The sequence below is a fragment of the Leptonotus elevatus genome, chromosome 1, assembly GCF_054856555.1.
Source record: "Leptonotus elevatus isolate MCC_2025b chromosome 1, RoL_Lele_1.0, whole genome shotgun sequence".
Classification (NCBI taxonomy): domain Eukaryota; kingdom Metazoa; phylum Chordata; class Actinopteri; order Syngnathiformes; family Syngnathidae; genus Leptonotus; species Leptonotus elevatus.
Genome location: NC_141239.1, coordinates 1071475 through 1315267, shown reverse-complemented (window position 1 = coordinate 1315267; position 243793 = coordinate 1071475). Strand labels below are relative to the sequence as shown.

Sequence of the window (243793 nt, the reverse complement as noted above, 5' to 3'; positions counted from 1 at the left end):
TTGTAATTCAAACCAACTATTGAATGACCATTTTAGACTAATTATGATTAACTGGGTAAGAATTTGCTGAGGAAAAACAAACGTATATTTTCAAGTTTAACTAAATGTCAACTAATTTAAGGAATTCAATATTTTACATTAGATTACCAAGATAAAAAATGTTTTTTTTAAATGATAGAAATACAAATAATTGAATACGGTGTCTGTAACGCATGTTTTTATTTTCCAAAAACACAATGCATGCCCGACAAGAAAATATCCCAGAAAGACCTGAGTTAATAAAAGTTCATCTTATTTCCTTTTTTTTCCCAACAAGTACAACTTTGTGCAAACAACTTGAACCGCAAAGCATTTCAAGACATCCGTAAAATGACTGTAAAATTCAAGTTTTGCCATCTGGTTCGTTGTCAACGCACACTTGGCAGCCATCTTGTTGAATAAATACAATAAACACACACCGACTGCATAGATAAAAGATTCTGATTCAGTTTCGTCAATGGACAAAAAACATTCCACATTTGGTCAATCTGAACGAGAAATGCTGAATTGGCGTCACTGCGCGAAACAACAAGACTTCTTATTGCACTTGACGTTCGAGTTCAATTCTTTATCCACTGAATGCACGTTTGAGCATCGGCCAATAGGGGGCCTTTTCAAAATAATATCATTTGACATTTCTTATGAAACAGTCAAACCTCTCATATGACCATTACAGTCCATCAAAGTGCAACTCTGTCAAATATGACGTCTGTTCTTTTATTTTGAAGGCATCATTTCACGCAAAACTAAATAATGGGAGTAGAAGAAATGTGATTGAACTTTTAAGGGCATCGTGAATAAATAACTTGCGTTGCTTATGTACTGCATACATTCATGGCCTAAATCTACAGCTAAATTCATCACTTCAAGCTTCTTTTTTTTTCTTCTTTTTTTTGCCTGTTTTTGCACTTGTTAAACGATAAACAAAGGATTTTTTTTATTTTGCCCACAACACAGAAAAAAAATCCCTATCGGGCGAGCCCTAACTTATTCAACATCTTTGAAAAACAACTTGGATCACACTGACATGCATATGATCACAACGTGCAGCAAAACATTCAACACGCACACACAGTGATTCAGTCAAAGTGCCGCCGTCGCCGCCGCCGTCGTCGTCACACTGCGGCTGCGCTTTGCTACATTCTGTGTTCGATAGCCCAAAATGCAGACGCGAGGCCGCGCCCGCTGCCTTTAAGCCGCGAACGTGTTTCAAGTGCAAGATGTTGCCGCTAAACGTCAGGAAAAGCTCTCGCGCCGGCAGCGGACGTGAAGGTTAGATGATGGGCTTGTAGAGCAGCGAGGTCACGTATTTCTTCTTGTACCGGTGGGTGGCACTCAGCACCATCACGCCGTCCTGAAAATAGAACAGCGAGAGCTCAGCAAGACATGCACGCACACGCACGCACACAAAAAGGACAAAACAGACTGCTAAAAAAATCTTTTTGAGGCAAATTGACCTCTTCGGGTTTGCGTTATTTATGGCTGTCACTATCGAATATTTTTTAAATCGATTATTCCATCAAATAATCGAGTAATCGCGTCCGCCCTCCTGCCCCCAATATTTATTTATTTATTGTAATCCACTAAGGTTAAACCGAATGCGACTACTCATTATTGATTATCTTCTGTGCACGAGCATTATTAATCGCCATCAAAATTAGCCTATGATAAACAGTTAGCAATTGCGACTAGCATTAGCGCGCTAGGGACGACCATTTAAAGGTCTCCTATTCAACTTTTCAACATACTAAAATAGCTCTCAAGTGTGTTAAAAGACATGTCTGTGACATGCATTCGTCAAAATTGACTTTGGATTGAATATTTTTTGCTCTCCTTTAATCAGCCAAAAAACGCTCTGTTCAAAACAGTCGGTTTTAGGGGCGTGTCACTTTTATGTAAATAGCTGCACCAGGCCACGCCTAGGCCACACCCTTCTTTCTCGAAGGGGCAGTGATTTGGGTCATGGTAGCCATGTGCTAATGTTATGAATGGAAACGGCTGGCCATGGCAGCCGAAGAAAATAAAAATACTAATAAATGTCTTTTACACATTTGAGAACTATTTGAATATGTGGAAAAGTGGCAAAACGTTTTACCGTAAGAAAAAATGTCATAACGTTACTACAGAGACGATGTTGTAGCGTTAGCTTGTGATTGTTGAGGCAATGGTCAGTTTGCCGTAAGCGGCAAACCTCCGGCGAACGTTATTTTGCCGTGAATGTTATTTTGCCGTGAATGTCTCCGATTCGCCGTGAATGCTTGTAGACATTTACAAGCAATTATGAATAACACAAATGTGCACTTTTAGGCCACTGCGCGCTCGCAACGTGCAAGACCACTTAGCGGCCGGTTAGCATCATAAAGTCCCGTCAACTAGGTGGCGAGTTGCCAGTCACGACAAATGAACCACCGCGGATTGTATCTTGACAAAATACGCAACCGCTTCATATTATCCAACCGCCGTCTGCTTTATCATATCTGACCTCTTGGAACCAAACAACCTCCACACGACAAATGTCGCTCCCACTTAAGGCACTGAAAATACACCACTAATATGATAGAAGGTGCACATCTCGTATTAAAAAAAATTTAACTTAATGTTTTACTGGTTCTGTCATTTTTTTCCAAAGTAAAAACAGATGTTTGCAAATTTTTCTTCTTTCATGAAGGACTATAAAAAAATCCGTGAACAATTACTGTTGATGTGCTAAAATCAGATTTGGACCATTTCAAATTAAAAAAATGTCTCCAAACGATGACTCGATTATTGAAATAGTCGGCGATTAATTTGATAAATCGATTACTTGACAATCGATTCATTTTGACAGCGCTAAAAACCAACATCAATTAGACTACGCTTAAACGGGCGAGCGATCGTGATTAGCATTAGCATGCTAGCGATGACCATTTAAGGTAAACAAACGCTAACTGCCATTTAGTTCACATATACTGCACGCCCGTTAGCTACAACGAGCGCAATAACTTCAAGTCCACTGCGTGCGTGCGTGTCGGACGGCGGCTTCCAGGCAGACTTTTTTTTATTATTTATTTATTTTTTTATTATTTTTTTTTTTATTATTTTTATTATTATTATTTTTTTTTTATTATTATTATTATTTTTTTAAGTCAACTTGTTGGACTTTCCTTCCCCAGCCGCAGCGCTACTGAAACTTTCCTCGTTTATTACGACCAACACTGGCTGTGCAAGTGCAGACTCACCTTTATAGAGAGCGCGTAGAGATGGTTGAGCATAACGTGGTTGGGTTCGGGCAGCAGGGCCGGGTCACACTGACAAGAACGGGGGGGGGGGGGGGGGGGGGGCACGCGTCATCACACAGCCGACACAAAAAGCCGCCCCGAAAGATAAGCAAGTCGACACTTACTGAAATGTTGGTGTCCTTGTTGAGGATGACCTGGAGGAGATGAGGGGGGAGGATGGGCGGAGCTTTGAAATGCCCCTCGGGTCTGAACACGTATCGACTCTGCCCGTACGGACCCGGAGGGGAGCTGGACAGATCTGCAATATTGTGTATGATTTGAAAAGAAAACGTTTGACTTCAGCTCCTCTTGAAGCGAGACAAAGTGCAATTTCTGCAGAAATTGCGTGGGAATGCTAAGATTTGCATGAAGTCAATTACTGGACGGCAATTCTAGCCATTGAGCTAACTCGACTTGTTTGAAATCATGGCAAATAGCGTTTTTTTTTTTGTTTTTGTTTTTTATTATAAGTGTCATCAGATTCTGAAAGCATGCATTTAATCATTTCAGTGAAATTATCATGCATTTCTTGATATGGTAGTCGGTTGGTATTCACGTCTATCGCTTGGCATAGTGGCCATGGATATATTTGCAATGTACAGTCGAAGGTGGGATTCGAACCCGCGACCTTTCGGGTTACTGGACAATGCACTTTAACAACTGCGCCACTGAACGGTATCAAGACAGCTCGTAATGATGATTGATAAAGTTGTATATATGGAAGTGGGCGTGGAAAAAGTTATTAATATAAGTTAAGATATTTAACGTTAAATTGTGCAACTTGTAAGCAATGTGGAATCAGACGATATATTCTCAGGATGGCGTGAATGTTTGAAGCAAATTTGAGCGCTGTCTATTGGAAGTTATTATGCGGGCGTTGTTACACTGCAAAAAAAATGGCGGAGAATACAAATCACAAAAACATATCAATGCATTCAGCATTCGCACAATAAGTGAAAGGAGAAAGAAAACAAAACAAACAAACCCGATGAGTCGGAGCACTCCAGCGAGTCCACCTGCAGGGCGTCGAACACCTCAAAGTCGGACTTCTTCACCTGAATCAAGTTGTTGATGGTGCCAAGCTGACTCGTCACCACCGGCTGCAAAAAAAGACAAACGTGGGCGTGGCCTTTTAAAACCCGTTGCAAATAATGAAGCACCTCTCATCAAAATGAGTCGTTTCGGGGCCGCGAGGCGCAAGAAATCAAACGTACCTCCGAGGGATCGTGCACCCACTGCCCGTCCACGAAAAACTTGTACTGGTGCTCGCCTTCAGGCAAGTCCAGGATTGCCACAAAATCGTTGTGGCTTTGTAAACAAAACAAGACGTCGGCGTTACGATAACGAATCAGCAGTTACAATGATGGAGAGTGAAGCCCCATTTGGCAATAGAGGAAAATATAGCAAACTTTTTTTTTTTTTTTAACCCTTCCAACATACTTGAAACTCATGTAAACAAACTCAAACACACTTTTGAAATGCATTGTAAAAAGAAAGCTAATTAAAAAGCTAACTAGAAGCATAAAATGTATATAGAAAATACTTTACAAATTGTCGTGTGTGTGTGCCTTTAACTCGGGAGTGTTATTTATTTATTTATTTTTAAGTAGACTTGCAGAAATTAAACCCAATAATGGCTCTAATTTTGAGGTCAGTTATTTATTTATTTATTTACATCCAACCACTCAAAAATGTTCAGTGGCATCAGTTCTATCCATACAAGTTTTGTTTTTGTTTTTTATGCCCCCTATGGACAATAATCACTGCATTATGCTACTGTATTAGCAAAACGAACAATGATGTACACAGTATGTCTATTTAAAAAAAAATATATATATATATACAATTACAATAACAGTTTTCACGGTTTTTCGGAAAAACACGACACTTGTGGGATTTGAGCCCAAAAGTGTCTCTGCTTTTGAGGCGTGGTAACGAAGTCGTTTATGAATTGAATGATTTTTAACTCCAATAAAATGCTTCACAATACATGTGAGGGCACTACAGTAATTTAGTATACTGTAAAAACGGAGAAAAATCAACCACCCCCTCCCCCCAAAAAACATCAAAAAGTCATCACGTGAAAGAAAAGATAAAACAATATAGTGGTGGCGTGAACAATGAACTGTAAATATAGTAACGGAATGCTGTATCATATTTTCGCTTTTGGGCGGGAACCCCATGCATAAAAATATGGGCAATTTCATTATTTATTTATTTTTATCCATGAAATTGGTCTATCCCCTCACATTATTAATCTAAAAAAAGGATTGGAAAGCTTGAAAACAAATAACGGTGTTGGACGGTTTCTTTTAGACAATAAAAAAATGAATATAGTTACGTTAGAACTCATCTTTTAACTGTCTTGGATACTTTTGATTGTCTGGAAAATGTTGTAAAACTCCGCGGGAGCCGCGCATCATTAAGTTGCCTCAAGATTTAAAAGTCTGGATGGTTTTTCTTCGACAATGATGAGTGAAACGAGGTACTTTAGATACATTTATGTAAGCCTGTTTTGGAAAAATGGATCGCTGTAATGCTTCGGCGCAGAAGAATTGCGTCGGCCATGACGGTCAAGTCGTACGGATTCATTCATCAGTTGATCGTTTCGTTTATTGCATCACTCATGGCTCCATTTGAAAAAACATTTCCTGTTGCTATGTAAGAAAAAAAAAATATTTTTTTTTTTACCTTTTATTGAGCGGTATCTTGTTGCTCCAGTTATTAAAGGAGCCAGCAATGTAGACCTCCTTCCCTCCTCCAGTCCATCGGATAACCGTGGGACGAGCCTGAGGGCCCGTTTTCACCAGGTCGTCCAGATCCGGGATGAATTCTTTCTCTCCCAACACCTGCAATTGTAAATAAAAAAATAACCGCAATGAAAAAGGAACGTTCATGTCCGTCATGCAGGACTTGCGCGACCCGGCAGTACTTTGGACTCCAGCCCGTGCGTGTTGAAGATGTTGGGGTCGTCCGTGCTGTCCACCATCTTGCCGCTGGGTTCGAGGTCCTTGTGGCCCCCGCCGCTGTCGGAACGCTGAGCTTTGGCACCGTGGCGGTCGGCGGACACCCTGTCGCTTGTGTTGCCCATCGCGCCACACTATTTACACCACTGAAAGGAAACGGCGAATGAACGAATGAACCACGATACCAAAATACTTTAATATCAAATAAATGGCTAACTGATTATGAGATCATTAAAAAAAAAAAGTGATTTTCAAGCAAAGATTTTGTAACTTGAGCTAGCAAACCAGGCTAAACTAAGAACTTCAATATACTTCCTTGACACCAATTACCACTACCCCCCCCCCCACCACCCCAAGATTTTGTTGGATTATTAACATTGTTTTTCTGTTTCAATTTATATTTTTCAAAGTGTTTTTGATTTTAGTTAGATATGTTACAACTGTTCCCCACATATGTTAGTTTATCTATAGTCTTTGTCCTCTTCCCTGTCATAGTAAGGTGTCTGATTTAATCTAAATAAGAGGTGTCTGAACAAAAGGGCCGTCTGCGTGAGTCCCTGGTGTCGGGAGGCTCCGGGGGCCAATTGTTTACCCACATCCTCTGAGTTGATCAACACAGGGACTGAGGAAAGATAAGACTGGGGGATGTGTAGACTTTTAAGACTCTTGTCTTGACAGGAAATGCCTGGAGGCAAAAGGTACCTCTTTGTCAATAAAGGGGGTGGGAACTGTTAGGTATAAATGTGTGAGTGGATTTTGAAAATGTTACACTTCTTGGATCAGGGCTATTTGAGCCGGGTTCTAGAGATGTCTTTCAGATTCTGAAATAAAGCTAGCAAAACTTCTCCACGAGACTTCAACTTTGAATTTTATTTGAACACGCAGAAATCAAAGAAATGATTTCTCAACAATTTTTATTTATTTTTTATATATATATATAATTTGGGAATATACATGAGTGGAAATGCTTACTGAAGGCTTATTTCAGTTTTCTTTTTTTAAGAATGTATAATAATTGTTGGGAAATATTGTCCAAGTCCTTTTGATCCATAAATGGACCGAAACCTTTCTTAAACAGTCCTCTTCATCACGCTGTTCTCATTTTGACCTCGTGAGACCAAGTTGTCACCTAAAAATTGCTCAACCTCTTGAAAGCGGTCATTAACTCATTCACTGCCATCGACGGCTGTAGACGTCAAAAATTCATTTGAACTATTTCTGTTAGTTTAACATTTTTTCCCCACTTTTTGTTTGTTTGTATGAAAACCTAGAAAAAAATAGTGTACATTTAGAACAGATGTACAATTTTTGATTAATCGTGAGTTAACTAGTGAAGTTATGCGATTAATTACGATTAAAAATTGTAATCACCTGACACCCCTCATTTTTAATAATCTTTTCTTTAAAACATTTTTTATAATAATTGTAATTATTTTTTGCCAATTTTTAATAATCTTTTCTTTAAAAAAAAAAAGAAGAAAAAGATTAGAAGATAGTTGCATGACTTCACTAGTTAACTCACGATTAATCACACATTTTATATCTGTTCTAAATGTGCAATAACAAAAATTCTAGGTTTTCATACCAAATGTTAAGCTAATAAAAATAGTTAAAATTGATTGACAACCGATATAAACGACAGTCGATTGTTGCGTTGTAACCTCCACACATCACGCAGACCACATGAGTATTTTTAGCTGCTCCTTGTGGCGCGGCTAGCCGAAACCACAGAATGTGTCACCCGCTACCTTTTGTGCTTTTGTGGTGGTCATCGGTCGCAGTGTCACATTTAGTGCGTGACAACGCGGGGGAAAGTTAGTTACTAAACATTTGTTGCAAAAGAGGTCGCAAACTCACCTCAACCAGCTGGTGTTTTTATCACCGTCCTGTCTTTAACTGACTAGCGGAGAACCCTCGCGCTCTCCGCCATAGAGATGTATAAATAGATACCACTTTGAGCGGGTTCGCACGGTGCTTTGATACGTGCTCGCGTCCGCCATATTGTATGTGGCAGGGTAAGCGTAGAGGTGTAATGGGGGTGGCTACGTATTAGCCACAACGTGAGAAAACTTCCATTGGCAAAATTATGTAAGGGGCAAATTACACGTTAGGTCTTCCTATGAGCGCAACATCCAATATGGCGGCAATGCTAACGTACAATCAGTGATAAAGACGCAGTTGGTGCATGTCGGTGCTCTCTTGAGAGGCTCCACATTTTAAAATTAAAATGGCTTAATTCATTTGTTATGCACAAATACTCTTTTTGGTTTACCATTCCTAATGCGATTTTTCTCAAATAATAGTGAAAATTGTAATTATTTTATACTGTCTTGTCTTTGTCTGTGTGTGCCTTTATTTGGAGCGCTGTTCATGTTGTACCTGGTTTGGCCACTGAGGGGCAGTGTGGTTCCACGCTGCTGTTAAGTTGGAGCCACATTAGAGAGTAGAAGGAAAAAGTCACGATCAAGCCATTCCGATAAAAGGTTTTGTTTTTTTGCAGCGTGCAGCCGTTCTTTTGAGTGATAAACTCACTTTTTTTCCTCTCTCTCTCTCTCTTAATTTTCTTTTTGTTTCTTGATGCTGTTCAACTGCGTTTGTATTTTTAATTGTTTGACACCCGTGTTCTAGGACCTCAAACACATTGCAAAGAAGAAAAAAAAATCAACACCAATAAGATATGCGGAGAATGTGCATTAACATGTCATAAATATCTAATTTATTACAATAACTAAATGAGATTATATTCTGTTTATGAAAGAAAAAAACTAGCGCTACTAAATGTTCTGTTGTGTAACCTGTGTTCTTTGTTTAAGAAGTTAAAACGGTTGCCAATAAATCAAATTGTTATTCGAGATGGCCATTTGGTTGAGTGTGTCGACTCCTCTGTACTGAAAACAAAAACACGCAAAAACAAAAAAGTGAACACGACTGCAAACCAAAAAACACAAACCCAAAAAAAAAACACAAAAACGAAACACGACAGCAATTTTTTTTTTTAATCCAACAACAAAAAACAAAACAACAAAACGTAATCACACTTTTTTGTTTTTGCATTTTGCACTTCAGGGCCACCGTACCTCTGCAACATCTTGCGGTTTTCAAACATGCTAAACAAACAACTTAAAACCCCTAAGCGGTATTGTGACCCATTTTGGGCTTTTTGAGGGTTCTGACCAAGCCGTTTCAAAATAAAATACTACCCGCGGGGAAAAAAATAAAAAAAGTGATCCTAGTGAGGCAAAGCGGTTCAGAAGATGGATGGAAAAACGAAAAAGGTTACTTCTAAATTAACTCATTCACTGCCATTGACGGCTATTGACGTCAAAATTCATTTGAACTATTTTTATTAGTTTAACATTTGGTATTAAAACCTAGAATTGTTTTATTGTACATTTAGAACAGATATAAAATGTATGATTAATCGTGAGTTAACTATTGAAGTCATGCGATTAATTACAATTAAAAAATGTAATCGCCTGGCGCGATAAAAAAAAAAAAGATTATTAAAACTGACATTTAGAACAGATGTACAATTTTTGATTAATCGTGAGTTAACGATTACGATTGAAAATTCTAATCGCCTGACGCGATTTAAAAAAGAAAAGAAAGAAAAGATTATTAAAAACTAGGAGCGTCAGGAGATTATAATTTTTTATCGTAATTAGTTGCATGACTTCACTAGTTAACTCACGATTAATCACACATTTTATATCTGTTCTAAATGTACAATAACAAACATTCTAGGTTTTCATACCAAATGTTAAGCTAATAAAAATAGTTCAAATGAATTTCGACGTCAATAGCCGTCAATGGCAGTGAATGAGTTAATTTAGAAGTAATCTTTTTCTTTTTTCCATCCATCTTCTAAACCGCTTAAAATTCTAGGTTCTTTGTTAACAAAAGTGGAATAAAAATGTTAAACTAATAGAAATAGTTCAAATGAATTTTGGACGTCTATAGCCGTCAATGGCAGTGAATGAGTTAAATATTGCGCACAAGTAATACACTTTTTTTTAAACTAAAATTAATACTGAAACCAACTAAAACTAATGAATTTTAAAAGAAGAAAGAAAATATAAAAAATTCGGGGCGTCAGGCGATTACATTTTTTAATTGTAATTAATTACGACTTCACTAGTTAACTCACGATTAATCATAAATTTTATATCTGTTGTAAATGTACAATTTAAAAAATTCTAGGTTTTCATACTCTTTGTTGACAAAAGTGGAAAAAAATGTTAAACTAATAAAAATAATTCAAATGAATTTTTGACATCTATAACCATCAATGGCAGTGAATGAGTTAATGTATGTAAATGTTGCCATTAGCATTATCTCCCGCTAAAAAAAAAGGCTAAAATGATGTCAGCGTTTCAATTTTGGAGTCCACGTGGGCTGAGCAGCTAATAATAACTCTTTTCATAAAACTTTAGCAGCCGTGATTTATTTTGTTAGGCTTGATGTCAAAAATGAGACCACATGTTTGTTTTGGTATTTTCACAGTTTTATCTTTTGCATTCACATACAGTTCAGTCTTTCAGGTCAAGTCTTGTTTGCAAAGCGTGTACATTTTGAGTGTCTTTCTCAGCAGCAGCAAGACAAAGAAAGACGCATGCGCTTAAAGTATAAATAATTCATACTTTCGCTAATAGCAGATCATCCGTAGTGCAATAACACGACATCCGTCCGACCGCGAAAAGGTCCAGCGTAAGCTCGGTCATCTCGGGCCCGTCGATCTCGTCCGCGGCGAACCCGCACTCGTGAAGCGTCATTTGCTGATTCCCAAGCCGATCTTCATGTACTCGTAAACGACGTAGCTAATGCTGACGGCCGGAATGACTTTCATAAAGTTGGGCAGGATTCCTCGGTAGAGTCCGAAAAAGCCGTCTTTGACGACAATGTTCTTCAGTAAGGAGCTCATGGTGGGCTGGTCCGACGCATTCAGGGACGCTGAACAGAAAGAAATGGATTAGGGAAGACTTTGGGAAAAAGCTCGCCACCTGCTTTCATGGGAATAAACAAATATTGGGCTTTCGGTGAGATTTCGAAAATGCACTGCAACCTTGCAATGTGAACTTTGACCTTCTCTCAACTGTTTAATGTTTCAGTGCTTTTTGAATGACTTGCTGTTCTCGAACAAGGGGCTGAATGGCAAAATCACAACGGGTTTTTGATCCATAAATGGACCGAAACCTTTCTTAAACAGTCCTCTTCATCCCGCTGTTCTCATTTTGACCTCGTGAGACCAAGTTGTCACCTAAAAATTGCTCAATCTCTTGAAAGTGGTCATTAACTCATTCACTGCCATCGACGGCTGTAGACGTCAAAAATTCATTTGAACTATTTCTATTAGTTTAACATTTTTTCCCCACTTTTTGTTTTTGTATGAAAACCTAGAAAAAAATAGTGTACATTTAGAACAGATGTAAAAAAATTTAACGATTACGATTAAAAATTCTAATCGCCTGACGCGATTTAAAAAAGAAAAGATGATTAAAAACTAGGAGCGTCAGGAGATTATAATTTTTTATCGTAATTAGTTGCATGACTTCACTAGTTAACTCATGATTAATCACACATTTTATATCTGTTCTAAATGTACAATAACAAAAATACTAGGTTTTCATACCAAATGTTAAACTAATAAAAATAGTTCAAATGAATTTTGACGTCAATAGCCGTCAATGGCAGTGAATGAGTTAATTTAGAAGTAACCTTTTTCTTTTTTCCATCCATCTTCTAAACCGCTTAAAATTCTAGGTTCTTTGTTAAAAGTGGAATAAAAATATTAAACTAATAGAAATAGTTCAAATGAATTTTTGACGTCTATAGCCGTCAATGGCAGTGAATGAGTTAAATATTGCGCACAAGTAATACACTTTTTTTTAACTAAAATTAATACTGAAACCAACTAAAACTAATGAATTTTAAAAGAAGAAAGAAAATATAAAAAATTCGGGGCGTCAGGCGATTAAAGTTTTTAATCGTAATTAATTGCATGACTTCACTAGTTAACTCGCGATTAATCACAAATTGTATGTACTAAACTAAATGCACAATAAAAAAATCTAGATTTTCAACAATAGTGGATTTTTTTTTTTTAACTAATAGAAATATACATGCAAACAGCAAAATCAGTTGAGATTGCTGACAGGGTGGACATTTTGGCTATCGTTAGCATTTAATGAGCACACAATTTCCCTTTGCAACATGATTCAGTTAGACAAGAGGACTTTATAGTGCTTATCAAATGTAAGTTTATATCAGTTGATATTTCACTATGACAGAATGGACATCACGTACATCCACATAAAATGAAGGCAACACATTTAACTCATTCACTGCCATTGACGGCTATAGACGTCCAAAATTCATTTGGACTATTTCTATTAGTTTAATTTTTAACTTTTTTCCCACTTTTGTTAACAAGAGTATGAAAACCTACATTTTTAAAATTGTACATTTAGAACAGATATAAATTTTGTGATTAATCGTGAGTTAACTAGTGAAGTCATGTGATTAATTACAAAAAAAATAAAATAATCGTCTGACACCCCAAATTTTTTATAATCTTTTCTTCTTTTTTTTTAGTAGGGGCATCAGGCGATTACAATTTTTAATTGTAATTAATCACATGACTTCACTAGTTAACTCACGACCAATCACACATTTTATATCTGTTCTAAAAAAATGTTCTAGGTTTTCATACTCAAAAAAAAAAAAAAGTGAAACTAATCAATAGTCCAAATGAATTTTGGACGTCTCTAGCCGTCAATGGCAGTGAATGCGTTAAGGAGACTTATCATTGTACTTATGTGTGCAAATGCTTGACTTCTTATATTATCAGAGTTTGTCATGATGACTAAGTGATTCTGATGAGAACACAAAAGGCACTTAAATAGTGAAGTTGACCCACATGTAAAAAAAACAGAAAAAGAAAAAAGAATCATCTCGTCACCACATTTCCATTTCCTGTATCGTTTCCTCATGCGTTTGTTTACCTCTTGCTTGCATGCGCGTGCGCACGAGCGCCAGCGGATAGCTGGCCAACTGTCCGCAGGTGCTCGAAATGGTCCCGCATCCCAGCAACACCAGAACACCCGGATTGGCCGAATCTTTGGTGTGGTACGACAGCCACGCGTTCTTCAGGCTCTGCGGCAAAGACGCGCGACAGGTTGAGAGGAGGAAGTTGCCCGATTGCTATGCGAGGTCCGGTCCGGTCCGGTCCGGTCCGGTCCGGTCCGGCCTGCGTACCTCATAAACAGCCAGGTCTATCCCGGCGTAGGGAATAATGCCAAGTAAGTTTGGAACGTAGCCCTTGTAGAAGGCCTTGACGCCCTCTTTTTTCACGATGGTCTTGGCGCAATCGAACATTCCGGAATACTGGCCCGTTTTTCTTAGCGTCAGTCGAGTCTTTAATACCTTGAGGGAGGAGACAAAATGGCGCACAAGAAAATAATGTACGCTGTCCTCTGTTATCAAGTTGAATGCAATAAATATGACATCGCACCAGCAATGCTCATTTCCGGAGCCCGTCGATGGTGTTTTGAACTGCTTGTTAGCATTAAGCTAGCAGGCTATGTTCCATTTTGACAGTAAACTTCAACTGCGAGCATGAGTCAATTATTTGACCCTTTCTAAAAATTGAAAGCTGTTGCTCGCTGTGAAGTTCGCTGCCACCAGTAGCCCTCACTTCAAAAAAGGAAAAAAAAAATGGCTGAGCGACAGCTTGTATCTAAAAAAAAAAAAAGAACTTGAGGTACCACTGTATTATATAAGTGGGAAAGGAGAGCCACATTTGCCAATGCTGATGATGTATGTGGCCCCACTCGTCTAAACACGATATTCTGATGAACTCATTTGCTCCCAAAAACGTATAAATATGTTCTATTTTAAATATTGCCATGGTCCTAAAAACGTATTTATAGTTTTTTAAATATGCTTTTTAAGTTTTCTTTGATGCAGCCTCTGAACTGATAAGGACGTTTAAAGCAATGGTAGTGATTACAAAAACGGCCAGCAGGTGGCAGCAGAGTATAAGAGATCAACCAGGGCCATGTTGCAAAAAGGCTCTTTTCCCCGGTGTTTTAAATAGATTTGTGAATAATGATGAAACTTAGCTATATTAAAATGCTAATTGCTGTAATGCGGAAACGGATAGAAATATTCTTTCTTTCCCGATGAAAGAAGAGACTAATCTTTCTTTTGGTAGGTTCCATATTTTTATAGCAATAGAACACAATATTCTGTGGGCCTTGCAAAAATCCAGTAAAACAGTCTGGAGCGAAGGGGGTTGCTTCAGTGAGAGTTAAGTGAGAGTTAATATTACGTTTGAGGAAGACGAATTAAGTAGCGAAAGCCAGCCTTTTTTCACCCATCTCAGGGGGCGGCCATTTTGCCTTGTACTGCCACTTGCTGGAGACTGAAAATGACATCACAGTGCTGAAGGTCACATGACCAAACTCAGAAAAGGTGAGCCGTGATTGGCTGTCACCGGAGCCCTGAGGCACTGTGATGTCATTTTCAGTCAACAGCAGAGGGCTGCGCTGCACAAAATGTCAGCGAGTGGTAAAATGGCCGCCCCGAGATGGCTAAAAATGGGTGGATTTTGCTGCCTAATTGATATTTGTCGGACGCAATATCAATCGCAATGCCGTGTTCGGACTGGTGGTGGCGCGTAGAACATATTGTAAAGAAAACGTTTGACTTGACAAATTCTCTGTGGCAGATTTTCACGCGCATTTCGCAACACGTACGTTTGGGGGCTCGCTGTAATGAAAAAAAACATGAACGTTACCTCCATGGGGTAAATGGCGGTCTGCGCCGTTGCTCCTGCCAGCGAGCCCGACAGAAATCTTTTATGCGTCTCAATGGTTTTACCTTCTGATGACAACAACTTCTTGAACTGCAACAAAAACAAAAATCATGCTGAACCGCATCCCCTCAAAATTGCATCCAAAATGGCTTCCAAGACGATTGGTACCTGCTCATATGCCATAAATTTGATGGCAGTCTCGGGTGCGATTTTTAGAACGTTGGTGCCGTTGCCCCTCCACAGTGACGTGACTCCTCCCTCCACGATCATCTGCTTGAAACCTTTTGCCAGGCTTATTTTGTTGCTTTTGGAGGAGTGGACCTGCGGCAATAAAAACAACTTTATTGACATTTCCTATCCAAAGCAAAGACAAAACGCTTGATTGAAGTGGATTTACCTGCATGAAAACCTTCAAGCGATCGAGCGGGGCCGTCCCGGTGCGAGAGACGGAGCCCGCCACGGCGCCCGCCACCAGCTGCTTCCACCAGCCGCCCGAGCTCTTCTCCTCCTCGGTGAACTCGTCGGGGATGGCGAGGCTGTCGCCGATATCCAGCACCTGCACGCCACGCCAAACGCACGCGACTTGATTACAGCGCAAGTATTCAAAAGTTACTCCAACTTCCTTTTTTTTAAGTGCGATGGCGTTTCGCATTATTCTGTACGTTAGCATTGAGCTAGCAAACTTCCATTAGACAAAATGTTAGCCTGTCTTGGCGTTTCACATTATTCTGTAGGTTAGCATTAAGCTAGCAGACTTCCATTAGACAAAATGTTAGCCCGTCTTGCCGTCCATCCATCCATTTTCTGTACCGCTTGTCCTCACAAGGGTCGCGGGGCCGTCTTGCCGTTTTTGCATTATTCTGTACGTTAGCATTAAGCTAGCAGACTTTCATTAGACAAAATGTTAGCCTGTCTTGGCGTTTGGCATTATTTTGTACGTTAGCATTAAGCTAGCAAACTTCCATTAGACAAAATGTTAGCCTGTCTTGGCGTTTCGCATTATTCTGTAGGTTAGCATTAAGCTAGCAGACTTCCATTAGACAAAATGTTAGCCCGTCTTGCCGTTTTGCATTATTCTGTACGTTAGCATTAAGCTAGCAGACTTTCATTAGACAAAATGTTAGCCTGTCTTGGCGTTTGGCATTATTTTGTACGTTAGCATTAAGCTAGCAAACTTCCATTAGACAAAATGTTAGCCTGTCTTGGCGTTTCGCATTATTCTGTAGGTTAGCATTAAGCTAGCAGACTTCCATTAGACAAAATGTTAGCCCGTCTTGCCGTTTTGCATTATTCTGTACGTTAGCATTAAGCTAGCAGACTTTCATTAGACAAAATGTTAGCCCGTCTTGGCGTTTGGCATTATTCTGTACGTTAGCATTAAGCTAGCAGACTTCCATTAGACAAAATGTTAGCCCGTCTTGCCGTTTTTGCATTATTCTGTACGTTAGCATTAAGCTAGCAGACTTCCATTAGACAAAATGTTAGCCTGTCTTGGCGTTTCGCATTATTCTGTAGGTTAGCATTAAGCTAGCAGACTTCCATTAGACAAAATGTTAGCCCGTCTTGCCGTTTTGCATTATTCTGTACGTTAGCATTAAGCTAGCAGACTTTCATTAGACAAAATGTTAGCCTGTCTTGGCGTTTGGCATTATTCTGTACGTTAGCATTAAGCTAGCAGACTTTCATTAGACAAAATGTTAGCCTGTCTTGGCGTTTCGCATTATTCTGTAGCTTAGCATTAAGCTAGCAGACTTCCATTAGACAAAATGTTAGCCCGTCTTGCCGTTTTGCATTATTCTGTACGTTAGCATTAAGCTAGCAGACTTTCATTAGACAAAATGTTAGCCTGTCTTGGCGTTTCGCATTATTCTGTAGCTTAGCATTAAGCTAGCAGACTTTCATTAGACAAAATGTTTTTGTTTTTTTTAAGTGCGATGACACAGCGTGGCAACAAGTTGACAAACTGCATCCGACAAAAAAACGATCAAACGTTAAAGTCAAGATTCACAACAGCCGCAAAGGACTGCAAATCAATCGGTGGCATTTTATTTCAAGGCCAATCGTAAATTCCACAGTTTGAAGAAAAGCAAACAACGGCCCACGCTCGAGTTGACCGAACTCTTCAGCGCTTCAGATAAACATCACGCCGTGTTTGTCCCAAAAGCAAAAGCTGTGCGTCCGCTGGTGACGCGCGAGCTGCGGAGGTCGTTTCAAGTCATGTGGTCCAGTAATGAGATGCAAGAAGGCAGCATGTCTGCTTTCCAAAACAAACACACGCTTACATGTATGTTGTTTTTCCTTTTCTTTTTATTAAACCGGTGGTTCCCGACCACTGTGTGCTGCCGGAGATCATCAGGGACACATAATTGGTCTGAAATAGTTGCCATATTTTTGGGACTAAAATAATGAAAATTAAATTGACTTTACAAAAACCAAGCTCAAGAATGGCAGAGCTTGGACTCGAACCCGCAATTAGGGATGCACCGATCGTCAGCCAGGCGCTGATATTCGGCATTTTGACAAATATCGACATCGGCCTATTTTAAAAATCGGAAGGCCGATAAGATCAAATGAAAACTGGGTTGACTTTAGGGAACTATTACAATTTTGACAGCTTAAAAAAAAAAAAGAGTTTAACAAACTTTACTTACTGTAGAAAACTTTAGGGAGTTATTTACTTGTTTATGCTTTATTTTAAATTAAGACACGTCGATGACCCTGTGAGCCCCCTGAACGTTTATTTATATATTTATATATATATATATAAATATATATAAATAAATAAATATATATATATATATAAATAAATAAATATATATATATATATAAATAAATAAATATATATATATATAAATAAATAAATATATATATATATAAATATATATAAATAAATAAATATATATATATATAAATAAATATAAATAAATATATATATATATATATATATATATATATATATATATATATATATATATATAAATAACATGCTTAATGACATTACAACAAAGTTAAGAGTTTGTGTTTAATTTTTTTATTTTTACACCAATTTTTTCCTTCTACTGCAAATGAATATGTGCTCCAAATATTGGGTTACCGGTCCCTTCACCTGCTAATCAGTATCGGCCATAAAAGTCAAATCAATACAAATGATCTGTCTATAACTACCCAAAACCCGCGTTTCCTCAACGTGTTGACCGCAGTGAACTAGTTTAAGTTGGATTCTGCTTCTAACTATGGAGAACATATATATATATATATATATATATATATATTTTTTTTTTTTTAATGGCTTACCATAACGAGGATCCTATGTTGCATTGTGGCTAGAAATAGAATCCGTTATATTTTGTATCGCAGCCAAATAAATGGACAAATGACGTAAAACGATTCTTTCATCAATCAGGGTTCCGGTGAGATCCCTAAGTTCTATGACATCCATTCTAATGCTTCCATATTGATGCCCTTTGCTTTTCCGGCCTGGTTGGACATTTAATGGCCCAGACCGCAACCTCATCAAACATCTCTCGGATGAAATAAAACCGAGATTGTGAGCCGCGGTGCCCTCTCGGGTCATCTCAATTGATCGTGTGTGGATTTACGATGACGTCAATTGCTGCAGACAGAAATCGAAATCGTGTTAATCTTCCGTTCCGATACTTTTGTCCACTTTCTGTACCTCAAGCAGCAAACCGCATAAAGCTGCAGGCCGAGCTTCTCGCCACTTCATTCGGATTAAGAGCCAGCGGGAGTGCCGCAACAAACCTGACCTAATTATTTTCGACAGCCAAAGTCTTACTGAGCAGCGGCCAAAATGTCGACTGCCGAGAGAAAAATATCCATCAAATCTATCGCAGGGCGACGACTGGACAGCGCGTGATTTGATTGCGCTGCAAATTGATTACCGGCGTTTCACAACCGAGCATTTGATTTAGCCTGTCTTGGCGTTTCGCATTATTCTGTACATTAGCATTAAGCTAGCAGACTTTCATTAGACAAAATGTTAGCCTGTCTTGGCGTTTCGCATTATTCTGTACATTAGCATTAAGCTAGCAGACTTTCATTAGATAAAATGTTAGCCTGTCATTTGATTTACCGTCTGCGCGCGAGGCTTACCGAAGAGTGCTTCCAGTAGCGTATGATCTCCTGCAGGTTGTGAGCCGGGCGGAACAGGAAGTGCTCCCGCCACTCGTTCCAGTCGACCATCATGGTGCCGTCGATGTCCATGCTGGGGGAAATACCAATATCGTTCAGTTGTGGCAATTCAAATGTTACAGTGAAGCCCCGTCGTTGTTTTCTCATTGTTGTTTGTTGTTAAGCGCTCTTTTTTGAATGGACTTTGACAGAATACCGGCAAGTCCAATGCGTTGTTTTATGTGCTGTTAAAGTAGCATTTGGTTGAAGGTTTACAAGTACTGTAACATTGATGCTAGTTGTCGTTAGCCCGTCTTGGCGTTTCCCATTGTAGCCTGTGTCAGCATTAAGCTAGCAGACTTTCATGAGACAAAATGTTAGCCAGTCTTGGTGTTTTGCATTATTCTGTAGGTTAGCATTAAGCTAGCAGACTTCCATTAGACAAAATGTTAGCCTGTCTTGGCGTTTCGCATTATTCTGTACGTTAGCATTAAGCTAGCAGACTTTCATTAGATAAAATGTTAGCCTGTCTTGGCGTTTCGCATTATTCTGTAGGTTAGCATTAAGCTAGCAGACTTTCATTAGACAAAATGTTAGCCTGTCTTGGCGTTTCGCATTATTTTGTACGTTAGCATTAAGCTAGCAGACTTTCATTAGACAAAATGTTAGCCTGTCTTGGCATTTCGCATTATTTTGTACGTTAGCATTAAGCTAGCAAACTTCCATTAGACAAAATGTTAGCCTGTCTTGGCGTTTCGCATTATTCTGTACGTTAGCATTAAGCTAGCAAACTTCCATTAGACAAAATGTTAGCCTGTCTTGGCGTTTCGCATTATTTTGTATGTTAGCATTAAGCTAGCAGACTTTCATTAGACAAAATGTTAGCCTGTCTTGGCGTTTCGCATTATTTTGTACGTTAGCATTAAGCTAGCAGACTTTCATTAAAAAAAAAAGTGAATGTTGACACAAGTTGGTGAGCAAACCTCTGCAGGATTTTCAGGGCATCCACTTTGCTGATCTCCAAGCCCAGTTCTGCAAGGGACTGCTGGATCTCGGTTGCATCAATGCGTCCTGACGTAAAGAGAATAATGATTACAGTTGTAGATTTTGTGATTTTTTTTTTTTTATGACAGCAACACGATGGATTTTAAACGTAATAATGAGCATGTGATGTAAGCTTTTTTTACAATAATATATTTCAGCTGGCGAACGTCACGTGACCAAACCCAGAAAACAGGTGAGCCATGACGGTGGTTACCTGAGCCCTTAGGCACTGTGATGTCATTTTCAGTTGACCTCAAGTGGCAAAATGGCCGCCTCCTGAGATGGATACAAACGGGTAGACTTTTTCTGCTTAATTCATATTTTTCTACAAATTAATATTAATCAGAATACCGTGATTAGACTAGTGGGGGGCGCATATAACTTATTGTTATTATTGTTAACTTGATATAACTCTTGAATAAAAGATATATTTTAAAGTGGAACGTGCCAAATCGTTGCACTCGCATCTTTTAAGTCAAGTCAGATTTTCTGATTCAAATTGTTTTCAAGGTTACATCACTAATATATACATATATTTTTCCAATGCAAATAGCGGGGGCACTGCAATAAAAATAATGATAATAAGAAGAAGACTCATTATTATTATAACAATGTATAACTGTAGATAATGGGTGGGTAGATGTTATAATGATTGATTTTGCTTTTAACTCATTCACTGCCATTGACGGCTATAGACGTCAAAAATTCATTTGAACTATTTCTATTAGTTTAAATTTTTTTCCCACTTTTGTTAACAAGAGTATGAAAACCTAGTGTTTTTTTTATATTGTATTAGAACAGATATACAATTTGTGATTAATCGTGAGTTAACTAGTGAATTCATGCGATTAATTACGATTGAAAAAATAGTACTACTTTTTTATAATATTTTCTTTAAAAAAAAAAAGATGATTAAAACATTATCAGGCGATTACAATTTGTAATCGTAATTATTTGCATGACTTCACTAGTAAACTCACGATTAAAAAGTGTGTGCGTGTGTGTGTGTGTGTGTGTGGGGGGGGGGGTTAAACTAATAAAATTAGTTCAAATGGATTTTTTACGTCAATGCCAGTGAATGAATTTAAAAAATAAATATTTAATTGGGGGCATCAAGCGATTACAATTTGTAATCGTAATTATTTGCATGACTTCACTAGTAAACGATTAATCACACATTTTATATCTGTCCTAAATGTACAAAAACAATTCTAGGTTTTCATACTCTTGTTGACAAAAATGGGGGGAAAAAACTATACTAATAAAACTATACTAATAGAAATAGTTTAAATGAATTTTTGACGTCTATAGCCGTCAATGGCAGTGAATGAGTTAAAAATAAATAAATAAGAGGCCAAAAACCACTGGGCATTTTATGGTAACTGACCATTTTTTTTTATTTTCTGCGACTAAATGACAACATTTGTATTGTATTTTAGTTTGAGAACCACTCAATGTAAACAGTTTTTTTTTGTTTTTCTTCCGGAGCTGAATGTGTGCCAATGTGAGTGAACTCGTGCAGGGTGTTTTCACAGGTGATGCAATTCCTACCGTCGTCGTTTCTGTCCAAACCCTTGAACGTCAGCCGCAGTTTCTTCTCGTGCTCCTTCAAATATCTGGTAAACTCGTGGAAGTCCAGACTGCCGTCCTTATTCTTGTCACCGCTCAATACAATTTTCTGCAAACACACAAACACACAAACACACACACAGGCTCATTCTTGCCAGCACGGAATGCATGCAAACATTTTGGAACCCGACCGAAGAGGGCTCCGGAGTGCACACAAGCTCCCAGCCGGGCTCGGGGCTCGGGGCTGTACCTGAGCAGCACCTTGTCGGAACACTCCCATCGCCTTCAGGCCCACGCGCAGTTCGGCGACATCCACCTTGCCGTCTTTATTGGTGTCGAGCTTCTCGAACAGGTCCTGGTAGGAGCGCTGACTATCGGCATCCCAGCACCGGGCTGTGGGCAGCAAACCGCTCGCCACCGTCCGAATCATCGCGCGGGGTCGTGTGCAAAAGCGGCGCGTGCGAGGACCGAAACGCTTTTAATCCATGTTGGGAGCAATCCGCGAGGTTCGAACGTCAAAATCAAAACTCAAGAGAGGGGGGTGCTGTCGAAACAGCTGCCGGCAGATCGGACAGATAGTCCCAACAACAGCGCAAAACAGCTCCGCGGTTTTCCGAGAAGGAACTGCGGTAGTGGTGCGAGGGCGGAGCTACGACTGCTGCGACGCGATTCGCAGCGTTTTCTGCGGAAAAACGGCGACGACGCCGAGACTACAAAACGCCCCGACGTACACGAAGATGCTATCATTGTGCGCCGAGGAGCGGCACCGGAGCAGGAAATGTTGGCCTAATCTCTCCATCCATCTTCACGGACGTGTGGTAAATTGAAACACCCAGTGGAGGGTTTCTGAAGTGCAGTGCAATTGGCGGCCGCCTGAGGGCAGCATTTCGTTGCAGTTGCTGCCGATGGAACGCTTGTGTTGCTGGATTTAGCAACTTTTCGGGTTGAGCCACAGTATTTTAAAATGTCATTGGAAAACTTTTTGCTGATTTTGAAAGGTGACTCAACTGCACAATCTTTTTGTTACATTTTGGTTGGTGTTTTGTGACATTTTTCAAACGTAAAATACAAAATAAAAACCCTTTAATGATCACATGATTTTTTTTTTATAATTGTTGAAAGAATGTATTTATATAAAAACATTTAAATGAAAATGAGCATAGAGGCAATAATATATTTTCTGTTATTTTGTAGAGGAAATGTTTCACATTTATAATTCCCTTTCAGTTCCACCATTTAAATAAATTTACCATAATTTTCTAAATAAATTTAAACCTTTGTCACCAACCACTATATTAATTAACCGTTTTTGCATTTAACAATTATTTATTAATATGTTTGTTGACATCGACTGTAATTTGCTTATTTGTTGAGGCACAGTACAACACACTTAAGAACTGCAGTATATTCATTTTGTCCATCACTTTTATTCTAAATCTTGATATCTTCCGTTGCATTTACACTGCAGTTGCTTACTCTTTAAAAATATATATATATATATATTGAAATATTTACTGTGTGAGTGTGTGTATGTGTCCACAAGATTGGTTTATGTACCTGACGTCAGTGGCGATGGGGGACAATTTTGGGTGGAGTGGGGTTGGGCCTAAATACCCCCCCCCCCCCCCCCGAGTGCAGTTCGACACCCATGCAAAATACGAAAATAATAATTACTACAATTTACACCCTTGAACATGCAGAATTTTCTAATACTGCTATTTAATGTACTATAATAACCTAAGCAATTTACCTTAAAAATACGCACTACCTAGGTTGGCTTGTTAGTGATGATTTTAACTACTGGAATTGACTAAACATGTAGTAAAACTTTACCTGTATCGGTGTCGGCAATGCTATTTATATTGAATTACATTCGAAATAGGGTTGTAGGCTTTGTTGTGGTTTCGTCATAGTGTTAAGTCGTTTTGTGACGGCGAGCTGCTTTTTATGACTTCTTAGTGACAGACTGGAGCGTCGGGCTCTTCTAGGAAACGGAAACACGGTAATATAAAGTCATATAAATACAAGATATGAGCAAAAACCAGGTGCAGCGACATTTTGAATGGCGAGAAGTGAATGATGCGTGTCAGCGTTGCAGCCAATGAAATTATGCCACGTCACGGGTGTCTCAGCAAGCGAGTCGTGGGTGGGAAGGAAGATCAGCGTTGCAGCCAATGAAATGATGCCACGTCACGAGTGTCTCAGCAAGCAAGTCGTGGGTGGGAAGGAAGAAGCCCATGTGAAGTTTGAAAACGTTTCTAACAGCTGAGCGGGGGCAGCAGTCGGTGGAGAAAGTCCCGTCTGGCTTCTGTCGGCACTTGTCGTCTGCCACGCCACGCAGCATGTCGTTCTTTCTCATGAAGAAGCGATTCGAATTCAAAGTGGACTTCGATTTGGACGAGCTGTCGTCAGTCCCCTTCGTCAACGGCGTCTTGTTTTGCAAAGTGCGCCTCCTACACGGCGCCTTCGTCCAAGAGTCTTCTCGGTAAGATTGGACATTTTTGCAACTATTTTTAGCAGCCGGTCACTTGTTTTACGTCAGCCAGAAATGTTTTTGAATTGTATAATAAATGGACGAGTTTTTGTTTGGTCAGAACTCATCGTTTAGCTTTTTAGCTAACTTGTCTAAACTAGTAGGTAACGTTTGAGCACTAAATTGAAACTTAGTTGACAATTGCTGTCATTTCATGTCATGTAGCGCCACATATGATGGTTTGGACGTATTAATTAGATAACAGTAGCTTCTAAACCAGTTCCATAGTGTACAAGCAAGACATGAGTGGAAATGGTGCATCGGAGTTGTACAAACTAGGAGTATTTTAACTATTGTACGAGTGTACACGGGAGTACTTTAACGTACTTATTGTGAAAGTACAAACTAGGAGTATTTTAACTATTGTACGTACGAGTGTACACGGGAGTACTTTAACGTACTTATTGTGAAAGTACAAACTAGGAGTATTTTAACTATTGTACGTACGAGTGTACACGGGAGTACTTTAACGTACTTATTGTGAAAGAGTACAAACTAGGAGTATTTTAACTATTGTACGTACGAGCGTACACGGGAGTACTTTAACGTACTTATTGTGAAAGTACAAACTAGGAGTATTTTAACTATTGTACGTACGAGTGTACACGGGAGTACTTTAACGTACTTATTGTGAAAGTACAAACTAGGAGTATTTTAACTATTGTGCGTACGAGTGTACACGGGAGTACTTTAACGTACTTATTGTGAAAGTACAAACTAGGAGTATTTTAACTATTGTACGAGTGTACACGGGAGTACTTTAACGTACTTATTGTGAAAGTACAAACTAGGAGTATTATAACTATTGTACGAGTCTACAGGGGAGTACTTTAACGTACTTATTGTGAAAGTACAAACTAGGAGTATTTTAACTATTGTACGTACGAGTGTACACGGGAGTACTTTAACGTACTTATTGTGAAAGAGTACAAGTGAGGATTACTTATTGTACAAGCAGGCAACTGGGGAAGGTAGTAACTAATTGTGTGGGGGTACATTAACTTATTGTACAAGGGAGTACTCTATGTACAATGGAATACGATGACTTTACTTGTTGCCTAGCAACTACGAAGCGCAGTTGTTTACAAGCTTATACATTCATATGCTGTATTCATTTACTAAACTGATGTCTCAAAACCATAATAGTGTCAGATGACAGCAATTGTGTCACTGTACCATTTAATGCTAGGACGTTAGCAAATTTACACATAGCAAACATTCACTGCGTTTTTATTGATTTATTTATTGTTTTACGTTACTGTATATAATACAGCAGCATTGAGCCCTAGTGGTTAGCAAATCTGCTTCACAGTTCAGAGATTCGGGGTTCAGTCATACATTGCGTATATAAAGGTAACATGAAGGTATTTTTAAGGACTCCAGCGTGATGACTAAAACAAGAAAAATGATGACTTCCTTCCTTTGCACCAAAATAAAAACCCAACTGTTCATCCATCGCGTGCAGCCAATATGAGTCACTGCGGAAAAACGAGCTGAGACGTAACTCGTGCCAGCGCAGTCGTCAAAATATTGCCGTGGTAACGGTTTGCTCAAACAAACAAACCATACTGTAAACACAATTTTCAAAGCTTTTGTTGAGTCTTAAGCCCATGTGTAAGTCAGGGGATTTTCATTTGGATGCTATTTTGAACCGTGAATATGAATATTGTAAGCCCTCCTTGTGGTTAGTCAGAGTCAAGTTTTGAAATGTGTTTTGTTTCAAGGGAGCCCGTCCAAGCCAACTGTGTGCACTGGAGGAAGCGATTCTCCTTCATGTGCAAGATGAGTGCCAATCCCCGGACAGGTGTGCTGGATCCATGCGTGTGTCGGGTGTCGGTGCGCAAGGTACACAATTTTCAGTTTCGGGCCCGACATTTGTTCTGTTGATGTGAGAAAGTGTCGAATTATTAGCGACAATTATTGTAGGAGTCAAGAAGTGATGTTCATTTGTAACCAGGAACCCAAACTCATCATGTAGAGCAGGCGTGAATGATATTTTGAATTTGGTCCTACTGTGATGTTCTATGGACTTTTTTTTTATAAAAAGTCCAAACATATTTAACCCACAAATGCGCTATAATAAAATCATACAATTTATGTCCTGAAGTACGCAAACTCACTTTGGTGTTCTTGTCATTCCAGGAACTGAAGGGTGGGAAAACCTTTGCAAAGGTATTTCATCCATGAGCGTCCAAATCAATAATCCATTGGCACAGTGTTATCACTACTTTTTATACGATAACAGTCCACAGCCGGACTTTGGTGTACCATTAACACCGTGACTGTTTTTATGTTTAGTTCCGGCTTACTGATTGAAATATCTGTGATTCAGAAATCCACGCCGTTAACAAGTAACTATCCCTGCCTTGTCTATTCTGTGTCTTATTTCTCACAATTTTCATTACTTGCGTCCATTTCACAGCTCGGCTTTGCTGATTTAAATCTGTCCGAGTTTGCTGGGTCGGGCGGCACTACAAGAAGATGTCTCCTGGAGGGATACGATACCAAGAAAACCAGACAGGACAATTCAATTCTTAAGGTACCAAATTGACAAGAGACGTCTCAGAACCATAATAGTTGATACTAGAACAGTGTTTCTTAACTTGGTTGGAGGTACTGAACCCCACCAGTTTCCTATGTGCATTCGACGAACCCTTCTTTATCGACAAAAAAAAATTTCAAGACATATACGTATACGGTTAACTGCTGAACCAAATCATTTAACTCTATTTAAAGAGCACTTTAAAACAACAGCCACTGTTTTCTTAAGATGGATCCCAAGGGGCAGCAGAACTAATGAAAACAGCAGAGGCCCCAGAATTGAACCCTGCGGAACACCATCCATTCAGTTATACGTCAATTCATATTGCACATATTCGTCCGACCACTTTCTTTTTTTTTTTCTTTTTTTTTTGGGTTGCCATAGTATGAAGGGATTACAATGATAAAGAAATCACATGACGTACCATCACAACAAGCGCTGATAGGCCAAGCGATGCAGTGTGGTCACCTGCAGCCAATGATGGCCAAGCAGGGTGTAGGATCATCAAACATTTTGAGTCGGGTGTGTGTGTCTTGACCTCTGCCAAACCGCCGAGACTAACTCACTGAACCCCTGGGGTTCGATCAAACACAGGTTGAGAAGCACGGTACTGGAACTACTCAAGCTAAGTTCCTAATTCAGAATTCTTAAAAGCCAAAATAGATAGAACACGTTTTTTCTATTTTCTATTATTCCCCCTTCTTTTGATAGAATCAATTGTTTTGTCATCTCGCAACTGACCTTTACCTTGTCTTACAGGTGGTCATCACAACACAACTTATGTCTGGGGACCCCTGTTTTAAAACGTAAGGATGCTGTATTTGGCTTTTTTTCTCATTTGAAAATAGTTTTAAAATTCTAATGACTTAAGTGGGGATTTCAACTTGGATTTGTGTCGAGTTCATAGAGTGCTGGTCGACATCTGATTGTTTTTATTCCCATAGCAAATAATAATACGAGGCGGTTTCCTTCAACCATTCTCAGTCAAAACATTCGGCATCATAAAACCTTTAAGCATTCCGACTAGAATCTAGCATAGCTTTTATGTGGTGGGGAACGATTGACTTGATTACACAATTTAACATAAGTTCCGTTCCGTTCCGTCTTCAATTCCGCTTATCCGGGGTCGGGTCGCGGGGGCAGCAGCTTTAGCAGGGAAGCCCAGACTTCCCTCTCCCCAGCCACTTCAGCCAGCTCCTCCGATGGGATCCCGAGGCGTTCCCAGGCCAGCCGTGAGACGTAGTCTCTCCAGCGTGTCCTGGGTCGTCCCCGGGGCCTCCTGCCGGTAGGACATGCCCGGAACACCTCCCCAGGGAGGCGCCCAGGAGGCATCCGAACCAGATGCCCCAGCCACCTCAACTGGTTCCTCTCAACGTGGAGGAGTAGGAGTACTTATGTTAAGCTCCTCCCGTGAGTCATCACCTTATCGTGGTGGAGGGGTTTGCGTGTCCCAATGAGCCTGGGAGCTATGTTGTCCGGGGCTTCATGCCCCTGGTGGGGCCACCCATGGCAAACAGGTCCTAGGTGAGAGACCAGACAAAGCATGGCTCGAAGGACCCCAATGATGAATACAAACTTTGGATTTTCGTTTCCCTTGCCCGGACGCGGGTCACCGGGGCCCCCCTCTGGAGGTGGGGCTCGAAGGCGAGCGTCTGGTGGCCGGGCCGGGCACAGCCCGAAAAGGCAACGTGGGTCCCCCCCCCTCCCATGGGCTCACCACCGGTGGAAGGGGCCAAAGGGGTCGGTGCGCAGTGAGCTGGGTGGCAGCCAAAGGCGGGGGGCCTTGGCGGTCCGACCCTCGGCTACTGAAGCTAGTTCTGGGGACATGGACATGGTTAACATAAGTCAACCTGCATATAATCAAATTAGTTTCACCTTAACACTTCGATGTACATTTTATTCTTTCAATGTCTTTGTTATATTGTACTGAGAATGTCAGTTGCACGTATCACTTGAGGCACTCGGCGACATCAGACGCCATCAGACGCCATCAGACGCCATGACTGTTTTGATGTCTGGATTCTTGAGACTTTTGAGGCAACATAGTTGCTGAAAATGTTTGTCCGCTTCCAAATTGTACCGCCTGCGGGGCGTCCCACTGCATATTCCAGACATCAAACAAACATCCTGTCTGTCAGTACACTGACGCACTTGCCCTTTTCTGATGTTAAAATTGCCCAAAGAGATGAAAGTATAGTTTTGATCCTCAGCTTTTATCTGCGCGCTGATAACACGCCGCCTGGTCATTCATGCTCTTTTGCAACAGCTGATAAGTGATAAGATCAACAATAAGGAAGACGCGAGCCCTGTTTGGATGTCAGACAGGATGTGATGTTAACTGCTCACTTCTGGCAAAGCTTGTGACATGCCAAAACTCCCCTGCTCAGTTTTCTCTTTCAATTATTATCAGAGGGGGGGGTCATAACAGAAGAAGGAGAAAGATTTAAAAATGTAAAATGTAAAAGCGTGTATAGGTTAAAAAAAAAGAAGAGGAAAGGGTAGAAGCAACGCTTCATTGTGCCGTATACGTGAAATAAATAGTTTCATTTATTCACCATCATAACTATACTTGAATTTTTAGTGAGGTTGGTACACATTTTGATATTTCAGTTTTTTGGGGGATATTTCATGCATCAAGTTTGATATTAAAAAAAGAAAAATCCAATATGACATTTCAATATTTGCATAGCAATCATATAGTATGAAAATGAATGACAGAGATTAGAGTAGTAATATTTTTTCCAGTACGGATTTCTTAGGTTTTTCACTGTTGTTTTTGCATGCAATAGCTGGAACTGATCAATATAGATAAGAAATTGTTTTGGACACAATACAGACCCTTGTGGAACACCGCATTCGGGTTGGTAACCATTCTATTGGACTGCGTGTTAAGTCCGGTGATTTACATAACTTTTAATCCAATCGTACACTAAGTAAGTCGTAACACTACATTTAATCCATTTCATATAATCAAGTGAAATATTTATGGATTTTTTTTCTTTCTTTCAATAACACAGCTGCAAAGTTTTCAAAGTCACTAATTTACATTTACAAAGCATGGCGGAAACGATGGCGGAAAGCCCGTCTGTGTGACTCGGTCAGAAGAAGCAAAACAGCCATGGCTTCACATTGAATCGATGTTTGCCTTTCAAAGATGTCCACATTTCATCTTAAAAGCACTTCTTTTAATGTTGCGTTTTTTTACGTAATCTCTGGCTGGTCAGCCTCTTGTGTTAAGTGTAAACAAAGAAAGTTCATTTAAGACCAGTTCTTGTGTCTGAATTTGCCTTCATTTAGGTTATTTTATAAATATTTATATTGAATGAATTTTTGGCCAAAGTTATATTGTTAGAAAATATCTGAAGTTGCATATTGCCATTTTCTATTTTTTGCCTTTTTTGACATTCATGCGCTGATAAGAAAATAAATCATAAGTGACTTATAACTTATTTACCAGTAATTTAATGCTCGAGTGGATTTTTTTTCACTCAAAGTAATCATTTCAAGAAAGATCAATACTCGTTCCTTTTGACTCGAGTCATTTTCATTCCTTTGACTCGAGCAATTACGCAATCCTCCTCCTGGTAATAATACATAAGCTGCAGCCAAGGAACGGTCTTGTCTCAAGCGTAAACAAGCGGCAGCCCAGTCAGTCGTCCCACTCATTGCTGCTCACGGCATGCGAAGGATTTCGAGCGCCTCGCGATGGAAATCTGATGCATTCTCGACTGTGCTTCCCCCGCCCTCGTCATTCGCTCGTCGCGTCTTTAAAAAGCTACGACCGTTGGAATCAACTCGTGAATCATGCATTTTGTAAGTTAACATGTAATCTTTGCATGTAACTGAAGGGATATGGGCCGTGATGAATTTTTGTCTGCCATCTTAATACTTCAAAAGAAGCGTGTGGGTTTTTATATCATGGTGACAATTGGATTTACTTGACATTGTTTTGAAATGACAACCAGCCTCACTGAACAGATTCTGTTCAAATTTGGAGCTTCTTTTTTTTTTTTCTTTTCTTTTTTTTTTCTTTTCTTTTTTTTTTCTTTTTCTCTTATTTAAGAGCTCAGTATTGTTCATTCGGAAATGTCATCATCATTGCTCTTTTATTTTTATTTATTTATTTATTATTATTTTATTTATTTATTTTTATGTTTTCAAATTTGGAGCTTCTGATGTATTCACTGATTAGGAAGCTTTATGTTTGTAGCTTCTTTTTAAAATTAACATAAAAACTATTGTCCATAATCCAATAATTTGCTCAAGGCCCTCGTCTACAGCCACGTCATTGAGTATACCACGGGCTGAGTCGGAGTGTCTACTCGAGGAGCGAAAGGGAGGAGATATGCACACATCCCGTTCAGCAACAGGTACTCGTACGCACAAACAGCCTCTATCTTACAAATCTATTTTCAACTTTATAAGAAGTAAAATATGTTTTTCACGATCACAGCAACATAGAGATCATCATCATTGCAGAGGAAAACGCAAACCATTTTTACAAGAAGCTTTAAGTGCAAATCTAGAATGGAATTTTACAACAAGGCTGTGCATCTCAACAGGATAGCATAGCTAGAACCAATAATTATACTAAAACTAACTAAAAAATGATGATGTATATTTTACAAACACATTGTCCTTCACTGCAAACTACGACCCCCACAATAAACACTTCATAATGGGATTAAGATGGTAAATAATGTACAGGTTGACCTGAAATGCTGATTTTTGTTATACTCAGGGACTCCAGTTCTCGAGGAAAGGCTTACCAGCGGTCACACAAGAACATCCAGCTACACCAGTCAACAGTCCAAAGTTTCAGGTACACAAACACACACACACATGTATATATATATATATATATTTTTTTTTAATATATATTTATTTATTTATATATATATTTTTATTTATATATATATATATATATATATATATATATATATATTTATATATTTATATTTATATATTTATATATATATATTTATATATATATATATTTATATTTTTATATTTATATATATATATATATATATTTATATATATATATATATATATATATATATATATATATTTATATTTATATATATATATTTATATTTATATATATATATATATATATATATATATATATTTATATTTATATATATATATATTTATATATATATATATATTTTCTCCCTGAGACAAATAGAAAATTCCCTCTCATCTCATCAAGCTCATCTTATTTTCCAGGCTACAGCTCAAATCATTCCAGCTCGCCAGATCTCAGCCATCGAAGGAACGCGTCGGGAGGTTCCGCCTCCATCGGCATTGGCAGCATCCCGGAGCCTAATGAGCCGCCGATGGAGACGGCAGACAGGGAGAGCCGGTCCTCTCCTCCGAACCCTGCACGCTGCCATCACACTACGGAACACAACTCCGCAACTGCCAAAGCATCAAGGTAACGCGCGCTTCCGGCTAAACCAACACGTAAATATGGACGATCCATCTGTTTTGGGGTCAAGACGCCGTTGTATGTCGTTTTTCCCGCCGAGCACACTGACACAATATCCCACCTTGTTTTTGTCTGAATTAAGACATCCAGTCAAGCAGAACTCGATGGAGAATCAGCTGACGAGGGTAAACGACACCAGAGTCAACGCAGACGACATCATCGACAAAATCCTGCAGGGCCAGGACTTCAGTCACAGTATCTTGGACTCCAGCACGGAGGGTGTGTACTTAAAACTGGGAAGTCCGCAAGCATCCTGCTGATGGGATCAAATTACGTTAAAGTGATGCGGCGTCTCACTGCACTTGCACGGGATGCTCTGCTCGTAATGGCGAGCTGGAAAATGGACGACATGGCTTGGCTGGTCACAATAACATGTTGCAACATAACACCCGAACGCTAATTTCCCCCCAAAACAACAACAAATATTTGTGCTCTTTTTTTTTTCTCTGTTGCAAAGGTAAACCAAATACAAATGGACAAAGCATTGCAAAACAGTCAATGTGCTCTGCCAGTAATTCATCATTATTATTATTATTATCATATTTTATTCATTATATTCTTTCTTTTTTTTTTTAATGGGTTATCCAAATTTTATTCTGACAAATATCAGCATTGGCCTACCAAAAAAAAAAGAAGCTATCTATTGGGTCCTAAATCGATTACAAAAAAATCAAAGCATGGTTCACGTTGCCACACACACACACACAAACACACACTAATTTTACTGCGGACGCACAATCAAGACGAGCCAGGAAAAAAATAGACCACAAAAGACAAAGAATGTTCCAAATTTGGGATTATTTTCAGATCTAAAAAAAGGAAAAGTGCAGCGTCTACTACACAACAGAACGTCTACATTTGCTAACGCGTTGTTAGCTTAGCTTCATATATCCTACCACAGCTCGGTAGCGCAAAACAAAATGCACAGGTTCAGTCAGTGAACGTGCCAATCGATCATCACCAACAGCCTCTCAAAATATCCTAATGCTCATTATCATTGCCCGTTTCCTCACTTTTTGCCAAACCGCTGCTTCCTTGACAATCGCACAATGTTTTTGCGGTTCAACAAAGTAATAACACAGTACAGTATATGTAGCGCCTTAAAACCCCGATACAAGGTCGGGTTCTTTCAACTGACAGTTACTGAGCGTTAACAGGTTGTAATGCGTGTGTCTTTGTCGCAGAGGAAGGACTCCGATTGTTTGTCGGTCCTGGCGGGAGCACGGCTTTGGGAAGCCAGCACACTCGGTGGGTGTTACGCAACTGTGGAATGTCTTGTTCCCCACTTGATGAATTCATTCCAATTTTATAATTTAGAGTACAATGCAAATGTGGAATTGTCGTAAGTCGTGTAAGATAATTTCAAGTGTGAGTTAGTATAAGACCCGCATATCTGTCCTTGTTTTTCTGGAATGTAAAATATGCGCGGCGTTTTCTTTCAGGGGCGCAGCGGGAGCTTTTGAGCAGGTGGTGATCAAGCACTAAGCTTTTGAGAAGCATGTGACCATCGCGAAAGGTGCCATATTACATACGATGCATTCGGAAGACCTTGAAAGTGGCATCAGGAACTGTCCTCACTTCATTCCACGAAGACGGGGGCAGTTGTGTGCGGTGCGGTGCGGGACTGACCTTCTGTGCTGCATCTGTAGACCAGGAAAGCCCCCTAGTGTTCGACGGGTGCAGTTGAAGGCCACAGTGTTGGCAACTGAGCAGGCATCAGTCATCCTGGAATCTACAGCATGTACAAGAAAAGAAAAGGTTATGAATTACATCAATACAAAATTATTCAACTTTCAATATTTGAGTCTTGTCATTTCCATTTTTGTTTCTTTTACTGGTGTTATGAGTGTATTTCCGTTTTCCCAGTTCGCCCATTTTGTTTTCGTCGTCGTCGTGAGCGACTGTTCTGATCTTGACTACTCCAAAGCTTTTACTATTGAATGTGATAAGTGAAAGAGGGTATGACAGTGTACTATTTATGCAACATAATTAATTTTGTCACATGTAAATTACTGTCTTGTAACAAATAGTCATAAATGTTTAACACTAATGTTTGTTAATTGTGTTTTTAATTATTTAACCTTAGTAGATGGTGCTCAGCAAATGAGGGCACGCCAACAGAGTTGTTATAAAACTTTGACTGTCCTTTCAAAGTAAAATTTTATGTCATTACTGAAAAATGGATTTAAAAAAAAAAAAGCTTACTTGAAACTTAAGTGCCTGTCTGGAAAATAATGGATAAAAAAAAAGCTAACACACAACCACACATTCATGTGGTATGAAATCAGGTCAAATTGTATCAACTCTTTAAAATTGTTGTATTAGCAGCTTTTGTCAGTTTATGGCTTTGTACAGTGTTTATCTCAGGTAAAGAAAATACAGGGTTTTACTGTACTCATTTGTTTAGCACTAAGTAATGTCATTTCGATTCACTCCACAGAATTTTATGATGAATAAACATTATTTATTTATTTTTTACATTTTGCCAGGTAGTGTTTTTTGTTGTTTGTAATCATTTTAAACTCAAGGGCGCTTTTAAAACACCCATGCTGGCTTTCAGATATGACTTTAATGACAAAAATATTTCTCGGAAAACCGTTGGGACCATGACTGCGCACGCATTATGACAATGACGCAATGTATAAATAAGAGGTAAGAAAAAAAGAAAAAAACATCGCTAGGGTAAAATGCATTACAGTGACAAAGAAATAAGTTGTATTTGTTTATTAATAAATCAAAATGTTAAAAAAAAAAATTGGTTACGTTGGAGGTCGACAGCAGGTGACCCGTCTGCTACGTTGTCAGTAACACATTGAAAATGAAAGGCAGTTGTTTAAATGAGTGTTAAAATGACACTGATATGATACTTACAGAACATCCAATTTGAGTTCAATCCAACTTCAGAGCATCCTACGGACATATAGTCCAAAATGAGTACTCCACCATCCTGTGTTGACGTATTGCGAGACGGCACTGCGCCACTTCGCCACCATCCAGTTCCGGTTCCACTTCGCATCATAGGCAGCGCGATACATTAGCTGCAACAACGACGGCGGGAAGTTGTTATCGTTGATTTGTCACCGATTTAGCGCCGATAACACGCCAAGTCGGCCACAATCGGGATTCGACAGAAGCAAAACAGATGGATTTGTAAACGAAAGGAGGCTAACCGTACTTAAAAAGCTCGGCGTCGCGGGATTTAGCCACGATGGCTAACATGGGGAGCCAGGCCGTGAGCAAGTCTGCGTCCGGAAAACATGGCAACGTACTGCCCCTGTGGGGCAACGAGAAGACTATGAACCTCAATCCGATGATTCTTACCAATGTCCTGTCCTCGCCGTATTTCAAAGTTCAGCTGTATGAACTCAAGACGTACCACGAAGTTGTAGACGAAATCTATTTCAAGGTAACGTTGGTCGATGCTAATCTTCATGCTAGTTGGCTAACCGCAGCTGGCTAGGCTAGGCTAGGCTATGCTATGCTAGCGTGTCGCTAACGGCTCCTACGATTCGAGTAGCTCAAGGGAAGTGTTAGAGAGTCTCTTATGTGTTACATGATTTGAATTTGAAACACTGGATATTTGTGTGATCATTTTCTTAACAACGCAACGTGTCCTAATTATATAAATATTATGCTATCGCTTGAAGCTAACTGCTAACAAAGTAAGTGTATGCTGCGGTCGAGCATCCGCATTTTAAATGGGGGAACAATCAGAGTTTAGTTTTAAGTGATGTAATTAGTTCAAAATAGTCCACACTAGTATCAGGATTAAATCTTGTTGTTTTTTTTTTTGTCTTGTCTTGTTGGCAAGGTTTTGTTCTTCCAAAACCTGTATCGAGTGGAAAATAAAACCCTACTTACACAAGTATCAGCATTTAAGAAAACTTGGTAGGTATGTGAAGAAGTTGCTCTAGTCTTAAAGAAACGTTATCCATCGGAAATAGCTGGGGAAACCCTTTAAAATTACATAAAAGTTATTGAGATCTTTAGTAATAAAGAAACTGCAAGTTTAATTTTGATTTTTATATAAATATCAATAGCTGATACCTTTAAAAAAAAAAAACAGGAAGCGGAGTCTGAATGCAATGTCCACTTCAACTTGAGTACAAATGACCAAAAATTTGATAAAAAGATGATTGGTTCCGGCAAAATCGAGAGTACTTTTTTGTCGAGGGGGGGGGGTATTTTGGGGTGCTTTCACGTACAGAAATTCCAAATTAATTTAGGCCAATAATAGTAAAACAATATTTTTCAACATATCTCCAAAATTCTTTTGATTTGTCTGCAATTTGAAAAAAAAACCTTCTCTGATTGGCTGACCTGCTTGATTTAAAAATATCCACCAATAAGCTCATACAGGCCAAAATTGTGTGTGTTTCTAAAAGTCTACGTGTCAATACCGTGACGTTTCAACAGCATCACTTGCCCTGCAAACTCGTGCTGCACGATATTGAAAAACATGCCGTATGTCATATGGCTGTTAAATATTGCGTATCAATATTAATACGACATTTAATGTACTTAAAGAAATTAAATTTTTAGTGTCTACTGAAAGCAATACATTTATTAATGTTGCAAAATAAGCAGCCTTAATGTATTATGTATTGCCGGGCGTAATCTTCACCCCTCCAAATTGTATGATGATAATTGTTAATATTCCGCTTATCAAGACCATTTTTTCACAGAACTCCCAATTCCTACATAGATGTTCTTTGAGGCAGAGGCAGGTGTCAACTGATTTGAAAACAAAAAAAATGAGGTGATGGGGTTTTCCAACTAGATATGTGGCGGGGAATTGTGAGAAATAATGTGAGTTGTTTTTTATTGGACTTTTAGTAAGTAGCTCAGCCAGCGCATTTGCGAAAAAGTGATCTGACAGAAAATGGTCATCAGCGTTTCACCGCGTACCTAAATGTTGGGCCCAGTTGGCACCAATGTCGAACCGTTATTTACTTTTAAATGATTGTCGACAAAATAGACAAAATATCAGAATTAATTTGCGTAATCGTTCCTTAACCTGCTAATTGTGCCTCAACGCAGGTGACTCATGTTGAGCCGTGGGAGAAAGGAAGCCGAAAGACTGCAGGTCAGACTGGAATGTGCGGAGGGGTAAGTGAGAAGTACGTGCTTTTTTCTTTTCCCCATCCTTAACCTTCTTGTAGTCCTCCCGAGCCTCACTGACGTAGGATATTATCACCGAGTTGAATAGACTTCCACTTATAAACAGTTCAGTCATTGTTTCGCAAAACAAGTTAAAACGTTTGGGGCAGTGAATATTTTCAACCACATTAATAATGTCTAGACTGTACACAGTGTGCAGAGGTGCCTTGGATTAAGAGTGACCCGACTGTCACTGGCCTTTTTTTTTTTTTTTTTTTTTAGCAGATGTCTTAGCGATTAGCAGATAGTAAACATTTGATTTTAGCGAGGCTGCTTGCCTCGAGATATTTAGTTGAAGTTACTGTTAAATTAAACAAAACTGTGTAGTGCACTAGTGCTTATCTTACTAAAAATATGTTGCAACTTGTTTCTATAATATGGAAAGACGTTTTTTTGTTGAGTTATTATCGTGGTCACAAAACTAGCGACCCTCTTAAATCAAGGCACCAAGATATTTCTGATTTCTTGTGATACATTGAAAATAGAAATCAAAGTTTTAGTCTTTGTTAAGTCCTCAAATAAAGTTGCGGGATCCCAAACTTTTGAACCTCCAAGTGCTTGTTAGTGGACATCACTGAGTGCAAGTGTGCCGCGATGCAGTCTATAGATGTTGTCGACTCGACCCCCTCCAGGTTCGCGGAGTCGGCACGGGCGGCATCGTGTCGACGGCCTTCTGCCTCCTCTACAAACTGTTTACGCTCAAGCTCACACGCAAGCAGCTGATGGGCCTCATCACGCACACGGACTCGCCGTACATCCGAGCCCTTGGCTTCATGTACATACGGTAGGTTTTTTTTTTTTTTCTTCCCCGCAGTCGTTGCCGCTGCTGTTGTGCACAAAATACTCGAGCATCTGATTTTGACGTTCTCTCTCGGGACCTATTTAGATACACGCAGCCCCCAGCCGATTTAATTGACTGGTACGACGGCTTCATGGATGATGAGGAGGTATGTCACACCTGGTAATACTTTCATGTTTCTATTTCCCCCCAATAAACACATGCAAACCATGCATTTGAACGTGACCGCCCCCCCCCCCCCCCCCCCCATCTCCTGCTGTGATGCGCATAGCTGATTTTTCACCTTTGCCTTCATTTGGCTTAATTATCCGCAGTTGTGTCCTCTAAACCCGACTAGCTAGGTTACTTGCTCACTTCCACGCTGCTGGTTGTTGTCAGGGTAAGTACCTTAAATAATGCAGAGTACATCTTTTACTAGTCATGTATACTTTTTTTTTTTAAGGCATGTCCATATGCTTTTTGTCAAGATTTGACCAGGACTAGTTGCACAAAAAGACGTTTCTGTAATTGGCAATTGTATTGCTGCACACATTCAAAGCTTTATTGTGTAGCAATCTTATTGCACTCACTGGGCACTTTGAAAGGTGTGGTTGAACAATCTGAATGAGATCCAAGTAAATAACTGAACTAAAAATGTTGTCACGTGTTAGTCAATGCCCTTCATAGGACCATCTCAATAAATTGCCTTTTTTTTCCCCAGTAGTTCAATTTAAAAAAAAAACAACAACAATTGACTAAAAAGAGTGAATATGTGAATTATTTTTTTTTGATGATTGTAGCTAACAAAAACAAAAGTCACTTTACCCCCAAAAGTTTTAATATTACATGTAATAGTGGTTCTCAAGCATTTTACACCAAATGCTACCAAACAAAAATAGTTACCTGCCGGTAAACTTTTTTTGAACAAACAATAATAAACACGTAACACATTTATCCACAAGCTGCTACGGCCAAGCATTTACCATGAACACTTGCTAACGGTTAGCTAGTTAAATCATTCACTCCCAGCCATTTTCACTCAAGCAACCCCCTTCGCTCCCGGGGCGTTTTGCTGGATTTTGACTGATTTTGCAAGGCTCACGGAATATTCTATTCCATTGCTTTAAAATCATGGGACCCACCAAAAAGAAAGACGAGTCTCTTCTTTCATCAGGAAAATAAAGTATATTTGTATCCGTTTCCGTTTTGCAGCAATTAGCATTAGAAGATAGCTAAGTTTCATCGTTATTCACAAACCTGTTGAAAACACTGGCAAAAAGAGCTTGTTGCAACATGGCCTTGGTTGATCTCTTATACTCTCGGCCACCTGCTGGCCGTTTTTGTAATAACTACCATTGCTTTAAGCGACCGCTTCATGTCAGAAGATGTATCAAAGCCGTATGTATGCTTTAACATATTAAAAGCGTATTCATAAACGTATAAATATGTTTTGGGGAGTGAATGACAAAGTATTAAAAAACAAATTTATACGTTTTGGGGTTCAAATGAGTTAAACGTGAATGTGATGTGGAGGTATTGCTGCCACAAGGGGTCGCCATCCTCAAGGTCTGTGACTTTAAAAGTGTATGTGGCTTTAAAAGGTGTGGCCTGGCCTGGTGAGTGACGTGGGAGTCAGCAAATAAGAGTATGACGTTGGCTGTTGTGAGCGCAGGTTAGCGGCTGGCTGTTCATGTGTTTGACATTTATTTTTGTGATGACGCAATGAATCGTTAGAATAATCCATTTTAATCCCGACTGTGACTGTCAGTGTAGCAGTTTGAGCAGTTTTACACCACTGAAAATCCAAAAGACCATAATAAATAAACTGATGTCAATCAAAAATATGCATTTTTATCATTAGAGTCCAACTATTTGCTATAGCTCTCATTTTCGATGTCATTCAATTGTTCAACTGTACCTCACGATGTGCCCGGTGTACGTGTTTTGATTCCAGGTGTGCAACCAGGCCTCCTTTTGCTTTTTTGCATTCTACTTAAATGAAGTATTGACACGTCTCTCTCTTAATTCCTAATCCTATACAACTGGTTAATTCCCCTGTTTGTTTTCTTTAGATGCCCATTGTGCTGCAGGTGAATTGGATAGTGTATCTCAGCACTGTTGGTTTGCGTGTGTGAGTGCAAAGCGGCTGTTCTCTACCATACCAAGTTAACGACCATTGAAAGCGCTCACATCTGTGCTTCCACTGTGGCCCGCCTGTCGCGTCACACGAGTTCCACACGAGACTCCCAATTTTGCTGAAGAGGGAAGGAGGAGGCAGCTCATGTTTCCTTCTCTCTCATTTTAGCACTTTTGAGGGCGGGGCTCAATGTAGTCAGATTACTCCGCCTCATCTACACTCAATTTCGAAAGTAGGGGGGGGGAATATTTTGTGGTTGAGGAAGATGGGGCGTATCTGTAATCTGTTAACGCTTTAGCATCACCAATGCTCACTGTGTGAGTACAGATGTCCGCTAGACAGCTTAGATGAGCCAAACTGCAGTCCCTTGCAAAAGTATTGGAACGGCAAGGTCAGTTCTCTTGCTTTTGTTGTATGCTGAAGACATTTGAGTTTCAGAGCAATTCCAGAATTCCAGCTTCTATTTCATATTATTTATATCTAGATGTGCAAAACAACGAGAGACCAGAGCACCTTTTGTTTGAAGCCACACCCACTTTTCGACTCTTCTCTCAGCTTCAAAGTGGTTTGCTTTAGGGCGGTCACTGTCGTATCGTTTTTTTTACTAATTGAGTTTCCTTTCACTTATTCTACAGAATAATCGCCCACCATATAAATATAAATTATCATGTTTTTGTCGTGAGTTGAATTGAGCGGCTACAACTTGTGCACTAATGCTAATCCCGATTGCTAACCGTTTAGCAAAGCCTCATTTTGTTTGTGTTTAACAATGCTCATGTACAGAAGATAAAAATAATTAAGATAGTCTTAAATATTAATATAATGAACAGTTATCGTCTGTGCATGAGCATTATTAAACACCAACAAAATTGGCCTGTGCTAAACAGTTAGCAATCGCGATTAGCATTAGCGTGCTAGGGATGACCATTTAAATGGTCATCCCTAGCACGCTAATGCTAATCGCGATTGCTAACTGTTTAGCACAGGCTAATTTTGTTTGTTTTAACTTAAATTTTAAGGTAACATTAACCACCATTTAGTTCACACATACATCATTAAATCTACATTACACGTGCAACGGTGTCTTAATAGTCACTTAGAGACGATGCTTCAATAGCAATAGTCCACGAGTAAACAAGTGGAGCTGCCTGTTAGCTACAATCAACTCATTAATTTATTTAATTTAACTGCATGTGTTAAAAAAAAAAAGGTCCTTAAAAACGAATGCGGTTTTCACAGATAAGATCAAAGCCAAAAACAAGCATTATATAATGTTTAGCAATAAATCTTAAAGGCAACCCCTACGTATCTAGAAACACCCATCGGTCTCTGTTCCGAGTTGTACTATGAAATAAAATCTTGAATTCTGAACTTTGAACTCCTCCACGTTGAGAGGAACCAGTTGAGGTGGCTGGGGCATCTGGTTCGGATGCCTCCTGGGCGCCTCCCTGGGGAGGTGTTCCGGGCATGTCCTACCGGCAGGAGGCCCCGGGGACGACCCAGGACACGCTGGAGAGACTACGTCTCACGGGCTGGCCTGGGAACGCCTCGGGATCCCATCGGAGGAGCTGGCTGAAGTGGCTGGGGAGAGGGAAGTCTGGGCTTCCCTGCTAAAGCTGCTGCCCCCGCGACCCGACCCCGGATAAGCGGAATTGAAGACGGACGGACGGACGGAATTCTGAGCTTTTTATCTAAAACCTGAATATCTCCCATGATGCAACAAAAATAAAGGAGTTGACCTTGCCGTTCCAATACTTTTGGAAGGGACCGCATGTGTGATACTTGCACCTGTTTAAAAGTAAAGGCAGACACATTTGATTAGAGAGATTAAGCTAGATGAACAGAGGTGAAGGCTCAGTACTTGGCCATCACATATTGCCTTTTTTTGAGTTGATGCAACAATGACGCAACGTACTTGCCGCCGTGTTAAGCGATTTCCTGTCGCCCCCGCCACCGTTTGATTCCAGGAGCTGGACGTGAAGGCGGGCGGCGGCTGCGTGATGACCGTTGGCGAGATGCTGCGCTCCTTCCTCACCAAGCTGGAGTGGTTCTCCACGCTGTTCCCACGCATCCCCGTGCCCGTGCAGAAGAGCATCGACCAGCAGATGAAGAGCAGGCCTCGGAAGGTGCCTCAGAAGGAGCCGCAGGAGGAGGAGCAGGCCTTTGACGAGCCGGGCCGGCAAGGGGAACGTCGGCGCTCCAGGTAATGTAGACGATATTGTAACTATTGTTTTTACTTCCAATTTCTAAAAATAAATTTTTGGTCCCGAATTATTGTTGTTTTTCCGGATGAAAATGAAACAAACTGAAATAGAAACCATTCATTGAGGCGATGACGATAACTAAATTGATTGACATTTGGTCAATAAAACGAAAACAACACAGGGATGAAAATTCATAAACTCCAATCAGAAGAAGGAATGAAACGCAAGTGGGAGAAAAGAACCGCTCAGAAACGGTTCACTGCACTTTATTTAACGTTCAAACGTTTCCATTCATTGCGTAGCTGTAAAATTAAGCTCAGGCAATTATGCAACTAAGTTTAATGATTGCATATTGTCAGTTCAACATATTTAATTTTAATAAAGACACTATTGTGTTATCTAAATGTCTTGCGTGTTGAACTCCAGTTACAAATAAAGGTTTTACTTTTCTGTATAATAGTTGAAATGTATGCTTAAGGAAAACATTGACTAAATTGTCAAATTAGTCAACAACAAAAAATGCTCTTTATTTCCGTAGACTAAAATTGGATTAAAACTGAAATACAATCAGATGACTAAATTATGACCAAAACTTTAATTAATCAAAAGACAATAACCAAAACTAAGTTAAATTTCTTGTCAAAATTAACGCTGCTAACAATAGTATCATATCAAATAGTGTTAATTTTATTAAAAAGAACCTTGACTGTCATGACAAGTTTGTTCTATATTATTTATTTGGTTGTTACTAGCATAACTATGAGATTCATTTTTCAAAAATCATTTCCAGTTGAATACATTTTGTAGAAACTTTATTTGGACGTACATGGCCATTGTTATTTACGTCGCGCCGCATTCAGTTGCATAGTGGGCGGCTCTCTGCCGAGCAACGTGAAACTCCTATAAAGAAGGCAAGGTAAGCCTCCGTAGCGTTCCTAAAGGGACGATCAAAATGGATGACGAGATACGGCAAGGGGGAGGGTGACGTGACTCTCCCTGTCGCATGTTGTTTCTTTAGGAACGCTACGCAGGCTTCAATTGCGTTCTTTATATGCGTTTCACATTGCTCGGCAGAGAGCCAGCCGCCATTTGACGTCACTACGCCACGGAATGCGTTGCCACGTAAATAACAACATATGTCCAAATAAAGTTGTCGTGACAGTCGGAGTTCCTTTTAACGAAAACTAAATAAAATATATTTTCGTTTTTCACCGGACAAAAACTAGACTAAAACCCTCATTAATAAACAAAAACTGGGACTAAATCACTATGCATTTTCGTTGACTAATTAAGACGAGACGAAAATGTACTTAATAAAAACTGGACTAAAATCTATGGACTTTTTTTTATTATTTTTATCCTGTCTCTGCTAATATGTCACTGACACTGTCATGTGGCACACCTTTCAAATCTGCAGCTAGCGAGTGTCACGTGCACAAACGTGTGACAGAAAGGAGGTAGATTCATGGTGAAAGCTTAAAAAAAAAAGAGAAGTTCATTATAGTTATAACGTAACATTAATCCAACAGCTGTAACGTTCCAACAATAATGTTAATCCGACCGCTAACTAATGCTGGCTAATTTACTAGCTTGTAGCATGGAGCCATAGCAGCAACTGTAATTGTGTGTGTGAAGTTGTTTTTCATCACAAAGATGAGAGAACATTTTGTGTCAAATAGTTTTAGATCCGAAATGTTTAACATTATCTGCCGACAAAAAAAATATACACGGGGGTCAAATGATTGTCCTGAATAAAATGTTGACTAAAACAAGACGAATAAAATTGTTTTCTTGGACTAAAATAAAGTCTAAAATGCTGGATTTATAATTTACTAAATAAAAACAGGCTGCGATTGGCTGGCAACCAGTTCAGGGTGTAACCCCGCCTACTGCCCGAAGCCAGCTGGGATAGGCTCCAGCAACCCCGCGACCCCTGTGAGGACAAGCAGTACAGAAAATGGATGGATAAATAAAAACGGGATGAGGTTGATTAATTTTGATGAAAAAAAACTAACAAGTGTGATTGAAACTGGACTAAAAGTGAGACTAAATGTAAAAATGTGATCATGTTAACACTACTATCAGGAGCCCTCAGCGACCAAGGCATTTCTTAGTTTGTCAATTTTTTGTAGGGGTGTCAAAATGAGTGCGTTAATTTTGAGTTTGAATTTAAAGGGCCTTTAATGCCACAACATTTTTTAACGCGTGATTAATGACTGACCCTTATTTGGAAAGCTTGTACTGCGGGAATTGCAGTCGCAGCGCATAGCAAACAGGACCACATCAAACTATAGCAGTAATAAATGTAATAATAATAAATGTATTTTTGGAGACTGGGGTAAGTTGTATTTTACAATTTTAAAAGTGTGCAGAATTTCACAAGTTACTTCATGTTGAAGATTAGATTGCTGAGCTGTCGCCTTCTTACAAATGCAATTATGCCATCTAGTGGCAGAAAAAAATATTTACAGTACAGTAAACTCTTTTCTTTTTTCACCACTTTTATGTTAACAATAACATATAGAAAAAAACATTTTATTGTACATTTAGAACCGATATAAAATTTGCGATTTAATTGTGAGTTAACTATTGATGTCATGCGATTAATTACAATTAAAGCATTTAATTGTCTGACGCCCCTAATTTGTAATAATCTTTCCTTTTCTTTTTTTTATTACGGGCATCAGGCGATTCATTTTTTTGATTGTAATTAATCACATGACTTCACTAGTTAACTCAAGATTAATCACAAATTTTATATATGTTCTAAATATACAATACATTTTTTTGATGTCATGCGATTCATTACGGTTCAAAGTTTGAATCGCCCGACACCCCTCATTTTTTCCCCTTGTCATTATTGCCGGTGTTCTTCCCAGGTCGCCCAGGCGGACGCCAAGCCCCAGACGCTCCCCAAAGCGGTCGAGGAGCCGCAGTCACCACCGCGAGCGGGACCGCCACGGCCCCAGCTACGACCGCGAGCTGGAGAGGGAGCGGGAACGTCAAAGGAAGGAGCGGGACGCCCGCGAGCGCGACAGGGACCGGGCGGACCGGGAGCGGAGACGATCCCGCAGCGCCGAACGGAACCACCAGGATCGACGCGAGCGGCGGAGGAGCCTCAGCGGCAGCCGGGACAAGCGGAGCGAGCGCAAAGAAAAGGAGCGCGACGGCGGCGACGACAGGAGCAAGCGGAAGGAGCGCGACCACCACCGAGAGCGGGCGGCCGAGCGGGACCGGTCCAGGGAGAAGAAGAGCAAAGGGGAAGGCGACGACAGGAGGCACAAAGACGACAGGGAGAAGCACCGAGACGAGCGCAAGGCCAAGAAGCCGAGCCGCGGCGGCGGCGAGGAGAAGAGCAGGAAGCGCGACGGCAGCCACAGCAAGGAGAAGGAACGCGACGGGGAGCAGCGCTCGCACAAACGCAGTCGCAGCGGCGAGAAGAGCCACCACCCGAGAGAGGCCAGTAACGACCACGGCAAACTCGCAGACCGGCGGCGAAGTCCCAGCGTTGAGTAATGTCAATTTCTTTACATGTTCTTTTTTTTTTCTATCCACGTTTTGTCTCAGGCTGAATGTCACCCGGAAATCGTTGTTTGCTTTTTTGCCTCTTTCGCGTCCTAGCAGGCCGTCGTTAGTGTTCACTTGACATTGGAAAAGGCGGCGTTTTAATTTTGTACGGCTTCATTTTTTCGGCCCCTGGAAAATATGATTTTTGTATATAATCTCATGTTTCAAGAGACTCGTCTACACATCAGTGGCAGGAGTTGCATTCATTCATGTGGCGGCAACAGCCAGGCCTAGCTTAAATGCTATCGTTGGTTTAAAGGGGGGGGGAAAAATGTCAACAATGCATCCATGTACTTGGAGAAAAACGATTGTGTTCCTGATTCTGTAGACCACCTGAGAATGTTTTAATCCCTTCAAGTAGAGTCTGCAAAGGGTTCAGCCGAGACCCCTGCTTGTCATGTGTCCGGGTTGTCGCTCTGTTGCATTTTGTTTTCTAATAAATACACTTTTATGAAGAATGTGCAACTTGTGCGTCTTTTTTTCTGTGAATGCGCAGGAAAGAAAGGACACTGAATGGCAATGCATATATATTTATTTTTATTAGAACATACTGAAAATATTAATTTTTATCAATATACATTTAGATGAAACACTGAAGATTTGAACAATTGCTTGATTCGTCACCTTTTAGGAGGACTAATGTATGAATTATGTAAGTGAATAGACAGAACCCCACATTATAAAACCTCAGCCAATATGCAACAATGGAAGTGTTTTGTTTTGTTTTGGGGTATAAAAAAGGCATTTTTTACAATCAGCACTCTACCAGGATATTGTCAGTTAAAATACACTATATGGACAAAAGTTTAACTTGAGGTGACAAAATTGAACTGCTTGTATACAAAGTTTGGGTTACACATCAAGTGTGAAATTACACATGATTTAAATAACCTTTCATAGTGTATAATATAGCCTATATAGTTTATTTTTATGTTTATGCTATAGCGGAGTGGACTTCATTGTTCACTACAAAATCCCTACTTTACTTTTTAGTGACTTGTGTTTAAAAAAAAATTCAATCGCTACATAATAGGGATGAATAAATTGAATGATTAATCAACGTATTCACTCATTTCAATGCTTATGCCCATATAAAGTGCCCCAATAAAGTTTCCTGTGTGCTACTAAGTCTAAAAAAATACAGGGTGTCGCGTGTTGGTTTGATTTGTTGTTTGATTATTTACGATGACTGGCGGCTCGTCCGGTGTTGAAACACACGCATTCCGACTCGGGTCCGATCGCGGTCTCGTTCGCGGCAGACACGGTGAGGCAGTAAGTGGAACCGGGGCTCAGGTCCGTGAGGATGTAGCTTTGCCCGATGACCGTCAGTACCTCGGCGAACTCCGAGTCGCAGCGCGGCTGCGTAATCACCAGCTTGTAAGCGACGTCGTACGCGGCGGCGTCTTCTTCTTGGGGCCACTCGACCACGGCCGTCAAATGGGTCGGTTGCAAGATGTGTAATGTCGGAGCACAATGGCCTCCTGAAAGAAGCAGGGGGTGAAAGATACATGTTTAGTATTCGAGCAGCCGAGAACGAGAGTGGGCCAACTTCCATTTTTTTGCTGAGTCACAAGCCTTCGAGAATAAGACGAGATTTAAAAATGGACACTGGTTGGGGTACCGCAAGATATACGTCACCACACCTAATTAATATTCATGAGTCTGGTCTCGCGAGGGGTCAAACTCGGCCGGCCAGTCATGCTAGCTAGACGCATGTAAACAAGTCTACTAGCGAGATGTCTACTGCGCTAAATCTACTAATTCTGTCCGATAATCACATACCTGGTGGCATATTCACTGGTATAGACGTCGAAGAACATACACGTTTTCAATTAACGCCAGCTGAGTGAAGCTTTCCACGTTCATATGTAGTTAACATTTTGTTGGGGCCATGCATGCCGGCCACCGCCGTCCCGAAGAGGTAAGCGATTTGTTTTTGTGTGAGTGCGTGTTTGTGTTTGACACGACCCCGACAGGCTGGCAATAGCCAGATTGATTTGTGCTTCACTCGAGGGAGTTCTCCACAATATCAGTCTGGGACTGCGCCGCGTCGATTTGCTCCTCGGGAAAGGCGGGGCATGCTGTACAATACTCCGAGCTGATTGGACGAAGCAGAATCGTGTGCACGTCTCGCTAACTTTCGTTTTGACCAATTACGGCAAAGGATGAAAATGTCGTCACCGACATGCGACTGTTGTGACGAGCTGATATCATGGCGTTGAGTTTATGTTGTCGGGTTTTGCAATGTTGATATGCGGATACAAGAGACGAATTCAGCGAGAACAGAGTTAATTGCAGCGTCCGCCGTTGTCGCCATGTTTGGTTTGTTTATTCCCACGGCTTCGGCGCTTCTCGTTTTCGTCACAGCTGCGTATCCCGCCCCCAAATGCAATTTTGCTCTGTGATGGGTCCGAACCACCGGTGGTTCGTATCGGTGGAAATGAATGGGAGCGGTCCAAGATGGATTCTCGGGAGTTTGTGAACTCACAAATACCACGAGAACACATCATGCGAGACGACTGCCGGACGACAATAATGAATGACGAGGAACAATGCTAAAATGGCGTTGCCACTGTTGTGCGGACCTGTCTTGCTTACCGCCTGTTTTTTGTTTTGTTTTGCCTTTCGTGCAGCCGTGACATGTATGAACATTTTTCTGTAGGGCCTTTTCTGAATTAAAGAAACAGGTTTATAAGCGGGAAGGATATAATCATTGAAAGAATTGAGGTACAGCGAGTTTTGTTGGTTGTGCCCAATAATTTCCGAGTGGAATTGCGATCGCTACATACACAAAAAAAAAGCAATAAAAAATGTACCCCCCCAACAACTATCAAAGACACAAGACAATCAGAAATGACAGACAGGGCGTTTGGTGCTGAAGGAGATGGGGAGAGATTTGTCTCAAAAATATTCACACAAATAAATTAGTGATTTTCACGTGTTTTTCAGATCCGCAAATATTTCCGCGATTTTCACGTCTTTTTTAAAATTTTGTGTGACGGCGGAGGATCAGACCTTAGACACATGTGACTATCTGAGCGCTTGTGTGTGTGCGAATATCTCGAAACAGCGTGACGTTTGTCTCAAAAATAAATGCGCGTCCGCAATGATCCACAAACGCACTTTCGACAACTCACAAGCAAAAATCATGGAAAATGCACACACAAAATTAAAAAAGACGTGAAAATCGCAGATATATTTGTGGATCTAAAAAACCACGTGAAAATCACTAATTTATTTGTGTGAATATTTTTTAGACAAATCTCTCCCCATAGAAGGAAGGATAGCTTGTTGAAACTGGAGAATGTCCGTGTCAGATGCGTAGGACGATGTTTTGAGGTGGAGACATTTTTTATTTTTTTTAACCTCTGGATCAGCTCGCCATTTTTATCCTTTGCCGTGATTGGTCGAAACAAAAGTTACGCAGACGCGCACGCGATTCTGCTTCGTCCAATCAGCTCGGAGTGTTGCACAGCATGCCCCGCCTTTCTCGAGCAAATCAAGGCAGAGCACAAATCAATCTGGCTTTTGCCAGGCAAGCATTTGAGACCAACTGACGTTTGAAGGACTGATGGCTTTTGCTAAGGTGCGATTTAGGCCACATGACAAAAGTTGCCTTTGAGCTCAACAGGACAAAAAACTTACCACTCCCACTGACGTCTCTTTTTCGGACTCGGTGCGGCACCACTAAAGAGAGAAAGCTGAATGAGAACCTGCAACGCGATTTGTGGCAACGATCGTTTGAAATCAACGTCCGCCGCTCCTACCGCTCTCGACGGCGGCGCCGGGACTTTCCCCGGCCGAGTTGCTGGCCGTGACCAGCAGGTCCGAGTGGGCGGCGCTGACGGGCAGAAAGCAGGACAGTCCGCTGGTGGCGCACAGCCAGGAGCTGAGGGACACGTTGTGCTCGTAGACCGCGTACGTGCTGGCGAACGCCGACGGGCTCCAGGAAACTTTGGCCACCGAGTTGTTGCTGCTGTACAGCACCATGGTCGGCTGACATGGAGCTGGGGGGGGGGTGTTGAGATATGCTAGTTGAGTAAAGCTTGTGTTATGACGATGGCACGCTTCATTATGTACACTTCACAGGTGTTCTCAAGAGTTTTTTAAGTCCAGGGAAGCCATTTTTCTAACACAAAGTAAACATAAGAACGTTACCAGGCGTTCCCCTAAATGCCGTTTGAAACCCAAACTTGCCATTTTGAGAAGAAAAAGTAACGTTGTCACGATAATAATATTAATTAATAATTGCCAAGTCATTTTTCAATGTTTTTGGAAAACAAAAAAACAACAAGAAGATTTTTGCTGATTTTTATGACCTGGATGACTTTTAGCTCGCCCACTGGCATTTTTTTAAAATGGAAGGTTTCTTACACTGTGAGCAGCCATTTTGACAGAGAATACGGTACGCTGGTTAGGTTAAATATTTCGATTCGTTTACGCAAGGAAACGTTTTTTAGTGGACTTTACGCTTTATGCTGACAAAATGTGTTGGATTGGCAATTTGGATGCTATCGATTTACAACGGAGAGGCCGGCTTGAAAGTACTGCCCAACGGCAAGTCCAGTACATCGTTAGTATAAAGTTACCGTAGAAGAATAGAACAAAAAACGATTACAGTTTGGTTCGAAGGAAAAATTCTTCCATTTAAACAGTTACTCCACTGGATTTGAGTGCGGTGTACCTAATGAAGTGTCCACTGAAGCCAATTTAGACCTTCTACCTGTTGTATCATTAAGAGGCGCGGACTGGTCGCTGGTTCCAGCCGCGTTCCGGCTCTCCACTGTGGCCGTGTAGTACGAGCCGCAGGGGAGCGGGATCTCGAACCAGGTCGTGTTTGTCCAATAGGAGGACACCTCGAACCGGGCCCGGCCGTCCCCCAGCAGCTTCCCCGACAACCTCAGCAGGTACTCGGTGTCTGCGCAGCTCGTACCCGTCCAGCTGAATCGCAACGTCTGGATCTCCGTGGACATTGTAATCGGCTGCACCTCAACAACGTCTGGCGGACACGGGGCTGCAAATGAGGGGAGAACTTTCCTTAGCCGCCCGTTTTCACATGCCCGGATCGATATATTCACAATTTGATCTGTTTCGACATGACTTGAATGTTAATTTTTTTTCGCCGTGCAATTTCACGAGATCTCGTAATCACCTGCTCCTTTTTGCACGGGCTCGCTGACGGAGCTGTTGCAGGTTCCGTCCGAGGCCCGGACGCTGAAGTTGTAAAGCGTGCCGCAGTCCAAATTGGCAATGGTACAAGTGGGATCATCGGTGCTGTGGCAGTAGAGCATCGGTCCGGTCCGCGCCCGAGCGCGGCCGTAGTAGTCCGCCGCATTATCGCCGGGGGTCCACGAGAGCTCCGCGGACTGATTGCTGCAGTGGAAGGTCACCGAGAGACCCTCGGGCCGACAGGGACCTGCGCGAGGTTCAGATCAGGAATCAGAGATTATTATTATTTTTTATTATTATTTTTTTTTTAAATAAAGAGCTCAGTATTGTTCATTCGGAAATGTCATCATCATTGCTCTTTATTTTTAATTTTTTTATTTATATATATATATATATATTTTTTTTATTATTATTATTTTTTGTGTGTGTGCGTGCGTGCGTGCGTGTATTTGTTAGCTCACCAAAAAAGACACGGACAGGGGACCGCAGCACTGCTCTATACTGCGGCCCCCAACCAATGGCACCCCCACAACCCCCCCCCCCCCCACAAGCCCCCCCAAGTTGTGTGGTGTATTAAAATTGGAGGGGAGTTGTCGGGTGAAGACGATTATTTGTCGCCCACAGTCCTGTTACTTAAATTCGTTTTTGAAATGTTGTTTTTTTTGGCGCTTTGTATATCAGCATCACTGATCTGTATATATTACTGGATAGCTGATAAGCCAAGACATTTGAAGCCGCGGGGCCGCCATATTACTACTCCCAGGAAACATTTGATCCGAAACATCTACAGTATCGAAATTGGAGAACATTTGAGACAGTACTTCATAGAAACAGCATGATTTATGATGTTTTAAATTTTTTAAACATAAACAAGAGGACTTCAGACATTTTACAACTTGCTTTAAATACATGTATAAATTATATACTTAATGATGTTCACAGGAGGAAACACTTTTTATTAAAGAATTATACCTGTAATTTAACAAAAGATGCCTCTGCCAAATCTAAGGAACTGCGCGAGAAAAGAAAAAGGGCGTGTTTCAAAGCAGCACATACCAACCGTCCACTTGTTAAAAAAATAGTGACCACCAGGCCAACCACCCTTGCCCCCCCCCCCCCCGCCCCTATATTAAGAGCCTACAAGCTATATAAATCGAATCTATTCCGTACGTATACGTACAGTTTATACGGTAGTCTGCTTGCAAGATGGGAGGAGTAAGATGGCCGCCCTGTGGCTTCAACGGCTTGCACGGGGCGTGTATGGGCTATCGGCTATCCAGTAATACAGTATATACAGATCAGCGATCAGCACGCCGTTAGCATAATGCCATGTGGCTATATTTTGTGTATTTGCTCATTCTATGCTTCTCCGGTTATTTTCCAGTCCTTAGAGAGTTTAATTTAGTGACCAGATTTTCCTGATGAAAAACTGGCACAGTACAATTTCACAGAAACTCAAATATACAAACAATTCTCACCAAGAACTACTTTATAACAAATTTAATCGCTAGTCAATCTGGTTGACTGGTGGTTGTGTTATTGCTTCAGCTAATGCTAAATGCTATCTTGGGTGACCGTTCAACAGCGCTAATCAATCAATGCACTCGCCATTAGCTAATGTTAAGTTATTAACATTGTTTTTCAGTTTCAATTTATATTTTAGCCGTTTTGGATTTAGTTATAGCTGTGGAGCTCAATGAATGGGATTGTCTATTGTATCTGTCTCACACTCCTGAGAAAATAAGGGAGTGTATGTAGTCTGGTATCTGTCTCTGTCGGAAGAGAAAGGCTGATGTATGATTGTTTTTCTCTAATCTGATTTATAGCCATGGGAACTTGCAGAAGGGAGGAAAGAGGAATTCTCTTGTTTTCACTGAGTTGCAAAAAAATGTACTGTGGGCTGGAGGAGGAGCACACTTTTGAACAGAACACTGCTTGGGTGACTTCAATTGTGTGATCAGAAGCTTCTGTTATAACGATACCTTTGCAAAGGGACTTCTTCACCAGGATCTCACCATTCAGTTAATTGAACACGCAAAGAGTACAATACTTAATATTGTCTACTCTAACACTAACCTTTTATTTCCAGGCAGCTATTGGAAGCAGGAAGTAGTTAGTTCGAGTTCCGGTATGACAAAAACACGCCTGTTAGCGATTAGATGTACTAGTTAAGATTCGTCACATGAATCGCGTGTTTGACACACGCATGGCCCAAACAATTAGCTTGCTGAGTGGACTCAAATCAAAAACTGCGGCGCTGGTACGGAGCCTGCATAAAAGCAGGACAAAACCACGTGGCTGGCGAAATCCGCTGGGACTCGGGACGGAAGGCTATATAAATAAACGGGACGGTCCCGTTTCCAGTTTAACTGCGACATCCGGTTCTAGTCGTTCAACGGCAATAAAACAAAATAAAGTTGACTGAAATGGGCCAACGTGATTTACAGGAAGAAGAAAAAAGGACAGCTACACGAATCAAATGGCACCGATTTCAAGGAAATTTCCGAATTTCCTGAATGAAGCGTACGTACCCGTGCTGAAAGTCACATTGCGACTGGCCTGGCTGCTGCAGTTTTCATGGCCGGCTGCCACGTGCACGACGTACATCTCGTCGCAGCGCAACCCGGACAAGCTGCAATTAGCGGCGGCGCCGTCGCAGGTGTGCGTGTGCCCGTCCGCAGCCACTGCGACGGCGCGGTAGGTCGTGGCGACCGGAGACGGCGTCCAGGACACCAGGGCGCCGCGGTCCTCGCACCAGGCGCTGACATTTACCTCTCTTGGTGGACACGGTTCTAAAAAAAAGAAGAAGATGGGGCAACATTTCACCGGCTCTGTCAAAACTGCTAAAAAGAAATGCGCCGTATGTATGTACCCATGCTTATTCTATGCGGCCGACTTCTCAGACTGCTGCACTGGTCGGATGAAGCGGCAACGATGACGGTGTAGTAGAGGTCGCACCGTGCCCCGCGGAGGGTGCAGTTGGTGCCCGTGCCGTTGCAGGACAGGTACGTGTGGTCGCTGGCCTCGGCCGTGGCGTTGTAAACGGTGCTTCCCTCGCCGCCTTCCGCGAGCTCCCACATGACGAGGATGGAACCGCGGTGGCATTCAGGGATGGCCGTGATGGCGGCGAGGGAGCACGGGGCTGCGGAAGGGACTGGTTGACTTCACGGATGCACTTCCCTACCCCGCCTCTACATGCGCTAGTCTGCCACGTGTAGTAAAGGAGAAGTCAACCCCCCCCGCAAAAAATTCTTGACGATTCTATGTAGGGGTGTACCAAAAAATGGATTCTCATAAGAATCGCGATTCTCATTTGGTACGATTAATTTTTCGATTTTTCGATTTTAAATGTCCCCAAATCAATTTCATTTAAATGGTTTCATACTGTCTTGCCCTTGTTTGTGTGTGCCTTTTATTGTTGTACACGATTTGGCCACTTAGGGGCAGTGTGGTTCCGCACATTCTGATACACTGTTAAGTTGTAGCCACATTAGAGATCCATCCATCCATCCATTTTCTGTACCGCTTGTCCTCACAAGGGTCGCGGGGGTTGCTGGAGCCTATCCCAGCTGGCTTCGGGCAGTAGGCGGGGTACACCCTGAACTGGTTGCCAGCCAATCGCAGGGCACACAGAGACGAACAACCACACTCACAATCGCACCTATGGACAATTTGGAGTGTCCAATTCACCTGCCATGCATGTTTTTGGAATGTGGGAGGAAACCGGAGTACCCGGAGAAAACCCACGCAAGCACGGGGAGAACATGCAAACTCCACCCAGGAAGGCCGAAGCCCGGACTTGATCTCACAACCTTTGCACTGGGAGGCGGTCGTGCTAACCAGTCAGCCACCGTGCCGCCAATGGAGCCACATTAGAGAGTAGAAGAAAAAATCACAATCAAGGTATGCCAATAAAAGTTGTTGTTTTTTGCAGCGTAGGAAGAGCACATGCCGGTGAGTAATGTTAACATGCATCTCTGTATACGTTCCTGAAGCGTTTTTGTATGAATAGCCGTTCTTTTGAGTGGTAAAAGTGCTGCGAGTAGCGCGCTAATTAGCATTAGCGAGTCAGATTGAAGTAGATCATGACGATTCTTTGCACATCTATAAATTGAAGCGGAAATCATTGTCAATCAAATCAATTCGGAAGTGAAAATCGATTCGGAATCGAAAATCGATTCTGAATCGAATCACAGACACAAAAATCGGAATCGAATCGAATTGTGTGACAGTCAAAGATTACCACCCCTACGAAATACGGTATTCTGGTTAATGTTGTATGTGTAAAATGACATCATAGTTGCTCAGGTCTCAGGTAACAACCAATCACAGCTCAGCTTCAGAAAACAGGTAAACTGTGATGTCATCTTCAGTCGACGGCTGGGATGGATACAAATGGCGGGATTTTGCTGCATAACTCATATTCCACAAATGTAATGTTTAGACTAGTAAAGTCACATACAACATATTATTGTCAAAAACTGTTTACGGTTGACTTCCCCTTTAAAGTGTGTCTGTTTGCTGAGGTTTTTCTTCCCCCCCAAAATCCATACTGTGCACCCTTTACAAGAAATTAGTGTCGAATAGTTATTTTCTCTACAGATTATGATTACAATAAATTCTGACCTCACCCTAAATATAAAAGCAGCAAATAATTCTCATTTTAATGAGTTGGCCTGTGATAAAAAAAAAAATCAAATCAATTTCTTACCTGTTTGCAATTCAATGGTGGCGCTGAGATGACCGTCACACTGGCTGTTCTTGGCCGTCACGCTAAAGTTATAAAGAACGCCGCACGCCAGGCCCTCCACCTCGCAGGTGGCGTTGGTCCAAGTGGTACAGTTGGCGGCGCTGTCGTCGTCCCCCATGGCCGAAACAGCGTAGCGGTCGGCACCCGGGGCCGGGTCCCACGAGATCCAAGCAGAATTGGTCACACAGTCGAGGCTGCCTTGGACGCCCTGCGGCTGGCAGGGAGCTGCGGAGACCGAAAGGTGCTTTGAGGTTGAGGGCCGGACGACTTTTCCAAGGTGGGAAGGAACTAAATGCAAGGTATGTGTTGGTTTTCACTTTTTACTTCAGACATTTGGAACGGAACGGAACGGAACATTTGAACATTTCTAGAATCGATTGTTCTACCGATTATCAGATAAATGGGGTAACCAGGTAAATATTGATTTTGGTGTAGTGACTTGTGCAAGGAAGGACTGATTTCAGTGGGCGAGGTTCCATACCGGTCGAGATGCTGTCGTTGCGACTGGACTGGATCCGACAATCTCCTCCGACCGCCGTGACTCGGACGGTGTAGCTGCTCCCGCAGTTCAGGTCGCCGGCGGAACACTCGTTGCTGGTGGTGTTAAAGGTCTCGCCAGCAACGCCGCCCTCGCTGACCCGCACCAAAAAATAGTCGGCATATCCGACGGAGTCCCAAGAAACCGTCAAGTTATTGGACATGCAGTTGAGCTGGGTGCTCACGTTGTGGGGCGGACATGGAGCTGGGAACACAGAGATGCACAAAAATTGTAAATGATTGGTAGTATTTTGGTTGATCAGCGGCGCACCGATCCATCGGCCCCAATTTCCTTAATTTCGGGGGGATCCGTGTCTGGCTGATCCCTTAAAATAAAACCGATCTTGTCCCACCGATCTCATCTCCGCCTCAGAGGTCGGAAAAAGTCGGTCACTGTCCTCTTTACGCTTTACCATGCTAACAATGCTATCAATTCCTAGCATGCCGGTCTTTGCGCGAGCCCCCTCACCTGAGTCGAATACCAGAACTTGGCTGGGGACACTCGAGCAGTTGTCGTCCATTGCCACCACTTGAATGGAGTATCGGTTGCCGCACATGAGATCATCCAGGGTGTAGTTGAGGTCAAAGGTCTGGTAGCTGACGTTGCCGTGGTAACAGGAGGCCGTCACTACGTACTGCATCGCACCGTCGCTGGCAGACCAGGACACGGCCGCGGCGTTGCTGGCGCAGTCCTTCGCCACGGAGACGTCCGTGGGAATGCACGGCACTGTCGGGGGGGGGTATATTCACAATTTAGACTGTCAACATTTGGTTTTGTTAATCAGGCAACTCGTGTTTTTTCACATTTGGGGCAGGTCTCGGTTTCTGTATACGGATATATAGTTGAGCTCAAATATATTCGTACCATGGCCACACTTAAAGAGTTAGACTGCAATTTTGTCTGTTGACGATCTCTCAACCTTGTCAAGCTCACCGGACTGCACACGGCGAGGTGCTGCCGAGGTCACGTTGCACTGCCGGTCGGACGCTGTGACGGACACGGCGAAGTTTTGTCCGCAGGTCAGTCCAGAGACGTTGCATTCGCCAGAGTACGACATGCAGATGTGGGAGGCGCCGTCGCCCGAGTCCATGCTGACCGTGTAGTGGTCCGTCCCGTTGCCGGTCTGCCACGTGACCATGGCAGTACCAGAAAAGCAGTCCTGCATAGCGTAGACTTCCTCCGGCGGGCACGGCCCTTAAGAGGCAAGACGTGAACTCAGCGAACCTCGCAGTTCCTGCCGATTATGTCAAGTTTGTTATTTGACTTACGAGTCTGTATGGAAGTTGCGGCGCCGGTCTTGCCGACGCAGTAATGATTGCGAGGCGTCACCGTGAGGCTGTGGTTTCTCCCACAGATGAGGTCCGATATGAAGACTTCAGTGTCATTGGTGCGTCGCATCACACTTTGGCCTCCCGTCTCAAGTGAGACCACGTACACGGTTGCGCCGTCACTGGCGTTCCAGCGAAGCGAGACGGCATTCGCATCGCAGTCCACAGAGGCGAGGACATTCTGGGGCAAACACGGTTCTGAAAAACAAACAAACAAAAGTAATTATTTATCCATCCAGCCATCCATTTTCTGTACCGCTTGTCCTCACAAGGGTCGCGGGGGTTGCTGGAACCTATCCCAGCTGGCTTCGGGCAGTAGGCGGGGGCACACCCTGAACTGGTTGCCAGCCAATCGCAGTAATTATTCGTTAATCGTAATTATTTAGATGAGTCATTTAATAAATGCCGGAACGTCTCTGTGTCTGATGACACTGTATCAAAAGGAGGGAAGTCTGCGCCGGCGAGACGGGGAAAGGTCAGTCGCAGCAAGAACCAGCCGGTGCGTTAATGAAAAGGAGGCCAGTGGAATGTTATGATTACAAGGAGTAGAAGTGGAGAAGGTGCACAACTGCACATACTTGGAACATACTGTTCGGGGCAATGGGATGGGACGGGGGGGACTCGGAGTCGAGACGCTACTCCTCCGCGTTGAGAGGAACCAGTTGAGGTGGCTGGGGCATCTGGTTCGGATGCCTCCTGGGCGCCTCCCTGGGGAGGTGTTCCGGGCTTGTCCTACCGGCAGGAGACCCCGGGGACGACCCAGGACACGCTGGAGAGACTACGTCTCACGGGCTGGCTTGGGAACGCCTCGGGATCCCGTCGGAGGAGCTGGCTGAAGTGGCTGGGGAGAGGGAAGTCAGTTTCCCTGCTAAAGCTGCTGCCCCCGCCACCCGACCCCGGATAAGCGGAATTGAAGACGAAACGGAACGGGACAATAATATGTTCTATGCAGCCCCACTAAATATGATATTCTGGTTAATATTGTGTTAGTGGAATACGAGTTAAGTAGCAAAATCCAGCTGTTTTTTCATCAGTATCAGAAGGCGGCCATTTTGCCACTTGTTGTCGCGTGAAAATGGCTCCACAGTTGCTCAGGCCTCAGGTAACAGCCAATCGCAGCGCAGCTTCAGAAAACAGGTGAGCTGTGATTGGTTGTTGCCTGAGCCCTGAGCACCTGTGATGTCATCTTCAGTCGACGGCAAGTGGCAAAATGGCCGCCCCCTGAGATAGATAAAAAAAAATTAAATAAAATCCCCAAATATTTATCAGAATGTCATGTTTAAAGGAACCCGACTGTAATGACAAGTTTGCTCGATAGTATTTATTTGGTTGTTACTAACATAACTATGAGATACATTTTTCACAAATCATTTCCAGTTGAATACATTTTGTAGAAACTTTATTTGAACATACGCCGCCATTGTTATTTCACTACGCGCTGAACGGCGGCTGGCTCTCTGCCGAGCAACGTGAAACGCATATAAAGAACGCAAGGTAAGCCTCGGTCGCGTTCCTAAAGGGACGATCAAAACTCTCGAACGCGTCTGGTGAATGACGAGAGCGCGTTGTTTCTTAGGAACGCTACGGAGGCTTAACTTGCTTTCCTTATTGACGTTTCACATTCAACGTTCAACGTCACTACGCACTGAATGCGTTGCCACGTAAATAACAACATATGTTCAAATAAAGTTTCTACAAATGTATCTCATACTTATGTTAGTAACAACCAAATAAATAATATAGAGCAAACTTGTCATGACAGTCGAGGTTCCTTTTCAGACGAGTGAGGTCACATATTGTCGAAAAATGTTTAATGCTGAATTTCATACGAGTCAGACCAGCGATGTTGTAAGGTTCGGAGACGGTAGCAGTGGACAGAGCTGGAGGTGGCAGGGTTGAAGGTGCTAAGTCTCTCTTTGGGGGTGACCAGGAGGGAAGGACCAGTCATGATTTCATGAGACGGACAAAACACAGACTGGAAGGAGAGTCCCCCATTGAGACACGTGTATGTGCTAGAAATGAGCGGCCACGTTAGGAGACAAAGAGGAAGACCAAAGACAAGAAGAGATCAAAAAGGATGACTCAGAGAAGGGTTCGACTGTAAGGGACATCCTGCTTTTAATAAGTGTAGTTCTTTCTCAACGTAAATACCCATGTAGATGACGGTGCTGTTGCCGGGCAGACTGGTGCAGTCTTCGTCTTCGGCCATCACCAGGACGGTGTACTCCTGCCCGCAGCGCAGGTCGTCCCAGGTGCAGTTGCTGTGGTCGCTGCGGCACCAGTGGCTGTTTCCATCCAGGCCGATGGCTTCCGCAGCGTATGTTTTGGCGCCATCGCTGGCCCCCCAAAAAACAGCGGCGGCGTTCGCCCCGCACTGGTCGCGGGTGACCACGTCTCGAGGGATGCACGGAGCTGCGGATGGACGAGGGATGCAAACGCGTGAGTGCAACGAAACAACTTGAATGAGAAGAAACGCGAGCCGGTTGGGGGGGGGGGGGGGGGGGCCCGCTGGTCGCTCCTCTTAACTCACTACACTAGGTTTGCACAATACACTTTTATAGACATATAGGGCACATAACACACTTTGTGGGGGGGGGGGGGGTAGGGTGGAAACACCGTCTTCACCCTACAACTCCCCTCCAATTTTAATACACCACACAACTGGGGGGGGGGGCTTGTGGGGGTGCCATCGGTTGGGGGCCGCAGTATAGAGCAGTGCTGCGGCCCCCTGTCCGTGTCCCCCCCCCCCCGCCCTATCTATTTTTTTTAATGCACCACATACACTCATTAACATGCTTGGGAGGCGGGTGGATCGGAGCGTGGGAATATCATTTCCCTCGGCTCCGGCTCACCTGCTCCTAATTTTAATGCACCACACACACACACACACACACACACACACACTTGTATATACACTGGGTGGGGTCACATTCACGGTTCAGGGGCAGAGTTCGCCAGTCGGCGAGCTGGCGGACTCAGTAACAGGGGTTAACTTTCACAAAGAACGCTGGGGTGACGATCGGGGCCTTCCCCCGCTGGGCCTGGGGTTCGGGGGTGTCGGCCGTCCTCCGGTGCCCCCATCTCCCCCTTCTGCCCCCGGTGTTCCGTCCCTCCACGCGGCGGGGGGTGGGGTTAGGGCGCGGCTGCCCTCTCCGCTCCGCTGTCCGGCCCCTCTTCGGCGCGTGCTGGATTTCACCTTCCTTGGTTTTCTTTGGTCCTTCCTCGGGTCTCCTGACGGCGGTGTTCGGTTTAGGTGAACGGTATGAGATTTTTTCTAATAGGTTTTTTTTGGTGAGCTAACAAATACACGCACGCACGCACGCACGCACGCACGCACATACACATACTCACCCACACACACACAAAAAAATAAAAAATAAAAATAAAAAAAATTAAAATTAAAAAAATAAAAAATAAAAATGAAAAAAATAAATAATAATAAAAATAAAGACCAATGAATGAATGAACAATACTGAGCTCTTTAAAAAAAAAAAGAAGAAAAAAAAAAAAGAAAAAAAAGAGAAGAAACGCGAGCACAGTAGATGTACTGGCAGTCATCATGGCAGCAATTTGGTTGCAACTTTGAAATGTTATTTCTATACTTCTTACATGTTTTGACAAAGGCCGGGCTGCTCGGGTCACCGTTGCACTCGCTGCCTTGCGCTTGCACGACGACGCTGTAGTTCCGCCCGCATGCCAGCGAAGCAGTCAGGCTGGTCTGCGTCGTATTGTAGTTCTCCACGCCGCCGTGACTTCCTGTGGCCGCGATGAGGTAAAAGACCGCGCCGCGGGCGGGATTCCAGGAAAGCCGCAGCTCGTCACTCTGACAGGGCGACTGAGCCAACACAATCACAGGCTGGCAAGGCTCTGAGACGAGGAAAGAAAAGAGAAGCCGCGACAAAAAGATTAGCACGTCAAATGCCTCATTTATTCAGATCCGTACGCATTCTTGTGTTGGTAACTAAGCAAGCCCAAATATCGCAACCATCTCTCAGCAGGATGTAATGTGGTTCCAGAGATCGGAAATCCATGTGCAGGGCTTTGGACACAGGTGCGACTCAGTTGGCAAAGTAAATGAGCTGGTTTCAACACCGGTTGAGTAGAAACAACGGTGTCTTAACGGTTTTTCCCATTTTTGTGTACCATAGTTCGATACCAGGGGTCAGCAAACGTTCCTAACAAAAGGGCCAAATAAATAACTAAAAGTGTGTCTGGAGCCGCAAAATATTTGAAGCTCGTGATGAAAGAAACACATTGTGTTCGTGTTAGTCTAATGTACTGAGGGCCCAACAGCTTATTAGAGACGCACCACAACACAAAAAAAGATGCAGCGTCCAATACTTTGACATTCATTTTCTTCTACCTTTCGTCTTTAGTTTTGGTGGAATTTTCATAATTCGTTTTCCCCCCCGACTTTTCTGTCTCTGTTAAAACATTTTTGGCTATTTTATGGATATATTACGGTCATTTTTAAGGGGAAATTTTATGGCGGTATATATATATATATATATATATTTTTTTTACTTTTTGTTTTGTTTTGACTTTTTTGCCAGAAATTTTCTGACATTTTTGGCATGGACATTTTATGGTAATTTTCTGGGTTTCTTTTGTCTTTGGACATTCTATAGTTACTTTTTAAATGTTTTTTTATTATTTAAAAATAAATACATTTTCTGACTTTTTGGGCAATTGTGTTACTGTGTTATTGTGTCATATTTTTTGTTAATTTTCAGGATTTCTTTTGTTTCTGGACATTTTATAGTTACTTTTTGAACATCTTCTTTTCTGCTTAAAAAATAATAATAATTCTGATTTAAAATATTTTATGGTAATTTTCTGCCTTCCTTTTGTTTTTGTACATTTTAGGTTTTCCTTTCTGCCTTTTTTATTCAATAAGTGAAGTGTGCATTACGCTTGGGCATGCAAAAAAAAAAAGCAAGGCTACCAACTAACCGTCATTTCAATGGCGGAGATTAAAGTACAATACATTAAATAAAAAACAGCAACTTTCCAGCGGTTGAAATGTTAGAAATCAGAGGTCAGTCCATTGGATCCAGTTCATTTTCAATGACCGTATGGTAGTTTAGCCTACCCACAATGCACCACGTCGCTACCCATAATGCACCGTGCAGTCGAGATGCGCACTTTGCTTATTCTCTGACATTTTTGGCAACTTCATGGACATTTTATGGTAAATTTCTGCTTCTCTTCTTCCATTAGGGAAATTTTTAGGTAATAAAAAAACAAAAACCTTTTCATCTTTTTCTGACAGCTTAAAAATTTGGGCTTTGACATTTTATATATATATATATATACTAGGGGTGCACCGATTACAATTGTCTGGCCGATCACTGATCCTCGATCTTTTAAAAAGTCTGACCTGTCGATCCCGATTTTTTGCAGATACCGATTTTTTTCATTACAAGCAACATATAGCTTCAGTGTTCCAATCTTGTTTTATTGGAAAACATTGAACAATATCGGTGAAATAATACAAATGGGTTGTTTTAACTGCACATGAAGAAGTTCTCTCGAATAAAAATGAAAATCCTATTAGTCATCTCAGCAGAACAGGACAGTGGCTGACTTTTTCGGACCTCTGAGGAGGGAGATGAGATTGGTGGAAAAGATCAGTTTATTTCTAAGGGATCGGCCGATCATCGATCTTCCAAAATTAAGGAAATCGGCAGGCCGATCGATCGGTGCACCCCTAATATATATATATATATATATATATATAAATCTCATTTTCTACTCTGTTTTTTGGGGAGCTCCAACCAGTAGGCATAGGAGAGGGACTAAAGAGCCACATGTGGCTCCACAGCCGCAGGTTGCAGACCCCCCTGTTTTATACGAATCAAACTACAGATTGTCGCGATGCCAAATTCCCAAATGACAGCCGTAATTTTAGTGAGCAACATTTGCATACCTGTCTGAATGTACACAGAGTCGCTAACTTGGCTACAGCAGCCACGACTCAGTGCCTTGACGGACAAGTTGTACGTCCCCCCACAGGGAAGGGCCGGGAACGCGCAGGAAGACGCTGTGGAGTTGCACCAACGCTCCTCCCCCCCTGAGCTCGAGACAGCGCTCGCCATGTAAAGTTCCACTTCAGGCCTCTCTTCCCAGGAGAGGACGGCGGCGTCAGAGCCGCACGGGAGGTCAACGGCCACATGCCGAGGTTGGCACGGACCTGCGGAATGGACGTGCTCAGCGTTACCGGACACACTTTGGATACGTGAGGTTTGAAAAACAAGATTGTTGGCAAACCCACGTGTGGTGAAGTTGGACGGCATGTGTGACGTGATGTTGCACTGGAAGTTGCTGGCGGTGAGGCTCAGGTTGTAGGTTTCGCCGCAACTTAAAGCCGTCAGGTTGCAAGTGCTCGTGTCCTTGTTCTGCTCGGCTTGGCAGCGAAAGTGGCGACTTCCGCTGGCCGTCAGGGACACGTTTGCCGCGCCGTAAGGGGGCGTGCTCCAGGATGCCCTCGCGACCCCGTCAGCGTAACAGTCGACGTCGACATTTATGTTGATGGGCAGACATGGAGCTGAGAAGAGAGAAGGAAAATGTTTTGGTGTTGTGTGAAGTCCATCCATTCGTTTTCTGTGATCCGTTCTGGAGTTTGCTGGAGGGGATTGGGATGAGCCCCTTCAGAAGAGAACTGTTGCACTGCTCTAAAATACAAGTTTGTGCGTTTTCATATCATGCCGTTTGGACAACTTGGACATCTGGGTAAGCAAATGAAGCACATCAACTGTAATACCAATGTCTCTCCACCGTACCATTTCGAGAGAGGGCGGGGCTTGATTTGCTGACCCAACTGAGCGTTTTTGAGGTTTAGGAAAAGATTTGATTTATTATTGTAACTTTTCATGAATGGCGTTAATTAACTCATTCGCTCGCAGCCATTTTCACTAAAGCAACAGATTTGACGTTTAGCAGCAATTAGCATTAGAATTGAGCTAAGTTTCATCGATATGGGTCTGGCTGATCTCTTCTCTCTTCCACCCGCTGGCCTTTTTTTTTTTGTAATTACTACCATTGCTTTAAGCCACCTCTTCATGCCAGAAGCTGCATCAAAGCCTTCTGTATGCTTTTGCATAAAAAAAAAATATATAAATACGTTTTTGGGAGTGAAGGACAAAGTATTCAAAACGTATTTACACGTTTTTGGGTTTGAATGAGTTAAAAGGGGAAGTCAACCGTAAATATTTCTTGACAATAGTTCGTTATGTTTGACCTCTCTCGTCTTAACATGACATTCTAATTAATGTTACATTTGTGTGTTAATATGAGTTATGCAGCAAAATCTAGCCATTTTTATCCATCTCAGGGGGCGGCCATTTTGCTACTTGCCGTCGACTGAAGATGACATCACAGTTGCTCAGGGCCCAATGACAGCTGTTTTCTGAAGCTGTGATTTGTTGTCACTATTTTTTTTTGGGGGGGGGGGTTGTTCACAGATATCTAATTCATGTCCACAATTTAGCATTTAAGTCCGTACCTGATGTGAACGTGACCATTGCGCTGTCAGAGCTATTGTAGTACTCCCCCACGGCGACGACCCACGCGTCGTAGTGGGAGCCACACATAAGTCCCGAGACGCCACAGCTGGTGTTCGTGTCCTCAGCCTCACACGTCAACGTGTAGTGTGGGTCGTAGTAGTAGTGGTCGTAAACATAAGCCACGTAACCCACAGCAAGCTCACTCGGATCCCAGGAAACCGCCACCGCGAGCTGTTCGCAGTCCACGTCGACCTGAATGTTGGTCGGTGGGCATGGTTCTGAAAGGACACAGTAAATACCTTGACTGGGTTTGCCTTGGGCCTCCAAAAGACTGAGTGCGTCCCCCCTAGTGGCAAGTCTTGGTCACTGTCGTCGTTTCGGTTCGGCCGACTCACCTGTCGTGAGTCGGTACGGTTCGGATGTTGCCGTGTGGTTGCAGACGTCGTTTTTGGCAGCCGCGGTGACGTTGTAGATCTGACTGCACTGCAAGCCGGTAACGTTGCATCGGGTGCCGGTGGCGTTGCAGGTGGCAGTCAGACCTTGGTCGGTCACGGCCTCGACGCGGTAAGATCCCGCACCTCTCGTCGCGCCCCACGTGACATGAGCTTGGCTCGGACTGAAGTGGATGGAGAGATTCGTCGGGATGCATGACTCTGCAAATTGGGAGTTTCGAATTATGAAAGCAGTTTTACCCTTGACAGGGGTCAGCAACCTTTAAAAATATGCAACATCCAATACTTTGAGATTTTCTTCGACCTTTATCTTCTTTTTTTGGCAATACTGTTTTTCATACATTTTTAGACTTCTGCCTTTGTCAAATTTCTGACATTTATTATTTTTCTGCCTCTCCCTTTTTTATGGCTATTTTTGGACATTTTTTTCTACTTTTTTTGCCATCAATTTTCTGACATTTTTTGCAATTCTTTCAACATTTTATGGTAATTTTCGGGATATCTTCTTTTGTTTTTGGACATTTTAAAGTTACTTTTTGATTGTTGTCTGAATCAATTCTATATTTCCAATGACCATATGGTAGTTTAACCTCGCCACAAAGCACCACGCCGCTACCCATAATGCACCGTGCAGTAGAGATGCGCACTTCGCTTATTGTCCGACATTTTTGGCAATTTTATGGACATTTTATGGTCAATTTCTGCTTTTCCTCTTCCTTCTTTTTGACATTTTGTGGTCACTTTTTGGACATTTTTAGGTAATTTTTCATCTACCTTTCGTCTCTCTTTTTCTTAAAAAATTTGGACTCTGACATTTTTGGGGGAACATTTCATTATTATTTTTTAATTCATTTGAAGAATATTTTATCCAAAAAAATAAAAATGAATATGTAAAAATAAAAAAACATTTCTACAAATGTACTTAGAGAGCCACAGGGGAGGGACTAAAGTGCCACATGTGGCTCCAGAGCTGCAGGTTGCAGGCCCCCTGACCTATGACAACACCTGTGTAACATTTCCTGGGTCGCACCCTACCTGTGGTGAGGTATCCCGACATTAGGTCAGTGCTGTTGCAGTTGTCTCCCACGCTCGTCACAGTGACGGCGTATTCCTCGCCGCACTGCAGATATGCGAGTAGACAGAAGGTCTGGTTGCTGGCGCATGTTGCCGTGTGGCCCGAGGAGGCTGTCAGTTCGGCCGTGTAAGACGCGGCTCCAAAGGCAGGTAGCCAGGATACGACGGTGGATTTGATCCCACAGTCCAAAACGGCTTCAATGCTGCCTGGTTGGCAAGGCTCTGCAGATTTAAGAACAACGATGTTTTCATATAACCGAGTTGTATCAGTTGAAATTTTAAAATATTAATTTTGGGGGGGGGGGTGATTATGCATGTCTGTACCTGATGCAAACATGACCATCATGCTGTCAGAACTATTGTACTCCTCTCCCAAGGCTACGACCCACACGTCATATTTGGAGCCACACGTAAGTCCCGGGACGGAGCAGTTTGTGCCCGCGGCCTCTGCCTCGCACATTAAAACGTAGTATCCGTAATGGTTGTAAACGTAGGCCGCGTAACCTTGAGCCAGAGCACTCTGGTCCCAGGAAATAGTCGCTCCGAGTTGACCACACTCCACGTTGGCCAACACATTGGTAGGCGGGCATGGTTCTGAAATAACAGTTAATACACGTGGAATTTCATAACCGTGACCAGATGATCACGTATACCCATTCCTTTTTTTATTTTATTATTATTATTATTTTTTATTATTTTTTTTATTTATTTTATATATGTACGTATACCCATTCCTGATGCTGTGACCCACCTGTCATAAGCCGCCAGGGATCAGAGGTGAGACTGTCACAAGCTTGGTTGTGTGCCGTTACAGTGATGTTGTACATCTGCCCGCATTGCAGGCCGCTCAGACGGCAGCTGGTTCCCGTGCTGGTACACGCGACTGCCCAGCCTTGATCATTTCTAGCCCGCACTGAGTAGGAACTCGCTCCGTCCGATGCACTCCACATCACCTGGGTATCATTTAGACTGTAGTCGACGTAGGTGCGCATGGGAGCGCAGGGTACTGAGGAGAAAGAGACGTTACGGCAGAAAAAGTTACTGCATGGAAGCGTTGTGTAAAGAACCATGAAGCAGCATTTGATTGATATCTCTGCTTCAAAGACAACCAGTAACTCATTTTGAGTTTGGCAAAACAAAACAGTCATGTTTTAAAAACGCAACAGAGAAAAGAAAGCCCACACTGGCGACTGCCATGTCGCCATGATGCATCTTCTGTGAACACGAGGTTGCGCGCATTATGACATCACAAATATGCGACACGACTATCGGAAAGGGGAGGGGTTGAGGAGTTGGGCACAACTTGAGCCACAGCCGCAACAGATGGACCAACGTGGCATGTCTATTATCGGCGGATTTCTTTATTGTCTGGTTTATCCGCTTGACATCAAATTGGTCGATAATTGCCGATAATTATCAGCCACCGATATTATCGTGCATCCCTAATTTTAACTAACAGATCTGGCCATACGTGTTGATGTACTTAATTTTGCTGACCTGCAGTGAGCAAGACTGGAGTAGTAGCCGGACCAGCACACCCAGTATGCATTGATTCCACCAAAACTGAGTAGTTCTGTCCGCAGACCAGGTTGTTAAGTTCACATGACATTCCCATGTCACTGCAGGAGGAGTTGTGTCCGTCGGTGGATCTTGCATGGACGCTGTAAGCTGTAGCTGCAGCAGCGGTACCCCAGCTGACCAGAGCTTTTTGGGTGGTACAGTTTATCACTGCGGACACCTCGCCGGGGGGACACGGAGCTAGAGGGCAAGAGGGAAAAACCAAATTGCAAATGTGCAGAGAAAAACTGCAAAATGTGAGAGGAATTTTGAGAGAGCGTACCAGTTAGCTTCTCTGTGGGGTAGCTCATCTCGCTCATGCAGACGTTGGTGTGACCCATCACCGTGAAAGTGTAGAGTTCACCACAGCTCAGGTCCAAGAACGAGCAGTGTCCCACACTGGTTTCACAAGTGGCGTTAACGCCTGAAGCGGATGTGGCTTCCACAGTGAAGTTTTGAGCCAGTGAGCTGACTTGATCCCACATCACCGTCATGATGTTGGAGCTGCAGTTAAGATCTCCTGTGACGTTCTCTGGTTTACATGGCGCTGCATGTGGTTTCACAAAAGAAAGACATAGACTCATTCATCATCACAAACAAGACTCTTTTTTTTCTTCTGGTTTCTAAAAGTAGGTCTCACCGGCTTGGACCTTGTAGTCGGAACCAGCAACGATTTCACAATGTACGGAGGACGAGGTGACCACCACCTCGTAGGCGTGGCCGCAATACAGGTCAAGGATGACACAATTGTTGGATGTGGAGTTGCAGGACGTTCTGTGTCCCGCTAAGCTGATGGCCCAGGCCGTATAGTTGTCTGTGCCGGGGGTCTCTGACCAAGTCACGTTCATCACATTGGTGTAACAGTCCATTACGGCTAGAACGTCTTCTGGGAGACAGGGAGCTACAGGAGACAGGTTGGATCGAGGAGTTATCTATCCATTTTATATCCAGCACTTGGTGAGTCTATCTGAGCTGGCTAAGGTACCAGAGTACCAAATATTCAGTTTTTAGACGGTGAGAGGACTGTGAGAGGTGGGTGTCAATCCTGTCCTATTCTGCGCTGTCCTGTCCTGTCAATCAGTCTCTCACAGAGAAGCTCTTACAATGTGCTTCAAAAATACTGTAAAGATCCTAAACTTTATTAGAAGATTAAACAATGCCTGCCAAAACAAATGCCTTTTTTTTTTTTTAAATGGCAACATAAGACGCTGCTCTTAGCTCACATTTTTTGGGGCAACAGATGGCAAGGCTTGATCCTCTTTCGTCTTGTTTGAGGTACAGTAAGTAAAAGGGCAGGTGACCTAACAGGGCAATAAATGTCGACTGAAATCACGGAGTCCGTCCTTACCGGAATCAAAGTAAATGTCGGCATGTTCGGTGCTGTTGCAGCTCTCGGTGGACGCCACCAGGGAGGCCGAGTATGAGCGGCCGCAGTGGAGCTCGACGGCACAAGAAGTGTCGTTGGACGCGCAGGACGCCACATGGCCGTGGTCCCCCGTCACCTCCACTGTGTAAAAAGCGGCTCCATTGCTTTCATCCCAGGAGAAGTTGCCTTTGTTCATCCCACAGTCCACGTGAGCCTTGAAGTTTGTAGGCTGGCAAGGAGCTGAACATAGAAAGAAAATATTCAGTTGAAAGTTGTGATTGGTGTGTGTTTCAGAATTTGTCAGTGTGTGTACAATTTGGGTAAGAAGAGTTCATGAATGATTTCATGAAACTTTGTTGTCATTGCTCATGCCCAAACACGGAGCATTGGTGTCCAGCCGCAGTTCTTCATCCAGGAGAAAAGTCCAGATAACAGATGCTTTGGAAGCAGACCGACAACAATTTGGTGTGACCTTGAGTGGCTTAGCTGAGACGAATAGTAGCGCTTCAATGAGCCAAATTAGCAATCACTTTGCTCAAAACGAGATGACGAACTTCTCCTCAGTGGCAGCCATTTTGCGAGGAAACTGGAATATCGCATCAATCTTGTCTGAGTCTGAGTGCTGATCGCTCACCCCACCCCCATCCAGAAAGACCGGCAGCTTGAACTCTACCAAGTAGCTGCGTCGGATGGTTGAATTTTCCGATAAGTCAGGAACCCCGTCACCTCCCATATGCAAGAAACCTGGATTCCAATTATGGATCTGTCTTCCACATCCTCAACGGGCAAAATTGATAGGCGCACCATTCTCCACTTCTCCCAGGAGTCCAAGGTGTACCCAACAGAAAATGTCCCCGAGGCGTACGAAGCTACACCGCTGCGCTCTCGTCGAGGAAATACTGTCGATTGAGTTGAATGTCCAGCCGATCAATTCCATGTTTAATGTGTCGGAAAAGAAATGCAGCAGGAAACTGGAGACGCCAGCAGACTATCCGAAGAGAATATAAATTTGGGGTGTAAGAATAGTGAACTAGTGAACGCCAGATAATCCCTGGGGGAGAGACTTGTGTGTGTATTTTTTTTTTGTTGCTATTTATTTAGCAAGGGTTTTACTATCATACCTGTACTTAATTCCATGGAAGGACTGTAGCTACTGTAGCAATCCCCATGCAGGAAGGCAATGTAGAAGGCATATCGCTGTCCACACTGGAGGTCGGTGAAAGTGTGTGAGGTGTTTGTGGTCGTCCACGACGAAGGAGAAATTGTGCCAGAGAGCTTCTCGTATTTCAGGACGTAAGAAATCCCTGGCACTGGATTCTGGTCCCATGAGACGGTCACTGCATTGGTGTCACAGGCAACCTCGCCCGCCAAGTTAGTTGGTGGACACAGAGCTGGTTTGATACGGAAGGGAAGTTAGTTATCATGCACGAGTGTGTTAAAAAAATATCTGGGCAGCGACTCAACAAACCAGTCATCACTTCCACAGCTGTGCTTGGCTCGCTCTGGCAACCCCGGTCCACGGTCACCACGGTGACAAAATAGCTTTGCCCGCAGTGAAGGTCAGTGAACTGACATGAGGTAGAAACATCGGAGCTGCAATTGTGTACGTGTTGATCGTCGGCTGTCGCTGTGGCTATGTACATCTCGGCCCCCGCTACACTCGACCAATACACTGTATTGTTGTCCTCGCACGGCGGAGACATGGTGACATTACCGGGAGAGCAAAGGCCTGGAGAAAGAGGATCAAAACAAAATGAATGGAGTTTTTCTTTTAAACGCAGCCGGTTGAGATGCGGATGGATCGTCGCGCACCTGCTCTGAAGCTGTAGACTTCGCTCGGCATTCCGGCGCACGACTCCGAGTGTGGCGTTACGGTGATGTTATACGTTTCCCCGCAGTGGATGTGTGAAATTTGACAGTAAGTCGTGTTGGAATGACATTGATGTGTGTGTCCATCTTGGCCGGTAGACGTCACCGTGTATTCGACAGCGCTGTAGCTTCCCACCCATGACACCAGTGCTGAGTGATTGAAACACACCAGTGCGGCACTGACGTTGACTGGGGCGCACGGGGCTGGAAAGAAACGAGAACATGGCAAGAACAATAAATAGACACTCAATCCCTCTCTGTCCCCATCTTGTTCTTTTTGCTTGATTTGAAAATATCTGTCTCAGAGGTTCTCCGGATGAGTCGCTATGAAGTGGAACTTCTCGACACAGATTTCTTCAGTTGATCAGGTTGACTTTTTTGGGTTAGGCTAGTTGTCCAAAATGGCGCAGCTCTCGTCCCCTTTTATAGGATCTATGCTTCCTAAAGAAGTCCATAATTGACTTGGTCTTCATGTATCTCCAGTCAACATGACAGTTCTACCCCCTAGGTTCCACTAGAGCAGTGGTGGGCAAACTCGGTCCTCAAGGGCCGGCGTCCTGCAGGTTTTGGAGGTTTCCCTGCTGCAATGCAGCTGATTCCAATCAACAGGATCGTTAACAAGCTTATGCAGAGCTTGCTGATGAGCTGATTGTATATCAGCTGTGTTGGAGAAGGGAAACCTCCAAAACCTGCAGGACTCCGGCCCTCGAGGACCGAGTGTGCCCACCCCTGCACTAGAGACAGGACGGCCTTTTTGGCTCCCAGGGGGTCATCTCCAGTATAAACAGGTTTATGAATACTTACCGCTATTGGAGTGCACCTTTACGATCTAAAACCCAAGTGATACCCGTGCCTTATTCTCTGATGCAATCAATGGGGTAGATGCCACAGACTTCCGGGTTTCGGCCGTGTTCCAACAATCGCATCCCTACCCCTGCGCCCCCCCAACCGCGCGCTCCCGCCGAGCGTCTACTCTGAAATGCTTCGGACAAATGAGGCAGACACTACACACTCGCACCCGTCGACGGGAACAAGCAACCGAGGTGCACAAGGGGCGGAAGCGCAAGAACTGGGACGCAGCCCACAGGTGACGTCGCAAACAGCGACCGGAAACAGCGCTGAGATGTGAAACCCAGAAGTCGGAAGTCCCGCCTCCTCCGTGGCATATACCCCATTACTTGGATCTTGAGAGCTTTCTTCCTTTGGAATCCTGACCATTTGCTTTAAGAAGTAAGGGTACTAGATGTCTAAAGGAATGTCACAAAGGTCCAATAATGTCACGGTGTGGTCACGGAGCGGCGTGGTGTCTGTCGGCGTGTGAAGTGGAGGACCCAAAATGCAGGGAGGCAGGAGAACCACAGCAGGAGTGCGAGACTGCCGTGCTTTATTTTACAGAAAACGCCTAACCAGGGTACTGGTTAATACTAACTAAACAACAAACTGAAAAGATACAAAATCAAAATGACAGACAGAACTCCGGGGGTGACCGTGACAAGCGGCAACGATCCCACGCCGACTGATCACCACCCGGGAATTAAATACACTCACACTAATTGGGTAACTAGCCACACCTAGGGCCAGGCATAAGTGGCTGAGGGCCCGGATTAGTCAACCCGGAAGGGCTGGAACCCACTCAGGACCAATCGGGACCCTCAACCAAAACCAGATCTTCCCAGACATGACAAATAATCTGTATATTTGTAGACAATACACAAGAAAGCGCCAATGTTTCAGCAAAGTTCCTAAAGTCCAAGGTGTGGCCGCCAAGTTTGCACAAGAGGAACAACTGATACGTTGTCAGTCGAGCCTTGTGTTTGATTGTTTTTTCCTTGGGTGCAGTGGTTTCTTTTAAAAATCGAATTAGTGATTGATAGTGTAGACTTACCTGTTTGGAGTGATTGACAGACACTAGGGGTGCTGTTGCAGTGTTCTCCCTCGGCCTGCACAGTAACATTAAGATCCATGCCGCAAGGAAGGTCATGGACTACACAACTGGTATTTGTAGTCCTGCAGCTGTCCAGGTAGCCATATCCGGTTATTTCAGCTTGGAAACTGAGACGTCCAACAGTGTCACTCCAACTGAGCACGGCGGTGTTGTCGCCACACATATACTGTTTGGAAACGACCCCTGGAGGGCAGGGAGCTGTAAATAAAAACAAGAAATAACAAGGTGAATATAAGCTGCGTAAAGCACCTTAATGATGGACCTCAGCAATGCACCTACCGGTGGTAATGTTGGCGCTCGGTCCAGGTGGACTGTCACAAGGACTTCCCTGAGCCACAATAGTGGCTGTGTAGGTCTCGCCACACTCTAAATCTGTGAGCGTGCACATTGGAGTCGGTGAGCTGCAGGAAACCGAGTGGCTGCTTGTGGCTGTTGCAGTAACTATGTAACCTGTGGCATCGGCCACTGGCATCCACGACACATAGGAAGAATTAGTGCCACAAGTTTGGGTGCTGTTCTCAATGTATGTTGAGCATGGAGCTGGAAAAGAATACAAACAAAATTTATTTAAAAATAATTATATAATGGTTAGGATACGTTTACAGTATATTCCACAGATGCCATGTTTCAATTGTCAGAACATTTGTGTATGCCAGGGGTCAGCAACCGTTCATGTCAAAAGAGCCATTTTAGGCCAAATAAATAGCCACAAAAAAATCTGCCGCAAAACATTTAAACATTTTGATGAAGGAAAACTGTGTTCGTCTTAGTCTAAAGTACTGAGGGCCCAAGAACTAATTGGAGCTGCACCATAACAGAAAAATATGCTAAATCCAATACTTTGACATTCATTTTTCTTCTACTTTTATTTTCCTTTTTTTATTTTTATATACTGCGCATATATATATATATATATATATATATATATATATATATATATATTTTTTTTTTTTAATTATGCTTCGTTTTCCATACATTTTTAGATTTTCTGTCAAATTGCTGACATTTCTGACAAATTAGTGGACACAGTAATTTCCTGCCTTTTTTTTCCCTTTTTTGGACGCGTTATGGCTATTTTAAAAAAAAAGAATCTGCCTTTTACGCTATAAAATTCTGACATATGTTCATTTTCTGCTTTTCCATTTCCTTTTTGGACATTTTATGGTCACTTTAAAAAAAAAAACTTTTTAGTTAATTTTTAATTGTAATAACTCTTTCATCTACCTTTTGCGTCTCTTTATCTGACAACTTAGACGGTGACATTTTTTAAATATTTTATTATTATTATTTTTATCTTAATCATTAACCATTTAAATAAATTTTTTCCCCCCAAAAAAATTCTACAAATTCTTGTAGAGATCCACAGGAAACCGCGAGAAGGACTAAAGAGCCACGTATGGCTCCATCGCCCTCGTGTATGCAATAGAGTGTAAAGCCTGCTGTATGTATTCCCCAGCATCTCACTTTTGCCACCTACAACTCAACTCTACTTGATGGGGAGTGTTAGAGTAGACAATATTAAGTATTGTACTCTTTGCGTGTTCAATTAACTGAATGGTGAGATTCTGGTGAAGAAGTCCCTTTGCAAAGGTAAATAATTATCAGAAGCTTCTGAGGACAAAAGGCTGATGACACTGAAGCCGTGTTCTATCAGGTTGTCTGTCTCGTCTAACGTGGGGCATCAATACTTATACAAAAGTGGGAGACTAGAAGTCTCCTCCTATCAGCCTACAACACACCCGGCAACAACTCAGCGAATACAAGAGAATCTGTTCCCATGGGTATAAATCAGATTAGAAAAAATACAATAATAATAAGCCTGACTCTCTTCCGACTAGCAGAGACCGGCCCTCCTATTAGATAGCGAATGAATGTATGAACTCGTTGCCCTTCTCATGAAAGTAACACAGATAAGAATACAATTCTATTCATTGAGCCTATACTGAGTTAACTAAATCTAAAACGGCTAAAATATAAATTAAAACTAAAAAACAATGTTAAAACTCATCAGGAGCAAAGCATGAACTCCCAATAAATCCTTGCCCATCGTAATACCCGATTACCCAAGTCGTCGATGGAATTATCGAAGAGCCATTATTGGAACGGCGCTAGTAAACGGTAACAAATAGACCGGGAAGGCGTCTATATATTATGAGAAAGCTTAACAAGACTTCAATATGAAGACAAAAGCCAAAATGCTACGCTGCGCTACTGCTCGCTGAAAAAACATACCTGTCATCAACATGGTTTGTGAGCCTCCTGTGCTGTTGCATGCGTTGTCCTCAGCGAGCACAGTCAGGTTGTACATCGCTCCACATTGCAGCCCGCTCAACTGACAGGAAGTTGACACGCTCCAGCAGGACGTTTGATGCTGCGAGCCGTAAGCCAGAACATGATACCCGGTGGCCCCGACGCTGGCGCGCCATGATACCATCGCTGCGTCAGAGCCACACTGGAGGACGGCGGTCGCGTTGACCGGGTCACACGGTCCTGGCGGAACAGGTACCAGAAGGATAAATGTTGTTTCTGTGAAGTAATTAGCTTTAAATGTCGCAATGTTAGCAAGTACCGGTGGTGATTGTCATATGAGCGGTTGTGCTGGCGCAGTAGTCGTCATGAGCTGTGACGTTGATACTGTATTGTGCTGCGCACTGTAGATCGCTAAAAGAACACGTGAGGTTCGATGTCAAGCAGGTTTCAACAAAGTCGTTTGGTCCTGTCGTGGTCGCCGTATAGAAGTTAGCCCCCAAAGAAGCATTCCAAGAAGCCCAGATGGAGTTTGCGCTGCAGTCGACCGTTGCTTCCAAGCTCGGAGGTGCACATGGAGCTGGAGAGACAAAAAAGAAGATCCGTTCTTTGTATTATGCTCATTCAAACGCGTTCATTTAGCATAAACATTTAACTCCTAAATATCATACATTCTAATACCTGCCATGATGGTTTGCGGGATGCTGTAAGGTCCAGGGCAATCCCCGAAGCAACCTTTTACCGACACATTGTAAGTGTGTCCACAGTGAAGACCACTCAGACTACAGTCAGTGTTGTCCGTCTGGCAGGTGGCTGATGTCATATTTCCAAAAAGGGGAGTGGCCATGACGCTGTAGTTTAGTGGCCAAGAAGAATTTCTCCAGCTGACCGTCAAATCGTTGGTGCTGCAGGACAAAGTGGGGTTGACATCCACCGGCGCACACGGGACTAAGAAAAGAAAAACGTTGGAAGGTTTGACAGTGAGATTGAAATGATACACAAGAAAGTTTTACTGTCCGTTGTATAGTGTCCAGTTTGGTCACTTGGAATGATAGGAAAAAACTTAGTATCTATAAACATTTCTTGACAATAATATGTTATATGGGACCTCACAAGTCTAAACATGACGTTCTGATTAATATTACATTTGTGGTCGATGAGCTATGCAGCAAAATCCAGCCGTTTTTTTTATCCATCTCAGGGGGGCGGCCATTTTGCCACTTGTTGTCGACTGAAGATGACATCACAGTTGCTCAGGGCTCAGGCAACGACCAATCACAGCTTACCTGTTTACTGAAGCTGAGCTGCGATTGGTTGTTAACTGAGACCTGAGCAACTGTGATGTCATCTTCAGTCAACAGCAAGTGGCAAAATGGCCGCCCCCTAAGATGGATAAAGACTGCTGGATTTTGCTGTTTAACACGAATTCCATGAACGCAGTATTCACCGGAATACCATATTTAGACTAGTAGGGCTGCATAGAACATATTATTGTTCCCTTCTCATTACCTGGTGCTTGCCAGATGGGGGCGCTGCCGCCGCTGACGCAGATGCCATCAGTGGCCGTCACAAAAATGTCATAGCGGTGGTCGCAGAGCAGGCTCGTTAGCGTACAGTTGGGGGTGGGGCTGACGCAGGTGAGCGTCTGCGCCGCATTGGTGGTGGCTGTCAAAGTGTAGCTTGCAGCACTTGGATCCGGGTTCCAGAAAACATGAGAGATGCCAGCCGCGCAGTCCAGCCGGCTGGACACATTGGTGGGGACGCATGGCTCTGCAGGACGTCAATTGATGACCGTCACCGTTTTCTCAATGACATGAAAGTGAGGGTTGCGCTCAGTGTGTGTGTTACCTGTGAACAGTGACACAGCATCCCCCTGGACACCTGTGCAGTTGTTGTCCACTCCTGCCACAGCGATGCTGTAAACTTCCCCGCACGCGAGGTCAAAGAAGTTGCACAATGTCCCGTTGGTGTTGCATACCGAGGTGTGGCCTGCGCCGCTCACAGCAACGGCAGCGTAAGAGTTGGCGCTGTCGCTGGCCACCCAAGATACAAGAGTCGGATTTGGGGCGCACGTTCCCACAGCAGTGACGTTTGCAGGAGGGCACGGAACTGATGGGGAAGACGAGGAAAAAGAACGTTAAATGGCAACCTCAACTAATAAATGAAATGACACATGCTGGAAATGCCAACACATCTTTGAATTCCCTCGACACTGTTTCAGACAAAATCTCCCCCAAAAATAAATGGCTCACAGATTAATTTGGAAAAAAATGTGCTCTATGTATACTCAACAATAATATTAATGCAACATTTTTTTTTTTGCTCCCATTTTTTTATGAGATCAATTTGAAGATCTAAAACTTCTTCCACATGCACTAATCATGGTGTCTAATCAGCATCTTGATATGGCACACCTGTGAGGTGGGATGGATTATCTCTGTTTACTATCACAAATTTAGACTGGTTTGTGAAAAATATGTGAGAGAAATGGTGATATTGTGTATGTGGAAGGAGTTTTAGATCTTTGAGTTCATCTCGTAAAAAATGGGAGCAAAAACAAAAGTGTTGCATTTCTATTTTTGTTGAGTATAATTGGACATGCACACGCAAGGAAGAATCTCTGTAACAACCGAGGCTAAATGTAGCTCCCCCCCCTCCGACACGCAAAGCTTGTCTCACGGTCCACATGTATCATTTCAAAAACCAGAGCCAACCAAGAGCGCACGATGCAGGATCTTACGTGTTTGCACGAGGACCTCCATACTGGGCATACTGTAGCACGACCCGGTGATGGCCACAACCGTCACAGAGTAAGTGCTGCCACAAGCCAACCCTCCCCTGGTGCATTGGGTCTCTGTGGAGTTGCAGTACAGAGGCGGACCCAACCCTCTGGAAATGGTGGTTGTAGAGCTGTCGGCGGGGACGGAGATGCTCCAGGTCACCGTCAGCTCGCCTGACGTGCAATTCATGCCGGCTTCAACATCCTCTGGGCCACATGGTACTAGAAGAAGACGACATCGTATATTATTTATAGTTATGTATAGCTAATGCTCAAAACGTTAACGCGAGAGTACCTGAGTCCATGCTAACTGATGTGGAGGTCGAAGGGCAGCTTCCATCAGTGTTAGTGACGGTCACGTTGTATCGCTTCCCACAGGGCAGATCAGGGATTTTGCAGTTGTTGACAGTGTCACTGTTACAGGTGAGCTGAGCGCCACTCGGATCCTCTATGGTTGCCGTGTAGTTCCCTGCGTGCTGGTGGTTCTGCCAGACTATCAGAGCGTGGTTGGCGTCACAGTCTCTGAACGCTTCAATGTTATTCGGAGGACATGGTGCTGAGGAGGAGGAGCAGAAACAGTAACTATGTGTAGCGGTATTTTGTACATGCAATGGACTGTTCTTCTTACCGGTACGAAATGCAATCTCATCACTGGCACTGCTGTTACATTTAAGATTTGATCCGATAACGTGAGCCGTGTAGTTGCGTCCACATGTCAGGTTTTCCACCAAGCATTCAGTGCTACCTGCAAAACATTGGTGCAAATTTCCATCCATATCCCGAATGATTCCAACGTAAAATAAGGCGCCAATGCTTGTCATCCAGGTGACCGTTGCGGAGTCTTGACTGCAGTTGGCCGATGCTGACACAATGGTGGGGGTGCAAGGAACTGGAGAAACGGCAGAGTACAGAAATAATTATTCACAACTAAGGAAATGGATACTAAAAGGGTCCACGAAGCTCAAAAACACAATTTAATCTCATGGATCAGCCACTCCAAAGTCCATACATACATAACCCAAAGTTTACATGTCCCGGTAGTACATACTAGTCTGAGCCACCTCTCCCAGAACCCTATTGGTGGAGCAGTTGTCATTGGAGGCGACGATCCACACACTGAGGTGATCCCCACAAGGCACGCCGGTAACTGCACAGCTGTTGGATGATGAGGTGCAGTTGTAGGTCTCTCCCGTGTTGTCCTGTGCTTCGACAGTGTAGGACAGAGCTCCTGCGGCCGAGTCCCAGGTAGTGATCAGGGTTTCGGAATGACATTCAGGTGCTGTCCTTACATTTGTAGGAAGGCACGGAGCTGGGAGAATGAGAGATTGAGTTACTTGAAGTCTTTCAATACACTAATTTCCTTCTACAATGAGCCCCTGTTTATCGGAGGGATTTGTTCCAGACGTACCAACTAAAAATCTGCAGTATAGAAACTAATGCATTAATTCCAAGTCCAAGTCAAGTCTCAAGTCTATGACCCTCAAGTGACAGTCCAAGTCAAGTCCAAGTCTTTAGGTTCCAAGTCCAAGTCCCTGACCATGAGTCCACATCAAGTCCAACAACCACGACCTGACCACGAATCCGACTTGCTAGATAAAGTCTTAAAAAGCAAACACTATTAACAAGTCTCTAAGGCCAAGTCCAAGTCAAGTCTCAAGTCTTTGACCCGCAAGTCCATGTCAAGTCTCAAGTCTTTGACCCTCAAGTGCAAGTCTTAAGGTTCCAAGTCAAGTCTCAAGTGCCTGACCATGAGTCCGAATCAAGTCCAAGTCCTTGACCACGAATCTGACTCTCTTGTAAAGTCTTAAAAAGCAAAAGCTACAACAAACAGCAGACTGTTGTTCTGAGTTTGCCACGCTGGTGATTGTGTGTTGTCGCATGTGTCTATTCTACGTCATTAAGAATGGACGTTGTTTGGGCGCATGGAAAGATAGGGAGAGAAAAAGGGACAACTTACAAGCCGGCACGCACAGAGACCGACATTTGGAGTAAGGAGAGAAAATGAGAGCAAGCGAGACCATCCATCCATCCATCTATTTTCTGAATCTCTTATCCCCGTTAAAGACTCGTTAATGTTCTCAAGTCCCAAAAGAAAAGTCCGGGTCAAGTGTCAAGTCTTTAGTGGACGAGTCTAACTTCCGAGTCTGAGTTGCGAGTCCGCATCTCAGACGTGTACACAACATTACTGTACTCTATTGATAAGTTTTGTGCGCTGTGAAGCCTGCGATTACCAAAGGTATGGAGTTGTATAGCGGTTATGTTGAGAGGAACCGGAAACTAAGTGTTCTCAATAAGAAGCATTTCCAGGAGCTTTTATCGTCTTCTCCTGAATGGTCAAGTCTTCCTCCTCTGGTGCTTAAGCTTACTACCAGAAACCCTTAGAGATGTTTTGTGGGATGTTGTAGGACCAAACCAAAGTCAAATGTCAGAGAATGCACGATAGTACCAACAGGCAATTAGAGCCCAATAGAAGGAAAGTTCTGAGAGACTTCTTAAATGTTCATTATACTGTCCTCAATTTTTACTTCATATGATTTCAATACTGTGTCGGATACTTTGCACATTGTATACATAAACCTAAGAAGAAAGCAAGAAGCTGTAATAACCCAATAAAAACAATCACATAAACCATAGATATCCATGATGTCGCTGGAGTTGCTATGATAAGAGTGGCTACGTTCCACAATGTAGAGGAACGCCTGATGATATTATACTCACAGGTTCGGACAAACTCAGGCTGGCTGACTTCACTGTTGCACTTGGAGCTGGCGGCATACACGGTGTAGGTGTAGAACTGACCACAGCCTGTATTGGTGAAGAAGCAGGCAGTGTCTTGTGTCCGACACTCGGTCAGTTGGCCGTCGTTGTCTTCGGCCATGGCCACGTAGTAGAAGGTGTTGTTGGTTGCCTCCCAGCTAAAAGTAATCCCGTTGCTGGAGCAGTCGTGGCTGGTCAGAGTGTTAGCTGGTGCGCAGGGCACTGGAGACAGGAGATTAAAAAGTTTAGATGTTGATCAGTGTGCAAGTATGTCGCTAAGGAAAGTGAAGATTTAACGCCGGTGTTTTTTCTTGAGCAGATTGTGTTTCTCCCTTTCGACTCGCATAATAACTGACCTTTCAATACGCTGTAAAGAACTCGAAATTGATGGTGTTGGGTATCCACTCTCAGTGACTAATGAGAGGGTGTGACTGTGAGAAAAGTGCGAAAGATTACAATAGGTGGAAGCGAAGCAGCGTCCCGCTGGGACGACTTATCGGATTGATGCTTTGCGTGTGTGAAAATAAAATGAGAAGTGCCGGTGGGAGACCTTCCAGGCAGCAAGCACTCACCTGTCTCGAACAGCGTCGTGGTGTTAGCGACGCTCTCGCAATCGTCCGAGATCGCTGTCACGTAGACGTTGTACTTCTCGCCACACTTGAGCATGGTGATCTGGCAGTTATTGGACGCCGACGTGCAGTTGAGCGACGCGCCGGTGCCGTCGACAGCCATGGCTCGGTACAAGTTGGCGCCAAACACCAAGTCCCACGTTACCGTCACCATACCGCTGGAGCAGCTGTAGACCACCGTGATGGACGTCACTGAATTTATGGCTGAACAAAAATAAGGGAAATCGGTTAGTACCTCTTTAGTCACTCGGGCAGCAGAGGTTTAGAGGATTCAAGGATCTTCTCGAAAAGTAGAAGCCAAACGTTTGTTTGTCACTTTTTTTTTTTAAATGCGCACGCGGAAGACCATCCGACCAGCTCCGGGAACGTGCAAGCTCATCTTCATCAGTCTCTGCAATTTCTGCAGCCGGCCTCACTTCATAGACGGATGTCCTCTTACGGCTCTTAGACATTTTCAAAGTATGCGGTGGGAATCGATGGAGCCGAAGCTCACCGGCTACATGTGTTAGAGTTTACAATATTAAGTATTGTACTCTTTGCGTGTTCAATTAACTGAATGGTGAGATCCTGGTGAAGAAGTCCCTTTGCAAAGGTAAATAATTATCAGAAGCTTCTGAGGACAAAAGGCTGATGACACTGAAGCCGTGTTCTATCAGGTTTTTCTGTCTCGTCCAACGTGGGGCATCAATACTTATACAAAAGTGGGAGAATACGAAAAGTCTCCTCCCACTAGCCCACAGTACATTTGTTTACAACTCAGTGAATACAAGAAAATCCCCCTTCTCCTCCCATCAGCAAGTTCAGCAAGTTCCCATAGTTATAAATCAGATTAGAGAAAAACAATCATACATCCGCCTGTCTCTTCCGAAAGAGACAGATACCAGACACATATACTCCCTTATTTTCTCAGGAGTGTGAGACAGATAAGAATGCAATTCTATTCATTGAGCCATACTGAGTTAACTAAATCCAAAACGGCTAAAATATAAATTGAAACTGAAAAACAATGTTAATAACTTAACACATGCTACAAAACCCTCGAAGTGCACAAATGCGCAGCCAGGAACGACAACGCACGGCGTCGTTACGTCAGATTGATTGACGGGAACAAATACCAATCGTTAAGATGATCCACCCGGAAGACACAGCAACAAAAGATCCTTGAATACACCTTTAAGGATCTGGATTGGGGACTGGGAAATCTTTGTTCAAAAACTGTACCAAACAGAAAAGATCCGCCAAAACGGAATCTGGATTGTGTATGATTCAAATGATTCATCCTTTGTGCAAACCTTATAAGGACAGGGTTCTGCTATCGCCATAGGGGACGACCCTGCCATTAAAAAAAAAACGATTCCGATTTTACTTTTGAGGGCAACCTAGTAGCAAGTTGAGGGCAAGCTAGGAGCGAGCCATAAATGGTCAGTGTTGTATTTTTTCCAGGTGATTTTTTTTAGTTAGTTTGAAGTCTAAAGAGCAACTGGACATTAGCAATAGGAAGTTCATTGTTCCGCCCAATAATTGATATTCCATTGGCTGATTAGTAAACTCATTTACTGCCAACCCAGTAAAAAATTGATCTTTGACGTCGCTAACCGTCAATGGCAGTGAATGAGTCAATAAAAGTAATCAAAGCAGTCAAATGCCCGTTCGATACTCACTGGTTGTTGTGTGCGTGACATTGGAAGCCTCCCCTGGTATTGAGAACACGTTGAGCGATGACACCCCCACAGTGTAGGTGGAGCACGGTTCCAGAGTACTGATGTTCATGGTTGTGGACGACGTGTCCATGAGGACGGGCGCGTTGTTGGGATTGTCGATGTCGCTCACGGTCACTTGATAAAGCAGAACTTTATCCACGCGGTCCCACGACACTCGAATCGAGTTCTTTCCGGTCTGGGCAAGAGTCACGCCGGTTGGCGGCTGCACCACTTTCGAGACAAAATACAAAACGCATCTTAATAAAAGCACAACATATTTTTGACCGAAACCCGCGACTGGCGCGTCGACTTACGGGTGGTGATCGTCTTGATGTTACCCCTGGCGCTCGTTCCCGCGATGTTGGAGGCATGAATGTAACAGTTGTATGCGGTGGATGGAATCAAGCCGTCCACTTGCGTGCTCAGACCCGTGAAGGTCTGGAAGTATATGTTTGCGGGGTCATTCAACTCCTCCACATACAAGGTATAGTTGTCGGCCCCGAACACACTTGACCACTGAAATGTTAGCGATGTACTTGAAATGGCTCTGGAATACGTGATCTGAGATGTCGCAGGTACTGCGAAAAGGCAAGAAGGAAGGAAACATTTCATGTACGAATTGCTTTCAATATATTCACTTGCCCTGGTTTAGCAATATCTACCTGTTATGGTTTCGTAAGTGTCGGTGCACACAACAGTGTAAACCTGAAAGACCTTCAGCACGACCTGGTACTTGTGGCCGGGTCGTAAGCCCTGAAGCAGCCTCTGAGTGCTGGGCGGGTACGCCATGAGCACCAAAGGCGCAATCGTGGTGGAGTTGACCACTCTTAAGTCCAGTATATAAGCCGTGGCTCCGACGTCATCGCTCCATTTGACATTCAGGACTGATGCCGAAGGAGAAGTCACTGACACGATGCTACATCCTGAAAAATAAGGCAATTGAAGTCATTTAACGTGAATAACACACGATCCTTGAAAAGCTGTTTTGCGGGTATCCTTTAATATCAGAGTGAATGGTATGAATGAATAAAGCTTCAAAACATACCAATAAAATGTTAAATGCTTTTAAATCCAGGTTAAAAACTTTGCCCCCCATACCTATGATTAACATCTCTCAAAAAATGTTGTAATCCTGTTTTCAAAAATCTATTCATTGCGCTGCACACTCTTGCAGTAATTAAGAGTTAGCTATTTTTTATTTTGGTACTTTGCCTTCAAATCTCTAACTTTTTTTTGGGTTTCTTATTAAACCCCATGTAAAATACACACCCTCAATTTGGGATCCTTTTTTCTTGGAAAAAAAAAGAAAAAGTTATTCACGGGATTTTTCAGTAAATGGAGACCATATTCGATTTAATGCAGAATAAAAACAACCAGTATACGGCAGTGTACAACAATAAACAGGAGAAATGATGTTGAGGTTTAAAAAAAAAAAAGTTCAATTTAGGTTATCTATACATTGTTTAAAAATTCTATAGAAATTTTATGATGAGCTTTAACATTTTTCAAACTACAGAAAACACACAAACAAATCCAGATCCAAAATTATTCCTTAAAATGTGATCATTTGACACTTGGTTATCATTACAATCATCATAATTGATTTTTTTGTTGTTGTAATAATAATAACAATAATAGTAATAATACAAATAAAAAGACTGATAGAAAAATATTTTTGGGTTTTTGTAATGATTATGTTTGAACACTCACCTGTTGCCAAAACTTGTTGCATCTAAAAAAAACAACCACACAAGTTAATGAAAGTTCAAAAAACGAAAAACAAACGTAATACACGACATAATATGCGTCCAATTACCTGCAGGACAGACAGTAGGATGGCTGAAAAAAACGTCCACATCTTATTCAAATGCATCGTCATTCCTTTAAGACGTTATATATCCATTCGCGCTTTCCAAATTCAGCCGTTCTGAATGATGATCTGAAATGTTTACGGACCAAGTAGTGGAGATCAACTTGGTGGGAACCAATCAGGGTGGCCCAAATTGAGGACAGGTGGATGCCTGCGGGCCTTCTGTCATCATGAGAAGGAAACAAAAGGTGGGGGCACTTTCACTTCTCCACCCAATCTTGCATTCACACCGCCCCCATTAACATATACAGTATTTATAAAACAAATCAAGTTTATGTATGACACCGATAATGTTTAGAAACAAGACGCATGGACAGTATATGAAAGGATTTTTTTGTCTTCATGTCCACATTTTTATAAAAATCTATTCCTGATTTTCTACTTGTAACATAATACGATCTCTTTTGTAGAACATGCTAGGTGTCCCGCTACATCCTGTTTTCTTCCACTATTGTATAATAGCTAGCAATGGTGGCCGGTGGCAGTAGCCACTCCCACTGCATGACTCTGTCTCGGGATTGATCAATCAGAGCCGTTCATGGCAAAATATGCAATAGCAGGAGAGTTGCCGGTAACGGCAAAATATGCGCTGCCCGTTACATCTGGTCTGATAAAGCACTACATCCCCAAATAAATGTTGCTCCACAAACAACATTAATTTTTCATTGTCATGTTTTACCTTTTTTGTTTTGCACTTTAAAAAGGTTTCTCCATCCATGGCCCGGGTCCCGGGGCTCCGGGGGCCGGGCGGGTGGGTGGGTGTTAATTGTGTTGTGCCCGCCCCGCTCCGGTGGGCCTCCTGGCACCTCGGCTGGGGCTGGGTTGGGGTGGATGGGGGCGGGGGGGGGGGGGGGGCGGGCGGGGGCTCTGTGGACCGGTGGGGTGCCTGGCGGGCCTGCAGTGCCCCGCCCTGCTGCGTTGGGTTGGGGGCGGGGGGTGCTCCTGCTCCTGGGTTTGCTCTCCGGCCGGTGGCCCCTGCGGGACCCAGGGGGTCGTCCTTTGGCGCTGCCGTGGCCTGGGGGGCCCTGAGGTGTTGCGCTTGCTCTGTCCCGGCGGGGGTCGATGGCTCCCCTCTTTGGTGGAGATTTTCATGCACGCCAGATCCACCGCACCAGCATCTATCGAAACTCAGACACAATCTGTTTCCTCCTCGGGTCGTTGAATCGGTGGAGGTCTGAGGTCTGTGGATCTCACGCGGCTTCGTCTGTCCTTGCTTTCTTTCCTCAGTCTCTCCTTTGGTCTCTTGAGGTCTCCCTAATTTGTTGGAATTTAGATGTTTCTGGGGTTGGTGAAAGACTCTGGTTGGTAACCCGGTGGGTAGTAGGTCATGTCTGGTCTGTGCTGGATTTCACTTTCCTTTCTTTTCTTTGATCCTTCCTCGGGTCTCCTGACAACCTCACGACTCTAGCTGGATTCTGAAGTATTCGGTTTAGGTGAACGGTATGGGAAATTTAATAGGTTTTAGGTGAGCTAATGAATACACACTCACACGCACGCACACACGCACATGCACATACACATACACATTTATAAAAATAAAAAAAGAGAGGGCAATGATGATGACATGTTAAATCGGTAAAATTACCGAATGAACAATACTGAGCTCTCCTGGAAAAAAATAAAAAACGGTTTCTATTGAAAAGGTTAACAGTAAAATTGCGTCTTAGAACAATTATTAATTACATTGTTTAATGTTTACTAAAATCTAAACAGTTAAAATTGCAATTGTTTGTCCTTGAATTGATGAGTATTAACCATTTAAAATTTTAACTAGACTAAGTGCAATTTCTGCAGAAATTGCGTGAGAATGCTAAAAGCTGAATGCTAATAGCTGAATGCTAAACTGAATGCTAAGAGCTTAATGCTAAGCTGAATGTTTATGAAGTAAATTGAAGGATAAATGATGTGCAAATTACAAAGTATTAATTGTAGTTAAGCCCCGCGATTGGCTGGCAATCAGTTCAGGGTGTACCCCGCCGACTGCCCGAAGCCAGCTGGCTCCACGACCCTTGTGAGGACAAGCAGTTAAGAAAATGAATGGATGGATAATTGTAGTTGAAAGATAAATGAATCAAAAGAACACTCGAACCCGGGAGGCAAAGTCTTATCTGAAAGTACCCTCCATTCATTTAGATGGAAAAGTGGAACTAATGAAATCCAATGGAAAAATGAAGAAAAAAAACCCTCAATAGCTCCACCTAGGCATGCAGTACCCTCCATTCATTTAGATGGAAAAGTGGAACTCATGAAATCCAATGGAAAAATGAAAAAAAAAAATCAATAGCGCCACCTAGGCATGCAGTACCCTCCATTCAATTTGATGGAAAACTGGAACTAATGATATCCAATGGAAAAATGAAGAAAAAAAATGCTTCCAGCATTCCCACAATGAAATGTTCAATAAAAAGGTGATATTTTTTTTCACTCTGGTATTGAAATCTGTATCGAGTATTTTTTGCTAGTGTTGAATCGAGGTTAAAATTTTAGTATCATTGCAACACTACTGGGAACTCAAACAAGCTGCCGGTTTTTGTTTAGTTTTTTTCCTCAAAAGTTGTAATTTTGACACTTGACACGTTTTTTTTATAAAACTTTGTGTATCACAAATGCAGCTATCTCGTTGGATGAAAAGCGGACCATTAAAAAAAATAAAATAAAAATCCTCTCACTTTCGACAATATTAATTTATTTCCTACCAGTGATGTGTTAACTTGTACGTTTTTTTTTTTTTTTTTAAATAGGAAAAGTACATCGTCAGTCATCGCTCCAGGGATTTCTTGCTCATTCATTGTACTCGTTGCCGGTCGCATCTTTATGGCCTGCATGTCGAGGGTGTTGCGTGTCTCGGGTCACGTAAGCCACCACACGTGGCAAGAATGAATGGGAGCACGTTTTGCAGTTTAAACAAATTGTTTTTGTACATCGACTGCAGGGATTCTTTTTGTTGGGATTGTCCTCATGTGCTTTTGGCAAGTCACATGTGAAGGCTGATGATAATTAAAGCACAGTTAACGTTGCCAGGCTACTCATTTGTTTTCTCTATTTGGTGACTTTTCAGACCTGCTAATAAACAGACATGAGTGGGGAAAAAAAAAATTCAAGCCCATTTTTTATTTATTTATTTACTTTACCAAGGTTGCCTTGTTGAACCAAATTGTGCATCAAAATGTACATTACAGTATTTTTTTTTTTCATTATCATGTTTACATGCTGTGCATGTTTTGACTACATCTTTTTTTTTTTCTAGGCGGAATCACTTATTTTCTTATCTGCAAAAAAAACAATATTTACAGCGGTTCTGTTATTTCTGTGGAATTATTAACCAAATTAAATGGTTGAAAATTGGTTCAGTATTAACGCTCTTAAACAGTCAAATGAGCCTCTTACCTCACTCTGCAGGAATTGTGTGTCATTTGGTCTCCTCAACATTGAAATGCTTTTTAGACAATAACAAGTACAGGTCGTTCGATTCGACACACGCCTGTTTTGTCAATAATGGATTGCTGCAATACAAAAGGAAAGAAAAGGAAGGAAAAGCCAATGGAAGGAAACGTAACCAGTAACCACAGGGCGGCCATCTTGGGACAGGGCTGCTCGATCTCCTCATAACGTTACAGTCAATTCTGCACAGATTTTAAAATAACTGCAGATTGCTCAATTCTCCCAAATTCTCAACAGATTTTCCTTTTTGTTGTGAGATATGACAAAAGAGATGACAAGAACAACAACGATGCATCGAATATTCGGCCACCGAAAATTTTCAAATGAAAGCCGAAAGATTATAATAGTATAGGATGTTGTGGACTTGTGATGATGCAAGCAAAAAAAAAAAAAAAAAACGCTGCAAGCAAGCGTCTGTTTGAATTAAATAGCGAACGCGGGGGCGAGTGTCCGCCTCGCTTCTCGCTGGCTTTTCACCGTGTGAGTTTGCACCGTCGCACGGAGGAGAGGGGCGTGGCTTGCCGTGTACTACAGTACAGGTGAGCCACTCTTTCTCCTGCAGCGCCCCCCCCCCTTTTTTTTTTTTATAAGAGCCCCTCGAAGAACGCTTCCACTTTTTCACCGGCATCCCGGTGGCTGTGCTAAATACCTTAGCTAATGTTAGCGCTATTGCTATCAACAGTTTTAAACACGGAAACACAGGACGCCAAGTGTGACTTTGCAGTCGATTAGCTGGTGCGAACAAATGTAATTATTTATTTGAGAACGTTGGTGAATGTGCGGATTTGAAGTGCGTCCGTGCTCGCCGGTGCGAACGACGTTGACTATAAAGTGCCAGAAAATGCTCAACCCTCATTTGCTGTTTAGCCAACATGTCGGCGGTGTGGGCACATTTGAATTTATATTGTGTTTTGTTAAAATGCCAGTGCTAAATAAATATTTTATACTAATATTATCATTTTTGATTAATTATAATAAATGCAATGATAGTCAAAATTGGCATAAATTTTTTTTCGGCTCATTTTTCGTTTTGGGTTTCGGCCTAAAATGTTCATTTCGGTGCATCCCTAACGAACAACTATGCCGCGTTTTTCAAATAAAAAATTCAGCCTGAATCAAAGCCATATTAAGGTTTGCAATAAACCAACCCGTTTGTAAATACGTCAAGAATTCAGCGAGTTACGAATATTTAAGTGAGTAAATCATCCAACTTACCGCAGACGACAGCAGGAAGAATTATTATTATGGGAAGTTGACAAAGATGACGTAAGACAGTTATTTTGCGTGAGCACTAAGTTTATTTTAGTTAACTAAAACTAATGAAAGAACTAAAATTTAAAAAACAATTTTGTTAACGAAATAAAATAACAACAAAAATGCTTCGTAAAAAAACTAAAACTAACTGAAACTACATTTTATGTTTACAAAACTAACTATAATTGTAACAAAAATGTCCTTCGTTTTAGTCTTTGGTAGTAAATTGAATGCGTGAGCCTTTGGGGATGATTTTAAATGTGTTTTTAAGTCGATTAATTTTGATATTAACCGGAATAAGGACATTTGAAAGTGTGAAACAAAACTAAAACTAAGCATTTATGAAATAACTCAAAAAAAAAAAAAACGAACTACATTTAAAAACCAAAACTCAAAACGAAATAAAAACAAACTAAAATGAAAAATTCCCAAACTATAATAACCCTGGTGAGCACAGACTGCGACGGGGACGGACGGCTGCCGTGTCGGGTACAGAATTGACAAGATCCGCATCAAGACACCTCATAAGATCGTGTTAGGCAAGATGATGCTTTATTGTCATTTGTCACGACCAAACACACGGAAAGTATCAAAGTGGAATGGAAATGAAAACCACGTGGAGCCGCTCCGATTATCTTTCATGCTCACCAAGAAGATTGTTTATTCTCCGTTGAACTATTTAATAGATGCCAAGAAGAGCCAAGTACGCGGCCGTGGAGCCTTTTCTTCCAAAGGGGGTCTCATGTTATCCAAAATGGTTGCTTTTCCTTGTACTATCTTAGCCACGCTCACTTATGGGGGCGATTTTTTTTTTCTTGCCCATGTGACGATTTGTGCCTCCTCGTCTTAACTGGATTCAACGAGTAACTGTGCCAAGAGCGCCAGAGAAAAGGAAAAGTTAACGATATAACAGCCTAGCGCAAGTCGGCTAATTAAAGCAGCTTTACCGAAACCGAAAAGGGAGCTACAAAAGCTTGGAAAGGGATAAAGGATAAAAACAAACATTTTTTGTGTTTGTTTTGGCTGTTTTTGTCAATCACACTCAAAACACTCCATTACACTGGTCTGTCGTCAACTAGTATCAGTTTCGATGCCATGGTGCAGCTGGACAATCGACTTTACTGCTCTATGCAAATTAGGGGTGTTAGGAAAAAATCGATTCGGCAATATATCGCAATTCTCGAATCGATTCAATATGCGGCCGAATCGATTTTTAAACATCCATTTTTTTATGTGAATACTCAACAAAACGTCTTACTTAGGGTTAGGATTCACACATTAAGCATTTAAGAATGTTATATTGATGGAACATTAAGCCTTCATATTTGATTTCAGTGCTGTTCAAACATGAAACAGATTCTAACCTGCTTGTTAACTAAATTCAGCGGCTCAGTTATAAGCCTGAAGTACATTTTCATACAAATCTTACAGTGAACATGTACAAGTTTACTGATTAGTATTTTCTAAATTTGAGTAAAAAAAAAAAATAATCGCAATAATCAATTTATAGATTCGTATCGGGATGAATTGGTATTGAATCGAAGCGTGACCTATGAATCGTGATACGAATTGAATCGCCGGGTACGAGGCAAGTCACTCCCCTCATGCAAATTGTCCCCAACCTATTTTGGCGCCGACAGATTTCATGTCAAGCAATATTTTGACAGACCATCATATTAATAAATACACATAAATAATAAAAAATGCAGTATAGTACAATAGTACATGCAATCTTTTTGGTGGTATCTCTATTGTGGGAAAAAAACAAACCAGCACCCAATAAAAAAGAACCAATGAAAGGATTCAGAACGGATGTGGAATCAGCAACATTTCTGTCTTTTGTTTTTGATTTTTAAATGAATGTCATTTTGACAAAATCTCGCTTCCAGCCGAACAGCCACGGCTAACTTTTGTCACTTCGGCCCGAGATTTTTAGCGTGTGATTATTGAAGTGAGGCCATATGCAAATCTTGCCAGCAAATCTCTGCGTACCAATGAAGGAGGACAATTTGGTGGAAATTGCACCTTCAACCTGCACTCGACTTCATCCTAATCGAGACAATCAATCAAAAAGATTCAGTCTCTTCGGTCTCTTGAGGTCTCCCTGATTTTTTTTTTTTTTTTTTTGGATTTGTTGGAATTGAGATGTTTCTTGGGTTGGGGAAGAATTCTGGTGGGTGGCCCGGTGGGTGGTGTCTGATCGGTGCTGGATTTCACCTTCCTTGGTTTTCTTTGGTCCTTCCTCGGGTCTCCTGACGGCGGTGTTCGGTTTAGGTGAACGGTATGAGATTTTTTTCTAATAGATTTTTGGTGAGCTAACAAATACACGCACGCACGCACATACAAAAAAAATTATATATATATATATTAAAAAAAATAAAAATAAAAAATAAAGAGCAATGATGATGACATTTCCGAATGAACAATACTGAGCTCTGGGAAAAAAAAAAAAAAAGATTCCAAATGAGTTGATCTTTTTTTTTAATCATTTTTGCAACAAACACATCATCAAAACGTACTTATATATGCAAACAGCAGTCATGCGCTATAACATTCCTAAACGGGGGTCCAATATTTCATCCACGTATGCTGGATGTGCAAACTGGATGCAAAACGGTCGTCCTCCATTCCGCGGTGTTGATCGGAGACGCCCTGAGGGATTCAAACACGAAAGTTGCGGTTGTTAACGTCTCCTCGTGGCTCGTTCAGGCTCCGCATGTTTACATCAAGCATCTTCCTTTTACCCGACTCACGTTTACGGTAATGGGGGAAGAAGTTGCTAATATGATTATTCTCTCCGGCTTTGTTCTCCCCTTACTTTGTTACCGCACGTCATTTTATTGAATGCGAGCCCGTGACGCGGTTTACGAGAGCGCGTCAAGTTGCGCCGCCAAAACAATGGCGCCGTCCTGATGTTATCAATTGCTTTCATGCGCGCAACAATCTCAGCTTTGTCTCAGGATTCCATCCAAGGTGACTCACGTGAAACTTACCAAGCTTTATTTGATGCTTCTTCTTCCCCGAGAGATGACTGAAGAGAGAGACGGCGTGTTATGTGAGAGGCCGGATTGTCAAATATGGAGTGAGATTTGGGGGGTACTTACCGATGCCGCCGTTAAATCCTGGGCACGGAACTAAGAATAAGACAGAAGTTAAAATGAATTTGAATTTAGAAATGTGGAACAATAGTGTAACTAAACTGTACTCAACAAATGCACTGTGAACATACGAGTGAAAGATCAATATTTTTTTTTTCAAGGCCGATACCGATGATTAGTAGTCAAGGAGACCGATAACTGATATTTCAAGCCGATATTCATTTGCAGGTAAAGAAAAAATATTAGCGTCAATTTTTTTTAAACATATTTCATACAGTAGCTCATATGTATATATATTAGGGCTGCAACTAACAATTAATTTAACAATCGATTATTTGTCAAATAATGATAATAGATGAATCCGATTTTTTCAGATTCAAAGAATAGGCAAAAACAAAGCTTGCATGTTTTCACCCGTGCTTACCACATCACTCGCCACCTTCATGACAATAAGCTCGATAGAAAATGGACATCTTGTCAGCAAATGTCGAAGTTCTCGTTTCTATTTACTCAACTCAATAGCGCAAAAATATGGCTGTTCGGTTTAGGTGAACGGTATGAGTTTTTTTTTCTAATAGGTTTTCTGGTGAGCTAACAAATACACGCACGCACGCACGCACGCACATACACATACTCACCCACACACACACACACAAAAAAAAAAAATATATATATATATTAAAAAAAAAAAAAAAAAAAAGAGCAATGATGATGACATTTCCGAATGAACAATACTGAGCTCTTTAAAAAAAAAAAAAAAAAAAAAAAAATTGACATCTTGTTAGCAAATGTCGAAGTTCTCTTTTCTATTTACTCAACTCAATAGCGCAAAAATATGGCGTCACGGGAGTGCGAAGTTTAACAGGAAATACAAAAGCAATCAAATAAAAGAGAATATTTCCAAATGCGTTATCTCAAATAAAGGAGAGAAAGAAACCGACGTGGAGGAATTTAGAAGAGCGGACGATGTCATGGAAAGTTTTTGGAGAAATACGTGGACGCGTGTTGGTGCGTCCACTTCCTGTTACGATCCCACTTGCGGTCACTGAACGAACACGTCGTAGGGAATCGCGTGGTCGGGTATCAACTCGTAAGGCTGGACGTTGAGGGGCGGGGCTTTTTGCTTTTTTCAAAAACAAATTCAGACATCACACAAACGGAAAAACAAAAGACTTCGTGAAGCATTCAAGTGCACGCGATAACAAAACGGAATAAGCAAAAGCACAATCGGGAAAGCGTTTAGAAATATTCTCTTTGAATGATTGTTTTTTTTTTTTTTTTTTTTTAAGAGCTCAGTATTGTTCATTCGGAAATGTCATCATCATTGCTCTTTTATTTTATTTTATTTTTATTTATTTATTTATTTTTTTGTGCGTGCGTGCGTGCGTGTATTTGTTAGCTCACCAGAAAAACTTATTAGAAAAAAAACCTCATACCGTTCACCTAAACCGAACACCAGGAATGATTGTTCTCTTATTGATTGTCTTTGCATTTCCGATTAATTTTGGCACTCTTAGTTATTCCTTTTTCTTAACGTCGCCGCCCGCGTGCCGTTCGATCCGACTGACCTGAGTATGTCCTCTGCTGGCAAAAGTTAACTTTGGCTCCGCTGGGCCCAACTGGCGCCGCCACCACCTTGTAGACGTCCCCGCAGCTTTCCTCCTGGATGTCGCAGTATTGGCTGTTGGCAGCCGCGAGGCACGTGTAGTTGGCGGCCGTCCCGTACAGCGCCACCGTGTGCTCCCGAGGCGTCCGCGAGGAGTGCCAGTACACCCGCAGGGAGTTGTTTGCCCAGCGATGCAGTTTGACGTTGGTCGGGCAGCAGGCGCCTGTCGGAGGAGGAAGAGAAAATTAGGGTTGAAGGCTGATTAGGTGTGCCAGTGACGTGTGGCCACTAATAAGCTCGGCATCAATATGGAAGAGCCATACAAAGTGTGAGTGTGAGTGTGAGTAGGCCTACAGAATATTGTGTTCTTTTTTTTTTTCTTTTTTCTTTTTCTTAAAGAGCTCAGTATTGTTCATTCGGAAATGTCATCATCATTGCTCTTTATTTTATTTATTTATGTATGTATTTATTTATTTATTTATTTATTTATTTTTTTATTTTATTTTTTTTTTTTTATTTTTTTTTTTTTTATTATTATTATTTTTTTTTTGTGTGTGTGTGTGGGTGAGTATGTGTATGTGCGTGCGTGCGTGTATTTGTTAGCTCACCAAAAAACCTATTAAGCCATTCAAAGTGTGAGTACACTACAGTGTGAGTAGGCCTACAGAATATTGTGTTCTATTGCTATAAAAACATGGAACCTACCAAAAGAAAGATTAGTACATTTCTTTCTGTTAGCATTAGAATATAGCTAAGTTTCATCATTATTCACGAATCAGTTTAGAACTGTGGGTAAATTAGCTTTTTTTTCAACATGGCCCTGGTTGGTATATTTTTGCCCTGCTGCCACCTGCTGGCCGTTTTTGTAATAACTACCATTTCTTCACATGTTATCTGCAGTTGAGAGGCTGGATCAAAGCCTTCTGTATGCACTAGTATAAAAAAAAATGCACGTATAAAGACATTTTTGGGACACTTCAAACATTTGAAATAGAACTTATTTATACGTTTTTGGGAGCAAATGAGTTAAAGGGGTAAAGCTTGGGATTTGCTTTTTCCCTCATCCTTCCTTTATATTTTCCTTTTCATCTAAGAAAATCAGGTCATCTACAAAACTAGAGCCCAATGTATGCCGCTGATGAGAATATAAATACAGTGGAACCCTTGGAGTTCGAACGTCACGGAACTCGTACAAATCGGACTTGAGCCCAAAAATTTGTGAGAAAAATGGCCTCGGAGTTTGACCTCATTTTCGGAGCCCGAACACCCGAGCAAAGCCGAACGTACCTCGAACGGGTAAACCAGTCAAGCCGAGCGAGAACGGATTAATTGCATTTACATGATTTCCTACGGGAATTTATTTTTTCTGATGTTGAACAAATCGGACTTTGAGCACTTCACAGGAACGAATTACGGTGTGTTGAAACTTTGCCGAAGAGACTATCCACTATGTTGCCGTCCTCACTTGATGAGAAGCCGTGATATTTGCACTCGGACCCGTGTCCGGTGCTGCTGATGGCTTCCAGGTTGACGCTGTAGTCGGTGCCGCAGCTGATACAGCCCATCAAGCAATGGACGTCCATCGTGTGACACTTAGCGCGTCCATGTGACGAAGTCAGCGTGGCAACGTAGGAGCGAGCTCCGCCCCCAACTGACCAGGTCACGTTGGTCATGGCCTGCGTGACCTGCGTGACGTTCAGAGAGGCGGGACAGCAAGGACCTTGGAGAGACACAATGTGATGAGTCAATGAAGTTCGATTTTGGGTGACTAATACTCGCGAAGTACCGGTTTCTAAAATGTTACTGTATCCGGGTAGACTCCGTCCTGCAGATGTGGTGGCCACGGCCGTGACCTCGTACGTTGAACCGCAGGGCAACTGCGGAAGCTCACAGGAAGTGTTTCTTCCATGGCAAGTGTGTGTATCGTAGCGCCCGATGGCAATGATGCTGTAATCTGTATTTGGGCTATTTGGGGTGGTGAACAGGACTCTGTAGGAGGACTGGTTGAACTGCGTCATATTCAGAATCTCCGGCGAGCACGGAGCTGCAGAGAGACAGGACATTGAGGTTCTAAGTAAAAATCCGTTCCACAAGTCAATGTCGAACTACAGGGCGTCCTCGGTTTATGACAGTACCTGCCGACCGCCGTCGAGGTTACAAATGGCGCTCAATTAACTTAGTTAGCGCAGAGGAAAAATGATACATTTTCTCGAAAACTTCCTGTCGTCTGTTATCGTGACACGCGGCTCGCAGCATTGACGCAATAAGACAACAGTGCCAGTCGGCGAGCTGGCGGACTCAGTAACAGGGGTTAACTTTCACAAAGAACACTGGGGTGACGACCGGGGCCTTCCCCCGCTGGGCCTGGGGTTCGGGGGTGTCGGCCGCCCTCCGGTGCCCCCATCTCCCCCTTCCGCCCCCGGTGTTCCGTCCCTCCACACGGCGGGGGGTGGGCGCGGCTGCCCTCGCCGCTCCGCTGTCCGGCCCCTCTTCGGCGCCGGTGCCTGGGTGCGGGTGGTCCCCGGGGGCTGGGGGGCGGGAGTTGGGGGGCTGCCGGTTGGTCGGGGTGGGATCGGGGGGGGCGGCTTTGTTGGGGGGGGCGGTGGTGGGGGTTGCGGGGTGGGGGGTGCTGGGGGTGGGGGGGTGTCTGGGGGATTGGGGACCTGGGGGCGGCTGGGGCTGGGTTGGGGTGGGTGGCGGGGGTGGATGGGGGGCGGGGGGTCGTGGGGGTGCGGGGGTTGGGGGCCGGTGGGGTGCCTGGCGGGCCTGCAGTGCCCCGTCCTGCTGCGTTGGGTCGGGGGCGCGGGCCGTGTTGGGGCGGGGGGCGCTCCTGCTCCTGGGTTTGCTCTCCCCTCGGGTCTCCTGACGGCGGTGTTCGGTTTAGGTGAACGGTATGAGATTCTTTCTAATAGGTTTTTTGGTGAGCTAACAAATACACGCACGCACGCACGCACACACACAAAAAAAAAAATATATAAAAAAATAAAGAGCAATGATGATGACATTTCCGAATGAACAATACTGAGCTCTTTATTAAAAGAGAAAAAGAAAAAAATAATAATAATAAAAAAAAGAAAAAAAAAAAAGACAACAGTGTCTCAATGTCTCGTGATCATTACCTGTCTGGTGCGTGTGTGGCAGGCAAGTGCTGTTGCACCCTCGCAGCTCGCTACACGACGCGACCGCCACGGCATAAACGCCGTCGCACCTCAAGTCTGACAGCGCGCACACCGGCGCCGTGTCATTACAGCGGATGACTTCGTCAACCTGCTTTGCTGTCGTTCGGTAAAGCTCGGACCCTTTGACCGGTAACCACGTGATCTCCAGGGTCTCTGTAGAAACGGACTTTACAGAAACACCTTCTGGGCAGCATGGAACTAGCGGGAGAGGATAGAGACCAGAAGAAAAATAGTTGAAAATGATTCGTGATGGGTCAAATAGAAGCAATTCTTTTCGTGCTTGTGAATTTCTATCGGCGTGATCTTTCCTACTGGTGGTGTAGTTCTGCACGTGCGCAAAGGGACTGGAGCCAGCCCGGTTGTAGGGGAAGACGCTGGTGAGGTAGGTGTAGCTGCACACGCACAGGAAGTGGCAGCGGGTTCCAGTGGTGTTACACGACTTCTCAATACCGTCGTCCCGTTTTATGAAAGCTACGTAGAAGTCCACTACCGGGACCTCGTCCCACATGACTGAGCAGTGGTCAGCTTGGGCTTCCTCCACCCAGATGTTGTCTGGGGGACAGGGGTCTTAACACATGGAAGGAAAGGGAATCAGGAACAAAAAGTCATTTTGGTTATAGTCAATATTTTGGCAAGGGTGACCCCACATGTCATGTAGTCAGCTGCTGGCGAGGGTAAACTGGGTCCAGCAGAGTTGAAAGCCGTGACAGAGACGGAGTGATTCTGACCGCATCCCACCGGACTGATGTAACAGTGGTTACTGACTGCGTTTGTACAGTTTTGCCCATTTGTGGTCCAAGCGAGGTAGTCCTCAGCTCCTTGTACTGACATCCATTGCACAAGAATTCCGAGGGACCCGCCCAGAGTCACCTGGACGTGGACCAAATCTGGGCTTGCTGGACCTTTAACAAGAATCCAGAGGAACATAATATTAATATCAGCAGTGGTGCCTTGATTTTTTTTTTTTTCACTCTCGGTGTATCTGCAGCAGGGTGCTCATGCTGGTGGTCCCACATTTTCATGCTAGCGCAATTCTTGTTGCACATGTTTACCAATGTGCCCCCGTGACAATTTGATGGCAGAAAGTGGATCGATACTAAATCCTGCTCTGACCATGTCTAGCCTAAGTGCTGGCATCGGGTAGACCCCTCCCTGGTCTAATATAATTTAGGTGAATTTGATTGGGAGGGAGTGGGGGTCTCCAAGTACCTACTTCTCGGCACTTGTGTTTGGGACCCCCATGTGCCCGCAGTGCGTGACTAGCGCGTCGCATTTAAAGGGATGAGAGGAGCTCTTTTGATTGGCTATGGTTTAAGCTGGCTGTGATGACTCCCACAAGGCCTGAAACCCTCTGTTTCCCAGATGCACCGGCCTGCGCTCGTCTGCAAAATTACCAAAACCGGGTCTAACCCGCCTCTAACGGGATTTATGCCCTTCATAAAAACAGAGCATTCTGTCACATCTGGCCACCAGTTCACATGGTTACCTCGCAGTCAGTTTACTGTGGTTCGTGTTCATATTTTCTGATATTTTTTTTTTGTATTCTGCACATATCTAGCATTTGTTTGTAATTAGTTTTTTCTAAACTTGGGTCTTAAGAAAGTGAGTGACAAGGAATTGGTAAATGGTCTCACACCAGGCAAGGGCTTTAAAGTAATTCCTAAGATGCAGATGCCCAGCCATGAAAATATCAAGAAGAGGAAAACGGATTTGAGATACAAGTGATTTGAGTTATAAGCATGTCCTTGGAACAAATTAACCTCATAAGTCGAGGTTTTGCAAAGTAAAAACTGTGCTTCTCACGTGTGATCTGGCACACAGTGAGGTCGTCACCAGCGCGACCTTCAGAGTCCCGGGCTTCGCCCTTGATGCAGTAAGTCGTCCCAGCCTCAAGGTCACCGAAGGTCATGTTGCGGTCAGTGGTGTTGACCTTGAGGCGTGTGCTGGAGCCCTGCTGGATGATGCAGAGCGCGTAGAGGACGGCGTGCTCAACGGGGGGCCACGTGACCAGGACGGTGTCATCGTGAGGGGAGGAGGTGGTCAACTGCGGCGCCATCACCACTGAGGACAAAATATATACCAAATACGGTACGTTGTTTTGCAAGCGATGTACAACAGCGCGCATCCCTGCGATTGGATTTCGCGGCGTTCTCCCTGGGGAGCGGACAACACCTTGTTCTCATGGTTTCTCTTTACATTTTATGAAAACGCTGCATCACATTGGATGGATAGAGTTTCCGCCATTCTGCATAGGCTGAAGAACTCCATGACGATAACAATGAGAATTGAAACGACACACTGTCATGGCCGGCGGAGTGAGACGAGTCATCGTTCTATGGGAACGACACTTCATACACAGATTAGCATCTTCGGTCAATTGCTTGTCAAGTGAAAGTGATTGGAAATTTTGAATACAGGAGAGCTAACAGGACCGAACCAACCATCGGTGCGAATATGCAGCACCGTAAAAAAATAAATACATTTAAAACACATTTTAAACATATCTGAATAACAACAAAAATGCAAACATACAAAAAATATGAATTGTGGTGTCTGTCTACAATACATGCATGTGCCTATAAGAGGCGGGGCCTAGTGGGGTCACGAATCAATGTCTTACTACTACCTGTTCTGGCCTTGACAGGGTGAGACGGTTGGCTCCGCCCCCCTGAGTTGATTGACACGACGCTCAGCCTGTAGTTTGTATAGGGTTGAAGCCCCACCACAGTGGCCGGGGAGCTGGTCACTGTGGTTTCTGAGAAGAAGTCCCCGCTCTGCAACAGGGTGTAACTGGTTGCCCCGGCAACCTCCGTGAACTCCACAGTGATGCTGTCACTGTGCTTGGAGTAGGCCAGCACAATGCTGGGCACGTCGGGGGCTAAGGATGGATGCAAAGACGTCAATGCAGTTGGAAAGAATGTGAGCTCGAGACAGCTTTATGTATTGCGTCACGCATGGCTCTAAGACCATTGGAAAAGAGCTTGGCAAGATGATGTAACCATGTCTGGTCGGGATGTGGTAACGAAGAGCTGCTGCGTTTACCGACCTGTTGTTTCCTCGGTCTCCGCAACGCTCAGGACGTCGAGAGCGTCATCCATGGCCTCCAGTTGCACAGCGTACGCAGTGTTCGGCGATAGAGAATTGATCGAGCCCGTCGTTACGTCGCCGCTGAACTGAGCGAAGAACGAGCGCTCCGAAGAGTTTCGGGGTGTTGCCGTAACCTTGTAGAAGGTGGCGCCGGCATATCCTGTCCACTGCATGGTTATACTTTTGGATGTGACCGTGAAGACGGACAAAGTGACGTCTGGAGGAGTCCGAGATAATGACGCGTGATCACACAAGGGAAAAGCTGACGGACGATGTTATGCGGTGGTATCTTGACTTACGTGTTTCATTTGTTTCAGACACAATTATTTTTTATTTTTTTACTTAATCTTAATAAAGAAAATTTTTTGAAGAAAAATTATTGTGTATAGTGTGGTATTTGTGTGTTGGATGTGTGCTTTTAAGGGGTGTGGCTTAGTGACTGACATCACGAGCTGAAGGCGGAGCTGCTCCTTTGCGAGTGTATTGATTTTGTGTTTTGTGTGTTTGACTGTTTGTCCCAATTCAATAAACAGCTGAGAGCAAGTCGATGACCTGCGGATCCCCCTTTGGCTCCTCCCACTCTAAATCGAAGGGCATTACAGTACCTCTTCACTCGAGCTGTGATGCATCTCTTCTATTGTAAGTCAGGGTACCACCGTGTTTTCATTTAGGGAAGAAAATTTGAATATAGAAATGCAAAAAATATTTCTGTTTTTACCATTTTCAGCTTTGCATATCTGAAAACGACAAACAATGTAAATCAATAAATGAAACCGCAATATTTATACATTTGAAGGACATGATTCCAAGGTCAGGGGTCAATGGCCGTTGTATCCTGAGGGAACAAGAAGAAGAAGTGCAGCAGCTGCTGCGCATTGCTTTCACTCAACACAGATTTCAGCGCAGGTATTTCTTTTTCGGGTCTGAATGAATTTGTCTGTTGAGGGGTGTGCGTGTGCGTAGCGCACACACTTGATGAAAGCTGTAAAACATCAAAAGAGCCTGTGTGTTCACAATCGTAGCGCTCTGCAATGTAATATTGTTGAAGTGCACATAAAACGGGCCTTATGTCAAGGTTGAGAAAACAACTTGGTGAATTGCTGTATCAGCGTTCTCATGAGTTGTTCGTTATGTTAACTTTATGTACAAAATAACTGGTAAAAGTAGAAGTACTTAAAAGTATGAAAGTACAGACTGAAATGTTAAGTACGGAAATAAAGATGTTTTTTTTTTTTTACAGTTAATTATATACGTCACACTCCGTATGAAGTTTCCTCACTTCTATTTACAATATTGCTTGTATTGAGAATTAATTTTTTTTTTACGTAAATTGGCACATAAGAGCTAGCTGGTATATGTTATTAGTTAGCTAGCGTTTGCTTGGCTCTTAATGCTATCAAAACAACATTGTATTTTTGTTAACGTGTTCCCATAGCTTTTGGCTTTAGCTCTTTGCTAACGTTATGATGAGCTAAGCAGCCACAAATGCTATATTAGCTAATGATTTTTTTTAAAGCACAAACCTGGCGGATTTTAGGCTAGCACAAGACAACAAATCAGTCTTGTAGAAGACAAAATCAAATAATGATCATAACTAAGGCCCAGGATGAGGAATATCATGCTTTTTTTTTTTTTTATCTGTTTCTGTCGTCGTCTTTGCTAACGTTATGATGAGCTAAGCAGCCACAAATGCTATATTAGCTAATGATTTTTTTAAAGCACAAACCTGGCGGATTTTAGGCGAGCACAAGACAACAAATCAGTCTTGTCGATGACAAAATCAAATAATGATCATAACTAAGGCCCAGGATGAGGAATATCATGCTTTTTTTTCTTTTTTTTTTTTAAATCTGTTTCTGTCGTCATTAATAATTCCTGGCTCACGTTCCTCCATGTTGCTGTTTTTTATTTACGTCTTTTTGACATCATGTTCAAAATCATCCATCAACCCTGTTTTGATCAAGTAAGGAGAAGAAAGCACAGACATGTTTTCAAATGATGGAAGTCAAAAATGATCCAAAACTGAAAACTCGAGTGAAGTACCGACACCTGAATTAATTTCTTCTCACCTCCCGTGAATAAGAGACAATCCGCGCCTCATGACTCACCTGTGCAATAGTCACCAAGAGTTTCAGCATCGTCGTCCATGTTGTTGCCATAACTGCACTCTTTCTTCAAAGCCTGCAGGCAAGATGAATGAATTATTATTTTTTTCGTTCTAAAAAAACTTGAAGGAAGCGTACCACTCTCTCGTCTTCCTCGCTTTTTGCTCCCTCAGATGAGCCGACGCGTGCGATATTGTTTCTGCAAATGACCAAAGAGCCCCCGGGGGCTGAAACTCCTCCCCTCGGGGGGCGCTTGGGTGGCCTTTCCGAGTGAGCGATGGAAGCTCATCTTTCGTAGGTCGGAATGTGTATTAAGAAAAAATACAGTTAATGACAGTTTGAGTTCAGCAATTACAGTCAATTGCAGCACAGTGCGGTAGTGGTTAACATGTCTGCTACACAGTCAAGAAAGACAGGGTTTGAATCTCAGCTCAGGCTTTTTCTGTGGGGAGTTTGTCTATTCTCCCGCAGTCCAAAATACAAATATGTTAGGCTCAATAAATAATTTGTTTAGAATATATTGTTTTATTTATTGTCAAGATGTTGCCATGCCAATGTAATCTGCCCATGGCCTTCAGAATCGGCAGTACCAAAACTATATTATCCATGGGACTCTTTCTTCAACCAACCAGATTCCAAATTGGCAACAGCTGTTTCCCATTCAAACACATCTGTCCCCCTCCACACTTTTTTTGTGAAACGCTCATATTGTGATGATGATGATTTGAAGCCGGGAATGTTGACGTTCATCATTGCCACTCCTGGGGATTCAGTGATTTGGGTGCTTATGTAACCTAGGAACAGAAAACCTATTTGTTTCCTTTGTGTAAGTGTAACTTCATATCGGGCCATTTTCTCCCATACGTGTAAGAGAGAAAAGGCACGACTTAAGTCTGTCATTTACGGTACACGCCTTTGTTAGAGTAGACAATATTTGTATTCTACTCTTTGCGTGTTCAATTAACTGAATGGTGAGATTCTGGTGAAGAAGTCCCTTTGCAAAGGTAATTAGTCAGAAGCTTCTGATCACACAATTGAAGTCACCCAAGCAGTGTTCTGTTCAAAAGTGTGCCCCTCCTTCTCCTGCACATCATTATTTATTGAAAAGTGGGTGAATACGAAAAGCCTCCTCCCCTTCACAAAAAGGCAGAAGTTCTCAGGAATACAAATCAGATTAGACCTAAACAATAATAAATCAGCCTGTCTCACTTCGACCGGCTGAGACCGGTACTAGACTACACTCCCTTCTAGATAACATAGAAAAGAACTTGTTGCCCTTTTCTTCTCAGGCGAAAGAGACAGATAAGAATACAATAGACAATTCTATTCATTGAGCTACACAGCTATAACTAAATCCAAAACGGCTAAAATATAAATTGAAACTGAAAAACAATGTTAATAATTCAACACCTTCTGGCCACAGCCTTCAAAACCACGGGCCGTGATTTGAAGGCTGCCTTAATGAATCGCGCCTCTTTGGCGTGTCCGCATTTCATTCCCGTCTTACGCTCGTGGCTGTCTGGACTGTGGACGGACGAATACACATTCAACAGGTGCATAAGTCAGAGTGTGTGTAAAGTACCGGAAGTACTGGACAAATTAATTAGATTGAACATTTCAATTCCATAAAGTTTTTTAAATAAAAAAAAAACATATTTTTATTTTATTGATAATTAACTTATTGTTAAATAAATACCTTTCTGACAGTAAAAGGGGGAATTTTCTTCCTTTATGAAGTCACAATATTTGATACAGCTTTTTGTCTTCCTCCTCATTATACAGTGCAGGTGTCGATACACCTGCATGAAGCAGCAGGTGTATTGAATATGACTCGGCATGATAGAAAAGTCACTCCTGCCAGCGTGTCCCCGGGTTAAGGTTGGCAAACATCAAAAAAAAACGGTGTCTCTTGTCCTAAACAATCCGGTGGAACCATTCAGGCATGTTTGAATAAATCGGCTTTCCCGACACCCTCTCGGAACAACAGTAGAACTTGATACCAGCGCTGAACGCATCCCAGCACCAACAAGATTTGCCAGTCAGTGTCGGATCCACAAAGCAAGCCAACAGAAACCCGGTAAGAGGACACGTTAGGTACCGATAAGCCCGCGGGACGTCCATCGGAAGCGTTGAAAGGGCGGCGGCGTCGCGACGGGAACTAAAGTTGATACTCGTTTGACACGGTGGGATTTTCCTGTAATGTTATTCTGACCTATTTTTTTCTCCATTTGGTTAATTGTTTATGGCTTTAGCCCTGTGGCGGATTGTCAGCATCGGATGATAAACTATCGGGAAGCAGAAACACATTGAGAAAATAATGAATTCATCTCATGAGGGAGTCTATTTGAAAGTATAAAATAGTCACCTTTCGAAGCTATTTTAAGGAGGGGACAATTCGGATTGATTGTTTTTCTGCTCCTGGGTTTGCCATACATATGTATTTAACTTAACATACAACTTAACGAAAACATACGCCTATAAATAAACATAATAGTTGCGCAATTTTAATGTGTATATACGTCAGGTTTCAATACAAATTTTTATGCGAATTTTGTGAAAATGCGCAAAACGGACATGCAACTTATGCCCGTTTCCATCCGCTCTTCTTTTATTTTTATTATTATTATTTTTTTTTTATTGAAACTCTGCTTTTAACAATCACAACATTAGAACATCAGACATCATTTTAAAGTTTCCATCTTTGCTTATTAACATTCACAATTATCGGGGGGAAAAATCAAACAACAATTCGACATAAAAGACAACACCCAAAACTAAACAATAAAGATAGAGGAATAACCTAAGGCACAACATTTTTTTTTAATTCAATTGACGTCAACTAAAGATAATTCACTAAGGATTTTCAATGCAGAAGTACTTTTCTTGTTTCTTGTCAACTTCAAGGAATTCATGTACAAATCAAATTCTGCAAGAAATATATGAAAATTCGGAAGGGATTTGGAAATCTTTATTTTTTGCAAATAAAATTTGCCAAATAGGAGCATAAGATTGATTCCAAAGGCTAAAGATTTGTTATCATGAATGAAATTTGTAATTGCAGCTTTTAGATCCATTTTTCTCAGTTTTCTCATATACTTCCATCCGCTCTTCTTTTGCGAATATGCGCCGCGAGATGATGTTGTCGTGACGGAACTTTGGGACGTTGGGAAGTTCCAGGTGGGAATGTTGCTTTTGACGGACTGAACGGAAGTAGTTTGTCTTGTTGGCTTCCCTCCCGCATGTAAGTCAAGTGTGTCGTTACATCGAGAGCTGATGTTAATAAAGCCATCAAAAATTGCATTAATGTTTTTTTCCTTTAATTAATCTTAAAAATAATCGTGTTTCTTTGTTTCCCCAAACATATCTTACTTTATCATCCGCCATTTATTGTGACTACAAACGTGCGTGCGACGTATATCCGGTCTTGTAGTCGCTTATTCGAAAAACCTGTTTCCATTTTCCTTTTTTTGATACGCTTAAAAAAAAAAACACACCCTCCGAGCGTAAAAACTTGTTTGCGAAATTTGGGCCTTTTTTCGAATTTCTGGCGTTTCCATTCAGTTTCTTTTATGCAATTTTTGAAAATTCAAATAAAAATAGGTGGATGAAAACCCCGTTTTTGTACTTTTCTGTTTAGATTTATGCTAGTGCTAACACAAGATGAGCGTCCTGGCTGCTCAACCAGTCATTTTCGAGAGTTAAACTATTCCATTTTTTTTCAGTCTCGTGTCGCATCAAAAGTTGTTATTCAGATTCAAACTCACCATTTAGTTTAAAATAAGGTTAGATCAATCTAATCATTCAAAAGACAAAACATGTAAAAAAAAACAACAACATTTTTTTTTTTAAAGTTTATATTTCATCTTCATTGTATACAGTAGTTGATAAAGTAGGCTATGCTAACATTGCTATATATTGTAGCATCAGCAGAAACACAATTACCTAAAATATAATAATAGTTACTATATTTTTCATTATATTGTTAATGTGTTTTTTTTAAATATATAATTATACCAAAAATATTGGGACACGTGACCATGACAACGACAGAGGGTGAAAATATGAACGAATAAATGTGTAACTGCTAACCTTTTTCTGTGCTAACCTTTTTCTGTACAGACCTTCACTAAGATTTTGGTTGTCCGTGTGGATTTTAATGAGATTACAAAGCATTTATGTCCCCAATCTCGATTCCAGTTCATCCCAATGGCGTTCTATACCAAACAGTCAATTCAGTCCAATGATGTACTATAAGAAACGAAACGGTCTCTTGTGATCGTGTACTCCTTTTGTGTGAAGCCATGCAACGTTTCTTGCACCCTCGCGGCCGAATGTTGACCTTTGGCCAGGTCCGCCGTCAGTCTCTTGGCCATGCGGTCCGTTGTCCTCTTCATGCTGCGGGCCGCCTCAATGGCTTGGTCCAGTGTCCTGTTCATCTCCTCCTCCTCCTTGAAAAAGGAGGAAATAAACATCAGGTGTTTGTAATGTAAGAGTCGTCGGGTGAGCATTTGAGGGAAAGACCACCTTGCTTGCCGTCCTGCTGCGATGCCTTTGGAAGACAGGGGGCAGTGTTTGCCGAAAGTACACATCGCTGGGCAGCAGCGCGGTGTCCGATTGGGTGGAACGCTTGCGGCGATTGGTCGCGGGCGGCGCTGCTTCCTGCACTTTGTAGCTGAGTGTGACAAGAAAGTTGAATGTGGAATTTTTTGCATGGGAAATGATGTTTGCGTTTGCGTGTTTACCTGGCAGGTAGACTGCAGGAGGAGCCATAGCTGACCTGGAGCAGTGGTCTGTGGGTGGGCTGAGGTGCGAGAAGAAGATGTCTGTCCTTGGCGTCTGGGCCATCCATGGTGACCTCTGGCGGAAGGAACATAAACAATACGGTAAATGCGATATTATTCATATTATTTTGAACGTAAGTGCTCATTGTAAAATATTCAAAAGTCCAGCGTTAAGAGGCTGCGTTAATAGGAAATTATGACATGATCTATATATGGATTCTCTCTCTCTCTCTCTCTCTCTCTCTCTCTCTCTCTCTCTCTCTGTCATTTATATCCCTCTCTCTCTCTCCCTGTCTCTCTCTCTTTCTCTCTCATTTATCTCTCTCTGTCTCTCTCTCTCCCTGTCCCTCTCTCTCTCTCTCTCTCTCTCTCTCTATCTCTGTCATTTATCTCTCTCTTTCTCTGTCTCTCTTCCTCTCTCTCACCCCCGCTCTGTCGTTTATATACCTCTGTCTCTCTCTCGCTCTCTTGATTTTAGGTGATTAACAATGTTTAACTAAGTGAATTAAATAATCACACAGTACTCTATAATTAATCGTGATTAATCACATTTTTCTACTACTGTTCTCTCTCTCTCTCTCTCTCTCTCTCTCTCACTGTCATTTATCTCTCTCTCGCGCTCTCTCATTTATATACCTCTGTCTCTCTCCCATCTCCCTCTCTCACTGTCATTTCTCTCTCTCTCTCTCTCTCTCTGTCGTTTATATACCTCTCTCTCTCCCACTCTCTCTTGCTTTTAGGTGATTAACAATGTTTAACCAAGTGAATTAATTAATCACACAGTACTCTATAATTAATCGTGATTAATCACATTTTTCTACTACTATTCTCTCTCTCTCTCTCTCTCTCTCTCTCTCTCTCTCTCTCGCTGTCATTTATCTCTCTCTGTCTCTCTCGCACTCTCTCATTTATATACCTCTGTCTCTCTCCCATCTCCCTCTCTCACTGTCATTTCTCTCTCTCTCTCTCTCTCTCTGTCGTTTATATACCTCTCTCTCTCCCGCTCTCTCTTGCTTTTAGGTGATTAACAATGTTTAACCAAGTGAATTAATTAATCACACAGTACTCTATAATTAATCGTGATTAATCACATTTTTCTACTACTATTCTCTCTCTCTCTTTCTCTCTCTCGTTTATATACCTCTTTCTCTCTCTTTCTCTCTCTCTCTCTTCCCTCTCCCGCTGTCATTTATATTTCTCTGTCTCTCTCTCTCTCTCTCTCTGTCTCCCTCTCTGACTGTAATTTATATCCCCCCCCCCTCTCTCGCTCCCTCCCTCACTGTCATTTATCTCTCATAAAATACTAAGCACAAAATACTAAGGGAATCGTGTTTCCCCATGCTATATTTTTAATAACGGGGCGGCATGGCTCAGTGGTAGAGTGGTTGTCTCCCATCCGTGAGGTTGTGGGTTGGATCTTCACCTCTGGTGACCACCCCTGGTCGAAGTGTCTTTGAGCAAGACACTGAACCCCGATTTGCTCCCAGCGGACCTGGCAGTGCCCCACATGGCAGCAGCCGACCACTGTTGTGCATGAATGTGTGCACGTGAGGCGAACCTTTGCTCTTGCCGGGCTCCGTCTCTGTTGAAATCCAGTCTTCCAGCCTGAACTGGCTCGAGCTGGAACTGCTCAGGCTTTGTCTGCCGCCTGCTGACTTCCGCAAGCTGGAGTTGAAAATTGATGCCGTTCATTTGCGGTGTTTTATTTAGCTTCACGCATCAGGAGGTCCTCTCACCCGTCTGGCCTGCGGTGGGACCCGCCTTTGGCCTTGGACCGAGGCTCCGGACCATCTTGCCTGTATTTGGAGGCCAGGTAGTCCATCTTCCTTGCCAGGTGAGGCAACTGGACGAGACCTTCTTCCAAGTCCTTCTTCAGTCTGGACACTTGGACCTGCAAGGCCAGGATAGCCTCACTGGACACACACAAACACACCACGGATGTGTTGACTTGGTCATCTGGTAAAAAAAAAGAAAAAAAGCAAGTCGGTATCGACCTATTACAAGAGCACCGGTGTCGTTCTTTCTGCTCTGCATCCATCACGGGGCTCAGGATTGGTTCAGAGGCGTAGCGATGTTTTGCATCGGGACCTGCTCGGGTCGCGGATGACAACAATTTACTTCGTTGCACCGATGAGAATGAAAAGATGGAACTCACCCTGCAACTTGAGAGAAGACTTTCTAATGCTATTTTGCACCCATTGGTGGACTGTGGCGGCAGAACTTCCCGGCTGCGCTTGGACCGGCGACTTCTGCCGACGGCCGCGTTCGTCCTTTGGATGGATAGTTGTCAGCAGATGAAGGGAGGAGCCTTCGCTGTCGGAAGTACGAAGTCCATCGCTGGGAAATGCGGGGGAGGGTTAAAGGTGAAAATCACATTGAAACTGTGGCGTCATCTGGAATAGTTCGCGATCAATAATTATGACAAGAATGAGCAACTCATTTTTATTGATAAAGCATTGAGGGGAGCGCCGGCAAGGGTTGAATGTAAACAGAACTGTAGTTTTGTAACCATGGCAAGTTTTTCCGGTGGCGCTTGTCCTCACATTGCTCATAATGAGCATTGGAAGAAACACTTGCGTTCTCCAGGCCCATTTAGTCGCTTAGTTTTATTTATTGAAGGGTTCCAGCACCTGGTTAAGAAGTTATCAGTAATGGGAGACAGTTTGTCTAACCTGTGGTGTACCCCAGGGGTCTATCTTGAGACCCAAGCTATTTCTTTTTTTCTCGCAAGTTTCTGAGTTTTTTTTCTCTCACAAATTTGATAATTTATTTCTCGTAAATTTGCCACTTTATAATGTCACAAATATACTAATTCTTTTTCGCAAATATGTCACTTTAAAATGTCGCAATTTTACATGTTTTTTCTCATAAATTTGTGATTTTTTTTCTCAGAATATTAACCCCATCTAAAAAACAAAAACAAAAAAAAAATTAATAATAATAAAATGATATGTGGCCCTAATATGCCGTCGTGCAAAATTGCAGGAGCTATTATTGATGGTCAAATGCGAATTGTTAAACATAAAGAGTTGGTTTCATAAATGATCATCAAACCTCAACAAAACTAAGTACAATGGTACCTCGGAGTTTGAACATAATTCGTTCCTGCGAAGTGCTCAAAGTCCGAATTGTTCAACCTCCGAAAAAAAAATTCCCATAGGAAATAATGTAAATGCAATTAATCCGTTCCCAAGCTCCAAAAACAGAAAATTCCTATTTTAATTTATATTTATGCTTTTTACATTTACAGTACAGTATTTCAACAATAAAAAATACCTTACCTTTTTTGTTGTGGTGTGATGGCATCAGTGGATGATAAATGCTACGTTGATGCTAGCTTTAGTTCAGTGCTGAGTTTGTGTATTTTACATTGGGCATATTGTTGGACTACTAAGCGGTCCTTGCGTGCGTTGTTTAACGTCAGGCACGTTGTTGAACGGCTAAGGGGGGTCCTCGTGCCAGTATTTCACGGTAGTTACAACTGCGAAATAATCCTTCCTAATTCCACTGTGGTTCGTAGCACTGTTGTCTTTCTTTGGGCTCATGGTGAAGAAAATTGTCGTGGGAAAAATCGAAATGCACTCGCGAGTATGGAGCACCTTCGGGAGTATTGACTGGAAATGAGCAGTGCATCGTCTCAACTACCGCAACGTGAGCATTCGGCATTGCTCGGCTTTCCGTTTTCAAGGTACGTTCGTCTTAGCTTGCTTTGCTCGGGTGTTCGAACTCCGAAATTTAAGTTCAAACTCCGAGGCATTTTTTACTTTTTGGTTGAAGTCCGAATTGAATGAGTTCCGAGACGTTCAAACTCCGAGGTTCCACTGTACATGGTATTTGGAAATTTGATCGGGCAAAAACAAAACAAAAAAATCTAACAAACACCCTCCAGTAAGTAATAAGTGCAGCCAAGAGAAACACTACAAAATGAAGAGAATTGAAATGAATACAACTTCATGGAACACATTTTAGAATTTAGCTTGTAAATGTTTGTCCGTTTGTTTGTCTCTGTGTGCCCTGCGATTGGCTGGCAACCAGTTTCAGGGCGTACCCCGCCTACTGCCCGAAGCCAGCTGGGATAGGCTCCAGCACTCCCTTGTTGAGGACAAGCGGTTAAGAAAATGGATGTCAGTGATAATTCCTTGTACCTATCTATGGAAGAATGAAGCGGCAATATTCCACTGGATTGATTCAAGTAGGAGCTCCCAAATCCACTGTCCGTCTCCCTGCATACAGCCGCCTGCACACACAGGCAAAACCAGTAAGTAACCAGTAAGTTACCAGTAAGTTACCAGTAAGTTACCAGTACGTTACTCACGTGGACTTGTAAACCAAGCAAAATAAGCAAAGCACATTGGACTTGACCTGTGGTATTGATGATTGCGCATCAGCAGCGTAAGCGGCGACACCCACATCATCGACATCACATTCTTGCTTTAGAGCGCCATCTTTTGTGCCACTGCAGCAAGAATATTTGTTTAATGTTACAAATAAATGTCATGCATCCATAATAAAAAAAACAACAACTCTGACCTTCCCGATGTCCATTTGCCACGGATTCCACTCCAAATGTCACTGCCAGCTCTTCCCTCCAAAGTGGCAGATTCTTTCTCTTCGTCACGATTCTCCTCATCTTCAGCATCCGGAGGTCCCGCTGGGCAAAAACCAAACCTGCACACAATCCCAAACGCTCTCAAACTGACCGCAATGCAACCAAACGCCGACACGGCAACTTGAAACACAATAAATAAATAGTGTTGGCATACAGTCGGTTCTGTATAAGAACCTCACCTGTTGATGACTTGCATCGACTCGTTGCTGCTTTCCTCTAATCCACCATTTTTACCGCTCTCGTCTTCCTTTTGTTCCGTCTTTGTCTCCGTTCCAAAACATTCAGCGGTCAAACTTACACTTGACCCCTGAAACACGAGACGGTCGCAAAAGTTGTCGCACTTTTAACCACAAAGCCAACGCTCTCAAATATGAATTAATAAACCAGCCACGGAATAAAATAACAAAAAAAGTGTGCTGGACTCATTTAATTAAAATTTTCTCTAAAACTGGAATATTGTACTGCAAAGTGACCTTTGGATGAAAAATGAAATACTATATCATGCTCTCATTAAAAATAGCATGACAAATAATACTCGTGATTTATTTCCTCATATATGTGTAACTCAACTGCAGAAAAAAAACAAGCGACTAATTTGGGTAAGACATTTAGTCCTCCATTAAAGGAACAGTGTGTAATAAGTGGCCACTAGATGTCGCCATAGCAGTCAGAAGCACGCACACTACGGCGGCTTAGAGAGCTAACGAGCATCTCGGTGACCAGGGTAGCTAACAAGCGTGGCTAGTTAGCCGGAGCCATAGGCCGGAGTGGCTAACGAAAGCAGCTAGCGGGAGAAGCTATTAAAAAAAAAATCGAGTTAAAGCTCGCGAGAGCAAAGCGGAAGGTAACAAGTGACGGGAGCCCAAATCACGGGACTCCGCGACCGAATGGGTCCGAAACTCGGCCTAACTACGTTCGATAAGTTGTCCTTTGGGCGTCCATAGGAAGATGGCGGCAAAACGTCATCTTCTTGTAAGGTGAGACTCCAGCATGTCATATAATTAGCGATTACTAGACATATGATTGTATTTTTTTTTTAAAGTACGTTGATGTGATCGATTTTTTTTTTGTGCATATTATTGAAATCAATAGTGAGTTGTAAAAGTTATTATTAGTTCACCACTAGATGGTGCTAAAGATTACACACTGTGGCTTTAAAGGGATACTTGGCTCATTGAGCCATTTTCAACAGTATAAGATTATATTTTTTATCGATAGTTAATGTGATAACTTCATTATTTTTTATGATTAATAATTAATAAACAAATTTTCCCACTTGCTGTCGACTGAAGATGACATCACCTGTGCTGAGGAAGTAGGTAACGACCGATCATGGCTCAGCTGTTTTCCGGGTTTGGTTTAGCAAACTGAGCCATGATTGGTCGTTACCTACTTCCTCAGCACAGGTGATGTCATCTTCAGTCGACAGCAGGTGGAGACAATTTTTTTTTAAAGGTATTAATTATACATGAGAAATAACGAAAAATTAATTCTGGACAAAATAGTCACTTTTTACTGCTGAAAATGTCTCAACGAGTCAAGTATCCCTTTAAGTAATAATGAACTTTTTTTTTGTGCAAAATCCAGCAAACGTCAATCAAAAAGTGCGTGACCTCATGCAGTGACGGTGGAGGTGATGCCTTCACTGACAGCTTGTTCGTTGGAGTTGACGATAAAGGAGGCGGGGCGAGCAGCCGGCGCTTATTTCTCTCGATCGTCTCCTTAATGTCCTCCAGCTGCATCCCCGCCCGAAATATGTCCCCTTCCACCAGCCTGCACGCGCGCAAGCAGACAGATCACATGACTGCGACCCGCACAAAACGGAGAGAGGGGGAGGGGGGTCCATTTTGGGCACAACCTGTCCGGGTCGAATGTTCCCACGTTTCTGCGCAGGCCCAGATAATTCCGCATCTCCAGAGCTCGGTGCTCTTCTTTCTTGCTCATGTATTTTCTTTCCAACTGATCTTGCGCTTCCGTCAAGCTCCTAAACATCTAAATAAATAAATAAATAAATAAATAAGTCAATCCCGTTTAGCGTCACGTAAGACAACCGTTTTTTTTTTTTTTGTATTGGGATCGCCATTTACCGTTTGCTGCTCTTCTGTGCTGACAGACATGTTGTTTACACTCCGCTTGAACTCACACACCTGTATTAGAAATGTTGTCAATTCGTATGGTTAGATTAATAATTGCGAGTCTTTTCTTTTTTTTTTGAACTAACTGTCCGCACGAAGTGGCGAATGACAGCCGTCAGCTCGGCCGCCATTTTCTCCGCCTCGCTGACGCCGTCGCGATCGGGCACGTTGCGCTTCGTTTCATCCCGGTGGGCTGCTTTTACATTTTCGACAAGATTCTCTGAAACATGTTTAAGAGAAAAGTCGTTTCATGAGATCATAAGAAGGCTTAAAGTAAAAAAAAAAAAAAAAAAAAAGAGGAATTGGTGGAAGGACAAACGCAATGTTTTAATGTCATTTTTTGCAATACAAAATGTTGTTTACAGTCAGTGACTTTCAAGTAATTGAATCAGCACAAAGAGAAGAAGACGCTCGTGTAACCAGAATCGTGTCACTTGACCCCGTTTTGTCTCCATGGACACGAGCGCTATATCGTCCAGTGCCGTCCCGTCGTAATATCGCATGTCGTATGGAAACGTACCCAGTGTTTGAATGTGAGGAGCTGCCGGTCCAACATGGCCGCCCTCGCTGGAGTTTCCTGGGTCAGCTTCGTCTGATGAACGCTGGAAAAGGAGATTATATATATATATATATTTTTTTTTTAACCCCTTTTGAACATATAAACTCTTTTCTTTCTTCCTATTCTTGTTTTCTTTTTTTACTTCAATTTATATTTTAGACTTGTAATGTGTTTTCTTTGCGTTTATATGTTCAATAAAGAACCAAATCACACAACAACAACAACAAAACTCACTATGAATGGATTCGATTTCAAATGTACTTACATCGGTTCCTAACCTCATTTTATGGATGAGATTCTCAGCGCTGGCGTATTTGGCCAGAAGTTGATCATATTCAGCCTGAAAAGATGAAGATTGAAAAATTAAAAACAAACAAACATTATTCTTGTCTGAAGTGGTCCAAGGAATAAGCGAACAAAGCACCTAATGTCGATGAAGAACAAACTCGAATAAATCCCCACTGAAAATTGTAATTTCCTTCAGTTGCCACAAGATAGTGGCAAAGGGCTACATTTGTCTCAGTGACGCTGCACAACTCACTTCAAAAATATTTTCCTGGCAGCAAGATGCAACCAGAAAACAAAACAAACAAAAAAAAACAGCAAATAGATGATTTTTTTAAATTGTTAATATATATATATATATATAAATCAATTATGCTTGGGTTTGGGTAGTTTTTTTTTTAAACTAAAGCTTCGGCACATTATTACATAGTTTTATTTAATTTATTTATTTGACCAGTTTTGTCACCTCGTTTCATGTACCTCTATTCACTAACATCATTATTCAAGTATTGGTTTAACATTTTAATCTTTATTTTATTAAAATAAATGAATCACATTTTGCTTTTGTACATTTGAACTAATTTGTATCTATTCTATACTGCAATTAAGTTAATTAAGTGGTTGCACATTTTGGTTTTTGGTTTTCTTGCTGCCAAAATTAACTTACAATAAATATGCACTACATTTATTTATTTAATTATTTATTTATTCATTCATTTAATTATTTATTTATTTACTTACTTTTTGTTTTCCTCGATCAGGGGTCACTAACCCGATTGAAACTGAGAGCTACTTCTTGATTTATGCAAAAGGCTACCAGTGTCATACACACTTCTGAAATAACACATTTATTCAAATGACCTTTAATTATATGATCACTAATAATATTCAATGCTATAATGGTTTAATAATGTTACCCTCGGATACACATATTCCTGGATAAATAACAAAAAATCTTTTTTTTTTCATTTTTCCTGAATTTTTTCCTCCATTTCCTCCCAGAATTTTAGTGGTTTGTAAAAAAAAATAATGATAATTATTATTTTTTTCATTCCAATGCATTTCAATGGGCATCAATTATTTGTACTCAGGTTTTTCTGTACCTGCAAGTGATGCACCCGGACAGGACTGGCCTGGTCGTGCGTGTCTTTGAGGACTTGAGGCGTCTCTGCAGGCTGAAGACCTGAATCCTCCAAGACCCTGCTGATCAGCTGTAACATTCCCGGCGATGACTGGGCTCGGATCATGGGACTGGGGACTTGAGGAACAAGCCTGACCGGACCACTGGGCCCTTTTGGAATTCTGACCTTCGGGGCGACCTTGGAGAAGTCAGGGAGCGGGTAATGGACTTGACCTTGGCCGTACTTGATCTCGCCGAAGGACCTGCTGCGCAAATGCGAGACTCCGATATGAACTTCACGCCCTTCACACTTTGCCGGCGTTGCAACGCTGTCGCCGTGACCGGCGGTTGCGTTGGCCTCCTCCGAACGTTCTCCTTCTGCTGCACTGTTGCCGTCACTGTAAAAACTTCTGACGGGAGGCTCGTCAGAAAAGCCGTTGTTGTGTGTCGACATGCTACGATGGAGGTCATCGACGCTGTCCAGCAGGGAGACCTCGGGAAGGGTCTCGGCGCCGATCAGCCTCCCGGTTTGCAGCAACTCCTCCTGGGAGAAATGCCGCAGCAGCATCTTGTTGAAGTCGACTGGAGGTCGAGAGCGCGGCGGGGCCAAATCTTTATCCGGTTCATCCTTTTCTTCTTTCTCCACATGAGGTCCAACAGAAATGAAATCAAGGTGCGTCGAAGGATCCTCTGTTGCTGTCTGCCTTCCGTCCGCGCTCACGTTGCTCTGACAACTGTCCATGCGGTCGAAGTAAGGACCGCCAAGGTCGCCATCATAAGGGAGCTCCTCCTGATCTTCATCGCTAGTATTTTGTCCAGGGTCCTCGTCGTGTTGCTGCTTTAGGGGCTCCTCATTTTGCAATACGCTGCTCTGAGATGGTAGCAACCGCTCGCTCCTGACAAGAATGCAATCTGAAGCAGGGTCATCTGGAAATGAACGAATTAATATGATCTCAAAGAGGAAGTCAATCTTTATGGAAACGTATTGCATTCACACACACACACACACAAAAATAACTCCTGTTTTTCTGACTCGTTTTTGGTGAGCTTTGCTCTTTTGAGTATTTTTTTCCTGTTTTATTAAATATTTCCCTCCTGTTTTTCTGAGTTTTTTTCCCCCAGTTAAAAAAAATAATAATCTCCCCTGTTTTTATGAATATTTTTTTCCTGTTTTCTGAGTATTTTTCCCCTTTTATTTATTTATATATATATATATATATATAAATAAAATTAAAAACATGCTGGTGCTCTGTTTTTATTATTATTATTATTTTTTTAAATAACAAAATATTAGTAATATATATTTTTTTATAAATATTTACTTAATCCGTTTTTTTTTTTAAATAATTCCCCGCCCCTCCCTCGGTTTTCAGATTTTATTTTTCCTGAGTAATTTTTCCTTCTGTTTCCCTCCCTGTTTTTCAGAATATTTTCTATGAAAAAAATATTCAGTAAAACAGAATTTTAAAAAAATACACACAAAAAAACAAAGCTCCTTCAAAAATTATTATTATTATTATTATTATTTTCCAGTGAATGCAATACGCTTCCGTAAACCTTAAACATTTCTTGCCAATAATAGGTTGTATGTGACCTCACTAGTCTTAACATGACATTCTGATTAATATTACATTTGTGGAATGTGAGTGACGCAGCAAAATCCTGCCGTTTTTATCCATCTCATTTGGCGGCCATTTTGCCACACGCTGTCGACTGAAGATGACATCACAGTTGCTCAGGGCTCAGGCAATGATCTGAAGCTGAGCGACCTGAGCAACTGTGATGTCATCTTCACTCGACAGCAAGTGGCAAAATGGCCGCCTTCTGATATTAATAAAAAAACGACTGGATTTTTGCTTCATAACTATTCCTATTCCACTAACGCAATATTAATCTGAATACCTTATTCAGACTAGTGGGACTGCATAGAACATATTCTTGTCCCAAAAAAAATGGGTTGGCATCCGTGACTCACCTCTGAAACGAATGCTGGCCTCAGACACGGCGCATTCTCCTTGTGACCGATACAAAGCCAAAGAAGAAAGCTGCAGATCACCGAGGTGGACACTTTGGTCCTCGCTGAGATCCACCGCGATTCTCTGCCGGATGCACTTTTGCCATAATAAAGCTGTCTTTCCTTCTTCCCGAACATCCTCGTCGGAATCTTCTTGGTCAACCTCCATGACCCGCCAGCAGAACTCGGAAGTGAGACTTCTCTTGTGAAGATGATTTAAAAATTGATGTCGTTTTTGAATGACTCCGTGATCTCTATAAAGTAAACAGGACATGTTTTTCATTCACTGGGGCAAATGTTGAATAATGTGATGTCATCAATGCCGCTAAGCTTTATAGCAAGCAGTGCTAAAATGTTGGAAAGTGAAATTTTAATGTAATTGGGTCCATGCATAGGCAGCATAATAAAATTAAATGAAAATGAAGACAAGAATACTAAATAAATAAATAAATAAATAAATAAGTCTTGCATACTGTAATATCCCAAATATTAGTCCTCGATCTGCACGGGGCATAAACTCAGCTATTTCATTTGTCTGCTATTCATCTACATTCCAATGTTAAGAAGGTTGGTGCTTACCCAAGTAATAGACAAGTCCTTGAAAAGAAGAAGAAGAATCCAGTGCGAAACAAAACGTCACCTCTTGCCGTATTATTGCGAGTAAATAAGTGCAAAGCTTCTCCCCATTCCTCTCTTCTTGTCTTTGACGTATGCTTTCTTGGACAAGTTTTGTTTCTGCACCATCATTAATATTGCACGTGTTCGTGCTGTCCAGCTGGACCTGCATTGTCAGCTGTGCAGGCGTCTGGTTGCCTGGTAACCACAGCAGAAATGACGCCTAGATTGTATTTATTTATTTATTTTTCATTTAACCAGTTTGGTCCCGTTGAGATTAAAAATTTTCAAGAGAGACCTGGCCAAGACAGGCAGCAGCAAAATAACAGACATATAGTACAGAGTGAGACAAATTAAAAATGAATTATTATTTATTAATTAAAATGGTTTATTATGAAAAAAATCAAAAAAAAAAAGTTCACTGCATTATGAAGAATATCATACACATTCATTACTGTATTTATTTTCCTTGAGCCAGATAGTGAATTACTTCAATAAACACGGCAGACGGTCTCGTTCAATTCACTTTTTTAAATTTAAAGCATTAAAAAAAAATCTCGTCACTCCATCGTGATTCAATTCTATTTAATCCAATGACGGAAGTTTTACAATACGTCATGCTATCGCTCTATTCAAATCTTTCGGACCAATGACTGGAGGCCTGGGCGTGGCTTTCTTTGAATGCCGTCCTCCGATTGGCTACTTGTGCAAAAACACTTCACTACGATAGGGGCAAAAAAAAAGAGACAACCTTCTTCAAACTATTCGTCGAAGTTTGACACAATTATTGAAACTATGGCTATCAAATAGTGTCGTCTATGCGCAATGTGTTTATTGTTTGCACACGAGTAGGGCTTATTGTCGTAACAAAGTGAAACAAGGAAAGAAGTAGACGCCAGCTCTTCGAACTGGATCGACTCACGTAAGTTTTTGGCTAATAAGCTAACCGGCTAACTGTTGACACTGTAACTAGGCAGTAATTCGCTCTTCGTAGTATTTGATGAATAAAACTTCTATTAATGCTTGGCTTCAAATGTGTCTAATATATACTCTTAGCAACCAACCGACTGTTGTATGAAGTATTAAATCATGTTGACTTTTGAGAAACATGCTGACTTTTTTGGGGGTTTAGAAGCATTGGTTGAAATGTACACAATAAATTGTTTTTCTATAACCAAGTATTTAATTCTTGAAATCGATGCCATTATTGATTCCTCTATTTACTGTAAAAGTGTACGATTCGGGGATAATGTAATCCCCAAGCACAAGGTGTTATTTACGATGACACATATGGACAAAAGTGATATCTGAAATAATGATATCATTTTTATGTTCCCTGCAGGCTTTTTAGATTTCCTGCCCCCGTGAGAAGGAGCTACCGGTCAGTATGCCATGATTTGTATTTTTTTTATTTGAATTCTTCTTACTGATATATCGCTGCAGGATTTTCTCGCTTTGTGGTGTCCGGGGGGGTCAGGGGGGGGGGGGGGGCAGTCATTGCTTTCATAAATACTGATCAGCCTCTGCTTTGGGATCTTGGGTCAGCAGACGCTTCATTAGGGACACCCGCACCAACCAATGAGATCCCATACAATTGCAGATAATTAAATAACTGTTAAAAAAAGGTATTCATGGAACCGTTTGTTCGTTACGCAGCATCAGACTGACGAGTGCTTCTGATATTTTTGCCCATTTCATGAAAGCTCAATCAGGAAACCAAGAGGTTAGGGCCGAAAGTGCAGATGTACCTGGCGGAAGGTTGAGTGAGTGTGTTATACCTGTTCACGCACACACGCACACGCACACACACACACAGTCATTCATCAATTTCAGTTCGAAGCACGCCCATTTGGCAGACAATGTGGGAAAAGGTGCGCACTGGCACTCCTCAGACTGTTTGGATAAGGATTCATATTTTTTTTGCCCAATAGGGATTAACATCATAATATATTGTATGGAGCTGGCCTATAGAAATCCTCCCTTCGAGTTCGCACACGTTTCTGCTTTTTATATGCTTTTGCATGTGCAGTGAGACCTCCATTGTTACGTGTCCACAAAGTTCTACTTTGGAGGTTCCACGATGGCGGGGGGGGTCAGCGTCCTTTCATGTCAGATAAATAACACAAAAAGTTTGTCCGCAGCCACAACACATTTGAATGCTGTGATGAATGAAATAGTCGTGTTCGTTTGCACCACAACACAAAAATATGCAGCATCCAATACTTTGACGTTCATTTTCTTCCGAAAAAAAAAAAAAAAAAAAAATTGGGTGGGGGTGGGGGGGGGGTAATTTTTAAAAAAAGTTTTTCTTACATTTTTTGCAACTTTTTTTGCTCTAAATTTTCTGACATTTTTGTGTCCATTTGATGGTAATTTTCGGGATTCATTCATATATTTATTCAATTTTCTGACATTTTTTTGGCAACTTCATGAATGTTTTATGGTAATATTCTGCTGGTGCACAAATGTTGTCGGTTTGGGTTCATTGTTGCATATTTTTGAATGGAAAGATTCAGCGCAAGTATCTTCGGGTGTGTGTTGGTTTAAATGAAAGGAAAGAACTTTATCTGCTGCCTTGTGGACGTCGGGGGGCCGCCGGGGCCGCCGGGTGCCCGTTGTGGGAGCGACATTGGCGCGTTCTTGTGATGACCTCATGGAGAAATGTTGGCTCTGGTCTGCTGCTTATCGTTAGTCGTTCACACATGCTTTTTTTTTGGCCTACCTTTGCGGAAGTTCTGGACCGTCTCAGTGCTTCTTTTGGGTCAACTCTCGCCACGCCTTTTCTCTCCTCGTCGCTGCTTGACCTTGCAGCGACCCCAGAGCTCATCCCCTCAACTTTGATTGACAGCTAACGTGTGCTGACCGCCATCCTTTTCCAATCCCGCTCTGCGCTCTCACTCTCTCATGTCCCGCCTCGCTCGCCCGCCTCGCTCGCCCGCCTCTCTCTCTCGCTCGCTCGCTGTTTGCTGGGTGTCGCCATGGCGACGTGTGGTCAGAAAGAGGCTTCACACACAGCGTCTTGTATTCTCTCCACAGAGGGCCACCGAGGGGAAGACCGAGCGGCAGTGACAGCAAACGCACAAAGCAGCACAGTGGACTCTTTTTTTTTTCCGATTGTTTTGCTCTTAAGTTCAATTTTGACCTTCATTTTTCAACGAAAACCATTTGGTCGGGAACGAAATTAGGATTTCCCCTCGTATTATGCCCTTCAATGGATACGGAGGGCTCCGTGATTAGCGAGCGGGCTGAGGACCAGTCCTTCCATGTCCGCTACAGGTACGAGTTTCTACCCTTGCGAGGAAAAAGACCCGCTTGATTGTTGCTTACCAATTCTTATATACTGAATAATTCGATTGTTGATATGTAAGACTGGCTAAGGCGAAATTCAAGCGAACGGTCGTCTGTCTGTCAAATATGTGATCGACTGGCGACCGGTCCAGGGTGTCTGTCAGTCCAGGTCTGCCTTTCGGTTGGGATCAACTCCAGCTTTCCTTCCGTCCCTGAACAGGATATTGATGAGGAGGTGATGTCATAGTGAGGGGGGGGGGGGGGGGGCAGGGGGGGGGGGGTCCACATACACTCTAAAAACTGTTGGCTCAAAAGTAACCCCATTATGGATCAAAAATGGATCGGTCCACTTTATTGACCCAAGTAGGTTTTTCAGGTTTTCTTTTTTTTGTTTTTGTACATTTTATGGTTACTTTGTAAAAAAATTTTTTTTGCCTATTTGATTCAATTTTCTGACATTTTTGGCAATTTCATGGACATTTTATGGTTCTTTTCGGCTTTTCCTTTATGGTCACTTTTTGGACATTTTTTCAATGTCATTTAAAAACTTTTTCATCTCCCTTTGGTCTCTCTTTTTTTCTGGCAAATTTGGAATCTGACATTTTTTTGGAGTATTTAATTCTTCTTTTCTTATTAACTCATTCACTCCCAGCCATTTTCACTAAAGCAATCGCCTTCACTCCGGCTGTTTTACTGGATTTGGACAGATTTTGCAAGGCCCGCAGAATATTGTGTTTTATTGCTATAAAAACGTGAAACCTACTAAAAGAAAGATTCAATTCTATTCTTTCATCAGGAAAAAATAAGTATATTTCGGTCTGTTTTTGTTTTGTAGAAATTAGCATTAAAATATAGCTAAGTTTCATCATTATTCACAAATCCATTTAGAATTCTGAGTAATTGAGGTTTTTTTTTTCAACATGGCTCTGGTTGATCTCATTTGCTCTGCTGCTACATGCTGGCCGTTTGTGTACCATTTCTTCAACCGTTCTTTGCAGTTAAGAGGCGGCATCAAAGCCTTTTGTATGCTCTAGCATAAAAAAACAACAACATAAAAACGTAAAAATCGTCTTTGGGACACTTGAAAATGTTAACATTTGACATATTTCTACGTTTTTGGGAGCAAATGAGTTAAAAAATCTAAATAATCAATTCAGGTAAAGAATATTTTCTCTAAAAATAAAGATAAAAATAAAAATAAAATAATAATAATAATTTCTACTAATTTCTTTTAGAGAGCCACAGGGAGGCACAAGAGATGGACTAAAGAGCCACATGTGGCCCCACAGCCGCAGGTTGCAGACCTCTGCTATAGACCAATTGCCCTTTCATAAATTCTATGGAATGACCATATTAGAGCATGAAATTAGGAAAGAAGGTTCATAAAGAATATGGCGGGGGCATTTTTTTGACATAAAGAAGACAATATGAGGTGGGAAGAAGAATTATTAATACAACTTTGAACATGTGGAAATAAATATAATATGTATAAGTAGATAAATGATGTTTTGATGGAAAGAATTATCGAGTGACGATACGACATTCAAGAACATTTGGTAGACGCAGCAGTCGGGTTTCCATCCAAATGTTTTGCAAATGTTCATGCGAATTTTGTGAAAATGCGCAAAACGCGCGTTTGCATCCGCTCTTCTTTTTTGCGAATATGCGCCGCGAGATGACGACGAAGTGGCGGAACTTTGGGATGATGGGAAGTTCCGGGTGGGAATGTTAGTTTTGACGGACTGAACGGAAGTTTCCTCCCGCATGGAAGTCAAGTGTGTCGTTACATTGAGAGCTGATGTTAATAAAGCCATCAAAAATTGCATTAATGTTTTATTTTTCTTGAATTAATCTTAAAAAGAATCGTGTTTTTTCGTTTCCCCAAACATATCTTACTTTATCATCCGCCATTTATTGTGACTACAAACGTGCGTGCGACGTATATCCGGTCTTGTAGTCGCTTATTCGCCAAACCTGTTTCCAATCGGCAAAATGCGCGTTTCCCTTTTTTCGATACGCTTCAAAAACCACACCCTCTAAAGCGTAAAAACTTTTTTTTGCGAATTTTGGCCCTTTTTTTTCAAAGTTCTGGCGTTTCCATTCAGTTTCTTTTTCGCAATTCTTGAAAATTCGAATACAAAAATAGGTGGATGGAAACTCACCCAATGGGACACCACAAGGAAGTGTAATCAGTCCTTTGATATATTCAATAATGATTAATGATATGTTTATGGAATCAGACGGTGGGATTTTTGGAGATGATGGAACAAGTGTTCAGTGTTGTTGTTGTTAATACTTTGCATTTTTAAAATGGAAAAATGTAACATTTATTTTTTAAATATTTTTATGTCACACAAAAAAATGCCAAAATAATAATAATAATGTAAAGTCACTGTTAAAATGTTTTCTTTGGTTTTGTGATGGCATTTATGCACAAGAGCACTAAAAGGAGCGACGACACTCTGTATTGATTTTTGCAATTGGAGTTGAAGAGCAAAATGCAAAATGTCGGGATGCATTTTCACTTCCTGTGAGCTTATTTTGCCGGAAGACGACCCCGGAGGCGTCTCTCGTTACCTGGCCAATGTGTTTTGTCAAAGCTTCTCGTGAAGGCCAGCGTCAATATTTAACCAGCCCTAAAATATTCATCCCTCGCTTGCTTTGTCAACCCTATCGGGACGATCCTTCCTCAATTGATCGACACCGTCGGACCGTGAGCGCCGTCTTCCCGGCGTAAAGCGACTTGCGCGCTCGCCCGCCCTGTAATCTGCCGCGAGCGGGTCAGAGGAGAGAGAGCTTAAGGGAAAGACGACGAAGATGAGCCGAGAGAACGCTGACTCGGATCTTCCCGCGGCCCCGCTCGCATCCGGGCTTAACGCGGCCGACGCCGTCACACGCCTTCGAGGTTCTCGCGGTTAATATCTCTGACGTCAGGCGCGTTGAGGCCGCTGGATTTTTCTTCTTCTTTCTTCTTCTTCTCAGCGAGTGCCAAAAGAGGGAAAAAAGTTGTTCTTTTGAGGGGCGACCTCTCCTCGCCCGGGTGCGGTGGAAACCTCAGTCGATGCCTTTGAGATGCAACATGTGCTGTTGTTGTCGTTGTACGGCGAGAAAAAGCTGCAGGTAGGCTGAGATGCGTCATATCGGCTGAAGTCGCTCGTCATTGGTCGGACACGTAAAGAGGATTCATATTTCATTGGCAAGTCAGAGCTTCAGTGTTTTGTTTTACGGTGGCACCTTGAGATACGAGTGACCTGACTTGCGAGTGGTTCAAGATACGAGCTGCCCTTCGGTTGATGTTTTTGTTGTTGTTGCTTTGACTTGTGAGCAAAACATTTATTTATTATCAAGTTTCAAGATTCAAGATTATTTTTTTTTTGTCACGCGCAGAGTAAAAACAACGATAAAATTCAGCATTGAATTTTTTTTACAGTGATGTCATGGTTTCGATCTATCGACCTCTGGGTTGTGGGCCGAGCACGCTTCCGCTGTGCCACTGTGCCGCAATAGTTAATAGTTAATGAAAACGAACACAAAAGAACCCCTACAATTTCAAAACACATTTCTGTTAACAAAATAAAATACAAAAACCAAATTAAAAAACGAAAACTAACTGAAACTACATTTTACGTTTACTAACTAAAACTTAGTGTACACAAGGTTATTTTAGTTGACAAAAACTAAAATAAAAAAAACTGTTTTGTTAATAAAATAAAAATTAAAATGCTTTTTAAAAAACAAAAACCAACTGAAACTACATTTTACGTTTGCTAACTAAAACTAACTATAATTGTACTGAAAATGTCCTTCGTTTTATTCTTTGATATTTAATTTAATGCATGATGAGGATGATTTCAAATGTGATTTTGAGTAGACTTATTTTTTTTTAACCTTAGTGTTTTTTAAATATTGCAAGTAAGACACTTTTTTAAAAACTAATACTGAAACTAAAACTAAATGAAAAGTAAGCATTTATTAAATAACTAAAACTAATAAAAAACTAATAGGACCACCTTGAAAACGAATTAAAACTAAAAAAAAATAAAAAAAACAAAAGTCAAAAAGAAATCAAAACTAACTCAAATGAAAATTGCAAAACTCTAATAACCCTGGCTGGTAGTAAAGTTAACTCCAACTCAACTCACTTCACAAGCAGGAGTGCCAATCAATAGATGATGACATCATTTCAGAGTATCCCGGTCGCAGAGGATGATTGTGACCCCTTGACCTCTGGGTTAGGGTCCCAGCCAGGACACGAATGCAAGCTGTTAATTTGGCCACTCCCACTTGAAGTTTACCGTCAAACGCTTCCAAGTTGCAGTCGCGTTGCACAGTGAAAACATCGACGTGAGTAGGATTACAAATGAAAAGATATCGAACAATGTGATGTCACAAGAAAAGAAAAGAAACGCGAACAGCAGAGGATGGTTTCGATCCATCGACCTCGGGGCCCAGCACGCTTCCGCTGCGCCACTGCGCTGTCCGCTATGTAGAGCCGCCGTATACTCGAGTCTTGAAAAAAGTGGCTTCAAGCTGACCAAGGACGTTCGTTATTATTTACATTCTATCAACTCATTCACTGCCATTGACGACTATAGACGTCAAAAATTCATTTGAACTATTTCTATTAGTTTAACATTTTTTCCTCTTTTGTTAACAAGAGTATGAAAACTAGAAACACATATTTTATATTCAGAACAGATATAAAATCGCGAGTTAACTAGTGAAGTCATGCGATTAATTACGATGACAAATTTTAATCGCCTAACGCCCTTCATTTTTTAATCTTTTTTTTCTTTTTGAAATCTTTTCTTTTTTTTTTTAAAGAAAAGATTATTAAAAATTAGGGGCGTCGAGTGATTAAATTTTTTTAATTGTAATTAATCGCATGACTTTACTAGTTAACTCACGATTAAAAAAAAAGAAAAGATTATAAAAAATTCAACTAAATAGTAAATGATAAAACATAAAAACAACTTCGTACCCTTCTCATTCAATCAGCAGTGAGTCTCTGTGTCGCTTTTCTTTTTTTTCCCCATTTCCTGTTATGTTGCAATATGTTGTTGTCTTTTTCGCTTCCGGGCCACCGTATGACGCAGATGAATGATATTCACATTCATTTCAGTGGTAAACGACAATTTGAGTTACGAGCGTGGTCTGGAACAAATCAAACCCGTATCTCGAGGCGCCGCTCTATTAGCATCCTGCTTAAAGGTCTTTGAGGAGTCCGTCACGGGTGCGTTGGGGTCACTTGACTTTGTGTGAGGGGTCGCGAGATAACCGACCTTCAAAAGCTCGGACGTCTTTTGAGGCCTTTGGAACAATCGAGAAACTTTTCCTGCAGAAAGAAAAGTGAGACTTTCATCTGATAAAAAAGACCGCCTATTGTTTGACGTTGACCTCACGTGACCTTGAAGTGACTTCTGGAGAGGCATGATTCGATTCGTGGCATCTTCTGCGACTTGCAATTTGTTCTACTTTCAAAGCTCATTTTCCCATAAGAAATGATTGAAAGTCAATGAATCCGTTCCACTGTAAAATCGTCATCATCCTAAAACCGCTATTAACTTTTAGCAGCTGTTTTTTTTCCCTCCTCTGCCATCACCGGCAACCGTCTGTACTTTTGTGGAGATTATCCTACACAGAAGTGGATTTCGCTTGGGGGTTCATTTGCAGTCAATTATTGTTATTATTTTTAATTAGGGGTGTCAAAATGAATGCATACATTTTGAGTTAATCTACAATTCCTTTTACGCCACGCATTTTTTAAATGCGCGAAAGCCTGTACTCTGGGAATTCCAGTCACAATGTCAACACCAAAACTTAGCAGTAATAAGTTTAATAATAATAATGCATTTATTTCTGGAGGCGGGTTTTAGAATTAAAAAAATGTGCAGAATTTCACAAGTTACTTCATGTTAAAGAACAGATCGCTCTTAATATGAAAGCTGTCACCAATGTCTTACAAATGCAATTATGCCATCTAGTGGCAGATAATGACCTCAACATAAATCAATATCACACCCCAATTTTTTTTACAGTGTCGTACATCTTTTAATCAAACTACTGTATCAATGACTAAAAGTCGTAGCTATGTTTCTATTAGTTTATTTTTTTTAATTCCACTTTTATAATGAGTATGAAAACGTCAAATATTTTTTTTTTTTTACTGTTTATTTTTTTTGTACATTTATTACAGATATAAAATGTGCGATTAATCATGAGTTAACTATTGAAATCATCCGATTAAAAATTGTAATCATCTGACACTCCTATAAAAAAAAAAAAAAAAGCATATCTGCTACAAATGTGGCCAATAAAGCAAGCATAGTTTTTGGTTGAAGCCCATATTGTCGAATGTTGAAAGCTTTTCGGATCTTTTTCCGCCCTGAAACGTCCCCAGATTCTAAAGGATGTGACGTCGCATGACAAACAAGGGCGTACTCGTCCCCTCTGCTCGTGCGCGTCGCACGCATGCACATCCATTGTTCCGCGTAAACGGAAGGAAGCAGCGAAAACAACAACATCCTGCGCCGAAAGCTTGCACTGCGCCGCCACCTTTTTTTTTGCCGACCGCTCGCTTCTCGCGATCCCGCCCGAGCGACCCCTCGCAGCACTTTACGGCCTTTTTCCCGACTTTCTCTGCCCTGCAGGATGGAAGTGTCCTGCCTTGAGTTGGCGCTGGAGGGCGAGCGCCTCTGCAAGGCGGGCGACTACCGGGCCGGCGTGTCCTTCTTCGAAGCCGCCATGCAGGTGGGCACGGAGGACCTGCAGGTGCTCAGCGCCGTCTACAGCCAGCTGGGCAACGCCTACTTCCACCTGCACGACTACGCCAAGGCGCTGGAGTTCCACCGGCACGACCTCACCTTGACCAGGTCGGCGGCGGCGGCGCTGTGGGCGCGCGCAGTGATCGCGTCGCGCCGCGTCTCGCTTTCAAACGTGTTTTGTCCTCAACGTGCAGGACCGTCGGGGATCTGCTGGGAGAAGCCAAAGCCAGCGGCAATCTTGGCAACACGCTGAAGGTGCTGGGAAGGTTCGATGAGGCCACCGTGTGCTGTCAGAGGCACTTGGATATAGCGACTGACGCCAGCGACAAGGTAACCTTTCCAAATAATCCAGGAACACTCGCATAACTATCAACACGTGAATCTGTCATCGTTTTTTTCCTTTTTGAAATGAATTGAAAAGTCATTCATCCTTTCCGGCAAAAAAGGAATCTTTGACGTCTATAGCCGTCGATGGCAGTGAATGTGTTCAACGCACAGCTGTTAATTCCCTTTGTTATATTTAGTGTCAGGTTTGAGGGCAAGTTAATGGAACAAAAACAAAGAGGAAGGTGCTTGGGTATTCAAAAGAAGCAAAATCAACAAAAAGGAGGTTCAAAGTAACAAAAACACGATGAACGAAACCTGACAAGGTCTGAAAGAAAGCAGGAAACAGAATGCTGCATTCCAGGAAGGTGGGAAATCTGAGTCGCAACGCCCCTTTGAACTCGGAAATCCAAGTTGCGGAGTCGCAAAAAAAAGAACCCCGACTTCACTGACAGGTTTCAATGTTTTATTTTTATTATTATTATTATTTTTTTAAAGAGCTCAGTATTGTTCATTCGGTAATGTCATCATCATTGCTCTTTTTTATTTTTATTTTTTTATTATTATTATTTATTTTTTTAATAATAATAATAATATATATAATTATTTTTTTTTGTATGTGTATGTGCGTGCGTGCGTGTATTTGTTAGCTCACCAAAAACCTATTAGAAAAAATCTCATACCGTTCACCTAAACCGAACACCGCCGTCAGGAGACCCGAGGAAGGACCAAAGGAAACCAAGGAAGGTGAAATCCAGCACCGACCAGACACCCCCCACCGGGCCACCGGACAGGTTCCAATTTAACGTCACTCGACAATAACGAACGGCGCGTCGGCAACGATTGTGAACGGCAAAACGGAGCATCATTCGAACCCGATTTATCTTATTTATTAGCGCCGTCAAAGTTAAAGCGTTAACTCGCAGATTAATCACACAATTAATTTTGACCGCAAGCGGATGGTTACGTTAAAAAATATTGAGGTCATTTTAAATAAATAAAAAAATGCACATCAAATTTGGCGGGCAAAAAAATGGGGATTAAAAGCCTTTTTAATGAAGTGATGAATCCAAATTCTAAAATGTGATTAATCTGATTTAAAAAAATAATTATTCGACAGCTCTACTATTTACTTATAACAATAATTTAGTTGTTCAAAATAAGTCACTTTACGTAACCCGACGTGATTTCGACTGACTGTGTCAACCAGAACAACGAATGTCAGCCATCTTTGTTGTTTACATTCACTTCCAACGCTTTGAGGTCGGAATTGGGAGATGTCCGACTTCCCACTGTCCTCGAATGCGGCATGAATGCACGCCAAATGACAAGACAGCGAGAGACGCCTGGACAGGACACCTGGTTGAGGTTCTGATGACAAGCACAGGTGGACAAATAACTCCAATCCAACCAAAACCAAATCAACAAAGCAGATTTAAAGTAGCACTAAGGAACTTTTCAACCGTAATCAAATATTTTCATCATTCTGCTGATGAAACATTGACTTAAAACTAGTTGAATGGTTCCTTTGCCATGGCCTGAGTTTAAAAAAAATAATAATCATTTTTACTGTCACTAGGCAACTTTGAGGAGGATGGTAGGAACACTGCCACACCAAAAACTACAAATGTGCTGGCTGCTTTATGGCAGACGTCACTTTCCCGCTTTCTCCGTTCGTTACAAATGCGGAAGTCAATTTGAATGTCGACGCACGATGACGGCTTCCCTGGCAGAAGCTGCGAAACAATTGGAGAAAAATTCTGAGATCAAAAAAAAAAAAGGGAAGCGACCCAGATAAGCTCAAAAACCACACAAGGTGCTTGTCCTCATGAGAAATGTGGTCTTCCTTCAGGCGTAACATTACCGCTTTTGTCCATATGGCGGCGCCACAATCAACGTAAACTGAACGTTCCTCAGCGTTGCTTTCATTTGACAGTCGCGCCTCTGTTTTGAAGATTTCTTCACGAGTTGCTTAATTGCTGCTTGTTTTGAACGGAGCTGAGCTGAGTTCACTGCCGCCATTCAGTTCGTATCGCAAATTTGTGGGGAAAAAAATAAGTTTTTTTGAACTTGTGTGTTATGTGACCACTAAAGAGCTTCATTTGAGCCCCATCTAATGGAAAAGTAGTGCTTTGCCACCACGAGTGGATTTTGCAGTCCACCTAATGAGGGTCTGTACTCGTGTTGTACTTGCTCCTTTAGAATTACGTTAGGGTGACCCCACTTTCCCCCAAAATTGTGGCATCACCTCTTTAGTCACGCAATGCCAACTGGACATTTTCAGGAATTTGTAAAAACCCCTGGACGCAAGAAAATGCTATGTCCTCCCAAAAGAGGACGTTTGGTCACCCTACATTACGTGCCCTGTTCCCTACTTCTGCCCTACTGCAAAACCTCTTCCTGTTTACATCTTTGCACCCGCAGCTAACCAATCAGAGTTGGAAAGCAATGTCCCAACGCTCTATTAAAAACTGCTTCCACTAAACCCCTCCCCCATTTCAGGTGGGTCAGGCGCGAGCCCTGTACAACTTCGGCAACGTGTACCACGCCAAAGGAAAAAGTATTTGCTGGAGCGGAGCAGAGCCCGGAGATTTCCCAGAAGACGTCATGACGGCCCTGAGGAAGGCGTCGGAATTTTACCAGTAGGTCACGCGAGGGCGGGACGATGAAGCGAAATGTTGTCGTGATTTCGATTTTGGCTTCGTTTAATGTTAACGGCGCGTTTACAAGTTCCCTACTTTGTGAAAGTACCCTGAATGCACCGTGTTAGCTTGTCGCTCGCTCGGAGCGAGTCAGTGGCGTCCCGAAGCGTCCTTTAAGCTGAAAAACTAAACATATAAGAAGTAGAATTCCATATAGTGTTTATTTAAATACAAATCATGCTTTTGTTTTTAACACATCGCAAGCCTCGCGCTAATGCTAATGCTGGTGAATGGAGGATCCCATTCAAATGCTAACAGGAAGTTAGCATCAACTTGCTGTGGAAACCAAAGTTATTTTAGTCAAAAACGAAAAAACTAAAACTCGCAAAACTATTTCGTTAACGAAATTAAATAAAAATAAAAATGCTTTAAAAGAAACATTTTCTGTTCACAAAACTATAATTATAGCAAAAAAGTCCTTTGTTTTAGTCTTTGGTAATTAATTTAATGCATAAACCTTTCGGGATATTTTAAATATGATTTTATTTATTTAACCGGAATAAGGACGTTTGAAAGTGTCACACAGAAGTGACGTCATCTCGCAGCAGCCAATAGAAAAGCACCTTCAGCTGACGTCGCTCCAAGTCGACAACAAAATGCAACGCTAGCTAATAAATGAGTTACTTTTCTCAGTTAACCATGTTTTTTTTGTTTTGTTTTTTAAAATATTGCGCACAAGCAGAGGTGCCAAATCCAGGCCCAGAAACTAAAACCCCTGTCACAGTTTAGCTTTAACCCCAGGTGCTAGCTAGCTAGCTAGCTCCCATGGTGTTCCTTTACCTGCTAGCTAGCTCGCATCAATGGCTAAAGCCAAACTGTGGCAGGGTTTTTACTCCCTGGATCTGGATTTGCCACCTCGACACATTAAAAACAAAAAACAAAATGAAAACTAATACTGAAATTAAATAACTAAAACGAATAAAAACTAACAGAACCACCCTGAAAACTAATTAAAACTAACTTAAATGAAAACCAAAATGAAAATTCCCAAACTATAACCCTGGTGGAAACACATACCAAACGGTTCGATAACACGACTCAAAGGCACAAATTCTTCCCAATTTGTGTGAAACGAGTTATTGGAATAGAATTCAATCGCAACTTTCTTCTGTTCTCATTGTAAGCGTGTACACCACGTACGCACGGCACCACACTGCTCCCAAGAGGCCAAAACGCGCAGGAACACCCAGTATTTGTTTTGTAAATACAGCAGTTTGAGTGTACTTTTATTTCTTTCAACTTTTTTTCAGTTTAAGGATTCACTGAATTTCCTTTTCCTCAAAAGGCTTTTTTTTTTTTTTTGCTCATACCAACACATTTTCACATGACAGCACATTAAGTCACCAGACTTGTGAAAATAAATAACATAAGATAAGAAAAATAAATATGATAAAATGAAAAAATGAAGAATGAAAATGCAAGAGGCTTGAATTTAGTAATGATATTTATAAAGTTGTTATACTTGACAAAAATAATAGTGTTCAAGAATAAAGTGTTCAACGTGAAGGGATGATCATAGTTTTGAGTCGTTGAAAAAATATTAAGTTTCAATCAATTAATAATGTTTTTATTAATCGTGATTTCAATGACAATCAAAAATGATCATGATGATCATTTTTCCCGTAACCGTCGGTCACGCTGCATTTCCGATGTGTGAGACGTCCGTCGGATTCTTTCAGGGCCAATTTGGAGCTCGTGCAGGAACTCGGTGACCGGGCCGCCCAGGGTCGAACCTACGGCAACCTGGGTAACACTCACTACCTGCTGGGGAACTTTCGTAACGCGGTGGCGTCTCATGAACAGGTGAGCGTCGGCGCCGCCGAAAAGCCGCTCGTCTTGTTTGCAAAATGGCCGGCGAAAAGCCGCTCATCTTGTTTTTAAAATGGCCGCCGAAAAACCGCTCATCTTGTTTGTAAAATGGCCGCCGAAAAGCCGCTCATCTTGTTTGTAAAATGGCCGGCGAAAAGCCGCTCATCTTGTTTGTAAAATGGCCGCCGAAAAACGAAACCTTTCCATCGGTCTTTAGCGTCTGCTCATAGCGAAGGAATTTGGCGACCGCTCCGCGGAAAGACGCGCTTACTGCAACCTGGGCAACGCTTACATTTTCCTGGGAGAGTTCGACGTGGCAGCGGAGCATTACAAGTAAGGTGACATTTCCCACGCGTCGCCAAAGTTGCTTCCAAGTCAAAGCAGAAATCCGCGGGGCTCGCTCTTATGTCAACGCGGCGTTTCAGGCGGACGCTGCAGCTGGCGAGGCAGCTGAAGGACCGCGCGGTGGAGGCGCAGGCGTGCTACAGTCTGGGCAACACGCACACGCTGCTGCAGGACTACGAGAGAGCCATCGACTACCACCTCAAGCATCTCATCATCGCGCAGGATCTCAACGACCGGTACGTGCGCCGGCGAGGGCGAGCGCGGCCGCGTCTCCGGCTTTGACCCAAGTGCCGCGCGTGCGTGCAGGATTGGCGAAGGTCGAGCGTGCTGGAGTCTGGGGAACGCTCACACGGCGCTCGGCAACCACGACCAGGCCATGCACTTTGCCGAGAAGCATTTGGAGATCTGCAAAGAGGTTGGTCGCAATTCGCGGAAACGCAATTCGTTAAGCTGCGCGTGACGACGAAACAAAAGTTCAAGATACAACAAAAAAGGTCACTCGTGTTGTGCAAGAAAGTAAATAATTGTCAAACAACTCTTCGACCTTCCTGCTTCTGTGGATGATTTAAAATGAAAGAGCATGTATGATATTGACAATGATGAAATCAAAAAGAACATTTTTGTTATAATTAGTTTGTTTCAGTGCGTTTTATGACAAGATGTACGTTTTTATTTATTTTTTGTTAACAAAAATATATTTTTTTCAATTAGAGTTTGCATTATTAGGTTATTTTTTGTTGGAGAAGAGAAAGAGTTAAGAAGAATGAAGAAAAATTAAGACTAAATAAGAAGAATGAATATTGAAGAATCAGTATTTAAGAATGAAAAATCAAGAAAAAATAATTAAGAATGAATAAAAGATGAACGAAGAAAAAACAAAGAATGATAAAGAATTAAGAATGAAGAAAAAGAAGAATGAATATTGAAGAATCAGTATTGAAGAATGAAGAATCAAGAAAAAATGCAGAATTAAGAATGAACAAAAGACAAATGAAGAATGATGAAGAAAAATCAAGAACTATGACGCATAAAGATGAAAAATAAAGAATAAATAATGAAGAAGAAAAATAAAGAATGAAGAATTATAATGAAAAAGACAAATGAAGAATTAAGAATGAAGGAAAAAAGAATGAAGACTCAGGAATTATGACGAATAAAGAAAAAAGAATTAAGAATACGAAAATGAAGAATGATGAAGAAAAATGAATAATAAAAAATGAAGAAAATAAAGAATGAAGAAGAATCAATAATTACGACGAATAAAGAAAAATCAATAATTAAGAATGAAGAAAAATAATTAAGAATGAATATGAAGAATGGAGAGGAAATGAAGAATGAAAAATTAATAAGAATGAAGAAAAATAAAGAAGAATTAAAAATGATGATGAAGAATAATGTTTTTGTCACGTACACGAATTCTGACCTTTGCGTTTGAGCCATCTCAGCGAACGACGAACGATTTGTCAGCTGACAATCCTAACCGCTTAAACTCTCGTTGCGTGCCAGACCGGCGACAGGAGCGGCGAGTTGACGGCGCGCATGAACGTGACGGACCTGCAGACGCTTTTAGGTCTGAGCTACAGCACCATCGACTCCACCCTGTCCGACAACAGGGACACGGACGACAAGGTGCAAGGTGAGCTCTCGGGACGCGCCGCGCCAACGACGGCGTCGCGTGGCGAGCGGCCGCCATCAGCGCGTGGCGAGCGGCCGCCATCAGCGCGTGTCTTGGTTGCAGGTGCGAGGCCGAGGATGGGCAGGAGGCGCAGCATGGAGAACCTGCAGCTGATGAAGCTCACGCCTGACAAGATCAACGTAGGAAACACTTTTTGGGGGCGTTTCCATCGGCACGCGCCGGTCCCTGCTCGACGCCGATTCCAAGCGAGTGTTTATGTTGCGCAGGGTCCGAAGTGGAGCAGCGACATCCTGAGCAAGCCCGACCTCGCCAAGAGCTCCTCCAAGTTGTTCTTCGTCGGTCGCCTGCGCGGGAAGAAGTTCAAAGCCGGCGCAGGTTCCGGCAAGGTCCTCCAGGACGCCAGCAACACTCTGGACAGCGGACACGCCCCCTCGCTCGGCGCTCACAAGGTGGGACACCGCGCGCGACATCACCCGCGCGCTCGCCATCACCCGCGCGCTCGCCCGTGACGTTCGGCGCTGACCGCTCGCCGCCTTTCCGCGCAGCGATCCGGTCCCGACATGCTCGGGGACGAGGGCTTCTTCGACCTCCTCACTCGCTTCCAGAGCAACCGCATGGACGACCAGCGCTGCTCCATTCGGGAGAAAGGCAGCAGCAGGTTGTCGCTAAACGCCGGACCGCAGTCTCCGCCCAGGATCATCAGGAAATGTCAGTTTGGCGTCTCAGAAAAGAAAGAGGGAAAAAAAAAAAAAGAGGTAAAAATCCATTCATTGAATTCCTCCTCTCGTCCCCGGCAGCCGTTTCCGAGTCCGCCGACGTGTCCGGCGCTCCTGGCCGGCGGCGAGAAGACTCCTCGGTTGCGGGCGGGAGCCTGCCGGGCCTCAGGCTCAACCAGAACAGCAACCGGGCCGTGGTCAGCCACCTGATGGCCAACGCCGACAACGGCGAGCCCGATGAAGATTTCTTCAACATGCTGGTCAAGTGCCAGGTGGGTGGAGTCTCGGCACGATGCCAAATTACAACTTCAATACCGCCGTTATGTGGCTCAGTACTGAAGGGATACAAAAGCAAAGACCTAAAACGTGTACAAACGAGAGAATCCGAGAGGATGTAAGTGTCTGTTCTGTTTTTGGATTTTGTTTTATGGAATCTTTTTTTTGCTTGTTTGGAATTTTTTCCCCATCATTAAAAAAAACTAACAGAAAAAAACATACTCTGAAAAACAGAAAGTAACTTCGGAAGCGTATTAAATCCTGACTAATTCTGAAGAATTTTTGGGGGAGATTATTTTTGTGTGTGCAATTTTTAAAAAAAATCTTTTTGAATATTTTTTTGTTTTACCAAAGAATTTGTTTGTCTTAAAAAAAAAGATTCCAAAAAACGGCAAAAAAATCCTAAAAACGGGGTATTATAATTTATTTATTTTTTAAGAACAGATACAAAGATATTTATTTAAAAATATATATATTAATATTTATTAGTATTTAACTCATTCACTGCCATTGACGGCTATAGACATAAAAAATTCATTAGAATTATTTCTATTAGTTGAACTTTTTTTTTTAACTTTTGTTAAGATGATGAAAACCTAGATTTTTTTTTATTGTACATTTAGAACATATATAAAATTTGTAATTGTGAGTTAACTAGTGAAGTCATGCGATTAATTACAATTTTTTTTATTGTAATTGTATTAACTTTAATAGTTAACTCACGATTAATCACACATTTTATATCTGTTCTAAATGTACAATAAACATTTACATTTACTAGGTTTTCATACTCTTGTTAAAAAGTGGAAAAAAATGTTAAACTAATAGAAATTGTTCAAATGAATTTTTGACGTCTATAGCCGTTAATGGCAGTGAATGAGTTAAAAAAAAAAAGGTCGATGTTTTTCAGAGTATTTTAATATAATTAAATAAATAATAATTTTAATATAAAACAGGGGGGAAATGACTAAATATAAAAAAAAATCTGAAAAACTTAAAATTACTCAGAAAAAAAACAACTAAAACAAAACAAAGCTCCCCCCAAAAATTAGTCAGAAAAACAGGATTTTTTCCAGGTGAATTCAAACAATAGCATTAAAAGAAAAAAAAAAAAGAAGATAATTACCAGTCGCTTATTTAATTATGGTATTTCATTTTTGACGGCAAGTTCTGCTGCTGCCGTATTTTTCTATGACGTGGCAGTCGTCTCACTGGATCTTTCACGCGGTCTCCAGGGGTCGCGTTTAGACGACCAGCGCTGCGCCCCCCCCCCGCCTCCGGCACGCGGGCCCACGGTACCGGACGAGGACTTCTTCAGCCTCATCATGCGCTCGCAGGCCAAGCGAATGGACGAGCAGCGCGTGGCGTTGCCCTCTTCCTCCTCCTCCTCTTCCTCCTCCGCCGCCGCCGCCACATCGAAGGCCAACTCCAACTGAACGAAGCACTTCCTCCTCCGAAACCCCCTGAAAGGTGTTTACACCGCCTTGAAATTTCGAATGGCCTCAGCCGGCTTTCGTAGAGCGCGTGGGAAAACTCTCAACTCAGCCTGCACAAACAGCATCAGGGACAAAATGTTTTGAAACCTCCTTTTTCACTCGTGTCATTATTTCACTTTGTGTGTTATTGTTTTTAAATATACGCGTGTTTGTACTTTGTGCGTCTCTTAACTGTCGTGATGTGATTTTGTGGTTTCTTTTACTGCACATTGGCAAATCATTTTACAAATACTTTTTCCAGTCATGTCTAAAGAATGATATCAACCCGTGTACATAATTAAAACTCCTTTGTACTTCATTTGTAGAGCAATTAAATTTCTCTTGTGGCTTTTTCTTGGTTTTTATCCAATGAAACACATTCACGCTTCATTAAAAGACACTTTATTGAACGTAAAATCAATCTGTTAGCTTGCATTAAATCAAATGTCTTTTTCTAAACGTTATTTTAAGAAAACAAGTAGCATTTCAAAACATCCTATTCACTGTACATGACAGAAATAAATATGCTTGTGTTAGTTTGGTGTTATTTGCTAAAAGACGTGAGCATTAAAAACATTTTGAAAATAAATCAGGAGGATCGAACATTTTGCGTTAAGACAGAAAAGTGCTTTACATTTTCAAGAAGTGAACACAATCCCAAATACTGGCTTCAAATAAATATTAACGTTTCTATTCACTGTGCATACAATTAGTAAGAGTAACGACCGGCCGCTCTGGTTTTGACCCGAGCGCAGCAACAACAAAAACAAAAACAACAACGAGAAACAGAAGCTCGTCTTCCCTTTGGAAAACTGCCTCAACAATCGTTCATTGTTGATCACGGCTCCTGCAAAAAATACTGAGGACTCAAATGGACGCATTCGGGTCGCAATCGAGTCGGGAGGCGACAGCGGAGACCGTCCAAGTTGAGATTGGACACGCCCCCAAACCGTCAACAGTTTCGCAAACCAAAACGTACGCTTTTTCCCAAAAACAGACGACGACGGCAGCTGGAGGAAATGAAATGTGAAAACATGTCATGTGATCAACTCAAGAAAGGCACCATCACGGAAAACAACGTCCGTCCTGTCAGTCAAAGCGCATGCGACCTGGTGGGACGTGCGCGCGCGCTTGCACGTGCACGTGCGCGTGCACGTGCGCGTGTAATGAGATGCAGTGAGGAACTACGCTACTAGTGAGGCAAAACTCTGCACTTCCTACTATGGAAAGCCGTTGGAGCATTTCGTTGATATCTTAAACATCCCGTTTAAGTTTCATGCACTAGTATGGCAATTCAATGCACTAGTATCATGACTGTCTTACTAGTCTTAGTGTCATTTTTGGCCAACTCGTACACAATTAAACCTCAATAGCAAGTTACTGGGCTGCACTAGTAACACTACCAGGCCTAACTAGTCATGTGTCATATACTAGTAGACTCCTGGACCCAACTAATAGCACCAAAATGCCCACTACTAGTAACATAGTTGTTATACAGTAGTGAAAAAAAAAATTACTAATACATGTGAAATCCTGTACTAGTACACATTTTGTGCTTACTAGTAGGACAATTGTAAAATTGACAAATTATAAGTAGGGAATTTTGGTGCTACTAGTAGGATCCAGAACTCAACTAATAGCACCAAAATGCCCACTACTAGTATTCCAAAGTTGTCCTACTAGTGTGCAAAAATGTTATACCGTAGTGAAAAATATAACAAATATATGTGAAATCCTTGATATTCAGCTTAAGGTGCATGAACTAGTATACTTTTTGTGCTTACTAGTGTCAATGTCAAATTATCACTAGGAATTTTGGTGCTACTAGTAGTATCCACCAGGAGGCTACTAGTGTGTGACCTATACAGTAACTATTGGTAGGTCCTCGAAGTGCTGCAAGTGCCAGATAGTAGTTTACTATTAAGGTTTAATTCTGCACTAGTAGGACAAAAAAAAAGGAAAAACAGTCCGAGTAAGATAGTCGTTCGACGAGTGCGCTGAATTGTGTTAGTAGTAAGCAGAGGTGGCAAATCCAGGTCCAGAAAGTAAAATCCGTGCCACAGTTTAGTTTTAGCCGTTAATGCTAGCTAGCTAGCTCCCTAGCAGGTAAACGAACACCTTGGGAGCTAGCTAGGTAGCTAGCTAGCTAGCTAGCACCTGGGGCTAAAGCCAAAAACTGTGGCAGGGTTTTTCCTTTCTGGACCTGGATTTGCCACCTCTGGTCGTAAGAGAAAACTCATATTACTAGTACATGGCGCTTAAGCAGGATATTGAAGATATGGAATGAATGCTGAAAGCGAATTTCCATAGTGCGATGCTGTGCTGTATGCGCTTTTGCTGCGTTGCTAGTTTATGAGCATTGTGGTTTCCTATGATGCTAACTGTTATGTTAGCGTGTGTGTTTGAGGTACGCGGCGGCGTCACGGGTTGTGAGTCCACAGCGTGACGGTGCGGTCGGCGGACGAGGACAGGAAGGAGAGGTCGTCGGTGTGCCAGCGGCACTGGATGACCTTGTCGCCGTGCTCGCCCACCACCGTCACGGGAAGCTGCTTGGTCAGGTCGCCTGAACGCGCGGGAATGAAAACAAAAACAAAAAAACGGCAACATTTTTACAGCCAATAGGAACAGCTTTCAAAAATTGGAAGCAGGTAACAGTCGTTTTTGGTGTGCTTCCTCACAAATGGCATATTATCTGTCTGTCTGTCTATCCAGCCATCCGTCCGTCCATAAAATCCATCCGTCCATCTGGCCGTTCATCCGTCCATTCATCATCCATCCGTCCGTCCATCCATCCAACCAGCCATCATTCTATCCATCCGTCCGTCCATCCACATATCCGTCCGTCCATCTATCTATCGTCCGTGCGTCCGTCCATAACATCCATCTGTCCATTCATCTGTCCGTTCATCCGTCCATTCATCCGTCCGTCCATCCATCCAACCAGCCGTCCGTCCATCTATCTATCCGTCCATGTGTCCGTCCATAACATCCATCTGTCCGTTCATCCGTCCATTTGTCCATCCATCCAACCAGCCGTCCGTCCATCTATCTATCCGTCCATGCGTCCGTCCATAACATCCATCTGTCCATTCATCTGTCCGTTCATCCGTCCATTTGTCCATTCATCCGTCCGTCCATCCATCCATCCATCCAACCAGCCGTCCATCCATCTATCAATCTGTCCATTCATCCATCCATCTGTCTATCCATCCGTCCATCCACTTATGCGTCCATATATCAGTCCGTCCGTCCGTCCGTCCCTCCATCCATCCATCACGTCATATTGTGCGGCCGACTGACCTTGCAGGTTGGTGACTATGACTTTGTTGTCGTAGGATCCAGTGAGCAGGTAGTGTGCGCCGGGGGAGAAGCGGACAGAGCGCACGTCGCTGGCGTGCGGCCGGTACACCTGCACGATGCGCCCGCCGCGGATGTCGTACAGCATGCAAGCGCTGTCCTCCTGGCCCGTGGCGAGAAGGCGCCCGCTCGGGTCCACCGCCACCGAGGCCACGGGGCTGCCTGAGGGGGACGCGGACGCAGACGGACGGACGGACGGTCACGCGACATGTCAGCAAAGTGCATCAAGGTTCATCGGAGTATTGAAATCAACTTTTGTGTCCATGTGCTGTTGATTCTTCGAACGAGACAGGTCAGGGTTGCGTTAATTAAAAATGTACCAATTAATTAAAAATCTGTTTTAAAAAATGTCAGTGTTTTCCAGGGAGAGCAAATACCTTTAAAAAAAAATAAAAATAAACAAACAATCAAACAAGTGTGTATATTTTAAATGTTTCATTTTATTTTAAGATTAAAATGAATATTTATTAATATTCATAATTAAATGAGGTCATGAATAAAAAACATATCAAAATGTTATAAGTACACACAATATTTTAAATAGTAATATAGTAATTTTTTTAACATTCATAATTATTTTTAATAATTGTTAATCATAGATTAGATTTTTTTTTATGTGAAGAAAAATATATGCAAAGTAGTTTAGATTTTAACAGTAAAATAATGTCTATTGTAATACAATTATTAATTGTAATCAATATATTGCTTTTGTAAAAAAAATACAGGACCTTGAAAAAAATAATAGCATTAAAAATTGCAGTTATGCAATATTGAGGAGGGAAACAATTTGCAACGTGGTTAATTTTCCAAATTGTTCATTCCTATACAAAAAAAAAAACTAAGTGTTGCGTCCCAATTCCCGCAAAACCACATGAAGAATGCTTTCCAAACGTCGCCGTACCTGAGCCGTGGAAGGCCGTGCCCACCACCCGCACGCAGGTGGGCACCCTGAGGTCCCAGAAGCGCACCGTCTTGTCTTGGGAGCCCGACGCAATCATCCAGCCCCCCCACGTGTAAAGAGACAGAATGTGACCTGCAGACAAAGCGGCCGTTTGGATCGCGCGGCCAACGGTCGTCCCGGTCTGCTCCGCCTCCTGCTCCGCCTCCTGCTCCGCCTCTTACCCGTGTGTCCGCTGAGCGCGTGCAGCCCTTGGCCTCGCTGGCAGTCGGTGGTGTAGATGTTGCAGTCTCCTGCTCCGGCGCTGATCAAGATGGCCCCTCCGCTTTCTGGACCCTCCATGAAGGCCAAGTCCCTGATGGTGCCGTCGTGCATGCTGAACTCCAAGTCTGGGCCTGCGGGGAGGCAAGTATCAATCTATTTATTTATTTTTAAATAGCCAAATAGCAATATAGCTAAATATCTATCTATCTGGCTAGCTAGCTAGCTAGCCATCAATCTATCTATCTATATGGATAGTTAGCTAGCTAGCTAGCTAGCCATAGATCAATCAATCTATCTATCTATCTGGATAGCTAGTTAGCTAGCAATCAATCAATCAATCTATCTATCCAAATAGTTAGCTAGCCATCAATCAATCTATCTATCCGGATAGCTAGCTAGCTGGCCATCAATCAATCAATATGGATAGTTAGCTAGCTAGCTGGCTAGCCATAGATCAATCAATCTATCTATCTATCTATCTGGATAGCTAGTTAGCTAGCAATCAATCAATCAATCTATCTATCCAAATAGTTAGCTAGCCATCAATCTATCTATCTATCCGGATAGCTAGCTAGCTGGCCATCAATCAATCAATACGGATAGTTAGCTAGCTAGCTGGCTAGCCATAGATCAATCAATCTATCTATCTATCTATCTATCTGGATAGCTAGTTAGCTAGCAATCAATCAATCAGAAAAGCTAGCCAGCAATAAATCAATTAGTCAATCAATCAATCCATCCATCAGAATAGCTAGCCATCAATCAATCAATCAATCAATCAAGCAATCAGGATAGCTAGCCATCAATCAAACAATCAATCAATCAATCCATCAGAATAGCTAGCTAGCCATCAATCAATCAATCTATCTGATATCTAGCTAGCTAGCTAGCCATCAATCAATCTGGATAGCTAGCTAGCTAGCTAGCCATTTATCAATCAATCAATCAATCAATCAGGATTCTTCCACGTTCGTGAACGTGTTTCAAACGCGCGCTCACCTGTGGCGTTGCAGGTCTCGGCGCTGAATGGCAGAACTTTGACGTATTTGTCGTTGGATCCGGTCGCCAGCAGCTGCCCGCAGTGGCTCCAGGCCACGCAGTAGATGGAACCTTTGTGGTGTTTGTTCCTCTTGAAGCGGACCACCGGCTCCTTCGCTGGACTTGAGCCGCTAGCAAAAGAAAGGAATAATAAAAAATAAAAAAAGGAGAAATAATGATTATGTGGTAAAGTTAAGCTATTTGTGTGAGCGCGACAGTCACCTGGTGTCGCGCGTTTCCGGATAAGCGCAGACGCGCAGAGTTTTGGAGTTGGAGCCGACCGCGTAGAGGGCGCCGGACGGGTGGAAGGAAACGGCGCGAACAGCCTGAGTGTCCTCCAGAGTATGCACGGGCACAAACAGTCGTTTTTCTTGCTCGCCATCCTGTAAAAAAAACAACAACACACAAAAAAAAAAGACGTCTTTTGAAGTGACCTCAAAATGAAAGCAGCATGTCCTCAATGCCACACGTGACAGTTACGATGACAGTTACGATGACAGTTACGATGACTTGCTAATAATCTGCTAAGCCTTATTAGCCTCATTTGTACTCGGCTGTAAATTACTAGCACAGTTTTGCCTAACGGTGATAGCCAGCTGCTATCCTGAGCTCACAACAGTTTCTGACACGCACGTCACTCACCAGACCTTTTAACTCATTCAAACCCAAGAATGTGTAAATACGTTTTTTAATACTTTAATACTTCACTCCCCAAAAGGTTTGTTTTGTTTTTTATGCAAGAGCATACAGAAGGCTTTGCTACAGCTTCTTACATGAAATGGCGATTTAAAGCAACGGTAGTTATTAAAAAAAACAGTCAGCAGGTGGCAGCAAAGTATAAGAGATCAGCCAGGGCCATGTTGCAAAAAGGCTCTTTTTGTCAGTGTTTTCAACAGGAATGTGAATATTAATGAAACTTAGCTATATTCCAATGCTAATTAATGCAAAATGGAACAGATACGATTTTGTTTTCCTGATGAAAGAAGAGACTAATCTTTCTTTTGGAAGGTTCTATTTTTTTTTTATAGCAATAGAACACAATATTGTGTGGACCTTGCAAAAGTTGTCAAAATCCAGTAAAACAGCCAGGAGCAAAGGGGATTGCTTCAGTGGAAATGACTGGGGGTGAATGAGTTAAAGCCACACCCACTCTAAGTCACAGAGAGGTATTATAGTGTGGAACATGCGGATCGTGACCCCAAGTGCACTTCACATGCACAATTTGTTGTTTGAGGATGGAAAAACAATCACCTGATTAACCGATGGGATCGCCTAAAACTGCACAATAGCTGCAGCCCTTACAAAATGTAAATTCAATTGAAATAAATAAATGCAAGTGAATTAAACTGCGCAATAATTTCAACTGTGGCTCTCCTTTCCCACATGCAGGGACATCACAGAAAGCATACTAGCGAAGCTGATTAAAACGAGTTACAAAGTGTCGTTTTCTGCGATGGACAAGTAGATACAATAATCCAATAATTGACGCAGCTTTCAAAGCAAACATGGTGAAGCAGCTGCTAGGCGTTACGCTGCACACAGATGGAATGAGTTCCAAGTCTAAATGCTTTTAAGTCTCGGTTAAAAATGATGCCTTGCCTTCCAATGTACGAAGAGTCAAATAGGGAAGCAAACTGAGCTGCTTGGCGCAACCCACTGACGCCGCGCAGCGCTAACGAACACAAAGCGTGACGTGTCCATTTTTATGTAAACACACCTCTTTACTGCGGGATAACGAGCCCGGCGAGTCACCGTGTGGACCCGCTTTGTGATTCTGCACGCTGTCGACAAACACACACAAAAACAAGTCTTTCAAATGTCTCGTCTGTTTTGAGTGTGAAGGTCGTGACGCCGCACCAACCTCTGTGAGGACACGGGAGACTCGTCCGGGGGCGAGAGCGGACGCTCTCCCGCAACGGCGTGCTGCTGCGGCGTGCTGCTGAGGGCCCCGCCGCTCCTGCTGGGTTCGGGGCTGGCGGAAGCGGGGTTGTTGTTGCACTCGGAGGCGGGCGCGTTGCCGTTGCCGTTGCACTGCTGGGCCAACGACTTCACTTCCTCTCCTAAACTTTCCATCCCCACGTTGAGCTCCTCCAGCTTCTGGATGGACCTGATCGCAAACGCACACACGTGTCACGTTCTGTGCCGTAGACGGGATAGCGAACGTCACGACGTCATTATAAGCCTTTAACAAAACAAATATTGGAGCGCAAACAGGTCCAACATGTAAACGACGCGTTCCTCTGCGAAGAATTATTCATTACTTACTGTGAGAACCCATCTCCAAATACAGTATATTGGTATCCTATTATATTTGACTGCCCCCTGGTGGCCAAGGCCACAAGGACCAGAAATTCAGCACAATGTTCATTCAAGCAAAAAATGTGTAGAAAAAAAAACAAACGAAAAATACGACCTTATTCTCTCTTACGACGTTTTATACCGACAAAATATGTCTTTCTTCTTGTAAACGTTTTTGTTCAATACAATTTTATAACCAGATACATTTGATAACATTTTATTCTCACAACAATACAACTTTTTGTTGCCCAAAATAATTAGGGCTGGGTATGGATTCAAATTAGATTCGATTTTTCCCAATTCGATTGACTAGTTCAATTCAATATTGATTAATTATGGAACATAAATTCTTCTTAAATATCAAGGACATGATTTAAAAAAAACATTAAATTTAAAATTTTGCAGAGACACTAACTGGTTAAATGATTTATCTATTAATGAATACAAAACGTGTTATAAGTGTTCCACAAACATTGACATCAGCATGGATGAGATGAAAATGTTTTCAGAATTCTAATTCAAAAATTGTAAATACAAATGAAAGATTTTCTGACTTGTCATAAAGTGCAATAAGTCAAGTCTTTCATAAATGTGAGAAAATACTTTTAAATCCATGTGAACGGTGAATTTCAAGAAAACAGTAGACTTAAAGTCTTCAAATGGATACTTGACTCATTTAGCCATTTTCAGGAGTAAAACGTGAATATTTTGTCGAGAATTAATTTGATAATGTCTTTATTTATTTTTTTTATTAAAAAACATTTTTGCCACACGCTGTGGACTAAAAATGACATCGCAGATGCTCAAAGCTGAGATAACAACCAAACACGGCTCACCTGTTTTCTGGGTTTGGTCATGTGACGTTTGCAAACTGAGCCCTGAGCACGTCTGATGTCATCTTTAGTCGATAGCAAGTGGAAAAATGCATTTTTAAAAGTATTCGTTATACATAAAAAATTATGAATAATTATCGACAAAATATTATCTTCTTACTGCTGAAAATGGCTAAATGAGTATCCCTTTAATTGCTATAGTATTTGGGGGTCTATCGTAGTTGCGTTTGATTGGCATTAGGGTTATGAACATTTGTAAAAACATGTCCCCGATATCAATTAAGTGGAATCGAGAGAAACAGCTGACTATGAATAATGCAGACACACTGAAGTCATTCTCTGGGGAAATGTAATAAAAAGGTTTTGGCGTGTTAATGACCACGCGTGATGTGACGACGCTAGACAGCACAGATGGTGCATTGTGCATGGGGGAGGTGAGAAAAGTCCCCCCCCCCCCCACCCGCCCTTCTCGTCTGACAGATGCTGAAAGACGACAAGCCGCACCCTCTGCGTTCCTCTTCTTCTTTGTACCTGTTGAGGAACTTTTCCGTGAGGCTGTGCTGCAGGTCACCGGGCGGAGGCTCCTGCTGCACGCCGCCTTCCAGCAACATCTGCTTGTACATCTGCCTCTGCTGCTGCTTCTGCTCCAGATGCTGCTGCACGCGGAGGCGCTGGCGGTAATACTCCTCGTACTTCTCGGTGGAGTCCAAGAGCTGCAGGTTGGAGCACAAAAGGGGCATGCGGGGGGCGGGGGGTGTGCCCCAAAAAAATCGTTTCTCATAAGAATCGCGATTCTCATTTATTAGCATTCAGAATCGATTTTAAATGTCCCAAAATCCATTTGATTTCAATTATTTGATACCGTCTTGCCCTTGTTTGTGTGCGCCTTTTTTGGGAGTGCTGTTCATGTTGTACACGATTTGGCCACTTTGGGGCAGTGTGGTTCCGCGTGTTCTGATCTACTGTAGCCACATTAGGAAGTAGGAGGAAAAAGTCCCAATCAAGTTATGCTAGTAAAAGTTGTTGAGTAAATGCCGGCGAGTGATGTTAAGATGCTTTTCTATATGCATTCTTGAAGCATTTTGTATGAATAGCCGTTCTTTTGAGTGACAAAAGTGCCACGAGTAGCAAGCTAATTAGTGAGCCGGACTGCACATTATAAATTGAAGCAGAAATCCTTGTCAATCAAATCATTTGGGAGTCAAAAATCGATTCTGAATCGAATCGCAGACCCCAAAATCGGAATCACATGGAATCGTGACACAGTCAAAGATTCCCAGCTCTGTATACGACACACAAAAGGATTGGTTTAGGGATATATTGGAAAGAATGAAAACAGGCCGCTTGGTCACATAACGGAAGACAAAAGAAATTTTAATTTACTGAAAATCAGACTCTGATAAAAATGTCTTAAAAATGAAAGATCACGTTCAGTCATTTATGCTATTTTAGAAGACATAAATACATTGGAAGATACAGTAAGTGTTGAAAACGTGCAGACCGAGACCAATTTAGTCATGAATTGCTGAGCTATGGCGGGAAACTCTTTTTCACACCAATTGTCCAGTGTTGTGGGCGGGGCTAAAATGGGACTAGCATGAGTCCCCCCCTCCCTGCTATACAAGTGCCCCGTTTCATCTGTGGCTATTTGGCGCAATGGCCACGTCCTTATCAATAATAATCTCAAGCTATGCCCGTCATCTGAAAAAAGACATCTTCCCTGAAGTGTTTTGTGTTATTGAGGTTACAAACTACAACGTCTCTGCCATGTGCGTGCGTGCGTGCGTGCGTGCATGTAGCATGTAGCAAGATAGCGGCGAAACAAGCAGCATTGCCGCCACATAAACACGTGCCTAACTACACTCAAATATGGCTCGGGAGATTTTTAGACCGTTTAGCCACTTTTGGCTAAAACGTTTCATGACCGAGTGCCAACCCCAAAAAGGTCCCATAAACTCCATTTGTGTTTTTTTTTTTTTACTGATGCACATCTTCAGGAAATGTGCCAGTGAGGGTCCGAAGTAGACAACGAACAACGATTTCGATCAAGATGTCAACAAAAGCCCGGCATGACATTTTGAATGTTATGTGCTTGAAGCTTGCAGGTGCCCGTCAACCTTGCAGAGGGAAAATGACTCGTGTTGTGATTAAGCTTCGTCTTGTGTTAACTTTCTGTTACCATCTCTTATGTTAACGGGTCGGTTTCGACCCGTGTCTTAAATCAGCTGTAAAATACAGTAAAAACAAGTAGATATCATCCAATTTATTTCTCATCTCTTGGTTGGGCTTCCTTATGCATGAAAATATTAGTTTTAATGTTTTTGGTGTGGGCTTCTGGGCCTTTTTTTGTCAGTATACTCTTCGATTTCAATTTTTAAAAAAAAAGGTAAAATAAACACCAAGAGAATCATATAAATAAATAAAAGGTTGTTGTGTTACCTGACTATTACTGGGGGCTATTAGAAAACATCTCTTAAATTCATTTGTTTTATTTATTTATTAATTTAAATTTTATTGACTATAGTAACATCTATGGTGTTACGGGTCGATTTCGACCCATATATATTTACTTCAAGAAAAATGCAAAAAAATGTATTTTTTCAGCAGTAGAACTTAAGCGGAGTCTATATTTAGACATCCAGTGCAGGAAAGACAACACGCCAGCTCCTCAGCAATGCATGATGCACGACAGTCAACACAAAAGTCATCCCTTGCATATTTGGGCTTCACGAGCATCCATCATTTCCAAGTTTTCTGCTGCACTTTCCGTAATGGCCTCAAGATGTTACCTCTAGACTGAGAAACAAGCTTTGTATGCAACATTAGCAACTATAAACATTTTTTTTTTTGGGGGGGGGGGTGTCAAGTGCTTGCAGTAAGTTTGGGGATTTACCTCGTTCTTCTCAGCAGAGGCGTCTGGTGGCGCGTCCTCTCCAGGAGCAGAAGCGGGACGCGAATTCTGAGCTCCGCCTGAAGCCATCATTTTGTCCACGGGCGTGTCGGTCCTCGACCTACAACACACGTAACGGACACACGACATCTCATAAGCCAGCGAGGAACTACATTGTTCTCCACCTTCATCGAAGATTTTTTTGTTTTTTATAGATTTTTACAGTACTTTACAGGAATGTTCAAATTTCAATTCAGCGTTTCCGATTGTATATTAGCATTAGGGCTGAGAGAGAAAAAAAAAAGTCGGATAAGCCTGCCTCGACGCTCCATCGGAACCATGTTTGCGCCGCCATGCATGTTTCTGCACTGACTTTTTTTGCAAACGCACACAGTGGACAGGAAGTTATTGAACTCATTGAATTTATTGAACTCGTAGCTAACAGGCAGCTCCACTCGTTTATTATTGAACTATTGTTGAAGCATCGTCTGCAAATGACTTTTAAGACACTATTACATGTGTAATGTAGACATAATGATGTTTGTGTGAACTAAATGGTAGTTAGTGCTTGTTTACCTTAAATAGGTAATCTAATCGCTAGCGCACTAATGCTAATCGCGATTGCTAACAGTTTAGCATTTGCACATTTTTTTTGCGTTTAATAATGCTGATGCACACAAGATAAAAAATAATTAGTAGTAGTAGTAGAAAATTCCTATTTTAATTTATATTGATGTTTTTTACATTTTCAGTACAGTACAGTATTTAAACAATAAAAAAATACTTTACCTTTTTTGTTGTGGTGTGATGACATCATGGATGAAAAATGCTACGTTGATGCTATCTTTAGTTCAGTGCCGAGTTTGTTTGTTTTACATTGGGCATATTGTTAGACTACTAAGCGGTCCTTGCGTGCGTTGTTTGTCAGGCACGTTGTTGAACAGCAAAGGGGGGTCCTCGTGCCAGTATTTACAGAAGTGGTCACGGTAGTTACAACTGCGAAATAATCCTTCCTAATCCCACTGTGGTTCGTAGCACTGTTGTCTTTCTTTTGGCTCATGGCGAAGAAAATTGTCGTGGGAAAAATCTAAATGCACTCGCGAGTATGGAGCACCTTCGGGAGTATTCCCGATCTGACTGGAAATGAGCAGTGCATCGTCTCAATTAGCGCAACGTGAGCGCTCGGCTACCGCTCGGCTACCGCTCGGCTACCGCTCGGCTACCGCTCGGCTACCGCTCGGCTACCGCTCGGCTACCGCTCGGCTACCGCTCGGCTACCGCTCGGCTACCGCTCGGCTACCGCTCGGCTACCGCTCGGCTACCGCTCGGCTACCGCTCGGCTACCGCTCGGCTACCGCTCGGCTACCGCTCGGCTACCCGTTTTCAAGGTACGTTCGGTTTAGCTTGCTTTGCTTGGGTGTTCCAACTCCGAAAATGAGTTCAAACTCCGAGGCATTTTTTTACTCAAAATTTCTGCTTGAATTCCGAATTGTACGAGTTCCGAGACGTTCAAACTCCGAGGCTCCACGTTGTATATGTGAACTAAATGGTAGTTGGGGTTTGTTTACATTAAATGGTACTCACTAGCGCGCTAATGCTAATCACGACTGCTAACTGTTTAGTATAGGCAAATTTTGTTGGCGTTTACTAATTCACATGTTCAGAAGATAATAAATAATGAGTAGTTATATCCGCTTAATTCAACTCATGTTCAACCCTCGTGGATTAACAATAATCGATTTGAAAAGAGTCAAAAGTGAAGTTAACATTAAGCTCGACAAAAGACATTGAGAATAATAGTTAGATTGAGTTTCACATTTTTGCTGTTTAAAATATACAAAACTGTAAAACTACATTTACAAGAGAGCGCAAATTTGCATGCAATCGTAGTCGAAAGTTGAACTTACGTTTCTGGCGACTCCTCAAAAATGCTGTGGCAGTCGGAGCTCTCCATCATGAGGCTCCTGCTGAGGTTCTGCCCGCCCGCGCCAGGATAGTGGAAGCTGGCAAAGGAGTGAGACATGGGCGAGAGGCCTTTACCCGGCGCGACCTCGCCGCCGCTCGCTCGCTTATCCTGGTTGGACAGCCCGTAGGACAAGCCGTCCAGAGCCGGGTTCAAAGAGCGCGACATGTAGGTGTCGGCGGACTGCGGCCGCCGCAGCGGCGAGGACGGATACGGAGACAGTTTGCTGATGAGCGGCGTGAGCAGGTCGGCGTAGCCGGTCTTGGCCGGTTTGACCAGGCGGTCCACGTGGATGTTGAGCTGCTTCTGCTCAAAGGCGCAGGAGAAGACGCTGTGGGCCAGGTTTTGCATCCAGGACAGCAGGGACAAGTCCACGTCGTCGCAGCCGTTGCCGCACAACATGTCCACGCCCAGCAGGACCTCGCTCTCGGTGATCTCTTCACCTGTTGCCTTGCTCTGGACACAAACGCATCGCACAGCTGATTCAGCAACCTTCCTTAAATAAAGAAAGTCTTCCTATTTTGTACCGTCCGTCCCCCGCCAATACAGCAACCTTCCCTAAATAAGAAAAGTCTTCCTATTTTGTACCGTCCGTCCCCCGCCAATACAGCAACCGTCCCTAAATAAGAAAAGTCTTCCTATTTTGTACCGTCCGTCCCCCGCCAATACAGCAACCGTCCCTAAATAAGAAAAGTCTTCCTATTTTGTACCGTCCGTCCCCCGCCAATACAGCAACCTTCCCTAAATAAGAAAAGTCTTCCTATTTTGTACCGTCCGTCCCCCGCCAATACAGCAACCTTCCCTAAATAAGAAAAGTCTTCCTATTTTGTACCGTCCGTCCCCCGCCAATACAGCAACCGTCCCTAAATAAGAAAAGTCTTCCTATTTTGTACCGTCCGTCCCCCGCCAATACAGCAACCGTCCCTAAATAAGAAAAGTCTTCCTATTTTGTACCGTCCGTCCCCCGCCAATACAGCAACCTTCCCTAAATAAGAAAAGTCTTCCTATTTTGTACCGTCCGTCCCCCGCCAATACAGCAACCGTCCCTAAATAAGAAAAGTCTTCCTATTTTGTACCGTCCGTCCCCCGCCAATACAGCAACCTTCCCTAAATAAGAAAAGTCTTCCTATTTTGTACCGTCCGTCCCCCGCCAATACAGCAACCTTCCCTAAATAAGAAGTCTTCCTATTTTGTACCGTCCGTCCCCCGCCAATACAGCAACCGTCCCTAAATAAGAAAAGTCTTCCTATTTTGTACCGTCCGTCCCCCGCCAATACAGCAACCGTCCCTAAATAAGAAAAGTCTTCCTATTTTGTACCGTCCGTCCCCCGCCAATACAGCAACCTTCCCTAAATAAGAAAAGTCTTCCTATTTTGTACCGTCCGTCCCCCGCCAATACAGCAACCGTCCCTAAATAAGAAAAGTCTTCCTATTTTGTACCGTCCGTCCCCCGCCAATACAGCAACCGTCCCTAAATAAGAAAAGTCTTCCTATTTTGTACCGTCCGTCCCCCGCCAATACAGCAACCTTCCCTAAATAAGAAAAGTCTTCCTATTTTGTACCGTCCGTCCCCCGCCAATACAGCAACCGTCCCTAAATAAGAAAAGTCTTCCTATTTTGTACCGTCCGTCCCCCGCCAATACAGCAACCTTCCCTAAATAAGAAAAGTCTTCCTATTTTGTACCGTCCGTCCCCCGCCAATACAGCAACCTTCCCTAAATAAGAAGTCTTCCTATTTTGTACCGTCCGTCCCCCGCCAATACAGCAACCTTCCCTAAATAAGAAGTCTTCCTATTTTGTACCGTCCGTCCCCCGCCAAATAGTGTTAGATTACTGTCGGTCTCCACCTGGCAGAACTCCACACAGCACTCGTAGAGGACTCCTTTGAGGAGCAGCTGGAAGAGGCGATCCCCGCTGGCTTTGAAGCCGGCCTCACTCAGCTTCCGGTCCGCCGGGATGAACTCGGCCACCATGACGCAAGCCTCCTCGAAACACTGCACCCGGGCCGTGCTCGGGTTCCAATCCTGATAAGGTGGCGGCAGTGAAGTCGCAAGCGATTCAACCACAACGCAAGTCAAACAATTATTATTAATTTTTTTTAAATGATGACCTTAAATTCGGCGTGGTTGGTGAGGCGGGGCAAGGTGAGCAGCAGACACAGTTTGCTGTAGTCGTCTTTTGAGGCGCAGAACTCCTCCAGGGTGTGCAGACACTTGACCGCCTCCTGCATGGTGAACTCCAACTAAAAAAAATTTGAATACATGTTGAAGCGAGGAACAATACAATTGAAGGTGGGATCTATATTTGTGTTTGTTGGTGCGCTTTGACATTTCTCTTGCATTGTCTCAATAAATGGGAAGTCAACCTTGAACATTTCCTGACAATAATATGTTATGTGTGACCTCACTAGTTTTAACATGACATTCTGATTAATATTACATTTGTGGAATATGAGTTATGAAGCAAAATCCGGCTGTTTTGTCCATCTCAGGGGGCGGCCATTTTGCCACTTGCCGTCGACTGATGATGACATCACAGTTGCTCAGGTCTCAGTTAACAACCAATCACAGCTCACCTGTTTTCTGAAGCTGTGCGAGTTGTGATTGTTGATTGTGATTGGATTTTGCTGCTCAACTCATATTCCACTCATGCAATATTAACTCATTCACTGCCATTGACGGCTATAAACGAGAAAAATTCATTTGAACTATTTCTATTAGTTTAACTTTTTTTTCTTCACTTTTGTTAACAAGAGTATGAAAATCTAGATTTTTTTTATTGTACATTTAGAACAGATATGAAATGTGTGATTTATCGCGAGTTAACTTGCGAAGTCATGCGATTAATTACGATTAAAAACTTTCATCGCCTGACGCCCCAAATTATTATTATTATTTTTTAATTCATTCACTGCCATTGACGTCAAAAATTAATTTGAACTATTTCTATTAGTTTAACTTTTTTTTTTCACTTTTGTTAACAAGAGTATGAAAACCTAGAGTTTTTTTATTGTACATTTAGAACCGATATAAAATTTGTGATTAATCGTGAGTTAACTCGTGAAGTCATGCGATTAATTACGATTAAAAACTTTAATCGCCTGACGCCCCAATTATTATTATTTTTTTTTAATTTATTCACTGCCATTGACGTCAAAAATTCATTTGAACTATTTCTATTAGTTTAACATTTTTCCCCACTTTTGTTAACAAGAGTATGAAAACTTAGAGTTTTTTTATTGTACATTTAGAACCGATATAAAATTTGTGATTAATCGTGAGTTAACTCGTGAAGTCATGCGATTAATTACAATAAAAAAAATGTAATCGCCTCTTGCCCCAAATTTTTTATAATCTTTTTTTAAAATGAATATATGGCAGTGAATGAGTTAACTAGAATGCCGTATGTTGACTAGTGGGGCTGCATAGAACATATTATTGTCAAAATATTTTGGGGGGGAAATTAATGGGAAAAAAATGAAGGTCAGAAGCCTCAAAATGAAAACGATGGACGTACTATCAAAAGCGTACACTGCGATTAGATTCTCTCGTGCTCACAGATGCCTGAATGTTGCGACCTCATCCTGTCACCACGCACACGCTGCGCCGCGCTGTCACAGGCTGCAGCTACACTGTATGTGACAGCGTGGTTGAACCGGTTAACCCAATTTACACAAACGAGCGAGTTAAATAAAGACAGATTTGAGTGAAAGACAAGAACAATGTAGACAAAAAACTGGAAGCGTGGCTTTATCAGGGGTCATGCACGACGTTATCGGCAAAAAAAAAAGATGTCTTTTGGAGCACAAATCTTTTGTCCGCATGAATGAAGGTTATTATTTTACAGCCTTCTGAATGAGTTCAGGGCACTAAAAACGACTCTACATTATTTACACAGCAGTTAGTGATGGGCTGTAGCTTGTAGCCTAATTGCATCCGAGTGCTGACTTGGAGAAAACACTTTGTGCAAAGCAATTTCGAAAGTAAAATGAGCTTGACACTAACGTTGATTTTTTTGGAGTCATGTAGCACAACGTTGTTGTTTTTACGTACATGTTGTGGCTCATCCTCAGCAGACATGGCATTATTCACACACAGCGCTTCCAGAAACTTCTGCTTTAGGACGATGTAGCGGAACCTGAGATTGGACAACGAGTCATCGTCACGTTTTGATCCCATCGACAGCGTGTTTTTATTTACGCCAACACTGACTGATAAGTAAAAAACGTGCAGTTGCAACATGCCTCTTTTTGTCAAACTTCTCCATACACTCCAAAGGCTGAATGAACTGCAGGACTTCGTCCCATTGGCCATCCAGCACCAGTTGCCTAAAAGCAATCACAATAGTTGACAAGTATGACGGGGGGGGGGGGGGGGTCGCGATCGAGGCTACCTGAGGAAGAGCATGTCGTCCGAGTAGAGGCCGTTGATGACGCCGCTCTCCTTTTCCAGAGCCAACATGCTGATGTGCATCTTCCTGGAGTGGAGGAAGTCCAAGATCACCTTGATGATCTCCACCTCCTTCACGTTTATGGTTTCCTCTTCTGTCATGGTGGCGACGCGCTGCAAAATAGCAAGAGACACGCTGTAAATCCACAAAAGCACTGGAACAAGACAAAAGATAACAATTCTGCACAAAATGTGGAATAATCATGGCTCCTTCTTTCTTCAGTTCACTCAAATAGCAAATCTGAAGTTTGTCTGTAACTCAAACTTTAGCTTGTAAGAAAAAAAAAGAAAAGAAAAAGAAAAAGAAAAGTGACCAGGCGACGGCTCAGGGAAAAAATTTGGGGCAATTGTGAAGGTAAAACTATAATTAAATGAAGACTGGCTGTTTTAACTCAATTAACTGCCATTGATGGCTATAAACGTCAAAAATTCATTGAAACTATTTGTATTATTATTTTTTTTAATCCGCTTTTGGTGAAAATTTACTTTTCTACATAAAATTTGTGATTAATCGCGAGTTAACTAGTGAAGTTGTGCGATTAATTACGATTAATCACCTGACGCCCCGAATTTTTTATAATATTTTCTTTCTTTCTTTTTTTTATTCATTCACTGCCATTGACGGCTATAAACGTCAAAAATGTATTTAAACTATTTCTATTAATTTGACATTTTTTTCCACTTTTGTTAACAAGAGTATGAAAACCTAGAATTTTTTTACTGTACATTTAGAACATATAGAATTTGTGATTAATCGTGAGTTAACTAGTGAAGTGATGTGATTAATTACAATTAAAAACATTTAATCGCCACATTAAATTTTTAATATATATATTTTTTTTTATGGCAGTGAATGAGTTAAGCATGATAATGCTAAAATCTTTTCCCCAACTATATTTAAGATCCAGTTAAGGGCCAACATTCAATTGTGTAAATTCCTGCTTCACCCCAATGAAATTTTGCAAACCTACTTGAAGCAATGTGACAATTGGCTGCGTTGTTTGCAGAAATCCAACTTCAAACGTCTTTAAAATCCTCCATAACAAATACATTCCGGAAAAACAATGTATATTCTCCTGCTCACATTGCTCTTCTGGCCAAAAATGTTCCATTTGCACCAATTATGTCAAGTTAATAGGGCGAGTGACACTATTTGAAACATCAGTCATTTTGACACGTGAACTTTGAGAATTTTGACCCATGCGACCTTATTGTGGATACAGCATTTTCTAACTAAAACTTGTCAGCCAATCAGAGAAGGCGAATGAATCGAAAGGGTCTTTAAAAGCGTTTTTGACCAGGTTTCTCCAAAACTTTCCTCAAAAAGCCAATTTTTTTTCCCAACACAAAAATCACATTTTCTCCGAAAACCCATCATTCAATTTTCACATTTTTTTGATGCGTTGAAGTGATAATTCGTCAGCATGACCTGACAACTGAACTGTCAGCATTGACGGACTGTCATTTTCGGGGACGACTTTTGGGATGAAGCAGAGAATCGACCAAGTGACAGACAGCTCCTTAAACGCAATCAACTCAAAGGCCAACCACTGCAGACAAAAAAGATACACGCTACATAGTAATTGATTACAAAATGACTTGAGAATTTTCCAATTTGATTGATTTTGCCACAAAGATGTAACTCACCAGTCACATCATTAGATTAAGATAATACTTGTATGAATGAGTAGAGCATCATTTAATTACCCTTGCACGACTACTACCTCGAATAATAATCATTAATCAACCGTGAGTGACACGTTGTAATTTAACAGTATAATAATAATTATTCTGTTAAATTGCTGTTGATTATTATTCCATTTCGATAATAAATAATAATAATAATAATAATAATAATAAATCAGGTGAATGAGGACGACGTTCAGGCCAAACATTTGCGAGTGTCTTTGAATAACAAGGGGACACAAACAGAATCCGAAACATAACAATAATATGAAAAAAAGTCGATGCTAGGTTAGCATGCGCAGAAAGCGGCGGTTAGCAAAAAGACATAAGGAGATTAGGCTACTTGTTAGCATGACACGCCGAGCGCAGATGTCGGATTACAGCCAAAGCAGCAAAATAGGAGCTCATATCAAGATGGCTAATTTACCAGGAGCCACTAAACGGGGAGATTTGACTAACTCTCGCCGGGCCGAGGACAGGAGGAGAAGCAGGAGGAGCAGGAAGGCGGCATCATCATCCGCTCGTTAGCCGGGCGGGGTGCTCTGTTCCCCGGCGACAAGCGACGTCAGTAGTTGAGGGGCAGCCGTGAGAAACACTCACCGTTTCGGAGGGAAAAAACATAGGCTGAAAACACAGCCAGCCGCGTCTCCGTGACGTCAGCACACGCCGTCACGCCGGGGAGCGCTCGGTGTCGGTTTCTTGTTTGCCTGGAGGCGTCCTGTCCGCCCACCGTCACGTCCTCCTCCTCAAAGCCGACTGTCACCCCCCTCCTCTCGGCTTGATGCATGCGCGGCCCCGGCCCGGCCCGGCCCGGCCCAGCCCAGCCTGGTGCTGCCTTCGCGGTCACTGCTTCAACAAATACAGCTTCCACTCAAGGGAAACAATGCATGTTGGGAACAATAAGTTGCTAATAATAACGCGTGATAACATTAGTTTTTTTTTTTTTAATGATCAAATTGTGTTGCCATGGTGACAACGAAATAGCAACAGTGGTTTCTGACTGCTTCAACACTACACTTTGCGTACGAAGATAACAGTAACATTACTAATAATAAAATGTGATTGTAACATTCAAAAATGAAACACCAAATAGTGGCCTCCAAAATATTCCATTCTCAAAACTTCACCACCTAAAAAAAGTATTTTCCAAAGACGACGATAATGATCAAAATTTAATTACGGTTGTGGGCTCAGGCGTTTATCAGAAATGTATTTATTATAAATATAAGACACTAACATTATGCAGTTTGAATATCACTTAAATTAAATATAGGAAAATAACACACGCACACAAAAGCTGAACTTAAATAATGACTCTATTCAAATTTCCGAGTCATATTTAATGATACCAAAATAGATGTTTTTCTCAACTAAACTTAAAACTAAATGAGCAAATGATGCACCAGGAATCTTAAAAGTTGCTGCGTTTTAATAAAGCTCAAATACTAGGGAGAAAAACACAACAAATGTACAAGATCTGTTGAGCATATGAAGTCAAATGAAACATACGGGTTGAAAAAAAAAAATAGGATTGATGACATGTCGTCATTATTTCAGTCTCTAAAATCTTCATACAAATACATCTTCATCCTCTTGGCATTTCATTTTGCAACGCGTACTCCAACTTCCTTCAACATATCGTTTCATCAGTATACAACGCCAACTGTTTAAATGTTACAAAAAAATACTTTACTGTATGCCAAAATATATCTGTACAGTGCTGATGCATACTTGAAGTTGAAGACGATTAACAAAAAGGGGAATATGTCATGAAATTCATTAATAAAAAAAATATATTTACAATTGTGGACAGTCAGAATCTAAGACAAGACAACACTGCGATCGTATTGCACAATGAGGCATTTTGCCAGACACTGACACTGACAGATACTTTTTGGATTTTACGAGAAGAGAAAATAATAATAACGATGAATAAAATAATGACATAATAAAAGGCCTCAAATGAAAACACAGGAATGATGCATATGGATGATAAATTAGAAAAGCTACTCAAAGGCTGCTAGAAGTTCACTTGCAATTATATACAAATAAATTCAAGACATTTACTATATGATGTCGCTCTGGATAAAATTACCTCCAAAATATGTTAAGACACATTATAACAACTGAAATAAATAAAGAGTCCTTTACTGGTGCATTCCACGAAGGGTTATTGATACTCAATATGGCCGCTGGAAATGGCAAAACACTCTTCTTGGCACTTGAAACGCGCACAAAAAAACATGGCAAACAGTTGCACTGGCCGCCTCCATCTGATCCCAGATCAGACCGGCGGGCCCTTTTTGCATGGCCGCTTCCAATTGAAACTCAAACGGGCGCTGACAAAAACGACACCATCGATCACGACACCATCGATCACGACACAACCCGGCGACACAAAACAAGCATAAGGCCGCACATGATCAACTGGTGGAAATCACGATTGCCTCTTTGAGAGGCGGGACATTCACTTGGGAGTTTCATCGAGGCACCGATTGCCGGTTTTCATCTTATTTTGGCACGTGGGGGGAAACACGGCGTCCGCTTTGAATCCGAAAGGATTTCTGGGAAACTCATTTGTCTTCCACATTCCAGTTGTGATCTTAGAATTAAAAATGTTTCCAGTGTGGAAAGCAGTTTGAATATTTCATTCATATTCTTAACATCCACATTAAGGTCCATGGACTCACTAGTGCACTCTCTGTCCACTCCAGTAAGACAATTTTAGAACTGGGTTTTATTACTAACATGTTTTTCAACTACTAGCGCCACTTTTGGCCTACTAGTACGTAATTAAACTGTGTTGAATTAATAAAACTACGAGGCCCAGTGGAAGACAGTAATAGAAAACAAAGTTACTAGTAAGACACAGCCATACAACCTGTGCACCCTAGTCCTGCTACTAGTGCGCTGAATTGTCTAGTAGTGAATTGTACTAGTAAATGGACCTCAAAATGAAAAAAGTCCATATACTAGTACACTCTTTGTCCTCACTAGTAAAACAACTTTGGCATACTGGTTGAAAAATGTGTTCTACTAGTACTAGAGAAATTCTAATAAAACTATATTAGTAGTGAAGCAAAACATCCTTCCAGGACTATTAGTGACATGATAACATTTAAATAGTTAATATCTAGAGCTTCACCATCGGTACTGGTAGCACACAGATGTCAACTAGTATACCATTTTTGCCTCACTAGTAACATGCTGTTGTACTACAGTAGTGGAAGGCACGTTACTAGTAAAACAGTCTTTCTGCTAGTGCGCTGAATCGTCTTACTAGTGAGGACAAAGAGCATACTAGTACATGGACCATAAACTGGATATCAAATAAATGCTCTAACATGAGTGTAATATCCAGCTTAAGGTCTTTAAGCTACTAGTATGCTATTTGTTCTTACTAGTAGGACAACTTTGGTAAACTAGTAGAAAACCTGCATCACTAGTGAGGCAAAACTGTGCACAAAGTAACAACTGCGTCCTTCCAGGACTACGATTGACATTATAGAATTCAAATAGTTCATATCTAGAGCTTCACTATCGGTACTAGTAGCATGCCGATGTCCACCAGTGCACAGTTTTGCCTCACTAATAACATGCAGTTGTACTACTAGCATGGCAAAGTTGTCCTGCTGGTGTGCAAAGATGCTACACGCTAGTGGAAGGCAGCATCCGCGAGGAGTTGGCGCTCACTCAAAAAGCTTTGTATTTGCATATGAAGGCCACAAGATGGCAGCGAAGCACTTTTAAAAAAGTAGACAAGGCTACGGCGCGACTAAATGAAGCTCCTCCCCCCTCATCCCATTGCAATATTTTTATGCAAGACGTGGCTTTGGTCCGAGCACAACAGTGAATAGGTCTCCCCTCCAAAAAATCGGCAAAAAGGCAAATTCACTGTCGTGGAAAAAGACAGTTCCTCTACTAGTGCGCTGAATTGTCTTACTAGTGAGGGCAAAGAGCGTACTAGTGCATGGACCTTCACCTGGATATGATCAAATAAATGCTATAATAATATTATAAATATAATATTAAAAAATTAAAGGAAAAACCCTCCCACAGGTTGGCTTTAGCCCCCGATGCCAGCTAGCTAGGGAGCTAGCTAGCTAGCACCTGAAAGTAAAAACCCTATAATAATAATATTGCAGAAAGTGTTGCCGCCTGCTGCTACTTCAAGGGCATCTTTTTGGGCGTGCCCTGCTTCTTGTTCTGCCACAGATGGCTGGCAATGGTGATGGCGTCCACGCTGGCCGACATGGTTTTGGCGGGAATCTGGCTGAACTGCTTCCTGTCCGAGTTGTACTTGTAGAGGCGCTCGATCATCTTGGCGGTGACCGTCTTGGGCCCGATGCCGGCCAGCCGCGCCAGCTCCTCCGTCTCGGGGCAATACGCGTACACCGAGCGGAACTGGCAGCCGGCGTCGCGGAACAGCACCAGGAAGTTGTTGGCTTCGGATTTCTCCATTTCCTGCAGAGGAAATGGAGCCGGAAAATATCACCGTACGATCTTCAGCATTCAAATGACCAGACGTCATAACACATACGTCAATGATCTTGTTTTTCTGCCCTTCGTTGACCTTTCCAGCCAGGCAGCAGTGGGCCAGCGCATTCTGGATGATGTGCTTGTTGGACTTAGCGCTGGGCTCCTTGTATAGTTTGGGTCCTGGATTGCAACAACAGAGTGTCAAAATTGATAAAGAAGCGGAGCGAACGTCCCATGAAGCGAGCGGACGCAACGGCCGATACCTGTGTACTCTGCGTTGAACGGAGTGGAGGAAGTGGTGGAATCATTTTCCCAATCCTTTTCTCCGTTACAACTTCCGGCCGAGGGGCACGAGGAGAAACCCTCAGCAGAGTCTGGCCTGGAGATAGCAACAAAGCAGAATGCGACTGGGTCATGCATTCATGATACATATTCCGTATATAAACTGCGCAGGCGCATGTAAGCACAGACGAGGAGGATGGAAATGGGCCCGCGCGCTTGCATCATATGAAAGCCTACAAAGCAGGAAACCTCCGGAAGGCGTGTTCAATCAAGCCAGGCAAGTCTTAGCAGTGCTTCTGTTTAAGCAACAGTTGGAAATGCAGCCAAGGTGGGGAGGGGGCGGCGGTGGGGGTGGGGGTGAGAGGGAGGAAGGGAGAAAGAAAGAACAAAAGAAAGAAAGGAAAAAAAACAAAGTAAAAGAAAGAAAGAAAGAAAAAATGAATGAAAAGGAAAGAGGGAAATAAAGAAAGAAAAAGAAAGAAAAAACTGAAATGGAAAGAAAGAAAGAAAATAAGGGAGAAAAAGAAACAAAAAAGAAAGAAAAGGAAAAAACAAAACAAAGAACAAAACAAAGAAAGAAAAAAACAAAGTAAAAGAAAGAAAGAAAGAAAAAACTGAAATGGAAAGAAAGAAAGAAAATAAGGGAGAAAAAAAGAAAGAAAAAAGAAAGAAAAGGAAAAAACAAAACAAAGAACAAAACAAAGAAAGAAAAAAAACAAAGTAAAAGAAAGAAAGAAAGAAAAAGAAAGATAGAAAGAAAAAACTGAAATGGAAAGAAAAAACTGAAAATAAGGGAGAAAAAAAGAAACAAAAAAGAAAGAAAAGGAAAAAACAAAACAAAGAACAAAACAAAGGAAAAAAAAGTAAAAGAAAGAAGGAAAGAAAAAATTAATGAAAAGGAAAGAGGGAAATAAAGAAAGAAAGATAGAAAGAAAAAACTGAAATGGAAAGAAAGAAAGAAAATAAGGGAGAAAAAATAAACTAAAAAGAAAGAAAAGGAAAAAACTAAAGAAAGAACAAAACAAAGAAAGAAAAAAACAAAGTGAAAGAAAGAAAAAATGAATGAAAAGGAAAGAGGGAAACAAAGAAAGAAAGAAAGAAAAAGAAAGAAAAAAAACTGAAATGGAAAGAAAGAAAGAAAATAAGGGAGAAAAAAGGAAACAAAAAAGAAAGAAAAGGAAAAAACAAAAGGAAGAACAAAAGAAGGAAAGAAGGAAATATCCATCCATCCATCCATTTTCTTAACCGCTTTTCCTCACAAGGGTTGCTGGAGCCTATCCCAGCTGGCTTCGGGCAGTAGGCGGGGTACACCCTGAACTGGTCGCCAGCCAATCGCAGGGCACGCAGAGACGAACAACCATACTCACAATCACACCTATGGACAATTTGGAGTGTCCAATTCACCTGCCATGCATGTCTTTGGAATGTGGGAGGAAACCGGAGCACCCGGAGAAAACCCACGCAGGCACGGGGAGAACATGCAAACTCCACCCGGGAAGGCCGAAGCCCGGACTCGATAAAGAAAGAAAGAAAGAAAGATAGATAGAAAGAAAAAAAATAATGAAAAGGAAAGAAAGAAAGAACAAAAGGAGAGGGAACGAAAGAAAGAAAAAGAAACAAAGTGTAAAAGAAAGAAAGAAAGTAAAAGAAAGAAAGAACAGAAGAAAGAAAGAAAGAAAAAAGAAAGAAAGAAAGAAAAAAGAAAGAAAGAATGAAAATAAAGAAAGAAATAGAGAAAGAAAAAAGAGAAAAAGTAAAAGAAAGAAAAGGAAAGAAAAAAAGAAAGTGAAGTTAAGGAAGAAAGAAAGAATGACAGAAAGACACTAAAAGAAAAAAGAAAGAAAGAATGAATGAAATGGAAAGAAAGAAGGAAAGAAGGAAAGAAGGAAAGAGGGAAAGAAATAAAGAAAGAAGAAAGAAAGAACAAAAGAAAGAAAATGAAAAAATGAAAGGAAGAAGTAAATAAAGAAAGAAAAAGAAAGGAAAGGAAAGAAAGAAGGAAAGAAGAAGAGGGAACGAAATAAAGAAATAGAAACAAAGAAAGTAAAAGAAAGAGAACAAAAGAAAGAAAGAAAAAGAAATGTGAGATGAAACAATGTCAAGAAAAGCTGACTGGAAATGACAACAGCTGGTATTGCCACATTTCGCATACGACGACTGACCTTCCCTTTCTTTCTTTCGGGGAGTTTAGAAAGAACGGAACGTGACAATGAGCGACTTTATTGCCTCTGAGGGACGCATGCAAAAGAGGAAAGGAGACAAGGACACAACAAAAATGTGTAAAACGTAGAACGGACAATCCATATAGTCCCTGGGGGGGGGGGGGGGGGGGGTCAGATACGTCCCTCGCTCGCCGTGTCGTCGAGGTCGCAAAAAAAATGAAAGGCTTATTTTGGGGCCGAGTTACGCATCGACTGAGCCATCTCGGAACCCACCACATCGGTTCCGCAACCCACCACATCGGTTCCGCAACCCACCACATCGGTTCCGCCCGTCGAAACACTTGCTAACTTAGTACATTTAATAAGAAGAAATAAAGTATTTTATGAGGTAGTCACCATCAAAAATGAAATTGAATTAAAAATAATGATGATGCATGGTCTTTCGTATTTTTTTGTTTTTAAATGACAATATTGTACTGTACTGGACAGTAGACTTTCTTCATGACCCCCCCCCCCCCCCCCCCCCGCAGTAAATCCAGTTCATCTCTGAAAAACCCCGCGAGATATCAAAGTACAACGCGAGGTAAAAAGCCCGCCATGTAAAATCTGCCATCCGCAATAAGTGAAGCGGCGAAGTATTGAGGGCCCGCAGTTTATTACAGGAATAAAGTTGTTTCCACAGCAAAAATACATTTTTTTAGGACAACATATTGTATTTGATTTTAGGACTACAAAAAAAAAACGCAAATCTGACAACGGTGATGAGGAAGTAAGAAAGTGCGTCACCTGTCGTGCTTCTTGTTGTCTTGATGGTTGCTCTCGTTATCGGTCAGATTTAGCGAGGCCAAAGAAACGCTGGACACCGAGTAGCCTCGAGGACGCGCACCTTCAACACAGCGGCATCGCGCGGGTTACGCAGCGTTTGACTTTTTTTTTTCCCACCTTTCTTTGTTGCGTCCGCGTATCGCACCTGCCGCTCGCGCAGGGGGCGCGGCCGACTCCATGACGTCCCTGTGGATGGACTTGGGTCGAGGCTTCTTCTTGAGACTTCCGCATCGGGGCTTGACCACTTGATCCATGTCCTTCATCAGCTTGAGCTGTTTTCTCCTCAGGTACTCGTTCTTGATGTAGTCTCTCCTTTCCCTCTCATCGTCCCTCTTCTGTTGCTCTTCCTCTGCTTTCAACCTGGTGCGCCGTTGAAGTCAAAGCAACAAAATAAGACATAGCTTGCTTAACACATGCATGTGTGCCGCCGGAAATGATCCAAATCGGACTTAATTAGTCCACATTTTTTGCTAGGGAGCTAGCTAGCTAGCACCCGAAGGTAAAAACCCTGCCACAATTTGGCTTTAGCCCCCGATGCTAGCGAGATCCTTAGCAGGTAAACAAACACCATGGGCTAGCACCTGAAAGTAAAAACCCTCCCACAGGTTGGCTTTAGCCCCTGATGCTAGCTATCTAGCTAGTTCCCTAGCAGGTAAACAAACACCATGGGCTAGCACCTGAAAGTAAAAACCCTCCCACAGGTTGGCTTTAGCCCCTGATGCTAGCTATCTAGCTAGTTCCCTAGCAGGTAAACAAACACCATGGGCTAGCACCCGAAAGTAAAAACCCTCCCACAGGTTGGCTTTAGCCCCTGATGCTAGCCTAGCTAGCTAGTTCCCTAGCAGGTAAACAAACACCATGGGCTAGCACCTGAAAGTAAAAACCCTCCAACAGGTTGGCTTTAGCCCCTGATGCTAGCCTAGCTAGCTAGTTCCCTAGCAGGTAAACAAACACCATGGGCTAGCACCTGAAAGTAAAAACCCTCCAACAGGTTGGCTTTAGCCCCTGATGCTAGCCTAGCTAGCTAGTTCCCTAGCAGGTAAACAAACACCATGGGCTAGCACCTGAAAGTAAAAACCCTCCAACAGGTCGGCTTTAGCCCCTGATGCTAGCTAGTGTTAGATTATTAACATTGTTTTTCTGTTTCAATTTATATTTTTCAAAGTGTTTTTGATTTTAGCTAGAGATGTTACTTACAACTGTTCCCCATATGGGAGTTAATCTATAGTCTTTGTTCTTTTCCCTCAATTGAAGTAAGGTTTCTGATTCAATCTAAATGAGGGGATGTCTGTAAATGCAATCAGAGGTCGGTCCATAAAAATCCCTGGTGCCAGGAGGCGCTGGGGGCAAATGGTTTACCCCCAACTGGAGTGAGATAACCTAATTGTATTTCACTCTGCTGACAAGATGACAGGGGGGGGGGGGGTCTAGACTCGAAGACTCTTGTCGTTTCAGAATGAATGGGGGGTGCTCTATGTCTGTAGGGGCAAAAAGGTACTTCTTTGTCGATGAAGGGGGAGGGAACTTTTTTTTGTATAAATGAGTGAGTGTATTTTGAGAATGTTACACTTTTGGACCAGAGCTGTTTGAGCCAGGTTCTAAAGATGTCTTTCAGACTCTGAAATAAAGCTGGCAAACTTCTCCACGAGACTTCAACTTTGAGTTTTATTTGAACACGCAGAAATCAAAGAAATGATTTCCAACACTAGCTAGGGAGCTACCAAGCTAGCACCTGAAAGTAAAAAACCCTGCCACAATTTGGCTTTAGCCCCTGATGCTAGCCTAGCTAGCTAGTTCCCTAGCAGGTAAACAAGCACCATGGGTTAGCACCCGAAAGTAAAAATCCTCCCACAGGTTGGCTTTAGCCCCTGATGCAAGCTAGCTAGGGAGCTAGCTAGCTAGCACCTGAAAGTAAAAACCCTGCCACAATTTGGCTTTAGCCCCTGATGCTAGCCTAGCTAGCTAGTTCCCTAGCAGGTAAACAAGCACCATGGGTGTTAGCACCCGAAAGTAAAAATCCTCCCACAGGTTGGCTTTAGCCCCTGATGCAAGCTAGCTAGGGAGCTAGCTAGCTAGCACCTGAAAGTAAAAACCCTGCCACAATTTGGCTTTAGCCCCTGATGCTAGCCTAGCTAGGGAGCTAGCTAGCTAGCACCTGAAAGTAAAAAACCCTGCCACAATTTGGCTTTAGCCCCTGATGCTAGCCTAGCTAGCTAGTTCCCTAGCAGGTAAACAAGCACCATGGGTTAGCACCCGAAAGTAAAAATCCTCCCACAGGTTGGCTTTAGCCCCTGATGCAAGCTAGCTAGCTCCCTAGCAGGTAAACGAGCACCATGGGAGCTAGCTAGTGAGCTAGCTAGCTAGCACCTGGGGCTAAAGCCAACCTGTGGCAAGATTTTTGGCTTCTGGACCTGGATTTGCCATCTCCCATCAATTATCCTAATTTCAGTATATATACTCTCTGTGGCATTTTTATTTGACGAGCTCATGTTAAATATGTGCCTTGGCTCAGTAAAGCTTCGGAAACTCTGGTTTGGAATTGGGAATGGTTTCAAAGTGGCAGACCTCGCAGCTTCCTTTTTCTGCTCCTGGTCCAGCTCCTGCTGTTGCTTCTTCTCCTGGGCCTCCTTTTCCCTCCTCAGCCTCTTCTCCAGCAGAGCTGCTTTCTTGGCCGCCATGTCTTCTTCACCTTTTGCATCATCCTGGTGATCAACGGATGGAGATTGGGAAAACATCTTCAGCATTGTCAAAGAAAATACTTCAGAGCAGGGCTGGGTTTTAAAACATCGAGTAGTCGATAATGAATCCATTTTCCTTTTCAAGCCCAATATCGATTCATAAAACCATGAATCGATTATTTTATATTAGGGGTGTCAAAATTAGTGCGTTAATTTTGAGTTCATTTAAAGTTCCTTTAATTAACGCCACACATTTTTTTAAACGTGCAATTAATGACCGCCCCTTACTTGGAAAGCCTCTACTGGGGGAATTCCAGTCGCACTGCAGCAAACACGTCCGCGTCAAAATTTAGCAGGAATAAATGTATTAATAATGCATACATTTGTGGAGACTGGGGTCAATCAAAATTTCACAAGTTACTTCAGCCTAAGGTTCGACAGCTCTTAATATGAAAAGCGAAAAGCACCTGGCTGTCACCAATGTCTTACAAATGCAATTATGCCATCTAGTGGCAGAAAAATGACCTCAACACAAATCGATATCACACTCGCTTTTTACAGTACAGTACATTTTTACAATTTTAATTAAATTTTACAATTATGAAATTACTGTATCAATGACGAAGAGTATGAAAACGTATTGTACATTTTGTTTTATTTATTTGCGATTAATCGTGAGTTAACTATTGAGGTAATATGATTAATTAGTATACGATTAAACATTTTAATTGCCTGACACCCATATTTTATATATCTCTTTTCCCCATAAATACTTAAGAAAATATTTTTAAAAATTGTATCTTACTGTTTTCTTGAAATTTACTGTTCACATGAATTTCTTACATTTATGAAAGCCCTGACTTGAAGACAATTCAGAATCTTTTTAATTTACAATTATTGAATTAGATTATGAAAATATGTTTGTGTAACACTTCAGTGATTCTAATACATGTTACCTTTATTAATAAACTAAATTATTTGACCAGTTACTGCCTCTGCAAAATTTACTTTGGAATTTAATACTTTTTTTTTTTTATCATGTCCTTCACATTCAAGAAGAATTCCATAATGTTCCATAATTAATCGATATCGGGGGGGGGAAAAGGGAAAGGATGTTTTTGTAATGCACTTTTATCTCATTCACTGCCATTGACGGCTATAGACGTCATAAATTCATTTGAACTATTTCTATTAGTTTAACATTTTTTTCCACTTTTGTTAACAAGAGTATGAAAACCTAGAACACATTTTTTTTGTACATTTAGAACAGATATAACATTTGTGATTAATGGCGCATGACTAGTAAAGTCAAGCGATTAATTACGATTAAAACATTTAATCACCAGACATCCTAATTTAGAATCGTCCTTTATTTAAAAAAAAAGAATAAAATAAAATAATTGTAATTATTTTATTCGAATTTTTAAAAGAAAAGATTATTAAAAATTAGGGGCGTCAGGCGATTACCATTTTTTAATCGTAATTAATCGCATGACTTCACTCGTTAACTCACAATTAATCACAAATGTTATATCTGTTTTAATACAATACAAAAATTCTAGGTTTTCATACTCTTGTTAACAAAAGTGGGAAAAATGAAATAGAAATAGTTCAAATTAATTTTTGACGTCTATGGCCGTCAATGGCAGTGAATGAGTCAATGCAAAATGAAAATGAATCCGTCTAGTCGATGAATCGATTGAATAATCGATTCTAAAAATATTCAATAGTAATTGATTCGTAAAACATCTCCATGTTCTGCAGCAAATAAATGACTTGCCGTGGCCGCAACCCACCTTGAAGAAGAACCCGCAGCACATCTTCTGGTCCTCTCCGGTTTCCCCAGCCGCCTCCTGATCGTGGCCGTCTGGAGGCAAGACTCCAGACAGTGCCACCTCCACCAGTTCTCTCTTGTCCTGAGGGCGTTTGTCGCTTTGGGTCTCAGACGTGGGCTGACACAAGACCTCTGAAGTCCTTGACGTTTCGTTCCTCCGTCCGCCATCGTCCGCCTCTCCCGATCCTTCCTCTTTCTCTTTGGCCGCGAGAGGCCGAGGACCGCCGGCCCAATTCTTCTCCATCATCTCTTCTTTGCTCTCCTTTCGAACCCCGCATCCCTCGTCGGTACTCAGGTACGCGAAAGAGCTGGCGTGCGTTTGGCTGGCGGCGAACCGCCTCAACCTGGGTAGGCTGTCCACCGAGGTGGGGGTGTTGAGCATCCGGTTGATGGGCGTGATCTTCAGATCGCTCGGCCGCGGCGTCCGCGGCGTCCTGGCGTGGAAGGAGGCGGGCCGTCGCTTCAGGCCGGCGGAGGGACGACCGGCGGGATGGGCGGAGCCGGACGAGGACAACACCGGGGACAAGGAACCCACCGACCCTCGGCCCGTCACGCTGCTGCTGCGCAACTCGCGCAACTGCCTGCGGAGGGGAAACGCCGTTAGCATTTCCGGCGGGCAGTTTGGGTTCCATTGTTGACTAAAAAACATGAAAATCAGAATTATGCAGTCAGCAGCCTGGCGGCGTTTGGGCTACCTGTGCGGCGATGGCGCGGGGGGGGGGATGACCCAGGCGTTTTGCTGTTGGTCTTTCATGGACATGATCCGCTCCTGCTGCTGAGCCAGCCGCTGCATTTCCGTCTGCAGGAAGCCCAGCGACGTGTTCAGCCTGTCGATGGAGCGGGTGTACTCCGCGAGGTCCGTCTCCCCTGGGGTTGAACCTGTTGCATCGGCGCAATTCATAGATGAGATTCTGACGGGGGGGGGGGGGGGGGGTGGGGGGGAAGACTGCAGGAGAGGTCACTGCGAAAAAATTGAATCAGGTTTTGATTTGGTCCTTTGGATATTTGTGGCGTGTATTGAAATGAGGGGTGTCAGGCGATTACAAATTTTAATCGGGATTAATTGCATGACTTCAATTGGTAACTCACGATTAATCGCAAATCTGATCTAAATGTACCAAAAAAAAGTTTTCATACTCTTGTTACTGTAAAAGTGGAAAAATTTAATTCATAAAAATATGGCTGGATCTTTTAGTCATTGATATAGTAATTTCATAATAATTCATAAAATTTAGTTCTGTAAAAAAAATGTGTGATATTGATCTTTTTCTGCCACTAGATGGCATAATTGCATTTGTAAGACGTTGCCGACAGCTCAGTGCATTTTTCTTTTCATATTAACTAAAAAAAAAGAGAAGATTATTAAAAATTAGGAGCGGCAGGGGATTAAATTTTTTTTTTTTTTTTTTTAAAGATTAAATGTTTTAATCGTAATTAATTGCATGACTTCACGAGTTAACTCACGATTAATGGCTGGGCGATATGGCCCAAAAATAAAAATTTTGCAGTCATTCAGGACGATTACGATTTTAATCGATTTGAATCAAATAAACCCAACAAACATTTATTTAAAGGTTTCATTTATTCCAAAATAATTCCTGATTCTAAATTAGTTTTAACATAAATTTAACATTCATAGTTTGTGCTTAAATGCCACAATTAAGTAGTTATTTTAATTTTTTTAAGATTACCGAATGAACAATAATGAGCTCTCTCAGAATTTTTTTTAAAAATAAAAATATAAAGCTGTCTTGTAAACCACTCGTCCAGCATTCTCTGCCACTTGTGCAAAATTGCAACTCATAAAAACATTTGAATGTAACAGAACATAAGAACAACATCTTTTAATAATCCAGAAGAGAAAATTTGATTTCACGATTTAGCAAACTTTCAACAATTCGATTTTTAAAATGACGATCGAATGAATTCAATGTATTGCCCAGCCCTACGAACAAAAAAATAAAAAATAGTCTGAGAGGAATGATGGGCTCTTTGCACAAAACTTCCTGAACTCGATACCACTCCTTCGTTTCCTGTCTTTCCTGATTGGACAAACGGATTCATCCAGGTGTGCCTGGCCATTGTCGTCGTGGTTACTGAGGTCAAGCACACCTGGATGAATCCGTTTGTCCAATCACGAAAGACAGGAAGTGAAGGCGCGGTGCTGAGTTAGCGCACTCATCTCAGTGGCTCGATTTCCAACATTAGTACAGATTAGAGCGAGAAGCAAACCTAAGAATACAAAACATTCCAAATGTGGATGAAAAACGCTTGCTTGCTTGCTCACCCCCTCCGTCTTCACAGGGCGATTTGGGAGCGGCGCCATCGGGCTTGCATCTCTCCGCCCTCTCCACGCTGCCGTGGCTGGCGAACGTCTTGGCCAAAGGCGTTTGGGCCGCGCTTGCATTGGGACCGAGCGGGCTCGTGACTCCTTTTCTTCGCACTACGTTCAGGAAGGCCGTTCTGCCCATCTTCTGGCGATGCCGCGTGAACGCTTCCTCCACCTGGGAAAAGGATCACGTGACTTTCCGCTCATGTCGACGTCTTTTTTTTCCTTTTTCTTACTTTTTTCTTCTGTGCTTCAATGGCTCTGCGCTTCTCCTCCAGCTTCATCCTCAATTGGATCATCTCTGAGGCTATCAGGTGGGAGGGGTTTCGGGGAGAAGGTGTGGCAGGAGACGGCGATGTGATTGGCAACGGGGGCGTACCGATCTAAACAAAAAGGCAGCGAGGAATGACATTAATACAAGCCGGCGAGTCCCAAAAAAATGATCCAATTTGACTTCATCCAAAAACGATTTACTCCAAATAATATATCTTTGTTCATCGATACATGCCAGTGACGGGCAGAACACGTCAATGTTGTCCTAGTGGATGGCAGGAGGTACAATTTCAATATGATATATTTCAATATAGTATTTTTAATGTAGTATATTTTTGAGCACGGCTCCTTATGGAAAGCTTCCGTTTGAAATTGGCACTAAAAAGAGACAAATGGGTTGAAACTGAATTGAAATGATATCGTGCCCCCCCCCCCGCCCCCATCCCATTCATTTTATTTTTAAACTATCCTCTGTTACAAACGGAGAAAGCGAACCATTTGCTGTTTCTGAAATGCCGAAGATGCCACACGATGGTGCCAAAGGCCCATTTACTTGGAAAGTGGCCCTTTAGCACCATCTAGTGGCATGTTGGTGTCACAGAACTAAGTTGAAGTCAGGGGAGGAGCTTTTGGGCTGTCTAATAGAAAAGTCATAAATAAAGTAGTGGTTTGGCGCCATCCTGTGGCATCTATGGCAATGGGCATAAATTCGGAGCAGATTTGTCCCAAAAACCAGGGCCGGACGGGGACTCGTTTTCAGCCCTGGAGTTTCATGGCTCAGACCGGCCCACTTTAGTTTATAGTGTTTTAACTCATTCACTGCCATTGACGGCTATAAACGTCAAAAATTCATTAGTTCAACTTTTTTTCCCTCCACTTTTGTTAACAAGAGTATGAAAACCTAGAATTGTTTTTATTGTACATTTAGAACAGATATAACATTTGTGATTAATCGTGAGTTAGCTATTGAAGTCAAGCGATTAATTAATATTAAAAATTTTAATCACCTGACACGATTTAAAAAAACAAAAGAAAATATGATCAAAAATTAGGGGCATCAGGCGATTAAAAATTGTAATTAATCGCATGACTTCAGTAGTTACCTCACAATTAATCACAAATCTGTTTTAAATGTACAATATTTTTTTTAATAGGTTTTCATACACTAGTTGACAAAAGTGGGAAAAAAATGTTAAACTAATAGAAAAAGTTCAAATGAATTTTTGACGTCTATAGCCGTCATTGGCAGTGAATGAGTTAATGAAGATGTGCATTTCATATGTATTAATGTATCAATCTAAAATAGATTAAACATTCAAATAAATACCCAAACGTCAATAGTTATGTTGTATAAGATCAAAAATTAAATAACTTACTAGATCACAATCAGTATATCGGAACAATTATAAAAACATAAATAAAGTCAAGTGTGCTAAAGAAATAGATTTTGACCACCTGTCATATTCTCTAAACATTTTAAAGCCTAAATAAGGAGATAATAAGGCAATGTACAAGACAAATTTGATATTTTTTAAGAGCTCAAATCATATAATTTAACTTCCTTGTGCTGGAATGCGCTTGAATTACTATTTGCAGGGGCAGGGTTGACAAAATTGGGTACAAAATGCAAAAGTTAGTTTCAGTCTCATTTAAAAACTTTAAAAAATATATATTTTTTCAATGTAATTACTATATATAGAGTTTTTTTGAAATCCCCAAAAGCAGCATACTATTGATCTCTTCCTTTTAGTGGGGCATTAGGTTTTTTTTCTCCCTGAATGTAAACTACTGTTCCCAACAAATACAATTACCACAACATTAAATGACTAGTAGAAAAAATCATTATAGAGAGAGAGAGAAATAACGAGAGAGAATGAGAGAGAATGAAAGAGGACGAACGAGACAGAACGAGAGAGAGAGAGAACAAGAGTACGAGAGAGAACACGAGAACGAAAGAGAGAGAATGGGAGCGCACGAGAGAATAAGAGAGAGAATGAGAGAGAGAACAAGAACGAGAGAGAACAAGCGAGAGAGAATGAGAGAGAGAAAGAGAGAGAGAGAGAGAAAGAGAACGAGAGAACGAGAGAGCGAGAGAGAGAGAATGGGAGCGAACAAGAGAATGAGAGAAAACGAGAGAGAGAACAAGAACGAGAGAGAATAAGCGAGAGAGAATGAGAGGGAGAAAGAGAGAGAGAGAACGAGAGAGCCAGACAGAGAGAGAGAGAACGAGAGAGAATGGGAGCGAACAAGAGAATGAGAGAAAACGAGAGAGAGAACAAGAACGAGAAAGAACAAGCGAGAGAGAATGAGAGAGAGAGAAAGAGAGAGAGAAAGAGAACGAGAGAGTCAGAGAGAGAGAGAGAGAGAGAGAGAACGAGAGAGAATGAAAGAGGACGAACGAGACAGAACGAGAGAGAGAGAACAAGAGAACGAAAGAGAGAGAATGGGAGCGCACGAGAGAACAAGAGAGAGAATGAGAGAGAACAAGAACGAGAGAGAACAAGCGAGAGAGAATGAGAGAGAGAGAAAGAGAGAGAGAGAGAAAGAGAACGAGAGAACGATATTGGGGGGGGGGACTGTGCAGTACTTTATTCTATTTTTGCTTGTGGTGTGTCGAGAGATTTTTCTGATGTCAAACGTGCAACTTGTCTCAATAAATATTGCGAAACACCGATTGAAGCCGCATTGCTACTCGATTACGATATAGAGTGACGGGAAAACATCGAACGTGCGATATAACTCGTGATTTGGATGCGTGGCGTATTAGCTTAGCTCCGTAGCTACATTAACGTAGCGTCTGAAATGGTAACCGGTGACACGACAACCTTTGCATTTCTGTTACGTCCTCCTTGTGCGTCACCCTTCAGGCATGACCAATCCATTTGCTGTTGATTGGTCATGTCTGGACCTGAGGGCCGAACTAGCTTAGTTAGCGCTAGCTAGGTGTGAGGCTAGCACAACACGATGGGGAGGGAAAGTTATTTTAAACCAAAAAGGAAAAGCTTCACGTAGCTCGATACGCTACAGGTAAGTGAATATGGATTTGTAGACATGAAGCTAAAGTGCTATTTAGCATTTGAGATCAAATTGGAGTTTTCATTTGTTTAGCGAATGGAGATTTGGGGTGAAAGGTCGAGCTCCGCCCGTGACGATCGATCGACACAAACCTGCGAGTAACTGCTCCTTGCCGGGGGTTTGTATGGCGCGTTGGCATCCCAACTCTCGGGCGTGGTTCCTCCGCTGCTCCTCCCCTCCAACTTCCTGAACTTCTGCTCGGCAAAGCTGGTCATGCGCACCACGCCGCCCCCGGAGCCGCCCCCGGAGCCGCCCCCGGAGCCGCCGCCGCAGGACGAGGCGGGGCTCATGGTGTGAGATCTGACCAACGTGGGCGCCGAACTCCGGTCTTCTCCATCTCCTCTGCCGCAGCTCGATCCCGGCGGGTTTGACTCACCGACGCCTTTACGGCGGCCTTCCCAGTTCCTCTCCCTCTCCAGCAGGGGGCACGAGCGTGTCATGGTCTCACAGTCCGGGTCTAAATCGGAATAGTCCCTCAGAGATGAGTCCTCGTCCAAGCTTTGGATTTCCTCCGTCCTCACGTGGATGCCTGTGTCGTCGGTCGACAGCGAATTCGGGTCAAGGTCATTGAAGCGGGCCTTAGCTGCACCCGGGTCGTCTCCCTGACCCGCGACCCCCGCAGGTCCTGAAGGTTGAGCGTCGTGGAGAAAGAAGCCGCTGCCTCGGTCTCCCATGCCCAGGCTGGCGTGGGGCCGTTCTGGGTCGTGGATAATCTTTAGCGCCTCCTCGATGCTGGGAGGGGTCGAGGGGCTGATGTGCTCGCTGTGGTTGCCATGGTGATCGGTGTCAAGGAGGGCTCCGTTAGGATGCCTAGGGTCGGGGAGATGGCCCATTTAAGCTTTGGTGACTTTATACATGGATATCCATTCAGCCGGGCCGATATTGAGCATTTGGACGAATATCGGCATCGACCTTTTTGAACAATCATACGACCGATAATAAATCAATGAAAAGCTTTTATTTCAGGGAGCTACTTATTATATTTTCAGTTATCCAAGTAAGAGATGTGGCTGACTCTGGATACTCTCTCTTAAAATTAAAAGTAAGATGGTGAAAATGTATCATTTCAACGTCATTTTTTTCCGATTTTTCAGGAAACACAAAACAATTTGAATCATTTGCATCCTGAGGAGATGATTTAGGAAAAAATAACATTTTTGCAAAAAAAAATTATTTTAAGACGATTTGAGATATTTAGAAATTTGGGAAAACTTTATTTAATGTAGAAAAAAATAGGGAGTACTTGTTTAAGATTATTATTATATATTTTTTAAGACATGCTTATGGACCTGGAAAGTCCCTGAACCTTTAAAACAAAGATGTCTATTAATTAAGAATTTTTTTTTTTTAATATTTTGCAAATCTTAAAAGTCGTTCAAGAAACATATGCTTACAAAATGTCAAGTAAGTTAAGAGTTAAGTTTAGCATTTTTTTTTCAACGCCCATTTACTGAAAATGAATATTGGTTCCAAATATCAGTTACGGGCCTCGTTGACTGCCAATCATCAGTAAATGTCTATTTCTACTTTGAAAACTTCTGAAATAACACATTTCATAAAATTACCTTTCATTATGTTGTCCTTAATAATTAATGATAACATAATTCATTCAAGTCAAACCCAAAGTAGACGATGGGGATGTCTGACGTACTTTTGCTAATCTGACGCACCTGCTTTGGTTCTTGACGGAGAAGGTGTTGTTCCTGCCCAGTGCTTTGCGAGGGGTGAAGTCTTCCTCATCCTCCGCCATGTGCCGACTTTGTCCGTTCACGTTGACAGGCGCGAGGGACGACACCTGGCGCTTCATGCCACCTCCGGGTGCATGGTGAACTTTGAACCCGGGGCCGTCGCCGCTGGCGGAGCGGCTCATGCCGCGGAGGGCGGGCGCGTCGCAGGGCGGCACTGTTGCATCTCCGTCCAGAGGAATTTCAAAGGAGATTCCGCATGTGGAAGAGCTGAAGGAAGAAGATTTTTTTTTAATGATGATTTATTAACACATTCACTGCCATTGACGGCTTTAGACGTCAACAATTCATTTGAACTCTTTCTATTAGTTTAACATTTTTTTTCCCACTTTTGTCAACTCGTGTATGAAAACCTATTAAAAAAATATTGTACATTTAAAACAGATTTGTGATTAATTGTGAGTGAACTACTGAAGTCATGCGATTAATTACAATTACAAATTTTAATGTCCTGATGCCCCTAATTTTTTATCATTTTTTCTTTTGTTTTTTTAAATCGTGTCAGGCGATTAATGACAATTACAAATTTTAACCATCTGACACCCCTCATTTTTAATCATCTTTTTAAAAAAAAAATTATTAGGGGCATCAGGCGATTAAACATTTTTGTTGTAATTAATCACGACTTCACTAGTTAACTCACGATTAATCACAAATTTGATATCTGTTCTAAATGTACAGTAAAAAATAGTTTCTAGGTTTTCATAATCTTGTTAACAAAAGTGGAAAAAAATTAGAAACTAATAAATACTTCAGATGCATTTTTGACGTCTATAGCCGTCAATGGCAGTGAATGAGTTAAAATATCCGTTTTAGAAGTGAAGGTGTGGAAAGGAGGTACAAACCGTGTCTGCTGCACTCGGGTCCCAACACAACCATCCACAAAGGACAGAGAGGCAGATCTCTTCATGATGCCTGAGAGAAAAACGAAAGTTTTAATAACACCGTCCAGTAATCCATCGCTGTCGCCAAAATCAGCAACTGACGGACGTCCCGTCGAAAAAGGTTTCACAATGCCTACCATATACGCCTTCATCAGAGACGTCCTCTGGGCTATCAGGCCGGTCCACGTGGTTCTGCTTGGACACAGGGGCCATATTTCGACGGGATGTTCCGGGCTGACAGGCTGCGGAGATCGACAGCTTGCAATGAGTTGCCGCAATTTCAATTGAACAGCTAGCGCGATGCTACTGTTGCTAATCGTTACGGTGCAGACTGTACCATTCGGGTCAAAGACTCTGGGCTGTACGAACGAGGGTTTGACCACTTCGAACCACCAGAATAGCTCAGCCAGAAACACCAGGTAGTTACTCTGCAACAACACACAATGAATCAGTGACATTATATATGTCGGCATGCAAAATGAATGGAATGAATGAAAAGATAAGCATCAAGTATCGTGTCATTTGCAAACTACAACCACAATAATAACCATTAATTAACGTGGCAATCAAACCATGTTGTGTATATTATTGCAATATGTTCCAAATGTTTGCATTTCACAACGTTCCTGTTTAAGGATGCGGGATGAACGCGGTGTTCTCCGAGCCGTTTGACTGATCGAGCGGGTCGAGGCTTGTGTTGCTAGGTAACTGGATAAGAAGTGAAATCTGTACGTTTTACTGTCCGGCTGTTTCATGACAAGCCTCCTGAAAGCAGTCAGAACTTCGTCTGGAAATCAGTTTGTGCATGTTTTACGTGCACAAATGGATGAACATTTGTTAATGACAAATCCATTTGTACCGTAGAGGCCAAAACGGATGATTTATGTACATGGAAGCAGACAGGGATTAAAAAAAAAATACTAGAGAGAGAGGGAGAGAACTGATAGAAACAGAGAGAGAGAAATGAGAGAAAGAAAATGAGAGAAAGAGAGAGAGAGAAAATGAGAGAGAAAGAAAGAAATATGAGAGGGGAGGAAAATGAGTGTGTGTGTGTGTGTGTGTGTGACAGAGAGAGAGAGAGAGAGAGAGAACATGAGAGGAGGAGAATGAGCGATAGAGAGGGAGAGAGAGACAGCGAGAGAGAACTGAGAGAAACAGAGAGTGAAAGAAAATGAGAGGGAGAGAGAAAATGAGAGAGGGAGAGAGCTGAAAGAAACAGAGAGAAATATGAGAGAAACAAATGAGAGAGAGAGAAAATGACAGAGAGAGAAAGAGAGAAATATGAGAGAACTGAACAAATGAGATAGACAGAGAGAGAGAGAGAAATGAGAGAGGGATATAAATTACAAAGAGAGAGAGAGAGAGATGAAAGCAAGAGAAATGAGAGACAGTGAAAGAAAAATGAGAGAAGAAAAATGAGTGAGAGAGGTATATACATTACAAAGAGAGAGAGAGAGAGAGAGACAAATGAGAGACAGAGAGAAAAATGAGAAAGAAAGAAATATGAGAGGGGAGGAATATGAGTGTGTGTGTGAGTGTCAGAGTGAGAGAGAGAGACAGTGAGAGACAATGAGAGAAACAGAGAGAGAAATATAAGAGAAAGAAAATGAGAGAGAGAGAGAGAGAGAGAGAGAGAGAAAGAAATATGAAAGGGGAGGAAAATGAGTGTGTGTGTGTGTGTGTTAGTGAGACAGAGAGAGAGAGAGAGAGAGAATGAAAGAGAGAAAATGAGAGGAGGAAAATGAGCCATAGAGAGAGGGAGAGAGAGAGAGAGACAGCGAGAGAGAACTGAGAGAAACAGAGTGAAAGAAAATGAGAGGGGAAGAGAAAATGAGAGAGAGAATGAGAGAGTAAAAGAGAGAAAATGAGAGGAGGAAAATGAGCGATAGAGAGAGGGAGACAGAGAGAGAGAGAGAGAGAGAGAGAGAGAGAGAGAGAGAGAGAGAGAGAGAGAGAGAGAGAGAGAGAGAGAGAGATTAAACACAAAGATAATCAGTCCGCTTTGAGGATGGCCTACAGAAATCCAGATATCAAAGAATATTTATTCTTGAGAAATTGAATTTCTGAGGATTTTGACCGTTTTCAGTTAAACGAGGTCACCGAATGATAAAACAACTACCCAAATAGTTGCAGATTAATTTGATCATCAGTTAGTAATGAATGAATCGATGAATGATCAAACTTCTAGTCCAAACCAGCGGTACTTCCTGTTTTGGTAGTTTAGCAAAGCAAGTCGCAAAAGCTCGCACTGGCCGCTGTTGTCCTCGTGCCATTCATCAACATTGTGAAAAACGATGTGCAGTGTGAAAAGGGCTTCATTTTGGAGGGTACCAAATCACAATTCCAGGACGCACGCCATCGCTCGCCCAGAAAGTCGGCTGGGATTGCCTCCGTCTCACCCGTGACCACAATGAAGACAAAGAATCTAAAAAAAATGGAAGCAATGGATGGATCCAAAATGTCAAGTGTTTTGTTGGTCACGTGAGAGAAAAGCAAGTGTTGAAGAAAACCAGAAAAAAATAGTGACGTTTTTTAGTGTGAAGTCAGCTGTGCCTGCAATCGCAATGTTCCCGCCCACACGGCGCCACGGGGATCTTATGACGCAGCAAGTTGGGACCGATTGGTCGCAGCCACAATCGATGGTTGCGTTGCGTGTCAAGTTGCCACGTTTTTGTTGTTGTACAAAAAGCAGCAGAGATGACGAAGAGGAGTGAACGAGAGAGCCAGGCCAGGATTGGGAGGGTTTGTCCTCCGTGCTACCGATGGTGCCGGTCCGCTCACGCGCAGACCGTCGCATTCATTTTGTCTGGCGGCGCCACAAGACTCGCTCCAGCAACAAAAATGTCTCCAATACAATAACAACTCCAGGTTTTTCCTCGCGTGACTCATTCTCCCCTTATTGGTAATAACTCCGCTGTGTCGCTCCTTCTTCTCCGAAACGACGGTTCTTTGAATGCCTTTCAGCCGAACCCGCGCTCACATTCGACATCTTATCTCATGACAAATGTATTCACCTGGCGGACCACATCATTAGGTACCTCCGCGCAATCATTAGCCCACTCCAAGATAACAATGCCGACAAACAGGCATTCATGCAACGCGATTTTTATTATTATAATAATAGAATTGTGCCTTGAGATACAAGTTCAATTTGTTCCGTGACCACGCTCGTATCTCAAATCATCGTTTCCCCATTGAAATGAATGGAAATGCCAATGCTTTCCAGCCCCCCAAAAACTAAAATATTTGTGTTTTCAGATAATAAAAAACATCACTCTATAATATTGTACTTTATTTAAAAAAAAAAAAAAAACTAAAACTAACAAAAAAACTAAAAGTAAAATATAAAAAAAAAAACAATTTCGTTAACGAAATAAAATAAAAACAAAAATGCTTTTAAAAAAACGAAAACTAACTGAAACTAACTATAATTATAGCAAAAATTCCTTCGTTTTAGTCTTTGGAAATAAATTGAATGCATGAGCCTTTGGGGATGATTTTAAATGTGATTTTAAGTGGATTTATTTTGATATTAACCGGAAATAGGACATTTAAAAGTGTGTCACACAAAAGTGACGTCATCTAGCAGCAGCCAATAGAAAAGCACCTTCAGATGACGTTGCTCCCATGGTGTTTTTTTTTAACTCATTCACTGCCATTGACGGCTATAGACGAAAACATTTTTAAACTATTTCTATTAGTTTAACATTTTTTTCCACTTTTTGTTAACAAGAGAATAAAAACCTAGAATTTTTTGTGAGATTTGTGATTAATCTGAGTGAAGTCGATAAATTACAATTAACTCTTTGACTGCCAAGCATTTTCAGAAAAGAGGATGCTGTGAGTGCCAGCTGATTTAAGCATTTTGACTGATCTTTCAAGGTCCACAGAAAATTTTCTGTTTGGACTATGGAAACACACGTACACATAGAAAAAAAAAGTTTGTTTCTACCTTATTCCGTTCTTCAGTAATCAACAATAGAAAATGGTTAGTTTCATCCAAATGCGCTTGTTTTGGACCAAAATACGGAGAAATCAAGCTTTTAGTGAAACGATATTATTTCATGCACTCTAGTGAATTTTACACCTTTTTTTTCCCATGAATGATGCCACAAACATCTAAACAGTGCTTTACTTCTGTAAAACACTACCACCAACAATGAAAACTTGTTTTTTGATAGCAAAATACGTTTATTTACATTCAACAGTGTAACAATTTGACAACAATTTGGCAAACTATTTACAAATGTGTGCAACTGTGGTACTGTTTACAATTGTGTGGATGTTTCAACGACAGTTTTTCTTTTTGTAACACTCCCCTGCGTGCAAAGGGACACAGCAGGATTTGCACCACAGATTAGTTTCATTGCGATTGCCCCTTCGCGTGCACTTTCTTGCCGGCCTTTTTTTCCGGGGAGTAGCAGGTATGTAATGCAGTGTGTGTTTGGCCATGTTGTCATCAAGTCTACTCTCAGGATCATGATACGGTGACCTGGTGTTACGTCTGGCTTCCTCATGTCCTTCGGTTCCTATACCGGGTGGTAAGAGATGTTCTGATCCATCTTATCCACTCCATTCATGGTGGCATCGTAGTCCAGAACCAGTGTCTTCTCCGTGATCAGACTGTACCCGCTCCTCCGATGAATATGCATCCATCGCCCGATCGAATGTCCGCTTGAGCAGCTCCGCGTTTTCCGGCGTTAGCAGCGCTAGCCGCGCTAGCCGGTGAGGCTTACTACGTGATCATAACGGTCGCGTCAAGGCTTCCAACTTTGGCGACAAGCTCGGAGTCATCATCATCGTCGACATCAATGCGCTTTTTAGTATTGATCGATGCTTTCCGTCTTTGAAAAAAAATGCTCAAGCGTGAGCTGCTTGCAACCGGTCGCCATTGTTGCTTCATCAGCCATTGTCCCCTCAACACTCTAGCTCCGCCTCACGTCTTCTACTGATGCCTACCCGATCTTGTCCAAAGAGAGTCATCGCTGCCATCTAGTGCCCAAAAATAGGCATTATACTAACTCGACGTGCTTGATACTTTCAGGACAGCTTGCCAAGGCTTTCCTCCACCCGTTTCCAAAACAAAAACAAAAAAACATAGTGAACGTCTTTGGCGCCCCTCCGTAGGATTTTACTAAACGTTATTTAACGTTTTTGGCGGTCAAAGAGTTAAAAATTGTAATCGCCTGAAGCCCCTAATTTTTTTTCTAATCTTTTCTTTTTTTTCTAATCGCATCAGACGATTACATTTTTTATTGTAATTAATTGCATAACTTCAATAGTTAACTCCCAATTAATCACACATTTTATATCTGTTCTAAATGTACAATAAACATTTTTTCCTAGGTTTTCATACTCTTGTTAAAAAAAAGTGGAAAAAATGTTAGAAATGGTTAAAATGATTTTTTGACACCTATAGCCGTCAATGGCAGTGAATGAGTTAAATATTATAAAAATAAATAATAATAAAGTAATACACTTTTTTTTTAACTAAAATTAATACTGAAACCAACTAAAACTAAACTAAAACTAAGGATTTATGAAATAACTAACACTAATAAAAACTAACAGAACCACCTTGAAAACAAATTAAAACTAACTAAAATGAAAAATTCCAAAACTATAATAACCCTGGTGATAACATTTATAATATAATAGAATGTAAAGAATCAAACAGTTTATCCATCACAATTTCATCCTTCTGATGTGCCCACCTTGGCCACCAGGAGGCAGTATAATACAATACAGTCATGCAAACGCAAACAGCAGAATAGTGCTTCTTCTTCTACTGTACTACTACTTTAAGTGATTCAAAAAGATGCTATATTATTAGCCATTTTTTTTGTACAGGATAAAGAATATATGCCTGTTTCCCTTTTGTGCTCAAATATCCGCTGCTTCTCAAACGGCGACTATCGATCCTAACTGCTAGCATGTCAATGGCATTTTGCATTGTTTGTTAGCATTAAGCTAAGCGGACGTTCCTCAGGGAAAGCCATGTGGCTGTTTTAAATACACGTCATTCTGTTTATGCGCACTTCAAACTTCAACTGGCAGCGTCAATAAACAGTTTGAAGCCTCTTCTTTGAATGAATCTGCCAAACTGCAGCGCTGGCAAGTTAACGCAAAAAAAATATATATAAAAAAATGACCAAAAACCATAAGGGCAAAAGAGCTGTTCCTAATATTAAGGCGAGCTCATTTAAGCACAAATTGATTGGAAACACATTTTCAGTATGATGCAGAAAATGATTACAATATTAAAGTCTCATACAGATAATTATAGTTCCTCATTAAACGGGATCTCATTAAATAGAGGATGTCATTATTATTTCTTTCTGGTTCAAGAATGCTGCTCCGCCATACTTACACAAACGTCATACAAAAATGTAAAGCAACATCTAGAAATTCCTCAGGCGGCGTCCACCTTGTGTCACAGCAGGTTTCTATTCACCCAACTGTTACATTCCTGTTATGCATGTTTATACGGTATAATACTTCTTTGCAGCTACAGCGGTGCCTTGAAATAAGAGTTGAATTGGTTTCGTAACCATGCTTGTAACTTGCAAGCTCCCCCATAATGAAATGAATGGAAATGACATGAACTGTTTTAGCCTCCCGACACAGATGCTAACCATTAGCATGTCTATGCTCATTTCCATTGTTTGTTAGCATAAAGTGAAACGGACTTCATGCCCTACACAGATGCTAATCATTAGCATGTCTATGCTCATTTCCATTGTTTGTTAGCATAAAGTGAAACGGACTTCATGCCCTACACAGATGCTAACCATTAGCATGTCTATTGTTAGAGTAGACAATATTAAGTATTGTACTCTTTGCGTGTTCAATTAACTGAATGGTGAGATTCTGTTGAAGAAGTTCCTTTGCAAAGGTTTTAATTACCAGAAGCTTCTGGTCCACATAAGACAAACCATCCAAGCGATGTCTCTGTTCAAATGTGATCTCCTCTCTCCAGCTCACATCGTTATTTATTCACAAAAAGGGTTCAGAAAAAGGTCAGCCCACAACACACCTGGTTACAACTGAATACAAGAGAATCCGTTCCCATGGGTATAAATCAGATTAGAAAAAATACAATAATAATAAGCCTGACTCCCTTCCGACACAGCAAAATCCCCGGAACCTCCCTTTAGATTACGAATGAATAGACAGACCCGTTGCTCTTTCTCATGAAAGTAACACAGATAAGAATATAGGTCTATTCATACAGCCATACTGAGTTAACTAAATTATAAACGGCTAAAATATAATTTAAAACTAAAAAACAATGTTAATAACTCATCACTATGCTCATTTCCATTGTTTGTTAGCATAAAGTGAAACGGGCTTCATGCCCTACACAGATGCTAACCATTAGCATGTCTATGCTAATTTCCATTGTTTGTTAGCATAAAGTGAAACGGACTTCATGCCCTACACAGATGCTAACCATTAGCATGTCTATGCTAATTTCTATTGTTTGTTAGCATAAAGTGAAACGGACTTCATGCCCTACACAGATGCTAACCATTAGCATGTCTATGCTCATTTCCATTGTTTGTTAGCATAAAGTGAAACGGACTTCATGCCCTACACAGATGCTAACCATTAGCATGTCTATGCTCATTTCCATTGTTTGTTAGCATAAAGCGAAACGGACTTCATGCTTTAAACGTCGTGTTTCCCGCCACAATTTCAGCGAACGGAATTCCCCCGAAGCAGTTTGACGCGGACGCCTACCTTAATGGACGCGTGCGCGTACAGCATGTCCTCCAGGCTGAAGTGGCAGCAGTGGTTCAGGTTGGCCTCGCAGAAGTCCTGCACCAGCTGCAGGTTGTACAGACTGTCAGCCAGCGACATGATCTCCTTCAGGCAGATATCTGCTCGGCCAGGGGGGGGGGGGTCGAGGGCGGGGGCGGGGTCAAACGCGCACACATGGGAGGGGTGACAGGAAGACGAGGGGAAGATAAGGCTCTGTTTACATTGGACGCAAAAATGTTCCCTCGACTGTAAACTGGGCTTAAGCAAACAAAAGCAATGAAATGAAGCAACACGTTACTTAATTTTGAGTTACATTATTGCCAATAGAACTGGAGAATTTGAGGAAATTAAACATATTGTAGCACAGCCAAAAATAAAAAATGAATACAATTAAAACTTAGTCGACTATTATTTTGCATTTAAGCCTATAGAATTATAGTATTTATCTAGTGTCTTAATAATAGATTAAGAATTTTAAAGTGGAAGTCAACCTTCAACATTTCTTGACAATAATATGTTAGCTGTGACCTCACTAATCCAAACGTGATATTCTGATTAATATTACATTTTGGAATAGCAAAATGCAGCCGTTTTTATCCATCTCAGGGGGCGGCCATTTTGCCACTTGCTGTCGACTGAAGATGACATCACAGTTGCTCGAGACTCAGGCAACAACCAATGACAGCTCACCTGTTTCCTGAAGCTGCGCTGTGATTGGTTGTTACCTGAGACTTCAGCAACTGCGATGTCATCTTCAGTCGACAGCACGTGGCAAAATGGCCGCCCCCTGAGATGGATTAAAAACGGATGGATTTTGCTGCTTAACTCATTTTCCACGAACACAATATCAACCAGAATACTAGTGGAGCTGCAAAGAACATATTATTGTCAAAAAAATGTGTTTGGGATGACTTAAAAAGTTGAAAAAAAAAGTAAAATGCTCTGAAGAAAGAAAAAAACATATTTCGCCTTAACTTCCAATATTTCATCTTAAGTGTAAGCATTCGCCCCAAACTGCTCCTCTTGAAAGAATGGATGACAAATTTGAAACGGGCTGAATCGTCCAGAATTGTGCGGTTTGCTGTAGGACGCCGATATGGAACTTCTTTCAATTGATCTTTTACTGTACCAAACACATTCATGACATTTTGAAATTGGTGAAGAAAAGTTAGCCCACATTCACATCTGGTGCACATGTGTGTGTGTGTGTGTGTGTGTGTGTGTGTGCGCGTGTGAGCGCAGACGCCCGAGCTGTTTATCTTTGAAATAGCAGCCGGCCGGTCCTGCAACGTCACGCCGGCCCTTGTGACCAATCACGAGCCGTTTTTAGAAATGAGAGCGCAGAGCAAAAAATGGCCTTTGTTTCTCCTCCTTCCTTCCTGCCTTGCAGTCTTTCTAAGGTCATCGCCTCGACGCCGCTTTTGGTAAACAGGCTGCGTTACTCGCTTTTATTCCCCATCACCGAACAATAACGCAACATGTGCGGACGACATGTGGACCCCCACCTTCTAGTCGAACGGTCTGCGGGCAGTAGAAGTGCAGCAGCGCCGCCAGGGCGCAGCCATCGGTGTTGTCCTTCAGCAGGTTGTCCACCAGGGGGAGCAAGGGTGCGCTGTTCTGCTGGACATGCGCCCTCCTGTAGCGAGCCTGAAACCACGGCAACCACACAAAGACATCATCACAAATATGTGTCATCGGGCAACTCTTTTTTTTTTTTTCTTTCTTTTTTTTTTGGTCATGCGTACAAACTGGGTAGGGAAGCACAGGGCGGAGAGACCAACTGATTCGACATGCAAATAATCAGATGCAAGTGGCAGCATTGATCATAATAGGTTTGTAAAAACCTTTGAACTCGGGGTGTCAAAATTACTTATTAATTTGGAACAAAATAACCAAAAACTACAATTAAAAAAACATTTTCATAAACGGAAAAAACAAACAAACTGAAACTACATTTTATGTTGTGTGTTATGTAACTAAAACTAACTATAATTAGAGCGAAAATGTCCATGGGGTCTTTGGTAATTAATTAATTAATTCATTATTTTTTAAAATGTGATTTTAAGTATATTTATTTCGATATTAACCATAGGTACGTTTTAAAGTGTGTCACTCAGAAGTGACGTCATCGAGCAACAGCCAATAGAAAAGCACCTTCAGATTACGTCGTTCCTAGCTGACAATTTCGCCAGCTTGACTTTTGGCTCCAATGGCTCGGCTCGCTCGGTAACTTTTTTCCTTTTTGCCATGGTGTTTATTAAATATTGCACACAAGTGATACACTTTTAAAAACAAAACAAAAAAATAATACTAAAACTAAACCAAAACTAAGCTATTTTTTTTAAACTGAACCGATGTGAAAGCACAGGGCGGAGAGACCAACTGATTCGACATGCAAATAATCAGATGCAAGTGGCAGCATTAATCATAATAGGTTTGTAAAAACCTTTGAACTCGGGGTGTCAAAATTACTTATTAATTTGGAACAAAATAACCAAAAACTACAATTAAAAAAACATTTTCATAAATGGAAAAAACAAACAAACTGAAACTACATTTTATGTTGTGTGTTATGTAACTAAAACTAACTATAATTAGAGCGAAAATGTCCATGGGGTCTTTGGTAATTAATTAATGAATTCATTATTTTTTTAAATGTTATTTTAAGTATATTTATTTCGATATTAACCATAATAAGTACGTTTGAAAGTGTGTCACTCAGAAGTGACGTCATCGAGCAACAGCCAATAGAAAAGCACCTTCAGATTACGTCGTTCCTAGCTGACAATTTCGCTAGCTTGACTTTTGGCTCCAATGGCTCGGCTCGCTCGGTAACTTTTTTTCCTTTTTGCCATGGTGTTTATTAAATATTGCACACAAGTGATACACTTTTAAAAACAAAACAAAAAATAATGCTAAAACTAAACCAAAACTAAGCTAATTTTTTTTAAACTGAACCGATGTGAAAACTAATTAAATCTAAATTTCAAAAACAAAACTCAAAACTAAATAAGAACTAATCAAAAGGAAAAATTCCAAAACTATAATAACCAAGGTTATTTAAGTTAACTAAAACTAACAAAAAAACTAAAACTAAAATAAATAAAACAAATGTTAATAAAAATAAAAAAAAATAAAAAAATAAAAAAATAAAAAAAACTATATTTATAGTAAAAATGACCTTTGTTTTAGTCTTTGGTAATTAATTTAATACATGAACATTTAGGAATGATTTAGTATATTTATTTCAATATTAACCTAAATAAAGATGTTTGAAAGTGTGTCACATTGAAGTGATGTTTTCATTTTACCACGGTGTTTATTAAATATTGTGCACAAGTAATACACATAAAAAAAAACGCTAAATAATAGTGAAACTAACTCAAACTAAACTAAATCTAAGCATTAAAAAAAAACTAAAACTAATAAAAACTAACAGAACCACTCGGAAAACGAACTACATTTAAATAACAAAACTTTACCATTTATAAAAATTCAATTCATGTCATGTTAAAGATGAGATTTTCTTAAGATTAAATGCACTGAGCTGTCACCTTCTTACAAATGCAATTATGCCATCTAGTGGCAAAAAAATGACCTCAACACAAATCAATATCACACTTGTTTTTTTTTACAGTACAGTACATCTTTTTAATTTTAGCTCAAGTTTATTAATTATTATGAAATGACTGTATCAATGACTAAAAGATGCAGACATATTTCTATTAGTTTAACATTTTATTCCACCTTTATGTTAACAAGAGTATGAAAATTTAGAGGAAAAAAATATTTGACATTTTATTGTACATTTAGAACAAATTAATTAACAAATGTTTAATTTGGTCAAATTAACTATTGAAGTCATGCGATTAATTACGATATTTTTTTTTTACTTTGAACTGTATTATTAAATAAATGATACCCGATGCAGCTTTGGGTACCAGAAATGATATAATGTCACTGAACTGGTCTTTGTTCATCTATCTATGCCAGTGACCTATTGTGACAGGAAAAAACGCTTTGCCACCAGATGGAATTCACCAGAATAACATGAAGGCAAATTAAGACAATATACTGATTATTTATCGTGTTTTTTGAGGGGTCGTATGCCATGATTTTTCAAACGTTCCATGAAATTAGATTCCATTCCAAATGGACGCTTTGGCTCAACAAAGGTCGGAAAACAGCGCTGCGCTCAAGACTGGGAACTTGATAACAAGCTTAACCGAACTGCAGATGTCCCGCGAGTCTTCCTGCCCGACGGCCATTTTTAAAGCCACAAAGACAAAGTTACGACATTTTTGGTCTCAAACTCTCACTTAAGCTCTCAACGCACAGAAGCGCAGTCACGCCGGCCTCGTACGAGACGGCGCCGGTTTAGTCACATTCTCTGTCTCTGCGACCAATTCCGGATCAATGACACGAGAATATAGGGGGGGGGGGGGGGGGCGTGGTTTGAGGCTACATGCAAAGAGGACCGCAGGTGGAGGGGGGAGCGAATGTGACAGGATTCTGGTTAGGCACAAGGTTTGGGGAGACGATTGAATGGACTTACAGGTACAAGTCTCCAGTACCATTTGTTGGGAGACTTGATGGTGGAGGATGATTGGACGGCAACAGGAGAGAGAGGCATTAGGGCGAGTCACAAGCAAGTTCTGTTGCTCAAAAACTCCCCAAAACTTGAAAAGACAGACGCTTTCAATGACACATTTGAGTTCAAGAAAGAACCACGAAGACAGGATGTGACAAAAGTCCGTTGACTTTATTTTTTTATTATTATTATTAATTTTTTTAAATAATTTTTTTACTTTTTTTTTTTTTGACTTTATTCTATTACGTATCCGGGGTTGGGAGGATTACTTTTAAAATGTAATCCGTTACAGTTACAAGTGACCTGCAAAAAAATGTAGTTCGTAACGTAATCCAGTACCATAATATTAAAGTAATGTAACTGGATTACTTTTGGATTACTCCAATATTGAGTATGCTCATGAAGACAAAATAATATATTTATTCTATACAATGTGATCCTTTCATTTGCGGGTGATAGGGACCCGGGAAAAAATCCTTGTGTAATTAAAAAGCATGTAAGCTATTGATTGATTGATTGATTGATTGATTGATTGATTGAAGGCCATATGCTGTTTTTGAACTGTCACAAAGCAAACACGCCCCACAGTTTGATCGATAGATCGTTTTTTGATAAGCAAATCCTTCTCCCGCCAATTGACATTGCAGCGGTGCTGCAAAACTGCCAGCTGGCAAAATGTTTGCTGCGACCCAACTGCAGTTCAGCACCAGTGTCAAGGACAACGGGTTTTATTTGCTAAATTGATGTTCATGTTGGAACTTTTATTTTCTAACTTCCTCTTTGGGCGGAAGTTTATTTTGAAGGAACGCAGAAAAGGAGAATGACGTAAGAGACGGCCCATTGATCGAGAGATCGAGCTTATCTTTAAAAAGATTTATGTTGTATTCACCTTTTGAGTTTAACTCATTCACTGCCATTGACGGTTATAGACGTCAAAAATTCATTTGAACTATTTCTATTTGTTTCACATTTTCCCCCACTTTTGTTAACAAGAGTATGAAAACCTAGATTTTTTTATTGTACATTTAGAACAGATATAAAATGTGTGATTAATCGTGAGTTAACTCATGAAGTCATGCAATTAACTCATTCACTGCCATTGACAGCTATAGACGTCAAAAATTCATTTGAACTATTTCTTATTAGTTTAACATATTTTTCCATTTTTGTTAACAAGAGTATGAAAACCTAGATACTTGCCTGATGCCCTTAATTTATAATAATCTTTTCTTTTTCTTTTTTTTATCGTAAAAAAAATATATATTAATACTTTTTTTTTAAATAAGGAAAAGATTATTACAAATTTGGGGCGTCAGACGATTACAATTTTTAATCGTATGACTTTACTAGTTAACTATCTAGGTTTTCATATTCTTGTTAACAAAAGTGGGAAAATATGTTAAACTAATATAAATTGTTAAAATGAATTTTTGACATCTATAGCCGTCAATGGCAGTGAATGAGTTAATTACGATTAAAAACTAATCGCCTGACGCTCCTAATTGTTAGTAATCTTTTCTCTTCATTTTTTTATTGTAATTAATCGCATGACTTCACGAGTTAACTCACGATTAATCAAAAATGTTATATTGGTTCTAAATGTACACTAAAAAAAAAAAGTCTAGGTTTTCATACTCTTGTTAACAAAAGTGGAAACATTTTTAAACTAATAGAAATAGTTCCAATGAAGTTTTGACGTCAAAAGCCGTCAATGGCATTAAATGAGTTAATTAGCCTGACTCGATCTGTGTAGAGCAAATGTGAACGTGTCTAATTGACGACGTCATGTTTGTTTTCATTTTCCAGCTTTTACGGTGTAAACGGTTTGTGTACGAGACAAAGAAAAGGAGAATGAAAAGGAAACTTGAGACCGCCAGTAAAGCTTCATCGTTTCAACCGACGCTACAACAAGTTTGAGACGCTTCACGGCCATCACGCGGTTTTAACGCGTAGTGTAATTGATGCCATCCATGGTAAGTTCCTCCAACCGGGAACTGCTTTTTGTCGATGACGACTTCCAGTACAAGCCTGACTTCACGTGAACGCCTGCTCTCGGAGTTGGTTGTGAGTACGAGCAGGCTTTTTCTGCTGTGTGGTTTGTCAAGAACAAATCCTGATTGGGGAGCTCGCCATGGAGAGTTTGTTGTGTTGGAGCAATGTGACATGTAGAAAGGTTTTCAAACTGGTGCTGCGCTGTAATGAGGCACATAAAAACGTCTTATTTAAATTATTTTATACTGTCTTGCCTTTGTCTGTGTGTGCCTTTATTTGGAGCGCTGTTCATGTTGTACCCGGTTTGGCCACTGAGGGGCAGTGTGGTTCCACGCGGTCTAATGCACTGTTACGTTGTAGCCACATTAGAGAGTAGAAGGAAAAAGTCACAATCAAGTTATTCCAATAAAAGTAGTTTTTTTGCAGCGCGGAGCCGTTCTTTTGAGTGATAAAAGTGCCGCGAGTAGCTAATGCTAGCATTAGCGAGTCAGACTGAAGTCGATGATTACAATTCCTTGAACATCTATAAATTGAAGAAAAAATCATTGTCAATCAAATCATTTTGAAGCAGAAATCGTCCCCAACCGAAAATCGATTCTGAATCGAATCGCAGGCCCAAAAATCGGAATCGAATCGTGAGACATTCAAAGATTCCCACCCCTTATTTACACTAGCCGATTTGTTTTGTAAACTGTCTTCATGTGCTGTCTTTAGTAATATTGTCTCCTGTCTATTTTTGATAAATAAAAAAAAACAGTTATTGTTATAGATGGGATAAAATATCTGACTTTAGAAGACTGCATAATCATGTGATAGATCCGCACAACTTAAGAATTCTATTCACAAAAAAAAGTCGTTATGCCAACAACGACTTTTTAACTTCCATGCGTGCAAGAGTTACATGCTAACAAAGCAAATACGGCACATTTGGCACAAACATTCTCAGTCTCCGCCCACTAAATGTGCTTTTTGCAATTAGTCATCAGACCTCCGTTAATGATTATTCACACCGTTCCAGAATACACAAAGTGTCTTTGCGTGTGTGCGTGCGTGTGTTTCCTGCTCAATGAATAGACGCGTCCTGTTGGGGCTTCCGAGCCGGACTTTCACTTTAGCAGACCTCGCCCCCTCCCTCGCCCCTCCCTCGCCCCTCCCTCACCCCTCCCTCGCCCCTCCCTCATTGTTGTAATATGCAAATTAAATGCGAGACCAAGGCCCATAAAGACACACTTGGATGAGTTCGCTATTGAAGAACCTGAGAACCCGGACCTCAACCCCATCCAACAAACCACTGGCAATCGACATCTTGCAGAAAGTCTCACCAGAACAGCGGAAGTTAAAGCTGCATCTCCACATTTCTTACTCTTTTTTTTCTTCTCCGTAGGTGTCATGGCCACTCAATACTTGAGTTCATCATGTGACACAGGAGAACTGCTTCGGGGGAACTCGCACAGCAGATGAAAAGCTCCTCATTGAGTCCATTTAGTAACTTGTCTAACGCTGCAGGCTTGTTTTATTTTTATTTTTTACTGGAATCAGAAAAACACTAAACGTTCCTTATGTCAAACAAATATTGTCTTCTCAGTTCAAGTGATACATACTATTCCGATTTTTTTTTTGTCCTAAAGCGGCACAATTACAATTTGTGTCATTGCAGCGTGTAGAGAAAGAAGCACATGGAATCGGATATCTTCAGAGCAGAATCAGACTTTTTCCAAATATGGATGAAAATCTGAAAAGGGCCAATTTGAGTGTGGCATAAATGAAAAGATCAGAGGTGCCCCAAAGCAAGCTTGACGTCATCAAATTCCATTTATGTATATATATTAGGGCTGGGAATCTTTGACTGTCTCACGATTCGATTCCGATGTTTGGGTCTGCGATTCGATTCTGAATCGATATTTGATTCTGAACGATTTTGGATTCCAAATGACTTAATTGACAATGATTTCTGCTTCAATTGATATGTATGCAAAGAATTGTCATGATCTACTCCAGTCTGACTCGCTAATGCTAATTAGCGCGCTACTCGCGGCACTTTTATCACTCCACACTGAATGGCTCCACACTGCAAAAAAAAAAACAACTTTTATTGGAATAACTTAATCGTGACTTTTTCCTTCTACTCTCTAATGTGGCTTAGCAGTGTATCAGACCGCGTGGAACCAAACTGCCCCTAAGTGGCCAAATCGTGTACAACATGAACAGTGCTCCCAATAAAGGCGCACACAAACAAGGGAAAGACAGAATATTTTGGGACATTTAAAATGGATTCTGAATCATACTAAAGGAGAATTGCGATTTTTTGGGCACAGCTCTAATATATTTTATTGACAGTTTTGGTCTGTCCCTATTTTGTCTATTACTTTTATTCATTATTAACCAATTTGAAGTGTTAGCCTTAGCGGGAGACATACGGCCTTTCCGTCGCCTCAAGACTGAAATGATGGATGCTTGTTTCTTTTCTTTCATTCTTTTTTAACTCTTTGACTGCCAGACGTTTTCAGAAAAGGGATGCCGTTAGTGCCAGCCGATTTAAGCATTTTGACTGATCTTTCAAGGTCCACAGAAAATGTTCAGTTGCTATACCGGGTGGTAAGAGATGTTCTGATCCATTTTATCCACTCCATTCATGGTGGCATCGTAGTCCAGAACCAGTGTCTTCTCCGTGATCAGACTGTACCCGCTCCTCCGATGAATATGCATTGGACTCGGGGTACTCTTCATTGTCCGACAAAATGTCCGCTTGTGCAGCTCCGGCGTTAGCAGCGCTAGCCGGTGAGGCTTTATGACGTGAGAATAAAGGCCGCGTCCAACTGTGGCGTCAACCTCGGGATTCACCATCATCATCATCATCAATGTGCATTGGTCGATGCTTTTCGACAACTCTCCATCGCCCGATCGAATGTCCGCTTGTGTAGAAGTACCCGGTCGGTTGTTGTGCGCGTTTTCCGGCGTTAGCAGCGCTAGCCGGAGAGGCTTACTACGTGACTTACTACGGTCGCGTCAAGGCTTCCAACTTTGGCGTCAAGCTCGGAGTCATCATCATCGTCGACATCAATGCGCTTTCTAGTATTGATCGATGCTTTCCGTCTTTGAAAAAAAATGCTCAAGCGTGAGCTGCTTGCAACCGGTCGCCATTGTTGCTTCATCAGCCATTGTCCCCTCAACACTCTAGCTCCGCCTCACGTCTTCTACTGACGCCCACCCAACCTTGTGCAAAGAGAGTCATCGCTGCCATCTAGGGGCCAAAACGAGTCATTATACTAACTAGATCTGCTTGATACTTTCAGCACAGCTGCCCAAGGCTTTCCTCCACCCGTTTCCCAAAAAAACCAAAAAAAACCATAGTGAACGTCTTTTAACGTCCTTGGCGCCCCTCCGTAGGTTTTTACTAAACGTTATATAACGTTTATGGCGGTTAAAGAGTTAAGACAAAAAAAATTGTGTTTGATACATTTGAGTAAGCCTATTTTGTCAAAAATGAATCCCGTTTGCATGCGGAGTCACACTGCTGTGCTGCGGTGTCACTTTAAATGTACATGGAAATAGTCAAATAAAAAAATTTAAAAGTGTTAAAAAAAACCCATCAGCTATACAGTAGGTATTCAATTGCAATTTGACACTCAGCAGAAGAAAAACAAGAAGACTGGAGAGCTGTTTCTTGTTTTTGTTTTTGTTTTGTGTTCCGCAGATGCCGACTTGTTCCACTTCGTGTAAACGTGGATTCATTGACCTCATTAGGCTTGCATCAGCGCTGTTCTGCAGCACGACATCGGCGTGCGAGACGTGCGTTTGTCCCTCCGCGTGCCCGTCGCGTCATACGGTCCTGACGTAAGCAGCAGGCCGCTTTTCGGCCCCGCCGACAGCGCATCCCTTTCCCCCCGTCTCGCACATTTTTCCCCGCTCGCCCTGATTGGCCATCCTCGCTCGCCCCCCCCCCCCCCCCCCGCGGTCTTCCTCTCCCATCTTTGTCGGCTCTGACAGCAATGCCGCAGCTCGTGCCAACATTTCTCTGCAGCTGGCGCGTGACTGAGCAGTTCTTGTGTCCGTGCGCTCTGCGTTGAGGCGCGGCGCCGTTTGTGTTTGCTTTTGACGCGCAGCCGTGTCTGGAACGGTTACGTTTGGTATTCGGCTAAATGAAAGAAAAGCCTAGCACCTAGCTTAGCATCAAATCTGAAGATAGACGAAATTATTAGCTTGACTCACCCACGGACAAACGTGGACTTTTATGCCAGTACCGAAAAAATGGACTAAAATGACAAAGTGTCTCTTTTGTTTTTATGATATCGTCGACTGTCAATTTAAAGTTCCTTTAAATTTTTTTTACACGCGATTAATGACCGGCTCTTACTTGGAAAGCCTGTACTGGCGGAATTCCAGTCGCAACGCAGCAGACACGTCCTCGTCAAAATGGAATACATTGAATAATAATGCATATATTTGTGGAGACTGGGGTCAAAGTGTATTTTACAATTTTAAAAATGTGCACAATTTCACAAGTTACTTTATGTTCAAGTTTAGATAGCGCTGAGCTGTCAACAGTGTCAATGCAATGATGCCATCTAGTGGCAGAAAAACGATCTCAACACAAATCAATACCACACTTTTTTTTCTTTTCTTTTTTACAGTACAGTACATCTTTTTAATTGTAACTCAATTTTAGGAAGTATTATAAAATTACTATATCAATGACTAATAGATGCAGCCATATTTCTATTAATTTAACATTTGTTTCCACTTTTATGTTAACAAAAGAATGAAAACTTTGAAAAAAAATATTTTCTTGTACATTTAGAACAGATTTATAAAACTATTGAAGTCATGCCATTAATTACGATGAAACTTTTGAATCGCCTGACACGCCTTGTTCTTATCAGAAGCCAATCATTCTGGGCAACGGGAAAGGAATTATGAACAGTTTGAAATAGCAGCATGTGTTCGCACAAAATCTATTTGGGCAGTTGTGCATGTAAAAGGCCACGTTCATGTTTTGAAATGATTTACTTGATCTCATTTTTTTTATCACAAAAACCTGGCACTTGAACAGGTGGTGTGGACTTTTTTTTTTTTTATACACTGTAGCTTTTGTGGCAATACATTATTAGCGTGACCAAAATGGTCAAATATGGCTGAAAAAGTGTCAAAACTCACGGGAAAGAAGATCAACAGCTAATAGTGGTTTTGGTAATAGCTGGTGTTTTTACCTTGGGCGTTAAGTTCGATTCCTGGTGGGAACCTTCTTTCAGCTTCTGCTCTTCGACAAGAATGTCCCTCAGGTGCTCATTCACCTGCGGAGTGACATAGATAGCATAACAAAGGTCATATTTCACGCAGCCGTCTGCCGGTGTAGGCCCTGAATGGTGAGTTTGTGTTAAGGGGCGGAGCCACGGATAGACAAAAAACAAAAGCCTCCCACATAAAATGAAACATGGCTTTCAGCACCAACTTTAATTGCAGCGCTGCCTTCACAGTCTTAAAAGGTTCCGTGCAAACTGTGATGCAACATCTTGGCCCGGGGATGCGCGGATCAATCAGCCAATCCGAAGCATGCGGCGCAAGTTCTGGAAACAATCCGCCGTGTGTTTTCATGTCTGCAAATAAAACCTGCTTGTCTTTGCCTTTGGCGAGAAGATGTGAACGGGGATCACATGTGGGAGGAGAGTGGTCATGAGAACTTATCTTGTCTATTATATATATATATATATATATATATATATATATATATATATAGTTTTTATTTCCATTTATATAAATTTTGGGGGATAAAATTTTCGAATTGAGAGGAACCAGTTGAGGTGGCTGGGGCATCTGGTTCGGATGCCTCCTGGGCGCCTCCCTGGGGAGGTGTTCCGGGCATGTCCTACCGGCAGGAGGCCCCGGGTAACGACCCAGGACACGCTGGTGAGACTACGTCTCACGGCTGGCCTGGGAACGCCTTGGGATCCCATCGGAGGAGCTGGCTGAAGTGGCTGGGGAGAGGGAAGTCTGGGCTTCCCTGCTAAAGCTGCTGCCCCCGCGACCCGACCCCGGATAAGCGGAATTGAAGACGGAACGGAAGAAGACGGAAAATTTTCGAATTCTATTTTTTTATATCCGTTTTTATTTTCACTTCTCGTCATTTATTTCTTTTGAATTTTGTCCGTTTCGGTCCTCCATGTGGGAGTGTCCGCCAAATGTGCTGAAACTACGCCGTCAATCAAATACCACTGCTCTGACCAGGAAAAATGGAAACTACTCATCTACTATCTTTCTTGTAACTACACATGACGACATATTTAAGCTGGAAAAAATATAGCCTTTTCCATGATGTGACAACGAGGCACTCTAAAGCGGCCAGGCCAGCACCAAGCCCCTTTTTCACAAGCTGGCATTTGTATCCGATTTTCCTCCCCGCTCCAGTCGCTCTTCCGCCTCTCCATGACATGCGTGCACTCGTGGCCAACAATGAGGCACTCTAAAGCACTCACGCCTGCCTGAAGCTCGGTCCACACACAAACTGTAAAGTCAGACTTTTTTTATTTTGACCTTTTCCCCCCTCCTTGTGCTTTCTTTGCATGATGTGTGCACACTCACAGCCGACAACGAGGCACTCTAAAATGGCTACACCAGTTTGAAGTCCCATTCCACACAGTGACTGTCCGACTTTTTTTTGTTTCACCTTGCTCTTCCAACTTCTCTCCAAGACAGTCACAATGAGGCGCTCTAAAGCGGTCCCCGCCAGGCATAGCTAGCTAGCTAGCCGCATATTGCAAATGTCTCGGATAACGGAGAAGCTCAAAGTTCTTAGTAGAATGTATTCTGAATTTTTTTTCTCAATTGACATCGGATCTTTCAATGTGAGGCTGATGTCATTTAATGCGACATAAGCTCTCTGACATAAAATCGAGATCCTGCTTCTTCAATTGCTCTCATGCAACAACATTAGAATGGAAACAACAAGAGAAAAAAAAATAAAAAATAATAGAAAAAATATATAAAAAAATGAAAGAAAAAAAATATAAAAAAATGAAAGATTTTTTTTTTTTAAAAAGAATAAAAAAAGAATGGAAACAACTGCGACAAGGATTCAACTGCTGACTTATTGACTAAAAAAGTACGTGTACTTGTTAAGGATGTCCTTACCTTGTTGAGCCACACGGCGATGGCGTCCTCGGTGTCATAAGGCTGCTCGTGGGCGCCCGCGTCGACGTGCGAGGGGCCTGCGGAGCAGTGCCTGTTGATGCAGGACGTGACCCGCTCCACACTCATCATCTCCACCGTGTACGCCATCATCAGCGTGTCAATCAGCGCCAAGTGGGACGTCTGCGGAGGCAGGTATCAAAAAGTGAGTCATGCTAATCAATCAATAATGTCTCATTATGTTGCGCGATTGCACATAACGACCGTGTAACTCATCTTCAATTGCATTTTTTTTCTTGAAACAATCGGACCAGTCTAAAGGCCTGTGTGATTAGCATTAAGCTAGCAGAATTTCCTAAATTCGGTGGTTTGATCAAATACGTTGTAAACAGCTTGAAGCACGCATTTGTCCTTTTTTAAAATGTTTTTAATTGTCTGACAGACAGCTCATATCTCGACAACGTATACGATACTGTACAACACAGACAACTCAGAAAACGGTTTAGCGGGCTTCCAGTGAATGCCGCTACAACTAGCATAACATAGGGTTGATTTTGATAACTCTTAAGACATTGTTAAATTATTAACATTGTTTTTCAGTTTCAATTTATATTTTAGCCGTTTTTGGAGTCATTTAGTTATAGCTGTGTAGCTCAATGAATAGTATTGTCTATTGTATTCTTATCTGTCTCACTCTCCTGAGAAAAGAAGGGAGTATAGCCTGGTACCGGTCTCAGTCGGAAGAGGGGAGGGACAGGCTGATGTATTATTGTTTTTCTCTAATCTGATTTATACCTATGGGAACTTGCTGAACTTGCTGATGGGAGGAGACTTTTCGTATTCACCCACTTTTCAATAAATAATGATGTGCAGAAGAAGGAGGGACACACAATCTGAACGGAACACGGTTTGAGTGTCGTCAGTTTTTGTCATCAGAAGCTTCTGTTTTAATGATACCTTTGCAAAGGGACTTCTTCACCAGAATCTCACCATTCAGTTAATTGAACACGCAAAGAGTAGAATACAAATATTGTCTACTCTAACAACATCTTATGCAAAACAAAAGATATTGTCGACCTTTAGCGTTCCTACGTGTGCTTTGTCCCAACCTCCTATAGGGTTCCGCCATTTATCCGTTTTGCTGAATCAGGAAGTTGGTCGCACATGAAATGATTTTAAACAAAAGCGTAGCTGTTCTGTTCTTTTTAAACTGGTTAAGACTGACTCGATCGCTGTGGTTACATCCAACTAGTGCATTTAATTTTTCATAAATTCGCCCCCAAAAAAAACTCCAAACAAAAAATTCCAAACACACACAACGCAACGCTTCATTTCCACAGCGTATTGTGCAGTAATTGCTTTTGCCTGTGACGAGCATCCAAACCAGGATGTCGTTGCAGTACTCCAAAAAACATCGGAGCACATTTTCAAATGGAAATAATCCTCACAAATCAAATGACAACGATCCAAAGTCCAACGCTTTTCAACGAGCGGCGAGCATCGCTTCACCCAGGAAAGATGCTGCATTCGAGGAAAGCGGGGAAATGAGATTGATCCCACTTGGATCGTGTCAGTTCTGCCCTCAAAGCGTTTGAGGCAAATGTAAATCTAAAAACATATGTTTAGGTGACACAACGCGATTTGGAACGACGGCGTTAACCAGAACGGCAAACAATTTGTCCCAATAGGCCAACTTCGCCGTTTACGTTTGCCTCAGACGCTTTGAGGGCACAACTGGGATACTCCGAGTGGGATCGATCCGACTTCAAACACGGCGTAAGGCCGCCATTTTGACTTTCCTTTCGGAAATTGCCAATCATCATTTATTATTACGTCCTCCTGCAATATATTATATTTCAGCATGGGCTTCTCTTCAGGCTTGGGGAGTAACGGAATACATGTTTTTTTTTTTTTTAAACTGTATTCCCTTACAGTTACAGGGAAAAACATGTCATCAGATTACAGGTACATTTATTTAAAAAATTATTACTTCGAGGGATTACAATTTCTATGATGAGAGCGAGGGCGAGAGAGAGAGAGAGAGAGAGAGAGAGAGTGGGACATGACGGGGAGGTGGGGACAAACGAACTGACTAGTCTTGTCCTCCAAACGCGGGAAAAAGCTTCACGGACGGGAGGAGGAAATGGCGACCGGTATTCACTGGAACTTACTCGGAGCGAAAGTTTGAGCTGAGAGTCCAGCGGCATGCTACGCGCTGTAGCTTCTTGCTAGCTAGCCCGCTAGCCTACAACCATAACGTGAGTTACACCTTCCAAACAAATCTTATCACTATTTAAACATCATACACGACATACACACGGCTACAATTGGGACTGGGATAAAAGTTCATCTATCTGTCCATCTGTCCATCTGTCCAACTGTGAGGTGTGGTTGCTTTCAGTGACAGTTCGAAAACAGCATTTGACCTTCAATCAATCAATAGCTTACATGCTTTTTAATTACACAAGGATTTGTCGGCTGTCCGGGTTCCTATCACCCGCAAATAGCAGGGGCACATTGTATAGAATATATATTGTGGTGATATTTATTTGGATTTTGTCTTCATGAGTATACTCAATATTGGAGTAATCCAAAAGTAATCCAGTTACATTACTTTAATATTATGGTACTTGGATTACATTACTAACTTCTTTTTTTTTAGCAGGTGACTTGTAACTGTAACGGATTACATTTGAAAAGTAACCCTGCTTCTCTCCGCTTTTTATGTGCTTCCTCAGCCTAAAGAAGGAAATGCGCTTACGCTCCTTGTGAGCTTCGATCCCACTCTGGCTCGTAATGTTGAAGAGGAGCTTTTGTAGAACGTCCTCAACCAGTCCAGACGCGCATCCCTTATGACATTCAAACCCGCTCTCCAAACGAGAGGCCTGCTTTTTTGCGCTGGACATATTTGAGCTCATTTGGAGCCACTCGCTTCGTGTGGACGCTTCCGCCAGCCATCAACACCCTCGGTACACAAAGCTTGACATTCTGCTGGCCTTTCTAATCTAACTCTGGGCCGGGCCGGGCCCATTTGACCTCTACTTCCCTTTCCTTTTTTTTCTATTTTTATTTTATTTTTTTTTCTATTAAGAGCTCAGTATTGTTCATTCGGAAATGTCATCATCATTGCTCTTTTTATTTTTTTAATTTTTTAATTTTTTATTATTATTATTATTTTTTGTGTGTGTGTGGGTGAGTATGTGTATGTGCGTGCGTGCGTGTATTTGTTAGCTCACCAAAAAAACTATTAGAAAAAATCTCATACCGTTCACCTAAACCGAACACCGACGTCAGGAGACCCGAGGAAGGACCAAAGAAAACCAAGGAAGGTGAAATCCACTTCCCTTTCCTGTCGCGCTGCGGGTCCACTTAGAAATATTGCAACTTAGCAAAGCATCCATCCCAACCGAACAAACATCTCAAGTCAGATGCTCCGCAACCTACAAGACCTGATCCCGCCGGCGACCGTTTTGTTGGCCAGCGCCGTGCGTTTCCCTGTAAGAAAAAAAAAAAAGGCAACGACTGGGCTGGTGCTTGGCGTCGTCGCCACACGCTCATCCTGCCAATCTAAGCAGACGGCATGCTAAGGAAGAAATATGCTCGTTGGAAGCAAACTACTCCAGAAGAAGAAGAAGAAGAAGAAGTACGACACATGACACCAAAACCTGACTCGAAAGGGCCCGATGTCAGCAGCAATTCTTTTCGTGATTTAATAACAAGAAAATCAAACACATTTGATCCGGGAGGAAAATGGCGAGACTCATTTTTTTTCTCATTTGGAAAAAGAAATCTGATACAGAAATCTTTCATTCAATTCATGACACCCACGTTTTCAAAAAGAACAAAACACAACTATGATGACACATGAAGTGGTTTCTGTTAACTTTAAGAAATATTGTTTTGTTACAAGCTGAACAAAAGTAATGGGACAGACACCCCTTTTCAACAGCTTGTGTCATTTTTTAATAATTATCGGCAATTATCGATCAATTTGACTTCATACAGATAAACCAGATAATAAAGAAATCCGCCGATAACAGACGTGCCACGTTGGTCCATCCGTTGTGATTGTGGCTCAAGTTGTGCCCAAGTCCTCAACCCCTCCCCTTTCCGATAGTAGTGTCGCATATTTGTGATGTCATAATGCGCGCGACCTCGTGTTCACAGAAGATGCATCATGGCAACATGGCAGTCGCCGGTGTGGGCTTTCTTTACAAAATGTTACGCTGGCAGTTTTTGGTTGCATTTTTTAAAACATGAATGTTTTGTTTTGGCAAACTTACGAGTTACTGGTTGTCTTTGAAGCAGAGATGTCAATCAAATTCTGCTTCATTGCGCTTCACACAATGTTTCACTCAAAAGTATATTTGTATTCAAGTTCATTTTGCAAACAATTATCGGCTTACTTATCGGTTATATCAACATCGTCACTTTCCAAATAATTGGTTTATCGGTTCAAAAAAAGCATTATCCTAGTCATTTTGTCCATCCATCCAGAATAACATGTGAGGTCAGCGGTGGTTGTTATTGGAGTCGGGGGATCTGTTCGAGCTCATCTGTGTGTTTGAGGGGGTTTCGGTCAGAGTGGAGTCAAAGTTCTTCCACGCCAAACTCACATGTGCCTTTACAGACCTTGCTTTGAGGACTGATAAAGGAAAAAGGCCTTCCCCAATGTCTTTCATTGGAAAATGACAAATGCAGTATATAGAGTACTATAAAATGTCTACACACCCCTGTAATGTAAGAAAATATGCCAAAGATCAATCAATTATTAAATAAATAAATAAGTCATTTTATTTATTTATCACAGTTACAAAGAGTGTCCACATTTTGGACAAAATACCCCATATGGGGTAAAAACTAATTTCATGCCCTGATAAATAAATAAATAAATAAGTCATTTTATTTATTTATCACAGTTACAAAGAGTGTCCACATTTTGGACAAAATACCCCATATGGGGTAAAAACTAATTTCATGCCCTGATAAATAAATAAATAAATAAGTCATTTTATTTATTTATCACAGTTACAAAGAGTGTCCACATTTTGGACAAAATACCCCATATGGGGTAAAAACTAATTTCATGCCCTGATAAATAAATAAATAAATAAGTCATTTTATTTATTTATCACAGTTACAAAGAGTGTCCACATTTTGGACAAAATACCCCATATGGGGTAAAAACTAATTTCATGCCCTGATAAATAAATAAATAATGTAACCTATCTTACCCAGTTATAAGAGGGTGTACACACTTCATCTCATGTGTTTATTTTGACTTCAAAGGTGTTATTTTTTCAATTGATTGATTAGTGGTGGGGAAGGTTTTGACATGACTTATCTTGGTCTCGGTTGATATATACATCACAAAACCTGGCATGCAGGGGAATGTCGACTTTTTATATGCAATGAATGAAAGACGTTCATTCGCAGGCGCAGTCAAAAACGTTTGAACATATACTATGTATAAAACCTAAATCCTGCGAGCGGCCAAGTTTTGTAACATATCAAACATGTTTTGGAATTCCAGCACTGTACAAACATTGGCCAATATTTGACACCGCAAACAGAGTTAATGCAGCACGACTGACTGACTGAGCTTTGGGCAAAGCAGCTTAAGACTCGAGATCCAGCCAAGATTTCCATCAAAATCGACCGCGCTTTTTTTTTTTTTTTTTTGTGATTGAAGCTTCCCTGAGCTTCTTTTAGCATAAAACTCCTCAATCGTTAAAGAGGGCAAGAAACGTATCCAAGTATGTGTGGGAGTTCCGTGCAGAGAGGCACCAAGAATTGAAGCATGGATGGTTTTGACAGCGACAAATTTAGCTTACTAAAATGGAAAGAGTTCATATGAAAGCACTTGATGATGCTGGAAGGTCAGGACATTTCGTACCAGGTCTCACGGACACTGAGCAAAAAATATTTTCACTTTGAAAACTAGGCGCCTCCGTCGATACCACTCTAAATATCGCAAACCATCTACAGAAGTTTTAGGTCTGGTAGCAAAACAAAAACAAAACAAGTACGCTCATAAGCTAGTAAAAATGCTCTTTGGAGCAGTTAATGCTCAACCGACAAGAAAGACAACATAGTCTTGTGCGAGTCAAAGATGACAAAAAGGAGCTGCCAGTGGGCGTGTCCTTGCACCTGCAGCACATTTGCAATCAGGGGACGACTTAAGGCTTGACAACAACTGTCGGATTATTCTTGCCCTCGCTCGCTGCGCATGCTTCAAGTTTGTCGTCAGTCTGCTTGTCTTTGAATCTTGAAGTTTGATATTCCGCGTGTATGTACTTACTACGTTTTGTTTTGTTGCGTACGAGTTTGTAAATTGTCCTACTTTTCTCCTTGCGCTTTTTGAAACTTATTTTACTCCTTGCTTTCTGCAAGTGATTTTTTTTTCTTTTCGGTTAGTCACTTTTATCCTGGCCTTTTTGTGTACTAGTGATTTTCGCAAATGAGTTTTTCTGTAAATAAACAAATTGTATTCGTCCTTATTTTGGTCTACGTTTGTGGGATCCCTTTTTTCTCTACCAGACATAACAGCTAACTTTGGATATTCTGATTGCTGCTAGTATTATTATTATTATTTTGGATATTCTTCATATCAATTAAAGATTTAGAAAAAAGAAAGATGCAAGTTCGATTTTTTAAAATTATTATTACATACAAATGTCCAAAAAAGTAACCATTATATGTCCAAAAAAAGAAGAGGAAAAGCAAATTTACCATAAAATGTCCATGAAATTGCCAAAAATGTCAGAGAATTGAATTTAAAAAAAGGCAAAAAAAGAAAATCTTCAAAAAAATAACCTAAAATGTCCACACACACAAAAAGGCAGAAATGACCATTAAATAGTTTTGGAATTGCCAAATGTTGTAATTCTTTTTCCTTTTTAAAGGCAGAAAAGAAAACATTCAAACTATGAAATTACTAAAAACAAAAGAAGAAATACCCAGAATTACCATAAAATGTCCAAAAAAGAAGAGGAAAAGCAGAAATTTCCCAAAAATGTCAGAGAATTGAATTTTAAAAAAAGGCAAAAAATAAAATCTTTAAAAAGTAACCTAAAATGTCCACACAAAAGGCAGAAAATGACCATAAAATAGTTTTGGAATTGCCAAAAAAAGGTGTGTGTGTTTGTTTTTTAAAGGCAGAAAAGAAAACGTTCAAACAATAAAATGACTAAAAACAAACAAAGAAATACCGAAATTTCCCATAAAATGTCCATGAAATTACCAAAAATGTCAGAGAATTGAATTAAAAAAAAAAAAGAAAATCTTCAAAAATTAACCTAAAATGTCCACACACAAAAACAACATAAAATAGTTTTGGAATTGCCAAAAAAGTCTGATTTGTTTTCTTTTCAAAAGGCAAAAAAACCTATAAAATGACTCAAAACAAAAAAAGAAATACCGAAAGTTGCCATAAAACTAGACAGTTGCTAGTAAAAAAATAAATAAAAAAATGTATGAAAAATGTAACTAATAATAAAAAAACGGAAAAGAAAGATTAAAGTTAATGTCAAAGTATATTGGATCATTTGGACACTGTATATTTTTTTGTTATAGTGCGGCTCTACTCAGTACGTTAGACTAACACTAACACACTATTCCATTCATCCCAAATTCACAATGTTCAAATGTTTTGCGGCTCCAGACAGACTTTTGGTTCTTTATTTGGCCTAAAATGGCTCTTTTGACAGGAAAGGTCGCTGACCGAAGGTCAAGCCGACGTACACCCGCAAACTCTGGTACAGTGCAGACTTAAAAGGCGTGCGCTATGTGGCGCGTGTGCGTGTGCAGAAGCCAGAAGGAAACCCCATCCACGGTGACAGACGCACCATATAAGGGGCGCGAATATGGCAGCGCCGTCACACGAAAAGGAGCGGCCATCGGTATTCATCCTCCACTATTGTGCATGCGTTTTTGTGTGACCTTGCTCAAAGGTATTTATAATAAACGTCAACGCAGCTGAGCAAACGCATACGTAGCCTCCTTGTCGCCAAACAAAAACAGTCTGAACATGGGAGCAAAACGAGAGTTTTGATGGCAGGATTTTGCGCCTACTCGCGAGGCTCGGCTGCAAACGGCAACACAAAAAAAACGAACAAAATACTCAACTGGAACCTCGTGGCAAACGGAGTGCTTTTATGAAGGTTCGTGCCCTTCTGCAGACAAATTCAATTATTGCGCCATCCTTCTGGTCTCCAACTCTTTTCGATATCAGTCTTTTAACACTCGGCAGATAATTAACTGATTCACTGCCATTGACGGCTATAGACGTCAAAAATTCATTTGAACTATTTCTATTAGTTTAAAAAAAATTCCCCACTTTTGTTAACAAGAGTATGAAAACCTAGAATTTTTTTTATTGTACATTTAGAACCGATATAAAATTTGTGATTAATCGTGAGTTAGCTAGTGAAGTCATGCGATTAATTACAATTAAAAAAATGAATCGCCTGAGGAGATGATTTGTTAAAAATTAGGGGCGTCGGGCGCAAATTTTTTTTTATCGTAATTAATCACATGACTAACTCACGATTAACTCATTCACTACCATTGACGGCTATAGACGTCAAAAATTCATTTGAACTATTTCTATTAGTTTTAAAAAAAAAATCACACTTTTGTTAACAAGAGTATGAAAACCTAGATTTTCTTTTTTGTACATTTAGAACAGATATAAAATTTGTGATTAATCGTGAGTTAAGTAGTCATGCGGTTAATTACAATTAAAAATTTTAATCGCCTAACTAGATGATTGTTAAAAATTACAGGCGTCAGGCGGTTAAAAGTTTTAACCGTAATTAATCGCATGACTTCAATAGTTAACTCACAAATCACTCATTCACTGCCATTGACGGCTATAGACGTCAAATTAATTTAAACTATTTACATTAGTTTCACATTTTTGAGTATGAAAACCTAGAAAAAAATTATTGTACATTTAGAACAGATCTAAAATTTGTGATTAATTGGGAGTTAACTAGTGAAGTCATGCGATTGATTACGAAAAAAATTAATCGCCTGATGCCCCTAATTTTTAATAATCGTTAATTTAAAAAAAAAATTTTTTTATTGCATCAGGCGATTTTTTTTTTTTAAATTGTAATTAATCGCAAGACTTCAATAGTTAACTCACGATTAATCACAAATGTAATATCTGTTCTAAATGTACAATAAAAAAAAATCTAGGTTTTCATACATTTGTTAACAAAAGTGGAAAAAATGTGAAACAGAGGTCGCGCGCACATTCGTGAGGGTCTGACAGACTTTGCCGTGAGCGCGTGTTCAACGGCAAGGGGGGGTGGGGGGCAGCCGTCCACGCGGCAGACGCTCTGTCGACTCACTGTGAGACCCCGCCCTCCACTCTGCTGCAGTACTGCACGTCATCTCCTCCTCCCTCGCGCGTGACCGCGCTTTTCCTTTACTCTTCATCTCCCGCCCTAATTAACGGCTTGGACTCGTCAGCGTCACACGAGCGTCCGTCCCCGCGTTTCTGCAACCATTTGTCCTCTGACTGACTGACTGACTTACTGCCGCACTCCTAACCCTCCTCCTCCTCCGCCTCCTCCGCCTCCTCGACATGAGTTATTCTTATTTTACAGTCGTCGGAAAAGCATGAGGTCATCGCTTTCCTCCGCTTGTAACTCAAGTGAAAAGCAAGAAGGATTTGAAGGCGGCAGATACTGTGGACTTTGTGTAACAAAAACTCATTGAGCAACTGCGAATATTCGTGACGGTTTTGGGCCGAGGTCCGACAGTGACAAAATGCAACCTTATCCGCAATTGAAAATAATCACTGGCTCGACGAACAGGACTTCCGTTTGATATTGGGTAGGAACTCGGTATTAAAAACTAAGATCAAGAAAAATTATCTGAAAGGTGATGTAGGAAATTGAACGGACAAAGAAATGGTAAAAAAATGCAAAGAAGCCAAGTCAAGAAAGGTAACTAATGTTCATGTGCTAATTTAACGAACAAATTGTGTCTGTTTTTGGGGTGGGAATCTTTGAACGTCTCACGATTCGATTGTGATTTTTTTAATTCAAAATGATTTGATTGACAATGATTTTTGCTTCAATCTATAGATGTGCAAGGAATCGTAATGATCTGCTCCAGTCTGACTCGTTAATGCTAATTAGCGCGCTACTCGCGGCACTTTTATCACTCAAAAGAACGGCTCCACGCTGCAAAAAAAAACAAACTTTTATTGGAATAACTTGATCGGGACTTTTTCCTTCTACTCTCTAATGCGGCTTAACAGTGTATCAGACCGCGTGGAACTATACTGCCCCTAAGTGGCCAAAACAGGTACAACATGAACGGCGCTCCAAATAAAGGCACGCACAGACAAAGGCAAGACAGTATAAAATAATTTAGAATCGATTTTGGGGCATTTAAAATTGATTCTGAATCGTACTAAATGAGAATCGATTTTTGGGCACACCCCTCGTCTGTTAAATCATCATGTCGTGAAAGCGACAACACCACTGGTCAGTAATGTTACTGACAGTAGCGCTAACTAGGGCTTTTTTGTTGTAATTGTTGTTGTAATAAATTTTTTGGTAGAAACAAGAAAATGTTTCAACGTAAAAAATATTAAGACAAATAAATAAATAAATACATTGTTTGAAAAACAGTATGTTCTGCAAGTTCCTTTTAAGACCAAACACAATTGATCAAATTCGTTAAGTAAAAAAAATAAAAATAATAAAAAAAAAGTGCAAGCTAGCTAGCTTTGAGAGAGTAGCATGGCGGAGGACCTTGTGTGCGCATGTCTAAAAACAACCCAAAATTTGTATGAATCGTGGGTTTTGTTTTTACGATTATGCCGATTCTGTAATCGTGGAGTGTAATCATCTCAATTGTAATTGAATTTCTACTGATTGCACAGCCCAAGCGCTAACACAAAACAAGTGTCCGATCCACCAATAGCATTAGCATATCCGGGATGTTTCAAAAATGTGGAAGCTATTTCGTAGTATAATAAAACTGCTGTTTCTCGCTCAAATGATCTCCAATTTGAACAAAATTCCTCCATTTTCTGAACAGCTCATCCACAATGTGTAACAATTTAAAGTTCAAAGTTGAATTAAGTTTAGGTTGAATGTTTTACTTTTTTTTTCAGGGTGAAGAATGACATTCGCTAGTAATGAAAAATTATTTGGTGCGTTAGAATATGCATGAAAAAAATAATAATAATATGCATGAATACAGTCAGCAAAAGTAGGAAACTATAAAAATTAGTGCTGTTAAAGCATCACAAAAAAATATTGCATTAGTCATGAATTAACGCAGATGATTAATTTTGACCATAGATGATCCTTTAGCGTGACAGCGGATGGCGACGTTTAAGGTAGCGCCGGTTGTTCGAGCAATAAACATAATTACATGCATTAAAGAAATGTTTGCGTATCACATTTAGAATATTTGTTCATGCCTAAATATTGGGCTCATGTTTTTCCCGTTTGAAATGATGCAAGAAAAAGAGGAGGATGAACATGTGCAGTGGATCAAAAGATGTTGAAGACGTCCTCGTAACATTAAATGTCAAAAGAATTAACACGAAACCTGGTGCACTTCAAATTGGGCGGGGAAAAAATATTGATTAAAAAAAAGCCGTTTTTATTAAGTGATTAATCGAGATTAATTTGAATTCTAAAATGTGATTAATCTGATTTTAAATATTTATCGTTTGACAAAAATACATAGAGTGGAAAGCAGATGTGGACATAAACAATTCAAAGAAGAAATCAAAAAGGAAAATGTTTGCTGTGTCGCAGGTGGTGAGCATATTTGTCGAGCTTTGTCAGCAAAGCTTAGCTCAAATCTGCCTTAATGGAATTTGGAATTGCCAGTTTAATTGAATTTGTAGGACATGAAGTTGCAAAGATGAACATTTACAATGTCAAACGTTTTTGAACTCACTGAAAAGCAATAGCAAAAGTAAACTGTTTTAACAATCAAATATGACGCCGCACTAAGTCGCAGCCCAGTTGATTTGGACTCCAACAAGCACAACCTAAACTTACTGCTAGCTCGTCTCCGCCTTCCTTTCTCAGTTGTGAAACAAAATGCTCTTATTGAGCATTTGAGCAGATCTCCAATCCTCCATGACATCATCAACATTCAAACGTCCTTGAACGATGATTTACAACTAAAAACCCCGAAGCTCTCGAACATGCGTTCGGTACAACGACAGGCCTCGTCATCCAGTAGTGGAAAGATTGATTCCGGCTGAAACTCGAGGTTTGTGATTGCAGAGGGAATCCTTCGAGAAAGGCTCGACGCGCGGGACGCGCGGAGGCGGGTGACCGAAGAAAGGAAGCGTGCGAAAGATGGCGGAGGGAGGAGTCGGGGAAGGGAGGGCACACTGCAATGCAGACACCTTTTGAAGCCATGGTCGCCAAGCGTGAGACGTTTCTGCCACGTCTCGTCATCAAGCCCCCCCGCCCACCCCCCCCCCCCCCCCCCAAAAAGACCCTCAACACATTAACTGCTCATTATTTACAGCCAGAAGTGCAATCGGTTTTAGCCTAATTTGCGTTATGACACACACACAAAAAATATGGCTGATTTATAAATAAATAAATAAATAAAAAATATATATATAAAAATTCTGACCAATTTTTTTTTTATCTGACCAATTTATTGAAAAAAAACTTATTAAAAGAAAATCTGCCCTATTTTTTAATTTTAAAATTGCCTGATTAATAAGAAAAAAAATCTTCCCATTTATTTAAAAAAATAATCTGCCCAATTTATATATATAAAAAGACCAATTTATTCAAAATCTGCCTGATTAATAAGAAAAAAAATCTTCCCATTTATTGAAAAAAAATCTGCCCAGTTTATATATAAAAAAAGACCAATTTATTCAAAATTTGCCTGATTAATAATTAAAAAAAACATCCCAATTATTAAAAAAAACATCTGCCTGATTTATTAAAAAAATAATAATCTGCCTGATTAATAAGTAAAAAATCTTCCCAATTATTAAAAAACAAACAATATCTGCCCGATGTATTAAAATAAAAAAAACTGAAAATTTTTATCCCTAAAAAATCAGACCAATTTATTCAAAATCTGCCTGATTAATATATTTTTTTTTAAAACATCCCAATTATATATATATATAAAAAACAAAATCTTCCCATTTATTGAAAAAAAATCTGCCCAGTTTATATATATAAAAAAGACCAATTTATTGAAGAAAATCTGCCCGATTTATTAAAAAAAAAATCTGACCAATTTATTCAAAATCTGTCTGATTAATAATTTAAAAAAAACATCCCAATTATTTAAAAAAAAATCTGCCTGATTTATTTAAAAAAATAATAATCTGCCTGATTAATAAGAAAAAAATCTTCCCAATTATTAAAAAACAAACAATATCTGCCTGATTTATTAAAATTAAAAAATCTGAATTTTTTTATCCCCAAAAAATCAGACCAATTTATTAATATATATTTTTTAAAACATCCCAGTTATATATAAAAAACAACAACATCTGCCCGATTTATTAAAAATAAATTCCCGATAAAAAATAACATTCTGGTCTTTTCATGACTAAAGAAAAAGATTTGAGCAGGCTTTAAAACGACAACTTATTCCTGCACTCTCACATGCAACTATTCTCTCGCCCTTTTGGCCTGTTCTCTCCCCCACACCCCACTTTGAGTGGGCTCGAGGGCGATGAAGGACGTGAGGCTTTATCTTTTGGGATTAGCTGCTACATGAATACACTTGACTTGGCATGAATTGATTGTTATGCCCATCATACCTAATAGCCTTTTTTTGAGGTGTTTCATTAAGAGAAGCTCACGTGAGAATGCGCCATTAAAACAATTAGCATTTTCGATTAAGAATGCTTGACTCAGTCTCAGCGTTCCAACAACTCTCCTCAGCATTTCGAGTAATCACATACGGTATTATGAAAACATGAACCCAGACGGTCTTCGTATCTTGGCCTCAAGCGAGGTGACGCGTGTTTACCCGGCGCTGAACAGTCGGTAATGAGTTGCTATAGGAAACCCGTCATTAGCGGCGGTTTTTCTTTGAGCATCGCACATCGTCATGGCCGCCTCATCGTAGAACACAAACGCACTCAGAACCCTTGAATTGATCAAAACCCGGGGATCACTCACCATGAGTATGGGCGCGCTGGTCAGGTCTCTCTCCGTGACCAGTCTGTCCTGATCGGTGACGTATAAACCTTTCTGGGCCAGAGCCTGGATGACGGCGTTGTGACCCAGTAAAGGTTTGACGGCATCGCTCCGAAGAATCAGGCTTCCCGCGCGGCAGTAGAGCTCCGCCGACTGGAGGAGGCTGGCCACCGGTGGCTTCAGGTGCTCCTGCTTGTACTGGTCCCTGTAGAACGGGTCCGCCAGCTCGTCCGGCACTTCATCTGATTGGTCAAGACAAAGAGGGGCAACAAGGGTCAGAGACGCGAAGAAATGATTCCGGGCAAATCAGATCAAATCTGAATTTGTCTTAACGAGTTTGCTCTTTGACTCGCTTGCTCCCAAAAACGTATAAATACGTTCTATTTTAAATGTTTTGAGTGTCCCAAAGACGTATTTATACGTTTTTAGTGTGTGTGTTTTTTAATGCTTGAGTATAGAAGGCTTGGAGAAACGGTTGAAGAAATGGTAGTTATTACAAAGACGGCCAGCAGGTGGTAGCAGAGCATAAGAAATGAACCAGGACCAGGTTGAAAAAAAAACCCTCAATTACCGTACTCAGAATTCTAAATCGATTTGTGAATAATGATGACACTTGGCTATATTCTAATGCTAATTGCTGCAAAACGGAAACAGATAGAAAGAAGAGACTTTCATCTTACTTTTGGTAGGTTTCATGTTTTTATAGCAATAGAACACAACACTTGCAAAATCTGTCAAAATCCAGTAAAACAGCCGGGAGTGAAGGGGATTGTTTTAGTCAACCCCCCAAAAACTTTGTGACAATAATATGTTTTTATCATGCAGCGTTTTTTTATCCATCTCAGGGGGCGGCCATTTTGCCACTTGCTGTCGACTGAAGATGACATCAATGTTGCTCAGGTGTGAGGTCACAACCAATCACAGCGCAGCTTCAGAAAACAGGTGAGCTGTGATTGGTCATTGCCTGGACTCTGAGCAACTGTGATGTCATTTTCAGTCGACAGCGAGTGGCAAAATGGCCGCCCCCTGAGATGGATAAAAACGGCTGCATTTTGCTGCATAACTCATATTCCACAAATGTAATATTCATCAGAATGTTATTATTGTCCCGGCGGATTTCGGCAACCTCATTGTTTACAGTCGTCCCGACTTCCGATATTATGCAGGTCCCATCCCATCGTCCCGTTTTTTTTTTGCCATTCATACGATAAACCCAATAAATTTAACCGTTAATTTAACCGTGAAATGAATTCCTATTTACTTCCAAATGTACGTTTGTGTTGCATTTTCATTCGCATCTGCATCTAATTGGTAGCAAGCTTTGACTGGAACGAGATCTACTTCCTGCTTCTAAGAATCATGGGAAATGTAGTCCTGCAAAGTACATTTGATAGGGTACATTTTACTCTTAAAAGACTAAAGTAGAGAGTAAAATATTCAGAGTAAAAGAATGTAAATGTAATGTAACAAATTTACATGTTTTAGACTGGGACCAAATATAGTCTTATTAGAGTAAAATAAATAAATAATAATAACTCAAATTGACTGTGTATCATCCACTGCAAGGTGAGTTTTCGAGCGGTACATTTTAAATTTTTTACAATGCGGCACAGCTGTCGGGACGGAGCAAATGAAAAAGGATGACGATGGCGAGAGTGCACCGGCTTGTTTAGCTCCGTTGGACTGTCGACCAAGTTAGCATTAAGCGCTAGCATGACGTCCGTCTTTCACAATTCTTTCAACGAAAATTGAAGTGTCCCATTTTAAAAAATTGTCAAATCTGGTCACCCGAGAAAAAAATGCCTGCGTGTGGATTTTTTTCTTCTCCAGATTCTCTCCAAAACAGCCATTTTAGCTGAATACAGCGAACTGTGTATGTCCCGTTAACGTCCGTTTATGTCTAAATTACCGCTGTGGGAAATAGTCAAAAGAACAATATAGTGGCCTAAGATGTTTTCAGAGCACCGTGTCCATGTTTTTTTTCTGCTTCCATACTGGTTTATACACTCAGACGTTCCACCAAACACTTCCACAAGTCCACAGATGAAATCTTCACATCTGCGGAATGTGCGACTATCGCTGCAAATCCAGTGGAAGCTTGTCACAGCCATTTAACTCATTCACTGCCATTGACGGTTATAGACGTCGTAAATTCATTGGAACTTTCTCTATTAGTTTAAAAAATGTTTCCCACTTTTGTTAAGAAGGGTATGAAAACCTGGAAATGTTTTTGTACATTTAGAACAAAATTTTGGTGATTAATCGTGAGTTAATTAGTGAAGTCATGTGATTAATTACGATTAAAATCCTGACGCCCCTCATTTTTAATAATCTTTTCTTTAAAAAATTTTTTTTTTTAAATACATAATTTGAAATCGCTTTTTTTATAATCTTTTTTTTAAGAAAAGGCATCAGGCGATTACAATTTGTAATCGTAATTAATCGCATGACTTCACTAGTTAACTCACGATTAATCACAAATGTTATATCTGTTCTAATACCATAAAAAAATTCTAGGTTTTCATAACTCTTGCCAACAAAAGTGGGAAAAAATGTTAAACTAATAGAAATAGATCAAATGACTTTTTGACGTCTTTTGCCGTCAATGGCAGTGAATGAGTGAATAAGTCTGACAACTTCACTGAATTAAATCAAAGTCAATTAGCCAGTTTGCAACGGAGTTCTCGATGAAAAGAGTCAGCCTTTGTGGAGACAAAATGTTACAACGAAGCGTTCACAATGTTCTTTTGTGTGGTGGCGTTTGCTCTAGAAAACAAAACATACATTTGAAAACATTTTCTGTTGGTATAAAAGAAATCACGAGAAAATCTGCCTGCACTGGAGGGAAAATATGTTTTGTGTTGGTCATCAAAGAGGAAAAAGACGGGAAGTAACTGCAACAGGAAGTCCAGGAACGCAGATGACTGCTGCCCGGGATCCCCCCAGGACGCAACTCACGACTCAGCAACGTTTATCTGCTAGCGTTGCAACTGCGCTTATAGTGAGAAAACACACCGATCCAAAACACGACAGTCCAGCCCGTGTTCTTGCTCAAATGGATACCATCTATTTGTTGATGGTTTTACACAAGCCCGTGAAATGAATTTGGTCATCCAAATTGACTGCGGCACTTTTGAACCCGCTGTCCCTTTTTTCTGTGCTTTGACGATAAAAGAGAAGAACATCGCTGGGCCATCTGGAAAGCGAGCGCCGGCAACGCTGGTTGCATCGACAGCCGGACTGTCCGGGTCATTGGCAGGGTCTGCTACCATTAACGCAAACGGCACGTGATCGTCTCGGTTCTGTCTGAACTTAATAACGTGGCGTGTCATTCATTCTTCCGCACGTTATGGCTACCCCGAAGCATAACCGTCATAAATCAAAAACCGCTTGAATAGCTTCTATAAAACATAAAGAAAAAGAAAGCACTCCGTGGCGTTCCTAAAGGGACCATCAAAATCTTGAATGCGTCTGGTGAATGACGAGAGCGCGACGCGGGGGGGGAGGGGTGACTTTCCCGATCGCATGTTGTTTCCTTAGGAACGAAACGAGGCGTTTCACATTGCCCGCCATTCTAAGTCACTGCGCACCGAATGCGGCGTACGTCCCAATAAAGTTTCTACAAAATGAAAATGATTTTTTTGAAAAATTAATCTCATAGTTACGTTAGTAACAACCAAATAAATAATAATAGAACAAACTTGTCATGACAAGTCGGTTTTCCTTTTTAAACGACTACCGACCACTTTGCAATGTGCATCACTGCCACTTACTGGACTGCAGTGGAACTGCAACCATGGAGGGAAAGGGAAATAAAATATCCACGCCAAAATACGATATTATCACGATATATGAACCTTACGATACGATAATTATTGTGGGGGGGGGGGGGGTTGGCAATATAAAAAAGGTCACAATAGTATTTAAAAAATCCTGATATTCTAATAAACAAAAGCTCATATTTAAAAAAAAAAACACACAATATTTTGTATTTATAAGTTCAGTTTGTCCATGAATAATAATCAGACCGGGTTTTGTCATTGTACTGGTTCATTTGCTTGTGTGGGTTTATAATAATAATAATAATAATAATAATAATAATAATAATAATAATAATAATCGGATTCAGGCTGCGTTCACACTGCAGCTCAATTCCAATTTTTTCACAAGTATCTGACAGCAGCCAACCAGGAGCGAGCGTGAAAACAGTCGACCAATCAGAAGCGCGGGCCTTCGCACTGCTGAATTTTACGCAATGTATGCAGACAAGACATATGAATCGAACTCCTCCCACGTCCGCGAAACGAGTCCACCTAGTCCACCAATCTGCAGCGCGCGTTGGCACAGCTAAATTTGCCTTGCCCAAGGGCACATGACTTGGGGAGGAGCGGGGATCGAACAGCTGACCTTCTGGTTACCGAACAACCGTCTACACCCTGAGCCACGGCCGCCATAACGGTTTCTGTAGAGCAAAAAAATACAAATACTGTCCAAATAAACAAGCAATTGCGTGTCCATGTTTCGTTGACGCAGTGCTCTTGAGCTGAGGTCATACTTGCACACAGGAAACATTAACCTCAATGTACAGTATACAGAAACACTTAACAACGGTGCACTCGCTAACGCACGCGCGCATTGTGAATTGCGTCCATTTGTGGAGGAATTCAAATGTGTCACGTTCAATTTCGTCTGGCCAAAACATGCCTAATTAAAATTAAACCATAAACTAAGCGCCAGATGTACTGCTTTTAATATCGTAACACGACGACGACAATGTCGTGTCGATTTTGATGTTGCGATATCACGATATCGCCCTTATCGTTATATCCGTGGACGGCGCAAAGCACGCAGAAGTGACGACGAGTTAAAGGAACCGTGACTGATAGCGGTACTAGGAAAAAGTATTTTTGTGACGTCGAGGGGCCCAAAGTGAGATTTTCTTTTTTATCAGCAGACAAGCTTGCAAACAGGTCGCTTGTCTTGAAGAAATCCACCCACGAGTCTCGGCAGATGTCGTCGCTCTGCTTCGAGTCGCTGCGCTTGTTCATAGTCACGAAACGGACAAATGAGTTATCTGCTTTTATTGCTCTTACTGGTTGCCGGCAGTTGTTACTTTTCTGCTTTTGATTTTTTGAATGTTTGAAGGCAGTCTTCCCTCCACAAGCATCACTTATTCCAATGCAGGCCGCGCGGCCTCTCGGTTATGGCTATGAATCGGGCCACAGTTCTTGGCAAAGCCCAAAGCGGAAAGTATGTCACCAGAGGGACAAGTGGGGGGGGGAACGAGGCAAAAAGGAGAATCTGAACGAGCAACAGTATGGCGTTCTCGCACGTCGCCTTCCCTGTCCAGCTCGCGCCTCCCGCCATCGGGTCGCGGCCGCTCGGCCGGCGCTTCAAAAGGATCCGCGTGTGGCTTGGTTTAACGCCGATTGTGCTTTTTCTCAGCAACAGCTCAAGTGGACACGCGGCGGTTTAAAGAGTCCGCGAGCTGTTGCGGTTTCGCAGCTGATCGGCGTTTCACATCCATGAGGATAAAAAAAAAAAAACATCACAACTCCACATCAAGTTGACTTGGCAGGTTACTTTCAATACGAGCGAAAGCGAAAGGCTGCGACACGCGCAGGAAACGGTTCCGATGGAAGTGGACCGCCAACTATTTGGACTGTTGGATAATCCGACAGACCGATTAAAAGTAGGGCCCAACCGATATGGATTTTTGTAGGCTGATGCCGATATTTGTCAGAAAAAAATACTGATTACAGAGTAATTGGACGCTTATAAATAAATAAATAAATAAATAAATATATATATATACATAAAATTAAGGGAGTTACAAAAAATCGACTCGGCAATATATCGCGATATTACAGCGCGCAATTCTCGAATCGATTCGATATGCGACCGAATCGATTTTTAAACACCAATTTTTTGGGGGAATATTCAACAAACGTCTTAGTTCGGGTTAGGATTTACACATTAAGCATGGAAGAATGTTCTATTAATGGAACATTAAGCCTTAATATTTTACGTTTGTGCTGTTCAAACATGAAACAGACTGCAACCTGTTTGCTAAATGCAGCGGCTCACAGTCATAAGCCTGAATTTTCAGATAAATAAATACATTTTCATACAAATCTTACAGTGTACAAGTTTACTGATTAGTATTTTCTAAATTTTAGTATATATTTTTTTTAATCGCAATAATCAATTTATAAAATCGTATCGGGATTAATCGGTATCGAATCGTGACCTATCAATCGTGATATGAATCGAATCGCCAGGTACTAGGCAATTCACATATATAATGCACCCCCCCCCAAACCCCCACCCCCCAGATGCATTTCAATGGGTGTGAATTATACGCGGATTTTCACTATTGGCGGATCTACTACTCCTTGCGATTGGAAGATGTCGACTGTAAATAAATTGTTGTTGTTGTTGTTGTTGTTTTTTAAACTTTCATTTTCGGTCTCCATTTTTTTTCTGTGAAAAGGGCTCTCTTGCATAAAAATGACCATTCAATGAAAGCACATAACTGTTTAACCAAAACCAACATTAAGAACTCAAGACTTCACAAAAATCAGCTCACTCAAAATGCATACATTTTCAAATCTGCAACAAAAAAAAAGATGCCTACTCACGTACCACCTTGCGTGCAACTAAGACATGACTGTCATCTAGTGGTGAATGGTGATATTACTAATCAAAACTACAGACAACAACGGCATATTTGCACCCACAGAGTTGCATATTCTTGGATTTTTTTCTTTCTTTTTTTATCAATATTTGTTTTTCATATTTTTTATTATCCTGGATTTTTATCCCCAATTCCTCCAGTTTTTCATAGGAATATTTGGGGTTTGCATTAAAAACAAAAAATTAAATCTGGCCAATTATTTTGGCCGACATTTGAAGGGCCATAATCCGCCGATATCGGCCGGCTAATTAATCGGTCTGGTCCTAATTAAAAGTCCTATGAAAAGTCAAAACTCTAAAGACTTCCTTGGTTGTGGACTCTCTGAATTGAGAGGATTTTAAAGCTGCAGCAATAACTTTTTATTAGTGGAATTAAGTGTAACACAACGAACATTATATCTGTGACTTTTGCACTACTTTGACACCCCGTGGGAAATGTCGCTATGGACATCTATCTGCGGCTGCGATGTATAGCGGCAGGCTGCCGGCACAACAATTAAGATGACATAAGGGTCGATCAACATGCGTATTTACCTGTTGCCATTTATAATACAACAACAACAACAACAACACAATAGCTTGGTTTAACTAAGAGTATCGTTATATTGGCGTCGATATAAATTTGCAAGGTGGTGTGCAGTGGCATTTTTCTCCCCTAAAATATGTGCCTTGGCACAAATAATGGTTGGAAGCGCTGACGTAACTCATCACGGATAATAACAATGACACTTGACAGGGTTTTTTTTTTTTTTTTGGTCCGTTGGGAAATAATATTTTGCAATAGATAAATGACAGTTGACTTATGAGTATACAGCCAAAAATACACAAAATGATGTCTCATGATGTGGAAAATGATGAGCAATTCTGTTTTACATCCAGTCCAACGGGAGACTTGAGGGAAAACACGTATTCAGAACCTGCCTGACATTAACAAATGGATGATTAATCCTCCGTCAATGTTTCAGAGAAAAAGGAAAGTTTTGTGTTTTCAGGTGCAAATCTCATGCCTGTCGGATTTTAAAAAGGCGCCCTCCTGAGCTCTTAAAAAAAGAAAAAAAAGAAAAAATAAAAAAATAAAAAATAATAATAAATAAATAAATAAATAAATAAATAATAAATAAAATAAAAAAATAAAAAAAAAGGCGCCCTCCGACCTTTGTATGACTTTTGACTGTTTTGAGATTCCTACAAGTGGCTGCATGTTTCTGTACAAACCTATTGCAAATGTGGTGGGAATACAGACAGTTCCGTGGAGCCTTTCAAACTCCCCCCGTGAACGCTGAGACCCATAAAAATAAAAACACGTCCATGACTTGCAAGTTGCACTGTTTGACTGTTTCGAGACTCCCCCCCCCCCCCCCCCCCCTCCCCGTAAGCCTTCAAAGATCAACAATTGAATGTTTCTGCGCGAATGTGGCGGAAACACAGACAGATCTCGGGACTGTTTTCAGCTGCCTCTTGTACACTGCAACCATTGTCCCATAAAAATACACACATTTGTGGTATGGACCGTTTCACCGTTTCAATATTGCGACCATTTCAACCCTTTTCCTTGACTTAGCTGGTAAATCTCAAATCGCATTCGACGCCAAATGAGTTCCGTGTGAGTTTGGCAATTTTTGTGTTTTATTTTGAAATGCTACATGCAATGGTTTCAATTGTGCAAATGGCGTCACACGTCAGTTACTGGTGTTGTTATGGAGAATTTGCGCCCGCTTGGAGGCGTGTCAATGTCGGGCGTGGGGTGCAGATTTTGGGGGGGTTGTAAATGTACAGTAAGTTACACTTATAAACATTGAGAAGAAATTGGGTACAAATTAGCAAAAGATGCAGGTACGAAGACAGCCTGAGTCGATAAGGCAATGTTATTTTTACGGTCGGGTCGGCCTGTGTGTGGTGGGCTGCGGGGTCTCACATTAGGAACGCTACAACTTTTGAGCACTCTTGAAATATGTTCATTCATACGAGTGGCAAAATGACCAAGGTTATTTTCCACGTCAAAACGTTTCAGGGTCAAAGAGTTGACAGTAATTCCGCCACGGGTGGGAAAATATGATGGGGGGGGGGGGGGGGGGGGTTGCGCCACCTACCCGAGCCAAACGCCTTGGCCACCAACCACGTCAGACTGGAGGAGATCTTCGCCCTGGTGAAGTCGTAGTGCTCGAAGCTCCTTATGGCAGGGACGATGAAGGTCCGCCGGACGCCGCCGTCGTCGTGCGCCGCATCTCCCATCGTCTCTGCTCCAACTGCGGCAGGGCCGAGGAGGAGGAGGAGGAGGAGGAGGAGGAACCCGAGCGAGTCAGGCGCAGGAATTCCTCCCGACGGCTGACATCGCGTCCGTTGGAACTCAAACGCAGCTTTGGAAAAAAAAAAAAAAAAAAAAAAAAAGGAGAGCTTTCGGGCGGTTGGACGATCACGATTCCAAACTCACATCACTTCTCGCGTCCTTGCTTGTGCTGCCGTTGAGTGGATTTTCTCGCCAGTGCCGGCAACTCAACGACATCCATGGAGATAACGGAGCTTGCAGGAGAAACTTTCACACTCGTAGGACGCTCGTGTCCACGTTGCTCCTTTTCTTTTCTGTTCTGTTCTTGCCTCGCAAATCCTCTTTCCTCGTCGAGCCGTCTCTGCGTTTTTTTCTAACCGAACCGAGCCCAGCAGTGAATGAAGTGAACTGCGCATGCGCGATCCACCCACCCAGCACATCTTAGTCACATTCATCTCGTTCACGCGTTGGACTGTGTTCGAAGTCTTGTTTGTGAACTCATAGCCGCAGTTCCTGAAAATTACCATTTCAATTGTAAAAATGATCAATATATGACGTACAGCACACGTTGTTCTTCTTGTCACTTGTCAAATTAAAGGAATTTATCCAATCAAAATCAATTGGGCCCATTTTTAAGCTCTCTGTCGCCCCCATTGGAAATGTCGCTGGTGGTTTTAAAAATACATATTTTGTGTCATAGCGAGTGAGGTCAAACTTAAAATCTGTCAATTATTTTCAATATTTTTAATTCTAATTTTCTATTCCTTACACGCTGTGGCGATAACTCCCTCTTGGAGTCCATGGCAGGATGCAGGAGCCAAAGAATTCCAAAAGATGGCAGTAAAGAGCCATAAAACGCCGTCGATTGAGGCTAGGCGGAAGTTAGCAACGGCGCGCTATTGAACAAGTAACTCTAAAGGAAGTCGTTTCACGTTTATTCCTTCCTAATTGTTCCCGTAAAAAAAACCGACAATAAAGCTGAAAAGTGCCAAATTAATTCTGGATTTCTGCAAGCTTCAAAGCACGAACATTCGTTTTCTGGTTACAAACGAAGCGAACCGGAAGTTAACTCTGCCGTGTCGTCCCAGCATATATTAATGAAAGGTACAGTAAATTGTTACACTTAAAGCATTAATTGTGGTGCAGTAAGACCTTGCTGCTAATGTGTGTAACTGAATTGACGCTGCTCGTCTCACAAAATCCCTCCTGAAAGTCCTTTTGGTGAATGAAGTGTAAAAAAAAAGTTGTTCAATTTATCACCCTAGTTGTGAAAAGAGCGTATACGGCCTAAAAACGTGGTCGTTGTTACCTAACCATGTATGTTTGTGTCCTCTCTCCCCTGCAGACGCCAACAGTTGCTGTTTGGATAAAAGAGGTGTTTTCTAATTGAGCTGACCCCCAAACGTCCAAAATCAAAAAGGAAAAATGAAGTATGTAGCCTCTTTTGAACCAATCCTGATGGACATAAGATTCAGTGGGTGGAGCAAGCTAATCTTTTTTTTAAGTGACATTGGGCTATTTGCTAGCATATAGTGATTTTTAGGTGAGGACATTGTCTGACTGGTGGGGGGGGGGCAGCAATAGTCTGCCGGAAATAATAATAATAATAATAATTAGAACAAGCTGGTTTCTCAATTTCCCATTGACATGAAAGTGTGAAATATTTTTCAAACATCACAGCAGACAGCAACTTAAGCAGGATGTAGAGTAGAGACGTATACATTTTGAACATAATTTTTTTTCATGTGAGAGCCTCCACACATGACGAGGAAAGTGCCAGCATGTGTGTGCTGCTTGCTATGATACTGACGCCGACAATCACCAGCCCCCGGGCACGCCCTACGCAGTCGCACCCAAACCAGAAGTTTGTCCTAGTATTGAGACTGACCTGACTGTTGATAAATACAAATATGAAAGAATCCGAGTAGAAGAAGCAAACTTCTCCGTATCCCTTTTTTTTTGGTGGCGATTGACATGTTAGACGTGTTATAAAACAATCAGCACAACAGTGAACTCTGTCTTGAACAAGTTAAAATGTCCGCTTGTCAAACCTCAGCTGTTTTCCAAATAGATCGGAGACATGTTCAGATTACGGGCATATCTGGCTTTCAGGTGGAAATTCACACAAACTTAATTTGAACCTTCTCACAACTTGCCCAAGTGGTCGATTCAAGGATCAAACATCTGTTGGGATTTTGCCATTTGCATTCTAAAGGTCAAATTAAGTTGACCTGTAAATTGCCATAGTTCATTTCATGTTCATCCTGAAATTTCACCCAATTGCCAAATATTCGTAACTTTATGTGACAGTGTATGCGTTCACAAAGGAGGGAAACGAGGGAATTTTGATCTTACAAATAAAATGTTTTCAGTCGTCGTTCAGTTTCAATTCGCATTAGAACACGGCCAGGGCGGTGACCGACTCTCGCACAGAAAGCTCAAGGGGGGAAACTTCCACCTGTGAAGCGCAATAAGCAGAATTTTGCATCCGAAAACACGCACCTTTTTTGCTCATTGTGCAACAAGGTTCGACGCTGATTGATTAGGGACAGTTGTTGAAAGAAAAGGGGAATATCACAGTACGATTATCATTTATTTAAAAAAAAAACTGTCGTAAAATGTCAAAAAAATAATTGACGGTAGATTTCTACACATATGGACCAAATTGTTGGTACCCCTCTGTTAACGAAAGAAAAACCCACAGCGGTCACAGAAATAACAAAAAAAGTAATGACAAGGAAAGAAAGAAATGACCAATTTAAAAAAAAGCAAACTCATGAAACAGGCCTGGACAAAAAAAATGTTGGTATTACTAGAAAAGATTGAAAAGAATTTGGCCATCGAGAAATCTTCAAATCTGTAATCAGTCAGGCTATTTAATATCCTGTTTGGTGAAATGGTGCATACTAAAAGGAAAGACAAATCACATGAAAAGTGAAAGGCGACTACAGGAAAATTGACGACGATGAAACCCAAACACCGTCAAGGTATTCTCTCGAGAGAGAAATATGCTGCCTCGAATCTGAAAGTTTGAATCATGACGAAAGGCAAACCATCGGACTGACTTGAATTGGTTATTTTCATGACAATTTTTATATTTGTACTTTTGTCAGATTCAAGTCATTTCTGTAACCACGATTACTGAGGTGTGCCAACCATTTTGTCTGTGTATATTCTTATTCGACACATAATAAACACTTTTCTTTTTTTTTCTTTTTCTTTTTTTTTTCTTTTTTCTTTTTTTCTTAAGAAAAAATAAACACTTTTCTAATCCCGGCTGAATGAAAGTTCACCAAACAAAGTCTTCAAATAACCTAAGATGGATGCTTTTAGTATTTGGAAAGAAAAAAAAAATAAACAAGGAAAAAAAAATAAAAAAATAAAGTATTTGGAAAGAAGATATTCAAACATGGGAAGAATATGCAAATTACACACAGAAAAACTGAGGATGACATTTGAACCCCCAACCTTCAACGAGTAAGGAGTCTAAAAGACAGGACTGTGAATCATACTTTGGCCAGTAGATGGTGGTCTTTGGCTAAACATTTATTGTGGTGACAATTCATTTGACTCCATTTCCTAGACAGTTTTATTGATCACCCCCCCTGCCCCCCCCCCCCCCCCCCTTTATAAACAGCTAGAAACACACCGATTCACGGGATGGTAATCATACCCAAGAGCATTTAAAACCTTTTAGTGTTTAAAAAAAACGGATAATGTCATTGCAAATACGATCATTTCAAGCCAGATCATCTTCCGATTTATTTCCTTTCTTCTCTGACAATCGGATCTTCCTCCGCCGCGCCGCGGTGATCCACGGTCATTCGCGAGCCATCGCCGATCATGACATAGCTGGCGTTTTCAATATGAATGTTTGGATGCCGCTGCAAACCCGACGGTGCGCTGGAGAAGTCCAGGAAGTTGAGATTTTCCAGCATGCGCGCCGCCTCGCACCCTTGGTGCAGCTTCCGCCGATGCGCCCGCCGCTCTTCCGACCAAACGCTCCTCTGCCGATAAATTTTCGCCGGCGATAAAGCCTGCTTTATTTTGCTCTCAAATCTTCTGTTCTCCTCGAGCGGCACGATGGTCGCCAGCACGATGGGAATGCGGTGCCGGGGCATGGGGTTGACCTTCGGCAGCAGCGGTATGACGGTGTTGTACTTGTGTCGCTTGCTTATGGAGTTGACCAGGGCCGAGTTTGTCTCCACCTCCAACATGCGCGTGTTGAAGTTCTGCGTGAGAAGCGGGAGAGTAAAAGCGGAGTTGTTGATGGCGTCCTCGATGCACCTTATGGTGCAACCGCCGGGTATTTCAAAGTCGCCGGAGAAAGTTGCGCCTTTGCTGCCGATGACAGTCTCCAGTTTTTCCTTCATGCTGTCCGCGACTTCGACATCTTCCGTAGCATGTAGGATGACGAAGGGATAAAATATGGGCTCGTCCTCTTCTTCTGCGCATTGATTTAAATGCGCCTCGGGCGGGAGCGATCTTTTGGGAGGAACGTGCGTTGTTGAAAACGGCAGGGAAGGTTTCGATCCTGCGGTCGGCGCGGCGCTCGGGTCGCACGGTTGTTTGGCGTCGACGCCGCCATCTTGACGCTCTCCGCGCTGTGTTCCAGATGCCGCGTCCGTCTTCGACTCTTCCGGTCCAGGAGCTTCGCTGGATGTCGGCTGCGATTCCACAGACGGAAGGTGAGATCGCTCCGGAGATTTGCCGTCATGGAGGCCGGCGAAGGGGCTTTGCTGCGGCGGCGTTCCTGACGCTCCCGGGGCGGCTTTATCCTCCTCGTACGGGATCGTTGCGGGCAGGCTGATCTCCAGATGTGTGGGATACGATAGCTCGGATTGAACGGACTGCGGCGTGCTGGCGAGGCTTCCGATCTGCGTTGTGACGTCTTGGACCCGGCCGTTCGGGCCGCCGTTGTGAAAGTGCGATTGGAGGTCGTCGCAGGAACTCAGCCACACGGCTAGCGGAGGCCCGCACACGTCTTTAGCTTCGTCCTCGAGTCGACGGTAGAAGAGGCGCTGGCGATCGTCTGTTTTCTCGCCGCTGCCGGAGAGGGCCCTCTTGTATGCCTGATTCCTTAAAAGTGGATCGCACAGCCTGCGGTCGGACAGAATTTTAAAAACGCGAGCCAACGCCGCTAAAGATTCTCCCGTCAAGTCCCGAGGTTTAGCGCAGCGCTCCGCAAAGTCTTCTAATTTGCAGCCACTCTCATTCCACATTTCGGCCAGAAGCTCGGCAAGGCCGCTGTCCCCCGACATGGACAGTTTGTCCAGGGCTTTCTCCTCTTTACGGAGAATAATCAGACACAAGGCGTGTACGACGTTATCTTCGGGAGACTCGGCGAGCTGGAATGTCAAGCTCAGCACTTGCTCCGGCGGGACGCCGGTGAGTATGTCCAGGACGTCCCTGAGGCCTGTCCCTTCACATTGTTGACTCATTTTGAGTTTTGTGGCGCTTTTCTCTCAAATGTTTAGCAGCAGCAAAATGCAACCCTCCGACATGATGAGCTTCCGTGTTTGGTCTTGACTTTTTGTGCACAGTTTCCTTAGAAGGCTCGTCCCTTAAAGGAGAAGATTGAGATTAAAAAAAATCGAGCCTGCTCATTTGTGCAGTGAGATCATTTTTTTCCCAGCCATAAAAGAAACAACCGCCTGTTGATAGACACTCACCGACACGGAGTTGACTTTAGCCTGTGTTTCCAGCTCAAAAGCAGGAAGTCACCTAGATTTCCTTCACTTTGCTTGGATAAGGCCCCTCCCCCTTTTCTGCACTGTAACTTGCTGATTCTTGTTGGAAATCAGGATATCTCTGTATGAGGCGGGAGTTTGATTGAAAGCTATCAGTAGCATTTAGCCGCACTTGTGAAACTATGTCGTGTGCTAGTCAGTCTAATGATGTCACAAGTGACGAGGTACGGCAGCTTAGGATGGACAAAAGACACAAACAGGAAGTAGTCTGCTGCATTTGCCTGCTTACTGAAACCTCTCCGAAACATGATCCCTCTTAACTTCCTCTCAACTGTTCAAACATGGCTGCCCTTTTTTGCTCCTTTTTGCGTACAACAGGCTCAGCAGAGGAATTCTGGCGCGACTCCCTGCTCGGCTGGGAGGCGAGTGTATTTTTATCCGCGGAGGAAAACCTCCAACCCTGTATTTACCAGGGGTGGGGTCACGCTAGGCAGAGTGCAAACCAACATCAGGTCCCTCGGCGCGGCGCGGCGCGGCGCGGCGCGGACAGAGAGCCTCTCTGTTCTCGCTGCAGTCCGATATGTTTGCCGCGTGACCACTTCTGAGACGTTGCCGTCATCCTATAGGGGGGCAGCGGGTTCCGGGCCTCCCGTAAATACAGCCAATTGTGGCGTTGCTATATATGTTCTTAGAGTACAGTATGACTATTCAGTGGCGCTATAAAGTGCACGCCTCCCAAGGCGCAGCTTTACAATAGCATAGCCGCGCCGCGCCGCGACAACCGCGCGTGCGCCCTTCGATAGGCACGCGCTTTCATTTTGTGACAGCGTTGCCGCAAATTTTGGGATCATCGCGTCTACTTGCGTAACAGAGTGCCAAACGTCCATCTTTATTGAGGTCAGCCGTTTTTTTTTAACGAGAGACGCGCTCGCTCTCCCCCCCCAGCGGCCGCGTTAGTCACCCTGGCAGTGCATCCGGGTTCGCCTCCGAGCGAAACGTGTCCGTTTGGCAAACCGCAACGTTGAGCGGAGTCGTTCTCATTGCGTGGATGGTGAGCAACGCATTCTGACCTTCACTCGTTTTTTTTTTTCCTTTTTATTTGAAAAGTGCTACAATAAGGCGGCGCGGTGGCTGACTGGTTAGCACGTCCGCCTCCCAGTGCAAAGGTTGTGAGATCAAGTCCGGGCTTCGGCCTTCCTGGGTGGAGTTTGCATGTTCTCCCCGTGCCTGCGTGGGTTTTCTCCGGGTACTCCGGTTTCCTCCCACATTCCAAAAACATGCATGGCAGGTGAATTGGACACTCCAAATTGTCCATAGGTGCGATTGTGAGTATGGTTGTTCGTCTCTGTGTGCCCTGCGATTGGCTGGCAACCAGTTCAGGGTGTACCCCGCCTACTGCCTGAAGCCAGCTGGGATAGGCTCCAGCAACCCCCGCGACCCTTGTGAGGACAAGCGGTACAGAAAATGGATGGATGGATGGATGGAAGTGCTACAATAAGATTGGTACCTCTTTCTGAATATCGGCGTACTCGGCCTCCAATAACAATGTTAAACAATCCAATTCTAAATCAATGTTATTGTGGACTGTGCTAAACTAGTCAACCAAAACCCATGTTTCACAATGGACCCTTTACTTTTGGCAACCTGGGAGCATCACGCAACTCGTAAAAAACATATCGAGGCTCCGATGAACTGCATAACTGTGTTGAAAGCGCTCTACACGCGTGTCAGTGTTAAAAATGAACTAAAACTCCATTTTACTTTGGTAGATGGTGCTTCATAAATCGGATGCATTATTATTCGTCCGTCCATTTTCTTAACCGCTTGTCCTCACAAGGGTCGCGGGGGTCGCTGGAGCCTATCCCAGCTGGCTTCGGGCAGTAGGCGGGGTACACCCTGAAATGGTTGCCAGCCAATCGCAGGCATTATTATTATTATTATTATTATTATTATTATTATTATTATTAACATTCATTTATATAAGCGCTTTACATTTTGACTATTGATGACACAGAATAAGGAGCAACTGGGGGTTCAGTATCTTGCTCAAAAATACTTTGGCATCGTTTTTATACTGGCCTGGGATCGAACCCAGAATGAGGGTGTGGTCAATTTAACACTCAAGGTAGTGCTATTCGGGTTACGCACATCCACCCCAACACTCAAGAGACATTTACTCTGACAGTAGTTGGGTTTCCATCCACCCATTTTATTAGAATTTTCAAAAAAAGGTCTCCCTGATTTTTTTTTTTTTTTTGGATTTGTTGGAATTGAGATGTTTCTTGGGTTGGGGAAGAATTCTGGTGGGTGGTGTCTGGTCGGTGCTGGATTTCACCTTCCTTGGTTTTCTTTGGTCCCCTCGGGTCTCCTGACGTCGGTGTTCGGTTTAGGTGAACGGTTTGGGATTTTTTCTAATAGGTTTTTGGTGAGCTAACAAATACACGCACGCACGCACGCACGCAAAAAAAAAAAAAGTATATATATATATATTTATATATATATGTATGTATATATATATATATATATATATATATATTTAAAAATAATAATAATAATAAATAAATAAATAAAGAGCAATGATGATGACATTTCCGAATGAACAATACTGAGCTCTTTATAAAAGAAAAAAGAGGGGGAAAAAAATGAATTTTCAAAAAAAACGAAAATAACACTGAATGGAAACGCTAGAAATTTGAAAAAAGGCCCGAAATTCGCAAAAAAAAAAACGTTTTACGCTTAGAGGGGGTGGATTTTGAAGCGAAAAAAAGAAAATGCACATTTTGCCTTTGGAATTTATTTTTGCGAATAACCGCTGGCATGACCAGATAAACGTTGCACGTTTTGACCGGATATTACGTCACACGTACGTTTGTAGTCCCAAAGCAATGTCGGACGATAAAGTAAGGTATGTTTGGGGGGGGGGGGGGGGGACGAAACAGAACTCTTTTTGGAATGAATTAAAGAAGCGAATGTTAATGCTATTTTAGATGGAAAACAGCAAAGAAACGCTACGGTTGATCACGAATTACAAAAGAAAACTCACACGACGTCATCGCACGGCGCAGTCGCTTCCTGGTCTCCTTTTTTGAAATTACAGGTGCATCACATCTCTATGGTGTATAGCGCCACCTACAGCGGTGGAGTCCCTTCTCAATATTTGCAAAAGAAGAACAGATGGAAACGGGCATAAATCGCATGTCCGTTTTGCGCATTTTCAGTCAATTTGCTTAAAAATTTCAAAACACTTTGACGGAAACCTAACAAGTGTCACTCTTTATCCTAACAGTGTTAAAATAACACTGCTTACCGCATATTTGGTCAAACACAGGGAATTTAACACTGACCGATTTGCTGTGTATAAAGAGTCACAAAATGAAGAAACATTTTGTTGAACTCAAAACTGTCAAACTTTAAGCAACCTGCGACAGGAATTCAGAGCGATTGTGCATCTTTAAGATAAGTTCCGATAACGTGCGAAGACTGAGCGTGTGTAATACCCATTTGTGCTGGTAGGTGGCGCTGTTTCACAGTGAGCACATGGCGTGGCGCAAATGCCCGCGGATGTTGATTTCCGTGTCGCCGCAAGGCTCTCTGCGCGTTTGCCAATTTGGCAGACCGTTCTCCGCAAAATTTGGCGGGCCGGCGTGACTGTGACCGAGGGACAATTTGGTGACAGAAAGTGGATCCAAACCTTACACCTGGTCAGACCGGGTCAAAGTGGCCAGCGTAGTTAAGATCGGTAGTCTCATGTGACGTATTTCGGTCATAAATATGCGTCTAAACCTATGAATCATTGTACTATATTTTTTTAAATCATCCCACTGGGCCCAGTGGCACGCTAGGACCCTAGCATGAGTTAGCCAAACTCGGCTAGCTAGCTTTGCTGATTCCGGGAAAATGCATCTTAACTGAATGCCACAATTTTCAGAACAGCTTTGTGATGTGATTATTGGGAGTGTCAAAATGTGTGTGTTAATCTTGAGTTGAGTTCCTTTAACGCCACAAAAATTGATTATGACCGCCCTTTACTTGGAATCTCCCATCAAAATTCAGCAGTAATAAATTGAATAATAATGCATATATTTGTGGAGACTGGGGTCAAGTTGGATTTGACATTTTTTTAAATGTGCAGAATTTCACAAGTTACTTCATGTTAAAGATTAGATAGCTCTTAATATGAAAAGCAAATGCACTGAGCTATCACCAATGACTTACAAATGCAATTTCGCCATCTGGTGGCAGAAAAATGACCTCAACACAAATCAGTATCACGCTTTTTAATTTTAACTCAATTTTATGAATTATTATGATATTCATCAATGACTAAAAGACGCAGCCATATTTCTATTAGATTCAAATGTTTCCACTTTTATGTTAACAAGAGTACGAAAACTTTTTTTGTACATGTCGAATAGATATAAAATTCACGATTAACTAAGTCATGCGAGCAATTACGATTAAAAAATGTGCAGAATTTCACAAGTTACTTCATGTTAAAGATGAGATAGCTCTTAATATGAAAAGCAAATGCACTGAGCTATCACCAATGACTTACAAATGCAATTTCGCCATCTAGTGGCAGAAAAATGACCTCAACACAAATCAGTATCACGCTTTTTAATTTTAACTCAATTTTATGAATTATTATGATATTCATCAATGACTAAAAGATGCAGCCATATTTCTATTAGATTCAAATGTTTCCACTTTTATGTTAACAAGAGTACGATTTTTTTTTTGTACATGTCGAACAGATATAAAATTTACGATTAACGAAGTCATGCGAGCAATTACGATTAAAAAAATGAATAAGTTATTATTTAAATTCCTAAATATGTATTTTGTGTTATTCAGGCTACAATAATATGTTGGAATGCAAAGCAAAAAAAAAAAAAGAAGAAGAATGTCATTCATTATAATTGTTACTTTTTATGGGTGTTAAAGGTTAAATATGCCCGCGCTATAACATAAAATGCACAGATGTGGTGTTTGTGTGCACGATTGTTGGCCGTGGGAGAAAGCCTAAAAGGGGGAAGAGACAGAGGGGTCACGTATAAGAGGCTTTGGGGCAGGCAAGTGAAAAGGAGGCCCTTTCTTGGACAGAGACCATGGATTAGGATGAAAGACACGGGGTGGGGGATACTCTCTCTCTCTCTCTCTCTTTTTTTTTATCTCCCTCATGCACTTGCTCCGTCTATCTCCTCCTAACGCCGCATCATAGCCATTTACGATGAGAATTTAAAAAGAGGATGCGAGTTAGGAATTGGCCCGACGTGCAACGGCAATTATTTGCAGAGCTCAAGATGAATTCACGTCCAAACAGATCGATCGCCTCTTTCAGAATTTCACTTTTGCGAGAGGCCATGAATTTGCGCCGCTCCTTTCCCAGCCGCCGCCGCATTCGTCACACATGCAAAGAGAATTTAACACACCCGCTTCCAGCGGGCGAATAAATACGCTCTGTGCGCGTGTACATGCGAACACATGCAAAAAACACATGCGCTCATTCCGATGGGCCTCCGTTGAAAGACGGACAAAAAAAGCACCTGCCCTTCAACTGCCACTCGTGGAGAAAGTTTCTCCCAAAATCCTTTCACATTGAACTTTTTTTCTTCTTTTTTTTTGTAGCCGTTTAGTTGCGAAAACACAACGCTTTGAATAGCTTTAACATTTTTTTACGCAACACTGCGCCTTGCTCCGATAAAGGTTACGTACGGGTGAGTGCGGCTTTGGGATGCCTCCGCGCATGCGGCCCAAGTCAATTCATGCGTGCGCTGCGAATCAAAAGCAAACACAACCGAGGTGAGTCGATGTTGTTGACAAACGAGGGCCGGCGGATCTGAGCTAACGTGACAGTTAACTAGCATTAATTCAGGAGCAAAAGGTAAATGAAGCGGGCCCCGCGGCGGACACGACACGGGGGGGGGGGGGGGGGGGGGGCGAGGGGGGCGGGGATGGGAAGACGTGTGTACTGTACCACACCGGACCACGCTCGGCTGAGCATGTAGGCCACGCCGGCAACAATGCATAATACAGCCGCCGGTGATGGGGGGGGGGGGGGGGTGGATGCGCGCACGCATGCGCTCGCACGCATGCACAGACATTGATGGTGATGGGGCGCCGAGCAGTTTATGCTCTTATCAAGAGACGGCCTTTGATCAGGCTGACAGGAAGAGCACTCGCCCCCGAGGAATTAGCCGAGTCTTGCCTCGCAAAAGCGCATCGGCCGTGAATCAGCCGCGTTGCGCTCGCGCACACGCTATCCGATACATAACTCAATTAATATGCTAAATGTAAGACTGAATGCGCGATTTGTTCCACTTCGGCGTCCTGTGTAGCATGTCCGAGGGTAGCGTGATAAGCATAAATGTGAAAAAAAGCATGTCAAATTGTCCTGTTTTAATTGGTTGAGAGTTTTCAACGGCATTTTGCCGCTGGACATTTTACAAGATGTTTTTTTTTGTTTGTTTTTTTACAGTGGATACTTTATATTTACATACATTAGAGTACAAAGTACAGCGGTGCCTTGAGGTGTGAGTTGAATACGTTCAAATCATCCTTTCCCATTGAAATGAATGAAATTGCCATTAATCCGTTCCAACCCCCCCAAAAAATTGACACAAGGTGGTAGTTTTAGAACCCAGACGCGGAGATAGAGGTTGAGGCTAAAACAGCTTTTATTAAACAAAACAAAAGCTCCTCATTGAGAGGGAAAAAAACCAAAGCTATTCAAGGTTAAACTAAAGGCGCTCCAAAAGGGAGGAAGTCTAAACTACAATCAAAACAAAATCACTCCTTAACTAAAACAATACTGTGGCTATTCAAAGTTACAAACCAAAGTTCTCTCAAGGGACCGGGCAACAAGGCTGTGGACGGCAACAAGGCTGTGGACGGCAACTGGCTTTAGTGGCTCTGACGAAAACACTTCGGCACAAGACAAGGGGAGACGCAGACCATTTAACACATGAGGGAAACATAATGGGAAACAGGTGGACACAATCAGGAATCAGGGTTGACACCGACACCACACGAGGAAGGGCAAGTGACCTGAAACGAAAGGAGTCAGAATTTTCAAAATAAAACAGGAAATGACGAGACAACCTCACCGCGGTGTGACAAAAATGTCATGTGTTGTTTTTTTTTAGAATACAAATAACATTGTACTGTACTTAAAAAAACAACAACAACTATGACATAATTAAATCAAATGTAAAAATGTAACCGTTTCTGCCACCTTGTTTGCTTCAGTTCAGTGGATATTGTACTTTTTCTAGTGTGCGCCACCTGGGAGCAATATGATGCAGACATACGGACATAAGCGAAGGAGACGGTCACAAATGCTCAGTAAACCGCAGTAACATTACTTGTTCTTCACAGCAGGAAAGATTGCTTGTGAGTATTTTTATAGTCGTTTTAAATACACATTGTCTTGATATTCAACTTTCAACTGGGAGTGGCAATAAACGGCCACTTTTTGAAGAACTGGGGTCCATTTCACAAAGAATGTTCATTCAAACACCGAGACGAACCCTGAGCAGCGAGTTGACATGCCGCGAAATAGGAACCTCCGCGTTTTCGGTTCCAGGACAGACGATTTGAGGTATAATCAAACATCAACGCGGAGTAGTTTCACGATTTGTCATGAATTCATTTCATTGAGGCGCAATCCTGCGGGGGGGGGAAGCGCACTTGACTTAAGAGGAAATATTAAAAACATTATTCAAACGGTGATGTGAGCGCGGGACGACGCCTGCTAATGTTGCAAATGTGAGGACGGATTAAGTTGTGTATGTCGGCGATGGACTGTGACGTGAAACGGTACCGCACAAAAAAGGGAACTGTCCGGAAATGCCAGTCTGATAACAATCTCACGGCCAATATTTAATTCTCTGCGCAATAATGCGGCACCTTCATCAATAAGGTCCTCCTCTAAAGGACATGCCATGTTCGCGACAAAAGTGGACTTTACGCTATCGGCGTATTTACGCAAAAACCCGCAGCAGCCGACTTTATGAATGAGGAAATGTGGCTGAAAAGAGGCGGGGACAGTAAACGTCGAGGTTCATTGTGAACAACCTGCAACCGAGCAGGTTTGGTTCATTGAACATGTCACTACGGTCACTGAAAAAAAAGTTATTTCACATTTCAGTCTTTGTTAAAAATTCACCATCATGCAGTTCTTTTGTTTGTTTAATGTTTAATCTACGACGACGTATTAGAGCCACGTATAAATATATATCTTTTGTAGAGAGGCAGGCACATTTCGAGAAAAAAACTCGAATATTTACGACATTAGAAGTGTCAAATGTGCAAGAAAGAAAACTCACACATTTATGAGAGAAAAAACGTGAATACTTGCAAAATAAAGTGGCAAATTTGTGAGGGAAAAAAAATCACAAATTTACTAGAAATAAACTCGCAGATTTGCAACACATTTACGAGAAAAATATTTGCGACAAATTAAAGTGGCAAATTCAAGAGAAAAAAAACTCACAAATTTACGAGAAATATACTCGCAGATTTGCAACATCAATGCTTAATATGATATGGATTCATCTCTGCTGAAGAAATGACGGTACGTGTATTTTTCGCAAGTTTCTGAGTTTTGTGTCTTGCAAATCTGCGAGTATATTTCTCGTAAAATTGTGAGTTTTTTTCTCTTGAATTTGCCACTTTAATTTGTCGCAAATATTCAAGTTTTTCTCGTAAATGAGTTTGTTTTTTTTTCTCAAAATATTACCACCCTCTCTAAAAATATATATATTTATACGTGGCTTACACTAATACTCCGTCGTATGAATCAAATGAAGCAAGAAAAATATTAATTGTGCATAACTTATAAATATAAATTGTTCCAACACAACAGTATGAGTTCTGGCCACACGGGTGACTGCTTCACCGGCAATATGGCAGATAGCAGACTGATGTGGTGTGTCCTTGCGCCAAGTCACCACCTTTGTTGAAATGAAGGTTCCTCAATAGCCTTTTTTGACTTGTAGGATGATAGAGTGTTTATAAAAGTATTCATTTACTTCACTAAAGGCCATATCATATTATATTTATAACAAATGAAACTTTCAGGCACTATATTTGTGGTGTATTAATATAAACAACTCACCTAAAAAAAAAAAAAATCTGCTTTGAACTTATGTATGAGCAGACGTTAACAATTAAAGACATGTATTGATTTGTGAAAACGGGTTAGCACTTTTTTCAAAGAAAAATAAATCGTCCAAATGATGGTTCGTTTCTTGAAAAATTTAACAGTTGGGTCACTTGTATCTAACGGCATTACTGTATATTAGGGGTGTCAGGTGATTAAAATGTTTACTTGTAATTAATCACAAAACTTCAATAGTTAACTCATGATTAATCGCACATTTTATATCTGTTGTAAATGTATAATAAAATGTGCAATAACATATTTTTTACCAAGTTTTCATACTCTTGTTAACATAGGTGAGAAAAAAAATGTTAAATAGAAATATGGCTGCATCTTTTAGTAATTGATACAGTAATTTCATAATAATTTGTAAAATTGAGTTAAAATGAAAAAGATGTACTGTAAAAAAAAAAGGTGTGATATTGATTTGTGTTGAGGTCATTTTCTGCCACTAGATGGCATTATTGCATTTGTAAGACGTTGGTGTCAGCTTAGTGCATTTTTATTTTCATATTAAGAAATATCACATATTTAACATGACGTAACTTGTGAAATTCTGCACATTTTTTAAATTGTAAAATACAACTTAACCCCAGTCTCCACAAATATGCATTATTATTACACTTGTCACTGCTAAATTTTGACGTGGATATGTCTGCTGTTTTGCGACTGCAATTCCCCCACTACAGGCTTTCCAAGTATTAATCGTGCGTTAAAAAATGTAAAGGCACTTTAAATTAACTCAAAATGAACGCACTAAATATATATATATATATATATGAAGATGTTTACACAGTTCAATCAGAATTCTAAACATGGAGGCGGGTGTGCTTTATTTATCAAATTGCTCAGACACAAACTGACAGATATGGCTTGTAATTCTGGCCAATGAATGAATAGGGTCTAAAGACTATAAAGATGTCCATCCAGTCGTACAGACGAGAGAAGACAGGAGTCCAAGAGGAACTGACTCAAATGGTTTCCAAAATGAACAAAAGTACAAAAATAAACGCACCCAATCTGGCTGCACTTGGCATTTGGAACGCGTGCCCATCCAGAATGGCGCGCCCGTTCCCTTTGTCACTTTTGTCCGTCTCCAACCACTGCGGATGCCGCGCTTGTATAGCAGATGCTTGTAACCAACGGAAGTGAGGCATGAAAGCAATGTGAAATCCGTTGCATATTCCTACCCCCCTCCTTCGCCATAATCACCACAATTAGCAGACATCTGCAGTGACTCCAACGCGAAGAGCGTATTCAAGTAATCAAAGCAGCTTCACCAACGGCGCCGACTGCGGCCCCCTCTGCGATGGGCCTCATCCTGTGGGGAAGCGTTCCATTAGAATTTCAGTGAGTAATTGAGATGGAGCATTTTGCTTCTGGCACCAAACAAGAACGAGAGCCAACGGGTGGTGGGCGAGATGGCACAACTGGTGGTGGCGCGGCGGTGGTGAACGGGCCGCCGCTCTGTTGATAAGGCCGCGCAAGGAGCGCACACTCTGGTTTGCAATTAGCTGAATGAGCGCATTTACATGAATATGAGGATTTTCTGGACCATCAAGTCAACATAAAACGGTTTGGGAGCCGCGTTTATTTGCATCCTTGCAGAAGTGGAGGACATGCTACAAGACATTTGGAAACATTTCTGCATTGCACGTGAATAGCTCAGATTACATTTTGAAGTTATTAAAAAAGTGTAGACTGGGGAGTAAAGCACGGCTTCGCTAAGACACAACAACATGCTAATATCTTGCCTTGTATTTGCAAATGTGTCATGAGGTAACGTGAGTGGATAAGGGACGGTGGACCCAAATGCAAGGAAACAGGAATCAAGTGCAATGTGTGGTACTTGAGTATACTGGTCGCCATGACTGGAACAAGCGTAACGTTACGGGACCTGATTTGGCTTGACTTGACTTGCTGTGGAGTGACTTGGTTGGCTGTGACGACGACGACTTGACTGTCTGTGACGAGGACGGCTTGGTTGTATGTGATGAGGATGACTTGTTTGGCTGTGACGACGACTTGCCGGTCTGTGATGAGGACGACTTGGTTGGCGGTGACGAGGACGACTTGGTTGGCTGTGGCGAGGACGACTTGGTTGGCTGCAGTGAGGATGACTTGGTTGTCAGTGATGAGGACAACTTGGTTGGCTGTGACGAGGACGACTTGACTGACTGTGACGAGGATGACTTGGTTGGCTGTGATGAGGATGACTTGGTTGTATGTGATGAGGACAACTTGGCTGGATGCGACGAGGACGACTTGGCTGGCTGTGACGAGGACGACTTGGTTGGCGGTGGCGAGGATGACTTGGTTGTCAGTGATGAGGACAACTTGGTTGGCTGTGACGACGACTTGGCTGGCTGTGACGAGGATGACTTGGCTGTCTGTGATGAGGACGACTTGGCTGGCTGTGACGAGGACGACTTGGTTGGCTGCGGCGAGGATGACTTGGTTGGCTGTGGCGAGGATGACTCGGCTGTCTGTGATGAGGACGACTTGGTTGGCTGTGACGAGGACGACTTGACTGACTGTGACGAGGACGACTTGGCTGGCTGTGACGAGGACGACGGCTGTGATGAAGACTTGACGCACGAACTTCCACACATCACATAGGCAATGCACCCACACCGACTGGACAAACACAACAGACTAAGGCCCCGTCCACACAAAAGCCAGTTTCAATGTATCCTAACGAGTTTCTTACCATTTAGGCCATTCGTCCGCACGATGGCGCCGTTTCGGAGCTTGAAACCGATCACTTTTGAAAGCGGGCTCCAGAGTGGAAAGATTTCAAAACATGTCCGTCTGGACGCCATATGCAGGATAGTCCTCTAGTGATGACGACATGGTCGCAGCTCGATGACGACGCATTGCTACTGCGCGCGAACCGTCAGTCTGTCAACAACAATGGCGGATAGCCGTGTCGTAGTCGTTTTGCGCAGGCTCAGCCTCTTTAGTTTGCTTATGCTGTTATGTGTTGTACTTGAATGACCCGCCATTGTCACGTCTCCTGTGTTCGTCTTCTTCATGTTCTTTCGATACATGCAAAGCCATGTTTGTTCTGGAGATTGCAATATGTTTGTCTTCTTTGCTGATTCTTCTTCTACACTTTCCGTCAACTCCCTGTGGCTGCGCTACAGCGCCACTCCAGACTTGGCATAGACATTACAGCCGTTAAACGTCTTGAAACGCTTCAGTGTGTACAAGATTTGTTTGTGGAACCAAGCTTTGCTTCCGTCTGGGCGGGGCCTCAATACACCAACACTAATGAGACTTACCTGGGGAAGGGAAGACACTCACCGGTGGGCGTGGTTAGGCACAACGAAACAAGGGAAGAAACCAGGAACACGACAAAAAACAACAACCTCAGACATGAACAAGAAGAACGCCCATAACAAACAAAAACCCAACCCCCACAGAACCGAAACATGACAAAATGTTGACATGACGGGGAATCTGCACAACCAATTAAAATTCTGCGCAAATCAATGAATAGTTTGGATCCTGAATACATGAAAGAAATGCTGATTGAATATAAACCCAGCGGGGTTCTGGGGTCTGCCGACTCGGGCCAATTAGTGGAGCCCAGAGTTCAAAGTAAACATGATGAAGCGTCATTGAGCTGTTGTGCTGCAGGTAAATGGAATAAGGTTCAAAACGTGGCTGTACACACTTGTACACACTGTACACAGCCAATCACATTCATGCTTACGGGTGTCAAGGGGAAAAATGCGAACCCTTTAGTAGACAAGAGAAACGGGACAAACCCTGAGAGCAACGAATGAGAGATACAATTTCATCAAAACTTGCATGTGAGGAGACGATTTAATTACAACCCGACGGCTGGTCGAGGCAGCAGCTGCCGGTTTCTCCTTCGGCGAGGTCGTATACAGTACACACACATGAACGGGGCAGTTCTCATCTGGCGCCCCACCGCAACCCCCAACTGTAGACATCTTGCTTTATCTCACAGCGGTGATAACATCAGACAGAAAGAGGCTAACATTTAGATTCACAGTCTGAATTAAGTGGATAATATTCATGTTTTGGGGATGTGGCGGGGCCGATTACCCGGAAAACGGCCTTGTAAGTATGAAGAGAACGTGCAAATGCCACACAGTAATGTCAGAGCCTAGAATCAAACCCAGGACCGCATGCCGAATAATAACTAGAGCTGTCAAACAATGATTACCAAAAAAAAAATCGAATGAATCACATTTGAGTATTTTGACTAATCACGCTTAATCACTTCATTAAAAAGGCTTTTTATCCAAAAATGTTGCCTGGCAAATTTGAAGAGCGCCTGTTATGTGTTCTTTTGACGTCTTTTTAGATTCACTGCACTCTCGTCCTCTTCTTTTTTGTAATCAGTTCATTACTTGCTTCATTTAAAATGAAATAAAAATGTTTCACATGAACAAATATTCTGAATGTCATACGCAAACATTTATTAAATGCTTGACTTTAACGCACGTCGTTATGTTTATTGCTCAAGCACAACCTTTAACGTAACCATCCGCTGTCAAGCTCAAGGGTCATCGGCGCTCAAAATTAATAGTGTATATTAATAATACATGATTAATGCCATCTTTTTTTGTGATGAATCAATTTGACAACACTCGAATAAAGACAAATTTGAAGAAAAGAAATTCCCTCGTACATGATTGTTTTTTGTTGTTTTTTTACAGTCTGCTTTACTTTTCACCATGACCAAGTAAACATATTCGTAACCTCTCGAAACTCAAATGATCATTCCCGTGATGTCAAGAGCCAAGTCGTATTCATCAACAAATCGTAACTCTCAAGAGGATTTACCAAAATATATCTGCCGCTATTTCTTTAAACCGCTTTTTATTTCCAACTGATCATTTGCATAAATTTTGAGTCGCCTGCTTGCGCCTTCCGTCGCCGATGACAAGATGTCTGACAGCTCATTACTGGCGCAGCTGGAGATGTCACTCTTGGAAGGCACGCGCCTTTAAAGCAACACTTAATAAGTTGGTCAGGAAGCGGCGCGTTGGACATTCTCCGTTGCCGTCGACTTGCACGCGCGCACACACTGTAGCGTGTCATTGTTCTTGAGAATAGATA

The 243793-nt window shown here is 41.9% G+C and overlaps 11 protein-coding genes and 2 long non-coding RNA genes across 22 annotated transcripts; 5 read left to right on the top strand and 8 right to left on the bottom strand.

Annotated features, from left to right (window-relative positions):
* Positions 1-202: 202 nt before the first annotated feature.
* prkab2 (protein kinase, AMP-activated, beta 2 non-catalytic subunit) lies at positions 203-8222 on the bottom strand. Its single transcript, XM_086091500.1, has 8 exons — positions 8120-8222; positions 6229-6408; positions 5988-6145; positions 4511-4604; positions 4282-4396; positions 3422-3555; positions 3258-3326; positions 203-1393 (listed from the first exon to the last, which is right to left on the bottom strand). Exons 2-8 carry the CDS (start codon positions 6385-6387, stop codon positions 1313-1315), a joined length of 810 nt encoding a protein of 269 aa, XP_085947626.1. The 5' UTR covers positions 6388-6408; positions 8120-8222; the 3' UTR covers positions 203-1312.
* Positions 8223-10565: 2343 nt separating this feature from the next.
* LOC147180268 (mitochondrial adenyl nucleotide antiporter SLC25A24-like) lies at positions 10566-22761 on the bottom strand. The gene is made up of 10 exons (XM_086067202.1): positions 22072-22761; positions 21804-21930; positions 20192-20279; positions 19191-19302; positions 15475-15633; positions 15246-15398; positions 15060-15167; positions 13517-13684; positions 13264-13414; positions 10566-11212 (listed from the first exon to the last, which is right to left on the bottom strand). The coding sequence occupies exons 1-10, from the start codon at positions 22249-22251 to the stop codon at positions 11031-11033; spliced, it is 1428 nt and encodes a 475-aa protein (XP_085923328.1). The 5' UTR covers positions 22252-22761; the 3' UTR covers positions 10566-11030.
* A 1240-nt stretch (positions 22762-24001) lies between these two features.
* On the top strand, positions 24002-34868 carry LOC147180267 (EEIG family member 2-like). The gene is made up of 11 exons (XM_086067237.1): positions 24002-24306; positions 26079-26199; positions 26497-26526; positions 26777-26893; positions 27656-27702; positions 31163-31266; positions 31638-31718; positions 32129-32336; positions 32473-32609; positions 33575-33638; positions 33833-34868. The coding sequence occupies exons 1-11, from the start codon at positions 24164-24166 to the stop codon at positions 33873-33875; spliced, it is 1095 nt and encodes a 364-aa protein (XP_085923363.1). The 5' UTR covers positions 24002-24163; the 3' UTR covers positions 33876-34868.
* A 501-nt stretch (positions 34869-35369) lies between these two features.
* On the top strand, positions 35370-46694 carry prpf38b (pre-mRNA processing factor 38B). 2 transcript variants are annotated; one of them, XM_086067224.1, is made up of 8 exons: positions 35370-35796; positions 37431-37499; positions 38183-38334; positions 38437-38511; positions 40283-40309; positions 40384-40459; positions 42433-42668; positions 45549-46694. In XM_086067224.1, the coding sequence occupies exons 1-8, from the start codon at positions 35599-35601 to the stop codon at positions 46183-46185; spliced, it is 1470 nt and encodes a 489-aa protein (XP_085923350.1). In that variant the 5' UTR covers positions 35370-35598; the 3' UTR covers positions 46186-46694. The 2 variants fall into 2 exon arrangements, with proteins under 2 accessions (XP_085923350.1, XP_085923342.1); XM_086067216.1 differs by lacking the exons at positions 40283-40309; positions 40384-40459 and having other exon boundaries at positions 35371-35796; positions 38437-38497.
* Positions 46695-46750: 56 nt separating this feature from the next.
* LOC147180265 (uncharacterized) lies at positions 46751-85780 on the bottom strand. The gene is made up of 46 exons (XM_086080827.1): positions 85718-85780; positions 85612-85633; positions 84564-84824; positions 84216-84479; positions 83863-84132; positions 82145-82405; positions 81534-81794; positions 79864-80124; positions 79444-79704; positions 79111-79371; positions 78777-79037; positions 77885-78145; positions 77546-77806; positions 76718-76984; positions 76359-76616; positions 76022-76279; positions 74069-74329; positions 73730-73987; positions 71788-72048; positions 71444-71704; positions 71097-71366; positions 69958-70215; positions 69250-69510; positions 68893-69156; positions 68550-68810; positions 67804-68058; positions 67377-67646; positions 67014-67274; positions 65922-66179; positions 65526-65804; positions 64296-64568; positions 63951-64214; positions 61631-61888; positions 60173-60433; positions 57962-58219; positions 57627-57887; positions 57162-57419; positions 56637-56897; positions 56117-56380; positions 54278-54547; positions 53937-54197; positions 51389-51652; positions 50960-51250; positions 50004-50243; positions 49882-49923; positions 46751-47717 (listed from the first exon to the last, which is right to left on the bottom strand). Exons 1-46 carry the CDS (start codon positions 85778-85780, stop codon positions 47413-47415), a joined length of 11460 nt encoding a protein of 3819 aa, XP_085936953.1. The 3' UTR covers positions 46751-47412.
* A 7308-nt stretch (positions 85781-93088) lies between these two features.
* On the bottom strand, positions 93089-103710 carry fndc7a (fibronectin type III domain containing 7a). Its single transcript, XM_086082841.1, has 15 exons — positions 103680-103710; positions 103545-103617; positions 102155-102173; positions 101396-101653; positions 100976-101227; positions 100153-100410; positions 98997-99251; positions 98662-98916; positions 98290-98547; positions 96957-97214; positions 96636-96890; positions 95133-95393; positions 93571-93600; positions 93460-93497; positions 93089-93118 (listed from the first exon to the last, which is right to left on the bottom strand). Exons 2-14 carry the CDS (start codon positions 103593-103595, stop codon positions 93466-93468), a joined length of 2442 nt encoding a protein of 813 aa, XP_085938967.1. The 5' UTR covers positions 103596-103617; positions 103680-103710; the 3' UTR covers positions 93089-93118; positions 93460-93465.
* Positions 103711-106743: 3033 nt separating this feature from the next.
* LOC147180257 (uncharacterized) lies at positions 106744-230931 on the top strand. Of its 2 annotated transcripts, none has more exons than XR_015094398.1 (4): positions 106744-106782; positions 108291-108424; positions 110033-110685; positions 230909-230931. It is a non-coding gene; the product is annotated as an uncharacterized LOC147180257 (long non-coding RNA). The 2 variants fall into 2 exon arrangements; XR_015094397.1 differs by lacking the exon at positions 230909-230931 and adding an exon at positions 117002-118677.
* Positions 107444-119821, bottom strand: aknad1 (AKNA domain containing 1). The gene is made up of 20 exons (XM_086071666.1): positions 119624-119821; positions 119006-119298; positions 117014-117957; positions 115891-115965; positions 115587-115668; positions 115153-115286; positions 115019-115078; positions 114790-114923; positions 114545-114704; positions 113111-113238; positions 112853-112990; positions 112685-112778; positions 112468-112559; positions 110478-110659; positions 110317-110410; positions 110059-110235; positions 109881-109987; positions 108284-108398; positions 108066-108213; positions 107444-107989 (listed from the first exon to the last, which is right to left on the bottom strand). Exons 2-20 carry the CDS (start codon positions 119211-119213, stop codon positions 107774-107776), a joined length of 3288 nt encoding a protein of 1095 aa, XP_085927792.1. The 5' UTR covers positions 119214-119298; positions 119624-119821; the 3' UTR covers positions 107444-107773.
* On the top strand, positions 120385-139346 carry gpsm2 (G protein signaling modulator 2). Of its 3 annotated transcripts, XM_086071707.1 has the most exons (16): positions 120385-120581; positions 121002-121040; positions 122696-122935; positions 129598-129819; positions 129906-130041; positions 132538-132677; positions 134417-134540; positions 134764-134879; positions 134972-135127; positions 135198-135306; positions 136398-136527; positions 136630-136706; positions 136794-136976; positions 137073-137235; positions 137325-137515; positions 138755-139346. In XM_086071707.1, exons 3-16 carry the CDS (start codon positions 122871-122873, stop codon positions 138953-138955), a joined length of 2013 nt encoding a protein of 670 aa, XP_085927833.1. In that variant the 5' UTR covers positions 120385-120581; positions 121002-121040; positions 122696-122870; the 3' UTR covers positions 138956-139346. The 3 variants fall into 3 exon arrangements, with proteins under 3 accessions (XP_085927833.1, XP_085927841.1, XP_085927850.1); XM_086071715.1 differs by lacking the exon at positions 122696-122935; XM_086071724.1 differs by lacking the exons at positions 120385-120581; positions 121002-121040; positions 122696-122935 and adding an exon at positions 125810-126067.
* wdr47a (WD repeat domain 47a) lies at positions 138653-159476 on the bottom strand. 3 transcript variants are annotated; one of them, XM_086071693.1, is made up of 17 exons: positions 159270-159476; positions 156928-157097; positions 156779-156862; positions 156588-156672; positions 154646-154777; positions 154383-154559; positions 152480-152991; positions 150576-150693; positions 148214-148395; positions 146413-146658; positions 146269-146332; positions 144774-144934; positions 144513-144682; positions 143474-143644; positions 143253-143384; positions 142295-142513; positions 138653-139065 (listed from the first exon to the last, which is right to left on the bottom strand). In XM_086071693.1, the coding sequence occupies exons 1-17, from the start codon at positions 159288-159290 to the stop codon at positions 139061-139063; spliced, it is 2649 nt and encodes an 882-aa protein (XP_085927819.1). In that variant the 5' UTR covers positions 159291-159476; the 3' UTR covers positions 138653-139060. The 3 variants fall into 3 exon arrangements, with proteins under 3 accessions (XP_085927819.1, XP_085927806.1, XP_085927813.1); XM_086071680.1 differs by lacking the exon at positions 138653-139065 and adding an exon at positions 141175-141557 and having other exon boundaries at positions 159270-159473; XM_086071687.1 differs by lacking the exons at positions 138653-139065; positions 159270-159476 and adding exons at positions 141175-141557; positions 159097-159263.
* camsap2b (calmodulin regulated spectrin-associated protein family, member 2b) lies at positions 159871-224301 on the bottom strand. 4 transcript variants are annotated; one of them, XM_086073559.1, is made up of 23 exons: positions 223668-224301; positions 214864-215123; positions 200708-200887; positions 198790-198873; positions 191555-191587; positions 188505-188646; positions 186979-187118; positions 179573-179663; positions 179373-179477; positions 179197-179266; positions 178277-178561; positions 176699-177416; positions 173495-173641; positions 173217-173433; positions 171625-171808; positions 170892-171510; positions 168983-169119; positions 166563-166777; positions 166379-166478; positions 165593-165658; positions 163412-163527; positions 163210-163328; positions 159871-163133 (listed from the first exon to the last, which is right to left on the bottom strand). In XM_086073559.1, the coding sequence occupies exons 1-23, from the start codon at positions 223807-223809 to the stop codon at positions 162834-162836; spliced, it is 4470 nt and encodes a 1489-aa protein (XP_085929685.1). In that variant the 5' UTR covers positions 223810-224301; the 3' UTR covers positions 159871-162833. The 4 variants fall into 4 exon arrangements, with proteins under 4 accessions (XP_085929685.1, XP_085929705.1, XP_085929696.1 ...); XM_086073579.1 differs by lacking the exon at positions 165593-165658; XM_086073570.1 differs by lacking the exon at positions 191555-191587.
* Positions 224724-229820, top strand: LOC147180258 (uncharacterized). The gene is made up of 3 exons (XR_015094862.1): positions 224724-224947; positions 225189-225273; positions 228459-229820. It is a non-coding gene; the product is annotated as an uncharacterized LOC147180258 (long non-coding RNA).
* On the bottom strand, positions 227490-229751 carry ticam1 (TIR domain containing adaptor molecule 1). Its single transcript, XM_086076353.1, has 2 exons — positions 229516-229751; positions 227490-229406 (listed from the first exon to the last, which is right to left on the bottom strand). The coding sequence occupies exon 2, from the start codon at positions 229282-229284 to the stop codon at positions 227605-227607; it is 1680 nt and encodes a 559-aa protein (XP_085932479.1). The 5' UTR covers positions 229285-229406; positions 229516-229751; the 3' UTR covers positions 227490-227604.
* Positions 230932-243793: the final 12862 nt, after the last annotated feature.

Coding starts and splice junctions, on each gene's coding strand:
- prkab2 (XM_086091500.1), bottom strand. CDS start 6,387: ATGGGCAACACAAGCGACAGGGTGTCCGCCGACCGCCACGGTGCCAAA. Junction 6,146..6,228: donor CGCACGGGCTGGAGTCCAAA/GTACTGCCGGGT, acceptor TTACAATTGCAG/GTGTTGGGAGAGAAAGAATT. Junction 4,605..5,987: donor AAGATACCGCTCAATAAAAG/GTAAAAAAAAAA, acceptor TTGTTTACAAAG/CCACAACGATTTTGTGGCAA.
- LOC147180268 (XM_086067202.1), bottom strand. CDS start 22,251: ATGATTCGGACGGTGGCGAGCGGTTTGCTGCCCACAGCCCGGTGCTGG. Junction 13,415..13,516: donor TAGACCTGGCTGTTTATGAG/GTACGCAGGCCG, acceptor TCTTTGCCGCAG/AGCCTGAAGAACGCGTGGCT. Junction 11,213..13,263: donor CACGCGCATGCAAGCAAGAG/GTAAACAAACGC, acceptor CTTTCTGTTCAG/CGTCCCTGAATGCGTCGGAC.
- LOC147180267 (XM_086067237.1), top strand. CDS start 24,164: ATGTCGTTCTTTCTCATGAAGAAGCGATTCGAATTCAAAGTGGACTTC. Junction 27,703..31,162: donor GGGGACCCCTGTTTTAAAAC/GTAAGGATGCTG, acceptor AATTTGCTCAAG/GCCCTCGTCTACAGCCACGT. Junction 31,719..32,128: donor TCAACAGTCCAAAGTTTCAG/GTACACAAACAC, acceptor CTTATTTTCCAG/GCTACAGCTCAAATCATTCC.
- prpf38b (XM_086067224.1), top strand. CDS start 35,599: ATGGCTAACATGGGGAGCCAGGCCGTGAGCAAGTCTGCGTCCGGAAAA. Junction 35,797..37,430: donor TAGACGAAATCTATTTCAAG/GTAACGTTGGTC, acceptor GCCTCAACGCAG/GTGACTCATGTTGAGCCGTG. Junction 40,310..40,383: donor ACCAGGCCTCCTTTTGCTTT/TTTGCATTCTAC, acceptor TGGTTAATTCCC/CTGTTTGTTTTCTTTAGATG.
- LOC147180265 (XM_086080827.1), bottom strand. CDS start 85,780: ATGACGATGCATTTGAATAAGATGTGGACGTTTTTTTCAGCCATCCTA. Junction 76,617..76,717: donor CCCGCAAACCATCATGGCAG/GTATTAGAATGT, acceptor TTGTCTCTCCAG/CTCCATGTGCACCTCCGAGC. Junction 70,216..71,096: donor TTCCATGGAATTAAGTACAG/GTATGATAGTAA, acceptor TTCTATGTTCAG/CTCCTTGCCAGCCTACAAAC.
- fndc7a (XM_086082841.1), bottom strand. CDS start 103,595: ATGGCAACAACATGGACGACGATGCTGAAACTCTTGGTGACTATTGCA. Junction 100,411..100,975: donor CCCTGTCAAGGCCAGAACAG/GTAGTAGTAAGA, acceptor TTTTGTCCTCAG/TGGTGATGGCGCCGCAGTTG. Junction 99,252..100,152: donor CACTGTGTGCCAGATCACAC/GTGAGAAGCACA, acceptor TTCTTGTTAAAG/GTCCAGCAAGCCCAGATTTG.
- aknad1 (XM_086071666.1), bottom strand. CDS start 119,213: ATGGAGGTTGACCAAGAAGATTCCGACGAGGATGTTCGGGAAGAAGGA. Junction 115,079..115,152: donor TTCGCCACTTCGTGCGGACA/GTTAGTTCAAAA, acceptor TTTCTAATACAG/GTGTGTGAGTTCAAGCGGAG. Junction 107,990..108,065: donor GCAGCAGGACGGCAAGCAAG/GTGGTCTTTCCC, acceptor TCCTTTTTCAAG/GAGGAGGAGGAGATGAACAG.
- gpsm2 (XM_086071707.1), top strand. CDS start 122,871: ATGGATACGGAGGGCTCCGTGATTAGCGAGCGGGCTGAGGACCAGTCC. Junction 132,678..134,416: donor AAGGCGTCGGAATTTTACCA/GTAGGTCACGCG, acceptor GGATTCTTTCAG/GGCCAATTTGGAGCTCGTGC. Junction 136,977..137,072: donor CCTCGCTCGGCGCTCACAAG/GTGGGACACCGC, acceptor CTTTCCGCGCAG/CGATCCGGTCCCGACATGCT.
- wdr47a (XM_086071680.1), bottom strand. CDS start 159,290: ATGTTTTTTCCCTCCGAAACG. Junction 156,863..156,927: donor GACGACATGCTCTTCCTCAG/GTAGCCTCGATC, acceptor GATTGCTTTTAG/GCAACTGGTGCTGGATGGCC. Junction 150,694..152,479: donor TTTGAGGAGTCGCCAGAAAC/GTAAGTTCAACT, acceptor CGTGTGTTGTAG/GTCGAGGACCGACACGCCCG.
- camsap2b (XM_086073559.1), bottom strand. CDS start 223,809: ATGGGAGATGCGGCGCACGACGACGGCGGCGTCCGGCGGACCTTCATC. Junction 215,124..223,667: donor GGCCAAGGCGTTTGGCTCGG/GTAGGTGGCGCA, acceptor TTGACCAATCAG/ATGAAGTGCCGGACGAGCTG. Junction 171,809..173,216: donor GCCCTGTGAAGACGGAGGGG/GTGAGCAAGCAA, acceptor CCGATGCAACAG/GTTCAACCCCAGGGGAGACG.
- ticam1 (XM_086076353.1), bottom strand. CDS start 229,284: ATGAGTCAACAATGTGAAGGGACAGGCCTCAGGGACGTCCTGGACATA.